Source organism: Muscardinus avellanarius (assembly GCF_963383645.1).
Source record: "Muscardinus avellanarius genome assembly, chromosome: 17".
In the NCBI taxonomy this organism is placed as follows: domain Eukaryota; kingdom Metazoa; phylum Chordata; class Mammalia; order Rodentia; family Gliridae; genus Muscardinus; species Muscardinus avellanarius.
In genome coordinates this window covers 33545039-33833396 of record NC_137803.1, presented here as the reverse complement: position 1 = coordinate 33833396, position 288358 = coordinate 33545039, and the positions used below count along the sequence as shown (strand labels likewise).

Here is a 288358-nt window from a genome sequence, read left to right as displayed (position 1 = left end):
CAATTTTATACACCAACAACCATAATAATCCAGACACAAAACAGAATAGTTGCAGGATACACTCTTCTAACAAAGGGAAAGAGGGGACAGGGGGAGGAAGGAAGCTGACCCTACTCTGTTTTGGAGCTCTCTTTCCAGGGACAAAGCTTTTATTTTCTGTCCTCACTGTCTTAATAGATTTCATCTTCCTTTAGAAGACAAGTCACAGTCTGTCCCTGAAGACAGCCATTATCATTAAAATGCTCCGCTGGGGGCAGAGGGGCAACATTACTCAGTGTAGGACAGGGCATACAAGAAGATGTGTGACACTTTTCCTTCAGGGCCAGCTTCCTGAAGAATGGAGGAGCTAAGACAGGGCTCACATAGGTCATCTCTTTCCTCCTCCTACCTCTAGTTCAGGCTGCAATCTAAACCATTCGTGAAGAAAAGTAGTAGTCAACTCCCTCAATGTACCTTACTAGAATTTCCCAATCATTAAAAGAATGAGGCGTTTTTCTGTAGCAATCGCACTCCTCTCCCAGTTATTGTCTGGGCCTACCTCATCTCTCCTGATCAAGAATTGGTGCCAAGTATTCATATGGGCGGCATCCACTGAATACATCACTCCTGCCCTCCCATGTTGGAGGTGAAAAGGAGCCAGATGAAGTACGCACACAGTGGTCAACTTTCATTGCAGCGCTTTGCATCTGGTTATTCTGAGTAGTAACCTACGTATCATAGTTAAACTGTACACCCGCCACACAACTCCATAGACAGGACAGAAGATAAGATATATATAGTGTTTGGAACTGGAAGGCACTTTGAGAAATCTCTACAACTGAACTCATTTTACACCAATGGATAGTCATATGGATTTACTCCAGAGATTTAAGGCATGGTGTGGTGACTGTGAACAATAATACGTGACTGTGCACTTGAAATTTGCCAAGAGGGTAACTCCTAAGTGTTCTGGCTACCAAAACAAAAACAAACAAGAAAAGAAAGGTAACTACATTAAGAGGAAAATGTTAGTTTGTTGTGTGGTACTAAGGATAGAACCCAGGGACAGTCAATCACTGAAGTACATCCTCAGCTCTTTTTTAATTTTTTATCCTGATATCAGGGTCTCCCTAATTTTCCCAGGCTGATCTGGAACCTGTGATCCTCCTGTCTCAGCCTCCCAAGTACTGGGATTACAGGAATACGCAACCATGCTTGGCTCAGATATCTTAATTAATCTGAGTATGGTGATTATTTTTAACTATATGTATATCAAGTTATCAAGTTACACACTGAAAATCTGTACAGATTTTTGAAGGTGGAAAGCCAGAACCAGAGACAAAATGACACCATTCAAGGTCATTCAGCTCATCAATGATCTGAGAGAGTCAGAGCCTGTCTCCTAATTCAGTGCAATGATCTCTCCATTCCAGTAATGCTGTATCTCAGTAACAGTGACTAAAAAGAGCCAGTTCAAATTGTCACCAGAAAAAAAGCAAGCCAAAGGAGAAGAGAGGGCCCTATAATTAAATCAGGGAGAGAAGTTGTTTTGTTTGTTTGTTTTCTGAGGCTGCCTGGCAGCTATTTGTCTTCTTTGTCCCATCAAATATTCCATATTTCTTTTTTGGTTTTTGGTGAAGGTACTAAAGATTGAGCCCAGGGGTATTCTACCTTTGAGCCACACCTCAAGCTCTGCGTTTGTTTTGTTTTGAAACATAGTCTCAATGAATTGTCCTAAATCTTTCTACATTGCTGAGATTGTCTTGGAATCTGTGATCCTCTTATCTCAGCCTCCCAACTACTGAAATTACAGGTGTGTGACGTTGTCTGGCTCCAAATTCCTTTTGAGACACCACCTTGTCCCTCATCCTCACCCATGTGGCTCAGGTACACTTGACCTCACCAGCTCTGCACATTCTCAGGATTCACAGAAGGCAAAATTCAGTTGTAAATCCTTCAGGGTAAATCAATTTATCACATTTCCTTCCTCCCTATGAGCAGGAAAAAGAGAAGTGCCAAGAAGTTAGCCAAGTTGAAAGGATAAATGGAACTAGCTATTTCAAGAATATACTTTTTGTTGTTGTTGTTTTCTTTGTAGCTATGCCTAAGTATAGTTCTATTCTTACATCCTCTGTCAGACTTAGAAGAAAGAACTCGAAATCTGCTAAGACACAAGACTTCTCACCAGAGAAGCAAGTAGCAGTAAATTGTGTCTGCTACTCTAGGGAAGAATCAAGTAGAACTCTGACTTCCTGCCTCTGAATTGTTCTGATTCAACCAGGAGTTAACCAAAAATGTCTTAAAGAACTCAAGAGAGCATTTTGCTTGCATTACAAACCACTGCAGGTAAGCCTTTAAGCTTGTATGAAACCCTATGTGTGCTAAATACTGATGATTCACGCCGGGCATGGTGGCGCACGCTTGTAATCCATGCGCTTGGGTGGCGGAGACAGGAGGATCGCGCAGGTTCGAAGCCAGCCGCGCTGGCATAAGAGACCCTGTTTCCAAAAATAAAATACGTCTGGGAGTATAGCCCGGAGGTAGAAGGGCTTCCAGGAACCCCAGTACCAAAAAAAAAAAAAAAAAAAAAAAGACTGATGACTCCATTTATTTTTTTAAATTTTTTTATTGGTGCCTTGTATTCATACATCATAATGGGGTAAAAAAAACTTGTGAAGACATACATGCACACATCAACCAGTTAGCTCCTAACCAATCCCCACCCCATTCCCTCCCTATCCCTCTTTCCCATGCTTGGCTTAGTGGTTGACTTCCATATATTACCAGTTATGAATTTATGCAGCTCTGTACCTTATCAAAAGAAAGACCAGGTCTCCTGTATTTTCTTAAAAATTATTCCTACATAATAGCAATTATCACTCCTTTTAATTTTTAGTCATGCAGATCACACTAGATTATCATTTTTAATTTTTCAAAACACAATATGTATGGATTATATAGATATTATACTATACATAGTATAATTCCTATATATATGTACTTATCTCTCTCTCTCTCTCTCTCTATATATATATATACATACATACATACATACATACATACACAATATGTATATATATATATATATATACATACACAATATAGATACATACACAATATGTATGGATTATATAGATATACTATACATAGTATAATTCCTATATATATGTACTTATCTCTCTCTATATATATATAGATAGATAGATATAGATATATATCTATATCTATCTATCTATATATATATAAAACTTGTATATATATATAGATAGATAGATAGATAGATAGATAAAAACTTTTATATATAAATATATAGATATATAGATATAGATAGATAGATAGATAGATAGAGAGCCCTTTTCATACTCAAAAGGTATTTTTAATCCCCATTTTTACAGATGTGGAGAACTAAGCCCCAGGTTCAAAGGGAGTTGCCAGGACTACATAATGAGAGTATGATACACATTTCTGCGACACATGATTAAAACATATTTATTTCATAAGGCACACCAAATTGGGATCCCTTTGTTCAATTTTCTTGGAATGACTCCAAATATGTAATTCTGACTTCCTTAAAACTTTGAAACTTTATCTAATCTCCATAAATAAAGAAATATATAGACCCTAAAGCAGACCACAAAATAAATAATAGACCTTATGAGGATAGGGGCTTGATATGGCAGTGCTTGTGTGAATACAGACAGGTATGTGAGTATACACACAGATATGAAATAACAAGAGGGTAATGTACTATAAAAATGAAAATCAGAAAATCACATTTATTTTTTATGTGGTGTTATTGACTTTATTCTGCGATTAGTTGTTTAGACATTCACTTAGGTCACCTGAAGTTCAAAGTGACTTCTTAGCTATGAGATTCCTACCCAGACTCTTACTCTGCTTTCTCCTAAATGAATGGATGAGGATTTTAGACCACAATGAAAGTCTTGTGTCTATGAATCTCGAGACATTGTTTATATCCTCATGCAGACAGAAGTACCACTAAATCAATCAGATATTATTAATTCTGTTAACCAGATATTTATTCACCTGCCATCTACTTCTCTTTGTTAATACCCTACCTTCACCTAAATTAAGAAAATTTAACTACATCGTTGAAGATTCTGGAGATTTACCTAGAGGTGCAGAAAGAATTCCTTTCTCCTTTATTCTGGAAAAAAGGAAGAAAGGCATTAGACATGAACAGCCACCAAGTCTTAGAGTATGGAATCAGAAATGCTCTCTAAGGGATTGTCATGGTGGGAAGAAGAGATGAGAAATAGAGAAAGGTAAGAAGAAGGCTTGACACCCCATCCCAATTCACCCCTGCTTCAAATAGGGAAATTCCACATCTATTTTCTTTATAAAAAGGCATTTTGCTTCAGATTTAAGTTGTTAAATACTGGTTCAACATATGCACCCGAAAGTTTTGAAAATATGTGAGGGCTACTCAGGCAAAATGACTTGGCCACGTATCACCTCGTCATGGAGAAATTAGGACCCTGCCCAAGTCATCTGTATCCCAGCACGGACTGTCTCCAGGAATCCAGGAATCCTCCTGACTTTCTTCTACCTCTGGTCTCATGTCACCATTACAGCAACCAGGCAAAATGTGCATAATTTAGCTTCATTTTATGAATGTGAAAACTGGAGCTCAGTAATCAGAGAATCTCAGCTAAGGTCAAACTCAGTACATCTCCTGGCCATGCCCTTCTTGTTGTTTGCACCATGTGCATGGAGACCATCATCCTATCTTAGTGCACAAAGGTAGCATAATTTTTTAAAATATGTGAGTCATCCTATCTTACTTTTTAAATGAAATAACCTTCTTTAGATACCTCCTGGTCTCTCATAAAATGTTCTTTGTCCTTTGGTTTCAAACCTGGTTCTTCTTTGTTAAACTGATTGCGTCTGTGGTGCCCTTCCAGGATGACCTCTGCTTGGCACGGAAAGCCAACCAACAGGCCATTTGTCACACCTCATCTCTTCCCTTTTATAAAAGGGACAAAAAAGGCTGTCTTTGAGCCCCCTTTGGAAGTGTTTTCGTGCTAGTCCAAGAATTACTGTTGTGCTTGTTTTCTGGCTGGTGCATTGTGAAGCCATTCATGGGGCCGCATGGACCTTGTCTAGTCACATCCCAGGCCATTCTTGGAACATTTTGGGGAAATGCATCATTGCTCTGCTGGTAGGAGACAAGTCTGTGTCTCTGCCTGAGGCCTGCAGCCAATGCATCTATGCCCTTGATTGCACATGAAAACATCTCCTGCCATCTCTGCCAGGCAGCCCACTACACTCAAAAAGGGAGGGGGAAAAGCAGACTTAAATATTGGTCCAAAAAATACCAAGATTAGGGGAAAAAACAACAAACTCCTAAATGTGCATCTTTCTGGAAAAGAAAGAAAAAATTATGAGCTGAGCATATTAGTCAGCTTATGGTAGAAAATTCAAGCTTTTTACAAACCACCTAAATCATAATGATATAACAGAAGCAGAACCAGGATAGGAAACATGAAACTTACTGTGATTCTGCCACTAATTAGCTGCAAGACTTGGGCTCATTCCTTTCTTTGTCTCATTGTACCACGTATAAAAAGGCTAGTGTTTCAAACATTATGGGACATAAAGTTAAAAGTATTGCTGTTCATGGATATGTTTGGTAAATAGTAAAAAGCAAAGTCATTGCTTTGGAAGCTGCCTTCTGAACCCTGGTATCCACATTTAATATAATGGGATACATTAGTGCCAACAAGGCCAGCTCTCTATCAGCAATACTTAGGAATCCCCTCTAAAATCTTGAGGATTAAATGTCTAAATTATGTTTTCTTTTAATTTTTTTATTTGGCTATAGACTGCCTACGATTGGCTTTTGGGATATCCTGATCTATCCCAGCCCAATGTTTAGTGATTCTCAAAGCAAGGAAAATAAATAATATTTTTTGACATTGCCTAAAATTTTATCTGTAAAGATTAAGTTGTAAATCATAAGGACATTGTTTCCAAGATGCCTCCATTAAAAGGAAATATCCCTAGCTGAGTGTGATGATGCATACCTGTAATCCCAGTAGTTGGGAGGATGAGACAGGAAGATCACAGGTTCTAGGGCAGCCACAGCAAGTAGTAAGACTCTCATACACCTAGTGAGACCTTTTTTAAAATAAAAAATAAAGCCGGGCATGGCGATGCACACTTGTAATCCCAAAACTTGGGAGGCTGAGACAAGATGATCACAGGTTCACAGCCAGCCTCAGCTACTTAGTGAGGCCCTCCCCAACTTAGTGAGACCTTGTTTCAGAATAAACAATAAAAAATGGGGCTGGAGATGTAACTCTGAGGTAGAATGCCCCTGAGTTCAATCCCCAGTACTGCCAAAAACATAAAATACAACAGGGCTGTGGGTATAAACTCAGAGGTAGAATGCTCCTGGGTTCATTGCCTCCTAGTACCAGAAAGAAAAGAAAGAGAGAGAGAAAGAAAGAAAGAAAGAAAGAAAGAAAGAAAGAAAGAAAGAAAGAAAGAAAGAAAGAAAGAGAGAGAGAGAGAGAGAAAGAAAGAAAGAAAGAAAGAAAGAAAGAAAGAAAGAAAGAGAGAGAGAACCCCTAGTAAGGCCAATATCTTAATTTGCCACAGTTTATTTGTTGATGATTATAAACTATACTAACTTATTAAAAACATACGAAACAACAGCCAGGCATGGTGGCGCATGCTTGTAATCCCTGCACTTGGGAGGCTGAGACAGGAGGATCACACAGGTTTGAAGCCAGCCTCAGCTACTTAGTGAGGCTCTCGGCAACTTAGTGAGACCCTGTTTCCAAATAAAATATAAAATGGGTCTGGGAGTATAGCCCGGAGGTAGAAAGCCTCTGGGTTCCACCCCCATTACCACCACCAAAAAAAAAAAAAAAACTAAACAGTGGAACACAAGAAATTTTTGTATATATTGAAGATAATTCTTTCTAGAACAATCTCTTTATTTTTTAAAATAAAAATTCAGCCCCAGACAGTTAATAAGTAGAGTAACCATTAAGTTTGTATCCAAAACAGAATACTTTTGAGGATGAGAGGGAGATTACTGACAGTGACATTAGACATAAAGCAGCACTTGCCAAGGCATATAGCAATATATGTTCTTTTCTAGTTGAAAGTGACTTGTATACATTACAAAAAAATTTGATATCGAAAAGTGAGGGAGGGTAAAGAAATATCAAAAAATGAGATTAGAACTCCAACCAACCTCCAGACTTTATCAGCCAAAGATACAAGCCTATATAATTCAAATTCACTTCACTTTCAGTCCATGGTCATCGTAATTTCACCAAAACAACCTAAAAGGCTCTTCTTGATATTGATGATGTTGTGTCAATAAAGTCAACATAAGTTGAAAATACATTTGATACACCTAACCTACTGAGCATCAAGGGCTTAAGCTTGCCTACCTTAAATGCGCTCAATACATTTTAATATCGTACAGTTGGACAAAGTAACTGGACAAGAAGTCTGCTTTATAATAAAGTGCCAAATATCCCAAGTAATTTGTGCAAAACCAGAATCTAATAAATACTGTAGAGAATATCAGTTTGCCCTCATGATCAAGTGACTGACTGGGAGCTTTGGCACAGTTCTGCTGCCTATTGTCATGAACCATCATAAATCAGGATCATCTGTATATTTTTCCCCTGTGCTTCTTTCCAGTCTCAATACACTAGCTGGCCAATCTTGGACTCCATCATATTTGTAGCAGTTTATTACTTCAGAGACTGTTGCTGGGGATTGAACTAGTATCCTGCTAAGTTGTCAAGCAACTGACTACGTTGCTGAGGCTGGCTTCAATCTGTGATCTTCCTTTCTAAACCTCCCAGATACTAGGATAACAGGCATGAACCACCATGCCCAGCTTGCACTAATATTTTAAGGATCCTTTCCTTTAGGGCAAAGACAGTTGTTGTATAAAATGAAAAGAAGCTCATGTAAATATCAGGGCCTACACAAGGACATGTAGAACTCCCAAACTGAACGGGAATGTCCTTGGGTTTATCTCATGCCCATGATGGTCCTGTAGAGAGCTGTAGAGAAACTCTGTTTTCTCTCTCTGGGTCCCATCAGTAGTCCCATAGCTAAACATAGATTGCTGCTACTCTGTCAGTACTCACTGGGTAGTGGGAAAAAAGTCATTCCTCAATATTAGATATTTTTATATTGGTTGTCTGAGAAAAGTTATTTTGTTCTGGCTTTATTTCTGAGAGATGGTTCCTAGGTTGGTAATGAGCCTTTCCTTATATCCCTATTCTCAGTCAGCCATATTAACAGGTACCAACACCAGGCTTGGGATTTAAAAAAAATAAATAACCTGGTTCCAGTCCCCTTTCATGCTTGAAAGGAAATTTGTAAATTGTCAACTTAATTTTTCCTCTGGACTCACACCTATTTGCTATAATAAGATTTTCCCCCCTGGGTTTCACTCATCTGCCGCATGTGGCAGAAAAAGGGGATTAAGATTGTATTTGTTGTCTTTTTTTTTTTTCTTTTTTTGGAGCAGGTTTTCTTTCAGCAAATCTGCTATCAATTCTGTCTGCCAAAATAGCATTTTAATGTGTTACCTGCCGGTCAAGCATGTTCTGTTAGGTTCACTTTGTCTCTGCTGTGTTTTCTGATGCCGCTTACCATTAATTTTTCTCCCATTTTACCACATTTCTTTTAAACACAAATGTGTATTATGTTAGTTTGATCGTGCCTCTAGTTCTGCAAAACATTAGCTTAAGAGAAAAAAGACGAGGCTGTGGGGAGGGTAGCAAACAGGGCTTTCTCTTATTGGAAAGACTATTTAATGAGTTTTATTCTGTAGTTGGGGAGATGCTCTTAACCTCCTTGGCCCTGTAAGATGTGATTTCTTGACACGGAGCGGATTGCAAATGCATTTTTATCAGAGCTGCGTTAGGTGGACACCACGGGGATTTCTCTAGTATTTAACAAAGCCATCTATTTGCAACACAAAGTAATGCTTTGTTTACCCTTTCTCTTTGTCCTGAGCATGGTATTATTCCGGAGGCATTGCTTCCCCCTTGCAAACTGTCAGTGGCCAAGGGTACTTTTCAGCGTGTTTAGGATCATAATTGGCAAAAATGTCTGTTTTGTCATGGAGAAGAGGTAAAGGTCAGACCTGACCCGATGGGGGCCATTCTCCAGTTTGCATAACACAGACACCAAAGTGCTTTGCCTGTTCTCCAAAGTTCACAAGTCCTTCTCCTTATTCTAGGGACACAGCCTTTCATTCCTGCCAGATAATTAGCAGCAGTGGCAGCCTTGTGGACTTGTCATTGGACACTCAATGGTGCTCCTTCCCTCAGAGCTCATTTCCTTGGAAGGTGAGAGACATTATCGTAAAGAGGGATATTGTAAATTCTGTTCCTTCTGCTACACTATGGCTCTGAGCTGAAAAATTTGTGTTTTCTGCCAGGGAGAAGAATAACATTTATTTAATGGATGCTGAGCAAAAGGTATTCGCATTTCATGCTTCAGGGCTTAATCGAATCCTAGATCAGGAGGGAACTTTTCTGCTCTCCAAATTGTACAGCTGGGTAAGTGCTTAGTGTGAACAACCATTCTGTCCCCATCCAGGCATGGTCTGAGGTCAGCATCTCAAGGTTGCCCCCACCTCCCCTAAGTTCCTGAATTCATTCATGAATCATGCTATATCCCCCTCTCCTGTTAGTTTCCCCTGCAAACTTGAAACTACTGGTACTTCTTACAGTTGGCTCTGCTCCACTGAATACCAGTTCTGCTTCACCAACATCCCAGTCACTTCTAAAAAAAATAAAAATTCTTGACAGTGTTAGAACTGTAATGCAAAAGTGTTTCCTCCCAGCAGTGAGGATGGTAGAAAGCCAGAAAAATGGAGGAAGTCTGGGACAGCAGAATGAGTATAACATTCAAACAAGAAGGACTGATCCAAGTTCCACTGATCTTTGCACCCAAATTAAGTAGGAAATTATAAATTTCTCATTCACTAGCATTACATTTACTAATCCAGAGAAGGAAGGAAGGAAGGAAGGAAGGAAGGAAGGAAGGAAGGAAGGAAGGAAGGAAGGAAGGAAGGAAGGAAGGAGAAGGGAGGGAGGGAGGAGCAGAAGGAGGGAGGGAGAAAGGAAGGAAGGAAAGTCTGTCTTGCTACTCTGGTGTGAGAATCAAATGTAGTCACATGTCAAATGTGTGGTCCATGGAGGAAAAAAGTTGGATCATGTCTCCTTTCTCTGGGGAGAGAATCCAGTTAGTTCTAGCACTACTTGCTCAGTAACTTCTGCCAAGTCATTCAAATTTTCTGTGAGTTCATCTGCAAAATAAGAAAAAGAAAAACCTCTATCCTGCCTTCCCTGCAGGATTATTATAAGGATTAAATGAGATGTTCATTAAAACAGGAATTTTGCAATGCAAAAAAAGTAAAAGCATTGCCAAGAAATAGTATTATTATTATGTAGATGCTTACTCTCATTAACTTTAAATTCTGGAAATTGTTCCTTTTAAAATATTATCCACGTTAACTAGGTCTATCTAAAAATACAATGGTAACTTTTAATCACAAATCTACACCATTACAACACTCTGGTGGTAGAAAAATTGACAGAAACAATCTTATATCTTGAAATAGGTTTGCTCTCAGCTGTGACCAAAAAAAAAAAAAAAAGAAAGAAAGAAATCCTGGTGGCTTAAAATATACATAAAATGGGTAAGTACTTGGAAACTTTATTGTAACATCATTATGCTTAAGCCTTGCATGAAAACCTATAAACTGCATAGCAGATTCCCACTAAATGTCAGGAATGCCCACCCCAAATTTTCTGAGTTGAGATTTCAAGGTTACATGGTGTGCTGATCAGCCTTGGCCTTCCTTCTCACCCTCCAGTGCTGGCCTCTAGACCCACTTCACCACCTTCCCCTTCCATGCACTCTGCTCCACCCCAGTTCCCAGGGCCATCTGAATCTGAGAACAGTAAGATATAACAAGGCACTTCCAGTTGCATCATCGACTTTAACTTCTACTTTGCCTCAGACATAAGTTCTCTGGCCCTCTGTTAAGGTTCTACTTCTTCCTTGATACTTACTAAGTAGAGTCCAACTTGTTCTTGGTTCTTGAGCCCTTTCTTACTAATACACAGGGAGTGTTTATTCTCTTTAGGGGCTTTGGGAAGTTTTCATTCTCTCTAGTGCTAGAACTAACTGGATTCCCAGTTAGTTAATACTGGTAGCAATATTCCCCACCTACTTCAATTCTGTCAGAATTTAAGACTCTGGTGGTTGCCAACAATAAAAGCCAAACCAACCTACCTTATGAAAGAGAATTTGTAAAGACGAACAAGAAGAAGACAGAACCTAAGGGTGAGATTTCATGCGGCTCCTCTCAGTGTCTCTGCTCCATTGCTCTGTCTCTTTGCAGGTGACTTTGTTGCCTCCTCAGCCCATGAAACTACTGACACCTCTAAATAGTGCCCTTCTGGGATTCAGCCTCCTGGATACCTCCCTGGTGTCTTGTCACAAATTCATGGGGAATGAATTAAGACTTTTGTTCAGCACTGATTGAGTAGATATGGGGCTTATCAATCAAGAACTAAGAAATGGTGGGACACTGTGATCTGGATACCCAAAAGTGTTTGTTGCACACAGTAGCATGGACTCAAGCATTGACTTAATTCTTTTGGAGCTCTCTACCACTGAGCCCGCCACAGTCTGCAAGACATCATCAGACAGCCTGCTAGACATCATGAACCCTTCCTGTGGCTTTGCAAGTCATCAGTGACGATTGTTCATGGTGTTGGCCGCATGCTTCTCCCGGGTTTCTGTTCTATATTTAGAACAAAGCTGCCACTTCTGCTGTGCTTCTCTATCCTCCTCTGAGGAGGCATTGCTGTACTTTTACTAGTACCATGAAAGGCACAGACAGGTAGGAATATAGGAATCTCTTCTCAAACTATAATCTTGCCATAATCAGAATAAAAAATAGCAAGGCTAGTCATGATGCCGGAGTTTAAAGTTAAGAGTTTTCTTTGCCATCAGATGATCTGAATTATCACTCTTAGTCAATCTCATTATTGAGTCAACTGGGGTTGTTTTTCAGAGCAATTTCTCACAAAGAGGAGACTGTACCCAAACAATAGCATTCTTCAATTTGTTGCAATAGTCTGCCAGACAATCGAGTAGTTTGAATCTGATTATGTTTCTAGTTTAAGCTCAATGAAAAGTTCTCTCACTGACAGTTTCCAAGGTGAGGGAAAATAGTAGTGGGCTCATGGAGCCAGGACGGGGAAAGACAGAGAAGATGAAATTGGAGAGTAGCAGTAAAACACTGAAAAATGTTTGTATTGATGACGGCCTCACCCTGTGCCCCTTCTCCCTGAGTCCCTTGGAAGAACTGACGTCTTCCTGGCCTTTACAAAATTAAATTGACATTTATGGGCTTAGGTTCAACAGAAACTGAAGCGAGGGATGGGGGATGCTGTAGGCAAAGCCTAAGCCTGATTCCTTGGATGCGGGAAAGCAGGTCCATAATTCTGCTGTGAGTGATGGGTCAATATCCAATAACTCCAAATCAAAAGCTGAAGTCTTCTTGAGTCAGCAGAGCTGAAACCTCCTTCAGGGGATAAGAACACAGAGCCGGCCCTTCTGACAGAGCTGGAGTTGCCAGTAGCCTTTAATCTAATGAAACCACAGGCAAAGCACACTTGGCATATAACTTTTCCTACATTAATTAGCACCCTTCAGTTTAAAGGGGGAAATAATAATACTCTTGGGAGAGCAGCTAGAGTTCAAGCTTCACTCATTTAGATTCAGCACACAAAGACTCTAGAGAGGGGAGCGATGAGGAGGAGGATGGAGTGTGGGCATGGGGAGGGAGAAGAGATTATTTTCAGGTCAACTGAACAGTGTCTCTCAGAAGCAGGCCATTGTTTGAATTGTGATTCGTGATATTGATTACAGATCATCCTTAGTACTTCTCTACCTTTTTGGGTCAGGCACCTCCTGTCCTACTGGAAATGGGAGACGGTGTGTCCTGCAGCTGTGCTGTGTTCTTTTCTAAAATGCAATGAGCCTGTGGGGAAGACAAAGTCAACACAGCTCTAAAATGTATTTTAGTAAGCAATTGTCTAGTTAAGAAAATTTAGTTAAATGTTTATATTCCCACCAAGAAGAAATCAGAAGCAAATCTGTGAGTGAAAGAAAAAAAAAATTTAACCATGTACCATTTGTGTGGATGCCGAGTTAAAAACATATAAAGAGATTATTTCTTTTAACCTAAACTGGGAATACATGCTTCAGACTCACAATCATGATTCCCTCCGGTGAGGAGGACAACGAACTAGAACAAAAACTGGTGGCTAAAGGCCAGTGTAAGCTTTTCCTTACTATTTTAATTTTTCTTCTTGAAAAGAAGAATTAAAATTCATACATCACTTGTATCATTATGTACAGAAAAGAAGGTATAAATTGATGCAGGCTTCTCTTTTTATCGTGGCTTAATTTCCAAAATTGAGACGGGGAGTGGGCATTAAGTGCTTATTGCTTCTGCTCCCTGTTGCATCTGATGATGACATTTCAGAAACTGTTTTTGATAAAAACGCTGATTACAAATCTGAGATAAGATCTAAACGCATTGTGTTTAGATGTGGGGACAGGTTTTAGTCTGGCTTTTCTGACATAGCCAAAAAAGCAGCTAGAATTGGGCTTTATTTAGGAAACAATTACTTCTTTCAGCCTGTCTTCAGCCAAGAAGTACATTAACCCAAATTCAGCCACAGGATGCAGCGTCCTTTTATTTTTATGTTTTTCATTTACCTTTATTGAGACGTTCCACACTTTAAGATAATGATTTCAAAATATGTTTGTATAATGTAAAAATTCAAAAGTGAACCTAACATTTAGAATTGTATTTCACTTTCCATCTTCAAAATACTTTTACATCCATTCTTTTTGTTGTTGTTGTTGGTGCATTGTACTTGTACATTTTAATGGGGCACAAGATAGTAGAGACATACATGCACATACATCCATTCTTTTATTTAATTATCATCATACACTTCAGAAGGTGTATGATGGATTGACACTAAGATTGACACTATATTACCTATTTTTCAAATGAGAAAAAGAGCCTAAAAAGATTAAGTAACTTTTTATAAATCACAGCAATAGTAGTAAGCACTATAATCATAGTCCAAGTCTTCTAATTCTAAGCTGTCCATTCATTCATCTACTCATTCATTTTATGAATATTTATTAAATTTAACCATATTCGGTGCTTCTATTAATTTTCTTCTCATACTTTTAATTATGTAATTATTAAGTTCTTATTATAATTCTATTATTTATTATTGTTTTATTTTATATACCTTGTCCTCATGCCACCTGCCCAACTGATTATAAAGATTTGGGGTAATTCTGTAGCTACAAGACATAAAAAAGATATAAACTTTTCCCACATTCCACAGGGCTTAACACACTTTTGGGTATATGTAGAAAAACAGTATTTCTTGCTTACCCAATTTACTGATCATTATTCTGTAGTTATGAAAGCCTACATGTAAAAGATTAACCCACAGAGCTCCAATAGGACAAGGAGATAACATCACACATCATACATGTCTCATTTGCCCAGAGATGCACAGTAGATGGTAGAACCAAAAATGAAAGCAGAAAGTTCAGAGAATATTCTCAGTGCCTATGTTATACTAAGAACGCTTCTAAGCATCTCACTTTTATTCAAATATAGAACTTGTTACATAACATAAAAACATAATCAGACAAGGCCTTTAGGTTAGAAAAAAGTTAAATATATAATTTCTATCATTGTTTTATTGAGGTCCTTTTACATATAAAATACATTGGATGATATTATGAATAAACAAAGCACATGAATATCTTCCTTCTCATCATAAATTGCACCTTACAGTTTAAATTCTATCTCATTTCAAACCTTATAATGCAGCATGCCAGCTATATGCTTGAGTTCTGCACAGACATTCCAGTTTCCCAGTTGTGTGACCTCAGGCAATTTGCTTAATCTTACCAAGCCTCAATTTCCTCATTTGTACAATAATCATAATAGGGTTCCTGGGAAGATTAAAGGAGATAATTTATGTAAGGCACTTGACAGTGTCTGGCACAGGATCAGTCCTCAATAAATGTTAGCTATTTCTATTATCATCTTCATAACTACCCTGCGAGGTAGATAAGACACATGTTATTTATACCTTAAAGAGAAAACCAGGTCTGAGAGAAATCATGTTAGTTGCAAAGAGTGGCAGAGGTAGAAAGCCATCAACTCCAGGCATTCTCATTTGCCCTCTTCCAGCTGCATTTCACACTGTCCTTCTAGCAGTGTTGCTGAGGAAAAACGCATAGCTGTAGAAAAAAAGTACAAAGATGGAAGAAGATTGAAGGAAGAGTGACTGTCCTCTCTGGCTGAGCTCTGCTTGACTTTAATTAGCATCTGATCCTCTACTCACCAACAAGTGAAGACATATTTGGTCTTATGAAGATTTTTCAAATTAGACTGGTTTCTTTAATCTAGGCCACATCTCTGTCTCTTAATTTCATACAAAGACTTATTGGCTTTTTGACACCATCCTGTGACTGGATTGAACTAAATAGTGTAAACATATTCAAGGAATAAACATTACTCATGGATGTACTTAGAAGAATTGTGAAGACAGAAAAATGTATTACCACTTCCATGACATCCCCTAGGCCTTGCTAAAAAACTTCATCGAGCATCAGAATCGCAAATTGGTGGACCCATCTCACAGATTGGGGCTCAGTACGTCTAAAGCATATTTCCACAATTTTCAAATCCCCAGGTGCCTCTGCACGTCTAGAAACCACTTCTACTCTTTGAATACTGCCATACTGCTGTAGACTAGTCTCTCTCAAAATATAATCCCCAGACCACAGGCTCTCAATCATTCCTGGTAATTAACAAATTCTGGCTTCCTGTGTTCCACTGCAGTCTTGCTGGATATGGTTCTTTCTGAAGGGGGCCTAGGAATCTTCACTGTCATGAGTATCCTAAGTGAATGTTAAGTCCCCAAGTTTTGAGAACCATTCATTTAAATTCATGACCTACATCTTATTGTTGAACCTTAGGATTTAATAGAGTGCTTGGCCTATCATAAGCTACTCAAATATTTTTTAATAAATCCCTCCTTTTTCCTTTTCCTACATTAAAAACTGCTTTCCCCCTACTTGGCTATTCCTTAAAGATTTGCAATTCCCTCTCCCAAGAGCAGCTTGGGAACCTATTCAATCAACACATATAGTACACTTTAAAATAGCTTGCTAATTATTACTTTGATTATTTCCTCACACTATTGTTAAGTTGGGTCCTGCACTCATGTGACTTTGTGTCACATGACCTCTGCAGGGCAAGGGAGGGGCTGAACCCCCCGCGAGAATTGGACATTCCCGCGAGTAAACCCCCATCTCGCGAGATGCATGCCTTTAAAAGGAGAGCCCGCGTCCTCTAGCTTCGGACAGGCGCGCGGGCCCCACGGTGCCTCGCCCTGATCCCCGGGAGAGCCGTGCCATTAAAACTTTACATGCCACGTGTACCGGACCTCTCTCGTGTTTTTCACACCCCGTCGTACGCACATTATTTTTATTTTACTCGCATTTAATTTTTTATTTTACTTATCATTTGGTGCCGAACCGGGAGAACTCTTGGGTCCCTCCCCATTTTTTTTCCTTTTTTTTTTTCTGTTTTCTCTTTTTATTTTTACTCTCTTTTTGAGCCCCGGACTCTCCAACCCGCCAGCAGCTCGACTGCGAGGTCCCACAGCAGCGCTCTGCTTGCAGGCGTTGCTCCCACCACTGCCGCCGCTGCTGCCCCGTGCCTGCCCGGACCGTAAGCCATCTTTTCAGCCCCGCGCTCTCCGGGAGAGCCGGCGGCCTTCTTCCAGCCCCGAGCTCTGCTGAGAGCTCACGGCCATTTTTTCGGCCCCGCGCTCTGCTGAGAGCTCAAGGCCGTCTTTCCGGCCCCGCGCTCTCCGGGAGAGCCGGCGGCCTTCTTCCCGCCCCGGGCTCTGCTGAGAGCTCGCGGCCATCTTTCCAGCCACGAGCTCTGCTGAGAGCTCACGGCCATCTTTTCGGCCCCAAGCTCTGCTGAGAGCCGGTGGCCATCTTTCCAGCCCCGAGCTCTGCTGAGAGCCCGCAGCCATCTTTTCAGCCCCGTGCTCTGCTGAGAGCCGGTGGCCATCTTTTCCCGCCCATGTGCTCTCTTCCGGAGCGCCGGCGGCCATCTTCCGCGGCCACCACCGCCGGGGCGTGCAGGCTCCACCGGCCGCCAGGCTGCTAGTTCCACCCGCCCGGAGCCAGGCTCCTTGGGTGATGCTGGCACCTGTTCTACTTGCTGACCTCCTGCACGGGCCAGGACCTCTGCCTGCCGCTTGGACCTCCTAAAACCGCCGTTCCCGCCTGCCCACGCCGCCCGCCGCTGGAATGGGAACACGCCGCCCGCGGACTGCGCCACACTGCGCGCCTATGTCTTCTCCACGCCTGGCGTTTCTTAGACCCGCCTGCCGAGGCCGCCTGCCTCCTCCATCTAGGCGGCCGCCACTCTGCTAAACAGCCCCCAGCCCGCCAAGTCCAGCCCGCGCTCCAGCTGGTTCCTCCACTCGGACTCGCGCCCTGGCGCCCTTCACCCTGTGCCTGCCCACCCCTGCTGCCTGGGCCTGGCCATTCCGGTAAGCAGCCACATGGAATTACTGGGGGGGGGCGGTTGCCAGCTTTGGCCCGCCATCTTGCACACGTGGAATCACTGGGGGGCCGCCATCTTGGCCCCACCATCTTTAACCCCTCCCCCCTCATGGCCTCACTGGAGGCCTCGCCATCCTTAACCCCTCCCACCTCATGGCCTCACTGGAGGCCTCGCCATCCTTAACCCCTCCCACCTCATGGCCTCACTGGAGGCCTCGCCATCTTTAACCCCTCCCACCTCATGGCCTCACTGGAGGCCTCGCCATCCTTAACCCCTCCCACCTCATGGCCTCACTGGAGGCCTCGCCATCCTTAACCCCTCCCACCTCATGGCCTCACTGGAGGCCTCGCCATCCTTAACCCCTCCCACCTCATGGCCTCACTGGAGGCCTCGCCATCCTTAACCCCTCCCACCTCATGGCCTCACTGGAGGCCTCGCCATCTTTAACCCCTCCCACCTCATGGCCTCACTGGAGGCCTCACAATCTTTAATCCCTCCCACTTTCCACTCCTAACCAATCCTAGGAGTCGGCGGCCATCTTTCCGGCCCGAGCCAGGCAGCTTGGCACTTGCTCTGCCTGCCAACTGCCTGCGCGGGCCAGGACCTCTGCCTGCCGCTTGGACCTCCTAAAGCACCGTTCCAGCTTGGTTCTCCGGTCACCGCCGGGACCTCTGGCCGGTTTGCCCCACCCGCCCCGAGCCAGGCTCACTGGCGGTGCTCCTCGGGGCCCAGCCTCAACGTCTGGCGTGTGCCTGGAAGCCATTTTGTCTCCACGCCGCGGGCCCGGCAAGCCATGCCGCCTGCGCACCCCCACTTATCCCACCTGCGCCAGCCGCCAGTGCCGTCCACACCAGCCACCGGCATCCACGCGCCCCAGCTCCACCACGCTCCCAGCAGCTTCTCAGTGCTTCTGTCGCAGCCAGCGCTGGCTGGCAACACTTCACTCCGGTAAACTGCCTCCTTCCCTTGGTTAGCGGGTTCCGGACTTGGGTCTTCCGGTCCACTGGGACCCAAAAATCCAAGCGCTTGGTGACCCATTGTCCCCCGGTCCACTGGGACCACCCTGTGGATGACCAGGTCATCCTCCGGTTTTGAGAAGGAATGAAGACGTTCTTCCCTATCTCTTAACCTCTGTTTCCGAACGATTGAGCAGGGAATTTGGGGACGCCCATTTCCTGTTCTTCGTTTCCGCCCGTGAACCAATTATGGGAAGTCGAACCTTTATACTAGCAGATGCCCTGAGAGCCTGTCTGCCTTGATACAAGTTGGGAAATGGGTTGCAGTGGCCCAGGAACAGTTAGGAACTTTTCTAAGTGGTCTGGTATCCCTCCAAATGCTCTCCCCCATCAGCTTCCATTTATTTTCCTGCCAGCTGCCATTTTGTGATGGCGCATAGTCACTGCCTGGTGATGTCACAGTCACCATCTTGGCCTGCGCCAGACTGCAATTTTGCTGGGCGGCCCGCGTGGGCGCGCCCTAGGTGCTGTGGGAAACGCCGGGGCTGGGGTGACACCCTCTGCCCGTGGGGAGTCTGCGTTGCCATTCTTGCCGGACACCAGCCCCGGGACGCGCTCTTTGTGAGTATAGGTCCATCACAGCTGACAGAACCTTAACATAGCATCTAAGTTTTAATTCCAGAGAGAAACAGGCGGAAATGGAGCATACACTCCGACTTTGCCAAAAAGCAGATCCCTGGTAGCTGCCCTTTGGCTGGCGGTGGCGGCTCAGCCCCCTGGAGCGCCACCTAGGTGTGGAGGACTGCAATGACGACTACCTCCAGGAGCCTGCCTGAAGTGGGGCGAAGCCACACCTACCAATCAGACTGCTCGGCGTGTGGCCAGGAGGGCCACTGGAACAGTGCCCTTGGAAAAGGGTGAGCCCCAGGTGCCTCAACACAGGGGGAGCACCTTTCCAGACCAGGCCCCGCCGCTGGCCCTACTCAGCCTGGCTGAAGACTGATGGCTCCTGGATCCCTCAACCTCCATCCTCTTTGCCAGCTCAGGGTAGCTCTCCAGGTACTGAGTAAGCCAGTCTCCTTTTTGGTCGCCTGCTCAATCTCATGATTTGTTTTTTTCTTTAATAGCCCTTGCCTGTTCAAGCCTCCTCAAGCGCACAGCACTAAGCTGTCCAGGGTAACCTCCAATTCGCACTGCAGCTATGCACCCACCTGCACCCCCTTCTGGGGGACTGAACTCCCGACTCCTCCCGGCCTGGGGCCCCTGACGACGCCCCTTGACAGCAGGAAGAAGCTAGAGGGTCCAATCGTCATCCATTATCCCTACCATCAAAAGGCCGGAATGTTAAGTTGGGTCCTGCACTCATGTGACTTTGTGTCACATGACCTCTGCAGGGCAAGGGAGGGGCTGAACCCCCCGCGAGAATTGGACATTCCCGCGAGTAAACCCCCATCTCGCGAGATGCATGCCTTTAAAAGGAGAGCCCGCGTCCTCTAGCTTCGGACAGGCGCGCGGGCCCCACGGTGCCTCGCCCTGATCCCCGGGAGAGCCGTGCCATTAAAACTTTACATGCCACGTGTACCGGACCTCTCTCGTGTTTTTCACACCCCGTCGTACGCACATTATTTTTATTTTACTCGCATTTAATTTTTTATTTTACTTATCAACTATGAATAAACTTTTTATAAACTTCATCTAAATAATGAGGTTAGCTAGGTGTGGTGGTGCTTGCTTGTAATCCCAGCATTCGGAAGGCTGAGACCAGAGGATTGGTTAGCAGACACCTTCAGCTACTTAGTGAAATATTCCACAACTTAGTGAGACCCTGTTTCCAAATAAAAAATAAAAAATAGGGCAGGGGGTGTAGCTCTGAGGCCAAATGCCTCTGGGTTCCATCCTCAGACCCAGAAAAAAAAAATAACAATAATGGGGTTAAAATCTCCCTGGGAAGAATGATCAGGCCCCTTCCTTCTCCCATCCACAGAACCCCAATTCCAATCAGTGGATTCTCATTTCTCCCCAAAATGAAATACTTGATTTCTTTAATATTTATTTCAGTAGATTAGAAACATTGTTTTCATTTATTCAATAGTTTAATTCAGCACCTAGTAGGTTCATGGCAAGACACAAGGTCCTTAATATATAGAAATAATTAATGAATGAGTGGGTGAACACTTAGCTAATATTAATCCTCTTTCATTTTCCCATTGTCTACTTTCATAGAACACACACACACACACACACTTCTAGGGGACTGAAAATAATCCCTGGTAGCTAAAAAGGAGCAGAGCTCTGATAACAAAATGATTTCACAGGAAAGACCAAGCAGTTTATCTCAATGAGTTATCTATGCAATTCTCAGACTCACCTCACCCCAGAGAAGGAAGAAAGACACTCTTTTAGACCCTTCAATCTAATAACAGACACTTTCATATTCCTTGTATTTTCATCCAATGTTTTATCATATCACACTACATTGTTTTTTTCACTGTGTGGTAGAAAAATATTATAATCCGTTTTATAGAAGTCTCATTCAGAATCAAGTAGCTGTAGGGAAAGTTGATTGACAACATGACCTAGACATTTACAGATGTTGATCTATCTGGAAGAAAGAAAAAAGGCAATTTAAAGAGACGTTATTAGGTTTGAGACCTAGGTAGTTCATCCTTAGTTTTATTATCAGTAGCTTGAAGAGTACCCAAATATATGCTACCGAAGATTGAACTCAGAGGCATTCTGCCTCTGAGCTACATTCTAGTCCTGTTTCATTTTTTATGTGGATTCAGGGTTTTGTTACATTGATGAGAGCCTTGCTAAATTGCTGAGACTGGGACTGAACCTGCAATTTTCCTGTCTCAGCCTCCCATGTACCGTGATTATAGTTGTATGCCACCACAACCAGGCTAAAATATTTTCATAATTATATTAAGGAAAGAAATAGGAGTTGGAATTTTTAATCCATAAAATTATTCCCCAAGAGTTAAAGTCAAAAAAGCTAAACAGTGATTAATAATTGCCTTTAAATAAATACAAGGATATTGCTGAAAAAAATAAATTCAACCTCCCTTATGATGACTCTGACATTCTAGGAGATGAGATTTACGAAAAGCCATGAGCTTCTCTTACTATTTCATATGTTACACTGATTAGCAAAAATTTTAATGCAAATGACTCAGAAATTTGAGTCATTTAATAGCTGATTTAATAGCTGAGAAAACTGGAGCAAAAGAGTGGTCCAGGACAGGACCAGACTGCTGTGTCCCTAGACTTGCAGTCTTGTCTTTTCCTAACCCTTCAAAAGGCCTCTCAGAAGAGACCCAACCCAGGTGTCAGCCAACTTAAGGAAAAAACAGTCTATGGACATAACAAATTAGATTGTACATAAAAGTTCCAGTTCCCATGATAAACATGGTCACAAGGAATCTGTCCTTCTAGACACCTCTTATTTTTTTATAAAGACTATGACATGTTTTTATTTTGGCAGATACTTGCAGAGAAAAATTTATGAGAACTAAAGAAGCAAGCACTCAAATGTTTTGAAACCTCCTCAAGATTTATCATAGTATCTAAAATTCTGACCATTGGAAAATTGTTTTCAAACCACAAAAAATTAAATTTTAAAGTCTTCAGAAAACTTCAATACAATGCTGCTACTTTTAGGAAGGTTAACATGAATGACACAGCAATCATTAATACCTTAGCATAAGCTAGGCATGGTGGCCCATGCCTCTAATCCCAGTATTCAGGAGGTTGAGACAGAGGGATTTCAGGTTTGAGGTCAGTTTCAGCAATTTAGAAATATTTTGTCTCAAAATAAAAAGGGATGGGATATGGTTTAAAGGTATAATGCCCCTGGGTCCAATGCCCAGTTAAGAAAAATAGTGCAGCAAGACCATATAAGGATAAATGGGACACAGAGTCCATTGATAAAAGAGTAGGGTCCAAAGTCATGTGTGCTTCCCTAGGAGGGAAAACATAAAGGCGGCATAAGGATACAGTCCCAATAGTCAGGTTACAACTTGAGCAGAGTAAGTAGCTGAATTAATGTAGATAGAAAAAAAAAATAAGTTACCTACTTTATAATTTGATTGGTTTTGGATAGTCTTCAAGGAAACCACAGGCTAACAAAGCTTAAGGGCCCATTCATCAATTATTTATTATACCTACTCTGTTGTACACTCTGTAAGAGATTTAAAAGGGAATGTAAGGTGTGTGTTTCTTTAAGAGATGCAAATTAGTAAAGATATAAGGTCACCAGACACCTAACGGCAGAAGAAATACAATGGTTATGCTTTAGAAGTATGACCAACAAATGTTGACTGGACCCTAATATGACCATGGCTTTGTGTTAGGTATGTAGAAAGTCTAAAAGAGAACATGGCTTAGGTACACAAATGGCCCTAATACAATGGAATCTAAGATCCAGGATGGAGGTACTGCATAAGTTTTTCTAGGCCTTCAGTTTATGCTTTTGGGAGATAGGGGAGAGTGGGTTGTTACTACTACTGCCCAATGTGTGAATTTCACATTAAATCTGGATCTGAATTTGAGGGAAACGTAGACCTCAATTGCATCATCCTTAAAGAAAAGGGGAATACTTAAACATCGTGTTCTCTTAAATATCTGTATATTCTCTTTCTGTTCCCACAAAGACTAGCTAAATTAAGGGAACAATAACACCAAGCCTACACCAGAATGTCCAAATATGTATTATTTTGTAGGACACTAGCTTCCTCTCATTCATACTAGGAACTAAATCACATTAGTATTCTATAGAAAGCTACCTCCTTGCATGTACTCTCCTTGGAATGTGGGCCATACAAGCAAAATAAGCAAGCTGATGCTAATGATGTCACTGTTTCTGCAGCCTAACATGAAACCCCTCTCTGAGTGGGGACAGGTTCAGAGCTGAGGGTAGCTGGAGAAGAGATGTGTCTATTGTACAGCAGGTCACCACTGGACAAAATGGCATTAGGGAGAGAAGACACTGCTTGTAGAAGAACCTTGAGATTCAGTGGTGCTGTCTGTTCAGCCTGTCTCTACTGCAATATTCTAGAAGCAGTCACTGATACCTTGTAAGCTTTGCCCAATAAGTCAATTGTCTTGTACACTGCCCCTTGGCACTTTCTTTTTCCTTTCAGTAACATACCCTACTGCACTGGCACAACTGGGCTATGGTGGTGATGTTAATAGTTAAAAATCAGGGATGGCATTTAATAGAATGTCAGAGAAGCAGATATAAAGTGTAGTCTGTAGGATTCTGAGAAATTCCATTAGTGGTAGTAAAAAGAAAGAGTGAGAGCTCAAAAAGTGTGCACAAGGTATGCCCAATGGCCTAATGGCCTTGGAAATTTTATCTTTTACATACTTCTCAGACATCAAAAATTATGAAAAAATCTTGAAAGGCCCTTAAAGCTTTGGCCTATTTCTCTAAAGTAGTAGTGAATTAGATCCAAATTCAAGGCCCTGTTTCATCATTTGGCATGTGAGTGGCTAACAAATCCTGTAACCACACTTAGTTTCTTTCTGCATCTATTAAGTGGCCAAATTTTTACTACTAACATATTGTGGTTATGAGAGCCAAACGAGATAATGTTAAAAAAAAATCTTACACAGAGCTACACAAATATTAGTTATCATCATTATTATGGAAATATTTCCATCATGAGTGGTGGAAGCCATGCAACACCATTGCAAGACATAAAATTAAGTGGGTGTTTCTTCCCTGAAAAAAATTTTTTTTGCAGTATTAAGGTTAGAACTCTGGGGCATTCTACCTCCAAGTCCAGCCTATTTTATTTTTTATTTTGAAACAGTTTTCACTAAGTTGCTAAGGCTGACCAAAAACTTGCAATCCTCCTGTCTCAGTCTCCCAAATGCTGGGATTACAAGCATGCACCGCCATGTTTGGCCTGAAAATATTTTGTAGGCTGGAAAAGTATACCTAAAATTGGAAATCAAAAGTTAATACATATGTGAGATACACCTGGATCTGGCATAAACATCTCTATGAAAGTAGAGAAGTACTACTATTAAAGTAGTGGAGAAGTTAGTACTTGGGGTCACCCCAGACTTTTTTTTAAAAAAGAAAATTCAACAGTGTTTAGATGGACAGGATACTGTAAATGCTTTCAGAGAAAATAATCAAGAAATAGTTTTCTATACATCTGATTGGTTAGAGCTCCCACATATGTTATAATACTAATAGGATTAAAAGACTTTTAATGGAAACAATGCATCTTCTAACTACAGTACAAAACTTTACAGTGCAGTATATTTTTCTTTGAACATGCTTTTAGGACCTTATACGTGCTTTCAAAAAGTTTAAGGTTAGTCAATGAACACTGGGTGAGTAAAAAGTAGTCAATGAACACTCTAAATAAGTAAAAAGTAATTTAGTAATAACTGATGTAATTTCAAAGCTATTATAAGGATATTCCAAAAGGTTGGGTCAAAAAATATATATTCATAATTTTTTGTTTGTTTGGTACTGGAGATTGAACTCAGGAGCATTCTGCCTCTGAAATTCATCACCAGCACCACCACCCCATCTTTTTGAAACATGATCTTACTAAGTTACTGTGCTCTGGCCTTGAACCTGTGATCCTCCTGTCTCAGCCTCCTAAGTACTTGGGAGCACAGGTATGTACCACCATGCCAGGCACAATATATTCAGTTTTGATGGGAATTCCTCTTGTTACTTTAATTAGCCTCACTCCCAACTCTCCCTAATGAGGACAATTATCTCCAGGCTCCCCATACATCTTTGAAACTGATGTGTGGACAGGGTCACAGTCAAAGCTGTGCACAGTTTCACAGCGTCCAACTCTCAGAAAATCTCCACACTTAGCTTAATGTTCCTCTTAATAATTTTATCTTTGAACTTGTGTTTTCTAAGTTAGTCCCATGAGATAATGAATCATATGTGTGTGACCAGAGAAGACAAACAGAAGAAAAGAAAAGGCTTAATGGCTTTATACTTTAGTACCACTCAACACTACAATTTGACCTAAGTGAACCAATGGCTGTATGTAGAAGAGCAGTTAGGATACAGGGACAACCTGGCTGACCTTGCAGGCATAATTTCCTCATCTCCCAGTGGACTTTGCTCCATCTATTCCATTGGAGCTAAGATAATTTGCCAGCTATGACTCAGGCTGCATCTTCCTTAGACCACAAGGCAATGCTATGATTTAGAACCATTGTAATGTAGTGCCATATATTAGCTTTGTATAAGTCATTTGAGTTGTACAAAGGGCGTTAATTTTCTGTGTGTGTGTCTAAATGAAGAAATAACCCTTATCAAAATCAATCCTGCTTTATTTTCAAAAGTAATTCTAGGAAATAAAAGGAAAATAAATATTAGGCAAATATCATCAGAAGTTCAATAAAAATAAGAGTTCAATTGTATTTTCAAAATGTTAAATTGACTTCTATTTGTGACTGGTCGTTAGCTAATTTCTTTCATGGGACTATATTTGGATTTATCTTTCATTTTCAGTACTTTCAGCACATTCTGGTTTGCTTTATATGGGAACAGGGACACATGTACACATACACACACCTAGTCAACAAATACATTTGTTAAATTCATACATTTGATAAAAAATTGACATTCTGTTTAGAATAAAAGTAGACAATAAATGAAAGCTTTAGGGGAAAGGTTTTTGCATCACAAAGGAGCTAATGCATCAAGTTATAGTTTGTTAATGGCATTCAATTAACACGTAACTGTTGTTAGTTGATTAAAAATTAACTGTGAATAACCATTTAACATTTAGCACTTACAAATGTTCCTTGATTTATTAAAATTGTAGGAGCAAAGGAGTCTGGGGAGAAGCTAGAAATATTTGGTTAGATTTTTAATGGAAATTTTAGACACATCATGAAATATTTCTGCCTAGCAAACATACATTTGTAAATCAACCTTCATGTTTTAACCACTGGTGAAGAATTTTGCAGACCTCCTGTTTTAAAGGCACTTGAGAAATAAATATCTGCCAGGGAGATAAATCCCATCAGTTTTTTTGCTTTCCCTATACAGATGGTGGACCATACTGTGAAATTTGCTGTTCTTCGATTGCTCCATTCTGCACACGCCCCAAGGAATCTCAGAACTGTAGAAAACTAGAGATGTACTAGACTAAATAGGTCATCTATTCCAATAGAAATTTTCACCAGATTTATACAAGACTCACTTGAATTTACAATTCAACTCACTGTCAAGGGGGTTCAAATGCTGAAGAGAAAATTGGCTTTTTTTCGTGCAGCCATCTTAGAGTCATATATTATGTTGTACTATTAATCATGATCTTCTCTCATGAAGAAAATACACTGTCAAAATGTGCAAACAGAATAGCTTTTCCAACATAGGGATCAGACTTGTCACGATCCATTTCCAAGCTCTTAGCAGCATCCCTACTCCCAACCCCCAAACAAATGGCTGTATTTGTAAAACAGCCGACTGAAGTCTAAAAACTAATCTGTGACCTGGAAAAATGTAGAAGCAAGTGAGCTTTGTAAAAGTAACATTCAACAATGTGGTGTCCTTAAAACTGTACTCGAACCAAGCAAAATAACATCTCCAGATATATTACATGATTACTCCAAGATCACTTGGATAGTGTTTTGAGTATTTACAAGCAATAGAGAGACAAGGAATTAAAGGTTGCAATCTTGGGTAGAGGGAAAACCATTAAATACATGAGGATTTGTAGAATTAAGTGTTATAGATGTCTTTGTTGTCATTCACCTTCCTTCACTCCTCTCTTCTTATGGAGGATATTCTCTTTCTGGTTCAGATGGCACTGACCCCACCTTTACCTGTACTTCATGGCCACAGCAATTGGTAGAGAAATGATCAAAAAACTAGATTTGACAAATTAGGGTCCTCCTCAGGACTTTTAGGCTACAGGTTTCAGAGATGACCCCTGCTACCATCAGGAAATGTTAAGCTGGAAGAATGAAAGCCTGAAGCAGCCAGTTATTTGCCCAACACATGGAGAGAGTCTGGTATAGAAAAGAAGCAGAGTGAGAAAAATAGAGAAACTGCAAATTCCCTGACAGTATCATTAAACCACTGTGTTAGTCAGCTTTGTGTCACTATGACAAAATACTTGGAAATATCAACTTAGAGAAAAAAAAAGATTTATTTTGGCCTACATTTCAGAAGTTTCCATCCCTAGTCAGCAGGCTCCATTGTTTTCAGTCCAAGGGGAAGCAGAACATCATGGCAGAAGGGTGTGGATGAAGAAAGCTGTTCAGCTCATGGCAGCTGGGAAACAGAAAGAGAAAGGAGCCTAGGATAACCTATAGTCCCCAAGGGCAAGCCCTTGAGGACTCACTTCCTCCAATTGGGTTATACCTCCAGAACTTTCTACCACCTTCCTGTAGTCCATTCGGCTATGAATCCCTCAAGATTAATCTATTCATGAGGTCAAGATCTTCATGATCCAATCACTTCCCCACATCTCCACCATCTTGAGATTTTGTTGAATTATGGACCCAATTCTTTAACACATGAGCCTTTGTGGGGATGTTCCACATCCAATTCTTAACAACTACTAAATTCAGCTTCTGAAGTCACATCCATATTTTTAATGTATTTGTTCTGTGACCTCCCTCAGAAACTTATTTTTTCTTTAAGATACTCTCAGCTGTGTTTCTAATACCTATAGTGTAAAAAGACCTAATACATAGAGAGGTACCTTACCAAGATAATGAGTTAGATGCATTCATAACAGAAATTAAACACAAGATTATTCAAAGAAGGTGAAATTTGTGCTATAATTTTTAGAGATGAGGAGATAGAAAAAAAAAAACGAGAAAAGACATTTCTGGTAAAATGGCATATAAAAAGGCTGAAAAGTACTAGTCAATTTCAAGGGTCAAAGAAAATCAATTTGAGGTAAAACAAAAGCTATATATAGAATAAGAAGATGGGATTAAGGAATAAAAATAAATATTATTAATAAAATAGAATGTAATTGATAATGTAAAAAAAGAAGCAATGCTTTTAATAGGCTTCAAAAAGAATAAAGTGCTGAACACACGTCATTTTCATCATCATTGAACACCATTACAAATCATCTTCACTCCTTAAAATTTCCCTGCAGATTCTCTTATCCCCTGGAGATGATCCAGGACACAAGTACAGAGAGAAAAGCCTCTTGGCACCAGCATTACATATGCACTCTGACTCAGCTGCAGACTTGAGCACCCAGGGCATCTACCAAACATTTTTCATGATGACATAACCCTGTTAGAAAGACCAATAGAATCGACTCTATGTATAGATTGTAATTTTTCTCTTTTCCTCATCTCTTATCTCTGGAAAATAATTCAATTAGTTACTCCTTTTACTTCTCCCTTACACCATGAAGTGTTTTTTTTTTTCTTTTGGTCTTTCTTCTTATATTCCATACCTTGATTTTTTTTGGTCTTGACTTAGTGTGCTATTGCAATGCATAATACATAAAAGGGAAACTTAAAATGCTTTTTTTCAGCTGTATCTGGAAAGATTTTTGTTCTTATATAAAGGACAGAAAACATATGTCAAATGTCAAGGAAATTATCTGCATAAATAAATGAAAAACAGATTTGTATGTGAACATGAATATATATATATATATATATATATATATATATATAGCTGTAGATAAAGGCAAAGAGAAGAAAGAAAATGTCTGTAATCTGAGATCACCAAGGTCGTTTAGACTCTTTTTCTGATTTCTTTTCTCAATGACTTCTGATCAAACTGTATTCCTCTTACCTCCATGAGAACTGCTATGCCATGAGTAGGGTCATATACCTGCAATTCCAGTACTTGGGAGTTTGAGACAAAAGAATTGGAGGTTCTAGGCCAGCTTCAGAAATTTAGTGAAGCCCTTAGAAACTTAATAAGACCCTGTTTCAAAGTAAGGTAAAATTGGACTAGATGTGTAGCTCAGAAGTAGAATGTTTCTGGGTTCAATACCCAATAACACACACACACACACACACACACACACACACACACACACACACTACTGAATAACTTATAACTTGTGGGTTTCATTAGAATTAGATTCCTCTTGGACAATTGGAGAATATAATTCAAAATAATTCAGAAATTAGAATCATTTGAACCACCTTTGAATCCTGGCTGGGAAAGAGCAAAGGTTTGACTATGTCTTGACTAAAATAAAGAAACTAACACCACTTTCAACAAGTATAATTTTCATCTATTCATTTAGAGTTCATTCTGTGCAGAGATATCTCATAGCCAGAGAGAAATGACACTACAATCTTACATTAGGGGAAGGAATCAGGATGGGGAATGGAAGTCGGTTTCACATGTCTAAATAATTTCATGAACTTATTAGGTTAGGTAATCAACATTGATCAAGACCCTACTATGCTTGGCATCAACTCATCAGCCACAGGGGCACATATGTTTATGTGCCTGAGTTCTAGGCCATGAGCTTGCTGAAATAAGGACTGTGGCTTTTCATCTTTTTGTAACAGAATCAAAACCAATGGCAAGTGTGTGGCAGATACTCAGCGTTTATCCAACAGATTAATGTTTGGATGACTAATAATGCATGCAAATCAAAGAATAAGTATTCCATCAATGTTGTTGTGTTTATTATTATAACAGATAAACTTGCAAAGACTGAGAAAAAGGAAACAAGAATGGGATAAAGAAACAATGGCATTACAGGAGCAACACCTGTCCATGAGCTTGTTCCCCTGTGGAATGCTCTCACAACCCTTTACAACTGACTCACTTCCACTTATTCAACAAGGCTTGGCTGTGATGCCGGGAATGGCCAGTCTGCATCCCATGTTCTTCCTGTTTTATGATACCGGGTTCCATACCCACCACCCCACATTCAGTGTTCAGGTTCTCTGGAAACCACCAGAGTTAACCTCATGAAGACTGGAGTCCATTAAGTTTCCCATTTAGATTTTCTGCTGACCCTACTTATTTATTTAGCCAATATTTATTGAGCACCTACTATGTGCCATCTTGTTGGGTATAGGCAGCATCACATCTCAAAACAAACCCAGACAGTAGGCTTTTTTTTAAAGTGTTTTATAAAGTAACCCAATCTTCACATTAAGGTATATTTTTGAAGTCACTCCATCACAGCCCGAGCACATAATTGTGAGGCTTTATAAGGAAACTGATGAAATCTTGTCAATTTTTCGCAGTCGTATTCAACAAACTTAAACATTTCTGAGAGTTAAAATAAGATGAGGCTTGAAAAATCTGCAAGATCGAGTCTTAGACATTACTTCACACTCTTTACCAGGAAGGATGAAATGGTAAGTACAGAAATCCAAAAACAATGGGTTGGATGCTGACTGTGAGGTTAGGAGGCTTGGCTCTCACATAAAGGAGAGATGGAAGGTGGATTCTCGAGTACAGAACAGCTATTTTGAGGGGTTTTGCTTAAGACACCAGACCTTAAGAGAAAATCTCACGTGGCACAAGCTGTTCGCCACGCTGCCCCGGAGCACCTGCTAGCACCCACGTGAGATGGCACTCAATTGGCGATGGCTCCAGCGGCACTAATACAGCCAGCGTGCTGGGCAATGGACTGGCTGGAGAAGTCCGGGCAGCTGTAGCTGCACTGGCCCGAGTGTCCAGGACCGGTAGTGGGTGGGGCCGGAGGTGGTGCCAGTTCACGCCCCAAGCACTACAGCTACGCCCCCTGTCGCCAGAGCTTCAAACACTTCCTGGGCCTGCTGACTCACAGGTACCTGCACCTGGTGCGGTGGACCCTGGGCTGTGGCTTCTGTGGCCAGAGATTTCCAGGCGCCTAAGACCTGTCCCTGCACCACCTTAGCCATAGGCAGAAGAGGGGCTTCCGCTGCCTAGTGCGCTGGGAACGCTTCTGGGAGGCAGCCCTGTTGATGCCTTCACAGAGCAGCGGCCCTAGGGTGTGGACTGTGTGGCAGAGACTTCCTACGCTCCTGGTACCTGCTGCAGCACCGCAGGATACACACCAGCAAGCAGGCCTTCAAGTGTGGCCTGTGTGCCAAGCACTTCGCACAGTCATCCAGCCTGGCAGAGCACTAGCAGCTGCATGCCGAGGCCGGGCCCCAGCGCTGTGGGTGCTGTGGCAAGACCTTCTGCTACGGCTCCAACCTCCTGCGGCAAGGGCTTCCTCTACCTGAGTTCTGTGCTAGGCCACCAGCCCCCGCAGGAGCCGAAGCGACCTGGAGCTGCACCTCCTGCCTGCCTTAAGGCCTTCAAGGATCCAGGCTACTTCCGCAAGCACCTGGTGGCCTACCAACGTGACAGGCCTTTCCGCTGCTCCTCCCATTGGGGGGGTGGGGGAGGCGGGTTCGTCAACACCTAAGGCCTGAAGAAACACCCTCTGGTGCATAAGGCCGCGGGTATGGGGACTGCTGGAACAGGAACAGGCGCCTTGGCAGGAAAGGATGCCTGACTGAAAGGTTTTTATTGGCCACTTCAATTGCATGGTCCCCGCTGGACTCCCCCCCCTTCCGGGGCTATTCATCAGACTGTCCAACCCCTCAGCCTTCACCCCCACCCCCAACCCCGACTTGCCTGGTCCTTCAGAACTTCAGATGGTCTAGCCTCCTCCACGACCCCTGCCTTACTAATTCAAGACGGAATCAGTCCCATCCTAGACCTCTGACCTGCCCCTCACCCCATCCACACTGAACTGGATCCTCTGTCTAACCCACTTTGTACCCCCCTAGCAGCCACCCCCAGAAATACTCTGTCCACAGCAAGCTCTCCGGTGGAGATGAATCTGAACCTTCCCCTGCTTTGTAATCTGGCTGGACAGTGGAATATAAACAGAATTGGAAGGGTAAGAGGGGTCTGCATGCTCTTGGATTATGGGGTGGGGGCAGGGTGACAGGCATGGCTCTTGTACAGAGCAAAGAACAAGAAATCTTACCAAAAGAAAAACAAAAAGATACCAGAGGTTTGAACATATTATAATGCGAAGAAAAATGCCATAGTATAAAGAAAAAGACAATAGAGAGGGAGAATTTAAAAATGAGAAGAAGCAGAAAATGGGAATGTTTTAAGGGATAGATGGATTAGAGAGGCTCTGAAGGATTCACCTGTTTCTTAGGAAAGGGAAGTATCTGGGTGGAGACATGAACTGTTCAGAAAGTAAAAGTGAGGGTCACCTGCTGCGGCAGAAGTCAATTGGGGCTGGGGTCTTTATAACCATGCTAAAGTGATCCTCATAAGATACCAGAATTTTGTGAAGGCTAGAGGTAGGCCTTACCATTTCATATGTAAGAACCAAGGAGTTCTGCTAGCTAGAGAGAAAGGTGAAGTCATGCTAGATTGCATCCTAGAAAAATGGAGAAAATTACAAGTGACATTGGAAAAGACAGAAAAAGGGTCAGAGATCATAGAGCCAATTTAAAATTTTAGTTGGTTAAAAGAAACAAAATTCCTAAGTGTGATCTTGGACTTATAAGACTGGCAGAACAATAAATATTATTTTATGTTTTAAGGCTGGAAGACCAAGGTCAAATATGTTTTGTCTCATGAAATCTTATGTGGACAAGGATTCTAAGGATCCTTGTAAAATGAATGGAAGAAAGTATCAAAGTTAGTAAATAATATCTACACTGAGGTAAAAAAAAAGAAGAAGCATAAGACAAGTTTTTGAAACTGATTGCCTAGGCAATACATGAGCATTAAAGTCATCTAGGATTTTAGAGCGAAGATCATTAAAGTGAGGCAGAAACCAAAGTTCTAAATAAGAAAGCATTAAAGGTAGCCACCAATTGCATAGATCTGAAAGAGGAAGGATTTTTCCATGATAGTGGAAAAGTAATGATCTGGAAGCAGCAATGAAGAATTAACAAAGTACTGACAAAAAAAAATCAGAAGATGAGCATCTCTGCTAGAGTAAGGGAGACAATGGCTTTAGCAGACAGCACTGCTTCCATTAAAGACTATATTTAATCTCTAAAGAAAAGGTGTCCTAATTTAACCATGCAGTTGTTCTCTATAATATGGCCTCTTTGGGGTTGGCATGAAGAAAACCTTATTTCGTTTTAGGCATAAATCACTTAGGTATAATCAGAGCAATGACTTGGATCATGCATAGGTAAGTAGATAAAAAATAATCTGAAACACCACTCTGAAATGGCACTCTCTGATTCTAACTCCATTAAAGGTCACTTTCTTTAGCCAGACTGCCAGTCTGTTTTCCATTTTTCCCACCACCCTGATAACTAATTTTTTTGGTCCCAGTTGGCTATGCTGTTCACTGCCAACACTTCTTCCCACCTCCTCATGCTCATTTCCTATGTTCAGCCTCACCTCCCGTAGGCTACCCTCCTTGCTTCTTTCTAGATATTAAAATCTTTCATTTCCTTCCAGCCCAGTCTACTCTCCACTCACTTTATGAAATCTTCTTCAAATGCCAGGAAATTATGACTGTTCTCCCTCTGTCACATTTGCACCTTTTGTGTACTTTTGTTTTGATGGATATTTTTTAGATCACCCAGTTAGATCCTTGTATTCAAGACCAATCCATAGCTCTTATTTTTTTTTACCCTCATTCACAGTACCCAGAATACACACACACACACACACACACACACACACACACACACACACACTTAGTAAAACAACTGATAGTTGAAAGTGTGAATGAATTTTAAAAAACTCATGCATTATTGTGTGTGTGTGTGTGTGTGTGTGTGTGTGTGTGTGTGTGTGTGTGTTACCTGGGGGCTGTACCCAAGGGAGTTCTATCTGAGCTACATTTTCAGCCCTATGTTATTTTTTATTTTGAAATAGGGTTCTACTAAGTTACTGAGGGCCTCTCTAGATTACTGAAGATTTCCTCAAGACTGATCCTCTTGTCTCAGCCTCCCAAGTACTGGTGTTACAGGCATGCACCACCACACCTAGCTTTATTTTCTTGAAGGGATGCAGAGGAAGATCCTGAACAGTAGAATCTGAGACCTTGACAAGGACTGCAGCATAATTCCCATGGGTGGGGGCCACAGAAATCCACTCCTTATTCCAGACACCTGAAGAGAGGTTGGCAATGGGAAAATGGGAGCTAAAGTCACCTGAGGGACAAGGGTGGGGGAAGGCACACCCTCTCCCCCAAGGCTTCAAGGATATCTCCCTTGTCACTTCCCAGACAGCATTCAGCACTCTGGCATGCGCCCATTATCCCATCTCTCTCTCAGATGGTGGGCAGTGGAATCGATTTTCCCAAGGCTTTAAAAAGCTCCCAAATGTTGTGCTGCCATTCATTCAACAACAGGGGGAGAAATAAGGGAGGATAAAAAAAAGCCTGATGTTGGCTTCTTATTTTGCTTATGTTGTTAAAAGCTGCTCTGATGCTGTGGATCTGGAATGGGTCCCCTCTTTCTTTGAAAGCATGCTGTGTGATAGACTGTCATTTGTCCCCTGCCTCCAGAAGAGCCAGCTGGCAGCTAAGTGCTAAAGCCAGTGACTTGCATGTGTTTTTCTGACATTTAACAAATGGGAACAGCTTGCAAATCTGCATTAACTCACTCTGTCTCACAAATAATCAGGGCCTACGCAGTGTAGACGCTGGGAACATTAGCTCCGACACAAAAGAGTGAGAGGCTGGGATGAGGGGTGAGGACAGAAAACAAGTCAGCAAATAACGGATGTTTTAACGAAGGAATGAATGTAACATTCTGGTTCGGAGGGAAGAGTTTTGAAGTCATTTTTGTTTTTCAACAAGCCATCGCTAATGGTGCTAAATCTGTCTGTCAAGGCCCAGCTCTGCAGCTTGAAGTCCTCTTGCCAGCACCTCACAAATGCTGATCCTCACAAATATTGCTTCCATACTGTAAGCTCTGTTTCAAATTCCTTAAGCTTCAAAGCCAAGGATCTCTCATAAGGGCTGTGCCTGACCACAGGTGGACATTTGTAAAGCCCACCACACAATTACAAAGTTTTCCCCATGCTGATATTGAATGTGTCTGCTGCGTGACTTCCTCACATAAACACGCCCCATAAATTGGAGTACAGGTCCAGCTTGTGTTAGTATTGTGGACACAGGATAAGTGCAAGAATCTGCTTCATTCCGAGTTTTTTGGCATTTGACAATAAGCACTATTAAACCCTAAATTCTTTATTCATTCAGATGAAATCTATGTGCATGAGGTTCCAACTCCTAGCCTAAAAGAAAATAAGACCTTTGACATGAATAAACAGAGTCCAAATTCTGTATTTTCTCTGCTTTTATTGTAGCTCCAAGTCTTGTGTTTTGATGGCATTCCTCTTGAATAATACTCATTAATGTAAAGGTTCAGAATTAGAATGTCCCCCTATTTCTCACAGGAACAAGGTAGTAATGTTGGAAGCAGGGCTTGGTTGCTAAGGAGGGGCCCCTGGGGGTGTGGCCTTGGAGATTATATATGGTTCTCTCCTCCCCTTTTTCTCTCTGCTTCCAATCTCCATGATGTGAGGGCAAAGCTTTGCTCATTTTTTCTCCGCCCTCCCTCCCCAACTTTCCATACCGTGCCTTGAGCTTCAAAAATGTATTAAGGCCTGAAAAAAACTGAAACACTGAGATCTCCAAGAAAACTGTGAGCAAATAAATATTCTTTCTTCTAAATTATGTGGTCAGTCTTTTGGATTATAACAGTAAGAATGTTGACCAAAACACTCAACTTGATTCTTTCATATTCATCTTTACTAACGCTACCATAGGTGGACCAAGCCACCATCATTTTACATTTTCCACAGCAACAGCTTCTGAACTCATCTCCTCCAGCTCCAAATTTGCTTTTGTTCAATCCAAAAGCCAGAGTGGTTTCTTCAAAATACAATCTGGTCACATGAATCTACAGCTTAAAACTTAACAGTTCTCAAAATGTACACTAAGATCTCAATTCAAAGTCACAAGTACACTGGGTTATTTTTTTATTTTCAAGGAAAACTATGCCAATCCACATTCATCAGACACTACAGTTTAAACTTTAGATTTCTATATATATTGCTCAATGGTATCATGTCTTTGTAAAGCTGGGTTTCTAGTAATTGCTGTGATAAGAAAGTCAATACTACATGATAATCATTGTGGAACAAGAAATAAGGATGGAGGTATCCAGTCTGATTCCAAGGATTGAAAAATTGTGTAGTACCCAAAAGACAAATATGTACAATTAATAAGTTATTGTATATATAGCAAAATGTGTTTTTATTAATGGATTTTTTTTAATTTTTAAATAGCCAGGCATAGTGGTGAATTCTTATAATCCTAGTATTTGGTAGGCTGAGATGGGAAAATAACAAGTTCAAGGACACCCTTAACTACTTAGACCCTTTTTTAAAATGGAAACAGTAGCCGGGCGTGGTGGCGCACGCTTGTAATCCCTGCGCTTGGGAGGCGGAGACAGGAGGATCGCGCAGGTTCGAAGCCAGCCGCGCGCGCTGGCTTAGGAGACCCTGTTTCCAAAATGAAAATGTAAAAATAGGTCTGGGAGTGTAGCCCGGAGGTAGAAGGGCTTCCAGGAACCCCAGTACCACCAAAAAAAAAAAAAAAAATGGAAACAGTACAACACACACACACACAACAAAAAACCCTAAACTATTAGCTCATTAGTATGTATTAAGCTATGTGGATTTAACTAGTTAGTTGCAATTGTAGTTTACAGGTATATCCTTTGGCTGAACAATGCTCTGAATCAAGAAAGTTTAAGAATTTTTGCCTTGGATAGTAACTGTATTGTCAGGATAATGTCTAAGCATCTTGTTCTTGATTCACAAGCTCTACATGTAGTGCTTATTGTCAAATGCCAAAAAACTGAACGAAGCAGATTCTTGCACTTATCCTGCATCCACAATACTAACACAAGCTGGACCTGTAATCCAATTTATGGGGCGTGTTTACATGATGACCTTCTCCTACATCATCTTATTCTCCCCTTGATGCAGTTCCCAGCATGTTAGGGCCTTTTATTTTATTCCACCAAACGTAGTTCATAGATTTCTTATCCAAAGACTTTATGAAGTCTTTTCCTTGTCATCAAGAAGTTTTTCTCTCTCTTCTATTTATTTCCCTTCCTGTACCCATAAACACACACTTCCATAGTTATTACCATCTTAGCCCTAAAATATTAATGGGTGATTGTGCCTGAAACCTAACTTTATCATCTAAAGTAGATTAGCTAGCTGTATGTCTATTGTTTGCATGCATGAGTTCCTGAGTTAAATTCTCAGCACCAAAGTAATATCAATAAAAATAAAAAATAATAAAAATGAAAAAATAATACCAATCACAACAATAATAATAAAATTAAAATAAAATAGGCTATTTATATGTTCTTGTTTCATACTATATTTTTTTCTTAAACACAAATTAGTGTAAGAGGTAATATAGTAAAATGTTTAATAGCACCAATCCTGAAACCTGACAAGTTCAAAAATACCAATTCTGCTCCTGGCCAACTTGCTTAACCACTCTGCACCCCTTTCACCAAACAAGATGACTGACAGGGCCTACTTCCTAGGTAGATAAATATAAAATACTTAGAACAATACATATGATGAATGCTTTTTCTTACAACCTATTCTGGTGAGCTCTATGAAAACAGACACCACGCCTCTTTTACTCACCACTGTAACTTCATCATTGCACAGTATCTGGCACACAAGACATGGGGTGAATATTTATGAGTATACAAAAGAACATGATCTTAGCTGTTGTTCTTGACTCTCTAGCTCCCTTGGGCTGTCAGTATCTAATCATAATAAACCTGATGTGTGACAAAGGATCTGGTTGATTGGAAGAAATAGCATCTAATTTATTATTCTGGATTATTCTGTTCAGTGGGCCATTTCTCAAGTAGGTGAAATGACTCAGGATTAACTACTAAGCTTCATTTTTAATCATTGTCTATTATATCCTTTTATATTTAATATTTATAAAATTGATTAGAAGATAAGCAAACACTATACTTCAAGACAGGACACTGAAGTTGTAGTTCCCATCCTATGGGTCTCCCTGTCAAAGCACCGCAACTAATGTTATAATATCTGGTCTCTTCTCTGGAACATTGAACCACATCTTTTTCTTTTCTTTTTTTTTTTTTTTGTGGTACTGGGATTCCTGGAAACCCTTCTACCTCTGGGCTATACTTCCAGACTTACTTTTTATATTTTTATTTGGAAACAGGGTCTCTTAAGCCAGCAAGGCTGGCTTCGAACCAGCGCGATCCTCTTATCTCCGCCTCCCAAGCGCGGGGATTACAAGCGTGTGCCACCATGCCTGGTTCTTGAACCACATCTTATTGGTGGCAGGGAAGAGGGGTTATCTCTAGACCACAGAACTGAAAGAAACCCTGATGAATATCTTCAATTTCTGGAGAGAATATAAACAGAGTATACTAAAAGATCTGAAAAATCAACCACCTTGTGGGAAGTCCAATTTAAAACAGTAAGTATAAAGTTAAATAAGAAAAGTTTTTTTTAAAAATAAAAATATTAATGACATATTACTAATACAAATAAATATTAAAAACACTAATGGTAAGACGGGCGTGGTAGCGCACGCTTGTAATCCCAGCATTCAGGAGGCTGAGACCAGAGGATCGCGGTTCGCGGACAGCCTCAGCTACCTAGTGAGGCCCTCTGCAACTAAGTGAGACCCGGTTTCAAAATAAAGAATAAAAAATAGGGCAGGGGGTGTAGCTCGGAGGTCAAATGCCCCTGGGTTCCATCCCCAGACCCGCAAAAAAAATAATAAAAACACTAATGGTCACTCAACAAGAGTGAACCGGTATAAAATGAACTACCATGTTGGCAGTGAGGAAAGAGCTTTATAATGACCATGAAGATAATACATGATTTCTTAGGACGAGGGGAGAAGATAGAGGGTGGAGAACTGGAGGGCTGTCACTGGGAAGCTGGAGGTAAGGACTAGTATTAATGTCTGCTCATGGTCTTTATTCTTTTGTTTCTCTACCCTAATGGACCAAAGGGAAGAAGGAGGGCAAAATCATAGAGCATCATTGAAAGAATAAAGATTGACTTAAGGATTTAATCCTTAACCTTTTCAACAGAGCTGAGACTTTTTTTTTATTTTAGTCCCTCCTTAACATCTTCAGCAATGTTTCTCAACTACTTCTTATAGCTAAGTGATCAACTGAGAAGATCAACATGAGCAAATGTTGTGAGCAAATGCCTCCAGAAACTACCTTCAAGCACTACCCAAAATGGGAGAGACTGAGTTTTGAAAATACCGCTCTGAAGCCCTCCCTCAAAGAACTTCCCCTTAAAAGATCTAAATATCAACATTGCCAGACATATGTGTAATCCACGCAAAATTATTTACATAGCATGCTAGCCATGGAGGTCTCTATATCAGGTACATAGATGGACATAGAGCAAAATGAAGTCCTTATTCTAGGTAAGGATGAGCAAGTACTCAGATGAATATGATATGTAAGATAAAGCGGTGAAACTCATCATCCCCAAAGTCTCTTTCCCCATGCTAGCTCTCTAAGTTTCATGCTGTCTCTTTCTGTTCCAACATCGATAGATATTAGAATGGAGGAGAAAAACTACCCAAAAGCATGTCAAAAACTAAAGATGGGAGGCAGGACACAGACTGTTGTTAAGGTTCAGGGTCCTGTTTTTGAAGAAGTAGCAATATGTAATGTAAGTATCACACTGTAGTTTTCCCTAGGTGACACTTCCTGAATGAAGGCAACTGCCTCTGGCCTGGGTTCTTGCTCGTACCCTTCCATAAAGCCTCACAATAACGTCCAGTTGCTTGACTGGAGTCCTAAATATCTCTTCCCCTTTCAATCTGGCCCTTTCTTTCAGAACTGGCTCTTATGTCTATTATCCCTTGTCTCAATCAGGGCAGTTTTCTCTGAACTACAACTCTGAGCCAGAACATTGCAATCTGCCACTACTGAGAAGCCCTTGCTTTCTATCACAGCTCCCATCCTGAATGCTACTACATGTGAGTCACTAGAAAATTGTGATATTCATGCAAACACAATTGAATATTCACAGTGGGAGAGACAAGACAATAAACAACTACATAAAGAAATGACATCATTTTCCAGATGGTATTAAATGATCTCATTGTTGTACTGACAATCAGCTTGAGTGAACTTGAGTTAACTCTGCCTATTGTATTTTGTATTTTCCACCCATGTTTCTCCATGGAGAGATAATGGCCACTGTAGATATCACAGTCAGCTTCCCCCATGTCTACTGGATCAGTCTCTCTCATCTATTTCCAGTAGAAGCTCCCAGGATCACACAAATTTGAACTCATAAACACGCCTGTGATGGTTAATTTCATGTGTCAACTTGGCTAGACTACGTTGTACCAAGTTATTTGGTCAAACATAATTTTGGTTGTTTCTCTGAGGGTGTTTTTGGATACAGTTTATATTTAAATTTGTAGACTTTGAGTAAACCAAATTGCTCTCCATAATGTGAGTGGGCCTCATCCAAACAGTTAAAGGCCATAAACACATAAACCAGCCTCCTACAGCCACTGTCCCAGGGAAGAGAATTCTCCAACAGACTGTCTTCAGACTCCATCTGCAATATCAGTTCTTTCTAGATCAAAAGCATCCAGCCTTTGTACTCCAACTGGAACACTGGCACTCCTAGGTTTTCTTGCCCTGCAACTTTGAGATGTGCTAGCCTCCAAAATTGTGATAACTATTTTTATGTTAAGTCAATCTCACTCCTTTCCTTTTCTCTCTCTCTCTTTCTCTCTCTGTCTGTCTCTCTCCCTTTCTCCCCTTCTCCCTCTCTTACTTTTATTGTCTTCCATATGTATGTGATATATACTCAATGATTATTATATATAAGGTTTCAACTAAATATTTACATATAAATCCCTTTACATACAAAAAGCAAGAGCAAGCAAGAGAGAGAGAAAGACATTCTATGGGTTTTGGTTTTCTTGACAATCCTATTTCTACTTCTTATAATCATTTGAAAATTAAAATTAACTTCTTCCTCCAAACAAGAAAGAGAGACAAAAACAAAACCTAGGATATCCCCAACTGAGACCAAAGGCAAATGGCATGTAGCACTCCAATAAGTGCTCACTGTTTGATTGACTGACTAACCAGAGAAAGCAGCAATGATACTAATTGCTGGACTTAGGAATATAAATGCAAACAAAGACAAAAGATCAAGACATTTCACAAAGCACTTGAAACAAGAACTATTGACTAAAGATCCAACTGGGGAAATGGATCGTATGTGCTATGTAATTATAAAGAACAGAAATGGAAGTGGGAGAAGGCAAGAAGATGCTTGTTTTATTATCAAAATCAATGTGCCAAAAGTGGCAGAAGCAGAAAGAGACTTGGATCCTTACTACTTGGATCAGTAGTGTCAAGCATAAAATGAAGACAATAATAGCACCTACTTCACAAGGTTGTCATAAGGATTAAATGGAAGAATGGAAGAAAAGCGTTTAGACGGCGTCTGACCGTACATTCTAAGTGCTCAGTGCAGTCAACTGCTCTCATTATTATTATTCTGCCCTATATCTTGAAATTTAAAGCCAGATAGGTGCAAAATGTAAGGAAATGGAACAAGGGGAAAATATTTTTTTAAAAAAAGTGAATAAAATACAGATGGTTTCTGACATAGAACTGCTTGCATTTTTTTTAACTTTGCGATATTGCAAAAGCAATATGCATTCAAATTTTGAGTTTTGATATTTTCCCTGGATAGCAATATGCTGTACAATACTCTTGCAATACCGGGCAGTGGCAGCCAGCCACAGCTCACAGTCGGCAGTGCAATCACGAGAGTAAACAACTGACACTCTCCAGCGTACTGTGTTACTAAGCGCTGTAGGTTAGGTTAGTTAATGTATTTTCAGCTTGTGATATTTTCCACTTAATAAGTTTATCAAGATGTAACCTCATTGTAAGTTGAGAAGCACCTGTATTATCCTGAGACATATTAATTAACATCTTTTAAGCCCCATGAAGAGTGCAAAGAAAGGTACATAGGATCAGATCGCTCCTTCAAATCTGACTTTCTGTGGCTCTATAAAGAGATGAACAAATGCAATTTCATATAGAAACGCTTACATGTCATAACAGTGTTTTAAGAACTGCATTATTGGAGTTCAGGGAAGAAAAATAACTGGGCAGAGAGAAATCATGAAAACAAGTGGAAAGGTGTTGTTTAGGGGGGGACAGAGATCACGTGTGTTTGTGGAAGTGACTGATGGAAGAAGACTTTGTAAAAAGCTGTGGAACTGTCATTAGCTGAAGGTTATCAAGGTTAATTAAGCAGGGGCAGGATCAATTGTGGTATTAGGCAAAAAGTAAAAATCCACATGGAAAAGGTTAAATGCCTTTCCCAAGGACATACAATTGAAAAGGGATTTGACTCCTATGGCTATTTTCAAAGCACTAACTTCCAGTACCCTCCACTCAACTGAAAAAAATTAGATTTGGGCCAATATCATAAAAAAATATTTTTAAAAATTTTTAAGAGAAAGATATTTATTGGTTCATTGTAGTCATACATCTTCTTTAATTTTATTTTTTAACTTTATGTTGCTGGATTATAGTCATACATCTTAATGGAGTACAAGATGGTGGAGGCATACATGCATACTTCATCCAATTAGCCCTTACCCAGCTCCCACCCCACGCCCTCCTCTCCCTCCTTGTCATGTTTGGCTTAGTGATTGAATATAATATGTTTGTTAATTTACATCTTGAACATACATCTTAATGTAGTACAATTAGATTCCCTAGAACTAAATAGAACATCTAACTGACGCTAAGCAAATACTTTCAAATGTAACAGTCAAAGGACAATGAAATGGCCAGATGAAGGTCAAGCTTGTTATAAGGTAGAGGGTTAGTATAGTCAATGAAATTCAACCACGATACACTGAAATATCTGCTGTCTGTATCCAAAATTATGCTGTTGTAAAAATTCTTCAAAAACAAACCTTTGATCCTCTAGAAGTATCTTTGTCTCAGCAACCTAGAAAATTCCCATTGACAACTAAAAACATAAATACCTAGGTGGGGTCCTGTGTCCTACTTTCCAACTTCTAGTACAACCCAAACAATCATACCATATCTTTCCTAGTAATTTATAGGCAAATTTAATTCTCCATTTGAAAAAATGCTTTATAGGAAATTTCACCAACCTTCATTTCTATGCTTACCCTGAACTTACATTCGCAAAGATGTCTGTAGCTGACTCTTGAGCCTGGCTTCTGAGTTTTGTGTGCACTGGGCTGATTTGTGAAGAGTCAAGACTTACACATTACAGCCCTGAAGATCATGCCCTTCAAAGCTTAATTGATCATTCCTTGCCTTTCAAAGACCTGTCCAGTGTAGCAGTTTCATCCAGTCAACAGTAAATTTTTATGAGACCAGATATATATGTATGTATGTATATATATATGTATATATATATATATATATATATATATATATAATATGTATATATACATATATATTCATTATATGATTTCTTTCTGTTTTCTAAACATCCACTCTCGATGCTAGCAGGATCATGTGTTCCCTCTATAATTATTTTTCTAGGCTTCTTTCACTTTTAATCAATTATCTTCCCGGGAAAATGAGCTTTTGAGTTTGGGTTTTTGCTTCCCAGTGTATGTGAAGTATGTTATCACTGTTTTCCAGAATATTCACATCTTTTTCAGCTAACATATTTACTGAGCCCCTACTCTGTGCCAGTTACTGTGTTGAATGCCAGTAAGATTGCCAACATCCCATGAAAACAAATAATATTAACTCCAGAAAATACTGAATTGGGAATTTTACAAGCCTCCATTGAAGGGGCAGTCTGCTGTGTTCATCCGGAAAGGTGAAGTTCAAAATTTGGATCCGCCTTTAAAATCTGTCTACAATTTTATTTTTCAAGCAAAATATTAAGGATCGAGACTAAATGAGTAAAATTTCTCTTAGCTCTAAAATTATAAATTCATAAATCTATCCAATATTATTTGAAAATATTCATGTTCCATCAAAATTTTTAAAAATCTTACTTGTCACTTATCTCACCTCATATTCAATAAATCCTCTACTGATCTTAATCTATCTTTCTAATAAATACTCCTACAATTTACCTCTTATATGTATTTTAAGTTCTAGGACAATCTGACCCCTAACTATGTTCTAAAGTCACCCCACAGTCTTCCATCCAAATTCTTATGCTCTCACTGTTCCTTTGGTAAGAGATGCTTTTCCCTACACCACTTTTCACCAAGGATTGATTTTAACATTGATTTCCCCAGCGTGTGTGTGTGTGTGTGTGTGTGTGTGTGTGTGTGTGTGTGTGGTATACAGGGGATTAAACTCATTTCCAAGCTCCACTCTCAGACTATTTATTTATTATTTATTTATTTATTTATCTGTTTATGTTTTTAAACAGCATCTCACTACGTTTCTGAGGATCTTGCTACATTTTTGAGGCTGGCCTCAGACCTGAAGTCCTTTTGCTTCAGTCTCTAAAGTACTGGCTTTAGAGGTGGATGCCACCATGCCCAGATTCCCTAGCACTTTTTACCTCCCTAATGAAACTCACCTTGTCATATGTTCAAATGCCACGTTTGATACTGTCTACTGCCATGTGTACATAAATGATGAATCAATGTAACCCACTCTACCCCCAAATTTTGTGCTCTTCTACAGTTAAGTGTCTTTATTGGTGAATGATAGCCTAAGGTCCATGATATGCTGGTAAATGTTTAACAACTGGTTCTCAACAGAAAGATTAATTAGCCAGGTGTGGTGGTGCATGGCTGTAATACCAGAAAGTCAGGAGGCCAATGCAGGAGAATCAAATATTCAAGGAGAACTTCAGCAATTTAATGAAACCTTATCTCAAAATAAAAAGGGCTGAGTATTGTAATGGGTGTATAGCACCCCTTAGCTCAATTTTTACTATTGTAATAATAATAATAATAATAATAATAATAATAATAATGAAATGTTAATGTGAAGTTGAAAGTAAAATAATAGGATTACTGAAACTTCATTTGTTGGTCAATGGGGTAAGAGATAGTTTGTTCAACTAGATAATAGTTTTTGAATACTAGAATATTCCCTCAAATTTTGTTGTATTTACAATGTAATGGCACCATACACAATACAGTTTCAGGTTTAATATATATTATTACCATCTTCCCTATTATTGTTGGAGTCTAGACAACTAACCAAACAATTTCTCAAGTTTTGCTTTTATAGTGCTTGCTGATTTCCATGGTGTAAGCATACCCACCATAGCTAATTGCCATCATGAAGTCACTGCACATGGTGCCCATCCTGCTGGTCCCTGTTTAGGCAACATCTAATCTAAGAAGTATCTTTTGATCCTTGCTTTCCATTTCAACTTTCCAAGCCACCTCTCCCATGTTCCCAGATCACAGAACTTATAGCATGTCCCCCACAGTGGGTTTAAATTAGTTCAGCCACTATGGAGATCAGTGTAGAGATTCCTTAGAAAACTGGGAATGGATCCACCATATGATCCAGCTATACCACTCCTGGGTATCTTCCCAAAAGGGTTAAAATCAGAGAACTACGGTAACATATGCATACTCATGTTCGTAGCAACACAATTCATAATAGCCAAATATGGAATCAACCTAGGTCTCCATCAACAGATGAATGGATTGCAAAATTATTGGAAATACATACAATGGAATTCTACTCAGCTATAAAGAAGAACAAAGTCATGTCATTCACAAGAAGATGAAAAAACCTGGAGAACATTATGTTAAGTGAGATCAGCCAAGAACAGAAAGAGAAGGAACATATGTTTTCTCTAATATTAATTCCCAACTAGAGAGTATTAGTGATACCAGGGTCACTCCAGATAATGGAGGAGAAACCTTAGCAAGGCTAGAAAAGAGGGGTAGGGAAAGAAGAAGCTGAGGTTGATTAATAGAGGAGTTACATTCGAATATGTGTATAAGTGTGAATGTAGCATGGTTAACCTGGACACTCATTGTTGCAATGGGGAGGAGGAGGGAACCCTGGGCAGGCAGAGGGCACCAAGTACTGTGTGAATGTATGCCATTGTCAATATGATCCACATTATGATGTGAAATTATAGTGTAGCAATAAAGAAATAAATTTCAAATCTCTAAATAAGTCACTTAGCTTTATAAAGGCTTGATTTCTGCCACCTCTCCAAAGAGAAGTTAAACATTAAAAAGAAAAACAAAACTTTGGACTTCAAGAAGGAGAAGCATATTGTGATGGTATAATACCTTTGCTTCAGCTCTTGGCTTCTTTCTACTGATGACTGAAAGAAAGGTACTTACTCCCTGCTCTGGGTTACAGAAAGTCACTGGACTTTTGGGCAATGGATTGAACAGCAGGGTGCTATATCCATCTTGAATTTTGAAGTGGAATTTACCCCATCTTCAAAATATTTGTTCTATATACCATACTTCTTTAAATCAACTGAATTACAAGGAATAATTACCAAAAAAATGGAATAGTGATAGCCCCCATCTTAAGGTAGCTTAGAGTGGGGCTGTTCCCTTTTAACAATCTGTGCAACTTCTCCATTTATATTCATAAGGTAGCCCTCTGCTTCTTGAGAGATGGTTCCTAAGTAATACTATGCATGAGTTTTCTCTGGGCACTACCTTGAGCCTTCACTTACTCTCAACATCATTGCTAATGTTCTCTGTCACAATCTTCACCAGTTTACAGGAAAACGTATGAATTATAATATAGTAATATTATACTATGACTAATACAAATAACTTCCCACTTTATAAATTTTACTCACAGCAATTTATCCTCATAAACATTGTTCCAAATACTCTTCCAAGAATAGTTTATAGGTAGTACAAATTAGCTATGCATGCTTGTGGGGTGAATAAAGTAACACTATAACAACACAGTTATATACCATCATATGATCCAAGTCTGCCTTTCCTAGAAAACAGAGTATATTAATACCAAGTTTCCCAAACCTCATAAACCTGAGGAAAATGCAATAATATGTATTTATGAACTCTCTTAGCAAGAATATTATAAAACCCCACCAACCTTATATCCATTCCCTCTCTAATCCTTTCTTGCTCACTGATTATATCATAGGTCCTACTCATAGCTAGTAAATTATGGCTGCAGAACCAAGATTTTTGGAGAGAAAGAAATATACACAAGCACCAGGTGGTGCAGTGTTAAAAACCAGCCTTGGGAACCAATTGAATTGTGGTTTTGGCCCCAAATCATTATACACATCATTTCCCCTCAGGTTAATCTCCACCTCCTCAGTTTGGAAATAGTCATCTTTACACATTGCTTGCTTGGGAATCCCAGTCCTAGTGATGGGCTGTGAGTCCTCCATTTCTGGAGGATTCTGTTGTTCTTCATAGAGAAATCGTCCTGATCTTTCTAGGCAATGAAAAAAGTCCATTCCTTCGGAATTGCCCCTAGATTTGTAGCCCTACTGTTGCTGAACGCAATGGCTTATACGTGTAAAGGAGAAAAGTTGTTGTTGGGTCATCACTGACCTGTATCTCTCAAGATCCAATAGATTTTTGCTTTCAGTGCTGCTCATACAGCACTCAACTACCAGAGATAAGTTAACTCTTATTTCCTAACTTCTTATTTCCATGCTATACAAATGTGACCTTCCAGTGTCTTAGAACTTATTCACCCCTTTCTGGATTTTCTGGAGGTAACAAGAAGAAAAGCATTTTTTTAGACAGAAAATAAAATAACAAAAAAGAAAACATCTTTCCCTGTGTACATCTACTTTCATATTTTTTATGTTGTTCCAGAAGATCCAAAAAAGATACCTAAGATTTTTCAAGAAGAGGAGAATTCCTCTATCTCAAATTCTAAAGATTCACATGAAGTGTTAAGATTGGCAGGACAGGGCTGAAATCAGTTGTGTTCTTAGATTGTATCTTGTATGAATTGTACTTATTATATTTTACCATATAGTTTTATATATAAACCACTATATTTCATAACCCACACAGGATGACATCATTTCTCTCTAGTTTTCAGACATGGAAGCAGAATAAGAAAAGTTAAGTGAGATTTTCAGACTTATCTGGACAAATGGTAGAGCCAAATTCAGCAGGCCTTTTCATTCTTAAACCAATATTTTCATTTCACTACAAATCTCTTAAAAAGTTTACAATAGTGGAGAAAAGAAGTTCTGACATTGTAGAATATCTGAGCTGGGAAAGAGACTGGTAAAACATTTTAAAAAAGAGGCAAATTTAAAATGAATAAACTTGATATTTAGGCAATGTAGCACAGATGTCATACAGATAAATCCTGCAATGAAGATCCTAGTTTTTTAACTTACTCTATTTGTGCCTTCAGCCTAAATAAATAAATATAAATAACAACTTTACAAAAAGTCTCAATGTGATTATCCAAAAAACAAAAGCTATCATAATATCACCCCTCTGAGTGTTTTTATAAGGATACAGAGAAATAATGTATGTAAAACACACAGTATAATAAAGCATAATACATACTAAAATCTCACAAATTAGAATATCAGCTAGAAATTTTAAAATATCTTGAAAGTACTTGATATTAATTTACTTACAGAAGATTTGAAGTTGTCCTTGTAATCAGGGTATTTAGGAGATATTCCAAACTCCATGGCTTTGCAAATGGCCAGAAGCTCCCTTTTATGACTTACTGGAATAAATTCTAGTTAAATATAACGTACGTGTGTGTGTGTGTGTGTGTGTGTGTGTGTGTGTGTGTGTGTGGTACTGGGGGTGGAACCCAGAGACTTTCTACCTCCGGCCTATACTCCCAGACCTATTTTATACTTTATTTGGAAACAGGGTCTCACTAAGTTGCTGAGAGCCTCACTAAGTAGCTGAGGCTGACTTCTAACCTATGCGATCCTCCTGTCTCCGCCTCCCAAGCGCGGGGATTACAAACATGCGCCACCACACCCGGAATCAGTATGTTGTTTAATACACCCATAAGACTATTAACTTCTGGAAGGTAAGGACCCTATCTTCTTTAGATTCTCTACATCCTTCCCAAATTCCAATACACTTCTCTGCACTCAATAAAATAATTTTAATCCCTTATTAATTGATGGGAAAACCACAAGGTATTTGGAGAGATTTACAAATAGCAATCGATTCTGGAAAACAGCAATTAAACTACATCAAGCAAATTCAACAATGGGAAGAAATCAATAAAATCAGCACCGAGGAAATAAGGAAACTGAGGAAACAATGCCTGGCATAGAAAATGCCCACAGAATAATTCATTCTATAATTTTACATTAAGCATTAAGTTTATATTGAGCATTGATTTGATTTCTCTACTCCTGAAAGGGAGAGATTTTTACACATGATAACGCTAAAATTCAGAAAGATAAAAGGGCTGACTTAGAGGCACACAGAAATTAAGTTAATATAAAAAGAAAATGCCACAATCTTGAATTTAAAAGAAGACAAACAGTGTCTCGGGAAATGATCCTATTTCAATTTTCTGTGTTTAAAACCAGTTAATTGACAATGATTTTATGATACCCTTCTCTCTCAAGAATATAATACTTTTGCACAGTCAGTTTTGTTTTCAAATGGAGCTATAGTTCTTAATATATAATATTTGAATATTTTTATTTTTATTTATTTTTATTTTTATTTTTATTTTTTTGCGGGTCTAGGGAAGGAGCCCAGGGGCATTCGACCTCCGAGCTACACCTCCTGCCCTATTTTTTATTCTTTATTTTAAAACTGGGTCTCACTGAGTTGCAGAGGGCCTCACTAAGTAGCTGAGGCTGTCCACGAACCGCGATTCTCCAGGTCTCAGCCTCCGGAATGCTAGGATTACAAGCATGCGCCACTACGCCCGGCTCAATATTTGAGTATTTGATGGCTTTCCGACATAAGTCCTGAAAACTTGAGTCAATAGCCTGAAATGTGTGTGTGTGTGTGTGTGTGTGTGTGTGTGTGTGTGTGTGTGTGTGTGAGTGTGTTCTCATCAGTCCAGCCCACTCTGGGGGAAATTCAGTCATGTGATAAAGCAATCCTGTGAAGAAGAGTAGAAGTTCCCCAGCATATTAACCTATGCAGTGTGGGTTTCTGGCTCCTCTGGGAGCCTCCTTTCTCCTCCGACTTCACAAATCCCTCCATTTCCAGGAATGTACCTCTAGGTATGCACCATTCAGCATCCCACAGTATCTCACCCAACAGTCCATGTTGATCTTACCTGTCTGCCCAATTGTCCTGAAAGTCCCTTAAAATCAAGTTCAATTACTTTTCCTTACACAAGAGCAGGTGCTTGACAAATATTTACTGATGAATGTATTTGGGCTGGGGAATTGTAATGTAATTTAATAACTGTTTGAGAATAAATATGAAAAAATCCATAGAAATACAGAGAAAGAAAAATTATTTCTGACTGGAGCAGTCAGACTAGACATTACAACTTAACATTTGAAGTGGGCCATGATGGATGAGTGGATAGGCACAGAATTAGGATAATTATAGTTAGGTAAACATGGGGACTGGGTGGAAGTTGTCCAGCAATTTTTTTTTGTTACAGTGAAATCCCTTCATAATTGAAAGTTATTTCAAATTTTTCAATAGCATAATATGCCTATGTGCATTATTATAGAAATGATGAAATAACACGTATGCCATGTCATCTGGTGGTACATTCTGAATCTTTCCAGACCCGATTTGGTTTAGTACCATGAATGTGGCTCTATTTTCCAGATTAATGTTGATGGGAATCATTCAGGTTTTGGAAATATCTGGGACTTCTAAGATTACTATTGTAATTCCAGAAATTATTCAACTAGATAACATCATTTTCATAGGCCTGTTCATGATATATTGGGCCATGAGGACAGAAGCCTGTTTCCCCCAGATGAAATTGTCTGCTATTTTCTAATTTAACCACACTCCCCTATTCATATCTCAGTGAGGCTCCTTCATTTCCCTCACCAACCTCTCTGAAGATAAAACATAGCCAGCTTCTTTTGAGGAAGAAAATGGATAGAGGAGCCAGTTGTCAAGTACAATATGTGAGAATCCTCACTGGGCTCATTATCACAGATTTTGGCTATATTTGACTCCTTCCTATGGCCTATGAAAGATCAATCAATGTATGCTGGGTGCCCCAGTTGCAAAGCAGCCATTCTATACTTGGATATTTTTAATCAGTATAAGTTCAAGGCCCAGACACTACTCTATTTTAATATACATAGATTAGCACTGGCTCTGTCAGAATCTAGAAAAAAAGCTAAACTCTCCAAATATTGGAAAACAGATATTGCCTGTTTACTAAATGTGCTAAATTCCCTGAGCTCCTTTAGAAATTGTCTCCTTTTTTCACTAATTATATCTCTAGTGCCAGGGGAGCATAATAGGGGCTCAGAAAAGATGCACTGTGTGAATCAGTAAAGACATACCGAATAAGAAAATATATAAATGAATGATTCCAAGTGCTTTTGTCCTATGATATGGATGCCCTTATATATCTGTCCCTCTTAAGATAGGGTATCCAAAATAGAACATAAAGCTCCAGATGCTGTCCAGCAAGCAACAGTAACCAGATTGATCACTGTTCTCTTCCTGGGTGCTAAACACCAAGGATGCAACCCAAGACTGACTTCTCTTTCTAAACAACCCTGTTGCTATGAATTCACATCAAGTTTAAAGTCAGCTAAGACCCCCCTGAGATTTTTTCATAGATCAACTGTTAAGCTACATCTCCCCCAATTAAGTTTTCGGACTGAAGTGCAAGACCTCACATTATTCCCTGTAAGTTTTGTCTTATTGGATTTAGGCCATCACTTCAGCATCTAAAGACCTCTTTGAGCCTTCATTCTGACCCCTGACATATTAGATATTCAGTTTAGCCTTGTGCCACTTACAAATTTGATCAGCATTCCCCCACTGTCCTCATATAGGTCTTCAATAAGTAGCTGGACAAAGTCCTGCATAGAGCCCTGAGACTTGCTTTAAGAGACTTTCCTCCAGATTAATGGTCATTTATCTTGCTGTTGCATTATTGCCTTAGGCCACATGGGAAGACACAAGAAAGAGAAATAATATATCATCAGAACTCAGACAGACCTATTTTGTAACCCCAGCTTATCATTTACTAATTGTGTTCATTCTAGCAAGAAATGTGTGTTGACCCAGACTGTGGAATAGTGAGGCTATTCCAACATATGCAAATAGCAAAAGTAGTGACATAGAGTTTGGAAACTAAGGCACACCCAGGAGAGGACACAGGGAAAAACAATTTAAACTATAAATGCATTTGTTTTTATGTTTGTATAGAGATTGCTTAACCCCTTCTTTATCTACTAGTTAAGGCTCATTAATTCAATAAAATAGCCCCTCTAAATAACATAAAATAATTTATCTCATAACAAGTGCTTACATGCAATTTAGTATATTAAGAAAACACCAAGAATCTTGGATCTTCACAAACTTTCTATATGACATTGTTTAGGTAATTTAATTAGACTCATGGGGCTCCTTTTCTACAAAAAAAAAATTGAGTTGGACTAAGGTTCCTTCCATTTCTACTGTGGTAGTGGGAGGGGTGGGGGCAAAGGGAATAATATACAGAATCTAAAAGCAATAAGTTACTTTCAAGTTCATGCTGATGCCTATTTTTTCTTCTTTTAATCTCATTGCCGTTAGGTTTAAACTCCAAGAAATCTTTTTTTCATTTTACTTTTGGTCGTTGTTTGGAGGAAACATAAAAGAAGAATGTTGGCAGACCCAGGACCCCACCAGTCATCACAGTATTTAAGAAAAATGCCCAGAGGCTGGTGGAAAAAAAAACATTCACTATGAATTTCGTTATAAAAATGTGGTAAATTTCTGCAAATATTATTTGATTCTGTCCAAAATAATACCTCTTACAGGGAAAGCTAATACTTGTGCTTCAGGTCATAGAATGATAATGAGTCAAGATGATCAAAATTAGAATTATGGTTTTATTTTCTTGTAAAGATATTGACTGTTATCTCTTTTAGAATCAGAAGACAAGCAACACTTCAGATGAAATTCATAGTAGCATTGCATATGCCATATTAAGAGTTAGAGTGGTTGAGAAATATTACTAATCAATACCATATGATTGGCAATGACAAAAAAACACTCTAAGTTGAGAAGAAAATGCTTTTGGTTCAATTAACTGGGAGTGTCACAGGTGGAACTATTTTATTATCTCTTCCTATGTTCAACTCATGTCTCTGCTTTTCTCTACATGTTGGTCTTTTTCTCTACAAATTTACAGTCTTTTCCGATGAGACAAGGAGAGGAAGGAGCAAGGCTACCCAAAGTTCCAGGTTCCCATCACTCCAGCAATACTACTCCAAAGAACAGACGACATGTGTACATGTCTTAGATCCCAGGGAAGAATTCCAGTTGGTTTTGGACCATACACTAGGTATATACCAGATGCTATGGTTGATAAAGCCTGAAAAATAATGCTTAACTCACAAAAAGAAGATTGAGATACTATTATTGACAGACCCAAAAGATCTATCCACATGGGGGAGAATAAGGTCATTTCCTCAGAGGAAGGGACATATTCATAGTGAAAGAAAGAAGAAAAATGGCTGGGAAGAAAAGGAGAAAGAGGCCAGTACAGGAAGCCACTGACCCTGTTGGGACCATTTCTAATAGATGATCAAAATTCACTTAATTCTACTTATGAATCTCTGGTCATATCTTTTTCACTTACAATAGCACCCAGGATAGTCCATTGCTATGTTTAAAATGGTTGTGCACCCTAAAATTATATTTTGAGAACTAATCTCCATTGTGAAGCTATTCAGAAGTAGAGCCTTTTGGATATGGTTGGTTGGGTTATGAAGGCTAAGTTTTTATAAATGAGATTAGTGCCCTTGCAAAAAATGTTGAGGAGCCATCTCTTGCTCCTTCTCCCCTATAAAGACACAGGTGGAAGAAGCTGATCATGAATCCAGAGATACAGTGTCACAGACACAAAATCTGCCAGCACTTTGATCTTATACTTCCCACCTAACAAAGAGGTGAAAATTAAATTTCTGTTCTTCATAAACTACCTAATCTATGATATTCAGATAGTGTCTGAATGAAGCAAGATAAAAAAAATTGACCTGAGATATGTGGATACTGCTAAAATAAATATTTAGGAATCTAGAAGCAGTTTTAGAATTAGGTAATAGCTAGAAAAGTTTTGAGGTAGACACTAGAAAAAGATTGTATTTATGTGAAAGGACTTCTAAGAACAATTCTGGGCTCAGGCAGGAAAGAGGAGAGCTATATAAAGACTCAGTCTTCCTAGGGAGTAAGTAAGTAAATAATACTGAACAGAAAATGTAGAAATATTAATGGGAAAGGCTATTTTGATGCTATTGAACAATAGAAGAAAGGATGCCCTTATTACAAAAACTAATAAATAATCTGAATTGTGTTTTTCTTCTGCAATTTTGTAGAAGGTGGAACTTTCAAGCAATGAAATTGAGCATATAGCTGAAGAAATATCTTAGCAAAGAGTTGAAGGAGTGCCCTGGTTCCTTTCGACTATTTATAGTAAAGCAGAAAAGAGAAAAATGAGTTAAACATGGGGTTGTTCATCTGAAAGGAGACAGAACTTGAAGATTTGGAAAATTTTATGTCTATATTGAAAAAAATAAGAAGGCCTGTTCCGGAGAGAAAGTGAAGAGTGTTGTAAGGAGAAAAATATGCCATTCTGTCTACTTTATTTGCTCCTCTGTAAGTAAATGAGGATATCTGTCCCACCCTTGTCCAGGGGTAGAAGAACACCTCTGATTTGCATGTGCACCGATGAAGAGCAATTTGCCTCAGAAGGAAATATAAATTGAGTCTAGGTGATATTTTATGTCATTTGTATTTGTACTTTAGACTCTTGAGTTGATTCCATAATGAGTTAAGATTTGGGACTATTAGAATGGAGCAAATGTATTTTGCATGCAACAAAGACATTAATTTGGGGGTGTCACAGATGAGATGCTAAAATTAAATGTTTATTTTCCCTGAGATTCGTATGTTGAAACTTAATTCCCAAAATGAGGGCAAAGAGAGGTGGGCATTTGAGAGATGATAAGGTTATGAAGGCTGAGACCTCATGAGTGAGATCAGCATCCTCATAGCAGAGCCTCCAGATTGGGCTTTTGCCTTTTCCATCATGGAAACACAATGAGAGGAGGCCATAGATGAACCAGGTGGTAGGCTTTCACCAGATACCTAATCTGTCAGTGCCTTACTCTTGAACTTTCTAGCCTCTAAAACTGTATAAGAAAAAAAAATATTTTTTTAATCCATGACTCAACCTATTGTGTTCTACTGTAGCAATTCAAACAAATGAAGATATCTAAATCTTTAGACTTTCTTCTAGAAATTATTAAGCCTGTATGTTCCGGACAATTTTGCTAAGGAGGGAGACTGACAGAAGCCTTGGCAAATGAGGCTTTGGAGTCAATTCATTGTGACTGATGAGCTTGCAGTCAGTAGGGCTCTGTTTTACTCTGATCTTGCCAGCTCTGGCCTTAGGAGCCTGAGGCTTCTCTTCATAAACTTCCATGAACGCTACTTCTTTCTTTTGTGGTATTTAGGAATCTTCCATAGTCTCTCATTTCTGCTGAAGTTCAACCCCTTTGTAGTCTCTACCTGTAAATTATCCTCCGCTTCCCATGACTATATTCTTGATTTTCCACCTTCTTATGTATGGTCCTTTTCAAATTCCAAAGTCCAACTCCAGTGCTTTACCAATAACTCAGCTCGTATCTATTTCTTCTATTAATTGAGGATGTTGAACCAACCATGGTGGTGCATGCCTGTAATCTCTGTACTTGGGATGCTGAAATAGGAGGATAGCAGGTTTGAGGACACTCTCAGAAAGTAGGGAGACTCTCATCAACTTAGTGAGAACCTGATGAGAAATAAAATCGAACTGGGGGTGTAGCCCAAAGGTGAAATGCCTCTGGGTTCAATCCCCAGTACCACAAAAAAGAAAAAACACGAATTGAGCATATTTAGTTCTGTTAAAACTAGGAAGCTAACGAGGCATATTCAAGGCCAGCCAAGGCCACATATTGAAACTTTGCCTCAAAATAAAGACTAAAAAAAAATGGGGATATAGTTCAGTGGTAGACGACCCCTGGGTTCAATTTCCAGTATGCCAAAGAGGTGGGAGGGGGTGAAATGGGAAATTATCTAGGCTCCTGTTCATGCAATAATTTATGTGTTCAGGGCTAGTTTTTAACAGAACACAAAAGTAGATAGCCTAAATTGTAGCTTCACAAATGAGAAGGAGTTATCTTTGGCACTGCTTGCTAAAGCTTGCATTCCTATCATTAGAATGTGATTTTTTTTTTTTCTTTCAACTCGTGCTTTGTCTCTTGTTAAGATGACATTCTTCCGTTGAAGTTAGTTCATCCATCCTCTTCCCAAGGTAGAATTTTATAATCTTATTTGGAAAAGAGTAGTTGATATCCAAGTAAACAAGGAGAGGACCAAAAGCTGCCATCCTGGAGGCCAAAGGCCCAGGACCAGAGACATCAAAGAGGACTGCTGATTCTGGCCCTGCACTTCCCCAGCACATATGTTTCTGATTCTGATTTCCTCTACACTTAAGGCCAAATCTGCTATTTTCTTTTTGCCCTTTCTGGATTTTCTGACCCTACCCTAATCTTTGAGACACATGTCCCTTTCATATCAGATCTAGTGATGCTTCACAACATGGGCTTATAGCAGCTTAGGCAAAACAGGAGAAAGCAGAGGCTACAGAAAGGCCAGATTAAAGGAGCCCCAAGAGAGATCAGCATCCGCTCAGTGGTGACAAGCTAATGGGGTTGGCAAAGCCGCGACTGGCAGATTGCCAGCATCTTGCCTCTCAGAACAGGAGTAGTGGTTTCCTGGGTTGTTCTAAATATTGATAATAGCTTCAGGGCCAAGAAATAAGGGGCATAGTTTAGGCAACATGTCAATAACTCCAGACCCCTCTTGGAATGTTTTCAATTATTGGGCATTTCATTTTCGTTGTTTAATTGCCTATTTTGTTGTTGTTTTTGTTGTTGTTGTTGTTGTTGTTGTTGTTGTTATTGTTGTCCTATTTTGAGGACGAGTCCCGAACTAGTCAGAATGCTACAACTGTGAATAACGTTCAGAGTCGCTATCACCGTTTGCATCGTCTGAAAACGTCCAGATGAGTAGGAGGCAGCAATGAACAACCAGGCAGCCAACTCTCATGAAGATGAATCAAACAATGGTGATCTGATAAAAAGACTTGTGAGATCCATTTTTTTCCATCCAAAGGGGTAAGAGATTTTATATCACCCGAAATCGTCAGTGTGATAAAGTAACCAATTGGAAGACACGCTCTTCACGCTTCACCCAAATGCCCTAACTGGGTAAATAGAGAACCATGGCTGAGACCAGCAGCCATAAATTTAAAGTTAGTATTTCAGGTCTATATCTAAAGAATGACAGAACATCATCTCTCCTGATTCATCCAGCAAGAATGCATCATCCTTTTTCCCACGGATCTAATCAGGAACACTTCTGCCATGTTCATTTTTCTTTATAAGTGAAAAGGCACAGAAGAGATGTAAGCTTTTTCTCCTCCACCCTCTTTGACTCGGGGTGGGAGAGGAAGTGGGCTGCATAAGAGCAAAAACCTCAAATTCCAGTCTCACCACGGGCACTCTTTTCTTCACAGTAAGGATTCCAAATGCTGTACACGAGTGCCATCTAGTGGACACATAAATTATCATGGCCCTTTAAGAAGAGAAGGCTTAAAACTCTTTTATGAATAGCCAAACATGTTTTTATCTTTTCTCTTTAAACAAGGTGATTTTCTATTTTTGTAGTTGCATTCCTTTTTAGAGGAAATTATTTTTTCCATTTCTTTTTGGTCAGAATAGAAGTATCTTCGCTTATTTCTGTTAAAGTATGCTTTGGACCATAAAATGTAGGCTGTGGTTTATTCATAAAGAAACACAGTGAGAATGTGTCCTTTGTTGCCAGTCACTACTCTGTGCAATAAAATTGAGTTGGTTCTGTTTCCTCTGTGCTGTACTTTAACAAGCACTCCAGGGTTCGGTGGTGGCTGGGATGAAAGGGAAACATAACAACTGAGGTGAGCACTTTCAGGGGTTCCCTGGTGCAGCTAAGATGGCGGCAGAGCCCCTCATTCCAAAATCAAAGTCTCTTCCATCTGACCCAAACCCTGTTCTAGCCTGTTTCTTTCTCTGAACTCAGCCATAAAGTTGTATATCCACATTAGCCTTTCCACTGACTCCTAATTAAGTATTCATTTTAATCTCTCTTTTTCTCATTATTATGTTATCTTTCCAATCTGATATTCTTCCTTTCCCCTTCCTGCTTCTTCAACACTACTCTTACTTCAAATTATGTGTTACTATAACGACATGTCAGAATAAAGCTACTTTAGTTCTGGTTTTCATTGAAACCGGTGTTGGCAAGTGATTACTGCATAATAAATAGAACCCCCAACTTAGTGGCTTCAAACTATAAAATTCCGTTATAATTCCCAGGTCTGTGGGAGTGGTTGGGTGCTTATGGTTTCAGCTGGGCTTACTCACGCCTCTGGCCATCTATGGATGAGGTTGCAAGCTCTGCTTTTCTGGGCCCTGCTCTCTCATGGATATTGGAGAGCTGGCTGTAAACTGGTCCAAGACAGCAACAGCTGGGACTCCTGGCTCTTCTTTCGTTCTCTCGCCCTTCAACAGACTAGTCTGGGTTCATTCACATGGTTATATGTGGTACCCAGAGGGAGCAGAACCAAGCAAGATTACTTGAGGCCAAGACTTGGAACAAGCACCTTGTCACGTCCATCTGAGGCATATGGCCAAAGAACATCATAGGACCAGTTTAAATTGTGAATAAATGGACTCTACCTTCTGGTAGGATGAAATATAAAGTCACATTCCCCAGGGTTTGGATAAGTAAATGACTGTAGCCATTTCTGCAATCTATTTGCCTCAAGGACTCAATAGGTGCTTCATTTCACAGGGAAGTAAAAGCCTTTCCACAGAATTTTAGGAGCCATCTTCCAATGGATTGGCCGTCATTAGGTAATTGAGAGTTAGAGATTAGGCGAGGTGCATATTTTGAAAATAACTAACACTCTCCCCAAAAAATACACTAAGATGAAAGGTTAAAAAGTGCCCACATTTAATCTGAAGTCCTGAAAGAGATAATTTAGTGATATCTCTTAAAGAGCCTGAGATATGTCTCTCAGAACCTGGAGGATGGTATAAACAACTGTCTGAGTGACCCTGATAAAGGTAAAGGAAGATTGTCAGGTAAAGCATGCAGTCTGCGAAGTTACTGCGTTCCCACCAACCATGGGCCACAAACGCAAGGCTTCCTGTGCAATAGTTGCAAACCAAAACTTGTAGAGAGATGTATGAATTTGTCTTGGATCCTCATCAAAATGGGCAATGAAAATCTAAGCACCGAGAAGAACTCAAGCAAAAGGAAGCAAAATGTGTGCCATGGGATGCCTAAAAGTCAAGTGACCAGTTGGAAAAGGAAAACAATTACCTATTTTGAAGAATCTAATGTTCAGAGGTGCTTAGTTTGGCAGAGGGAAGAAGAGGTGGAGTTCTAAAGAACCGCAGAAGCACGCCCGGGAGAGAAAGAATCAGCCTGTGGTACAGAAAACTCAGATCACAGTGATACCATCAGTCAAGTTAAAACTTCCCTGCTGCCCCTGACTCTCCTTCACACCTTCGCCAACTCCCAGCCCCACCATCACAGAAGGAGAGCACAGAGCAAGGCACGAGGTAGGGGAAGATCCACAGCTGTCTCATCCTGTGCAAGACCTAATTATCCTTGGGGTAAGGTAGTGGGGATTCTTTCATTTCAGATTTTCACTCTCTTGTTATTCCACTAGACACATTAATGACCAAACTGGAGCTATTTTTGTAACTGCAGATTTACCAAGAGTCATAGACCACATTTTAGTTTTCACTCAAAGTAAAGGCAGCGGTGAGCCCTGACGCACATACCTGATAGGCAGTGGGAAAGTAAATCGAGTTTTTTCCTAATTACAATTTGTGAATGTTGCAAGCTCAGTATGGTTTCCTTTAGTGTCCTCCCTAGTGCAGCTGTCCTAAGTGCCTCGTTAGCCACTGTCCTCTCCTCCTTCTCTGGGTTGACCTGGCTTTTGCTTCTCAGAAGCCATAAAGTCTATCTGGATACTATATTGGAGTCATAATTTTACAATTCACCTCTTGCCTTCAAGCATGTCCCATAACCTAAGTCTCTACATTTTTATAAAAGATGATAATAATAAATAACTCTTGGTTATTGAAAGTATTGAATGAGGTAGTTCAAATCAAAGGGATTTTAAAAATGCTTACTGTATTAGAAATTAAAATGATAGGGGGAAGAGAATGGGGTAGGAATTGGGGATGGTCTAAATGAGTGATGTATACATGTATGCCTCTACCATCGTGTACCCCATTAAGATATATGACTACAATGTATCAATAAAAAATAAATTAAAAAATTAAGAGTTTAAAATTCTTATCAGTTTATTTATGATAACAAATCCATTACATATTTTATACATAATACATTTGTATAAAAAGCACTATATCTTCTAAAATAAAATAATTTCAGGAGATAAGTACTATTTTGTTTTTACTTTTCAGTGTCTTTTTTTTTTGTCTTTTTAGTGTCTGCCTTAATAGAAGATAGCTAGATTCTTATATTCTTATATTCTTATATCTTATATAATCTTCTTAGATTCTTATATTCTTCTTATATATTATATTCTTATATATTCTTCGGCAGCCAATATATTGCACTTTGTGATTTTGATTACCGTATATAAAAATTTTGCTCTCAAACATATGAAATTGAAAGTGAAAGAAGTATTTTGTATTTATTTATATAATTGTGGATATCTTGATGTTGTATCAGAGGTGACACCTATTACACCTGTAATTCCTATGCTTGGGAGGCTCAGACAGAAGGACTGCAAGCCTGAGACCAGGGCACAGTAACTTAGAAGGATGCTGTTTAAAATAAATATAATAGGCCTCAGGGGTTACAGCTCAGAGGCAGATTGCCCCCAAATTTAAAAACTTAGTAGATGTTTAATTTCTTTAAAGTTAGTTACAGTGTGAAATCTGAGACCATATCAACATTTTTTTACTCTGATACATAAAAAAAACCCATTAGTTTATTTCATAGTTTCAGTGGATCTTTTATCTATACATGACTTTGTAACATCATATATTGGTCATTAGGAAAATATTGACTCATTAAGTTGTACAAGTCATCCAAATATTGACATGTTTAGTTGTACAGTATCAAAAAATTACATTTGTTAATATTATCACTGACCTCATCAAAAAAATTTTAGTTATTGGTAAGCTGTCATTGTCGTGTGGCAATATAAATAGTCTATACAGCTAACTTTAGTTTAAAATCTCTAACTTTTTACCAATAACAAATAGGTTCATTTTTCAAGATAACAGATTCTTATTGTATATCAAATTTTCAAGTCTGAATGATGAGAATTTCCTGTCACTGACTTCAAACAAAATGGTGTCTTGTAAGAAAAAACTAATAGTTAAATGATTATAAAATGAATCCTAGCAAGCCAGCACATGCTTGTAATCCCAAGGTTTAGAAGACTGAGTCAGGAGGATCACACAGGTTCGAAGCCAGCCTCAGCTACTTAGTGAGGCTCTCAGCTACTTAGTGAGACCCTGTTTCCAAATAAAGTATAAAATAAATCTGCGTGTATAGCCCAGAGGTAGAAAAGCCCCTGGGTTTCACCTCCAGTACCACAATATACATACATACATATATATATATATATACCTCGCCCTTGATTCCTGGCACAAAGATCTTACAATACTTACTTGTAATTTCCTAAATGATAGGAGTCATACAAACACCTTCTGTTTTAATATTTGGTCTTAGTTCTTTTTAAAAAATTTTTTATTGCCAGGCGTGGTGGCACACGCTTGTAATCCCTACACTTGGGAGGCAGAGACAGGAGGGTCATGCAGGTTCGAAGCCAGCCACACTGGCTTAAGAGACCCTGTTTCCAAATAAAAAAGTATAAAAATAGGTCTGGGAGTGTAGCCCAGAGGTAGAAGGGTTTCCAGGAACCCCAGTACCACCAAAAAAAAAAATTATTAGTGCATTGTATTCATATATCTTAATGGAGTACAAGATGGTGGAGACATACATGCACACATCACCCAATTAGCCCTTACCCAATTCCCACCCCATTCCCTCCCCTTCCCGCCTTCTCATGCTTGGCTTAGTGATTGACATTGATATGTTTGTTAAAGTACATCGTGTGCATTAGAGAATTTCCCTCTTCCTCCCTTCCATCTCCATAGCTTCCACATATTAGGAAGAGCATCCGATTTCTTTTTTTTTGACACTGACTTAGTTCTTGATTCCTGATACAAGAGTTTCTAAGACTTGGAATCTCTAGAGTGATGGGCAATTTCTTTATGCTAAGGAGAAAACTGGTCACTGGGTATCTCTAGAGAGCTTTAAGAAACTAAGGCTGGTTGCCAGAATGATAAAGTTCTAAGGAAAGGTTTGGAACTTTCTGTCTTCATTCCACAATATGCATGAAGTCTATCAAGAATAGTCAATGATTTAAAAAATTATGCCTATGTAATACAACCTTTGCTAAAACTCTTAAACTCCTGGACTCTAATAATTTCCAAGTTGATGAACACACTGGGATAGGCAGGTGTCATGTCTGAGGTGGGATGGAACTCCCTGACCCTTTCTATTTACTTTGCTTTTTGTATCACTTTTATGTGGCCCCTCCTGAGTTGTATCCTTTATAATGAACAAGGAATAGTAAGTAACCTTTAACCCTGAGCCACTCTAGCGAATCATCTAACACAAGAAGGGGGTCACTTAAACCCCAGATATGAAGCTGGTTGGTCAGAAGTACAGGAAGTCTGATATTACAATTGACTTCTGAAGTAGTGGGACACAGTTCTTAGCCTACAGGGTAAGATGCTAACTGTCTATATCCATAATTTAATAATTACTATTGTTTAATTACAATAATTGCTGGACACCTATTTAGTTGTTCAAGGAGTAAAACTGGTTTTTGCCACAGAAAAATCTCATATTTTGTCATCAGGAGTGGGAGTAGAAACAGTTCACCAGACTAAGAAAATATTTTAGGCATCATCTAGTCCACTCTTAAAAGAAATTCTCTCTACAGCAGGCTTGGTGTGAGGTCATTCAGCTTCTGATCAAGCACTTTCAGTGATGTGAATCTCAATAATTCTCTAAGCAGCCCATTCTACCATTCTTGGATAGCTTCGATTATTATGCAGATCTTCATATTAAGCCAAAATGTTCCTTGGTTCCATGATGCAGAAGAGAATGAATCTACCCTTTCTTCCATATCGCTAAACTTCAAGCACTTAAATTTTAAATTTCTGTGAATTTTAAAGACCACTTTAATGCATATCCTCCCCTACTTCTCTTCCATGTGCACACACACACCCTTCCACTGTCCTTATAATTCTTTTCTAAGAAAAAAACAAACTTCTTCACTAGTCTTCCTCATGTAACATGGTTTTTAGGTCCATGCCACCCTATCATCTGCACCTTTTCTACTCACTCATGTACCTCTTACCAGTAGTACCGAATGCTATTTAAAATGTTGAATCAAATATTTCTAGAGGAGAATTCACTTCCTCCCTGTATACTTGTACTATGCAGCCTATAACTGTGCTCACTTTTATGCTTGTTTCTGTGTTTGTTTTTCAGGAACCATGTTAAATACTGAACATATGTTGAATTAGCTTCCAAATAAAATCTCCAGGTCTTTTCCCCCACAAACATAAACTTGACTTTACTACTCAGTATTTGCGCAATTGATATCTTAACCCACGTGAAAAAATTTATGTATGACACTGATAAATTTTATAACCTTAGATCCATTTAGAATTATCTAGAATACTTACTGCATTCCTATCCAATATTTATTGCATTCCTATCCATTTTAATGCTTCTCTACAGCAGAGAATGTTTTCTGGAAAACAAAATTTATTTTCTCCTTCTGGCCACATGACCAGATTACCTTTCTCAGCCTCCCTGATATTTAAATACAACTGCAAAAATTATTTCTAGTCGCCGGGCATGGTGGTGCAGGCTTGTAATCCCCACGCTTGGGAGGTGGAGACAGGAGGATCGCGCAGGTTCAAAGCCAGCCGTGCTGGCTCAAGAGACCCTGTTTCCCCAAAATAAAATAGGTCTGGGAGTGTAGACCAGAGGTAGAAGGGCTTCCAGGAACCCCAGTACCACCCAAAAAAAAATTATTTCTAGTCAACTGAATGTGAACAAAAGAAATGTATACTACTTTAAAAAATTCTTGGGTCATTTATCTCACTGAAACAAAATATGAAGGTCTAAGTAATTTATAAACAAAAGAAAATTATTTTCTACATTCTAGAGGCTAAGTCCAAGTTCAAGGTACTGGGAAGGTTAGCACTGAGAGATGCTCTGGGCTTCAAAGACAGCACGCTACAGCATCCTCCAGAGGGGGTAAAAGCTGTGTCTTCAACATGGCAGAAAGTAGAGGGCAAAAAAGGAGACACTCAGTGTCCTCACATAGCAAGAAGGATGGAAGGGGGGAAAACCCCACCCTTCCAAGCCTTTTATGAGCACCCATAAGAGCTTCACCCTCACTACTTAATCACCTGCCTCAATATTGACAATTACAACTCAACATATTAATTCTAAAAGCTACATTCAGACCAGAGAAGATAGCCTTAAGGCATCAGCTAACTTAGTCCCTTCTTTCCCCCTATAGTGTTGAACCTGTACTTGATGGTAGCCTTAACTACATTGATGAAAAGGTATTATTGAATATGACAGCCATAGGTGGAAGGATCCTGCTTCCTTGAATCTCTGCTATAAGAAAGAAGGGCTGCCTTCTTTTCTGTGGTAACTTCCCTACAATTACATGAGCAAGAAAGAAACTATTATTTATTTATTTTGCATACTGGGCATTCTACCTCCAAACTACACTCCCAGCCCTATTTTTTATTCTTTATTTTGAAACAGAGTCTCGCTAAATTGCAAAGGACCACACTAAGTAGTAGCTGAGGCTGTTGGTGAACCTTGATCCTCCTGTTTCAGCCTCCCAGATGCTGGGATTACAAGCGTAAGCCACCATGCCCGACTGAAAGAAATTGTTCTTTAAGCCAATGAATTCAAGCATATTTATTACAACAGCTCAGCTTACATGAACTCATGTAATATCAAACATATTTATAGAGAGTGTGAATTAATATATGTCTTCAACCATATGTGGATGTGTCTTTATCATCACTGGTTATTCCCTTTTATTCTTTGAGTGATGGTTATAAATATAATATCCACTAATAAAATTAGCCCTTCCATATGTCTAGGCTTCATTTCAGTTTTAAAAATCTAATTTTTTTTTTCCTAGAAGGGACCTTCATTCCCTGATTCTGTCAATATTGTGCTTTTATCCCAAATAACCACCTCTTCAAAGTCCTCTCTATCTTACCTAGACAGAGTTGTCATCCTTCACCATCATCCTCACACCAAAATCTTGCCCAGACTTTATTACATGTAATTCCATTAAGAACATTTCTCAGTTATCTTTTTGCTTCACTATGTGCTCCCGAGGATAGGGATCATGTCTTATCTATGAATTCTTAGTGCTGTGTCACTGTGCCTGATACATAGTGAATATCCAGTAAATGCTTGAGAATGAAGGAATGAATAAACCCATAGACACTTTCAATTCAGACCTGCAAGAAACAGAAATCATTAAGAAGTGATTCTATCATTATGTTTCCATTAGTGCCAAATAAAACCTGTGTCTCTAATCACAATTCATAAGAACAGAGTCATTGGTTATCTGGAGGCTCTCTCTAGCATTCTGAAACCTGTGAATTCTTTTATATGCCTATTTTTGCTTTGATTCTCTAGAACTAGTCATGGTGTCATGATTATCTGTGATGAGTCTATGCTTCACACTGCTAGGAACAAGCCTCTGAAAACCAGAAGATTTTTTTTAAACTTTGCACATTCTCTTAAGCTCAAATAAGATGGAAACTACCGTTCCTTATATTTCTTACTTTGTGTTCGATTTAAGACTATTCATGACAACCAGATGGTCCACACTAGTTTCAGGCAATTTATCACAGTGTTCAGCTGTTGCATTAAATTTATTCCTTAAAGAAGAAAAATATTTATAACCGAAAGAGTGTAGAAGATCTAGAACTGTGTCATCCAGATGTCAGTTCAGGGATCCCCTGGACCTTTAGAATCCTTAGGACCTTAAGAACCCATAACTTACCTAAATGGCCCAAGTTCTATTTAAAAAATTTCAATGCCCTTAAAAAATTTTCTCTACATTCATGGGAAGATGTGGGTGGTGATAAGGAAATGTTCTCATGATGACCTCTTGCTTGGAGATTTTACTTCTCAAGACAGCAAGTTCATATTCTGCTCCCTGTATTACATCAACCCAAGTTGATATTAAGCCCTCCTCTCAGTTCTCCATAAAAGGCTCATCAGTTATTATTGATGATTGGGAAAAAGAGGAAGGGACGCTTATACTGCAGAACTGCAAACAACTTCAAAGTGAACATAAGCCTTTCAGGTCATCTTGTACTTGATTGTCTTTATGTGTGTGTGTGTGTGTGTGTGTGTGTGTGTGTGTGTACTGCTGGGGATTGAACTTAGAGACATTCCACTTCTGAGATATACCCCCAGACTTTTATTTATTTATTTATTTATTTATTTATTTATTTATTTATTTATTTATTTTTGGTGGTACTTTTACCTCCAGGCTACACTCCCAGACTTATTTTATATTATTTTATTTGGAAACAAGGCCTCTTAAGTCAGCGCGGCTGGCTTCAAACCTGCATGATCCTCCTGTCTCCACCTCCCTAGCGTGGGGATTACAAGCGTGCGCCACCATGCCGGCTTATTTACTCATTTATTCACTCATTTGTTTGCTTATTTTTATTTATTTTTGAAATAAGGTCTCACTAAGTTGCTACGGGCCTCCCTGAATTACTGAGGCTGGCTTTGAAGCTGCAATCCTCCTGTCTCGGATTCATAAGTACTGGGAATCACAGCACAGGCACATGACACCACTCCTGGCTCTTAAATTTAAATTTCCGCTCTACTCCACAGAAATTGTTTTCCACAGGGCATTTTACCTGTGATGGCTCAGCCCTGTATCTTATCACTGACTTCTCTCTCATATCTCTTCTCTTTCCTGGTTCCTTACATTTCTGTCTCTTTCTAACTCAGAACAATGTAGCTATCTTATTTGTAGCTTGAGTTTCTGTGGGTGCAGTAAGAATCTCACCTTTCTATTACTGACATACATTTCTAAATAATGACTTTTTTTTTTTTTTGGTGGTACTGGGGGTGGAACCCAGAGGCTTTCTACCTCCGGGCTATACTCCCAGACCCATTTTATATTTTATTTGGAAACAGGATCTCACTAAGTAGCTGAGAGCCTCACTAAGTAGCTGAGGCTGGCTTCAAACCTGCGTGATCCTCCTGTCTCAGCCTCCCAAGCGCAGGGATTACAAGCGTACGCCACCACGCCCAGCCTAATAATGACATTTTTAAAGTGGAATTCTGGCACCAGTTGTAAGACAATACAATTTTGTGAAAAGAAGTAGGAAGAGGAAGAAGGAAGAAAAGAACACTGATGTCTACACGTTCATCATTTTGTACAGCTAAGTGTCCAAGGGTCCAGAGTACATCAGCTTCAGAATATAGTCCTACATCTAAGCTCCTTGACTGTAATCAAGAGCTGTCTTCACCACACACCAGATCACCAGCTTCTACCATTATACAGTGTCACCGTTTCAATCTTTTTTTTTTTTTTTTTTTTTTTGGTACTAGGGATTGAGCCCAGCGGCATTCTATCTCCAAGCTATACCCCCAGCCCTATTTTTTATTCTTTATGAACCCGGTCTTAATGAGTTGCAGAGGGCCTCACTAAGTACCTGAGGCTGTCCGCGAACCATGATCCCCCTGTCTCACCCTCCCAAATGCTGGAATTACAAGTGTGCACCACCACACCCGGCTTATAGTTTCAATCTTGATTGTTCCTCAAACCCAAATGTCCCTAACAGCTTGGCTGCCAGCCTGTGGCACTATGGGAAATTGGTGGAACCTGTAGGGCGTGGGGCTTCATGGAAGGAAGTTAGGTCATTTGGGTGTGCTCTTGAAGGGGATATCAGGACCTCAGCCCCTTCCTCTCTCCGTTTTCTTACTGGCTGCCATGAGGTGAACCGCCCTCCTCTGCCACTCACTCCTTTCATGGAATACTGATCACAGGCCCATAGCAACAAGACCAAACAAGCACAGACTGAAACCTTGGAAACTGTTAGCCTTTCCTCTTTTGAATATGTTTATCTCAGGTATTTGTCACCGCAACACAAATCTGACTAACGCATAGAGTGAGAATACTTTTGCCTATTCTTTACACCAGATCAAAGAACTCTCCTCCGCCCTCCTCCTTTAAGACCAAGTTTGGACATAGCTTTTCTTTTTTGTTCCCTGATTCCACTTTTTTTTTTTTTTTTTTGAGGGTCTGGGGATGGAACCCAGAGGCATGTTACCTCCAAGCTACAACCTGTGCCCAGTTTTTTATTCTTTATTTTGAAACAGGGTCACATTGAGTTGCAGAGGACCTCACTAAGTAGCTGAGGCTGTCTGCAAACCGTGATCCTCCAGTCTCAGCCTCCCAAATGCTGGGATTACAAGCGTGAGCCACCATGCCTGGCTCCCTGATTCCACTTTTTACTTAGATTCATAATCTCTCCACTATCTCTGTCCACCTTAGGATGGAAATCTGATACCCTGAGACATCTAAGATTAGAACTGCAACATTGCCCTGTAGTATTTCACTAAACCAGGTATTGTGGTGTTCTTATATACCAAATTACCATATTTTTATACATTTTTTAAAATCTCATCTAATTTACATCTTAAGCTAAACTTTTAAAAAGCATTTTGATTATATCTTACCTTTATTTAAAATCCCTACAATGTGTATTAGAATATTTTTCTGGGTCCTGGGGATTGAACCAAGAGGCATTCTACTGCTGAACTACAACCCTAGCTATTTTTTTAAATTTTGAATCAGTTTGTTCCTAAATTGCTGAGGACTTGAGCTAAGTTTCTGAGGCTAGCCTTGAACCTGCAATCCCCCTGTGTCAGCCATGCAAATGCTAGGATTATAGGTGTGTGTCACCATGCCCAGTAGCATGTTATCATTTAAATTCACATTTTCTGAATTACTAAATGAGAAACAGGTATTTTCTTATCTTTACTGGTTATTTGAATTCACTGAGAATTAGAAAACCTTGGTAAAGTTTTAAAAATCGAGATAGATGGGACAAATCAAGATAAAAAACAGATGTAGATATATTGTTTTAAAAAGCCATTCAGGAGATGGGTGTGGTGGTGTATGTTGTAATCCCAGCACTTGGGAGTCTGAGACAGGAGGATTGCGTAGGTCTGAAGCTAGCCTCAGCTACTAAGTGAAGCTCTCAGCAACTTAGTGAGACCCTGTTACCAAATAAAATATAAAATAGTGTATCCCTAATGTAGAAAACCCTGGGTTTCATCCCAGTAACACACCTACACATGCACATATGCACACACACACACACACACACACACATTCGAGAGGCTGAGGCCAGAGGATCACTGTTCAAGGACAGCCTCAGCTTCTTAGTGATGCCCTCTGCCTTAGTGAGACCCTGTTTCAAAATAAAGAATAAAAAATAGGGCAGAGGGTATAGCTCGAAGGTCAAATGCCCCTGGGTTCCATCCCCAGACCCACAAAAAAATAAAATAAAAAGCATAGTAAGGATGAAGTATTCAATATTTAATATCCAAGTATGATTATCATTTGATAATCAGCATTTATGGGTATCCAAAGATAGAATTATCAACATTTTATCATAAAAATAACATAATATGGACCATGTAGCATGTAACATATACATATATATGTAGCATGTAACATAAACATATAGCATATAAAATGGAACCATTCTTTTAAACTATATCATAAAAACTTTCGTTTCAATGTTGAATACTTTAAGAGCAATTAATTGCTTCAACATGACATTAATAGGTCTCCTAAAGAAGTTCATGTACATTCCAGATGTGTAGTCTTCATGTTCCAGGAACCTGGTTGCTTCAAAAAGCTGGATGTATGGCATCCTGCAGGAGGAACATCTGGGTGATTGACTGCATTCTTCCCTACTCATCCAAAAGTTTTGGCTTCTAACTGCAGACAGATTGAAAATCTTCTCTTGAAACAAACAAGAGAAGCCTTTCTCAGCTGAATATTGACAGGATCTTTGGTGCCCCCTCCCAAGTTCCAGCTACTAACAAAATGTTATTTTCCAGCCACTAAGCATGGACCATTTACATACTAACTAATAATAACCAATTATTTCCAGATTCAAACATCAAAAATATTTAGTAAAATTTCAGTCCTAGCAGAGGTATTTAGATTACAGATGAAATTAAAGAATGGTATATAGGGCAATATATTTATGAATACTGGATAATATGACATCAGAAATTATCCATCAGGACTTATTTGCACTTTAGGTACATAGAAAGAATTAGACCTGGTCATCTTTTGACAATTACATTGCCATAGTCCAGATCTAGGTGTACTCATTTATTCTGATTAATAATGAAATAGTCAATTAAGAAATTTTCTGAGTTCTAAAGAATAAACGTGTGAGCCTGGCATGGGGGTGCATTTTGTAATCCCAGTACTTGGAAGGCTGAGACCAGAGGATTACCAGTTTGACGCCAGCCTCAGCAACTTAGAGATTCCCTCTGCAACTAAGTAAGATCCTGCTTCAAAATAAATGAATAAAATAGAATAAAATTCAGAGGTAGAATGCTCCTAGGTTCTATCCCCAGTAACACACACACACACACACACACACACACACACACACACACACACACACAGTAAATACAGAATAAATGTGTGGATTTGATTGTTTAAAGACTCTGAAGCTGAGTGTGGTGGTACACTCCTGTGACGCCAATACTTGAGAGCATAGATAGAAGATTGCATGTTCCAGGCAGACCTCAGCAACTTAGCAAGACCTTGGTACAAAATAAAACATAGAAAGGGATGGGGCTCTGTTACAAACTAAAAAAAAAAAAAAAAAAAAAAAAAAAAAAAACTGAGATGAATCTAGGAAGTAAAAATCCTCTAGGTTAAATTCCCAGTGCCATAAAAATAAAATAAAACAATCTGGCATTAGCATCACAAGTAAATTATGTGAAATACACCCATGCCGGAATGGGAGTTTTTGACACACTCTTCTCTAGCCACCAAAGACAAGTGGTCTATGATACAGTGAAGAAGATAAAATTTGAGGTAAGAAAAATTAGATGTGAACAAGATGAGGGCAGAGAAAGTACATAGCAAACATAGTGATGCAAGTCTGCTTTTCCAACCTTGCTATAGATTTGGGAGGCTTTATCTGAATTCTCTCTCACTTATTATGCAGCTTCCAAGTTCAGCAGTGCCATTCCTCCATCCACCAGCTTCAACTCCTAAATATTTTCTTGCTACTTTTTCACATCTTAGGCCCTTGAATTTCCTTTTATCTCCTCATCTCTTCCTGATTTCTGTCTGCTAAAAAGTTTTGTCAAAACTTACCATGCACTTTATATTATAGTACTTAATGATATTCTCTAGTGATACTCATGTGTGCTTTAATATCATCCTGGGTTTCTGATCCAAATCTTCCTCCACATATCAGTACTGAAGCTTCTCTGGCTCTATCCTGGAGTCAAGGCTGTCTACTTGTCAGATTCTTCCCAGGTTCTAGCATCCAGTTAAAGTACTTGGAAGGCTAAGACAGGAGGATCAGAAGTTTGAGACCAGCCTGGACAAACTTAGCAAGACTGTTTCAGAAGAAAAAAGGGCTGGGGATATAGCTCAGTGGCAGAGAACTTCTGGATATAATCCTCAGTACCTCAAAAACAAATATCCAGCTTATTTTGAGAGAGATACAAAAGAGAATGTTTAGTGGAAAAGGAAAAGGAATAAAACCACCATCAATATGCATTAAAAATATACTCACCAACAAAGTATACACCTTATAAAAGCACATATAAATAAAACGGTATATGCTAAACAGAACAGAGTGGCTACAGAATAAGGACCTAGTTACAGGAGTCGGGTATGTGTTCTTCTGTGGGTGAGTGATGTTGGCTGCCGATGGCATGCTGCAAAATGAGAACAGTAGAAGTCAACCCTCTGCACCTGAATTCCTAAACAAATTTATAAACACATACCCATATACTAGGTCACGGTGTCAGCAAAATCCCTCAACGGCTTTGAGAATTGAAATCAGAGCCTTCCTCTAGGACATATTTGATGACATATTGTCGTGCGCAGTGACGACTCTTACACGATCTTCCTCAAGCAGTTTTATTACCCCAGGTTCTTGTACAGTTACCATTCCTCTTTAATGCTCTCTCAACGCCCTCTCAGGTAAAAACAACATCAGTCTTCTATCCTCTCCCTCATCACTCCACCAACCCTCCTTCTGGCACTCTATGTCTCTGCTGCAGCACACACCGGTCACAATGGTGGCTTTGTGAACATGTCCGTCCCAGCTCGGAGCCCGGAGCAGTCCGCCAAGAAACCGCTCTTCCTGTCCACCAACCCTCTTAGCTCCTTCTCCTTTTTTCCTTCCTCCCCGCTAGGGCATGCGCGCTTTTTAACCTTCTCCTGGGCGGGCAGGTGGTAGCACGAGGCGTTGCGTCGCTAATTATCCGTAAGGCGCCTGATAGGGCTCACTGCGCAGGCTCAGGGCACCGCCAGCCTCGTGAGCCTCGTGACTTGGCTGCAAGCCCAGGCGCCATCTTGAGTCCGCGCTGGCAACAAGCCTGGGTGCCACCTCGGTCCTGCCGAGTGGGCCCCAACATATCTCCCTTTTTGTTTTATTAAAATAAGGCTCGGGATCGTGTCTGTCTTAGGTTGCCGACCCTCAAGGACCATTCTTACCCGTCATTGGGAGAACAATAGCATGATTGTTTCCCTGTCTTAGGTTGAAAGGTCCCGGGGACGATCTTACCCGTCACTGACTACCGATCCAGCATACTGAGCCGTACATGGGGAGATAAGCCAGCTTCAAGGGCTGCCAGAGCTTGCGCCAATATGCGCTGTTGTTGCAGTGTGCGTTGTTGAGTTCGCCTGATATATCCAACCATGAAACATCATGCTACCACCAGCAAGAATGCCCAGAACGCCATGCCACCCCAGTCTTTTAAAAAACCCAATGTTCCGTGTATTAAGTCCATTCATTGTTGTACTGCAGCGACTTCCACGCGGGTAGAATTATTTGCAGCGATGGATGCTCATAGCTCAATCATGGTGTGTTCAAATTCACGGCTCCAAGTTCCTAGAAGCGTCTTGCTTAATTGACGAAACAAATTGCCTGCATGGGAGAAATTCTGATACTGCACATACGTTATACATATAGTCCAGATAATTGAGCTTGCTGAGCCATGCCAGCAGCCACATGTGAGGATAGAGCATTTATAGTGGTTGCAATAACTGCCACGGCCACAGAGGCCACAATTACAGCAATAAGAGCAGAAATTCCAAAGTCTCCAAGGATGCATAGAAGCATAGCAGAAAGTCAGAAAACAGGTATCAATAAAACAACCTAAACTATCATTAACCAAGGTAAAGGAAGAGGGAAAGTAGAAATAATTCCCCAAAGATCTTAAAGAAAACAACTCATCTCTACAGTACCAAGCAGCAGTTTACAACTCTTACGTTAGGAACTAATCTTCTGACCTATCCTTTACACATTAGGCGCCTTTTCCAACTAACCTCAGGTGTCTTCCATCTATGGTGGCGGATTAGGAGAGGGAGTCGAATCAGGACCAGCCCGATTCTCTAACTTGCTTACACTAAAAAATATCCTCCTTAATGGAGCCCCCTTTGATCGGGGAAAATATCCTCCTTAATGGAGCCCCCTTTGATCGGGGAAATAACTTGCTTACACTAAAAAATATCCTCCTTAATGGAGCCCCCTTTGATCGGGGAAAATACAGCGCTGTCCCTCGCTTTTCCGCGAGCCTCGCTTATCCGCGAGCCTTATTTACTAAATATCCTCCTTAATGGAGCCCCCTTTGATCGGGGAAAATACAGCGCTGTCCCTCGCTTTTCCGCGAGCCTCGCTTATCCGCGAGCCTTATTTACTCCTATCTTGTCGAATCAGGACCAGCCCGATTCTCTAACCTACCTACACTAAAAAATATCCTCCTTAATGGAGCCCCCTTTGATCGGGGAAAATACAGCGCTGTCCCTCGCTTTTCCGCGAGCCTCGCTTATCCGCGAGCCTTATTTACCTCCTTAATGGAGCCCCCTTTGATCGGGGAAAATACAGCGCTGTCCCTCGCTTTTCCGCGAGCCTCGCTTATCCGCGAGCCTTATTTACTAAATATCCTCCTTAATGGAGCCCCCTTTGATCGGGGAAAATACAGCGCTGTCCCTCGCTTTTCCGCGAGCCTCGCTTATCCGCGAGCCTTATTTACCTCCTTAATGGAGCCCCCTTTGATCGGGGAAAATAACCCTCCGTAAACGGAGCCTCCTCCTCCCTTTCCGGAGTCAAGGAGTACTTACCAGCCGGCTGCCCTGGACTGCCGAGGTTCTGATCAAAGCGAAGGTTCCCCGTACGGGCCACCACTTGTCGCGCGCAGTGACGACTCTTACACGATCTTCCTCAAGCAGTTTTATTACCCCAGGTTCTTGTACAGTTACCATTCCTCTTTAATGCTCTCTCAACGCCCTCTCAGGTAAAAACAACATCAGTCTTCTATCCTCTCCCTCATCACTCCACCAACCCTCCTTCTGGCACTCTATGTCTCTGCTGCAGCACACACCGGTCACAATGGTGGCTTTGTGAACATGTCCGTCCCAGCTCGGAGCCCGGAGCAGTCCGCCAAGAAACCGCTCTTCCTGTCCACCAACCCTCTTAGCTCCTTCTCCTTTTTTCCTTCCTCCCCGCTAGGGCATGCGCGCTTTTTAACCTTCTCCTGGGCGGGCAGGTGGTAGCACGAGGCGTTGCGTCGCTAATTATCCGTAAGGCGCCTGATAGGGCTCACTGCGCAGGCTCAGGGCACCGCCAGCCTCGTGAGCCTCGTGACTTGGCTGCAAGCCCAGGCGCCATCTTGAGTCCACACTGGCAACAAGCCTGGGTGCCACCTCGGTCCTGCCGAGTGGGCCCCAACAACATATTCCCTGTCAAAGCAATGAGGCAAAAGGATTGCACATAGAATGGTGTAAAACTTACACACACACACACACACACACACACACACACACTCCTAAAACAAATGTTAAAAAGATTGAGATGGAATTATTTCCACTGACCCCAAAATGTAATATACTTAGTGGATAAATCACTGCAAGGTAAATTCAAAATTGTGTGAAAACATGCTTCAATCAAAATGTTCTGTATTGTCAACAATTTAACTCATACCAATATTGCCTAAAAAGAAGCAGCTCCATTGTGTGTGCGTGTCACTGAATCCCTACTTTTTACCAACCCTAATTTACACGTCACATACCTTAATGAATAGCATATGCAGTGTATAATACATATTAGAGAAGTGAGACAGCAGTTATTTAAGTAAGTTAACTAATTTAAAAATACATTTCTAAAAAATAAAAATACACTTCTACATGTTTGTTGAGGAATGTCTTTTTTTTAAATTTTGCTTTCAATGCTAAAAGCAACGGCATAAGACTATCAAGAGTGAAGCTATGTGGTGTTCTTTTTCTGTAATCCCCAGATTTCAGGGTCTCATGATGACAATGATTAAGGTAAATATTTTAAAAACAGTAACAATGTAGAAGGTAGATATGTTCAAGACTGGTAAAATCAAAAATTACAGTTTTGAAATGGGCCTTTTTTTCTTTTTTGGTGGTACTGGGGATGGAACCCAGTGGTTTTCTACCTCTGAGCTATACTCCCATACCTATTTTATTTTATATATTTTATTTGGAAACAGGGTCTCACTAAGTTGCTGAGAGCCTCACGAAGTAGCTAAACTGGCTTTGAACCTGTGCAATCCTCCTGCCTCAGCCTCCCAAGTGCCAGGGGGGATACAAGCGTGCACCACCACGCCCAGCTGGGCCTTTCAACATTGTCACCCACCCCCCTTCTTTCCCCATTGGCAACAACAGGCAGAGAAGCAAATAATTCCAAACTACATTTTTTTTTAACACAGAAAATCATGTTTTAAATCTCACCAGTTTTCAAGCAAGGTGTCATGATGTATTATTCATTTTTTCTTAACAGCTGTGGAGTATCTTAAAAATAGTCTGTATGTGATGTAATTACATATTAAGAGGAAGAATACTTTTTAAAATACAATTTTTAATAAAGTAGTATATTTGAAGCTTTACTATAAAATATTATCACTATTCACTTTCAAATTATGTTTTATTGGGAAGGGAAAAGTAAAGATATAACTGGTAGGTTAAAATGTATACACAACACCCTTCTATTTTGTCCATGCTACACCCCTTGGTGACAAACATTCATATATCTTCATTCCAAATGTCTTTCCATCTCATAAACAAGCAAAGATCCCAGCATTCAAGTCTATCAATATCTGAATCTAACAACGTGCTTCCCAGTGGCAGAATTGGCACAAAAACATTTTGTCAAATCTTCTATTCTGAATTTTTGTTTGAAAAATATTATCACCATAGAAATCTGCTAAAAACATATTTAAGTCATATAAAAGAGAAACAGAACAAGAGAACCATCACATAGACATTTAATCTGATCTAAATTAAAAATATACAAACCCAGATAATTAAAATTCTCCTTCATTATAGCAGTATATTTAAGTGATAATTTCAATATTTTCCTCTCCAAACTCTTTTACTATTTCTGTTAACCAGAGAAAAAAGGAAAGAAGGGAAGAATAAAGGAAGGAAGGGAGAAAGAGAAAGAGACCGGGAGCACTAGCTGCAAAAGGACCTCCAAGCTTCTAAGGTTTTCTAAAACCAAAAGGGAAGGCATTTGGTTATATCTCTACCCACAATAGATTGCCAGCCATTTGTAGTGCGCTGAATAAAGAATGGCCATTTTCAATTTACAAGAGGGAGAGAGAATGGGAAAATTCTACAGGTGAAAAGAAAAATGTCACATTCACACAAAACACGAAAAATACAAAGTTAAGTACGGAAAAAAGTGATAGAGAAGAAAAGGGGTAAAGAAACCTTTAGGTTTCAGGGCAAGACTGAAAGCACAGAGAGACTGAATTGAGTTTTTAATTTTAAGAGGAGTAGGAATTAAATTTTCTGTCAGAAAAAAATAAATCAAGGGAACTTTTATAGGATGAGTAATACATTAATAACCTACAGAAAGAGCTGAGCTCTCAGGTGAAGTCAGTTCAAGGACAAAGGGCAAGCTCCCACTCTCCACACACTGTCAAGGGAACTCTAATGAATTCACACAGCAGAATCAGAGAATCTGAAATTCTTAGGGATGCTCGTCTGCGTCCAGAAAGTCTCTTACACCCGTCTCAGAAAGGCCTTATTATTGACTAATGAGCTTGTCTGAATCACCTATTTGCTTTATTATTTGCAAGCAAACATACAATTATGCCTGAGCTAATTTGAGATTCCAACTTTTCATCTTTAATGCTGCTTAGTTAACGCAGAAAACCTTTCAGTGTTCATGACAAAAGGTTACTCTTTATTCTTTTGTGCCCATGATTTTTTTTTTCCAAGCGAGCTTCACCGGATGTCATTTTCTCTAGAAACTTCTTTCCCTCCTTCTATTAGTGGAACAGTCTAATTACTGCATAATCAAAAAGAGAAGCACACAGGGCTGCCCAGCTTCACCACATCCACACAATGGTGCCGAATGTGTCTTAACAGTCCAGTGAACTGTCAGAGACAAAAGTAATTGGAAATCGGGGGCTATTTCTTCATGTACTGATGGTGGGAGTTGTTCTTTGCTTTGTTAATAGGCAAATCACTCTCGGGAGGTTGGGAGTCTAGAGTTGGTTTGTAAAGACTTTATAATGCATTTTTATTTTTTTTAAAACAAAAAAAGGTAAGATGCTGCCTAACTCCCTCCTAAAAATTTTTTTTCAATTACACATTAAATGACTTGGCATTTGAGGTAATGTTATCTAGTGTTAATTCACCTGTTAGGAAATTGCCTCTCTCTAGAACCTGGGGTTAATAGAGTGCAAAAGACCATTCTTATCAAGGGGTGGGAGAAAGGCGATTAATTTAGACTATAAATTAAAACATAGAAAATGGAAAGAAAACAGACTCTGAGTTCTGGCCTTGGTCCTAAAAAGCTATTATGTTTTGTTGTTTTTTTCTGTTTTTAATTTGTTATTTTTATCCACGTTAGCAGGCCTCTAATCATTCCAGGCAGAACACACAGCATGGATGAAACCATACATGAAAGAATATGCTTCAGGAAGCAAAATTAATTGACATTGCGGGGAGTATACTCACAGAGTCCATGAAGTTACAGCTGTGTGGCTTCCATTCACATCACAGTGGAATCATTTGTCTGGTTAATATTTGCAAAAGCACATTTGAAAAGAAAAACTATGCAGTGCTAAGTGTCCTTGTTGACAAGCAGTAATCTTCTTTGTCATATTTCACCTTTAATAAAAATGGTGATGCTATTAATGATAAAAAGTCCATTTGTGCCACATTCAGAATTCACCGCAAAGCAGTGTAGGTCAAAGGACGGCTTCTAATACGTGAGCCTGGAAATAATTGCATATAGACCACTATGCAGCTCTTTGTGAGGATCGGTTAGATTAACTAAAGTCTTTGGTGGATTAATAGTAAAAACCAAATGAATAACTGAAAATAGATACATAAGCCATTTATTTTCATTTTCAGAGTCAAGCCTTTGTTCTTGACTCTACCCTCCTTCAACAACAGAGATCTGTTGGATGCAAAATTTTAAATAAGCTCACTCTTTGTTTCCCCAACTTCCAAGTCCTGGCATCCACAACGCTGGGTTAGGTAACTTTCCCGGTGCTTACACTCAGTTGCTTCGAGTTAGAAGTGTTTTCTTTTTCCTTTACTGGTGGGACTTACTTTTTCTTCTTTCTTTCCTTCAAGACCCTGACGTAGGCCATGCAATGCAATTACTTAGACTGACTAGGAACCACTTAGTGTAGAAACCAACTAAGTTAATATGTGTAACTGACGAAGTGTTCACTACTTATGAGTTTTGTACCCTTGAATATATTGCCTAATTTCTTGATTCCTACTTTCCTTATTTGTAAAACTGGATCAATAATTCCCTGAGGGACTGAAAAAGATTCATATAGAGCACCTATTCCATTACATAGCACAGTATAGATACTCAGTGAGTATTAGATATTGGATCATTATCCCCAAAGCCACACACAGTACTTGTCAAATAATTGAGTCTGAATATATGTTTGTTGAATAGAAGTAATGAAGTTAGAACAGATGGCCATCATTACCTGAAATAACAGAATAAGTTATCAGTCAGTTAGCAATTACTTTATGTATAAAATATCATTTAAGTACCAACATGGTCTCCTATGATTAAGCCTAAGAGAAACGTTACATGATTTCAGTTAGATGTTAGAAGAGGTCACAAATATTAACACTCAAGGAAATATGGAATTGTTTTCATCGCTGCTACCTGGGACTGTATGAATTGGAATTAGTTAACAATGGTTCCGTTGTCACCTGATAATTTCAAATTGTGGACCACATGACTCATCTTTGATATCTTTTACCAAACAATGGCCCTTTTGTGTGTGTGTGTGTGGTACTGAGGTTCTACCTCGGGACTACACTCCCAGCCCTATTTTATATATTTTATTTACAAATAGGGTCTCTTAAGCCAGCGAGGCTAGCTTTGAACCAGTGCTATCCTCCTGTCTCTGTCTCCCAAGCGTGGGGATTACAAGCGCAAGCGTGTGTGCCACCACGCCCAGCAACAATGGGCCATTTTTTAAAAAGACTATACTCAAGACTGTGATTAGGAAATTTCAAGCCAGATGTGGTGGCACACACTTGTAATCCCAGCATTTGGGAGGCTGAAACCGGAGGCTCATGGTTCGCGGACAGCCTCAGCTACTTAGTGAGGCCTTTTGCAACTCGGTGAGACTCAGTTTCAAAATAAAGAATAAAAAATAGGGCTGGGGGTGTAGCTCAGAGGTAGAATGATCCTGGGTTCTATCCCTAGTCCTGCAAAAATAAATAAATAAATAAATAAATAAATAAATAAATAAATAAATAAATAAATTTCAATGAGTCCCAACATATTGGAAGTCAGAAGGAAACCTTAAAATGTCCTTGACAAAACTGAAAAGTTATTTTAAAATAGTACACAATAAAAAATATAAATGGAACAACACAATTGATTTAGAGAAAATAAGAAAGAACTGAATAAAAGAATAATCTTCTAAGAAGAAAAAAGCTTACCATTTGAATTTGAAGTAACTTTACCAACTTTCTAGCAGGATAATTTGTGTGTGTGTGTGTGTGTGTGTGTGTGTGTGTGTGTGTGTGTGGTACTGGGGATGGAACCCAGGGGCTTTCTACCTCCGGGCTACACTCCCAGACCTATTTTATATTTTATTTGGAAACAGGGTCTCACTAAGTTCTATCAGGATAATTTTATATATGTCAATTAAATTCTCTCAGTCTTGGTTTTCATATTTTTTAAAACAGGGTTTCACTAAGTTGTAGATGGCCTTCCTTGATGAATTGCTGAGGACGGCTGTGAACCTTTGATCCTCCTGTCTCAGCCTAGTCCTGGCTTTATGGGTGTGCACCACTATGCCCAGCTTTAATGTGTGTTTTTTAAATATGCAATGGAAGGAGAAAAAGATAAATGGCCAATAAGTGAAAATTCAATTTTATTAGTGATTGGAGAAATGCAAACTAACTAATGAGATACCATTATACACTCATGAGAAGGGCAAAAATAAAAAGTGTGACAATAATCAATAGTGTTAGTGAGGATATGAAAAGTAGGAGCTGTGATAAAATAAAAACTTTTGAGAGCAATTTGCTTTATCTAGTAAAAGAACAGTAGCTCCTCAGCTGATGTCCAGTGGCATTTCTCCACTAGAGAGATTATGAAACCTGAATATGAGATACATACACATCATTGCTTATAATAGAAAAAAAAGAAAAATAGGAAATGTCTCTTAACGTAATGTATATATTAAATGTTGTAATCATTAAATGTAATAAAATAGCATATTTATTTATTTAATTTTTCTTTTTTTTCTTTCTTCAGATCTGGGGATGGAACCCAGGGGCATTTGACCCCCGAGCTACACCCCCTGCCCTATTTTTTATTCTTTATTTTGAAACTGGGTCTCACTGAGTTGCAGCGGGCCTCACTAAGTAGCTGAGGTTGTCTGCGAACTGTGATCCTCCAGTCTCAGCCTCCCAAATGCTGGGATTACAAGCGTGCACCACCACGCCCGGCTAAGGTAGCATATTTAAATGAACAAATCAAAACTACATGGAACAACATGAATAAATCTTACAATTAACAATGTTGACATGAGAAAACATCTTGCTGAAGAATAAAAAATATTATACTACTTTGTAATGGTTCTGTAAAAGTACAAAAACCTTAAATAATACACACTGTTGTTGGCATGGTAGTTTTTCTGGAATTGGATTAAGAATAGGATCAGACAGGAACATCATAGTCACAGAGATATTTTATCTCTTTCCAAAAAAGTTAAAGCAAATATGACAAATGGGTAAAATGTCTTTCACTTGGTAGGCTGTACACAGGAAGGCCCTTATAATCGCATCACGTAGAGAAGTCTCTGGGGCTTAGAGTCACCATCTGTAAAATGAAGTGACTGGACCAGCTAATCACCAAGTTCCTTTCCAGCTGAGAGAATCCATAACTCTGTGATAAGATGAATTTATAATGATGGGGTGAGGCAGCCAAGTTGTTCTCTCTGTTATAGAAAGAGGAAATCAATTTAAGTTTAAGGAAGAATACTAGAAAGTCTACAGTATCAAGACAGTGTGGTACTGGCACAGGAGTAGACATGTAGATCAGTGAAATAGAATTGAGAGTCCAGAAATAAACCCTTGCACTTATGGCCAGTTGATTTTCAGCAAGGGTGCTAACACTATTCAGTCAGGAAAGAATATAGTCTTTTCATCAAATGGTACTAGGATAACTGAATATTCACACACAAAAGAAGGAAGGTGGACTGATACATCATTTATACATAAAAATTAAAATAGATCACAGACTAAATTTCAAAGACAAAACTGTAAAACTTATAGAAAAATAGAAGTAAATTTTATGACCTTTGATTAGGTAATTTTTAGATATACCAAAAACAAGACACATAAAAATAAATAAATAAATAAATAAATAAATAAATAAATGGATTACATCAAAACTTAAAACTTTGGGGTTCTAAAACATACCATCAATAAATTGAAAAGACTACCCTTGAAATAGGATAAAATATTTGTAAGTCATATGTTTCATATTAAGAATAGTTTTCTTTTTTTTATTGATGTATTGTAGTCATACATCTTAATGAGTACATGATGATAAAGGCATACATGCACACATCACTTATTTAGCCCTTCCCCATTTCCCACCCCATTTCCTTCCCTGTCCCTCCTTTACATGTTTGGCTTACTGATTGACTTTGATATGTTTATGAATGTACGTCATGTACATTAGGGAATTTCTCTCTTCCCCTCTCCCATCATATGCAGTTAGGTCGAATTATTTACTCATCTATGGATTCTCATTCCTCATCTAGAGTTCCTCCTGTGACCCATTTCCTCCCTAGCTTCCTCATCTTAGGAAAAGCATTTGATTTTTTACTTTTTGTGACTGAATAAATAAGAATAAAAAAATTATTGTAGGTCAGTAATATAAAGACAAATAACCCCAAATTTAAAATAAGTGAAAATTTTAATAAACACTTCTCCACATACAAATATTGTACAATGGACATACAAATCAGCAATAAATACACGAAAAGATGCTCAATATCATTATTAGGCAAATGCAAATTAAAAGCAAATGAAGTATTAGTAGAATTTCTATTACCAAAAGTTAAACAATAGCAAATGTTGTCAACAATAGAAGCTGAAAATCTCATATATTGGTAGGATAACTGCAAATTGATGCCATTACTTTAGTAAAAAGATTGGTGACTTTTCATAAAGGTAAACGTAGTGTTACCGTGTGACCTAGCAATTTATTTCTGGCTGCATACCTAAAAAAAAAATTGAAAAATGTCCACACAGAAACTTGAATACAAATGTTCATTGCAACACTGTTCACTGTAGCCAGAGAGTTAGAACAACCCAAATGTCTACCAATAGTTGAAGGGATAGACATACATGCTATATCCATATAGTTGAGTTTTAAAGTGCCAATGCATACTACAGCGGGAATAATCTTTGACAGTATCCTGTTGATTGAATGAAGCATACTTAAAAGATTACCGCTGCGATCTGAGTGTTTATACCCCTCTCTTCCAAATTCATATCTTGAAATCTAACCTCCCTGTGACTAAATTAGGAGGTAAAGGCCTATGAGGTAATTAGGTCATGCTCTCATTAATAGCAATAGTGCCCTTATAAAAGAGGCTTCACAGACCACTGGGCCTTTCTGCAATATGAGAACACAGATAAAAACTGTCATTTATGAACCAGAAGGCAAATCCTCAGCAGACACCAATCTGCCAATGCATTGATCTTAGACTCCCCGGTGCCCAGAGCTATGGGAAATAAATTTCTGCTATTTACTAGCTATACAGTTTATTTTCTCTTATACCAACCCAAACAAGGTAAGATAATCACATACTTTATGGTGCAATTCATAGGAAAAGTCCAGAATAGGTAAATTTATATAGCAAAAGAAAGTAGATTAGTGATTTTCTAGGAGTAAAAGAAAAGAGAATGGGGAATAACTAAGGGGTACAGGTTTCCTCCTGACATAATTCAAATGTATTAAAATTAGTGACGATGAATGTACAATTCAATATACTAAAAATAACTGAATTATGCACATTGAAAGGGTATGTGTGCTGTGCATGGTGGTGAACAATTGTCATCCCAGTACTTGGGAGGCTGAGGCAGGAAGATCACTGTTTCCAGGCCAGCCTCAGCAACATAGAGAGACCTTCAGCAACTTAGCAGGACTCTTTTGCAAATATAAAAACTAAAAAAGACTGGAGGTTAGTTCAAGTAGAGTGCTCCAGGTTTTGATTACACAAGTACCAAAAAAAAGGGTATATATTTTAGGGTAGATATGTCATTTATATCTCTAAATAATATTTAAAATTTTAAAGAGAAAAATGTATTAGGTTTTACAAATAATAACTTGATTATCATAATTACTAAAATTGTTAGAATTTCCTTGTTAAGCTCTAAAAAATATTTGGGGTCATTATTATAGCAGAGATCCAGAAAAAAAATATGTTACAACCTGTCTTGATGTTTTTAGACCTTTTTTTTATCTGAAGGCATAAGATTGGTTCATATAATTTTATGAGATTTCTTCCAGTTTTATTCAATAACAAATCTAAGACTTCTGTTATCCAATATTGATTTTTATTCCATTTTCCTCTTGGGCTTTATTTCTAAATACAAAATGTATTTTCTTCCTCATCAGATTTGAGGAAACCCCTTTGTGGAAATCAAAATGCATGGATGCCGTACTCACCCATCATTATTAAGAAAAGAAATGTCCCATACAGGTAGATATTACAAAATAACTGAAATTTAACTGCAGCCAAAACACATTTTGTTTTCCTTAGTCATACCAGATAGCAATACTTATAAAATGCTTAACTTTGCTGACATTTGAAGCAGAGAACAGTAGACATACCACCTTTTCTTTATGCAATAGGGACAGCCTTGTGAAAGCTGGTCTCCTGAGATTCACTGCCGTGCACGATCTGACTCTGCCCTGCGTTGAGCATCATCGTCCACTAGACTATCAACAGTCACTGCCGTTGCCATTGAACAAGGAGCTCTATGAGCGCTTTTCATAGATTTAGGATCAGTTTGCTTCTCCCTAGCCTTCAACAAAGGTTTTAGTTTAACAAATTCTTTATCTCAGTCCAATTTAAAAAAGAAAGAGGAGGAGGAGGAGAAGCCTTAGGCGGTGGCACACACCACCTTGACTTATTTATTACTATGATGTCAGTAACAGTCTAGGGAATTGTATTGCTAGCTTCTTAATCATTCCTAGAGATGCAACTTAAATTAACATATCCTCGACTGCATTGTTGATGGAACAGGATTATTTTTATCCATGTACAATTTTTCATCTTTTTTACAGAATTTTTATACAATATAATTATACATCATAGTGAAGTTCAAAGTGATATACTCATATACACACACAGCATTTCTTGATGCAGTTCCCTCCTAACTCTATCCCATTATCTCCTCCACCCTCCCTGTGCATGCTAGTAAGGTTGTTAACGATGCCTTCATAAATCAACATAGTATTATTATTTTATCTTTTTCCTTCTTCAAGTCTCCTATTTTTCCCTTCCCTTCTGCCTCCCCAAATCTCCTTCCACTAGTCTAATAATCTCTCATTATCTTGAAGTCCCTTTTTTTTTCCTACTTTATTTCTACCTTCTACATATGAGAGAAAACATAGGTCCTTGGCTTCTATTTTTTTCCTAAAAGAAGGAAAAAAATCCTACAAATAAAAACTATCCCCATTTGTTATTTTCCCAACATTTTTATTGAAGTATGACAAATAAAACTTTAATGGCAATTTATTCCCACAACATAACCTATCTGTCCTAACTGATACAGGTTATGAGTCTAAAGATGGAGCATATCTCTTTGAAAAGGATGTTCAACATGACCTATGTCACTACCAGGCGTGATGGCACATGCCTGTAATCCTAATACAAGGGAGTTTAAGACAGGAGGATCACAGGTTGGGGGCCAGCCTCAGCAGCTTAATGAGACCCAGTTTAAAAAAAAATAGGGCTGGAGTTATAGCTAAAAGGTAGAATGTCTTAGGTTTCAATCCCAATAACACACACACACACACACACACACACACACACACACACACACACAATTATTATTTGGGTCAGGCATGGAATGCCTGTCTATTGTACTCAGAAAGATGAGGCAGGATCACAAGTTTGAGGCCAGCCTGAGAAACTTAGCAAGATCCTGTCTCAAAATTAAAAAAAAAAAAGTCTTGAGTTCTTTGTATATTCTCGATATTAGCCCTCTATCAGAGTGATAGCTGGTAAAGATCTCCCATTCTGTGGGCTTTCTCTTTAGATTCTTGATGGTTTTCTTTGATGAGCAGAAACTTTTTAGTTTAATGCAATCTCACTTGTTAAGTCTTGTTTTAATTTCCTGCACTTTGGAGGTCTTGTTGAGGAAGTTACTACCAGTACCTACATGTTGGAATGTTGAATCTATGCCCTCCTCTAATAGCTTCACAGTCTCTGGTTTGATTTACAGATCATTGATCCATCTCGAATATGGAAATAACCTAGTTCTTCATCAACAGATGAATAGATTGCAAAATTATGGGAAATACACACAATAGAATTCTACTCAGCAATAAAGAAGAACAAAATCATGTCATTCAAAAAAGATGGAAAGATCTGGAGAACATTATGTTAAGTGAGATTAGTCAAGCACAGAAAGAGAAGGGACATAGGTTTTCTCCAATATGCTCAAGATAGGGAGTATTAGGGCTACCAGAGGGACTCCAGATAATGGAGGAGAAACCTCAAAAAAGCCAGAAAGTAAGGGTAGGGGAGGAAGAAGGCTGAGGTTAATTAATGGAAAGGCTACAATCAAATACGTGTATACATGTGAATATAACATTGTTAACCTGATCACTCAATATTGGGAGGGAAGGAAAAGGGGAAACGGGGGAGGGGGACACTAAGTACTGTGTGAGTATATGCCACTGTCAACATGATCCACATTTATGTGAGACTGTAGTGCACCAATAAAAATAAAAAAGGGGAAAAAAAGAAAAAGAAACTAAGAAAATAAAATTAATTACCACAAGATAAATAAATACATAATATATACATAAATTGGTTACTATTTGGGGGGCATTATAGGTGAGCATATGCAATCTGAGTTAAAAGAGAAATAAGACCATTCTCATAAGTAAAAGAGTAGAATGAATCTGGGTGTTGTGGTACACACTTGTAATCCCAGTATTAGGGAGGTTGAAACAGGATCCCATGTTTAAGGACAGCCAGACCTTCAGCTGCTTAGTTAGACCCTGTTTCAAAATAAAAATAAAAAGGGCTGGGGTGTAGCTTGGAGGCAAAATGCCCCTGGGTTTAATATAGAATAAGAAAGGGGGGAGGCGGAGAGGAGGAGGAGGAGGAGGAAGAAAGTATGTGAAGAATTTCTTAAAATACTGGAGTAATGTGCAGGGCGTGGTGGCACATGCTTGTAATCTCAGCACTTGGGAGACTGAGACAGGAGGATGGCACAGATTTGAAGCCAGCCTCAGCTACTTAGTGAGGCTCTCAGCAGTTTAGTGAGACCCTGTTTCCAAATAAAGTATAAAATAGGTCTGGGAATGTAGCCCAGAGGTAGAAAAGCCCCTGGTACCACATAAATAAATATATATATAATTACTGGGGTATATGGTTAGCCTTGTAGTATCAGTCCAGATCTTATAAAGCTTTGAAATTCAAAACATTACCTAAGACCCATTAACTTCAAGTAATAAAAAACAATTGAGCTAGCTTAAGATGAAGCAAGAAATTATTTAACTGACATGGAAATGTTTAAAGGAATAATAATGGAGGAACATTTCCAAATCTCAGAAAAGGTTGAGAATCTAACCCAGGAATGATAACAGAAGTCCTATATTATTTCTACTTCTTATAACATACATTTATCATTCTTTCCTTTCTTCACTCTGAACACTGGCTTTCTTCTGTTTAAGTTTTTCAATAAATTGGTAAATCGTAAAGTCCAATGTCAAATCCCCAAGAAAGTGGCCGCTGATGGAGGATCCTCAGAAGAATGGGAACGAACTTAGCATTTGATCCAGCAATACCACTTCTGGGTATCTATCCAAAATAAAGGAAACCAAAGTACCAAACTAATGCATATGTATCTATGTTCATAGCAGCATAGTTCAACATTGCCAAACTATGCAACCAGCCAAGATGTCCATCAGATGAATGGATTACAAAACTGTCGGATATATACACACTGGAATTCTAATCAGACATAAAGAAGAACACAGTAACATCATTTACAGGGAAATGGAGGGAACTAGAGAACTTTATGCTAAGTGAGATTAGTCAGTCACAAATATGTGAAAGCTAGGGAGAAATGGGTAACAGGAGGAACTCTAGATGAAGGAGATTCTATAGAGGAGCAAATAAGGTGACCTGACTGAGAGGATGGGAGGGGGGAAGAGGGAAACTCTAAAGCACATGATGTACTTAAACATATCAAAGTCAATCACTAAGCCAAGCATGGGAAGGAGGGATGCAGAGGGAATGGGGTGGGGATTGTGTAAGGAATAATTGGGTGATGTGTGAATGTATGTCTCTACCATTTTTTATCCCATTAAGATGCATGACTACCATGCACCAATAAAAAAAAATTATAAAAAAAGAAGTCCCCTACCAACCCTATCCCAGGAAGCTGGATAACATGGTGCACACACACTGCCCAAAACTCATTCTGACTCAGGAGTCTCCCAGAAGTGAGATGGGCTGGCCTGACCCTCAGCAAATGCCCAATACAGACTGTAGATGAGTTAGCAAGTAATACTTCATGCAAACAGGAAAAGGTAAATAGTGTGATATAAGCTGTCTTAGGAAATTTGTCCTAATAACATGGAGCAGAATAGGCATTTTACCTCCAAGCTACACCTCTAGCCTGATTTTATTTCTTACTCGGAAACAAAGTCTCACTAAATTGCTGAGGCTGGCTTTGAATCTGCAATCCTCTTGTTTCAGCCTCCCAAGTACTGGTACTATAAGCATGTGCCAACACACACACACACACACACACACACACACACACACACACACACACTTTTTCTTTTTTTTTTTTTTTGCAGTACTGGGATGGAATCCAAGGGCATTGTACCTCTGAGCTACACCCCGGCCCTAATTTTTAGTCCTTTTTTATGTTTGAAACGGGTTCTCACTGAATTGCAAAGGGCCTCACTAAGTACCTGAGGCTGTCCTAAAACTGCAATCCTCTGGTCTCCACATGCGGAATGCTGGGATTATAAGCGTGCACCACCATGCCTGGTCTGAAAGAGAATATTTTTAATGAAGCCAATGAACACAGTTTCTCAAATTTTAAAAATAAATACACACAGACCTCATAACATTGGTAAATAAAACATTGATGCCTTCTATCTGGTTACTAATGGAAATTCCATCTTTAAACATTTAAGTTAGAAGAGTTTGCTGTTTAACTTTTCAAACTATGAATAATATATTTTTCTCGTGTTTTTTTATTCTGAATTTATATCCTCTTTGGATTCAATCCTGCGAGGAATGGCATTTTAATGAAGTGAAGGGGGCCCTAGCCCAATAAGTGAAAAGATTGCTCTGAAATAGTAATTCTACCTCTCTTCAATTTAAGTCCCAGAGCAAAGGACCTAGCCAGTCTGAGTCTTTGTTTCCTTATATTGACATTGATTTATAAGAATATTTAACAAAATAGTATGTAAAAATTTTACTGGTACATTATAATTATGCATAATAGTAGGATTCATTGTTACGTATTCACACATGCACATAACATGATTTGGTAAATTTAATTTCTTATAGAGACCTTTTCCTTTCCCTCCTCCCTCTCCTTCATTCCCTTCCTCTACTCTTCCCGTCGCCATTCTAATAGAGTTTTGAACATCACCAGAAAACATCACTTGGTCCAGACTGGAGCCCCAAAGCATAAACATTGGTAGTAGTCTGACTCCCAGTTCTCATGCCACCCTATGGAACAGTGTACTTAGCTGAGCATCATGGGTCCCATCACAAAGCTGGGGCCACAAAGAAATATCCTACTCTCTGAAGTGGTGTTCTCTCTTTAGAGAGTGCCAGGTAATCTAAGTGTAGGATTAAAAGAACCTGAACTTGGGTGCAATTGTCCTGGGTTTGCCAAATGCCAGAAACCCTGCACAAAGCCACCTTAAAGGAAGATGATCTGTTTATGAAGTCCACCACAGTTTACTACCAATCTGACATGTTTTTATATTGTACGGTAATGCTCGTCCCTAATTGTCAATAATTCAAAAGGTTTCCATATATGATCGACATGGTCTTTGCTGCTGATGTATCTTAATAATAGGTTTAACACCCACATTTTCAAATACATGTTTTTCCATAATAACCAAATCTCCATTCATGCACAGCATGTCACATGGAACAACTTCCACTGAAATCTCTTACCACAAGGTCATAGTAATGTTGGGATCCCCTGCTAAACTCTGGAATCCTAAAGTGAAGGTAATTTACCTTTTCCCATTTTTTTACTTCATTTATTTATTTTTTAAATTTTTTATTGGTGCAATGCAGTCATACACCTTAATGGAGTACAAGACGGTAGAGGCATACATGCACACATCACTCAGCCCTTCCCCAATTCTTACGCCTCTCCTTCCTCCCTGCCTCCTTCTCATGTTTGGCTTAGTGACTGACTCTGATGTTTGTGAATGTACATCATGTACATTAGGGAATTTCCCTCTTTCCCCTTCCCATCACCCTCAGTTAGGTCACCTTGTTTGCTCATCTATAGTTTCTCCTTTGTCTAGAGTTCCTCCTATGACCCATTTTCTCCCTAGCTTCCACATATTATGGAGGGCATCCAATTTTTTATTTTTTGTGACTAACTAATCTCACTTAGCATGATGTTCTTAGCCATAAAGAACAAAATTATGTCATTTACAGGGAAATGGATGAACTGGAGAACCTTTTCCCTTTTTGTGTCACTTTGTGGTCACTATTTTATGGTGACTAGTACAGAATATAGTAGATGTTTGGTAAGTATTTATTGAATAAATTAAGCACAAACTGTTTCCTTATACAACAAATACCCACAAGAAAGAAATAAAGAAAGGGAAGTAAAGGGCTGGAAAGTAAGCCTGAAAACGAGGAGCTTGGAACTTAAGTGACAATGATTTTTTAATAAAAAGAGCATTAAGGATCATTGGACACTTAAATCATAGTTGTTCTCTCTCTCTCTCTCTCTCTCTCTCTCTCTCTCTCTCTCTCTCTCTCTCTCTTCTCATCTCTATCTCTCTCTTCCAAATTGCTTCACTCTTTTTAGCTAGAGCCTATAATAACAGGGGGTGTACTACTTTGTAGTCATCTTATTTGGTATTCACTTACCTCTTTAATGTGTAGGTTTATGTCTTTCAGAAAATTTGGTGAAAACCATTATTTCTTTGAATAATTTTTTCAGTATCTCCTCCTTTTAGAGACACTAAGGATGCAAAGGTTTGCTCAATACTTAAGACCCTGTTTTTTTTTTGGCCTATTTTACTTACTGTTTAATGCTTTGTATTCATACATTTCAGTTCCCAAATAAATGCCAATTCTATATCTTCAAATGTTTAATACAAGGTAAAAAAAATCCAGAAAAGTAATTCACTTTAATTATGGTGGAGGCTACGAGAAGTAGGAACAAACTAAAAGCCTGATGGAGCAGGGTAAGCTCTATTTATTGGTCTGTCCTCAAGTTGACTAATTCTCTTCTCTATCATCACTTCTCTACTACTAAATCTAGTGAGTTTTCATTTTATTGTATTTTTCAACTCCACGAATCTCTATTGAGTTCTCTTTTCTTTATATGCTGAGATTTTCTATATTTTATTTGTTTTAAGAGAATTTGAAACATTGTGCTAAAATATTTAATGATGGCTGCTTTAAAGTCTGTGAGACAATTCCAGCATATCATTCACTGTTTTTCCATCGGTTGTTTTTCTTTTTCCATTTGGGCTATAGTTTTCCTGGTCTTTGTATGACATGTGACTTTTTAAATTTATCCCAGCTGGGTATGGTGGCACACACTTGTAATCCCAGCATTCAGGACACTGAGACTGGAGGATTACTGTTCACAAACAGCCTCAGCTACTTAGTGAGGCCCTTTGCAACTCAGTGAGACCCTGTTTTAAGATAAAGAATAAAAAAACCGGGCGTGGTGGCACACGCTTGTAATCCCCGCGCTTGGGAGGCGGAGACACTAGGATCGCACAGGTTCGAAGCCAGCCATGCTGGCTTAAGAGACCATGTTTCCAAATAAAAAAGTATAAAAAATAGGTCTGGGAGTATATCCCGGAGGTAGAAGGGTTTCCAGGAACCCCAGTACCATCAAAAATAAAAAAATAAAGAATAAAAATAGGGCTGGGGGTGTAGCTCAGAGGTAGAAATCCCCTGGGTTTCATCCCCAGTACCACAATAAATAAATAAATAAATAAATAAATAAATAAATAAATAAATAAATTTATCTCAGATTCCTTGGATATGATATCGTGAGACTCTTGATCCTACAGTATCTGTTTTAGCAGGCAGACCAACCACTGAAGTATAATGAAAGGGCCAGATGGGTGCATATGTTCCATTTTGCTGGAACTTCCCATCTCCCCATACCCCACATCACATCCCCTGCAAAAGAAGAGTGATCACTCTTACTGCCTTTTTGCAAGCAAGTGGAGTGAAGCTCATCTCTCCCCTTGGCCAGGCTGCATAGACGTGAGAGAATGGAACACCACAGCAATACTTCCAGCAGGGCATAAACTCAGCTCCAAGCTGGGTATCCTCTAAAACCTTGACAATATGTGAGAAAGCATGAAATGCCAATTACTCTTGCCTACTACTAACTCATTTTGTCTTGTTTGACGCCAGGTTTAGGGAGGGGGTACCAGGAGGGGAACTAGGGTGTGGACTGCCTTGCTTTTATTGCCTCCCTCAATCTCATTGCCAGCTCCTCTCTTGGCTTCATTGCTAACAGTTGGACTGTGGAGAAATGAAGCTTCTTGGTACTGACTGAGACCTCTCCTCTCATCTCTCTTGGTCTTGTTGCTGCCTGTGGTGGTAAAGGCCCAGCCTGCTATTAGACCCTGCCCAGGAGCACTTTTGGTTCCACTGAGCAGAGGATGGCAGATCAGCCCCTCATGTAGTCCTGTAAGAGAATTGGAGAACTACTTCTCATTTCCATGAAGTGAAAGTTGGAACTGGGACAAAAGATCAACTCCTTGCTCAACTACACTGAACCTGCAGTGAGAGAGAGAGAGGGAGGGAGGGAGGGAGGGAGAGGGAGAGGGAGAGGGAGAGGGAGAGGGAGAGGGAGAGGGAGAGGGAGCGGGAGGGAGGGAGGGAGGGAGGGAGAGGGAGAGGGAGAGGGAGAGGGAGAGGGAGGGAGAGGGAGAGGGAGAGGGAGAGGGAGAGGGAGGGAGGGAGGGAGGGAGAGGGAGAGGGAGAGGGAGGGAGGGAGGGAGGGAGAGGGAGAGGGAGAGGGAGGGAGGGAGAGGGAGAGGGAGAGGGAGAGGGAGAGGGAGGGAGGGAGGGAGGGAGGGAGGGAGAGAGAGGGAGAGAGAGAGGGAGTTTTCTGTTCTGTTATGCTATCCTTAATCCAGTTGTTTGGCTTTTCTTGGAATATTTTTGTCTGTGCCTGACAGTAATTCCAGGTTGGATTTTTCTGCAGGGCCCAGGATATGTGAAGAGCGATAAAGAAATCCAGAGAACTCATCGAGTCTCAAGTTTCAAGGTCCCAAGCAGTGCACCTCCTTTTCACCATTCTAGTCTTCTTTTCCTTTTTTGTTCAGTTACATAGTTTTTTATTCATTTGTTTGTTTTTAGTTGATCTCTGTTTTGGCCAGAATCAGAAGTTCAGGGTATAATTCTTTAACTTAGAAAGTTGAGAAGTTCCCCAGGTTCACAGGAAGGAGCCAGCCCAATCACACATCTTTCCAGACAAACATAGTTTGAAGTAATGAATGAACCAATGAGTTATAAAATTTCATAGCCGGACTTGGTGGCACATGCCTGTAATCTCAGTACTCAGAAGGCTAAAACAGAAGAATTGATATTCCAGGCCAGGGCAGCAGGACTTAGACCCTATCTCAAAATAAAAAAATAAAATAAAGTTTAAAGGTATAGCTCAGAGGCAGAACCCCCTCAGATTGAATCCCCAGAACCAGAAAAAATAAAAAATAAAAATAAAAATAATTTAGTCCTTACCACTTGGTTAAAGAGAAGTCCCATCTCACTGTCATCTGTATTTATGTGATTTAATATTAAACACTATTTTAACACACAAAATAAATTCTACTAAAACAAGTAGACAATTCAGAATTAAAACATTCTATATTTTAATTATATGTACTTCAAAAGTTTTAAAAAACAAGTATTTCTCAAATCTGACTTTAAAATCTTTTTTCTTTAACTTTTATAGAACTACTTTTATTAGAAAAGCAATATATGCTTATTAAGGAAAAATTAAAATATAAGAGTTTAAATAAAAACCAAAACAATCGTTAACCTTACCACGGTTGAATATTTTATTTCCTGGTATATTTTGTTTGGTCTACATAGATATAATAATTAGATGAAGAGATAGTATGTATGACTTTAAATTTTGCCTTTATTTATCTATCACTATAGTCTAATCATTTTATTATAAGACTAAGAATAGTGATAACATCTTTTATATTGGCAGCAGAGTTTGTTATCTTAGAGAAGAATTTTATTTTATTTGTATAATCCCTTCTAATTGAACACTTAGATTGCATTGTTATTTTTATTTTTTGCTATTATGAACAGTGCTGTAAAGTTTAATTTTAATTTTTGAGCAAATGTTTACCTTCATATAATTGCCAATATTTTCTTAGGATAGACCTTATGCTTTTAATCTTTATTTGGAAGAGTAATCCTCATTGATATTGCTAATACAGGTATTTTGGTTGGTTTAGTAAAAGTGGAGAAATAATCAACTCTCTGGTTTGGGAATTTGCATACATTATAAAAACATACAAATGTATATCAGCGGTTATATTAAAAGTGAGAACTTCATGTTTGTAATACATATTTATATCTTTATTTTTATCTAGTTGTGCTGAAACTTGTGATTTTTTAATAGTCTCATCATTACTCTGAATTATGTATGAATAAGTAGTTTCTATCTGAAATATCTGATTTTTCCAATGAAACGTTTAAGATTTCATTTTACTCTGAAATAGTGAATAGCATCTTTAAAACATACTTAAACTTGGATTTTTATTTGATTTTGAGGCTTTTGTTGTTACTTAAAACTTTCAATCTTTATGGTATCATTAGAAAATATCATATGGTATGCTATATAAATTCATTTTTGCCATATAGAAAAAACAATGTTGAAAACATAATTGTTTTTGGAAAATCCATAGGTAGCATACAAATCAGTGAAACTTCAAAATATGTTGGTTTATAAGAATCAATATTTGGGGGGGGGGCTGGTGGCTGGGAGTGCTGACACATGCCTATAATCCCAGTATTTCAGGGAGCTGAGGCAGGAGGATTACAGGTCCAAAGAAAGGATGTGGGAATTTATCTGGACCTTATTTCAAAAATTTTTTAAATAGAATAAAATAGGGCTAGAGGTATGGCTTAGAAGTAGGACATCCCTGGGTTCACACCCTAGTATCCCCACCCATAAAAAGGATAATATTTTTAAGGTGAAATTGTTTGTTATAAGGCATAATAGTTAGGAGTCTATAGAAATAGGTATAAGAAATATCCCCCAAAATGAAGCAAATTATTTGCATTTGGATCATTTGAAGATGGAAGGAGAGTTGAAGGTAAAGTTCTTTATTTTTAAAAATGTTCCATGGTAGAGGAGAGAAAATGTTTGATTAAAAAGTTAAATTGTCCTGAATTGCCTTTTCTTCCTTTAGAAAATAGACACACTGTGGCACTTTGTAGCAACAGATTTCTTCTGTAATTGAAATGATAAATAAATGGAGCAGGGCAGAACCCGAGGTGGTTTGGAGTTTGAGCTGAGAGTATTGCATTTACACTTTCCAAGTTTCCTTTCTTAACTTGTGACTCTGGGGCTGAAATAATGATCTCTTTTTTTCCCTTTAAAATAAATCTTTCCCTGCTTCTAACTACCAGGGGAATATTATGAAAACATTCAGAACTAACATTACAGAACTAACATAGCTAAAAACCGTGCATCAGCATTGTGAAAAGGCCTATAATCCCAGGGAGAGAAAAACTCCAAACAGTGTCAGCAGCGGAGGGCTCTTTACTGTTGATTCTGAGAAACAGTAAGTTTGGGGTTCTTGCTGCTCATTTAGCAAAAATAAACTTTCTAAAAAAAATAGAAAAAAAAGGAGTAACTGTATAGAGCACACTCTCTTGTTTCCTTGTGTTACTCTTTACCTTGGTATCTCAGAACCAAATAACCTGTCCACTCTCACAGGATTGCTGCTGATGTGAGGAGCAGGTGGTCAGAGGAGGGGCATAGAGCACACAGAGGGAAGCTTCTGGGGTATTGCTTCTGCTTCCACACTGCTTAGCTTAGTTTATCCAGAGAAGATCGTGGATGTCAGACATCAATTTTATTCCATTAGCTTTCCTGATCAATGTGGGACTGGACAGGAAATCAGGGAATACTTTTTTTTTTTTTTTTTTTAAGTACTGATGATGGAACCCAGGGGCGTTCTACATCCAAGCCCTATTTTTTATTCTTTATTTTGAAACATGGTCTCGCTAAGTTGCAGAGGCCCTCACTAAGTAGATGAGGCTGTCCATGACCCTGTGATCCTTCTGTCTCAGCCTCCCAAGTACTGGGATTACAAGAGACAGGGAATCTTAAACAGCTCAGGTTAAAAAGGCAAATGTCCTCAGAACAGTTGTGACTGCCCCTACACACACAGAATGCAACATAGGGCTGCCATCTTACCAGGAGTGCTCGGGCTCTTTTTGGTCTTTAGTTACATTCACTGTAATTTGAGAATGTTTTGGCATGTCTATCAGAGCATGTGCAGCTTTTTTCTTGGGGTGGGGAGAATGGTAATTCTTTGTTTCATTGTCTCTTCACTGAATTATAAACTCCACGAGAGTATCTTTGAATTCTTAGAATCTTACAGGGTATCTGTACTGCAGTAAGCATCCAAAAGTAATTATAATTGCTAATTTTTATTAATCATTTACTGGCTCTCAGGAATTATGTTAAGTCATTTCACATGGATAATATACACAAAGGTTTACAAGAATAAGTGATCTGTCCGGGATCACAAACTACTTGAGGAAAGTCTAGGCCCAAGATACAGGCTTTCTGCCAGGTAATAATTTATCACACATCTGTTCAATGAATTTAGGAAGCTCCCTTAATTCCTCTTCATTGTGATAACCAGCCACTAGAAATAACCAATATCCAGGTATAGTGTCCCACACCTTTAACCCTAGTAATAATTGCCTATTTTTTATTTTTTTCTGTAAAATAGAATGTTGTGTGAATTAAATAAGATAAAGCTTTGAGTATAATTCATATTCTATCAGTCACTACACAGCAAGAGGGGACAGTTCTTCTGAGGCTCACTTTAGCATTACAGGGAACTGAATTTTCAGATCAAAGCCCTCAAAGACTGTTCACGCCCTTCTAAACAAATGCTTATGACCAATCAAAGCGTACTTAGCATGCCTCAAAACAAGGCAGTGTGGTATTTGAGAAAATAATAGAAGCAGGAAGATCACACTCACATCTCCTACTCCTACTAAAACATGTCATAGAAATTTAAGAAAGGTTTTCTGATCTCTTATGGCAGTTCATAAGATCTTCATTAGAACATGAGAAGTGTTCTTATGTTTAGAGGAAAGGCACAGATTCACCACTGAAAATGTAGGATCACAGAGAAGAATCTGAATAAATAGGCCTTCCTAAGTGTACTAGTAGATCTTAACCATCATGGTCAGAATAATAGAAACAAACAAGTTGGAGGAGGAATAGTTCATTTTGGCTTGTGGTTTCAGGCCATGCTTTGCCAGCACCATTGCTTTGGACCTTAGGTGACACAGAAGATGGATGTGGAAGTGTATAGTAAAGAGAAGCTTCTCAGCTCATGGTTGCTGGAAATCAGAGAGACAGAGGAAAGGCCAGGGATAAGGTATGGTCCCAAAGGCATACCAACTCCAGTGACCTGCTTCCTCTGACCACTATCCACCTGCCTAGTTTCCACCTCCTCGCAGTTTTTTATTCAAATTATTAATCCAAAAAATGGATTAGTTCACTGATGAGGTTAGAGCACTTATGATATAATCACTTCCCAAAAATCCCAGCTGGGATACTGCTGTATTGGGGGCCCAGTCTTCAACACATGAGCTCATAGGAGCCATTCCAGATTAAAACCATGACCTTATGTTTACCCCAGTGTATTAGCATGAGATCATTTCCTTTGACAATTATATTTCTCTCTGTCTATTGCCCGTCAAACCTAGCATAAAAATATACATATCTAACCATTTCTTCAGGTATTCATTTCCTTATGAAGGTTCCAGTATCGTATAAAATTTGCACTTACTAAGCTTTTATGTTTTAATATTTAATATGCTTTTTCTTATTCATAAGCATGTTTTTATGGAGTTCTCAGTAATGAGCCCAAAATGGGTAGATAAAAGGTTATTTTTCTTCCCATACACCTCTTACCTCTAGAGTTTCAGGTCATCCATCTTTACCTGAGTTTTCATTTCCATTTGGCCACACCTGCCCTACTATGACTCAGTTTTCTCCCTTGGGTCATCTCAATCTTTTCACTGGGCCTTCTGGGACTGTATTCTGAGATCAGAAAGGAAATCTCAACCTCATTTTTAAGAGTTCTTCATCTCTATGCCATATGGGTAACATACTTAAGTCCTGAGCATAGCCTCTCTCTCTCAAGTGGAGGCTGTTGTGTCTTTTTTCCTCTTATGCAACCCACACAGAGATGAAAAGGAGGAAGAGGTAAATTCTCTAATGCACATAATGTATTTCACAAACATATCAAAGCCAAGCAGAACATGAGGAAGATGGAGGGGTTGGGAGGAAATGGGGCATGAAATGGGGAAGGGCTAAATGAGTGATGTGTGCATTATGCCTCCACCATCTTGTACCCCATTAAGATGTATGACTACAACACACCAATAAAAAAGACCATGAGTAGATTAGATGCATGTTTTTTTCTCTTATATTTCCAACTACTTCCCTTTCATCAAATTAAAGTCAGCCTTCTACATTAAAGTAGGCTTAAGGCCTAAGGTACATGAAATTTTTAGGGAAGCAGGAAAATATTTCAATTTCTTTTAAAGCATTAGTATAGGATGAGCATGAGTTATGCGCATCCTTTACTAATGTCATTGTAACATACAGACTTTTAGGATTTTTTTTTTATGAAAGAAGTAACTACTATACTTAGCACTCAGGATTCATGTGGCTGTCTTCATACCCCTGGCTCTTTCCATGATCCTACCATCAGAGTCAACACCTCTGTCCTTGAATTCATCAGGGATCTGCCCTTATAATGACCTCCAAGCCTTTCTTTTCCTCACCATCCAGATTACAATAGCTGTAGTTGGTCCAATCATGTGTAGAAAACTAATTTGAGAGGTATCGTTTTAGATCAGTCTCTTCACTGGATTGGAGAAGGTGTGTGTGTGTGTGTGTGTGTGTGTGTGTGTGTGTGTGTGTAGAAATGAAAGGTAAAGAGAGGGCGAGGTGTAAGAATGAGAGACAGCATTTCTTGTTCGTTCGGCATAATTTCAGACTATGGTGGGCAGAGGAGATTAAATCCACAAGGAGAAGGCCTTGGAAGGCCTAACAAGAGCTGGAGAATTCAGAGACAGGTGTAGCAATTTAGACCAAGGACAACACAACCATTTATTCTTTCCCCCTGTATAGTCTTGATCACTCTCCTTTGCCTAGCAGGACTGGATAAAGGAGGGGAGAATCAGATTCCTATACTCATGGCCCAAGAGAGGGCTAGATGTGAAGCTCAGTGGTAGAGCGCTTGCCTACCATGCTGGAGGCCCTGGATCAAATCCTTTAGCACTGCAAAGGGGGGGGGTTATATTTATTTTATGTATTTTATTATATATAAATTTCATATGTGTATACATGAAACAAATGCATGTTTAATATATATATATATACATATATACATATATATGAAATCAATATCATATATATATACATATATATATATATATATATATATATATATATATTAAATCAATTTCCTTGCATTCCACCCCTGGCTCAGCAGACCCCAGCCAGTGCCTCTAAAAGCAGCATGTGAGTTTTCAAGTTGTCTCAACACATCCTATAGGGAAAGCAAACGCTCATCAAAATGGAGGTAGAAAAAAATTCTGAATCCTTATTTCCCCTGAAGCTTCCTAAATACTTGAAGTGCAACACAGAGAGAAAAGAGCTCATAGTGTGTTCAGGGGGCTCTTGACATGCAAAAGCCAGCCCTAGAGTGGCTGGCAGCACTCATTAGGCAGAGCAGGAGAAAGCCTCTCCTTCCAAAGGCAGGAAGCAAGTCAGCATCCGGTGGGGCAGACGTGTTTGTTTTAGCTTGAGCTGGGTTCCCAGGACTGCTCTGTGAGGAAGAAGGATTGCCTGGGGTCAGAGAATTACCCTGCCCGAGGCATCTTTCTCCTGGTCTGTCTTTGTCTCTCTCCTTGTTAAAATACAGATTTACATTAGGAAACAGCCCAGTTTCATAAGATTGGAGACTGACTCTGTGTAGATGTAATCTCTGATTGATGGAGTGTGGGAGAAGAAGGAAAAAGACAAAAAGAGTTTATAAATTCGCTCTGAGATTCAAATCACACCATGGCCCTGCCAGCTTCCTTTAGGAAAAAAAAATCAGGCATCTGAAAAATCAGTACTATTATGTGTTGGTGGTTCTTTTCTCCCGACTTTCTTCTAATCTGTGTTCATTCTCTTAACCTGCTGAACCTTCAAAATCAAGCCTTATCACCACCACCTAAACCTTCTTGAATATGGTAAAAAAAAAAAAATTTTTTTTTTTGCCTTTTTAAAAAATTTACTACTCTTCCCTTTGCCTCCAGTAACATTAAACTTACTCAGTTTTTTTTTTTTTTTTTTTTTGGGGGGGGGAGTTGGTGAGTGTGTGAGAGTGTGTGTGTGTGTGTGTGTGTGTGTGTGTGTGTGTGTGTTACTAGGTATTGAACAGAGGAGCATTCTAACTCAGAGCTATAGCCCCAGTCTTACAGCCTTGCTTTATTTTTTATTTTGAAACATTGTCTCACTAAGTTGCAGAGGGCCTCACTAAGTTGCTGAGGCTGCCCACCAACCATCCATCCTTCTGTCACAGCCTCCCAAGTACTGGGATTCCAGGCTTGAGCCACGGTGCCCAGCACTGTCTCACTTTTGAAATATCTTTACATTTTTCTCCAATGGGATGCCCCACAGTTATTTAGTTTACTATAGGTCTGACTGTTTAAGAGTAATGATTAATAAGTACAAGGATTTGCAAATGTTCAATCATCCACCTGGAAGCAATTACCCAAATGGCCATTTAGTATCAGTACTTTTTGTTTTGAGTATCAATATCTGACATTCTTTTGATACACTTAGTGATATTAGAAAACAAAGGTCATATTTTTCATGTTGACCAATGTGGAGTGAAAAAGCAAATACACCTGTAGTAATGGCAAAAACAACTACAGAAAGGCAGCATTTTAAATAAAAATGTAGTAACAGGCATAGCAATCTACTTTTTGCATTCTACATTCCACATATTTGTTGAATAAATAAAATATATAATTTATGTGCAGTGATACTCACCCCAAATACATTTTTCCACTTTAAGTTCTAGTCATCTCAACTGAAAGAACAAAGTTTGACTACACCAGAGACCACCTTGTAGCCAAGAGATTTACTGGAGGGGCCAGTATGAAAGGAAGAGAGGGGGGGAGAGAAAGAAGAATCCGGGAAGAGAGGGAGCACGTGCTGGGATCAGAGTTATATAGGAGCTTGGGGCTACAGATTGCGGGCTAATAGGCGAGGAGAAATGCCCTTTGAACTAATTGGCTAGAGTCGCATGGGAGGGGATCGTGCAGCCAGGTAAATGGCTTGGGGTCAGTGGGGAATAGATCTTTCACGGATTGGCCAAGGGCACCAGGAGGGGGCAGGTCTCCCAGGTAAGCGACCAGGTGTGGTCAGAGGGAGATGGTCAGACCAGGGCCTTTCAGGAAACTTAGCTTATGGGTGAGGAGGTTCTGAAGTAAGAACCTAATTCATCTAACATCAACCATTTAACATGCATGTCTCTGGTTTAGATGAGATTAAAAAAAAAAAAAAAAGGGTGAAGCCAGGAATGGTGGTGCATACTTGTAATCCCAGCATTCAAGAGGCTGATACAGGAGCATCACGTTTTGTGGACAGCCTCAACTACTTAGTGAGGCCCTTTGCAAGTCAGTGAGACCCTGCTTCAAAATAAAAAATACAAAATAGGGTTGAGGGTATAGCTCGGAGGTAGAATGCCCCTGGGTTCCATCCTCAGGACTGAAAAAAAAAAAAAAAAAAAAAGGTAAGTTTCTTTTCCTCTATTGTTAGATCATTTTGAGACTGAAACAAATACACAAGGAAAATCAACAAAGCACAGAAAGATTCTAAGTCATAACTTTGAGAAAAATTAACCACTTAACAGAATTTTTCTATAGATAAGGGGAATCCAAAGCCTTTGCATGTCTCACTGAAAAATATTTTCAGTGCTAGTAAAGTGAACTGGAATAGCAAATTTTAAAAATTATTCAAACTGCATTCATGTCATTCTAAATAACTGTGTATCACATACCAAAATAAAAATAATAAAGTGTTGTATAATTTTACCTTCAAAATTTTCATTTTTATTTTCTCCTCATGTAGCTCTAGATTGTTTTAGTTTAAATGATAAGTAGTCAAGCCTATTAAGATTTTAAAAATTTTTATCACAGAGTTGTTAAGCAAGGAGAAGTCAGCTACCTTGCAGAGGGTTCTGGCAGCAATAGGTTTAATCAATAGATATAAAAAATGCAGAATGATACTCTAGCTATCAAGAAGAAAAAGAGAAGGCAAAGAGTTCGTATCAGAGCTAAGGTTGAAGAGAAAAGAATAATCTTGACAAACTCATAAATTGTCTATTAGGTCCTAGAAATCATTCTAAAGCTATTTGGAACTCTTGGAATCTGAGATCCAAACAATCAAGGAAATTGATTTTATTTAAGTTATTACAACAGGAAGAACATCTCAGACTAGAGTTTCTCAGCAGAATGGCTTCACCTTACACCTTTATATGGAGTAGACAAGTTACTGTTAGGACAATTTTTACTACTGCAATTACTTTTGTAATCAGGAGAAATCTTAAACAGCTGAACAGGAAATATTTCTTTTTGTGTCTAGTTAATTTTGAGAAGACAAACAGTTCAGGAGATAATTTATGGGAATTTGGAGGGTTTGTGTCTGGTCTTACAGGTAAAAATGTTATGGTTTGAGAATATGTTATGGTTTGGGGGAAACTGTCCCCAGGGATCCCTGTTAGGGTCCCGGACACAATTTCCCTCAAAACACACAAAAAACCCCACAAAACCAGAGAAACAGAAAAAACACGAGTTCTTGTCCTGAGCTAAGGATAAATACACATTAGCCCAGACTCTTGCTGAAGAGTTAAAGAAGTTTATTAAAAAGATAGAAATACAGAAGACAGTTAAAACCCCATGCCATTCAGAAGTGGCCGGGGGGGGGGGGTAGTTCAAATGAATTCACCAAAGATACAACACATGGACCAGACTTTTATACACATGTCCTCCATCTTGTTCACATAATTCTGACGTAGTAAACGTCCCTGTAAGGCTCCTCCCCCAAGGTATCTCCTTTCACAAAGGTCCAAGGTTGACTCCCTCCTCCTGTCCTAGCTAGATTATCCAATTATTATGTAAACCTGTCTTTAGAATGAGGATGAGGAAGTCCTAGTTCCCCTCTCCTATAGACTTGCTAATTACCTTTAGCTAGGCTAATTTACATTGGAATAGTTGCCTGCTTTTTTTGTGTGTGTGGCAGAAACCAAGTCCTTTCACCAATTTTTGAAATATATTAATCAGAGCTTTCTCAAATCTTCCTAGGCCATTCCCAATACTGGTACAGAAAAGAGCTTCAGTAGCAAGTTTTATCTAAGTCACAAGGGAAAGAATGGTTCTTGGTGGGAAACCATTTTCCCAGATCACAGGAATGAGAGTGTCCTTAACCATCCTTTCTTCCCCAAAAAGGGGGCTCAGTTAAAGGTCAGTTTGCCATTCAGTCTAGTTGTCATCTAGAACTACACTGTATCTTCATTTTAGGAGTTCACCCAGTATCCAACCTGACTTATTTATGCAGGTGTTCATTTGTTGATATATCACCCTTTGGAAATGTCACAACACTGTGAAAGATGATTTTCAGGAAAAGATAAAATGATGACTCTTATTCAGATATAAACTGAACATATGTTAATAATTTTGTTCTACCTGCTAATTAATCAAAGAACGAGAATCAGGTAGTTGCCAAAAGCAGTTCAAAAAAGAATTCAAAGAACTTGCCTGAAAAGTTTATTAATGTATTATTATTATTATTATTATTATTATTATTATTATTATTGTGTGTGTGTGTGTGTGTGTGTGTGTGTGTGTGTGTGTGTGTGGTACTGGGGCTGACCCTAGGTGTGTTACATCTCTGAGCTATACACCTAGCTTCAAGTTTCAAAGGGCATAAGTTGCAGAGGCTGGCCATGAAACTCTGATCCTCCTGTCTCAGCCTCCTCAGTACTGGGATTACAGGTGTGTACCACCAAGCCCAAATCCTGATAAGTTTAAATAAAAAATACCAAAATGTGTATGCAAATTATGGCAATACTTATTTTTCCAAAAGTATTTGAGGGGAGTTGGTTGGATTTGGTTATAGAAATTATTTTGCATTGTCAGTTATAGTTGTTTACTATTTGCTGTGCATTAAAATAGCACAAGAACAATAAAAGACTATAATCATATAGCCTGAAAGAGTCCCTAGTGAACAGGTAGTTCACTAAATCACTTTTTTTTTTCTACATTGCCTTTAGAGTAATGCCCAAACTTTTCACAATTTTTTCCCCAGGCACTGGCTCCTTCCTCTCAACCCTTTTCCATTGTCTTCCTTCCCTACTATGTATTGAACTGTGTCTCCTCCCCAAATTTTTCATGTAGTACTAACTCTCAAACACTTCACAATAAGAACTTATTTTGATATAGGATAATTGCAATTGTAATTACTCAAGATAAGATCATACTGAGGTAGAGTGGGCCTCTAATCCAATTTGACTGATGTCTTTATTAAAAGGGTGAATTTGTGCTGTGTGTGTGTGTGTGTGTGTGTGTGTGTGTGTGTGTGTTTTACTCGGGATTAAACCCAGGGATATTCTAATTCTGAGCTAGATCCCTACCCTTTTTTAATGTTTTTTTTTTAAACAGGTCTTACAAAGTTGCTGAGGCTGGCCTTAAATATGCAATCTTCCTGTCTCAGCCTCCCAAATACTGGGATTATAGGCATGTGCCACCATGCCTGGCTTAAAAGAGAAAATTTGGACCCAGGTCAATACTAGAAGAATGCCATGTGAAGGTAAAAGCAGAGCTCGGGGTAGGCCAAGAAACACAGAAGAATTGCAAGTTCAAAGCCAGCCTGGGCAATTTAGCAAGGTAAGATCCCTTCTCAAAATAAGGAGACTTCTGGGAAGATGGCAACTGAGAAAAACAGCATTTACGAGTCCTGCTAACAATCCATCTCTATTGCCACAAAACTAGTGCTTTTCATAGCCAGAAAACACCATCAGCAGAGAAATAAAAACTGTAAATACAAGGGACAGAGAAAAAGAAGGCTAGAAGAACAACCAGAGACCAGTAAAGAAACCAGCCCACATTGCTGCGGCAGAGCCATGCCGGCGCCATCTTGCCTCATAGCACCAGGCTCCAGAGAAGAAAGGGACTCAGAACGGACTCAAAACCAGAAAAGAAATACGCCAGCCTCACGGACAAGGGTGCAGCAGCAGTGCCATATTGCCAGCAACAGTGGTGAGCTCACCGTGCTCGCAACAGCTCCAGATCAGCACACTCAATAACCCAAAAAGCTCTAGAGAAGAAAGGTAAACAAGGAGCTGAAGTGAACAGCTGTGAATCATTTGGGTGTAATTCAGCAGTTTTTTCAGCACAAAGAACGTCTAAAACTCCCAGAAGCCAAGCTCATCATGCCTTCCAGGGACTCAGAACGGAGCTCAAAACCAGATAAAGAAATATGCCAGCCTTGGCGGCTAGTTCACTGCGGCTGTGACAGCTCCAGATCAGCACATTCAATAACCATGAGTGAAATTGCGGCCCCTAGAGGAGAAAGCCCAGAACTGCACCCCTAGTGACTTGCACAGCTTTGATAATCTCCCTGGGTCAGAGATTTTGCAGTCCAACCCAGTGAAGGAGTAGCGGTGGAAGAGATACCACACCTTAGTTGCAGCTCCCCGTGGGAAAACACCCAGCTCTGGTTTCTACCTTATTTTTTGAAAACTGGCCTCACTATGTTGCTCAAGCTTGCCTAAAACTGTGATCCTCTGGTCTCAGTTTACCAAGTTCTGGGATTACAGACCTGTACCTATTGCTGATTCCAAAATGATCACATCAGGCCTGTCCTCAGGGCCTCCCCTCAACCCAGCCACATCCTCTGAGCCTCCAACACAGATTCTGGCCCAAGATGGGTTTAAGGTCCCAGATCACAACTTGGCAGGAGACTAAACAGTGTGATGTCCAGTCTCATCTCTGTTTGAAGCCTTCATCCCTCCCAGCTCTCCCTCCTCCCTGCCTTCCTGAGGTTGTGCTCTCCACACCACCAGCCTTCTCCTAGTAGTCATCCTCCTCAACTTCCTGGCTCCTGACATTCAGCACCCCTTCAAGGACGTACCTCATCCTTATCACCCAAAGCAGAAGCCCTCAGCCAAGTGGTCACCAATCACAAAGGTATTGGGGAGGACCCAGTGTCCCCAGCCTGCACTCCTGTGGGATGGCTGCTGGCACCACCTCTTAGAGGTTGAAAGTAACACTGGGTGGATCTGGATTGTGCATTGAAGGGATGGTATGATGACTCTGACTACAGAGCTTACCAGGGGAGCACTAGGGCTCAGTGGACAACCTGCTGGACCCTGTGGACTACTTTGCAAAACGCTGTTGTAGAGGAACGCAAGGATGGCAGGTGGGGCTGTGCCAGGGCCTCTGTAACCTGGCAAGGTGTGGTGAGGCTCCTTAGGAACCAGGAAAATGCTCTTTAATGTGTACCTCTGGCCATACCTTCACAGAGTGACATGGAAAACCTGGACCTGGGAACTAGAACTTGCCTTGGGACTGTGCCCCTTCCTTCCAACTCCAGCCTGGCAGGCTGCTTCCTCTTGTCATAATCTTTCACTCTGACTGCAGAGACATCAGGGCAGCCAAGTGTCCCCACAGCTGCTTTGGGGACTGTGCCAGGCCATATCCCAGACATTGACTCAGTCTGCACCCCAGGATGTCCCTGTGCTATTGAGGACATCTCAGCTGAATGAACATGAATGACTACCCAGTAACATTCCCTTTGGTCCATCTGGAAATGGAAACCAGGTAGTATCGGTGTCCCTTTCTGTACACACAGGGTCTCTTTCCTGACCCTCACCTGTTTCTTTAGCAATACTGAATCATTGTTGCTATAGAGGACATCTTCAGGTCTCTGAAGTTCCTTCTCTTTTAAGGTTTATCGATGATGTCAAGTGTGCCTAGCCTAAAGTCTGTGCAGGAGAACACAAAACAGAGAGACAGACTGGGCATGGTGGCGCACACTTGTAATCCCCATGCTTGGGAGGCAGAGACAGAACGATCGTGCAGGTTTAAAGCCAGCCTCGCTGGCTTAACAGAACCTGTTTCCAAATAAAAATATAAAAATGGGTCTGGGAGTGTAGCCCGGAGGTAGAAGGGTTTGCAGGAACCCCAGTACCACCAAAAAAAAAAAAAAAAAAAAAAAAAAAAAAAAAAAAAAAAAAAAAAAAAACAGAGAGACATCTATAACCATCAATCAGAAAACCATCTCTGAGTTTTCTCCCAGGTGAGACATAGGGGTCCTTTCATGCCCAGGCTACTCCAGGAGCCTTGTGACAGAAGCCCGCAAGAGACGCTGGAGGCAGCTAGAGCTCCCTTGTCCACATGCAGCAAGCTGGTCCATTGGCAGCTGTTTCATGTGAGGTCAGGCCGATGTCCTATCTGAGGGCAGAATCACCTAGCTGAGAGAGATGTAAATTAGCAAGAGCCTAACAACATATGGTATCTAGACTGATCTAATCACACAGCACCCATAAATGCAAAGTTGACTTCTCAGTTGGAGATGACATAACAAAGCCCTATGGAAAAGAACCTGCCAGCCTGCCCACCTACTCGGCATGGATGGCTCAGGGGTCTGGTGTCTTTATAGGCACGACTCTCCTGAAGAATCTCCTGTGCTTCTGGCCAATGTTCCCTGGCGACACTTTGTTATGAAAGGCTGGAGGCAGGGGGCGGCCAGACAACAGCACTTCAGCAGCCAGTCCTCAGTGGCCCTGGTGGCCTTCCTCCAGCCCTGCTGGTTGTCAGGGGCAGCTGCTAGGGTGTCGCCATGGGACTTGCTGCTCTCTGGCTTGTCCACAGGGCCACTCTTGCAGGGGCTGGGTGTGGGGGCTCAGGGTCATGCTGGAGGGCATCACAGGGAGCCGTGGGGGTGTCCTCTTCAGGCTTTTCAGGGTGATGTTGGGAAGGCTGGCCCCTTGCCCCGTTTTCCGCCCTGATGCCTGCTTGTCTTCAGCCAGCTGAGGATGAGAGGGCCAAAAGGGGATGGAGCCCAGGGCAGGATAGCTGGCTCTTCTCTTAGGAGGGGGAGGAGCGGGGAACCACAGGTAAGACCTGAGCTTTGGGTGAGTGATTTGGACATTGGCCTTGAAGCCTCAGCCCTGTGTCAGCTGACGTTGCAGCAGGAGGTAGGTTGCCATGCCATGATCAAATGTCTTCTGACTGAGAGATACGCAGACTTCTTTGATATTGAAGCCCAACTCAAATATTATCCCCAATACAGTGGGGTTGGGAAAGTTGGGTAGTGCGTGCCTGGAATGTCTGGGAGAATGCTCTTGCTCCTGACCCAGCCATGGGTGCTCCAGGATTTGTGGCAGCATGGCCCTCTCAGTGGGGTCCACGGTTAAGAGCTGTCTGTTGAGGCTTTGGGTTTCGGCTGACACATGGGCCGGCATTTCATAGCTTGTGTCCAGGATCTTCTCTGCCAGCTCTGGCAGACCTTGTAAAAGACCTTCAATGCCACCAGGATGCCCGTGAGGCGATGGATGGCCAGAATCACCTGGGCAAAACTGTCCCGGCCAATAACCCCCAGGACCACATATTGGTCCCTGAGTGTCTCCTCCGAGCACATGGTGGTGATGAAGCCTTGCTGCCCTCGCCTCATCTGTCTACTCTCTCTATACTACTCACCGCAACAACACTAAATACTATGCTAACTAAAAATAACTACGCTAGCTAAAAAATAAACAAACTAAAACAACAAATAAACTAAATAAAAACAGCTACCAAAAGTTAAAGAAACAACCAATAAACAACTAAGAAAACCAAAAAACACCAAAAACAAAGAACCAAATCAAAATCCTGCAACTGCCAAACTATCAAATGCACTCACTAATTAACTCTCTCACTCGTCACCCTCAAAGCTTCCAGTGGCGACCAAGGCCTTATATAGCCAGCCTTGGGGCTTCCTCACAATGGCTCCTGTAAGGTCACAGCAAGAAGTAGCCAGGTCACTGCTGGGTGTTGCCATGGTGAGCAGATCACCTCAGTCCTCCAGGACCTTTTCACTTTAATAATCAGAATAAGAAAGGACTCCAGGAGCTTTTACTTCACTGGGTTTGGGAGGCTGATATTGCCTTGTCTAGAAATTAAAACACATGGGGTGTTTCCCTGCCTTTTTCCTTTTAAACCTAAAAAAAATTGCAGTAAATATTAGTCTTCAACACCTCAACATGATAACATTGAGGTATCCAAGCCCTTTTACATCTATAAGAATGGTTGGTGTCAAAAGCCCAGAATAGCCAAAGTAGTTCTCAGCAACAAAAATCATGCAGGAGGAATCATAATATCTGACTTTAAAGTATACTACAAAGCCATTGTAATAAAAACAGCATGGTACTGGCACAAAAACTGATACATAGACCAATGGAGCAGAACAGAAGACCCAGAAACAAGTCCACACATTTTTCAGCCAATTGATTTTTTACAAAGGGGCCAAAAAACATACACTGGAAAAACGATAGCCTATTCAACAAATGGTGTTGGCAAAATTGGTTAACCATATACCAAAAATTGGAAATTAAGCCCACTTTCTCACCCTGCACAAGAGTCAATTCAAGATGGATCAAAGACTTGGAAATCAAACCAGAGACCTTGAAGCTCCTTGAAGAGGGCATAGGTCCAACACTGCAACACACAGGCACAGATAAACACTTTCTCAACAAGACCCCAAAGGCACAACAAATTAGAAGGCGAATCAAAGACAGGCGTGGTGGTGCACGCTTGTAATCCCCACGCTTGGGAGGCTGAGACAGGAGGATCACACAGGTTCGAAGCCAGCCTCAGCTACTTAGTGAGGCTCTCAGCAACTTAGTGAGACCCTGTTTCCAAATAAAACATAAAATAGGTCTGGGAGTATAGCCTGGAGGTAGAAAGCCTCTGGGTACCACCCCCAGTACCACCAAAAAAAAGGGCGAATTAATATGTGGGATTGCATGAAATTGAAGAGCTTCTGTTCAGCAAAGGAAATGATCAAGAACCTCAATCGAGAGCCAGCAGAATGGGAGAAGATTTGCCACCTACGCCTCCGAAAGAGGAAGAACATCTAGACTATACAGAGAACTCAAGAAACTCAACACTAAAGAACAAATCATCCAATAACAAAATGGGCAAGTGAACTAAATAGACACTTCACAAAAGAAGAAAGTCAAATGGACAATAATTGCATGAAGAAATGCTCAACATCTTTGGCAATCAGAGAGATGCAAATCAAAACTACCCTGAGATTTCACCTAACTCCAACTAGAATGGCAATCATTCAAAACACAAATAACAACAGATGCTGGCGAGGATGTGGAGAAGTGGGAACTCTAAGACATTGTTGGTGGGATTGCAAATTAGTGCAACCACTTTGGAAAACAGTATGGAGAATTCTCAGAAGAATGGGAACAAATCTACCATTTGATCCAGCATTTCCTCTTCTGGGTATCTACCCAAAAGAAAGGAAACCAAACTACCAAACTAATGCATGTGTATCTATGTTCATAGCTGCACAATTCACCATAGCCAAACTATGGAACCAGCCAAGATGTCCATCGACAGATGAATGGATTACAAAACTGTGGGATATGTACACAATGGAATTTTACTCAGCCATTAAAAAAAAAAAAACTCAATTACATCATTTTCAGGGAAATGGGTGGAACTGGAGGATATTATGCTAAGTGAGATTATAGTCAGTCACAAAAAATAAGAAATCAGATGCTTTCCCTCAGGATTTCCTGCTTAGGTAGAAAGGGGACATAGGAGGAACTCTAGATGAAAAAGGAAATCCTGTAGAGGAGCAAACAAGGCATCCTAAAGGAGGAGAAAGGAGGGGGGAAGAAGGAAAATCTCTAAAACACACAATGTACTTAAACATATCGAAGTCAACCTCTAAGCCAAGCAAGGGAAGGAGGGACGGGGAGGGAATGGGGTGGGAATTTGGTAGGGGTTAAATCAGTGATGTGTAGATGTATGTACACACAAGTTTTTTACCCCAATAGGATATATGAATATAATGCACCAATAAAAAAAATCGGTCTGTGAGCGGAGCCCAGAGGTAGAAGGGTTCCATCCCAAGTACCACCAAAAATAAATAAATAAATAAACAAACAAACAAAATAACAAAAATAAGTAAATAAATAAATAAATAAAAAGGGCTGGAGAGGTAGCTGAGTGGTAAGTACCCATGGGTTCAATCCTCAGTAAAGTAAGTATGATATAAATCAGTCAATTTATTTGTATTACCCACATTAAAAGAAGTAAAATCATTACCCTAAAGATTGGTAGAAATATTTTGTTTACTTTTTGAATTCTTTATGTTAATCTTCATATTATAATACTCAATTAAATTTTAATGAGAAAGGAAAAATATATTAACTATTATTTTAAAAAGCTGATTATAGCTAGGTATGGTGGCACATACTTGTAATCCCAGCATTCAGGAGGCTGAGACAGGAGGATCACAGTTCACGGACAGCCTCAGCTACTTATTGAGGCCCTCTGCAACTCAGTGAGACCCTGTTTCAAAATAAAGAATAAAAAATAGGGCAGGGGTTTAGCTTGGAGTTGGAATGCTCCTGGGTTCCATCCCCAGACCCGCAAAAAAAAAAAAAAAAAAAAAAAAAAAATATATATATATATATATATATATATATATATATATATATATATATGAAAATGTTATGATGAGAAGTTCATAGTGTGCCAGTATTGGGAATGGCCTAGGAAGATTTGGGAAAGAAGCTCTGATTAATAATAAATATATTTCAAAAATAGGGTCACAGAAGATGAAGCTCAGCATAGTCAGGACTTGGTTACTTCTAGGAGTCAGATAGCCGTTGTAATGTAAATTAACCTAGGTAAGAGTAATTAGCAAGTGGAAAGAGAAGGGGAGCTAGGACTTCCTCATTCTGAAGACAGGTTTACATAATAATTGATAATCTAGTTAGGATGGGAGAAGGGGATCGACCTTCATGAAAGGAGAAACCTGGGCGTAGACCAAAGTGAGGTGGAAAAAATTAAGGGGCTGGACTTTACCTATGTCAGAGTTATGTAGGACAAGGTGGAGGATGTCGTGTCTATAAAATGGCTGTTCCATGTTTTGTATTTTGGTGAATTCATTCGAATCATCCCCTCATACTATCCCTGGATAGTATGGGCTGTAACTGTATTCTTTATTTCTACCTTTGTAATAATCTACCTTTTTAATAAACTCCCTTAAAATCGTCATCAAGAATCGGGGCTATTACATATTTATCCTTAGTTCAGGACAAGAACTTGCAGTTTGAGGGGAATTGTTTCTGGGGGTCTAACGAAGTTTCCCGGGACCAGTTCCCCCAAACGGTAACCCTAACCCCAAACTGTAACATCTCGAACTGTAACACATAGGACTATAATCCTTTACTTTCCTTAGAGCAATGGTTGAATATTTGATAATTCAGTGTTCACTATGGTGTTATAGTCTACCACTGTTATAATGAATGAATCAGTTATATCACTAGTGGGTAAAGATAAGGGCCTGAACTGGCCGAGCATGGTGGTGAATGCTTACAATCCCAGTACTTGGGATGCTGAGACAGGGGGATTGCAGGTTCACAGCCAGCCTTAGCTACTTAGTAAGGCCCTTTGCAACTTAGTGAGACCCTTTTTCAAAATAAAGAATAAAAAATATTGCTGGGAATATATCTCAGAGGTAGAGTGCCCCTGGGTTTAATCCCCAGTACTACAAAAAAAAAAAAAAAAAAACCTGGACTTAATATAGGATAAAAGAAAATCTACTACAGGCAGGCCTGGTGCTCACTCCTGTAATCCCAGTAGTAAAGAGGTGGAGACAGGAGTATTAAAGGTTTGAGGCCAGCCTCAGCTCATTTACAAGAGATAGTTTCAAAATAAAAAAAATTAAAAAGGGCTGTGGATGCAACTTGCAGGTGTACTATCCCTGGGTTTAATCCCCAGTCACACACACACACACACACACACACACACACACACACACACACACAGTAATCCCCAGTAAAACAATCCCAGTAAAACACACACACACACACACACACCACAATAATCCCCAGTAAGACAATAATCCCCAGTAAGACAATCCCAGTAAAACACACACACACACACACACACACACACACACACACACATACCACAATAATCCCCAGTAAGACAATCCCAGTAAAACACACACACACACACACACACACCACAATAATCCCCAGTAAGACAATAATCCCCAGTAAGACAATCCTAGTAAAACACACACACACACATACACATACCACAGTAATCCCCAGTAAGACAATCCCAGTAAAACACACACACACACACACACACACACACACACACATACCACAATAATCCCCAGTAAGACACTTAGCATGCACTTAGAATTGGTATCTTCAAATATTAAGGAGAGAAAAGCAGTAATAATTTCAAAACAACTAAAACTTTGCTCAGTTTTTTTTATAATTGCTTGAGGATTCTGAAAGCCTCTGTTTTCTCTCATTCACTTGGAGAATCCAAGTATAGAATAACAGGGTTTTTTTGTCTTGAAAAAAGAGACAAAGCTTTCACTCCTGCCCCTTGGTTTCTCTGAGAAGATGGAAGCCCCAGTGTTTTATTCCTCATTTCAATCTTTCTTTGTTCCCTTATCCAAATCTCCCCTCCAGCACAACAAGCATTCCTTTCTTCACAGAGGGCGTATTAACTTTCAGAATTCTTAAACTAATACACAACTGAAATTTAAACAGACTCTCAAGTGAAAAAGCCTCCCCCTGTCCCCTTCTTCTCTTTCATTCCAGGGTTTATTCTTTTAGTATTTAAGGAAATAGTTTGTTCTGTTTCTCAGTAAAAGATTAATTCCTGCAACACAGTGTCTTCCCTTTTTTCTTTTTCTTTTTAAAGCCTCTGTCACTATTTCCCTGTACATTTACAGAATCTAGTTAGGTGGTAGGTAGTGATGTACTTAGAATAATGCCAGGATCACAAGGAATTACTTGTGCCACTAATTTGTGGCTCATGGACTCCCAGGCTCTGATTTGGCTTCTCTTCCTTTTGTCTCAGAGATGCAAATCTGAGTGGTGGGTCAGAAACCTTTCCATGATTAAATATTCATGCAGAAGCACAAATGCACACAGGGCAAGGCAATAAGGAGTGCCGAAAAATAATAACAGCCTCTCTGTCCTGTGGAGCATGTAGACGCACGAATAAAAAATGAACACAGAAGAATTGCAGATCAAACATAATGTGGACTGAGCAGACACTCTTGACAAAGGCTTCCTGACAAGGATTAGTCCTCAGAAATGTCTAAAGTCATGATCACCCCACTGTGTTTATAAAAAATAATAATAAATAAATAATTTTCTGGCCTATAATTTTATGGAATAGGTTGTAGGATGACATAGAAAATACACACAAAGAAATATCAGGAGTGATGTTGCACACGAATAGGGTAGATATTTTCTTCCTGGTGAAACTAAAGGGGTCTATGCTTAGTATAGTTCTTTCTACAGTTGGTGAGTACATTTCAAGTTCTTAGTAAATATTTGTTAAATAAATAGATGGCCTACAAGATTCTGAATGGACCCATATATCCTTCCTCAATGGAGACAAACTGTAATGAGTGAAGGTGCTTGCCTGGAAGTATCATCTGTAGAGAGGTGGAGAGACTGGTGGCAGCAGTAAGTTATCACTGAAAACGCTAAAAGTGCTGGCATTAATGATTTATTTTCTGTTACAAAAAGTAAGTTCAGAAATTAGTCTCCTTTATATTCCTTTATAATTTGATAAAAAAAAGTATGCCTCTGAAAGTCAGACACATTTGGATCTGCCATATATTAGCTATTAATATCATATACAAATGACTTAAACTATCTCACAAGTACTTTTCTATAAAATAAGACTATAACGCATATTTTACTAATTTGTTGAAATAATTAAATAAAAAATACATAAAATTACCTAACAGATGGGTTTTTAAGTACTATTTATTTCCTACTTTTTCTGTTTTTTTTCTTTCTTTCCTTTCTTCCTTTTTTCTTTCTTTCTTTCTTTTTTCTTTTCTTTTTTTGTGTGATACTGGGGATGGGACCCAGGAGCTTTCTACCTCTGGGCTACACTTCCAGACCTATTTTGTATTTTATTTGGAAACAGGGTCTTACTAATCTGCCGAGAACCCAAGTAGCTGAGGCTGGCTTTGAACTTGCATGACCCTCCTGTCTCGGCCTCCCACCTACTGAGAGTACAGGCCTACAAGCATGGGCCACCACGCCCAGCTCTCTTGTTTTCAACATGTACTCTAGGTTAGTTACTAAAATCAACAGTCAGGTACAGTAGTATCTTGGTCAGTTTGGGCTACTATCAACAAACTACTATAAACTGAGCGGCTCAAACAACAAAGATTTGTTTCTTTTAGCTGTAGAGACTGGAATTCTGGGATCAAGATGCGAGCAGATTTGAGATCTGGGGAGAGTTCTCTTCCAGGTGGCAAACTCCAACTTCTCTTTGTAGCTTCACATAGCAAGAGTATCAAGAATATAGGAGAGTTCTTTGTCCTCCTCTTGTAAGGGCATGGATTTCACTTATGAGGGCTTCATTTTTAGTACTTAACTACCCTTCTCAAAAGCTCTGCCTTCACTCCTTTGTAAGTTAAATATATTTGTGTTTCCTAAGTATCTTCTAAAATACAAAGCTTTACGAATCTGATGTCTTCTAATTACAAATTGTTAATAGTAATATTTTTAAGGTTAAAAAAAGGCCTGCCTTCAAATACTATCACATTGGGATTTAGATTCAAAATATGAATTTTGGAGGACACAACATTTAGCTCAAAATAATTGGTAAATAAAATTGACACAAACTCTTTCCTCACAGAGGGGAAGAAATATGTAAATTTTAGAGGGAGAGAGAGCTGTAAACAAAATTGTTATAATAGAAATTCTTGAAAGTGTTATGAAAGAAGAACAGAAAGAAGTATAAATTTTTTTTTTCGGTACTGGGGATGAACCCAGGGGCATTCTATCTTCAAGCTACACCCCCAGCCCTATTTTTTTATTCTTTATTTGTTTTTAAACAGGGTCTCACTGAGTTGCAAAGAACCTCACTAACTAGCTGAGGTTATCTTCGAACCGCCATCCTCCTTTCTCAGCTTCCCAAATGCTGGGATTACAAGCATGCGCCACCAAGCCTGGCTGGAGGTATACATTTTTGAGTGAGATGCTTTAGCTAGTGTTAGGAGAGGCAGGTAACGTCAAAGGAAGCTTTTCTGAAAGAGTGATTTCAGGAGGGAAGGAAGCTAGAAACTCTTCCAAGCTGGGTGTGGTGGCACATGCTAGTCATCCCAGTACTTGGGAGGCTGAGACAAGAGGATTGCAGGTTCAAGGCCAGTCTCAGCTACTTAGTGAGGCCTTTCACAACTTAGTGAGGCCCTGTTTTAAAATAAAGAATAAAAAGTAGGGCTGGAGGTGGAGCTTGGAGGTAGAATGCCCCTGGGTTTAATCCCCAGTACTAAAAACAACACCAACAAACAAAAACAAAAACAAAAACAAAAACACAGCACAGTTTTGTAAGGGCAGAAGACTTGATGGGGATTGGAGTTTTCATTAAATTTAAATAAATACAGAATGCCTGAAAAAGGCTAGGTGAGGCTGAACATTAAGTGCTCTTCAATGCTTTGTTAGAATTAACATGCTTTCATCTGTGTCTAACAGAAAAAAATAAAACAAGGGCAGCCTACATATAGTTATTACTTATTTAGTAAGATTTCCATAGGTAGATGACACCGGAGATATTCTGACTCCAAGATGTTATCAAAGGTACAGGGAGTTTTCGTACTTTCATTCTGACAATATCAGTATTTTGGCTTTTATTATCATGCACACATCTCAGAGTCTTCAGATGGTTATAGAAATTCTAGATTTTATGTTATTGACACAGCCTTCAGTGCAAGAAAGAGGGTTATAATGTGATTTCCAAACAAAATCAGTTCTTGGTTGCCAAAGAAAAAGATAAGAAAAATTATTTGGAAGGAAGAGCAGTCAGTGACAATAGTTGTTCATACAATATTGAGGACTTTGGTCTTTATTTTTGAGAAATAAAATATAGAAATAGAAATATAGAAATAGAATAGAAATATAGAAATAAAACTCTGCCCCACATTCTGCATCAAGCAGTCCCGGAAGCCAAACAACATCCCCCACAGCAATTGGCCCCTAATGATCAGGACTTAATACCTGCCAGTTTCCCTAAGTTTTTTTGTTCCTACCACCAATTTTAAACTAACCAGAAAGAGGTAAAAATGCCTTTCTTCTGGTTAGTTGGCCTAAGGTTTTTTCTTGCCAACAACCTCCATTCAGGGAATACTGGAAAACTGTTCTTTTCTCACTATTAAGTATTTACCCCACTCTGCTTGCATTTGAGTCTCTACTAAATGCAAAGGACGATAGCTAACACCATCATTGAAGCAAACTCTGAATAACTTACCTTTGTTCTTAAGATGTGTCTGGCTTTGTTTATTGCCACATCCTAATAAATTAAAAATATTTTATAAGACTAAGCAAAGGAGTGACATATGAGATTGCAGAAAGGAGTTGATGTGAGCAACTGGTTAGGAGATGCATACGCCAGGGTAGCTAAAGACTTCAATCTGGCTCTAAATCTCACCGGTTTAACAATATAAAGAAATGTATTTTTTGTTCATATCACAACTCAACAGGTGTTTGTAGATGGTTTTTCAAGTAACGATTTAAAGATCAAGGAGTCTTTCTATATTTTGTTTTGTCAATTTTAGGGCCTCAGAGATCCCACTCAAATGTCTACATCCAGCTAATATAGAATGTGATAAACTGTAGTGAGGCTTTATGGTCAGGCTAGGAATAGTTACTTCTGTTTTGCTTAAATTCCATTGCCTTGAATCAGTTCCATGGCTACAGTCTAACAATGAGGTTGAGAAATGCACTCTTCTCGTGAGCCTGAAGGAAAATGAAGCAAGTACAGCATTCACATGATATGGAATCTTCACAGAGAGCCATCAGCATAGCCCAGGAAACAAATGATAACCCCTGGGTTAAGGAGATTTTATCAGAAATGGAAAATAGTTGATAGTGGACAGATTCAAGAACTATTTAGGGGTTAACTTTATAGCGTAAGTAAAAAGGGACCTCATATAGTTCATGTTGGGGTCCTAGATCTCTAATTTGTAGTAGTGTATAAATGATAGTGAGGATGAGAAGACTTTTGTTTGCTTAAATGGAAAAGCCTTGGGCAAGATTAGATGAGAAGAATCTATGAAGAAGAAAAAGACCAAAGATATGACAAAGTTCTTAGTTTCCTAAGAAGATGATAAGTTATAAAGTAACTCCAGCTCTTTTTATTTTTTTTCTTTATTTTAAAACAGGGTCTCATTAAGTTTAGGAGGCTGCCCTTGAATCTGTGACTCTCCTATATCAGCCTCCCAAGTACAGGGATTATAGACATGAGCCACTGCACCCATTTTAAATTATCATTCTGAATGAAACCCTTTAGGCCTTAGGAGTTCCTGCACTAGGATAAATCATTGTTCCTCAAGCCCATCTTCTTCCACATGGTTACCTGATAAAGACAAGAAACTTGGATTATGAGGTGGAACTTTCCAAGTGTTTTTTGTTTGTTTGTTTTTAGTGCCATTGTCTGTTCTGCCCTGTGACTGAGTTTTAGAATACTTGGATCATCAGAAAATTATAAAGCAATTTTTAAGTGAAGAAAAGTAACTTATAGTGTTTATCTCAATGGAAATTCAATAATTGATCGTCACTTTAAAAAAATATTATTGGTGCATTTTAGTCATACATGTTAATGTGTTAAAAAATGGTGGAGACATACATGCACACATCACCCAATTAGTCCTTACCCAATTCCTGCCCCCATTCCCTCCCCATCCCTCCTTCCCATGCTTGGATTAGTGATTCACTTTGATATGTTTAAGTACATCATGTGCTTTAGAGAATTTCTCTCTTCCCCTCTGCTATCTCCTCAGTTGGGTCGCCTTATTTGCTCTTCTATAGAATAATCTTCTTCGTTTAGAGTTCCTCCTGTTACCCATTTCTCCCTAGATTTGCATATTAGGGAAAGCATCTGATTTCTTATTTTTTGTGACTGACTAATCTCACTTAGCATAATGTCTTCCAGTTCCCACCATTTTCCTGTAAATTATGTAATTGTGTTTTTAATTATGGCTGAGTAAAATCCCATTGTGTACATATCCCAGTTTCGCAATCCATTCGACATCTTGGCTGGTTCCATAGTTTGGCTATGGTGAATTGTGCAGCTATGAACATAGATACACATGCATTAGTTTGGTAGTTTAGCTTCTTTGCTTTTGGGTAGATACCCAGAAGTGGTATTGCTGGATCAAATAGTAAGTTTGTTCCTATTCTTCTGAGGATCCTCCATACTGTTTTCCAAAGTGGTTACACTAATTTGCAATCCCACAAACAATGTTTTAGAGTTCCCACTTCTCCACATCCTCGTCACCATTTGTTGTTGTGTTTTGAATGATTGTGATGGTCACTTTTTAAACTAAGTACATTTTTTCAAATTACAAAGTAAAGATCACAAATTGGGTCATGGGAACTGGTAAATAACAAACTTGATTATTTGAGTCCTGAACAATTGGAGGAATGGACTACAACCAACAAATTCTTAAACAAGCTTAAAATTTACTATTAGAATAATTAAATATGAAATTAAAACAAGATGGCAAGAGAAGCACAATTTTTATATACTTTTACTGGCGCATTATAGTCTCATATTATAATGTAAATTATGTTGACAGTGACATACATGCACACAGCACTTGGTGCCGCCCCCCACCCCAGCTCACTCTCCATCTCATCTTTCTCATACAGAATGCTGAAATTGATATTGGTATTTTTACATTTGTACACAAAGCCTATGGTAATAATTTCTTCATTGATCCTTACTTTTCCCCTCCCATTTCATTAGACCACCTCCCTGGCTCCAGTGAAGTTTCTCCTCAGTTATCTGGAGTCCCCCTGCATATGAAAGAAAACATATAATCCTTCACTTTCTGTGACTGGTGTATCTCACTTAATATAATATTTTCCAGATCCTTCCATACATACATAAGCATAGTTATGTTTTTCTTTACTGTTGAGTAGAATTCCATTGTGTGGATATCCCATAATTTTGTAACCCAGTCATCTATTGGTAGACATGTACACTGTTTTCATAATTTGGCTATTGTGAATTGTGCTGCTATGAACATGGGTATGCATGTATTGCTGTAGTTCTCCAATTTCAGTCCCTTTGGAAAGACATCCAGGAGTGATATAGTTGGATCATATGGTTGATTAATTCCCAGTTTTCTGAGAAATCTTCATACTGATCTCCATAGCAGCTGAACTAACTTGCAACCCCACCAACAGTTTAGAAGAGTTTCAATATTCCACATCTTCAGCAACATTTATTGTATTTTGACTTCTTACTGATATCTATTCTAATTTGGCTTAGATGGCATCTCACTGTAGCTTTTATTTCTATCTCCCTGATTTGTTAATGATGTTGAACAATTTTTCATATATTGGCAATTTGTATTTCTCCTTTTGTAAATTGACTATTTAGTTTGATTGCCCATTTCTTGATTGGTATATTTGCTTTTTTAGTGTAAAGTCTTTTATTTATTTTTATTTTTATTTTTTTGCGGGTTTGGGGATGGAACCCAGAGGCATTTGACCTTCGAGCTATACACTCCCTGTCCTATTTTTTATTCTTTATTTTGAAACAGGGTCTCACTGAGTTGCAGAGGGCCTCACTAAGTAGCTGAGGCTGTCTGCGAACCGCATTCTTCTGGTCTCAGCCTCTCAAATGCTGGGATTACAAGAGTGCATTTGCCACGCCCAGCTCAGGTCTTTTAAATTATTTGCATTTTGTAGATATTAGTCCTCTACCAGAGGAATAACTGCAAAGATATTTTCCCACTGTAGGCTTTTTCTTTACACTCTTGCTCATTCCTTTTGTTGAACAGAAACTTTTTAGTTTAATGCCATCCCATTTACTAATCCTTGTTTTAATTTCCTGAGCTATGGAAGTCTTATTGAAGAAATTTCTACCTGTGCCTATATGTTGGAGTGTTGGACTTATGCCCTCCTCTAGTAGCTTCAAAGTCTCTGGTCTTATTATCAGGTATTTGATCTATATAAAGTTGACTCCTGGAGAAGCACAAATTCAAAAACATGAATTAGGCTGTTACTCAAAGAAAACCATGCTAATAACTTATTTTTCTACAGCTATGCAATTGTAGTTTCTTACAGTTCAAATTGTGTTCTATAATTATAATTGTATATTTAGATGATGAGTAGAAAGAAAAAATAATTTATTTTCTTCTGGAATAAAATGCCTATGGATTCCATTTTTTCTATAAATGTGGCCTTGCCAACTGGACTCTGGTATTAAAATGTACCAACCGAGCCGGGCATGGTGGTGCACGCTTGTAATCTCAGCATTTGGAAGGCTGAGTCAGAAGGATTGCAGTTTGCAGACAGCCTTAGCTACTACTTAGTGAGGCCCCTTGCAACTCAGTGAGACCCCTGTTTCAAAATAAAGAATAAAAATAGTTCAGAAGTAGAAAGCCCCTGGGTTCCACCCCTAGTACTGCAAACAACAACAACAACAATAACTACCAACTAAACTAATATGTTCCTGACTTATGGTTGGTCTAGGAAAGTCACTGTCATTTGGGTTTTTCTGATAAAAATTGCTAATTTGAAGTTTTTATATTCATTTGTAAATTTATTTGGTTACATATGTACATATTTTGTTTGAGATTATACATTAAATAATGTCATAATGATATTAAGTAAATACTGGAATCAGACAATATAGTTCTTTTTACATTGTCAAGATTTTACTGGAGTTTGAAAAAAACTGTTTTACACCAAACCTCATAATCATTGCTGAAATTATGCCATATCAATCAGATCACGTGTGACAATATGTTTTACTGTTTCTATGATTAGAAATTTCAATTTTTATTGTTTGTTTAAATTACATTTTGATTAAGTTTCAACCATTTGGTGTTAGTTATACTTAGGAGCAAATCAAATCTTTTCTCTTTAAGCATTAAGTTATAGGGTAACAATTATATTTTTCTTTAGCCTGTATGCAATATTTTTGTGCTTCAACAAATATTTTTGAGAACTTATTTTGATCAAAGTATTGTGCATTAGCCATTTTTATTCCTTTCAGGTTAAAGAGATACATACTATTAAGCCTTTCTTTTGAAGGTTTTTTCTCTGGTCCCTCAACATTCTAATTAATTTGCACATACTCAGGCGATGTCTTTTTAAAAAAATAATGCAATTAGAAATAAACATATGAAAATAAAGACTTCTATTGAATATCATCAGTAACAATATAAAGAATGGGAATGGTGGTGCAAACTTGTAGTCCCAGTACTTGGGAAGCTGAGACAGGAGGATTTCAAGTTCAAGGCCAGCCTCAGAAATTTAGTGAGTCCCTCTGCAACTTAGTGAGACCATGTTTCAAAAATAAATAAATAAATAAATAAATAAATAAATAAATAAATAAGATACACTGGGATGTAGTCAGAATTAGAATGCTACTCAATTCTCAGTACTACAAAATAATAATAAAAATAAATCTTAACAGAAAAAAGAACAAATTTAAAAGAACAAAAGAGGGTTAGGGGTAGATTTCAGAGGTAGAATGCTACTGGGTTAAATTCCCAGTACAGAAGAAGGAAGAGGAGGAGGTGAAGAAAAAGGAGCAGGGGAGAAAGGGGAGGAGGAAGAGGATAATTTTTTTTTTTTTTTTTTTGCGGGTCTGGGGATGGAAGCCAGGGGCATTTGACCTCTGAGCTACACCCCCTACCCTATTTTTTATTCTTTATTTTGAAACCGGGTCTCACTGAGTTGCAGAGGACCTAAGTAGCTGAGGCTGTCCACCAACCATGATCCTCCAGGTCTAAGCCCCCCAAATGCTGGGATTACAAGTGTGTGCCACCAAGCTTGGCTGAGAAAAAAATTAAGAAGCTCAGAAATGTTTATTGCTCCAAAGAAAGGGGACATACACAAGTATATGGCACACAATTCCTGTTTTTATAGAGTGTTAAATATAACTGGAAGCTGGGCATGGTGGCTCAAGCTTGTAATCCCCGCACTTGGGAGGCGGAGACAGGAGGATCAGGTTCGAAGCCAGCCTCTTCGGCTTAAGAGACACTGTTTCCAAATTAAAAAAAAAAAAAAAAATATATATATATATATATATATATATATATATATATATATAATTGTCTGGGAGTGTAACCCAGAGGTAGAAGGGCTTCCAGGAACCCCAGTACCCCCCCTCTCTCTATCTATCTCTCTCTATATATATTTGGAAGAGATTATTAGAATTTTAGATGATACTAAAAATATAAGTATTGCAGGCACTCGCAGGCACTCAGAGGGCTCAGAGATATGCATTCTGGAGTTTATTACTTCATGTTTTTAGTTCTAACTAGTGTTGTGTCTTGAAAGCTATCTTGGTTCTGAATATATCCAGTATACAAAAGTACTTAAGTATTTTGTTAAAAGAAACATAAGTATTAGTAGTGTCAAAAAGGAAACCCAGATGTCTTTGTTCTTTGTCTAGTATTTTTCCCCTACTCCTTAGAACAGAAACAAGTCTTTCCTTGTGATAGCAAATCAATGGACAAACCAACCGTTTTTTGAAGTGCTACTGAAATTTAAACTTTGCAAAATTCTAATTTTTTTTTTTTTTTGCTTTTTTCCTGGTCTATAACCAATGAAAGCAATTACTATTTTTAATGGGATTTCCCTTTGGAGTGCTTCTAGGTGCAGCTCAAGTGCTTTGTTTCTTCTTCTTCTTTATCATCATCATCATCATCATCATCATCATCATCATCATCATCAGTTGAACACAGGGACATTCTACCTTTGAGCTACAGCCCCCAGACCTTTTTTTTTTTTTTTTTTTGGTATTGTGGGGTTGAACCCAGGGGCATTCTATCTCTGAGCTACATCCCCAATCCTATGTTTATTTTTAATTTATTTTTAATTTTAAATTTTGCGGGTCTGGGGATGGAACCCAGAGGCATTTGACCTTCGAGCTATATCCCTTGCCCCTTTTATTATTATTATTATTATTATTATTATTATTATTATTATTATTATTATTATTTTGAAACAGGGTCTCAGTAAGTTTCAGAGGGCCTCACTAAATAGCTGAGGCTGTCCGGAACCGCGATCCTCCAGTTTTAGCCTCCCAAATGCTGGGATTACAAACTTGTACCACCACGCCCTGCTCTTTTTTTTTTTTTTTTTTTTTTTTTGGCGGATCTGGGGGTGGAACCCAGGGACATTCTACCTCCGAGCTACACCCCCTGCCCTATTTTTTATTCTTTCTTTATTTTTTTGCGAGTCTGGGATGGAACCCAGAATTGACCTCCGAGCTACAACCCCTGCCCAATTTTTTATTCTTTATTTTGAAACAGGATCTCACTGAGTTGCGAAGGGCCTCACTAAGTAGCTGAGGCTGTCCGCAAACCGCGATCCTCTGGTCTCAGCCTCCCAAGTGCTAAACAAGGTCTCACTCCGCTGCAGACGGCCTGAGGCTGGTCACAAACCTGCATCCCACCTGTCTCAACCTGCAAAGTACTAGGATTACAGGGCTGTTCGTTCCTCTGTGCCAGGTTTGGTTTCTGTTTCGAAAAAAAAAAAAAAAAAAAAGTCTTTTCAAAACAGGAAGACTGGAATGTAACCAGATCGCTTGTGTTTCCGGCATTCCGCTTACCCTTAAGCAAGATGGTGGGCAACGTCCGCACATGCGCACCAGCCATGGTAGGGGCGGGGAGTTCCGGCGAGTCTGAGTGCGCTCCGGGCTGTGATTGGCCGCCTGCGAGGGGCGGGGCGGAACCGGAAGCATTTGTGTAGTGAAACTCAACTCGCGTTTAATTTCTGGCGTTTTTCCTAGCTTCACGCTTTTGGTTCAGCTTTTGTGGAGGTCGCAATGGGCGAAGCGGAGAAGTTTCACTACATCTATAGTTGTGATCTGGACATCAACGTTCAGCTTAAGATGTAAGAAAAATCTGGGCACAAGTCGTGAGATTACAGGGGTTTATACACTCGGGAGGCAGGGGCGTACCCAAGTCGGAGGATGAGAGATGGTGACTTTTCTGAAGGCCGAATTGAAGGCCGGCAGGAGTGCTGTGGGCAGGGATGGAGAAGGGTGTGGATCGTGAAAGGGGCGGCTTTGTGGAAGGTTCAGGACTCGGCCTCTTTGAGGAGAGCGATTTGAATAAACTCTTAAATTCCACTTTGACAGTTTTCAGACCATTTTGCTTTTTAGCCTTTTGAGGGTTATTACTATCTCATTTTACACAAGAAGAAACCAAGACTCAGTAAAGTCATCCTCCGCTGTAAGCCAGAGGCAGTTCTTTACTTTGGAACAGGGTTGGAGGGTAGAATTAGAGACCTTAGAAATTAAGAAAAGGTAGACAGAGGCATGATAATTGACAGGTAAGCACATGGGCTCATGTTAACAGCGCGGGAGGTGATAGACGCATAGATGAATCTTTGGGCAGTTTGATATTGTTAAAAAAAGAGAAGTTGGGCGGGGGTCAAAGTTGAGGCTACCAGTTCCAAAGGAACTTTGAAGAAACGAGAAAAATATCTTGCAAGAAAACCTTGGAACACCACTTTTAAAATAAGCGTCCAAGCCGGGCGTGATGGCGCATGCTTGTGATCCCCGCGATTGGGAGATTGAGACAGGAGGATCGCACAGGTTCGAAGCCAGCCTCAGCTACTATGTGAGACTCTCAGCAACTTAGTGAGACCCCTGATTCCAAACAAAATATAAAATAAATCTGGGAGTATAGCCCGGAGGTAGAATGCCACCCCCAGTACCACACACACACTAAATAAATAAATAAATAAATAAAATAAGTTTCCAGAGGATGGTGGTCTTGAAATGAATATAATGGATATAAAATAGGGAATAGAGCTGGAAATTATATTCTTAAATGGTGTTTGTAGAGGGCTATTGTCAACGCTATCGTAAATTCTTAGCCATGACATAATAATAAACATTTACGTGCACTTTTAGTATGTATTAAAAATGTGTGTTAGTCAAAGAGCTCCCTGTGCAGTATGTTAAAATACATTTTTTCAGTGTTCACAGGGCATGGTGACTTGATGTTCAAAACACTATAAAGAAAACTTGTCCAAAGTTTATTGTCATACCACTTTAATTTTAATTTTTCTGTTTTCCCTTGCCCTGTTTTGGTGATTATTAGCATCATCTATAGAATTTGTTGAGATATAAAACTGTGAGTTATAATGACACTCCTCTTTTGCCTTCTCTCTTCAGTCATTCACAAAGATATAGTGAATCTATCTGCTAAATCTGTTTCATTCTCCTTTTTGTGCTCCACTGCTCCAGTCATACTGTTTTCTTTCTATTTTGACCACAAGTCTTCTAACTGGTCCTCCTTGCTTTCAGTCCAACCTTTCTGTTATGTTTTATATTTTTGCCGAAAGTCACCTAAACTTTTTTGGGGGAAGGTACTGAGGATTGAACCCAGGAACATTCTGCCTCCGAGTCAAATACCCCAAGCTCCATATTTTGATTTAATTTTGAAATAGGGTCCCACTAAGCTGCTAGGGTCTCCCTGAATCACTGTGACTGGTGTCCGACCTGCCTATGTTCCTGTCTCAGCCTCCCAAGTACTGGGATGTGTTCCACCATGTCCGCCCAGTCAGCATATTTTTAAATACTCACTCATTTTGTTATCAGGCACTGTGCTGAATTTGGTGGCTATTTATTATAATTGTCTAGCTTCTATTCTCTTCTTCCCCATATCTTTATGCTTTGCCAAACAACTTGCATTTCTCCAGACATGCCACATATGCCCCCTTACCTTTGTGTGTATGTCTATGTATATATGTATATAGATAGATAGATAGATTGTTTTTATAGCAGTAAACAGGTCATTTTTGTTCAGTGTGACGTGTACTCTTTGATTGGAATATTCAAAGGGGAAAATACCCATAATAAATGGAGATTATGTAATACCAAAATGTTTAGGATTGTTTACATATGCTAAAACAATATTTTATTTGTTATGTTATAAAGAATGGCTCCCATAATGATGATGATAATGGTAGTGGTGATACAAGGGTACCCAAAGCTGACAACTTCAAAATGGATCCCAGAAACTGTTGAATGGGTGGGCATTACACTTTGAGGCAGAAGACTTTTGGTGTGAAATTTTTATAGTGTCAAACTCTTAACTAGGGCTCTTCCAGGGGCATGCTACCTCGGAGCTACACCCCCAGCCCTAAGTTTTAGTCTTTTAATTTTTGAAACAGAGTCTCACTGAGTCGCAAAGTGCCTCGCTAAGTAGCTGAGGCTGTCCATGAACTGCTATCCTCAGGTCTCAGCCTCCTGAATGCTGGGATTACAAGTGTGGGCCACCATGCCCGGCTAGGCATATGTCTTGTGAGAGCCTTCTTGCTGGTGGGGACTCTGAGTTCCAAGATGGTGTGGGATATCACATGAGAGACTGTATGTGCTGTTTTTTGCCTTTGAAGTGACTTCCCACCTTTTTTGCTCCCATAGCATTTGTATTGTTCAGGCTTATTTCAGGCATCTACCTGGGATAGTAGTCCCCTGCCCCAAAGCCAGGGTAGGTGCTCCTGAGACTTTATTCATCTTCCTATACTGGGAACAACATTGGCTTTGCCTTCCTTTGCTCTGGCTTTTGGTTTCAGCTCTGTTACTTACTTTGTGAACTTAGATAATGAGTTTGATTTCTCAGTCTCTGTTTCCTTATTTGTAAAAGGATGATGTGGTAAAAATTAAGATAAACTATATAAAATGTGTGGTACAATATCTGATGCAATCGTGTGTGTGTGTGTGTGTGTGTGTGTGTGTGTGTGTGTGTGTGTTTTGCTGGGGATTGAACCAAAAAGTGTCTACTACTGAGCTTCACCCGCAGCCCTTTTTTATTTGGAAATGGAGTCTCTCTTCTATCAAAGCTATTATATGCTGGCCTCAAACTTGCAATCCTCCTATCTCAACCATTTAAGAACTGGGATTATAGGATTACAGGATTACAGGGGTGTGCCACTTCACTGTGCCTGGCTCTAATGTAGTGTGTGTGTGTGTGTGTGTGTGTGTGTGTGTGTGTGTGTGTGTGTGTGTGGTGTGGTACTCAGCATTGAACCTAGGGACATTCTACCTCTAAGCTATACCTCTAGCCCTATTGTATTTTTTATTTTGAAACAATTTCACTAAGTTGATGAGGATGGCCTTGAACCTAGATTTTTCCTGTCAGCCTCACAAGTACTGAGGTTACAGGTCTGTGACACCATGCCCAGCTGGGTTCTTTAAGTGCTTGGATTATGAGTGTGTACCACCGAGCCTGGCTTTTTCTGAGTTAATCTTGATGTCCAAAAAGTGCTTCTCTACCTCTTTCCAGTGTCCTGTGCATATCTTATAACTTTTATGACTATATTAAAAACTATATTTTTAATTTAAAAAATGGTCAGGTAATACATGCACATAATAAAAAAAAATAAAAAGAATCAGTTTAAAGTAAGTTGTTTTTTCCCCAGAAGCAATAACTTAATTTTTTTTTATATAATACTACAGTCTGGGTCCCTATACCTACTGCATTAAATGTTTTCTGGAAGAAGTGATGAATAAGTGGTCAACCTGAAATGAGTAAAATGAAACTAAGACTTGAAAAGCTGATGCTTTCTAGAACGTACCTCACGAGTTGGAGGCCGTGTTTAAAATTAGAAACCTAAATGGGAGGTGGTGACACAGGCTTATAGTCTCAGTACTTGAGAGGCTGAGACAGGAGGATCACAGATTTGAGGCTAGCTTCAGCTACTTAGTGTTGTTGTCTTCAACTTAGTGAGACCCCATTTCAAAATAAAGAATAAAAAATAGGGTTGGGGGTGGAGCTTGGAGGTAGACTGCCCTGGCTCAATCTCCTGTACCTGAAATAAAATAAAAAAATAAAATTAAGAAACCTAAATAAACATGTTGATGAATATAAAATCGTTTTAGCCATGTTAGGATTTTTATAGACCTTTATCATATGTAACAGTGGCATTAATTTTTATATCCAGTAAAGAAATTCTTTAGGTACTAAAAGGTTATTTTGATGGAAAACCTTTTTGTATTTGTTGTGTAAATATATACTTAAAGAAATAGATGTTTAAAACATTGTTTTTGTGTTTTCAGAGGAAGCTTGGAAGGAAAGAGAGAACAAAAGAGTTATAAAGCCGTCTTAGAAGACCCAATGTTAAAGTTTTCAGGGCTGTACCAGGAGACATGCTCTGATCTTTATGTTACCTGTCAAGTGTTTGCAGAAGGGAAGCCTCTGGCCTTGCCGGTGAGAACATCCTACAAGGCATTTAGCACAAGATGGAAGTAAGTTGTTTTTTTCTTTTCTTAAAACGGCAGATTACAGACTGACAGTTTAGTAGGGATTACAGAGGAATTCTTTTATATCTGTGCACATTGATTAGTTCAAAACACTAACATATTCAAAGTATTTTGCAGGTAAGTATTATAATTGCAGCTGAAGTGGAAGTGAATTTATTTGTATTCAGTACATTGACATTTTAGGAAGATTTCGTCGATGTTTAACATGAACCAAACCCAAATCAGGTCTGTATCATCTTTAAATTCTCTACCATTTCTGTTGCCTCGAACATAAAACATTTCTAGATGGTCTGAACTCTCCAACCTGATGTCTGAAGCGCAGATCTTTAGAAGATCTATTATCGTCTGAGACAAGTTTTTTTTTTTTCATTTTTATTCATGGTTTGATCAGCATGGTTCATTAACAAATCATTGTCGGGATGCCGGGTAAATACAGCATTATAAACACGAAGTTCAGCTGAGTGTGGTGGTACACGTTTGTAATCTCGGTACTTGGGAGGCTGAGACAGGAGGATCACAGATTTACATCCAGCCTCTGCTACTTAGGCCCTCTACAACTTAGTGAGACCCTGTTTTAAAACAAAGAATAAAAAATAGCGTTTGGAGTGTCGGTTGGAGGTAGAATGCCGCTGAGTTCCATCACCAACACTGCAAAAATAAAGAAATAAGTAAACATAAGCAGACAAACATGAAGTTTCTGTTTTTCCAGTAAGTATTGTAGAGCTTTCGCCTCTTGGTACTTCTTATTTGAGAAACTCTATGTGGTACTTCTAATGTTCATCCCATATTATTCAGCACTTTGGTCGTCTCAGTTCCAGATACATGGGTTGTAAACCCTCCAGGAAGGCACCTATGCTCATGGTGATCATGGGAAACAAGATATGGCCAACTGACAGCCACAGTATGACATCGAGGCTACAACCCTGTTTGTTTCAGGTGTTGCCCAGTGCTCCTGGGACCAGTTTTTCAGAAAGAGCCAGAAGCCTGAGCTTTGGTAACCTGGCTACATTAAAACCAATTTATCTTTTTTAGTGTTTTGATGGTGTTGTAGACTGAACCCAGGGCCTCTTTAAAATTAGGCAAGCACTTTACCGCTGAGCTACATTCCCAGCTCCAAACCAACTACTTTAATAGTGCAGTTTCTTTTCTTTTCTTTTTTTCCTTCAGGGGAGGAGATTGAACCCAGGGATTCTATCTCCAAGCTACACCACTATTTTCGTTTTTATTTGGAAATGAGGTCTCGCTAAGTTACTGAGGGGCCTTGATAAGCCTCACTGAGGCTGGCCTCAAACCTATGACCCTCCTGCCTCATCCTCCCAAGTACTGAGATTATAGGCATGCATCACCATGCCCGGCTAATATCAAGTGCAATTTCTGTAACAGTCTTTTTTATATCAAATGTTTATATGTATATTTGTATAGATGTATAGATAGGCAGGTGGTACTTTTTACTCCTTAAAATTTTAACACTATAAAAGTAGAGAGAATAATATAATGAACTCATAAACCCCTATCACCTAATTACTAATTCTTAGCAAATCTTGTATTCCCATCATTATTTTGATAGAAAATTTAAGCATTATATAAACTTAACTATATCTCTGTATCTCTTTGTGTGGGTTTGTGACTGAGGGGGTACTAGAGATGAAATCCAGGGCTATTGTACCTCTGACAACACTCCCAGTTCGATTTTTACTTTTTGTTTCGAAGCAAGGTTTTGCTGAGTTGCAGAGGGCATTGCTAAGTTGCTGAAGCTGTCCTCAAACCTGTGGTCCTCCTGTCTCAGCTTCCCAAATACTAGGATTACAGATATGTACCACCCTGCCTGGCTTGTGGTCTTTTTTTGTGTGTGTGTGCTACTGAGAATTGAACCCAGATGTATTCTACCTCTGAGCTACATCCCCAGGCCAATTTTATTTCTTATTTGGAAACAGGGTCTCACTAGGTTGCTGAGAGCCTCACTAAATTGCTGAGACTGTCCTTAAACCTGCAATCCTCCTGCTTTAGCCTCTCAAGTACTAGGATTCCAAGCATGTACCACCACACCTGGCACCTGGCTTGTGTGTCTTTTTTTTTTTTTTAAACATTGCTCTAGTCCCACCATTACTCTTAAAACAGTGGACCAGAATTCCTTAATTTAGTATATATTTAGGTCTAGAGGGCTAGCAACTGTGGAGAATTTTACTATTTATTTATTTATTTATTTATTTATTTATTTATTTATTTATTTATTTATTTTTGGTGGTGCTGGGGTTCCTGGAAGCCCTTCTACCTCCGGGCTACACTCCCAGACCTATTTTTACATTTTTATTTGGAAACAGGGTCTCCTAAGCCAGCGCGCGCGGCTGACTTCGAACCTGCGCGATGCTCCTGTCTCTGCCTCCCAAGCCGGGGATTACAAGCGTGCGCCACCACGCCCGGCGAGAATTTTACTTTTATTGGTGAGGAAGAACTATACTTTCTTTTCTCTGTCTTAGCCAAAGAGGAAATGAAAACAAAAGCAAATCTGCAGTTTGAGGAGGATTAATCTCTTTCCTTTGATTTGCCACCCTTTCTTTTCATTTGGTGTTACAGATTGTCATGTATATAAAACTTCCCAGTTTTTTCTCTAAGATTTTTGAGGTTTTAAATTTATATTGTAACTGTGAAACTACTTAATAAAATAATTGCTCTAGAATGAATCTCACATGTTTTTTTTTTAACAAGGTATAAAATAGCTGTATACAAAACTGATTGAGAAAATACCTTATTGGATAAATAACATGATAGAATAATAATAATAATAATATTATTATTATTATTATTAACAAGAACAACAGTTCTTATTATTGTCCTGTGACACTGGAGATTGAACTCAGGATATTCCTTTTAAATTTTGAAACAGGGTTTTGCTCAGGCTGGCCTTTCAACTTTCAAATGTTTCTGCCTCTGCCTTCTGCATCACTGGAATACATGTGAATGCCGCCACCATGCTCCTCAGGATTTATTTATTTTTTTATTATGCTCTGAAATTAAGTTGTGTTTATTTCCAATTTATGTAAATAAAAATTGCTCTCTTAAAATTAATGAGGATGAAAACATTACACAGCTTCTATTCTAAGTACTTGTTTAAAAGCAATATTTTATGAAGTTATACCATAAAAAAGATCTCTTTTTTTTTGTGTGTGGGTCTGGGATGAAACCCAGGGGCATTTTACCTCTGAGCTACACCCCCTGCCCTATTTTTTATTCCTTATTTTTAAACCAGGTCTCACAGAGTTGCAGAGGGCCTCACTGAGTAGCTGAGGCTGTCCGCCAACCGCGATCCTCTGGTTTCAGCCTTCCGAATGCTGGGATTACAAGTGTGCGCCACCATGCCCGGCAAAAAAGATCTCTTAATGTCTGAATTTTTGCGTTTCTTTAGTTTTAATAATAATTTGGGGGTAGTATGAGATTTCAGATTATATAAATCTGTTTGATTTCTATGTTTCTGATAATGATTTATTTGTGTTCTAATGATGAAGAATTTATCCAAAGTTTATCCAAGTCTATCTCATCATTTTCTACTAGATCATGTTCTCCAATAAGGGATCCCATGGAGAAGGGAACCTGTACTTTAATTACAAGTAAATTCTCATTTTTAGTTATATATTACAAGTTAACGTTTTTATATGAGTATTATTTCATAGGCCCAGATATTTTCCAAACATTTATATCTTTTCTTGTCCCATAAATGATTTGAAATGGCTTTAGACAGATTCATATAATAACAACCTAATATAATTTAAAAATTATAAAATTAGGATTTAGAAGTATATTAATTAGACTAAAAGGCGAGTACAGTGTTGTGTGTGAGAGAGTGGTTGGGATTACAATATCAGATTTAGGTTTATTATCTTGAGAAGGATTAGGAATTAGGGACGGGATGGTACACAGGAAGGAAGAGAACAAAACAAAGTGTGAAGTAGAAAGCTTTTTTGTGTCTGACTAGATCATTTCATAAGTACTAGAATATTTGGAGCTGTTTTCAAACTTTTTATCTGCAGGACCATTTTCTTACAAAGAAATATTATGAAGAAACCTAATATGTAAAATAGTTACTTTAATTTATTTATTATTTATTTTGGTGGTACTGGGGTTCCTGGGAGCCCTTCTACCTCCGGGCTACACTCCCAGACCTATTTTATACTGTTTTATTTTTGAAACAGGGTCTCTTAAGCCAGCACGGCTGGCTTCGAACCTGCGCCATCCTCCTGTCTCCGCCTCCCAAGTGAGGGGATTACAAGCGTGCGCCACCACGCCCTGCAATAGTTACTTTGATTTAAAGAAGTCTTGGGTGCTCGGAGTTATGTAGCCAAAGTTTGAGGTGAATGATCAGTTGGTCACAGGTATAGTCTCCTATAAATTAAAGAGCAGAAAGAGAGGTGACAATTTCATAGTTCAGTTCAGATATTATCATTGATTTTTATGCTTGGTTTTAGCCAGTGTTAGCCTCTATGGTTTGTTCATTGGCAAAAGATGGCACTGCTTAGCATTTTCTCTCCCAGCCTGCTCTGCCATGTGGATCTAATTAAATTCAGTTGCTAAAGTTTATCTGTCGAGATAATGGCATTCTTAGGCATGCAATTCATTTTTAAGAACTTTATAGAAGACTATTATTTAATGATTGTTTTGCTTCTCCTTAAAATTAATGGCCATTTCTAATTTTCCTGAAAGTTCTTAAATTTATATGATGAATATAAATGATATGTTGCTTATGTCTGAAAATTTGGCTCAGTTTCTTACTAATGCAAATATATTTAACCTAGATTGCGCTAAGCTTTGAGAATAATTTTGAGTAACCAGAGAATAGAATTCATTGTGTCTATTGGGTATTCGTTTGTGCATTATTTGTATAGTACTCTTTGGAGATTTTCAAATCCATCTGTTGCTTAAGGGAGTAGAAATTATGAAACGAATATTTTAAATGCAGAATAAAACTTACAGAGATGAATACAGAGTAAGAAAAAGAGATGTTTTCTTATTACTGTATTATTAGGAACAAGTGTTCCTTAGATTTTATATACAGACGTGATTTGAAAGCATAAAGCTAGTTATTAGTATTAAAGAATACTGGAAACCTCATATAAGACATTATATGTCTGTCTAGAGTAAGCTGGTAGCTTCTTTACGTTATAAAAGTAGTAGATTCTGTACTGGAACCTCATGAGATTTGCTTATTTTTAGATGCTTTATTCTCAGGAATGCTTTGAAAGTAATATGATTACTTCTTCTTCATAATATAGAATTGTGTTCTTATGAATGGTTATAGAATGGTTATAGAAAATGACACTTTGATTCAAAAAACTCTAACGTTTAAATGTTTTCCCAGATTTTTTAAGCCATTACATTTCTTTGTATTTTAGTAGTGTTATCTGAGTGTCTTTTCCCTTTTATTTTTGGCAGTGCTCAGGATCGAACCCAAGGCCTAACACATACTAGGGCAGTGCTCGGTCACTGAGCTCTACGTCCAGTCCTTGAGTTCCTTGATTAAAACTGTTGTCTTTCGTGAACTTTATGAAACAATAACAAAAGTCTTTGTACTTATATTTGAAATAGGACAATTAAATTGACTACCACATTATATTTTAGAGAATTAATTTAATCATTTTGGAACCTTTTCCTTCGGCCACACCTTCTCGTATAGTTTGTAAATTTAAAAGATATGTAAATTTATATATGTGTGTGTACATTTGTATGTGCATGTGTGTATGTTGCGTGTTCATGATGTCGTTATTTCCATAGCTGGAATGAATGGCTAAAACTGCCTGTGAAATACCCTGACCTGCCCAGAAATGCCCAAGTTGCCTTGACCATCTGGGATGTGTACGGACCAGGAAAAGCAGTGCCAGTGGGTGGAACAACAGTTTCACTCTTTGGAAAGTATGGGTAAGCATTCTATTCCGCTAATCTATAGGAACATTGAAGTTAGCTCATTTCCTTTGTGGAAGGCTTTAATTGTTTATGCCATCTGGTTCTCCATGTGAAAACCAGTTAAGTACATAGGATTTGGCCATTCCTGAGACTGATTTGGACATGTTTCCTATATAATATGCAGTTGGATTAATTAAGAAACAATTTATATTACTCTACTGTTAGTAATTAGTAATGGGATTTCTAATAATAAATTGAAGTGATTGGGAACTAAAACCCTGCTTTTGGGGTAGAAATAAAAAGACTATTTGGTTTAACAGCTTTTTTTTTTTTTATAAATTTTCTTGCTTTGTATCAGTGATGAATGACTTGTTAAGGATGACATAGAAGCTTATTAAGCATGAGTTTGCTAATGATGGTAATGATTGCCTTAGAAGACTTAATTCAACTTTTAAAGAAGTTACACATAATAGTTTATTGCCAAAAATAAATTCTCATAGTTGTGAAGGGCACTTTCATTCCATTGCTTGCCTTTTTTTTTCCTTTAGAGAACTAGTGACTTCTAGCTTGGAAAGTAGCTCAGTGGTTAAAGTGCTTGCCCTAGTTATATACAAAGTCTTGGATTAAATCAGTATGGCCAGAAAAGAAAAACACATTCTTCAATTGTGTTGCCCCAAATCTGAATTTTTGAGAGTCCAGGAGTCTACATGTAGAGTATTGGTGACATTCTGTTGTAGATTTTACCTTTTATAGAATTTTGTGTGTGTGTATGTGTGGTACTGGGGATGAACTCAGGGGCATTCTATCTCTGAGCTACACCACCAGCCCTATTTTTTATTTTTTATTTTGAAACAAGGTCTCACTGAGTTGCAAAGGGCCTCACTAAGTAGTAGCTGAGGCTGGCTGCGAACCGTGATCCTCCTGTCTCAGCCTCCCAAATGCTGGGATTACAAGCGTGTGCCACCACTCCAGGCTCCATATAGGAAAGACAGATAAATAGTTAAATGTACACTTTCCAGTTTTAGAATAATGAGTTGGTAGCTTAGTAACCTGTAAGTGTGGTGATTGATGGCTTTATAGTGTTTAACTTTGTCATGAAGTTTTAGACTTGCACATTTTCGATAATGTTTTATTCATTGCTCTTTTATGACATTCAAAAAGTCCTATTTTTGGTCAGTAGGAGCTCCTTTACTGGGGCCCCATGTTCAGTAGTAATCACTGGTAAATTCTTTGCTTTCTGGTTAAAAAAAAAAGCGATTTCAGACTCATTGGGGTAGTAATTTTTTTCTGTTTCTAATCTCGAAACTTTCAGAGTTAGTGATTCTTTTCAGTATGAAATAGTGCAGAATTTACCTGTTTGCATATTTTCAAATGTTTAATTTTTATGTTTGTGGTACTGGAAATTGAATCTAGAGGCATTCATCCCCAGAGCTACACCTCCCAACCCTTATTTAAGTTTCTGTTTTGAAACAGGGTCTCACTAAGTTGCAGAGGGCCTCGCTGTAAGTTCCTGAGGGTGATCTTGAACCTGTAATCCCAAGTACTAAGATTATAGGTGTGCACTACTACATATGACTAGATGTGTTAATTTTTGCCCATTTTAGATTTGAAAAATGTTCTCTGTACTTAATTTGTATATCATTAAATGCAAATATATATTAAATTAATTAAATATTATTAAATATAAATGTAGAGCTGGGCGTGGTGACACACACTTGTAATCCCAGCATTCGGGAGGCTGAGACTGGAGGATCATGGTTTGCGGACAGCCTTAGCTACTTAGTGAGGCCCTCTGCAACTCAGTGAGACCCTCGTGTTTCAAAACAAAGACTAAAATAAAATTGGGGCAGAGGCTGTAGCTTGGAGGTAGAATGCCCCTGGGTTCCATCTCCGGACCTGCAAAAAAAAAAAAATAATAATAATGTGTGTGTGTGTGTGTGTGTGTGTGTGTGTGTGTGTGTGAGGACAATTTTATTTTTATGTGTTCTGGGACTATTTATGCTTCTGCAAATTGTTTTTTCTTTTCACCCGTTGCTCATTTTTTATACAGCTATAATTTACATACTGTAAACATTTTTTAATTGATAATTTCTTATTGACATATAAGGAATCATTGTAGATGCATGAGATTATTCATTTCTATTTTACATTACAAATATTATTTTTGGCTAGGAGATTCTTTTGAAATGTTCTTTATTTGTTTGGTTACTCTTTATGGATCTTAAATTGTTATGTTGAATTTATCAATATTTTTTTTGGCCTATGATTTTCCATGTTATAGAAAATTCTTTTCTACTTAAGATTCTTTTTTCTTTTTTTTTTTTTTTTCTTTTCCTTTTTTGGTGGTGAGGAGTACTGGGAATTGAACCCAGAGGTATTCTACCTCTGAGCTATACTATCAGCCCTTTTTATTTTGTTTTTATTTTTGTGTGGTGCTGGGTATTGTACTCAGGGATGTTTTGACTCTGAGCTATAGCCCAGCTGTATTATTAATTTTTTTTGGAATATGAGATATTGAACCCAGAGGCATTCTATTTTTGACATACACCCCCCCGTCTGTTTTTATTTCTTATTTAAAATTCCACAGGGTCTCACAGGATTGTTGAGAGTCTCACTACTTGTTAAGGCTGTCTTCAAACCACAATATTCCCCTCTCAGCCTCCCAAGGACAGGGATTACTGGTGTGAGCCACTGCCCAGATTTATTTTTTTTTATTTTGAAACAAGGTCTCACTGAATTGTGGAGGGCCTCCTTGTTATTGTTGAGGCGGGCTGTGAACCTGTGATCCTCTTATCTCAGCCTCCCAAGTACTGGGATTATAGTCATGTACCACCATGTTCATCTTATTTTTTATTTTGAAACAGGGTCTCACTAAGTTGCTGAGGCCACAGCCTCTATCCTTTGATCTTCCTGCTTCAGCCTCACAAGTACTGGGATTACAGGTATACACTACTGTGTCCAGCTCCGGCTGAAGATTTTTTCTGGGTTTTCTCCTCTTTGGCTTTTATTTCTTTACATTTAGTTCCATGATTAATCTAAAATTGCTTTTGTGGAAAGAGTGATACATCATGAATCAATTTTAAAAGAAAAAAGAACAGAACAAATGGTTGGTATTTTTGTATACCAGTTTTGGTATATTAACGCTTTTTCTGTCAGAAGCCATCTTTTCCAGCTATTTTAAAATGGCATCCATATATTTTCAATTCATCATGTACTGTGACCTTAAGAGCAGCTTTAGAGCATATAGTGGTTAGGAAAGCACGTTGTAGAAATATATTGTTTGACTCTGATCCTGCCTCCTGTGCCTGATATTTATCTGTTCTTGGGCAAGTCATTTAATGTCTTTGTGCCTGCTTCTTCATCTTTAAAATTAAATAAAAATACTTATTTCCAGTTTATAATGATTATATAATTAAGCATATTTAATGAGCCTAATGAATATCGTATTATATATCTTCTCTAATACAAATATAATTTAATAAGTTATAATGGGCTCAAAACATATTAGCTATTATTATTCTTGGTGTATTTTGTCAGTCTTATATATTTTTTTTTTTTTGAAACAGGGTCTCTTAAGCCAGCGCGGCTGGCTTTGAACCTGCGTGATCCTCCTGTCTCCGCCTCCCAAGCGCGGGGATTACAAGCGTGCGCCACCATGCCCAGCAAGATATATTGCATTTTTTAAATCCAGGAATAAGGTGTATGACAACAGATTCAACTCACGAATAAAATCTAAATGTAATTCCATTTAAAATAGCTTGATTGCCGGGCGTGGTGGCGCACACTTGTAATCCCTGCGCTTGGGAGGCGGACACAGGAGGATCGCGCAGTTTTGAAGCCAGCCATGCTGGCTTAAGAGACCCTGTTTCCAAATAAAAATATAAATTAGTTCTGGGAGTATAGCCTGGAGAAGGGTTTCCAGGAACCCCAGTACCACCAAAAAATAAAAATAAAAAGCTTGACTGCTTATTAATATGTAGGTATTTTAGTTAATGTAGCTATTAAAGAGATAATACTTGTTATTAAAATCCATACAGAAAGAATAATCGAGTTAGGACCAGAAACATTGTAACTTCCAGTTTTTGAACTTTTTGATAAGCCAGCATGTTACAGCAGAAGGGACCTATTTCAAAACAGTATTGTCACTCTTTCCACAGTACTTGCTCTTTTTTATTTTCTCTACTAGGTAGGACTTTTCTTGCCACAGAGAGAACATGTAGCACAACGGTTCATTATTCTCCATGGTTAAATATTTTTTAGAAAGCTGGGCGTGGTGGCGCACGCTTGTAATCCCAGCATTCGGGAGGCTGAGACCAGAGGATCGGGGTTTGCGGACAGCCTCAGCTACTCAGTGAGGCCCTCTGCAACCTAATGAGACTCTGTTTCAAAATAAAGAATAAAATATAGGGCAGGGGGTGTACCTTGGAGGTCAAAAGCCCCTGGGTTCCATCCCCAAACCCGTAAAAAACAAAACAAACAAACAAAATACTTTTTAGAAATATCCAGTTAGACCTCTTGATTTTTCCTTGCAAGTAGTTTCCAAGTAATATAGATGAAATTAGGATCTGATTTCATTTTATTTTATTTTTCGTACAAAGGATTGGGCCCAAGGGCATTCTACCTCTAAACTATACTTTTATTATTTATTTGAAAACAGGGTCATAATAAATTGCTAAGAGCTTCACTAAGTTGCCTAAGCTGGCCATGAACCTGCAATCCTCCTGTCTCAGCCTCCCTAGTAGTGGGATTAAGAGTGTGTACCACCATGCCTGGCAGGGTCTACTTCAAGGAGATTTTCTGACTGGCCTATTCAGTTTTACAAAATAAGTATAGAATACCAGCCAAAATGAAAAGAATTCTTTATGTTGGTTCTATTTGTGCCTAGGCAAGTATAAGAGAATATTTATTTCACTGTCAGTGTAAAGTCAAGATGAGGTTTTATGTCAACATTTTAAAAAATAATTCTTCTAACTTTTATGTGGTTTTATGGCAGCTATCCAAATTATAATATTAGATTTTTTTTTAATTGTGGCACTGGGAATTGAACCCTGACACATTCTACCTCTGAGCTGCACCTTTAGCCTTTTGTTTTTAATTTTGAAACGGGATCTTGCTAAATGACCTCACACTGATCTCTAACCTGTGATCCTCCTGTCTCAGTCTCCTAAGTAGTGGAATTAATTTGCACTGCTGTGCCTCTCTAACATTAGATTTTTATTGAGTATGTTGTACTGCTGGAGATTTAACCTAGGGGTGTTCTGCCTCTGAGCTATACTACCCAGTGCTATTTTATTTTTTTATTTTGAAACAAGGTCTCACTAAGTTGCAGAGGGCCTTGCCGAATTGTTGAGGCTGATTTTGAACGTGTGATCCTCCTGTCTCAGCCTCTCAAGTAGTGAGATTATAGGCATACACCATCATGCCTGACGCTTGACATTAGATTTTAATATGGATCTTTAGATACCTTGAACAGTAGGGAAGTTGTACAAAACAGCTCGATCACCAGCTTCTATTTCTTTTAGGCCAGTACTTATACTGACCTTCTCTTCAGAAGAAGGAATTCTAAGGAAATGCATGTGATTATAACAACTCTTTCTCTGTGTGTCCCGGGGCCATGCCCTGAAGGTGAGCTGGGCTGAAGTAGAGAAAAGCTAGGTATCCCTTGGCAAGCTTCAAAATTTCTGGTACAGCTTTGTGTTTTAGAAGAATATGATCTTCAGGATGTCTCAGATGATAAGCAGCGTACAGTTATCCACTCGTGCTGCCTGGTCAAAGCTGCTGCTTTGCTGACATCCAGGGAGAAAAAACAACATGAGTCTTCTGGGTAGTTTCAGTAGGAAGCCTTTGCAAATAGGCAGTAGGTGCCTGTCATGTGCCAGCACCCTTCTCATGACTTAGGGAAACACTACCTTAGACATATCTTCCTTATGTGTGTCTTATGCACTGAAACAACACCATTTACCCCTCAACTTTTCCCCTAAAGGGTCCTGGTTTACACTTAGTACTTGTAAATTGGCTTTCAAAGCATCTAATACTGTAGTATTATGTATTATTGTAATTTGTTATATTAGGTTAGGATAAGGTTAGAATACTTTTTTGTCCTTGATTTGAACAGCTAGCTTGTGAGATTTCTAAGTAGCTTAAGAATAGATTGATCATTAGCCTGAATTGGCAAAGAACCATAGGCACGCTGCAGATTGTTCCTGCAGATGTTTTTTTCCGTATGTGAATTCTGAATCAAGGCGGTTTCTGCTATAGTGGCTTGGCACTCCAGTCTGGAACAGCAGCAGCAGCTGTTGCTGGGACCTCTCCTGGAGTTGAAGAAAGGCCTGCTGTGCTGTTGCTTCTGTCTTCCCTGTTTGGCTTAATTTCCCAAGTGGACACCATGCTCTGAGCAGATATCTTCTGCCTTGCCACCTGGAGCTATATAACTACAAAGTTCCATTAGTGTCAAAAGAAAATAATATGCTCGCTTGATCATTTGAGTCACTTGGCATCACCCCTAATCACCTCTACCTCCTGTATTCTGTATCTTTAAATCTAATCTCCAGACCTATCCAACGGCACCTCAGTCATTCAGTAAACTGACTTCCGGCCTAATGTGCTTACTTTTGACTCAGTTAAACTCAGTATTCACTGGGAGTGGGGTCGTGGAGAGAAGGAAGGACAGCCCTTGCTACTTGTGAAGGCGCATTTCAGGATATCACTTAGAGTGGTGCTGTTGCCTCACGGGACCCGGTCCCTCGGTACAGCTTTGAGCAAGTCGGCTTGATGTTGAGTCTGTGTCTCAGTTGAAAGGGAAAGACTTTAACTTTATAAAAGGCATGTGTATACATATAAATATTTATCTCTTTTTGAAGTATGATTTTGGTAATGTTAGACATAACTCACTTAATAATTTTGAATTTTACACTATTAGTGCATTTTTTATTGGCCTATAAGATAAATAAAATTGCTAGAACTACCTTTTTTATCACCAACTTTAGAGACCTTTTAACAGATCTAGTCCTTAGTCTTACTGCACTTATAGCAGCTATATTTTATAGTTCCCAATCTAAATGTTTATGTCATCATTATCTTATATAATGTTTAAAGAAAATCTCTTTGATTGCCTCGGAAAAATAGGAAGTTTTCCATTAGAACATGAAAATAATAGTTAAAAATGCATGTAAATCTTTTCCAATTAAGTAGACCATTTTTAAAGACCTAAAAAGAATCAATATATACAAAAACGTATCTTATTTTTAAAAAATTGACTAAATATGAATTTGTACAGAATGCTTTAGACTTCAAATTTCAAACAAATCCATCCCCCAATCCCCATTGCAGTTGACAATTTCTTATTTAGCTTTGGTGAAGATGCTGTTTGAGTGTACTTTATATTGCTTGAAATACATTACTCAAAAACACTTGTGCAAAGAGAATACGCTAACAGAAGACCATCTCTAGCCCTCCGTGAAAATAATCCTATAAAAAACTACGAAACTTTTGGCAGTAGCATAATTAAAATATTTTTGTCTAGAGCTCTTTATAAGTTTATTTAACCTTTGCTATAAATCATTTTGGTGGCTTTTATATAAATCTGCTATTATATTCCCTCTTAGAATATCTCTCTGAGAAGACAAAAAATTATCTTGTACAATAAAAAGGGAAATAGTAGCTAACCTGTACTGAACACTTTTACCTGCCAATCACTATTCTAAGTACTTTTACTTATAATCTATTTAATTTTTTCTAACTTACCCTGTAAGTCACATGTATTCTTTATTAATCCCATATTATACATGAAAAACTGAACTACCAAAAAGTAGCTCAGTTTTTATATAACCATGGATAAGTAAAATTCACTTATCCAAGGTTATATCAGGAATATATATATATATATATATATATATATATATATATATATTATTCCTGGTATTTAAACACAGGCATGTTGAGTTGCTACCTACAGAAAATAGTTATGAAGCTTTACATATTTTGATTTCAGCCACTGTAAATGTGATATTATTTTATTGGGTAGAAATCAGGTATCTTTTTCCTCCATTGAAGTGACAAAGTGTATGTGTGTGTATGCTGTGTTACCCATCCTTTTCTCCTTGCGCTCTACCTGTAGATTTCTCTGCCATACTTCTAATTACTTGGGGGAGGAAAAAAAAAGAGTGCTGCATGGATTTTATTTGGTTAATTTGTTGCTGTCCAACCCACCAGGGGCTTAAAGCTTGGCAATGGAGACATGCATTTCTCTGTGTAGAATTCTCTTTGGTTTTAGGAATAGAAATTTCTTATAATGAACTGCATTAATTTAGTTCTACCCAGACCACTATCTTTTTCCCTAGCATGTTTCGCCAAGGGATGCATGACTTGAAAGTCTGGCCTAATGTGGAAGCAGATGGATCAGAACCTACAAAAACTCCTGGCAGAACAAGCAGTACTGTCTCAGAGGATCAGATGAGCCGCCTTGCCAAGGTACATTGAAGAGACTTTTAAAACAAGCGGAACAATCTGAATGATGACTGTTATAGGATGGTAAAACATTATGAATTCTGTCCGATATTTATATTTCACTTTTTAGTATAAGTTTTATTGGGATATAATTCATATACCACAAAGTTCCGTCCTTTCTTTTGTATGGAGGTTGAACCCTGAGGCATTCTACCTCTGAGCTACACCCCAGCCCTATTTTTTTAAATTTTGAAACAGGGTCTCACTCATTTGCTGAGGTACCTTGCTAAATTGCTGAGGCTGGCCTTGAACCTGTGATCCTTCTGTCTTAGCCTCCAAGTACTGGGATTATAACGTGTGCAGTACCATGTTCAGTTTAAAATTTACTCTTGAAAAGTACATGATTCACAGAGTTGTGGAGTCAGCCTCAGTATATAATTTTAGAACATCTTACCCCTCTAACATTATGTAGCCTTTTGTCTGTAATCTCATGAAATTTGAAAATGTGACATTCCTAGTGATATTTTCAAGACGGCCACCTCCCTTTTCTGGTGACATAACCATAAAGATGAAAAGTGTTACATGTTAGAGTTGCTTTTATTTTTGGAATAAAGACTCATACAGTTAACTCTCTGGGAGGCTTTCTCCTTCTCTGTAAGCGTATTGAGTTATCTTATTCTTTCCATATTGTTTTAGTGACGGATTTTCATTTAGAATACAAAACCTAAGGTTAATTCCTTGCACTTGACCTAATTGCAACAGTGTAATAAGACTTTCTTTTAAATTTTACATTTGCAATCTTACTAGTTTGGATGGTTAACTAATATATAGAGAAAGTTTGATACAAACATGTAATAGCTTATCACCTCTCCCTCCACATAAAAGGAGTCTGAATTATAAAGAGTACTTTCAGCCATTGTGGTGGTACACCTGTAATCCCAGTACTTTGGGGGCTGAGACAAGAGGATCACAGGTTTGAGGCCAATTTAGCGAGGCCCTCTGGAACTTAGTGAGACCCTATCTCAAGATAAAAATTAAATGGGCCTGGGAGTTTAGCCTAGAGGCAGAATACCCTTATGTTCAATAATCAGTACTAAAACCAAAATCCTACAAAATGAAACAAAAACATAGTGCTTGCATTGACTAGGCTTTGTTCTTCATCATAAAATTTTTGTTACGGCGTTCATGCTGTGTATTTCTCTTTTAAGGAAAAATGATGTCATTGCTACCTAGTAAGCATATTGGCTAGTAGACTATTGCCAACCTTCCTTATCTATGTTTAGATGAATAGAATTTAATACCCACGTCAACTGCGTATTCTGAGATCTTGTTTGCATTCTTATGTGGGATATAGGACATTTCACAAGCTTTTCATGTCTACCTTCTTTTCAAGAGTTTATGTTAGTAATGAACGTTGATTCAAGCTAATCTCCCTGTGACTTCTGTAAACCTTAAATAGTTAATAGACATTTTAGTAGTCTGAGTTTGTTTATAGCCTGTCGGTCGAAAAAGGTTAAATCTCAAATACTAGAGGAAGGTAGGTTATATTGAAGAAAAAGAAGGTCTTCAGTTGTCACAGGATCTACCTTAAGGTTTATTTTATGAATGAAATTCTATTTTTGAGGAGGAATGGAGAGCCAAGAAATAAAAATCTGGCTGGAGCTACTTAGTGAGGCCCTTTGCAACTCAGTGAGACCCCATTTCAAAATAAAAAATAGGGCTGAGGGTGTAGCTTGGAGGTAGACTGCCCCTAAGTTTTAACCCCAATACTCCATTAAAGAAAATCTGTTATATGATTTATCCACTTCATTTTCTATTATTATTTTTCATTGTTTGAACTTCTATTCATATAGTCCTAATTTTAATCCTAATTAATTAGATGGATAGTTCAAAATTAATTTTTATTTATTTTACTTTTTTATTGAAAATAAATGGTATACATTTTAACTGTACTTGATTTCCTCTCCCTCCCCACCCCCATTTTTCCTCCCCCCCCTCCCAACAATGAATGTCCAGGGTAACCATGCTATATTAGTACTTTTACACATATTCGGACATCTCATTAATCAAGTTCAGCCTTCTTCCTCTCCTATCCTTCCATTCAAACTTTGCTGAGATTTCCCTTCTATTATCTGGAGTCCCTCTGGTATCCCCAATGCTCCCTAGTTTGGGCATATTAGAGAAAAGATATGTCCCTTCTCTTTCTGTGCTTGGCTGGTCTCACTTAACATAATGCTCTCCAGGACTTTCCATCTTCTTGAGAATGGCATGGTTTTGTTCTTCTTTCTAGCTGAATAGAATTCTATTGTGTGCATTTCCCATAATTTTCAATCCATTCATCTGTTGATGGGGACCTGGGTTGGTTCCATATTTTGACTATTAGGAATTGTGCTGCTATGAACATAGGTATGCATATGTTGCTGTGGTTCTCTGATTTCAACCCCTTTGGAAAGATACCCAGGAGTGGTATAGCTGGATCATAGGTGGATCTATTCCCAGTTTTCTAAGGAATCTCCACACAGATCTCCATAGATCTCCATCATAGATGGATAGTTCAAAAATAATTTTTATAACTGACATTTTTATATTAGTATATGTAATATATAATCATAATTGTTTGACTTGTGTTTCTGTTTTTTCAGTTATAGGACAGCACTATAGCACTACCATTTCTTATTTTTATCTTTTTTTTTTTTTTCTTGGTGGTACTGGGGTTCCTGGAAAGCCTCCTACTTCCGGGCTACACTCCCAGACCTATTTTTTTTTAAATATTTTTATTTGGAAACAGGGTCTCTTAAGCGTGCTGGCTTCAAAACTGCACGATCCTCCTGTCTCCGTCTCCCAAGTGGGATTACAAGCATGTGCCACCACGCCTGGCTATTTTTATCTTTTAAGTTTTATAGTAGAAAATAAATGAGACTCGCTGGGAGTGGTGGTGCACGCTTGTAATCCCCGCACTTGGGAGGCGGAGACAGGAGGATTGCGCAGGTTCGAAGCCAGCCGCGCTGGCTTAAGAGACCTTGTTTCCAAATAAAAATAGGTCTGGGAGTGTAGCCCAGAGAATGGTTCCTTCCCCAGTACCACCAAAAAAAAAAAAAATAGAATAAATAAATGAGACTTGATAATGACTGAGACTCATATTTGATTGAAACCAAACCCCAAGAGATATTGCTTCTAATTATTCCTTTAATATTTGGTGTACATTAGCAACTATAGAAATGATGACTGACCGTAAACAGAACTAAATGAGGTATTCTTAATGTTTTTGTTAGCTATTGACAGTCATCATCAACAGTCTTAAGAATATAGCAAGTTGGGTCCCGCTTTTTCAGGAGATAATTAATATGATTATGCTGCTTATATTGTGCAACATGGCTGTTTTCAGGTCATTCTTTATTAATAGTTTGTAAATCTTTAAAATCAGAGTAAACTTTAATGAGAGTAAGCATTTTACAGTTTTACTAATGGTAATTGGAGCCTAGTTTTTTCTTACATTCCTTTACCCCTAATAGCATTGTGCTTTTAACTTGTGAAGGGAATGGAGACTTCAGAGCTTGCTAAGCTCTGATACTTGTATTAGTGTTAACTTTTGTTCCCCCAATACTAAATAGAAACATCAAAACCAATAATTATGTAAGGGAAAAATGGATCCTGTTTGTATTTTTTTTTTTTTTTTTTTGCTGAACTAATTTCAATGGGATATAGGTCTCCATTGTAAATTTTTTTTCTTTTTTTTTTAATTGGTGCTTTGTAGTCATACATTTTAATGGAGTAAAAGATGGTAGAGGCATACATGCACACATCACCCAATTAGCCCTTAACCAATTTTCACCCCATTCCTTCCCCCTTCCTCCTTCTCATGTTTGCCTTGGTGATTGACTTTATGTTTATTAATATATATCATGAACATTAGAGAATTTCTCCCTCCCATTCCCTCAGTTATGTTGCCTTATTTGCACATCTGTAGAATCTCCTTCTTCATCTAGAGTTTCTCCTATGAACCATTTCCTCTCTAGCTTCTGCATATTAGGGAGAGCATCCGATTTCTTATTTTTTGTGACTGTCTAATCTCATTTATAATAATGTTCTCAGTTTCCATCTATTTCCCTGTAAATAACGTAATTGTGTTTTTCTTTATGGCTGAGTAAAATTTCATTGTGTACATATCCCACAGTTTTGTAATCCATTCATCTCTTGATGGACATCTTGACTGGTTCCATAGTTTGGCAATTGTGAATTGTGTATCTATGAACATAGATACGCATGCATTAGTTTAGTAGCTTGGTTTCCATTCTTTTGGGTAGATACCCAGAAGTGGTATTGCTGGATCATACGGTAAGTTCGTTCCCATTCTTCTGAGGATTCTCCATACTGTTTTCCAAAGTGGTTGCACTAATTTGCAATCCCACCAACAGTCTATTAGAGTTTCCACTTCTCTGCATTCTCGCCAGCATTTGTTGCTGTTTGTGTTTTGAATGATTGCCATTCTAGTTGGAGTTAGGTGAAATCTCAGGGTAATTTTGATTTGCATCTCTCTGATTGCTAATGATGTTGAGCATTTTTTCTTGCATTTATTGGCCATTTGAATTTCTTCTTTCGTGAAGTGTTTATTTAGTTCACTTGCCCATTTTTTGACTGCGTTATTTGTTTTAATAATGCTGAGTTTCTTGAGTTCTCTGTATAGTCTAGATATTAGTTCTCTTTCAGAGGAGTAGGTGGCAAAAATCTCCCTTCTGTTGCCTTTTGGTTAAGGTTCTTGATAGTTTCCTTTGCTGTACAGAAGCTCTTCAGTTTCATGCAGTCCCACGTACTGATCCGCCTTTTAGTTTCTTATGCCTTAAGGGTCTTGTTGAAAAGGTTTTTATCTGTGCCTATGTGTTGCAGTGTTGGACCTATGCCTTCTTTAAGGAGCCTCAAGGTCTCTGGTTTAATTTCCAAGACTTTGATCCATCTTGAATTGACTCTTGTGCAAGGTGAGAAAGTGGGAATTATTTCCACTTTTCTGCATATGGTTAGCCCGTTTTGCCAACACCATTTATTGAACAGGCTATCTTTTTTTCCAGTGTATGTTTTTGGCCCCTTTCTCAAAAATCAATTGGCAGTAAGTTTGTGGATTTGTTTCTGAGTCTTGTATGCTCTCCATTGGTCTATGTATCTGTTTTTGTGCCAGTACCATGCTGCTTTTATTACTTAGGGCTTTGTAGTATAGTTTAAAGTCAGATATTGCGATTCCTCCTGCATGGTTTTTGTTGCTGAGAATTAATTTGGCTATTCTGGGTTTTTTGTTGTTCCAAATGAATTTAAGGACTGATTTTTCTATGTCTGTAAGAAATGACTTTGGTTATTGAATGGGTGTTCTCTTGAATCTGTAGATCACTTTTGGAAGTATATATCATTGTTGAGGAACACTAGAAGAAAACTTTATTTCTTGGCACTTTGGAGTAATATATTTCATTTTTTGTTTTGTTTTAATAACAGCGGCTGGTCATATTTTTGAGACTTTAGAAATTGCTGTATCTGCTGCTACTGAAGAAAAATGTGTTTAAAAAGCAATGTTTTAGGCTTGATGAAATTGGAACCTGGGGACACTCGGCAGCGCTTTACAACATTTTACAGTACTATGAGTCAGTTTTGGCCATTCTGCCAACTCAGGGAAGATTATTTCTGAAATGATAACGTCTGAGTTTCTGTGTAGCTCTTCACTTGCTATAATTCTAAAAGCACTGACAAGCAAATACCTGGGCTATTTGTTTATTTATTTGGATATTATTATATTTACCATAGTAAGAAAGAAAGGTGTGATTATGAGTTTACAATTGTGGATGGGTTTTGTTCATGTCATAACATTTCTTTCTTTTGACCTTTTAAATGAACCTTAGAATAGGCGAGTTTGTCCTCCTTAGCTACATTTAAATCATATCCAAGTCTTTACTTTCATTTTATTTTTTGCTGTGCTAGGAATTGAACTTAAGGCCCCGCACTTGCTAGGCTAGTGCTCTATCATTGAACTTCACCTCCAGCCCTGTCCTCATTTTTTCTACAGTGTGAAAGCCTGACGAGCCATTCAAGACTCTTCTAATATGAAAAATGTGACTGTGTTTTGTGATTTATTTTCTTTTTGTGTGTGCCTACTTCTTTATTTAAGTGTTTCATACAATATTCAAGAGAAACAGCTCTTTCTATAACCAAACCAGGGTCCATTTGCCTTGATACCAAGGAAAATGTGCTTTGGTACTTGTTCTCATTTTTAACTTTCTAATTACCAAAGTATGCTTTGATACTTATGGTCCTAATGAAAAATATACTTTTAATTTTTCTTAAAATTATGTGAAAATAATTTGTACATCTCTGTTCCCTCTGCCTCTCTCATTTTTCTGGTAACACATTAAAAAAACTTTGTTTAAGTTGGTCATGGTAGCATACATCTTTAATCCCAGACCTAGAGAGTCTGAGACAGGAGGATCCCAGGTTTGAGGCCAGCCTCAGCAACTTAGTGAGGACCTCCACAACTTAAAATAAAACAAAGTAAGCTGGGCACGGTGGCACACGCTTGTAATCCCAGCATTCGGGAGGCTGAGACTAGAGGATCTCAGTTCGCAGACAACCTCAGCTACTTAGTGAGGCCGTCTGCAACTCAGTAAGACCCGGTTTCAAAATAAAGAATAAAAAATAGGGCAGGGGATGTAGCTTGGAGGTCGAATGTTCCTGGCTTCCATCCATTCCCAGACCCACACACACACACAATAAATAAATAAAAAATAAAAAATAAAACAAAGTAAAATAAAATAAAATAGAGCAGTAAGGTTGGGAGTATAGCTCCGAGGTGGAATGCCCCTGCGTTCCATCCCCAGGACCACATGGACACAAAAATGTTCAGTTAGAATGTCACTCTCTTCCTAAAAACCTTTTGAAATGGTCTCCAGTGTGATCATTTTTTAAAAACTGGGAAGGAATTTGTATGGTTCACACTTCATTTTCAACAAAAGAAGCCAAGATTATGGCACTACCATTTTAAGAAAAGAAAGGAGCATTTTAATACACGAAGTGTATGTAGTTAGAAATGAATAGTCTGTTTTTTGCTAGACTTTGGTTTTCTAGCCAGTGAATTTACTGTGATTTTACATAATTGTTGAGAAGGCATTTGGTTTAAGAGTAAAAAGGTATACATAAATCTTCATAATAGCAAAATGTGGTTGCTCTGCATTGTACCCAGGAGTCTAAACAAATATCTTGGTGACAATTTTCAAACTGCAATGTATGAAAGTTTATTCAGTTATCGACTGCTTCAGTCTTGGTTGCCTAGGGATAATGGGACAAGAGAACTGTGAAATGAAGATTAACTATTTAAATGGCCTGTGAAGAGATGTTGTTAGATAATTATTAACCGAAGAACCTCAACTCCAAGGTGGACTTAATAACGTTATTCTGATTTATTGCTCAGCTATGAAAGTTGAATTTTATTCTATTATGAGTAACTGAAGTTTAAAACCTGTTTTCCAGTTCGAAATTTCTAAAAGTCACATTCCTTTAGAGTGATTTTAATGGAATTAACCTCTCTAATGATTTTATATCATTTTAAACATGCCTAGTTTTTCTTTGAGTCAAAATGAATATGAGAAAAAGGAGGGAAAAAAACCTGAATAGAGCTCAACCTAGGCCTTATTTTTATAATGTGGATTTCTTAGGTCTTGAAGAGAGAACAGGAAGAACTGAGTGTATTGAAATATACCATTCTCCCCCACCTTCCTCATTCTCTTCTATCATCTCAGAACTGTGTAGTTATATTTTACTAATAAAGTATTTCTCAGTTTGAATTGATTTACGAAAATAATACAAGTCCAGACTTGTGGGGTATTTGTTAAACTTTGACTGTTCCTGACTCCGCCTTTTAATTGATTGTGGGCCTTACCTTTAGCCAGTTTCCATGTTGTTCCCTTCTACTCCATGTTTCAGCTTGTCATATTACGAGAATTTTATGACTAGGCTGCATATCCACCTGGGGTTTTGGATGTGACTACCGAGCTCTAGTGTTTGATTTATATTTGAATCCATGTCTTTAGACATGAAAGGTTAGTACAGAAGCATGCTTCTCCTCTGTCTCCTCTTCATTTTAGCTGCGCTGCTTGATGCCTTTGGAATGTGCTTTGGTTTCTGTCAATTTGATTAAGAGGAGGCAAAGAGAAGTAATGAGCAGGTGAGAAATGCTTGTGGTCTGCGTGGCACAGATAGGCTTGGGGCCGCAGCGGCGCCCGTGTGGGTGAGCGCTGCAGATGTAAAGTTGTGCTTAGTTGTGGTGGGCTTCGCGGCTGACCCTCCGAGCGCCTGCATGGGCTCACTGTGAGGCCAGGCCCTCGCCCTCAGGCGTGCTGAAATAGGAAGTGGATTTTCGAAAGTTCATCCAGGAACAGTTAGTTTCTTGAGAATAGGCTCATACCAACCATTTTAAGGTCTTTTTCTTTTTTTTCACCTAGAGCTTCACTACTTAACAGGGTAGCCACAAGTCACATATGGCCAATTAAGTTTACATTAGTTCAAATTAAATAAAATTAAAAATTCACTTTCCCGATCACTATAGTCACATTTCTAGGACATAACAGCTGCTTGTGGCTAAAAATAATAGCCACAGTGTCAGTTGAGCAGAGCAGATATGAAACATTTCCATTATTGCCAAAAGTTCTGTTAGACAGTATTGACCTAGCGTGCCAATATACTGGTTTATAATGGGCGCATACTTCTTTCTAATAACAATAGTGCTTGTGCTACCCATAACATCATTTTTCAAGATATCTCATAACGTAAATTAGTCCTCATGATATTGTTGGCTTTTTTTGTGTGTGTGTGGTATTGGAAGCCCTTCTACCTCCGGGCTACACTCCCAGACCTATTTTTACATTTTTATTTGGAAACAGGGTCTCTTAAGCCAGCGCGCGGCTGACTTCGAACCTGCGCGATCTTCCTATCTCTGCCTCCCAAGTGCGGGGATTACAAGCGTGCGCCACCACGCCCGGCCTATTGTTGGCTTTTTAGTGAGCCATGAAGGAGCTAAAGGAGCTAAAAAGTTCTGTGAGGTATTTCTTTAAGCTTTAGAAAATCTTTAAAAGACGTTCTTTCTTCATAGTATCTTTAAGTATAGGATCACTTAAATATGCTTGGATACACTGCATCATTGAGTAAATATTGACAAACCATATTTACAAAATGGAAGAGGTTAAGATCCATGGGTTGTGGCCAAAATAATTACATTACTGAGTTTTGGGCTGTGACATAATTATTAGTGCCATTGTAAATAATAATGATAATAATAAATTTTCATAATTATCTTGCATGTATGAAGTGATTTAATATCTACAGAACCCTTTATCCTAGAACTAAAATGGAAGTGAGATTAAGATCCATGGGTTTGGATACCATTTTTCATTAGAATCCCAGTTATTTCTTATTTACATGCGATTTTCGATGGCTACTTAACCTTTACTAAGTCTTGAAGTCTTCATCAGCAAAATAGGAATATAGTTACATCCACTTTATGGGGTTATTGTAAAGACTAAATAAAGTTAGATCAAATAGCTAAAAATTAATATACTCAAGCCGGGCGGGGTGGCGCACGCTTGTAACGCTAGCATTCGGGAGGCTGAGACCGGAGGATCGCGGTTCGCGAACAGCCTCAGCTACTTAGCGAGGCCCTCTGCAACTCAGTGAGACCTGCTTTCAAAATAAGAATAAAAAATTGGGAGGGGGTGTAGCTGGGAGGTTAAATGCCTCTGGGTTCCATCCCCAGACCTGCAAAAGAAAAAAAAAGAAAAAAGAATTAGTCTACTCCCTGGCATTATGAGGAGTTGGCATTAGTTTTTCAGTGTTTTGTAGGATTCAGCAGTGAAGCCACTAGGTCCTGGACTTTGCTTTATTGGGAATTTTTTTTTTGTATTACTGATTGAAATCTCATAATTCATTATTGCTTTGTTCAAGTTTTCTATGTCTTCACAATTCTCTTTTGGTAGGTTATGTGCAGCATCTAGAAATTTATTTCTTCTCGATTTTTCAGTGCGTTGGTATATTATTTGTTCTTTTCCAAAAAGGAAAATTAACCTCACCTATTATTTTATGTGTCACTTATAGCAAGTTGATCATACTTTACCAGGTTCTGAATAAATGTCGGCCTTAAAGAAATTTTGTGAGATAAATGTTGACGAATAAACTGACTTTCTGAAGAGAATTAGTTTATTAGCATAATGATCCTAGTGATTTTTTTCCTCAGATGTAATACAGCATATTCAGAATATAACACTAAATTCCTAAAATTAATTTCAGCTGATGCTGTATGTTAGGGTTTTCCTGGCCCTGTTGCTGTTCTTTGTAAAAATATCTGTACTTTGTAAGATAAATCTATACTTAGGTTTTTTTGGATAGAAATCTCATATAACGAAGGTGTCCTTTTCCCATACTGCAGGTACTTAATGATTTAGGTTAAGATAGCTGAAGTATCTTTATAATCTTTGGCTTTTCACCTTCCCATGAGTTCATTTTTAGACTATATTTATGATATGAACTATATGTGCAGTACTACATTAGACTAAGTCTAGCAATTTACGGATGTCACAGCTATGTAAATATACACATAAGACAAATACAGTAGTTTGTCAATGTCTGTGTATATTAATTTGTGTTCTATCTATAGTCTGAAACAATTGAGACTTGACCATGTATGGTAATGAGTATAGTCCAAATAATTTTATTGCCTCAAAAAATATTGGCGCACACCTATTTTTTTGCCTGCAGTAATTTAGTTTAATCACAAAGAAATAGAACTTATGGGTTTTGAATGTCTTCATTATAGAAGAAGGGAAAAGGTTTGGTGACACACACCTGTAATTCCAGTACTTGGGAGGCTGAGACAGGAGGATCACAGGTTGTTTGAGGCCAGCCTCTGCAACCTAAGGAGACCTTCAACAACTTATTGAGACCCTGTTCCAAAATTTAAAAATAAAGCTGGGGGTCTAGCTCAGAGATAGAATGCCCCTGGGTTCAATCACATAAAAATATAGACTGACAGACAGACAGACAGGCAGACAGCTAGGCAGGCAGACGGTTTACAGAAAACATTGGCTACTTTGCAAATGAAAATAGAATCCTGGCCATAAAGTTTGGGTTGGGAAAAGAGTCTCATGTTGTTTTATTTTCCTCTTCAGTTGTTACATAAATGACATTTCTAAGCAACAGAAATATAATAATTGCTCATATTATTCAGGGCTATCAAACTTGTCCAATGGTGCCACTGACATCACCATACCTCTTAAGTATATATTTTTGTATAAACAATATATTAGTATTTTAAACAGGTGATTTGACACAGTGCAGTGTTGTCATTCCTTTGTGTTATAACAAGAGGGTTTGGCAGTGTCTTGTAAATTTATTGCTCATGCTGCGTGGTAGAATAATTTTTGTTAGTAGCTTGGTTTGCTTACTGTTGTATAAGACTCAAAACTTTGAGGTTTTTCTTGAAACTAGTGGTGTCTTTGTAGACTAAATTAACTTTTGCCTAGTGCAAGTTTGAGCATTAAAACCGTATTGATTTATCTTTCAGAAAATTCTGTCTTTACGGCAATAGCTTCTACCAGCAAAATAGACAATAACACACTTTTATAAAAAACTACATTATTTTGAGATGTTTAACTAGATGAAATTTCCATGAGCAAATGCTATTCTTCCTGAATAATAAAACTTGGAAGTTTTATTCAAGCATATCCAAGTATAAAACTTGAAAGTAAAATTGAAGAATTATGGCCAAGACTCCATTAATTAGGAATATAGAGAAAGCCAGGAGAAATTCTTTGCTTGGTAAGAAATAAATATTTAGGCATGTGTCTACTATAATACATATACTCAGGTTCATACATAAAATTTCTTTTTAAATCTAAATAATTCAATTAAATTCTTAAATACAACTGTATTTTGTCTTAGGCCACAAATGATCACAAGGCTCATATCTGATATACTATAGATAGGATTCATGTTGTTCTATTTTCTTTGTAGAGTTACACTTTTGCGCGTGCGTGTGTGTGTGTGTGTGTGTGTGTGTGTGTGTGTGTGCAGATATCGGGGATTGAACCCAGAGTCATTCTACCTCTAAGCTACACCCACAGCCCCATTTTATGTTTTATTTTGAAGTGGGATCTTGCTAAGTTGCCGAGGGTCTTGCTATGTTGCTGAGGCTGGTCTTTAACCTGCGATCCTCCTTTCTCTGCTTGACAAGTACTGGGATTACAGTACCCCACACCTGGCGGAATTACACTTTTTTTTTCTTTCTTTGCGGTACTGGGGATGCCATCCAGGGGCAGTCTTACCTCCAAGCTACACCCCCCAGCCCTATTTTTCATTCTTTATTTTGAAACAATCTCACTGAGTTACAGAGGGCCTCACTACGTAGCTGAGGCTGGCCATGAACTGCAATCCTCTTGTCTCAGTCTCCCAAATGCTGGGAGTACAAGCATGTGCCACCATGCCCTGTTTGAATTATACTTTTTACTAGTAAAAACCTATGAGAAAGCTATAGTGTATCCTGTGATTATACCAGTAGACCAATAAGGGTACTCCATTTAAGTATTTACTAATTTAGCTTGGAAAAGTTTTAGAATAGAGGGTTTAGTTGTGATCCCCTTAACATGAAGGAGTTTGGGGAAACAAGATATTAGGTAAAAAATGCAAATCGGTATAATCATGTTGAATAATAATTCTGTGTGTGCTAATGCCAAGCATGATTATTGGTAAATATGGCTATTTTCACATAGACCGTTTAAGTTAGAAAGGTTTTTCTGTCTGGTGACAAGCACATTGGTTTTATTTATTTATTTATTTATTTATTTATTTATTTATTTATTTTAGTGGTACTGGGGTTCCTGGAAGCCCTTCTACCTCCGGGCTACACTCCCAGACCTATTTTATATTTTATATTTTTATATTTTATATTTTATATTTTAGACCTATTTTATATTTGATATTTGAAACAGGGTCTCTTACACCAGCGCGGCTGGCTTCAAACCTACGCGATCCTCCTGTCTCCACCTCCCAAGCGCGAGGATTACAAGCGTGTGCCACCATGCCCGGCATAGCACATTGGTTTTATTTATTAAGTGTAAGAAAAAAATGAGAAAAAGTATACAGCATTATAAGTTTTTTTACTCTTAGATTCCCTAGGAAAGGTCCAGAGTAACTTTTTTCTTTTCTTTTGAATGTTATTTTCTTTTGTCTTTTCTTGTATGTACTGAATGTTCTTAGGCGGAATTCTGAAGTTTAAAAGTATTTGTTTCTCATCTGATTTGTCACACTTTTATATAGAACTCCCTTTACTAACTATACATATTTCATAAATAGTGCTAGATTCTAGTGAGTTCATAGCTTTAGTCCTGAAGAGGCTGCCAATCTGGAAGGGCAGATAAAAGTAAGGCACAGCGGACTGCCGGTAGTGGTGGTCTCGGAAGTCCCGTCTGAGTCTAAGGTCACTGTGTCACATTCCTTTTCCCTGCCTGGATACAGTGCAGCGAGTTTGCCTACTTCTAGTTCTGTTCATGGTGCTTTTATTAAGTACCTTCTCATCTGAGATAACTTCCTCAAACACACATTTTTGGCTTTCAATTAAATTTGATAATGCATAATTAGTACTCCAGGAAGTTTCTTGGGCATGTTGTTTTTTGGTTCTTGGGGATTCTTTTATTTAAAGGACTTTTAAAACCACTTGCAGTTTCACGCCGGGCGTGGTGGCGCACGCTTGTAATCCCCACACTTGGGAGGCAGAGACAGGATGATCGCGCAGGTTCGAAACCAGCCGCGCTGGCTTTAGAGACCCCGTTTCCAAATTTAAAAAGTATATAATAGGTCTGGGAGTGTACCCTGAAGGTAGAAGGGTTTCCAGGAACCCCAGTACCACCAAACAAAACAAAACTAAAAAAAACACTTGCAGTTTAATTCTTGGAGAAATTTTGAATGAATAATTATACATTATTTTTGTGATAGTGGGCTTCTTTTTCTAACTCTCTATGACTTTTTATGAATTCTTTTGAAACCTGTGTTTCTTAAAAAGAGTGTGTGACATCTTTACTGATTTTTTTTTTTTTAACTTGTCTCCTTCCTAGAATGGAGTGCTTTGTTAGAGACATATGATTTTTTCCATTGGTCTCATTTACAATCCTTCATGAGACTGTAGTCATTTAGAGACAGGAGCTGAACCATCCAAGATGGCAGCACTTGTAAGTCTAACACCTTGATGGAAGAGACTTGCTTGGCTGGGACACCAGATGATGTCTCACCCTGTGCCTTTCCCTACCCAAGTGGTTTTTCAACATCGTTGCCCAACAGAATAGCTGGACTTTTTACATGTGCAGTGTTCTCAAAAGTGCAAGACAAAAGCCATCAAGGTATCTTATCCAGAATAGACACAGTGCCACTTCTGTATTATGTCAGTGAAAATAAATCTCGGAGATAATATAGCTCAAACATGGAAGAATATAATTATTAAGAGGTATGTTTCATTGACAGCCATCCTTGGACACCAGCTAGCACAACATGTAACATTAAGTGGCTGACTCTGACTGTGAACCTGCAGTTTCCTGTCTCAGCCTCCCAGGTTTAGGATCACAAGCCAGCACCACCGTTTTGGGCTTCAATTCTGACTGTAGAAATAGAAAGCAATACTTTCATTGATGTTTGCTTTGTGAATTCACAAATGAGAGTTTGAAAATGGAGTGTTAGTTTTGATGGCTGTTTCTAGTCTAGCACTCTTTTTCATGAAGTCAAATCTTTTGGTTTTCTAGTGACCATTTCTTGGTCTCTTTGATGGCATGTTTTGTCTACTATTTATCAGAGCCAATGAGATACTGAGTTCCTGCTTTCTTGTAGTAATTATCTTAAGCATTTATTGATATGTTTTTATCCATTTTCATTTAGAGATTACCTTAGATGAAAAGGAATTTATTATTTAACTTATTCTCAATTGATATTATTTTTGTTACAGTAAACTTTTTGTATGGAGTTACTTTTTTTTCCTAAATAGTATTGTCTTGTAGTTTTAGTGAGAGTTGAGGAAGGTAAAAAATATTGGTAATGAAGATTTTTAGTTCCATGAAAAAGTTAATCATTGGTGGCAGTGTTTGATGTCCTTATAGGAATGCTGTCATGACATGGACAGTGAAGGAGACAGTTGACACAGATGCGCTACCAGCTAAGTCTTTGATGTCCAGTTTTGCTCTGTACTATGAATTTGAAAGAACAAGAGGGTTTTGATACAAAAATGTAGATATTAAACTGGTGCTTGAAATTAGGCTTTCTAATATAAAAAAGTAGTTTTAATTTGAGGACCTCTGATCTTACCTTGAACTCTCTGTGGATTTAAGTTAATATAATCTATTAATCTATTATTATATAATTTATGAATCTGAGGTGAGATTGTTATATAAGACTTCAGAGGACTCTATTAATAGTGCCTTTAGAAATTTAAATCTTTTATCGTTTTTAAAAATAAAAGCAAGTGTACATATGTGTTTAAACCATAGAGTATTAATTTATAGGTTCCAGAGAAATGTCTACTTGATTGTAATTTTCATTTTTTGTAATGTTTGTTAGATAAAAATGGGAAGAAAAGAGAAAATGTTTTATTTCCTCACAGAGGAGCTATTCTTATTATAATTCCCTTCCTTTGTAATAGTCAAAATATAAGAGATATACAACAGGAGCTATTTTTAGGAAAGATTTCTTTATGCCTTAACATAATTGTGTCTTTTTAAAAATTTATTTTTTAATCATTTTTCTTCGGGGCGGAAGGGTCTTTTTTCTTGCCAACTTTCTTATCCTTATGGCTGTGTATAGTTTCTGTGGTATATATAAGAATGTTTTATATGTGAAACTGATTCTGCAGGTTGGATATCCCTTTTCTGAAATGCTTGAAACCAGAGTGTTTTGGATTTTGAATTTTTTACATTTTGAAATATTTGCATACATAAGAAGATATCTTGAGAATGGGGCCCAAAATAAACAGGAAATATTTATTTTTTATATTCACCATATATGTATGTATATATACATATGTAGACATATATATATATATGTCTACATATGTATATACATGTAGATGTATAAATATATATACTCATATATGGTGTTGATACCCATCACATGAAGTTAAATGTGGAATTTTTTCCTTGTGTCATCTTTGCATTCAAAAATGTTTTGGATTTTAGAGGGCTCCAGATTTTGAATTTTCAGATCAGGGATGCTTAAATTGTATCATTCTTTACTCTTCCTTCTCTTAAATCTTTGTTAAGATTTTCCTCATTATATTTAATTCTGCAGCTCACCAAAGCTCATCGACAAGGACACATGGTGAAAGTAGATTGGCTGGACAGATTGACATTTAGAGAAATAGAAATGATAAATGAGGTGGGTTGTATCTCATTTTTTAATTTCAAAATATTTTCTATAGATTTCTAAATCAATTTTTTGAGAATTGTTTATTGTCAGATATCTAACAAATGTAGGGTTATTGGAGTTAATCCCTAAACCTATGAATTTTATATGTATAGTAGATTAAAAACTTAGAATATCTGCCCTTATGTTTTATTGTAATGTTGAATTTATGAAGTTGGTAATCTATATCATAAATATATTAAATATTAGATAAGTAAAATATGTGAAGGCTTGATGCCTCCCTTGTATGTTCTGTCAGGGCAGTTCATGTTCAAGATATGAATCTTATATGAGCATTGCAGTATCTCTTCATTTCAGTTATCACATACCATCTTTAGGAACTGCGCACTTCAATTAATGCATTGTTCATCTTACATACTACATATGGGTCTCTTCTCCCTCAATAAAATTACATGATTTAAATAATTTCTTTTATTTTGACTCTATTTATTGGGCCAGTGTGTTATATCTATTTAAAATATGATTTCAGTGAATTTTTCAGAAAAGTTATTTCAAAGGGTTTTATTTTTATATATGTACTCTAAAATACCAGGTGTTCAGCCAGATTCTCTAGACACAGGTGTAGTAAATAAATATTAATCAGGTTAGGAGAGAAGAATAACAGTGTCTAGCTGATAATGACCACCATATTGCACAAGTGACTTAATTTATATTCTCTTAATAGTTTTCAGCAGGTAGAGAGGAAAAATAAGTTTACAATGAACCAGTGTTCCTTTTTAAAATGAATTTAATGCTGATTAATATTATATTTAGCTTCAATATTAGATGTCTTCTATATTTATAATATATTTTCATATACAGACTGTTAAGAAAAACTGTTAGAAAACTTTAGCTTTTCAATTTTTATAACAGACACATTTTAACCAACATTCTTGCTTGATTTTCCTATACTTCAACGTCAGTGCATTTAGGTATAGAAAATGTAGCGTTGAGCTTACTTTGCCCGGCATTTCTTACCCCTTCCCCTCCCCACTCTCTTTTCTTTAAAAAAATAGGCAACATTGCCATTAGCACAATAAAGAATTATATGCTTGATAAGCTGAAGAATTCCAACAACCTCTTTGGACATTTATGATTTAATGCATTAGATTTAAAGCCATTTACAAAGCTATTTTGGACAGGACTAATAATTCTTTTAGACACCACTGTATTTTCATTTCATCATTGCCATAGTGTTTGCTTATGTTTCTTTTTTCAAGAGGACACATTTATGTGATGAATCAACTTTTCCATGTTAAGGAAGAAAGTTGCCATTACACAGTATATTTAAATTGTTAACAAAAAGTCACAAATTACAAGTATCTTGAAACCATTTAAAAATCATGAAAAGCCAGGTGTGGTGGTGCACACTTGTAATCCCCACGCTTGGGAGGCGGAGACAGGAGGATCGTGCAGGTTCGAAGCAAGCTGCGCTGGTTAAGAGACCCTCTTTCTAAATAAAAAAAATATTAAATAGGTCTGGGAGTGTAACCCAGAGGTAGAAGGGTTTCCAGGAACCCCAGTACCACCAAAAGAAAAAATGAAAAAAAAAATCATGAAAAGCTCCTTAAAGTTATACTTGTTACGCTTGAATGACCTTTGTTCATAATTACATAGTTGGACTAATCAGGTCGTTTTCAAAGTGAACTGTACTTTGTTTAAATTTTTTAGAAGTGCAAAATATCATGTTTAATTTTGAAATAAAATAACTCATGAAGAGTTATACAAAAAGATTTTATATCATATGACTCAAACTACTTAAGTGAACCAAAATTTGTATTAAGTCTGAGGAAGGAATTATAAGTGAGTAATAGACACTACTGGGTCAAACAGTAGTGTTACTTAAATGATATACTATGCTATAAATATTGTAACAAAATATTATAAGTAAAATAATACATTATTTTATTAGCATTAGTGATACTTATAATAAAACAGTGGTATTATATAGCATCATATACACATATAATAAAAAATGTTTGTTAAATATCTTAAGTTGTACTTGGTTGATTTATATATTATTGAATTGGGAAAACAATGTGTACTGGTCCTTCAAGAAAATGTTGAAAGTGATAACTGTTCATGAATTTTTTTTCAGAGTGAAAAACGAAGTTCTAATTTTATGTACTTGATGGTTGAGTTTCGCTGCGTCAAGTGTGATGATAAGGACTATGGTATTGTTTATTATGAAAAGGTATTTTCCTTGGAACTGTTTATGGTCTCTAAAGTAGAGGGGAGGGGAAACATTTAAAAAAATTACTGTTGTTCCTGCTGAGATGAATTGCTGTCAGCAGCAGCTGTTTATATATACACAAATCAAATAATATAGTTACAACATGATTACAAAAACCAATTCATGTAATGCAGTTCTGGCTTACAAAATTCAATAAGTGTACAGGTGATTAAAAACTTTTTTATGCAAATTATCAGGTAGAACCTAAAAGCTAGCTTTATGTAAAATTATTATTTATTTAAAAAATAAAAAGAGGAGCTGGGCATGGTCTGCACGTTTGTAATCCCAGCATTTGGGAGGCTGAGACAGGAGGATCATGGTTCCTGGACAGCCTCAGGTACTTAGTGAGGCTCTCTGCAATTCAGTGAGATTCTGGTTCAAAATAAAGAATAAAAAAAATAAGGCTGGGGATGTAGCTCAGAGGTGGAATGTCCCTGGGTTCCATCCCCAGTACCTCAAAAAAAAAAAAAAAAAAAAAGGAAGTCTTAATTTTTAAAATGTAAACTATTAAAAAAATCAGGGTTTTGTTTGTCATTTGAATATATATGAAATTTGTTGGAATTCTACATGTGGACCTAAATAAGTATGCTTATGAAAGAATATATATATGTATGTACAGTTGTTTGATGCTGGAGATATATATATATATATATATATATATTTACCTATATAATACAGGCAAAATTAAGAAAAAATGTTGCCATTAGTCTGATTTAGTAAATACATAATTATGCATTTGCTCTGCTTTACTTATGAAAATAAAAAGTGTTCTACTTGTTATTTGCTACTTGAAAAAATGCCTACCTTGAAGGGGCTTTAAATACTACAGAAATAACTGTATAGTTTGACACCATATAAACTGGGTTTGTTTTATTGTCTTGGAAATACACAAGTGTTGAAGTCACTGGAAATAGAACTGATTTTTTGGATATGGCAAAAGAGATTAATATTTCTTGTAGTATTAACTACATTTGCATAAAGTGCATTTGTTCATTAGAAGCAGCACTTTGAATTACATTTATACTTCAATATTATTTGTTAATGCTGTCTCCAGTAGTTTTTAACATATATATGCTTTAACAGCTATATATTACCCTCTGAATGATTTTTATAAAAAGGATTAGGCTTTATATAGTTAATTTATGGTTAAATCTGTAGTTATTTTTTAAGTTAATATTTATTTTTTTCCTAAGCTTGTATTCCTTTCATTTTGATGAAAGATTAGGAAAAGTTAACTTGTTTGGGCTTTTCTAAATGATACGTCCTAGGGAAAAAAAGAAGATAGGAAGAGAAACTATTATTGTTTTATAATTTATTATAAATACTGTGTCAAAAAAAGGAAAAATAGGTGAATGAAATTTTTGTCACAAATAAATACATTTTGCTAAAATACTTTGCATTTTTATACTTATGTAATTTTATTAAAAGCAATATTTAAACATGATAATGGAGAGGGTACTTTGGAACATTGGAGTTGCAAAGGAGCTTTCAAAAGACAGCTTTGATAATAGATGAAATTATAACAGAATAGAAATTAGAAGAATTTCAAGTACTTTTGAAAAGATTCTTGACCCCTTTCTTCTGCTTCCAGAAAATTGCTCATAAATTAATGCCTGTCTACCCACCCTGTCATTTTTCCACTTAGTGTAAAGATTGCTGGGCCAGTGTATTGAATCTAATGGAAATAGACTTTCTTGTCACCTGTCTTTTGTGACAGATAGCCTTAGTGAAGATTACTTGTCACAGTTTGGCTGATAAATGTGTTTTCTGGTGTTGTGACTGAGAACAAGCCTGTTAAACAACGGCTGTGGGAATTTGTGGTTTTCTGTAGGACTCAATTACTGAGCTGAAGTAAAGCCGTAGTGGTTCCCCTCTTTCAGTCTTTCCTGATTTTGTTGTACATATCTAAAATTGAAAATATGCTAGTACTTTAGAATTGACATTAGAGTTTGATGCTGGCTGTACAGTGTGAGGAAATGAATTTTGACCTTAATTAGTTTAGCCTTTTCCAGTAAATTTGGCAGTGACATTTATTATGCTGAATTACCTTTGTTACCTGAATAGGATAAAAGTAAAAGCCAACATTTCTCAAAAATGATAACACCAACAAAGAAAGACAGTTTTATTTCTTGAGGATTGATTGATTGATTCTTTTTATGTAAATTTACATTGTGTTGTCCTTCTGAGAAGCAATATTAACTGTGTCTCTAGTTGTGCATTAGTTTGAGTAACATTAACCCATACTTAAAATTGTTCATTTCAGTAAATCTCAATTATGATATCTTAAAAAGTTACCAACATTTACATAGTTTTTGCACATGGTTTATTGTATTTGTTGTGCTATAAGTTTTAGAAATAGGAATTTTTCTTTTGATAGACTGTAAGAATTAGTCTTTAAAGAAGAACAAATAAAAACAATCTAATTTCCAGGCCTTTTATCTCTACAAGTGTAATTCAAATTTTTTGTTAGATTTTATTTTTGTCAAAGTATTTTGTCAGTGGCAAAAAAGTGAAAATATATCTTTTCATATATTTTAAAGAAGAATTTTTATAGGAAGGATTGGTTTGTCATTGAATAGAAATAAAGTACATTGTTGTGTATAGTATATACTTTTTTTTAGAATATGGTTTAAGTTTTTTTTAACCTTATTGTACTATAATCCAGGATGGTGATGAGTCATCTCCAATTTTAACAAGCTTTGAATTAGTAAAAGTTCCTGACCCTCAGATGTCTATGGTAAGTTATACTGTAAATTATTTTTCTTATGAAAGTACTTTTCTCCATAATGATTATGACTTAGACCCACAAAATACACTTTTACAAAAAAGTAGTGTATAACCACTTCCATTTTCTAGAAGTGATTTATAAGTCCACTTTAGCCCTCTGGAATCAGGTATCAGATGGAAATTTTACAAGGAACAATGACACCCTAAAAACAAGGTCAGGATAATATAGAATTGGGCATTCTCTTTTAGTTAAATTGATGAAAAGCTAGGCGTGGTGGTTCACACTTGTAATCATAGTACTTGGGAGGCTGAGATACGAGGATCTGGGTTTGCAGCCAGCCTCAGCTACTTAATGAGACCCTGTTTCAAAATGAAGAATAAAAAATCTGGCTGGGGTGTGTACTGTGGAGGTAGAATGCCCTGTGTTTAATCCTCAGTACCACAAACAAACAAACAAACAAACAAACAAAACAAATAGTTAAAAGAGCTAGGAAAGATAAGTAGTTAGAGTCAGGACTTGTCAGAACAGGTATTTGAAAGATTATCATCATATAGAGGACAAATTTATGTAATTAAGAATTGACAACAAGAATCAATGGATGAAAATTTTAGCAAGATTGACTTTCTTGTAAAGTAAGAAAAATTAGTTCAGCTACTAGCACACCTAGACAAAAGGCTAATGTATAAAGATTTCTTAAAAGTTGAAAGACGCTGGGCGTGGTGGCACACGCTTGTAATCCCTGCGCTTGGGAGGCTGAGACAGGAGGATCACGCAGGTTCAAAGCCAGCCTCAGCTACTTAGTGAGGCTCTCGGCAACTTAGTGAGACCCTGTTTCCAAATAAAATATAAAAAAGGTCTGGGAGTATAGCCCAGAGTTAGAAAGCCTCTGGGTTCCACCCCCAGTACCACCAAAAAAAAAAAAAAAAAAAAAATTCAAAATAAATCAGAGTAAGTATACATATACATACATATTGTGTTAAGCAATGATAATATTGTTGAAAGTAATAATATTGGCTATGAGTAAAATAGTCAAAACCAGATTTGTATATTCAAACATCAGGATCACTCTCCTTGTCTTCATTTTAAATAATTAAGTAACTGTGAAAGTGATAGCACAGTGATTTCATGGAGTCTCTAGTAGTCAATGGGAAGAGAGAATGCTGTAGTTTGGGTTATTAGGGAAGATTTCAGAATGACAGTGTTATGTGGTAGAAGGTACGAGCATCTTGAGTATGTAGAAAGTGGGACAGAAATGTGCTGGATCCAGCCAGCAAAAGTACAGGTTCCAAAGAGAGGCATGAGGATTAAAAAATTCAAGCATTGGAGGGCTGCTGGTCACTCCTAGCGCCAAGTTTATTCTCTCATGGCCCTTTTATACAGTTTCTAGCTTTGGGTTGCACAAGAATACAAGAAAGGCAAGTCCAAAGCACATACATCACAGGCAAGTCAAACATTATCCTGGTGCAACACAAACCTAATCTTATCTAGCAGACAGAACAATAGCATCAATTGTTCTGAGAGAGTCTTAATTACTCTGAAACCCCCATGACTCCAAACTTTGTTGACTCTGGGCAAAGGACAGTCAGAAGTACTCTTTTAGTAAAGATAAGGGTAAGACCTTAATGGGTTCTCCACAATGGCCTAGGAAATGGGGAAGTGCATGATGGCTCCCCATAGAGATGTTTTAAGAGGCTGGGATGACATGAGTCATACATAGTTTCCTGTCTTGAAATGGGCATACACTTTGTAAAGATAAACAGAATACTAAAATTGTGCCAAAATAAAATGTCAGGTATTCCATAATGTTTTTAAGGAAGCAGCTGTTTATATTTCTAACTGATTATTAAAGTTTTCTGTTTGTAAAGTTTATATTTTCAGTATTTTAAAATAACTTTTAGGAGAATTTGGTTGAGAGCAAACACCACAAGCTTGCTCGGAGTTTAAGAAGTGGCCCTTCTGACCATGATCTCAAACCGAATGCTGCAACAAGAGATCAGCTAAATGTAAGAGAATTTATAAAATATGAATAGAAATAGAAAAATTAGATGGGTATTTTGGTTGCATATGATGATGCTTAAAAATGATTGAGGTTCATATCTTCAGGTTTCAGCCCTATATATTTTGACAATTTTATATATCTGCTTTTTTTTTTTGGTGTTACTGGGGGTGGAACCCAGGGGCTTTCTACCTCTGGGCTATACTCCCAGACCTATTTTATATTTTATTTGGAAACAGGGTCTCACTAAGTTACTGAGAACCTCACTAAGTAGCTGAGGCTGGCTTTGAACCTGTGTGATCCTCCTGTCTCAGCATCCCAAGCATGGATGTCCGCCACCATGTCTGCATTTTTTAAAATAATCTGGGGGCTTTTAGTAAAGCTACTACCTCTGGAGACAGAGCTATGAATACTTTCTGCTTTCAGGATGTGGTAATCTTATACTGTGACTCCAAAACATTGCCTAACAAAGGAATTGGATATAAATATTCATTGTGTGTATTGAGTTGGCAAGATGAGAGTGTTTTGTTTTGATTTTCCTTCTTTGTGGTGGAAGATGTGGTTTGTTTTGTTTTTAGTTTAATTAAATGAGCTCTGTACTTATACATTTTTATGAACAGTGGCTTTCTTATCTTTCTCCTCTTTATATCCTAATACTATACTTTGTAGATGGATAAGTGCAGCAAATTAGAAGTCTTATGTACTTTCTTGCTTGTGTGGTGATTCAATTATGTAAATATATAGATTCATTAAATTTTTAAAACAAAATGGAAATATATAGGAAGTACATATTTGACAAAATAATTATTTTACTTCTTTTTTGTAGATTATTGTGAGTTATCCACCAACCAAGCAACTTACATACGAAGAACAAGATCTTGTTTGGAAGTTTAGATACTATCTTACCAATCAGGAAAAAGTGAGTTTTTAAAATTTTCACATATCAAATTTATTTGTAAACTTTCTTACTAATGACCAAGCTACAGTAAAATTATAATAGAAATATCGTTTTATTGACTTAAAGCAGTATATCAGATTCTTCAATTTAAAAATGGGAGAGGAATACACACAGACATCTGATTTTGTTCATGTATACAGAATATCTGATTGGGTTATGGAGTCGGAGAGTTGGGTCCAATTTCTGAAAGCTATAATTTATCTGTGTTAGATAGAACCAGGCAAATTGCTTGGTTCCTAATTATTCTAAAGCAGACAATTTTCTTTCACAGGTATGATAATTTTGGGTATCACCTAGCAGGATATCTGGTACATTCTGTATACTTAGTAAATGTTGGTTTTCTTATATCTAATTCTACTTAATTATTTGAACCTGCATGAATAAAAAAAATATTTACATGTAAAAGAACTTCAGATTTCTGGAGACAGTGTGGCTAGAGTGGAGAGTATAAAGAATATGAAAAAAATATGGAATTGAGTTAGAGGTATACAGCATGACATACAGAGTGTAGGTTAGATGAAAACTAGACATTTGCTTGCCTTAGGGAAACCATGAAATAGACAACCTTTCTCTTTTTTTGTGGTACTGGGGATTGAACGTAGGAGTATTCTACCTCAGCTACACTCCCAACCTTTTTTTAATTTTTATTTTTGAAACAGGGTCTTGCTAGGTTGAAGAGTCTACTTGCTAAAGCTGACTTCAAACCTGCTATCCTCCTGTCTCACCCTACAAAGTGCTGGGATTACAGTCCTGCGTCACCATGCCCAGCTAAATAACTTTTCTTGACAGAGATAGAATTATGATGAAGCCATTGGCACTAGTCTTGAATCTGGAGACTTGGTTTTGAGACTTACAGTTACTGCTAAGAAAGTTTTTGAGTGCAGGCAAATTACTTCACTTATCTAAACTTAAATTTTCTCCTATTTAATGTGACAACTAAGTAATAGAGTGAATGCTTTTTTTCTCTTCTAGTTCCTAGTATTGTCTGTGAAGTATTAAGATAAAAAGCCAAGGATTAACTCTTAAACATATTTTTAAAAAATCCCACTATTTAGCAAACAGTTTCTATGTGCAGGAATCTTTCAAATCGCCACAGTAGACATGTGACTGGCACAGTTCTGCAGATTAGGAACTTATGCTTTATATTTAGGAACCTTTGCAGAATCTCAAAGCTTATAGATGCTGCCTCTTGATAGGCTTGCATTTATGAGTTAGAAGAGAGTCAATGACTGCAAGTCAGTGAACACAAGAAAAGAGAACTGTAGGGAAAACATTTGTAGCACCCTGTACATGCCTTAGCAGGAATTCTGAAACGCATTAGGGACAGAGCAGAGAAGCATCAGTTAAATTAATATCTGTCAGGAAGCTGATATATAATTATGCGAGAATGGATTAATATGCTTTAAAAATCTCATGAGATGGTCTTTAATTACTTTGTTTTAAGTTGTTTTTCCGAAACACCTTTCTTTCGCTTTGAAAGTAATGACAAAAATCTAGTTATAGCTCATCTTAACTCCTTAGCTTTTCCTCTTTATCATTTATTGATGTCATGGAAATTCTCTGTAGATGAATCATATTTATTCTCCGTGATATCTATAATAAGAATGAAAGGAATTTTAAATTTACCGTAGCTTTGAATGTTACTTTCTTCTTCACAGAACAGAAGGAAATATTCATCAGCAGAAGCGCAGGCTTTTGATTTTGTGTTCTGTGAAAATTGAGTTTGTATCATGATACTGTGTTAAATGAAGAGTAACCTTGGTCACAGAAACTGCACCGTGAATACAGCATGCTGTTGTCTGAAATACACAGCAAGATAGTGAATTAAACCTGTTAGGATGTATAGGTTTAAGAAGCATAGAATAGATTTACAGAGCAGAACTTCCTTAGATAGAAAGGCTCGCAAGAAAAATTGTTTGTTTAAACAAGTAGTCACTTCTCACTGGAATTCAATTACTTCTAGATATGTGTAAAAGAAATAAAATACTCAAGTGATATAAAGTGTGTGACAAGTTTCATTTAGCTAGTTGATTTCAAGTTTTTGAAAGGTTGGTGATGAAACTTCAATTCTCAGGACATATTATAGGATTCTTATGATCACTAGAGTAGAGTGAAAGATATTTTTTAATGGTTGAGAAGCACTTTTGAGTAAACTAAATGTATATTGGCCTTGAAGTGACCAGAGGAATTATTCACACCGCCACATTTTTATCCCTGTAATAATTTAAAATGGATCTTGTAGAAAACAAATACTGCTTTACACAACTTCGTAATTTATTTACACAAAGAAATTCTCTCAGTGTCAGGTTCTAAGAAATTGTGATTTAAGTTATTTGGCATTTGGGCCCCAAGGCTGAAAAGCTTTTCCAGAGACCAGAGCAGCACTCAGAGAACGAATTGGAAGAAATTGGTTCTTTCAGAGTTTTACTTTTTTTTTATTTTTTTAATTAAATTTGGCCTTTCTACCTCTTATTTTCCTTAAATGACCTGTCTTAAGTATTTTGGATAAAGATCCTCTGGTTTGCACCTGATGTGGCCCCTACAAAGTTCATAGTAATAACTTTGTCTAGTAAAAGTATATAAATTTATGAAATATGTTTAAGTTTATGATCCAGAGCAGAATCTGGATCATAAATGACTTGTCTGGATCAAAGAATGACTTGTCTTTGCAGAATCTAAAATGCGAATATTAAAATTTTTCAAAGTTTTCTTTTAGTATCATTTCTTAAAAATATTAATGAAAAATAACTGTTATATTACCTTTCTGTCTTTTGATTATGCATTGAGAAAAAAGCAGTAGAAAAAGCTGCAGTGAAAATAGTAGCTATGCACTAAATTTTCTTATGAGGCTGCTTCTGAGGCAGCATCAGGACAATACTCTTATTTGTGTCTTCTAACAAAAAGTTGATGGTGAACATTAGCAAAAATGTACTTAGAGCTGGGCGTGGTGGCGTACGCTTGTAATCCCAGCATTTGGGAGTCTGAGATTTCGCAGAGACCATAGGATCACGGTTCGCGGCCAGCCTCAGTTACTTAGTGAGGCCCTCTGCAACTTAGCGAGACCCTGTTTCAAAATAAAGAATAAAAAATAGTGCAGGGGGTGTAGCTCAGAGGTCAAATGCCCCTGGGTTTCATCCCCAAGCCCCAAAACAAACAAAAAATGTACTTAATTCAGTAAGCATTTATTATTTACTCTTGGCCTAGTACTACACAAGGCTCTAGGTATCATGTCCATATACTATTAAATTTAAGTTTTATTTTAGACAGAGCATGTTTACATACAATTACACAATTACAGTTGGGAAGTATGAGATAGTAATTGATTAAGGGTTGCTGTTATATAAAACATGTAGGTAATTACTATAATAAAAATAGTAAGGATGGTAAGAGAGATTTCTCAGAGAAAGGATTGCAGTTAAGTTTGAGCATATTCTGATGATATTATTTATTTGGAAATCATTTGTCATGAGGAAACTAAGCATGAATAAGCCAGAGAGAGAGAGAGAGAGAGAGAGAGAGAGAGAGAGAGAGAGAGAGAGAGAGAGAGAGAGGAAGGACACAGAGACAGAGACAGCGACAGACAGAGAAATAGAAGAATGAATTAGGAGTCTCGTGCTGATTTCTAAAGCAGTGTTGGAGGGCAAAGGAGTGGGAAGAAATGTCCCAGTAAGATGACCTAGAGTTAGACCTGAGTGTCAGAAATAAGGAAAGAGGGTAAGTTGAAGGAACAGGGTAAGAAATATTTTCATTTTTTAGTATTTTTAAATAAAAGTGGTAGAAGAGAAGCAAAGGAGAAATTTTCAATAATTGGATTGAATACAAATCAAAACTAGAAGTAAATATGATAAATATAGAATTTTTAATACCTAAATGATTAATGATTCTGAGAATCGGAAATAACTGGGAGGTGATTTTAAGATCAGAAGAGGAATTAACAAAAGAATTACTTCTCTTAATATAAAACATGCTAATGCTGAAAAATTATCATTTGATGCTAGACTCAACATGAGAAATAGTTATAAAAATAACAATATAATGAGAATTCATCAAGTATTTATTATATGTAAGACTGTTCTGAATGTTCTGAATGTTTTTTACTTTTATTATCTTTTTTTTTTTTTCAATACTGGAGATTGAACCCAGGAGGCATTCTATCTTAGGGCTACACCCCCAGCCTTATTTTTTTATTCTTTATTTTGAAACAGGTGCTCACTAAGTTGCTGAGGACCTCACTGAGTAGCTGAAGGTGGCAGCAAACCTGTTATCCTCCTGTCTCAGGCTCCCAGGTACTGGGATTACAATCGTGAGCCACCATGCCCTCCCAGCTTTCATTTTCTTATTTAATCTTTACCATAACCTAATAAAATACGTCTCTTACAAGTTAAATAATGTGTTCCAAATGACTCAGCTAATATCGATAGAGCCAAGAATTAGAATATGAATCCAGACATCTTGTATCTATCTTTGGAAACTGGACCAATAATACATGTGTAGAAGACATGGGGTTAATTATTGCTGCCTTCAAATTCTTATATATCATCTCTTCCTTGTTTCCCTCTTCATTCAGTTGCCTCTTGGTTTATCATTTGTAACATTTGGTAAGGTAAAATTATGAGGTGTTTTTGTACAATGTCTTAAGTTCCTTGGCAGCAGTATACTCTATAAATCTTACTAATAAATCTATAAATCTGAGAATCTCAAAGTTAGACTGTCTCAGTTATTGAATTAAGTATATTGTCATGCTTCAAGATTTGCTTACAATAAGTACATTCCTGCACATTTCTATTAAGACCGCTGCTATACTGTGAAATGGAAAAGCTTTCACTGTGGTTATGTAAGAAATATTACTTAGTTTCCACATTCAACCTAGAAATCCATGCTAGCATGGAATACATTAGGCAGGTATCCTGTGTTCTATACAGAAAGGAGGCACATCAGTCTGAGTAGTGTATGGGAGGGCTAGAGGAGATGACAGCCAGCCTTGGAGAATGCAGACTGCAGCTGTAAAGATAAAAAAGCCCACTAAAGCATTTAGCATTTAGAAGTACATCATTGAAATGCCAGTGGTAAAACCAAGCCAACTCCTAAAGGAAGCGTTAAGCCAAACTTGCTGAAAACTTCCTGAAAACATTGAGTTTTTGACAAGCAGACCGCCAGGTAGGTAATATCACTGTTCTGCTGAAGAATATAAAAAGTCTTGTAGACCAGTGATGGAGGACATGGACGAAGCCTGAGGAACGGAAGGTTCCTGAAAGAGTTAAAGGAGATTCTGTGAAAGGTGGAATTCTCCAAAACTCTGTGACCATTGTCTTTCCAGAATTTGCCCCCCAGTACCCACCCGCAAGGTCAGGGGGCTGATCTTAGAGACCTGTAATCATGGGACTAATCACAAGACCTGTGATGTCACAGGCCTTCCTTTTGTCTTGTTTATGATTGGTGATTTACTTGTCTTTCACTTAATGCCTCACTATTGTTCTTTGGTGTTTACACTTTACTAGGGAATCACTGAGAAATAGGGAAATTTAAAAAATCGTGTGTCTAAAATAAAGTGGTCAGTGGCACGAGTGAAAATTGTCCGTGCATTCATTTCAGGGTAGTTGCTCATCAGGCAATTACATTTCAGTATGGTCACTCATCAGGTAGCTGTTGCTTTCATTTCAGGACAGCTGGTCATCAGCCAACTGTCCAGTGTTCAGGGCAGCTGCCCATCAGGTAGCTGTTCGATTTCCCCCCTCAGGTCTCTCCCTCCCAAGTCCCGGAGAAAAATCTCTACAGACCAGAGCTAGAGAATCATGCATTAAATAGGTTATCTTTTCTGAAGCCTAGAAGGACAGTGGGAGTTGATGAAATAGAGGTTTGGTGAAATGTATCAGTGTAATATGAGAAAAACATTGAGAAATTTTTGGAATTCATTCATTATACAAGCTGGAGTAACCCTGTTTTCTGAGACCATTATTATAAAGATAAGACAATTATGTTCTTATATTAAAAGGATTGATCATATGGTATGGGTTCAAGTTTATTCTCATTCTTGGGAGTATAAAACTGATCAGTTGGATGAAGTTACATAACGACATTTTTGTCTTTTGGTTTGTTACAGTTTAAAAACTAAACAAAAATGATTTAGCTATCTGTAAATATAATGACTACTTTGTACATTAGTTACCAGGATTAAGTAAGTGTTGAGTTTCATTTTGGCAAGGTTGTTTTCAGGTACAATTTATGTCCATAGTAGATTTGTGCTGAGATCACTTATATCTATAAGCTTCAAGAGTTTATGAGAAATGATGAGAAAATAACAGGGTATTGAGATTCTTTCATGGCTTGTCAAACTTGAGATATATGGTATGATGAGAATCAGACAGAAAATTCAGAAAAGATTGCTAAGAATAATTGACAGGGTTTGGGAATGAATTGGTAAATCAGCGTAGATGAGGTAATGATCCCAGTGGATCTCGGCTTAGCTAACTAGAGAATGGCAGTACCATTATGGTAAGGAGGTACCATCTGGGGAGGAAGCTCACGGCTAATTCTGGATTCCAGTTTAGGCTCACCCATCATTTTAAGGTGATGGGTAAGCCATTTAATTTTGCTGAGGCTATGTACAATTTAAGCAGTGGTCTAGATAATCTCTATAGTGCCTTTTTTTTTCTTAATTGAGTAAAATGAAGAATAAGGGGATGGACATGAAGGTTCACTTCATGTCATATTAGCCAAAAATTGTTTTTGTTTTTCTAGTGGACATTTACTTGAGAACTTGATGAGTCAGATAGGCAAAGCAGGAATTTAATATTTTAAAGTTACCTTTGTTTAAGTGATAATTCACAGGTAAATTCATAGAGGAAGAAAATTTGGGAGGGGGGTTTCTGATATGAAAATGTTGCCAGCCAGGAGACCTGCTAACAGGGTTGCACTGTATGGAAAACAAGTGTGTATTTCTTAAAAGAGCTTTGATTATTTATGCAACCACTAATGATACCTGCAAGGTAATCTATAGTTGACCACTTGTGGAAACCTCAGTACATTGCCTGTCTAAACAAGTTAAGTTTCCAGAAACACTACACACAGTCTGCTGAGTCAGGCTCTTTGTTGCATATTTGCAGTTATCCATTTTGATGCTTACTTTTTGAATTTTTGTTTGTGTGTCTTTTTAAATCGTTACTTCCCAGAGAGATGCAAGTATTCCCATCTCAGTTCTGTGTGTGAATATGTAGGAAAGCCCGTGTCATACCCCGGGTATTGTTCGAAAGTGAGGCTAGTGCCGTCAATCCTACCCTTGCCTTTCTGCAGTATTTTGTGACACTCTCTTAGTATTGTAAAATTAAGATGGTCTACAAAGCATTTTACAGTTCATAAAATTCGCATCACCTGTTTGCCTGGCTTGAGGCCTGCAGTGTTTTTATTTATTTATTTGTTTGTTTGTTTGTTTATTTATATATTATGTTTATTCTCTTTAGTACTGGGGATTGAATGCAGGGACAGTCCACCTTTAAGCTACACTCTAGCCCCCCACCCCCTGTTTTGATATCGGGTCTCTATCAGTTGCTGAGTCTGAGGTCCTCATACATACGATGTTTAGGTCTTAGCTACCCAAGTACTGAGATTATAGGGGAAAGAAACACTGCCTGGGGAGGCCTGCAGTATTTTAAAACGACAAAAGCAAAAGCAAATTTAGAAATTCACTGTGCTGCGCAAGTTGTTTTAGACTAGAAAATGTAACATTATAGTGAACTTTTTTTTTTTAACCTCCCCTACAGTACATCTCAGGATGATGCGTATAACTTCACTTTGCAAAATTATACAGGAATCTGCCACCAACCCTGTGAACCCGCCATCAGGACCAAGTGGATCTCAAAATAGTCACCCTTCACCCTTCTGACTCCATGCAATAGGATGTTGTTTCTAACTTAAAAATTTTAATTTTTTTATTTTAGGCTTTGACAAAATTCCTGAAATGCGTTAATTGGGATCTACCTCAGGAGGCCAAACAGGCCTTGGAACTTCTGGGAAAGTGGAAGCCCATGGACGTAGAGGACTCGTTGGAGCTGCTGTCTTCCCATTACACCAATCCCACAGTGAGGCGCTACGCCGTGGCTCGGTTGCGACAGGCCGATGATGAGGTGCGTTATTATTCATTACTCCTGTCTGACAAGGTACATTTGAAACTAGAGATTAATTATAGACTGTGTGTGAGAGAGAGAGGGGATGAGAGAGAGAGAGAACATGCACACGAGAGAGATTTTCAGAAGGGAAGAGGATAGACTAGGTGTATTTTCAGAAGTCAAATTAAAATATTCCTCCAAGGACTTCTCTGTGAAATGAAAATTTGCTCCCCGATCCGTTACGTGATAGGACAATCTCTCCCAGGATGTTTACCTGGCAGCAGAGCTTGTATTGCTCTGTCTGGAGAAAAGAATTCTAATGAAAAATGGTTTAATGTAGCACCAACCAGGGAGTAATTCAGATCCCCTCTATCAGTCAGTAGACAACGAGCCACATTTAATTGTGGCCCTGAAATCCTCTTGGGCCCTGAAAGCACAGAGATGCAGGGGCATCGTACCCTCCTTCACATTCCTCCATTAAACCTTCGGCTGCTGACAATTATATGTACATGTAGATTTTCCAAAGGTAATTTTTAATCCGCAAAGCAAAGACTACGGCCTGTATGCTGAATATTTATAAACACGAGGCCATTGGGAAGAGATCTGTAGTTGGCACTAAACATTGCCTGATTTTGAATTTTAGCAATTTCTAATTTAAACCAGTCTATCATATTTTCTTAATTTTAATTCTTATTTATTAAAATCAATTCTTAATACTATTCCTATTTTCTTCTTAATTTTGATAGTAAACATTGCTTGATTTTTGAGTTTTAGCAATCTTCTAGTTCAGTAAATTATCAGATTTTCTTCTTAATTTTTAGAGGGTGAATGTGTTTTCAAAATGACCTAATAGTTTATGCTAGTCAGTAAGTAGAATTTATGGGGTATGAAATAAATCTCAAGCCTCTTTCTATAAATATTAGAATTATTTTTTATTCACTCTCATATCTATCTTACAAAATGTGTTATTTTTAGAACAGCCTCTCAAGTACTCTGTTTTTTACCTTGAAACAGGATCTAATTTGCTGAGGTTGGCCTCAAATATGTAATCCTCCTGTCTCAGCCTCCCTAGTACAGGAATTACAGTCCCCCTCTTCAGCTATGTGTTTGTTATAGTATTTGTTTTTTATTGTCACTTTATTGATTCCTCTTATTGGTTCTAATAGATGTTAGGTGAGCTTCTCATATTTTCTAGATATAATGCTATCTGAAAAAACATCTTTTTTAAAAATTTCTATTTTGCTGGGCGTGGTGGTGCACGCTTGTAATCCCCGCGCTTGGGAGGCTGAGACAGAAGGATCACACGGGTTCAAAGCCAGCCTCAGCTACTTAGTGAGGCTTTCAGCAACTTAGTGAGACCCTGTTTCCAAATAAACTATAAAAAAGGTCTGGGAGTATAGCCCAGAAGTAGAAAGCCTCTGGGTTTCACCCCCAGTACCACCAAAAAAAAAAAAAAAAAAAAAAAAAAAATTCTATTTTTTTATTACATTAGCTAAAAGCTGTTAATTTTTTTTTTTTTTTTTTTGCAGGGGGGTACTGGGGATGAAACCCAGGGGCATTGTACTTCTGAGCTACACCCCTAGTCCAATTTTTTTTTTTTTTTTTTGGTCTTTTTATTTTTTTGAAACAGGGTCTCACTGAGTTGCAAAGAGCCTTGCTAAATAGCTGAGGCTGTCAGCCAACCTTGATCCTCTGGTCTCCGCCGTCCCTCCCCAATGCTGAGATTACATGCCTGTGCCACCACACCTGGCTAACAGCTATTAATATTAATGGTGAATAATAGCAGTGATAATGTATATTTTTGCCTTGTGGCTCATTGTTAGGGAAATACTAGTATTTTACATTTTAATGTGTTTCTTACCAGTTCTTGTCAACTTATATTAGTGTTTAGGAAGCTTCTTTTGTGCTGTGTGTGAATGTTTAAATAAAAGATGGCTTCTACGTATTACAAAATACTCTTTTGGCACTTGTTCATATCATATGGTCTCTTTAACTTGTTAAATATTCTAAAGTGTTCTGATATATTTACTAAGGTCTTACCGGCTGTATGCTTGTAAAATAAATCTTTTAATACCTTTGTTAATTCAATTTGCTAATATTACATTTAAATCTTTTTAAAGGTTATTTTTCTTACTTTATGGTTCAGAGAAAGGTAAATTTTACATTATCATCTAATGAGTAAGTAGCATTGGAGAGTTGGCATTGCGGGAAGTGTAGAATTGTCCCGGTTGAACTTTCCATTCCAAGCAGAGGGAGCAATAGGAGCAAGAGTCAGGAGCTTGAAAAGTACAGGAAAGACAGAAATATTTCTATTGATAAGAGTGTGGGATTACGTAGCTGTCAGAAGGCACAGTCAGAACTCATGGCTTTAATTGAAAACGCCAGAATGAAAAGTTACTACCCACAATCCGTAAGAAACGGGAAGTTAGTTAGTAGCTGTGACGTGGAGCTTTGCATTTGGACTCTGAAGTATTATTATTCACTTGTTCTTAAAAAATGGTGATTGCTTACGACCTTAATAAAATATTATGGCTCTGGAGAAATTTTTACTAAATTTTCTAAAATGAAAACTTTTTTCTTTCTTTTGTTTTACTTGAACATTGATAATGCTTCTGACCTTCATGCTTGGAGGAATTTTATATTTTTCAAGATGTGGCTATAAAATGATATAGCAGGCTTTATACTTACTGTTGACATTAAGTCATTTTTTATACAAATAGATCATATGATATTGAATGACTTACAAAGAGGAAAGTTTTTTGAATTTTCTTCTCCGGGCATTTAATAGCATTGTAGCCTTTTTATTTCATGAGGTTTAGTGTTTTCTATAATTGAGAAAACATACAGGTAACAGTTACCAGAGTGGCAATGAAAGCTAGCAGTGAATCTGAGTGACATATACCTCCATAGAAGGACACTTACAGTGAGACATTGATGAGTTTTCTATTATGTAATATACTTTCCTCCTTTCAAAAAAAGAATCTGTAATTATAGCAATTGGATCCTAACGATCTTAAATATAAAAATCAATTTTTATTTTTACAATTACAAAACAATTTTTAGAAACAAAACACTACAAGAATGCTTTGATACAAAGTCACTTGATTTCTCTGGCCACTAACATTGATATACTGGAATTAGTAAGCCAGTTCACCTTTTATTTAATTCATATTTATGCTAACATCAAGTATATTAATCTTATTTCCTTATTGATAAAATTTTTCACTGTGTTCACATAAGATATAAATTATTAAAAAAAGATGTGTATTATGTTTTAAGAAAAAATAGGTTTCTGTCAAGTGGTCTCTGTTTTCATTGAGTTTATAAAATAGTGAAAAATATGAAGAATAAATAAACAAATATTTATTAACTGTTAAAATGTTATAAAACAAACAGGTCATGAAGTATTTAACTTAGTTTGTGGGCTTACAGAGGAGATTAAAATTTAACTGGTCTCAAAATTACCTAATTATGAATTTTGTGTGGATAACTAGGTGAATGGCAATTGGAATTTGAAAGTAACTGAGATATTTTTAAGATTTTTGGGTTTGTGAGTTTCTTCAATTTTTAATAATTTTTAAAAATGAATTTATTAGCATTTCCTTAATACTTGAGAAGAAATATGAATTACATTTATAGAGTAATACAGAAAATATTTCTATCCTGCATATTAAACTTGTAGTCTTTTTACATTAGGAGAAAACTAAGTAAGTTACCTTTTAGTTCTAATAAGAGAAAACTCAAGTAATATCCACTTTTCAGTTCTAATTATTCTTGTTGGTTAGTAGAACTATGGGAAATTTAAATTTAAACATTTTTTCAAGCCCTTTTTGATAATTGGAGGAATTTAAGCATTATCCTTAATCAAGAGTGTTAAAAATGTCTTTTATATGATCTTTCTTTTAAGAAGCAGTTCAGGTTCTTTAGAACCTAACTTTCAAGGGGAAAAAGTAAAGAAGAATTTTGCAAAATCTTAACAAGCAAAGACCATGAAATAAAAAATTTTTTGAGATCTTGAAAATTTTAAATTATTTATCTAGTGTCTTAAAGAATATGTTTATCTGATCTGCTAAAAAAATTATTAATTTCTTAATTTTACACAAACAGTCCATCTCTCCACCTCACACTTATTTTTTTAACTTTTAGATGCCAACTTCAAGCAAATCATTGGCCACTTCTCAGTGCCAGATACTTTTATGTTACTTTCCCTTTAAAGCTTAATGATTTATTGCTCATTACAAATATCGGTATGTTCATTTTATAGATAAGAGTGCTCTAAGGTTAATTAACTTAGCAACGTGTCAGAAGTGACACTGTTGAAAAGTAGTAGATAAAACTAAAATGATAGCTTGACGTTTAGGAATTAAATTATGCCCATAATCATTTTGTATTTCCAATAATAGTTTTTTTTTTGTTTTTTTTTCCAGGATTTATTGATGTACTTGTTACAACTGGTCCAGGCTCTCAAATATGAAAATTTTGATGACATAAAAAATGGATTGGAACCGACCAAGAAGGATATTCAGGGTTCAGTGTCAGAAAGTGTGTCAAGTTCTGGAATAAGTTCTGCAGAAATGGAGAGGTACTGACAGCGAGGAAGGATGCACTTTCAAATTTAATGGTTTCTTTGTTTTCTAAATTTCTTCTCCTTTACTTTTTCCCAGATGTACCTATTTCCAACTCTAATTTTGAGAGTTTACTAGTGAATATGGTAACTACACTCAGCAAAACTTCTACATTAGAAAAGCGTTTTGCAGACTATAAAGTCAGAATACCTGAGTTAAAATCTCAACTCTGCCACCCACTAGCTCGCTATGGAAACTCAAGTTACATATTCCCTAGGGGGCCCTACATTTATTATCTTAAAAATGAGTATAGTGCTACTAGCTAATCTTTAACGACTTATTGAAGATTAAGTGATTTAAGACCCAAATCATTTAGAAGATTTTCTAACACATAGTGCTTGGAAGGGTTAGCTACTAATACTGTTTAAGTTAAAATAAAATGAGCTTATTTGAGCAGGTACATGGGCTCAAATAACTTAATGAGTGTATTTTTTATTAGCTGCTTTCATTTCTTCACTAGTTTCATTAAACAAATAGCATATTATGTGAATTAAAAGTCAGCTACCAGGGCCGGGTGTGGTGGCACACACTTGTAATCTCCATGCTTGGGAGGCAGAGACAGGAGGATCGCGCAGGTTCGAAGCCGGCCTCACTGGCTTAAGAGACCCTGTTTCCAAATATAAAAATATTAAAAAAAATATATGAGATAGAAGGGTTTCCAGGAACCCCAGTACCACCAAAAAAAAAAAAAAAAAAAAAAAAAAGTCAGCTACCACTTATAATAACAATTACAAATACCTACTGTGTATCTGACCCTGTGCCAAGGGGTCCACTCATATTGTTTCATTACAACAATCTCTAAGGTTGGTTTCTATACCCTTAGTTTAGAGATAAATCACATAAGTTAAATTAATCACCTAGTGTTATATCTTATAAATAGTAGTTGACTCCAAAGTCTATGTGTTTTCTACTTTTCCGTCTCCTTTCAATAAAATGCTTAGAAATTTGAAGTAGGAACTTTGGGGTAAAAAACATAAAGTACGATGACATAAAATGGGTTTGTGAAGGTCAAGGCCTTGATAATAATGGAACCAGATCCAAAATTCAGATTTTCTGAAACAGCCCAGGCATTTCACTTTTTCCACTATCCCATGATTAGATTTCTGAATTTTTCTTTATAAGTATGGTAATATGTTTTATCTTCTTTGTTTATGTGGAGATGACTTAGAAAACAGGAAAAAATATTTTTGCTTTCATGGATACATGTTTCTCTATATTTAAGAGAAGTGTATTCCTTCAGTAGTATTTTCCCTACTGAATATTGGAGGCCTTCAATCTCAAAGCATTCTTATTTATTTTCTTACATGTACCACCTAAAATGTTTTATTAGTAAAAGTCTATTTAAGACTAATACAGAATGAATGCTATAACCCAGTATTTTTCAAATTATGGTCTGCTGGGTACTTAATTTGTGTGGTTTAAAAAAGATTTTTAAAATAGAGATGAGGTTGTTTTGTGGCCATATTTGTTTGGGAAATGCAGGCTTAATATTAAATAGGCTTAAAAAAAATGCAAAGCAAACTACCCGAAACTTACTTAAACCTCCAAGGCTGACATGCAGACTTACCCATACACCTTTAAGAGCATATTACCTGTAGTCTTTGACCATGCAGGGTCTTTCCCCAAAACATAATGAGACTCTGGTGTTGAACAGAACACATTTCAGAGGGTAATTCATTAACCAGAAACAATCAACATGTAGCATACTTTAACAAAAAGTACTTTCTGTGTTAGAGAATCTTAGAGTATTTTGCATCTTTCTTATTTACTTTTTCAGCTCCCAAATTATAAGCAGCCCTCTCCCTCCAGTGTCTTCCCCTCCTCCTGCATCTAAAACAAAAGAAGCTTCAGATGGTGAAAATCTAGAGGTCAGTACAAAGCTTTTTTTTTTTTTTACCACATAAAGAGAGAGCCTACCAAATAAACATTTCTGTTGGTCTTTAAAACCTTGATTTTGATTAATAAAGTAAATATTATAACTGTTAAATAACTTATTTTCTGATGGATGTTTATGACTTCCCCTTAGTATAATGTGCTGGATTATTCTCAAGTCTTTTTATTGGTGCTCAGGGCATATTAATGGATTTTATGGAAAGTGAAAATAAACTAGGCTTAAATATTTTATTAGGGAAACTCAGAATACATTGGTAACATATTTATGAACATTTCTTTAATTATTGCCTGTGTTTGTGATTACACTGTAGAAATGTATGACTTCGACACACGATAATAAACTAACCAGGGGTTTTTAATCTACAGACTCGTTTTTGAGGTAAAATAGGCCTTTTAGGCTAGTACTACTCTGAAAAGTACATTTGGAATGCATTGAAAAAGCTGATCTAGTACATAGTATTGAACTTGCCTCTTAGACTTCTAACTTAAGAATCTTCTGCATCTCAGATACTGATAAGCAGATAATATATGCTTTGATATTGGAAAGTTATACACATAAAATAATATGTTTTATATATAATATACACATAACACATAAAACTATATATATAAAGTACACATTGCTTTCATTCAGATTTTAGAAGTTATTGGCTAAATGAATAAATCATGCTTTTATGATACTAGGGATTGAACCCAGGGGCATTCTAACTCTGAGCCACATTGCTAGCACTATTTTTATTTTTTATTTGGAAACAGGTCTAGCTAAGTTTTGAGCCTGGCTTCTAACCAACAGTCCTCCTATCTCAGTCTCTCAAGTACTGGGATTTCAGGTGTGGGTCACCTGTCATCATCTAGCTTCTGAAAGACTACCCACAGTAACTTAGTGACACTCAGCAATCTATTGAGACCCTGTTTCAAAACAAAAACTTAAGAAATGCTGGGAGTATAGCTCAGGGTTAAAATGTCTCTATGCTCAATCTACAGTACCATACACACACACACACACACACACACACACACACACACACACACACACACACACCCACACGCGGGCGCCAATAATAATCACAGAATCTTTCGGTGATACTTTTTTATTTATTAATTTTTGTGGTGGTACTGGGGGTGGAACCCAGAGGCTTTTCTACCTTCGGGCTATACTCCCAGACCTATTTGATACTTTATTTGCAAACAGGGTCTTACTAAGTTGCTGAGAGCCTCACTAAGTAGCTGAGGGTGGCTTCAAACCTGTGCGATCCTCCTGTCTCAGCCTCCCAAGTGCTGGGATTAAAAGTGTGCACCACCATGCCCGGTGATTACTATTTTAAATGATTAGGGAAGCATGATAGTTATTGTTGGGTTAAAATTAGATGTTTGCAGTTCTGGAAAGATTGGTCAGGAAAGCCTTCCCCGAAAACATAACATTTATATAAAGGTGAAGAATATAAAACAACCATAAACTTTAAGGGAAGGGAATTTTAAGAAGAGGGAATAGCAAATGTAGAGGCTTTAAGACTGTTTATGTGATTGAGAAAGACGAGTGGACAGCTTGCCATTGAGGAATGACCATAGGGGAACATGGCAAAAGACTGGGGCTGAGCGAGAACTAGACGTTCAGTTGTGTAGTACTAACTGTCCATTGTACCAAATGAATTTCACTTGGAAGCCATTGAAATAATCCAAATGAGACAGGATAGTGGTATGAATCAGGGTGGTCCATGTGAAAGGATTTTTTTTTTTTTTTTGGTGGTACTGGGGTTCCTGGAAGCCCTTCTACCTCCGGGCTACACTCCCAGACCTATTTTTTACATTTTCATTTTGGAAACGGTCTCCTAAACCAGCGCGCGCGGCTGGCTTCAAACCTGCGCGATCCTCCTGTCTCTGCCTCCCAAGCGCGGGGATTACAAGCATGCGCCACCATGCCCGGCTGGATTGGTTTTTTTTAAGTTACGTTCAAAATATCATTTTACATATTACTTAGCATTCAGAAATTTTAGGCTAAAAATTTAAAATGTTTTTATACTTCCAATATTATTCTTGTGATTAATGATTGTCATGTTAACCTTGTATTGGCTAATATTTACTTTCATAATTCATATAATCCAAGCTAGCCCAGAAAGGATTGGGAATCATTTTTAGTGATATTTTCTACCTCTTCCCCACACTTGGTAAAGTAATAACATTGTACAAGCACTCATCACTTTGACATTGTTATTTATTCAAGCTGAATTCCCTCTCTTAAAATTTGAGATACCAAATTCATTTCTCCTCCCTGACATCTTAGCAATATTTTAAATCTTTCTTTCTTGAAAGTTTAGGAAACTATTTTTTATATCTGGCCATATGTTTAAAAAAAGAAAGATAAAAACTGATTTGGTATTGCTCAAATTTGTTAATATTTCATAGTATCTATTTCGTAATACAAAGAAATCTTTGAAAAGGATTGTTTCTCAACTGTATAACATTGTATATATGTCATAAAGCAAGCTAAGCTAGTTAATTGTGTTATTGAAATCTTTTGTACCCTTTCTTGAAGTTTCCTTCTGCTTTTCCTATAAAAGAACTGGTCTAAAATTTCCCTGAATTATCAGCTTTTATGGCATACACCTATGGGTGATTGCCTGAATATTTTGAAGTTCTTTTATTAAATGCATTCGAGTAATTTGAATCTTTTATCACTGTTTTGTAATCCTTTTTCTACTTAATACTTTTCCCCTAAAGTCAGTTTTAACTGGTATTGCTAGTATTATTTTGATTAGTATCCATTAGTCAATTCTTGCTGTCCTTTCACTTACCTAGCTTTATATTTTAGATTTATCTCTTAAAAAATCATATAGCTAACTCTGCTTTTTAGATCTGGTTTAACATATTGTCATTTAACTGGGACTTTTACCCCATTTATTTTTTACTGTTATTGTTGTATCTGGACGTATTTCACCACCCTATGTTGTATTTTCTATTTTTTATATATTTTTTCTCATCTTTATTTGGTTAAATCCCTCTTTCCACCTTTCATTCCTCCTATAGTTTTAAAATTATGTTGTCTCTATCGATTATTTTACTGCTTATTCTAGATGTTTTAATTTGCATGCTTTAGTTTTCTATACGTATTACCTCCAAAATAGTATACACCCCTTCTTTATTAGTACTTTATTTTATGCACTTATTATTATTTATTTCTGTTTTTCCTTCAACTTAGATAATATTGCTTATTGTTATTATTAGTATCTTACACACTCAATAAATATTTGGAGATACCGTGACCTTTAATATGAAATTTTTTTCTAAAGCACTTTTAAAAAAATTTATTTAAATATGTATATATCACTATAAACATGTAATATACTATCCGGGCGTGGTGGCACATGCTTGTAATCCCTGCACTTGGGAGGTGGAGACAGGAGGATCGCGCAGGTTTGAAGCCAGCCGTGCTGGCTTAAGAGACCCTGTTTCCAAAAATAAAAAAAGTATAAAATAGGTATGGGAGTGTAGTCCGGAGGTAGAAGGGCTTCCAGGAACCCCACTATCACCAAAAAAAAAAAAAAAAAAAAAAAGTAATATACTTGTTACACGGGCAAAAGTTAAACTTTAGGTCTAGATTCTGTCTGTTTAACTCATGTATTTGGCTTCACATTATAACATTCTGGTTTAGGAATCTGATTGTTGGATTTTTTTTTTGCACATTTAAAATATAGACCTAAAGTGTAAGCTCTAAAACTGGAGATACAATCTTTACCATTCACCACTGAAAGAACTGACATAGTTACCTTGTAATAGCAGCCTCTAACTACTCGAGCTTATGTTTTTAAGGATCTGTTCTGTACTGAAACTTCTAGCCCATTGATTTCTCCACTTTTCTTTGTTCATCAGTCCCTTAAGTATTTCCTTTCTTCTGAATATACCTTTTAGTTCATCATTTCACTTATTTTTTTTATTAGTGCCTTCATTTCCTTTTGTAAAATATCAACTTTTTTTTTTTTTTGCACTATTGGGGATGGAACCCTGGGGCTTTCTAACTTTGAGCTACACCCCCAGCTCTACTTTTTTTTTTTTATTCTTTATTTTGAAACAGGTTCCAGTGAGTTGTAAAGGCTCTCATTAAGTGATAGCTGTGGCTGTCCTTAAACTTCTCTGCCTCTCAAATGCTGGGATTACAAGTGTGCACCACCACACCTGGCTAAACTCTTGATAAGCCTATTAAATTTTCTTATTTCCCTATGCCCGAATATTGCTGATGAAAAACTTCTTGTAGCCTAGCATATTATTGCCACTATCAATTCATGCTTACAAAGCTCAGATGAGAATAAGTGCAGTGTGCCTTCTTAAATTCCTCTAGGTGGGTAGATCTTCCTGCTCTGTAGTGAGTGACTCATACATTCTTCTTTTCGTTCTTCATGCCCTGCTGCCCTACTTCCCAATCCCAAGGAAACAATTCTGCTTCATAATTAAAGGAGCCATAGAAGCCACTAGGCAAGAATGACTGCAGCATCCTACCACCAGATTTATAGAAATTAATTCCTCCCCATTCTTTAGTTCTTCTCTTCTCCTACACTGAAGAAATATATCTCCTATTAAAGATATGCTCTTTTCTTTTACTGATAGAAATACTCAAATATGCCTTAGTATCCCCATCTTAAAAATTCAGAAAAACACAACTCCTTTTGCATCATATTTCTTAAGTACAGAACCTATTCACTTCATGATCAAGCTTCTCAGTTATTTATGTAAGTATATGACTCTTCTAGTCGTTAAGCCACATCATTTTGCTTAAAACTTATTTTACTAAGTTATTAAATGACTTCATATGGCTGCACATGCTTTTTAGTTCCTTTGATATTCAGCACATTACCTTGAAAAACCCATTTCTCCTGGTTTAGGTGATAACACGCGTCTCTTGTTTTCATCGTTCTCTCATCTTCTCAGCTTCTTTGATCAGCACTTTCTCCTCTGCTTGACATCTTCAGGTTCCTTAGGAACTTCTGCATATACTCTTGCTTTAGACTGTACCAATAAACTCAGACTTATATTTCTAGCTCAACTCTTTCAACTGAGTTTCAAATTATGTGTCCAAATCCCTAACTGATCTCCATGGTTATGTCGGACAGGCCTTTCAAACTTTTTTTTTTTTAACATACAGCTCTGTCTTCTGAAATCTTAACTCCTCCTCTTTTGAATTTTCATTGATGAGATAACAAATCATCTTTTTTGCTAAATCCAAAAGTTTGAGAACTATTGTCATTCCTTCCTTCCTTCCTTCCTTCCTTCCTTCCTTCCTTCCTTCCTTCCTTCTCCCTCCCTCCCTCCCTTCCTTTCTTTTTTTCTTCTGTTTCATTACCAAGTTCTATTATCTTCCCCTCTCTCCACACACACACACACACACACACCACCACCACCACCACCATCACCACCAGGGAATAAACCTTAAACCCAGGGGCCTTCTACCTCTGAGCTACACCTTCAGTACCTTTTATTTTTTATGTCGAAACAAGGTCTTGCTAATTTTCTGAAGCCATCCTTGAACCTTCAGTCATCTTTCTTAGCATCCCAAGCATTGAGATTACAGGTGTGCATTACCACATTTGGATAATTTCAGAACATTTCTTAATTTTGTCTTCTTGCCATTGCCACTCTCACTTTTCATTTTTCTAGATATAATAGCACCATGACTGATCTCAGTCTGTACTTCTCAGAGCAATCAAAATCATTTTCATAAAATTATAAATCAGCCAGGTGTGGTGGCACATGCTTGTAATCTCTGCACTTGGGAGGCTGAGACAGGAGGATCGCACAGTTTCAAAGCCAGCCTCAGCTACTTAGTAAAATATAAAATAGGTCTGGGAGTATAGCCCGGAGGTAGAAAGCCCCTAGGTTCCACCCCCAGTACCACCAAAAAAAAAAAAAAAAAGAAAAATCAGATCATTTCATTCTCTTTTTAAGGTCTTCCATTAGTATTCATTGTGTTTCAGATAAAATCCATACTTAGTAGTGTGTCCTTAAAGGTCTGGCATAATTTTTACTTTTGTCTATCTTTTTAAAGCCTTTTGAAATTTAGTTTTTACCATATTTTACCTACATGACACTATTTAAAATTACTTGAAGAAGCCATACTCATGGCCTTTGTACATAGTTTCATCTTGGTCTTGCCTAGATTGTGATATCCTCATTGATACCTTTTCTGATCTCCTAATCTAAATTATTTCCATGATCTTTTTTTAATGTTTTTCTCTTTTTCTTTTTCTTTTCTCTTAATACCAATTGTGTGTGTGCGTGTGTGTGTGTCGGGGGGGAGTCCTGGGTTTGGAAACCCAGGGGCATTCTACCTCTGAGCTATACCTCTAGCTCTTTTTTTTTTTTTTTAATTTGAAACAGGGCTTCACTAAGTTGCAGAGGACCTGCTGAGGCTGGGTTCAAACCTGCAAACCTCCTGTCTCAGCTTCCCACGTACTGGGATTACAAGGGTATGCTATCATGTAGTAACACCTAGTGGTCTCAATAACAAATATTAAGCTCCAGAAGAACAACAAACTCTGTGAACTGTTGTTTCCTTACTTCTTATTTACGGTCTGGTTTACTTTAGATAACATATGGCTGGCTGGCTGGATAGATGAATGGATGGAAATTTTAACTGTGATGTAAAAATATACAGAAGAAAACTGATAGGTCAATGCAGGCTTTCTTATTTCTCTCTTTTTAACAACAGGTAGTAATATATATTTACATTTTTTTAATCCTTTCAGCAAGATCTATGTACCTTCTTGATATCAAGAGCCTGCAAAAACTCTACGTTGGCTAATTATTTATACTGGTATGTGAAAATTTTTTTATGTTTATTTTCTTATTATACTTAAGGAATTTTTTGCATTCTGTAAACATGAAGGCAATTTAAAATAAGACGTGGACAATTATCAAAACCCTAGATATTGCATTTATATTTACCTGCATTCCTTTACAGCTGTGTTCATGGAGAGGTTTGCTAGTATCACTCCTCTTATTAACTTTGCAAGAGCTAAGTGATAGCTGGGTAAGGTAGTGGTTTTATTTCAGTTTTAGCTGCTTGTCTTTTCCAACTATTTAAGTATTGTATGATAATTCATAATTTTTCAAGAGTGTATATTTTCACATTATTTATCAAAACATTGGAATTATACCAAAATAGAAAATTAGAATTCAAAGATACCTTACCTCATTTTAAAGATGAAGGAATTGAGGCAGAGACATGCCACAACTTGGTAAATCCTGATCTAGGATTATATCATTTATCTACCACTTTGCCATTTGCAGATTATTTCTAGTGACCTCTTTTTTCCCTGTGCAGTTAAGTGGGAGGAGTATAGCTATCTTTGTTTTACATGAGAACTGTATCCTGAGTGAGTTAAGGAAAGAGAAACTGAGGCAAAGAAAGGTTAACTGGCTTCCTGAGATGAAGACAGTATGCAGCATTGCAGTGCTATAAAACTGTAAAGGGTAGAAGATAAATACCTGAAGCCACAAAGAGAAGCATATGGGTTCATTAAGAGAAAGGTCTGAGATTAAACACTAAATAACCATTTCAAGCTTTAGAAAAAGCAAAGGGCAGAGCCAGCTGGGTAAGCCTACCTGAAACCTTTATACTTGAGAGAATAACTTGCAATTAAATATCACTTTTTGAACTTTCTGACATACTAGGTTTTCTAGCTGTGAAAAGATCTTTGATCTAATCATACTACTTAGTTTTACAGCTTTAACTTCAATAGAATAGATTAATAGTCTCCAATTTCAAAGCTCAGTATTCTTTAGTAATAATGAGGAATTTTACTTTTCATGAAGAAAGTAAGAAAAATACTGTCTTTTTTATACCCACTCTTGAGAACCAATCCTCTGGGTCAGATCAAACCCTGACTTCCTTTTCACACTCTCCAAAGATTATTCTGGATCCTGTCCTGTAGCCAAGAAAAAGGTAACTAAATCAGAACACTCTTAGCAAGCATAGGTATCTTTCATATAAAATTGGTTCTCTTTATCACCCACCCACACAAAAATCACTGTCAATAATTTTGCGTCAGTCAGTCATCCCCCACTTCCCAGGAGAAACTGCTTGTGGATGGTTTAGAGTCTGTGATCTCTTTTTCTCCTTTTTGGCTTTAATAGTGGGAAGAAAAATAGTTTCCTGCTTCTGCTTTAACAGTTTAATATAATATTCATAAAATACATTTTCCTCACATTAAATTTTAGTATGCCCTTGAAAATATGTCTACAGACTATTTGGGCTAGTGGTAATCACCATTTTTCTTTTGAAAAGTTTACATAGAAATTCTCATATTACTAAGTTTTTATTTTCTTTTAATGTAACTTCTTACTTGCTAATGTTTTCTTAGTTCAGCTCTGAATTCATAAGTTTATGTCTTTTCACTGGCATTACAGAAAAATATTTCTTCATGAAAATCTAAGTAAATATTTAAAAGAAAGTATAGAAAAAAAGGTGTAGGGCATATTGCTGAGTCTTTGAGTAAGTACTTTGGAGCTTACTAGATATTTTAACATTAAGGATTTATTTTTATATTTTTAGTCATTATCAAGAATTCCTTTTTAGGTAGTTTGTTTCCATATAATATTCATGGAAAGTATTTCTGGTTCAAAATACAGAGTTTTAAAGTAGTCACTATTATAAAAATTTTATGTATATATACTCATTATGAGATGTTTTGTAATCACATATATTCTTTGGATTTGTCAATGGACTAGATATGATTGTAGAATTTGAAATTAGTTTTGATAGCATCTTGGATCCTTATGTCAAGTAAGAATTTTTAAGTCATTCTCAAAGCAGCTGAACAGGAAAAAAAAAAGCCTATTAGATGAACAATTTTCAACAAGGCAACTGTTTCCGTTCAAAGAAGCACTTTGTTTTTTCTATAGATAATAAGTAAGGAGCAGGACCATTCCCAGAATTATGAGCATTCCGTCATACATAGATTCGATTTGTGTTTTCCCATTCTATCTCTGACTCATTGAAGCAGTGTTGTATGCGCTCTGTCTGTTCATTCTCTAAGGAGTAATTGTTTTTCTTTTTCTCATACTTACAGTCTACACATTACATATTCAGAAATACTCACGGGAGAAAAGCTATTGATGTGGACTCTTTGGTAGACAGTGCCTTTGTGATCATGGGATAATAATATGAAACATCATTTCAAAGAGCTACTTTAAAAAGATCATTCTCTTCCTTTGAATATGGACAGAGTGATATAAAATATTAATCAAATGTAATATTAATCACCTACCTTACTTCTATTGTAACAGCTGTATTAGAATATAAACTTAGTTGATTGTGCTATTTTCTGTTGAACATTTTCAATTTCCTTTTTTCATTTGTTCCCTTTTCAGTGATTTAAACAGGAATTTTCCTGTAGCTAAATCCTTAGGGACCTATAGTTGTGCAGACAATCCTTTTAAAATGAATAGTGTCAACCTTATAAGCCACAAAGAGGAGTTATATTCTCCAATCTGTAAAATGTTGGGCATCATAATCTATAAATTGTACCAGTTTTTTACTTTTATAGTCATCCCAGTGTTGAAATTGAAAGTAAACTTTGGATGCTTTGACATGTTTTTTATAACTTTTAAGACCTTTCAAGGTAATAAAGGTTATTTACTTCACAAAATGAAATTGTCAGGAAACAAGTAGCCCACTGATGTCATCCAACCATGAGGACCCGGACAATTCTGTCTGCATTTCTACTTTAGGATGACAGCCTTCAAGGGGATACTTAGTGCTTTGTAGAATCTAGTTTATTGGTGTCAACAGAGAACTCAGAAAAGATCCAAACTGGGTCTTCAGTCTTGACTTAACCTCATCCTTTATATTTCGAGATGGCATAGTCCTTTTTTATTTTAGATAGACTAGATCTTTGCAGGAAAACTTGAGAGATGTTTGATATTTGAACATTATGATGTAGATCAACATATATCTCAATCACATGAAATGGCTCACAGTGATACTGTTTACCTCATGGTCAGAAAGACCTGAGTATAAGCTGTTGTTGATGTACCCCTGTAATATCAGTAATTGGGAGGGTTGCAGGTTTGAGGCCAGCTTTGGCAACTTAGCAAGACTCTGTTTTAAAATAAAAAATAAAATAGGGCTAGAAATGTAGCTCAAAGGTAGAACACCCCTGGGTTCAGTCTGCCGTAATGCACCTGTAAGTGCAGGTACACATGCACTCACACCAGAACAGTCATATATAGTAGTTAGGCCTGTATATTGTGGTCATTCGTATGTTCATTTGTAAATGAGTTTGCTGTATAAATACACAGGAAAAGAAACAATATACAAAGGTGAAGGAAACAGTCAAGGGCTTCAACCATTCAGGATTGGATTTGAATAAGATCATATTAACAGTTGTATAGTTTAGAACCATTGTCTTTTGGACATTCTTACGTGTTGTCCTGAAATGACTGAACATTCTAGAATACCATGAATAGGTTTGTCTTTTTAGCTGTGTATACTAGAGCATAGTTGTCCATTACATAGCTTTCTGTAATGATTTAAATGATGTCCAGTTCATCAGTTCATATGTGTATGTGTATGTATGTATATATACATACACATCTACTGAACATGTAAAATGTGAATAATATGGCTTGAGAAATTGTGTTTTTAATTTTGTTTTTCCTTTATTTTATTTAAATAACATATATCTCTGAAGTTCTGAGAATTCAAGAAAACATCTTGGATTCAGGATTTAAAACTGCCTGCTTGAGCATTTGGTTTAGAACTCTCCCTGGGAAAAGCATACGGTGCTTGTGTCATCGTGGTTTAACTCCTCATGCCACTTTTCTGTCTGGTGCAGTTCAGTGTATTGTTAGAACATGTTACTGTCATACACCATTGTCTAAGAAAGCACAGGAGGAGAGGCTCTTTTATCAACATTTAAAACCTTTTTCTTTTGTCATTTGTAAGAAAGTGGATGGATTTGGAGGACATTACATTAAGGGAGATTAGGCAGTCACAGGAAGTAAAGGTTCATATGTTTCCTCTCGTATGTGGAAGCTCGGGAGGAATCAGGATACCAGAGGAACTTCAGATAATGGAGGAGAAACTCGAGTGGAGCAAGGGAGGTGGTCTAGAGGAAGGGATGAGGAAAGGGAGGAAGCGCTTCCATTGACATTATGTGCACATGTGAGAATACCAGTGTCGGTCTCAATGTCTTGTATGGGGAAGGGTGAGGTAGTGGGGAGGTATCCAGGGAAAAACTCACTAAGGGCTGTCTGCTTGTGTGTCAGTACCACTGTGAAGTATATTGTGATGTGTACTATAATGCACCGATCAAAATATAAAAAAATGTTTTCCTTTGTGTAAGACTGCATAAGACTGTATTGGATGTGTCAGGGGATACCAAAAATTCCTAAGATATGGAACCTGGCCTCAGTTTCCTCCTAAGCTATGAAGGATGCTAAGAGTTCATGTGAAACTTGCAAACAAGGAAATATTACTAGCACAAGTTCCTTTCTTCTAGGAAGTCAGAAAAGGAAGAATTGTTAGTGTCTACAAAGACTTTTGGGAGAAACAAAATGTCAATTATGCTTAAAAAATGGATAGAATATGGAAAGATGGAGAGACAGGGGAAGTACTTCTGAGCAGTACTGCAACATGAGCAAGGACACAAAGTAGGTGCTCGATGAGGTGTAGTCAAAAACTGACTTATGCCGACTAGAGTTTGAGTACATACATTGTGATACATGCATGCATACATACATACATACATACATGCATACACGCATACATTGGTGGTAACAAACGTTTGAAAAAGAAGCTTGGGGTTATAGAACCTATTTTAAAATAGTACAAAAGAGGAAAATACCGATGTTTTATGAATATGGGTAGAACATATTGGAGAAGTACACAAAGGATTTTAAAGAAAAATTGGGCATTATTTGAATGAGCAAAAGTATTTTTTTTAGAGTTGGCGAGGACAGCTGATGTTTTATTTCACATACAGCTACACAAAACAGAACCATTGTAAGGAACAATTTAATAGGAAAAATCAGAAGGATCTGACTATTGGTGTTTAAGACAGATGACTGAGCTAAGTTTTACTCTAGATGCATGGACCACAAATTGAACACAATGTGTCAACACAGTTTTAGGCAGGGTTTGTTTGTCTGGTTTAGCTGCAGCCTCAGTTCTCCTTTCCTTATATTCAGGTGATTTAAACATCCATTTCCTCCCTGGCTTCAAGAAAATTTGGGTTTGTGAGTTCTGCTGATACATGAAAATTTCCACCCCAAGTACCTAGGATATTGATAGCATTTTTAATAGAGGTAGTACCAGTTTTTATTTAGTTTGATAAACTCAGTTTTGTATATGTTGTTAAAAATGGCTGGCAATATTTTGAAATAGGAGTCTAGTGCTTGAAGTTTATGGTGGATAAATGTGAAAGCAAACTACATAAGGAGATGCAAAATTGGACTTTAGGTATAAAACAAGGGATTATATAATCATATTAGAAAGTTTTCAATTTTGAGATAATGGTTAAATCTATTCATTCATTCATTCAGCAATAAAAGGAGCATCTCTTATAAACCAGACATGGACGTGCTGAGGGTAGAGTAGAATAAGATAGGTAAGCCCTCTACTTTTACAAAATCTTCCTTCTCAATGGTTGAATATACCTATTCTGCAAAATAGTGTAATGGGTAATGATAAGCATTGGATACTTGAGATTTAGAAAATATTATTTAAGGAGGTTGAAAAGTTTCATGTGTTATTTTAAATATAAAATAGTATGAGAGCAGGGCATGGTGGTGCACACCTATAATCCCAGTACTTGGGAGGCTGAGATAAAACGATTGTAGGTTGGAGGCTAGCCTTCACAATTAAGTGACACCATCAGCAATTCAGCCGGACTGTTTCAAAATTAAAAATTAGAAGACGGATGAGAGTGTATGTAGCTTTAGAGAAAGAATTCCCCCGAGTTCAGTCCCAGGTATCAAACAAAACAAATCCCAACAAAATACCAGTTTGAGAGTCAAGTTAGCAGCATAGAAAGAATTGAATTTTGGACTGAGATCCCAGAGTCCTGCATTCTGATCTCAGTTCTGCAGTCACCTAATTGTGCAGATACAACCTCTCTCAGTTGTATTATTGATAAAGCAGTTAATCTATACTTGTTTTTTCAAACTATACATCATGAGCCTTTGAGAGCAACTTTAAAGCTTCACAATGTAGCGGTTGTTAAAGAAAATTTAAATAGAACAGTGTAACTACTAAATATTATCAAATATTAGCACATATTTCATAGGCTGTTGCTTTTAGCTTTATGCATCTGTGTGGTGCGTGGCAGTGTGCATCAATTCCTGATACGTTATTTGTTATTATGCTTTGTTCCCATTTGGAAATACTAGATTAAATGACCTCTTACTTAGATCTTTGCTGGTATGATTTTTGTAATTGTGTAAGGGGTTTAGGATTTACAACTTGATTAATGCTCTAAAACAGAGGTTGAAGATTATATATGGGCTTTTGAGAAGTGGGGAAATTGGGTGGAAAAGGAAAAACTCAGTTGAATTATTAAAGTATATTTTTTGATGCTTTTTTGGGGGCATACTGAAGCTTGAACCCAGTGGCATTCTACCGCCAAGCTACATCCCCAGCCCTATTTTATTTTTTATTTGAAACAGGGTCTCACTAAGTTATTGACACGAGCCTCAAATCTGTTCTCCTGTTTCAGCCTCCCAAGTACTGGGATTTCAAATGTGTGCCACCATGCCCAGCTTAATTTTGTCTTTTCTATTTATATTGTTGAATTGTAGCTATACATCTTAGTGAGGGTCAATTTAAAATTTTATTCACTTTTCAAAAACATTTTAATGACTGCCGGGTGTGGTGGCGCATGCTTGTAATCCCAGCACTTGGGAGGCTGAGACAGGAGGATAGCACAGGTTCGAAGCCAGCCTCAGCTACTTAGTGGGGCTCTCGACAACTTGGTGAGACACTGTTTCCAAGTAAAATAGAAAATGGGCCTGGGAGTATAGCCCAGAGATGGAAAACCACTGGGTTTCACCCCTAGTGCCACCAAAAATAATAATAATAATAATAATAATAATAATAATAATAATAATGAGAGAGATAGCTTTAGAGTAAATTTAAAACAAAAAAGCCTATGTAGCACCCAAAGTATTATACAGATATGAAAATAATTGTTTTTGTTCTTAAATTACATGGTAACTCTGATTTCAGATTATATTAGTACCCTAAGTGCTCCATAATGTAATAGAAGGAAATGCTTACTTTGACAAAAATAAGAAGCTTTAGAAAATTTAGGATATTTCCCAAGTTAAGGTATTGTTACTGCTAGCATGCCTTCTATATATGGCTACATATGTTATTTGTAAATTTTCCCCTTTTAAAGCATAATGATAATATGCATATCATATTCCCATTTAATTATTTTTGCCAATATCAACTAATCAGCTGAATGCATGTCTCTTGATGGCTTAATCCTATTTTGAAGGTATGTGATAGTAGAATGTGAAGATCAAGATACTCAGCAGCGAGACCCGAAGACCCATGAAATGTACTTAAACGTGATGAGAAGATTCAGCCAAGCATTGTTGAAGGTAACCATCCAATGGACTCAATCTGGCCTGTTGCCTGTTTGGTAACATCCCATAAGATAAAATTGGTTTTTACGCTTCTAAATGGTTGAAAACAAATGAAGACATTAACATTTTGTGCTATGTAAAAATTACTTTAAATTAAAAACTCCATGTATATCAATTATTGGTACATAGTAATCCTCATTCACTTACATATTACCTGTGCCTGCTTTTGCACTGTAATAATCGTTGAATAATTGGAATGGAAACTTAACTTTATGTCCAAAACAAAGCCTAAGATATTTAGTCAGCCCTTTATAGTATTTTGTTGATCCGTAATTTAATGGAATAATCCTCTGTACAGGACAAATAAAGTTTTCTTTTTTATTTCCTTATTTTGTAATTTTATTTAGACTAAGGATATTCTCCTAAATCTAGCAGTAGTCATATTGTAAATGCTGTCCATATAACTTTTATGTTTGCATCTTAACAGTTAAAAATTCCTTTTTTGCTGTTTGCTTTGGATTCGTAAAATTATGTTACAGTTCATCCAGCAGAGGGCGCAAGGGCAGTGGAAAGAAAACTCAGACATTGATTTGGAACTGCTGCAGAAAATTTTACTTCACATCTTTTATCTGTTGTTTCATGTCTTGAGTTCTTAAAAATTTAAGCTACTTCTTATTAAACTCTTTGAGACTGAGCAATTAAATAGTTCTCAGTGTTTTTCAGCCCCAAACTGGTTGACAAAGAAGCCCTGATTCTCCTTTCTAGTCTTAACTTGTCACTTAAAATTTTTGTCACCCTATGAAGGCATTTCGATTTCTCTGAGTTTAAATTTTCTCACTTTTGTTATTTGGATGATACTTTCCCAGCTGCCTTTGCCAGGGTAATTAGGAAGGTTAAATAAGAATATGTATTTTTATAATCTTTCATGAATTGGGAATTAATGTATAACACTATAGTTTTTAGTTTTTATAACTTAACAAGCATGTATCATGATGCTATTCAGGTACTTTTCTCTTTTAAATAGATTGTTTTAGTGTTTTTGAAGTCAGTAGCTTTGTTTTTACCATATATATGTCTGTTTTTAAAGGTATCATTAGTTTTCAGATATTTATGTATCAGTAAGTGAAAACATTTTGGGGTAAACAAATTATATCTTGCCTCGTGATTATTTTTGAGGAAAGAAGTATTGCTTTGGATATTCACTGCAGGCTAAGATAATTTTCAACTGTGAACAGGTTGGTGGTGCTTACCTAAGGTTGCAGGTTTCTCATTATCTCTAAATCAAGCTAATCCATCTTTTTCACTTTCTCTTTGTGTTGAAGCTTAGAGCTATTAAAAGACTAAAGCAAAAGATCACCCATGCAATTAAAGAAAGCATGATTATTATGCTACATAGAACTAATTTTCCTTTCCTTTGATTCCCTTCAGGGTGATAAGTCTGTCAGAGTTATGCGTTCTTTGCTGGCTGCACAGCAGACATTTGTAGATCGTTTGGTGCATTTAATGAAAGCAGTCCAGCGTGAAAGTGGAAATCGCAAGAAAAAGGTAAACTTACAGGGTTTGCTTTCTCTATTTGACAAAAAGTGGCTTCGCATCATAAAATATGGAATTTTGACCATAATCTTGTTGAGTTGATATATATTTATGGACTTCTTATCATGTAATTATAGAAATGCTTATAAATGCTGATTATGTATTGGGTTCTATTTTATAAGTTTATAATATGTTGATATATTTAATTTCTATAATAGAGAGGTAATTTTTTATCCAATATCACACAGCTACCTGAGTGTTGGAGGTGTTATTTGTACCCATGTATGAGAATCCATATATATATATATATTTTTTTTTTTTTTTTTTTTGTATCAGGGATGGAACCCAGGCATTGTATCTCCAAGCTACCCCCAGCCACCTTCTACTTCCGGGCTACACTCCCAGACCTATTTTATATTTTTTTTTTATTTGGAAACATGGTCACTTAGGCCAGAGAGGCTGGCTTCGAACCAGCACGATCCTCCTGTCTCTGCCTCCCAAGCCTGGGGATTATAAGCGTGCGCCACCATGCCCGGCTAGTCTTTTTATTTTAGAGACAGGGTCTTGCTGAGTTGTGAAGGGCCTTGCTAAATAGCTGAGGCTGTTTTGGGAACCGCTCTCCTCCGGTCTCCACCTCCTGAATGCTGGGATTACAAGTATGCACCACCACGCCCGGTTGAGAATCCATATTTTTTGTCTGTAACACTTTACTGGCTATCATTTTAGAATTTTAGCATTTTGGAATATATTCTACGTGGAAAGAACTTTAGAGATCTTTAGACTGGAATTCTGAGAAGATGGAGATCTAGTTCTGCCCAGATTTGCAGGACTGGTTTGTAGTAACAGAACCAGTTTTGTGTCTGTTCTCCTGGCTGGTGCATTGATCCTTCTCTCAGCCTTGAAGCCTCCACTTGATTTGCAGAATAGATGAGTATTCTTCATAAGTCATTTTTTCTAACTTAAATGATATGAAGGTTTCTTTTGACATATTCTCTTTTCCTAATCCCATTATGATGATATTTATTGAAATTTGTAAATTTGTAAAACAAATTTTAATTTTTTTAAATTGTAAATTTGTAAAACAACACAATGAATCATACTGTTATTCTCTAGACTTATGGGGAAAAAGTTGATACAGGAAAAAATGAAGAATTGAGTCAAAAGTTCAGGGGCAAGGGATCATCAGGTCTAAAGAAATACTAGAAAGTTATACATAATTGCTATTCACCTGGCTAGATAGAAAAATAGGCCGATGGAAAGTATATTTATACTGAATTAACATATACTTTAATATTTAGAATAATCACAAACTGTCAAAGAAATCAATCCCCATCCCTCTGGCCTCCTGGAGAACCCCTCCTTAGAAGTACCTGCATGAAAAGCGATGCAGTCTCCAGTGCCCACCAGCAAAGGAGTGGACACGCCTCCAATGTCTAGTTTCAGGGTTTTCATTTTATCAGCAGTACTCTGGTTGCTTTGGTTGAGACTATAGGAAGCAAAAAGTTGAAGAGAAAGAAAATTAAGGATGTTATTGCAGTAACCAAGATGCGAAATGAAGATAAATAGTTACCTAGGATGAAGAAGGTAGTAAAAAGTGATTTTATTTTACATCCTTACTATTTAGTTTCTGGTTATTTTGTTTATTAGACCATTGACTAGAAATTGGTTAAGATAGGATAACTTAAAGCTCAAATAACTTAACATTTCTTCACATTAGTATATTTCACCATTTGGTTAAGGAGTAGATTTTATTTGTTTAAGTCATGTGTCAGAATTTGTACCAGTTTTCAGTTTCTTTTAATTTGAATTTGTCATCATTCAGAATAATACTCAGAATGTTACTAAAGGGAAGTAATTTTATGTCTTGGTGATTCTTAAATCATGGTTTTCTTTTTTTTTTTGAACGTCTGTTCTCCTATTCTCTTCTGATGCCAGAACTTTTCATCTGATGCAGAATTCATCCAGCATTTCAGTTAAAGTATTTTATGCCACTTAGATTTCAAAGCCAGCTGCCCCCCCCCCATAAAGCACAAGCTCCCTTTTTTAAAGAATGCAAAACTCAATCAGCTTTTAAAGGACAGATTGGTCTTTTGAAGTTGAGTAAAAGGACTTCTATAGATGTGAAAGCTGTTTCACCATGACCTGGATTATCTCAGTTCTGAGATGCTGGCTCAGTAGAATATTTTTATGAGCTGAAGAAAATAAATGATGATGATTTTGTAGAGAAAGTTTCTTCAGACTTACTGAAAGGTAAAAAGTAGTGAGGGATCAATTTCTTCCAATTCAATTAGATTTTCTTAAACCCAAAAAATATACTGGGGCAACATAATGAAATTTCCAGTTATGTAAAATTAACTTTCAAGTGAAATTACAGGTTTTTTCTCTGTTGTTTCATAAATCTTTTTTAAAAAGATATTTAATCTTTTAAAGAACAGTTGGAATATATAATTGATTTTTTGAGATTCAGCAAATGAAATGTATTCTTTATCCTTCTTGTGAAACTTCAACTTTTTAGACTACTCTTTTTTTTTTTGTGGTACTGAGGATGGAACCCAGGGGCATTCTACCTTTGAGCTACACCCCCAGCCCTATTTTTAATTCTTTATTTTTGAAACAGGGTCTCACTATGCTGCAGAAGGCCTCACTACGTAGCCGAGGCTGTCTGCGAACCCAGATCCTCCTGTCTTAGTCTCCTGAATGCTGGGATTAACAATGTGTGCCACGATGCCCGGCTTGAGACTCTTTTTAAAGCATACTGCTGGAGCTGGGGTTACAGCTCAGCAGTAGAGCATTTGCCTAGCATGTATAAGGTGATGGTATCAGTCCCCCAGCACAGCTAAAAAGCCAGATCAGAACAAAAACTGAAAAAGAGTCAAGCTACTTCTATTGTTAGGTAGTTTATTTGTAGATATTTATTTCTCTCAAACACTATCTGCTTTATGTTAGTTTTCATATACATTGGTGCTTTGCAGCTATTTTAAGATTAATAGCAGTTTTTAAATCCTCGTTATGTGTTTTATAAAGTACTTTTTCATTCAAGCCTAATTAATCCTTTCTACCTTGTTCTCCTAGAATGAGAGGCTACAAGCATTACTTGGAGATAATGAAAAGATGAATTTGTCAGATGTGGAACTGATCCCATTGCCTTTAGAACCCCAGGTGAAAATTAGAGGAATAATTCCAGAAACAGCTACACTTTTTAAGGTAATTGTGATGGATCTTTAACATATATGATAGGAACCTAGTTATTTAAAACTAGAGCAGAGCTACTACCTTAGAATACCAATACATCACTTCTATGAATATCTCTAATTCTATTTGATTTAGTAAATGCCAGGAAAAAAAAGTTCCTTTATTTTATCATTGTGATTTGATATAAGATCCCCTGTATCAAGAATACATAGACACTTTCTAAAATGTATAAAATATTTTTCTATCTCTCGGTATTTGCTCTTTTTAGAAACTGTAAAGCTATTTGAACTAATTGTTAACTAAAGTCACACTACTTTTCTTCCTACAGTTAATTTTTTTAAAAAAGATAAATTGCAAAACTTATATATTCAGTTTATACGTTCAAAATGTTATACATAAGACCCAGTTACCCCCTTTTAGCAGTTTCTCAATGTAATACCTATTTCTGTGAATGTTAAGTGTTTTTTGTCTGTTTTGATTTTTTTTCTTTTTCTTTTTTCTTTTTTCTTTTCTTTTTTTTTTTTTTTTTGCTGTACTGGAGATGGAACACAGGGGCATTCTGCTTCTGAACTACACCCATAATCCTACTTTTTAGTCTTTTTATTTCTTGAAACAGGGTCTCACTGAGTTGCAAAGTGCCTCGCTAAGTAGCTGAGGCTGTCTAAGAACCACGATCCTCCAGTCTCTGCCTCCCAAATGCTAGGATTACAAGTGTGTGCTACCACGCCTGGCTGTTTTGAATTTTTCGAACAGCAGTTCTCTGTAGTGCTTTCTAGTGTACTCATCTTTCTTTTTTGCCAGCCACCAGGTGCACAATTAGAAATAGCAATGCAACTGCCTTTTGAAAGCAGATGAAAAGGTCAAAGAACTGAGCATCTTATCTGCCAGACATCTCTATCAATCGTCTGAGCATCATACACAAAGATCTCTGTGAGACAAGGGAGACAGGTGTTTTAGGTTTTGTAATTCTCATGGTAGAGTGCCTTAGTTACACTGAACATTATTCTGCATCACATAAAGGACTCCGCACAATAACTAATGTAAATGAAAAGCTGTAGTTATAGTAGGTAATAGTTCAGATTTTTTTAAGAGGTGTGTATTTCTTGATGTAAACATAATATTTTATTTATTTATTTATTTTTGGTACCGGGGTTTCTGGAAACCCTTCTACCTCTGGACTACACTCCCAGACCTATTTTATATTTTTTATTTAGAAACAGGGTCTCTTAAGCTAGCAAGGCTGGCTTTGAACCAGCGCGATCCTCCTGTCTCCGTCTCCCATGCGCGGGGATTACAAGCGTGCGCCACCACGCTTGGCTAAACATAACATTTAATTTAGAGGTTTCATGTAATTAATGGAAGAATTCTGGTAGGGATTTATATTTATTTTACTATAAAATATGCAGATATTTGAAATCTTTCCTCACTACACAAAAATTTCAAGTCTCAGCAGCACATGTAATGGTAATTGCCATTAAAAACAGGGTTCTTGACTTTTCATCTTGTACATTTTTTTGCTGTACTGTTGCACATTGCTTACTCCAGCATCTCTGTGATAATAAAAATAATGACGGTAGACATATACAGCGTCTGCTTTGTATCAAGATGCTAGACACTTGAAATCCACAATTCCTTTTTGTCTTAGCAGAGAAAGTGTTAACTTTATTTTACAGGAGAGAAAACAGATAAAAAATTTGCAGAGGATCATTCAGCTAGTACCTGGCAGAGCTTGGATTCATAGCCATAATTGTTTGATTCCAAACCTTGCAGTCCTTCCAGTATGTAATCGGACTATTGACTGGTTCATTGTTTTCTACATGATACCTTAATGTATCTTACTGACAACCCATCCTATTTCCTTAGGTCCTGTGTACCTGTGTGTTTGACTTATATGCCAGAACTTCCCTCTAGGTACAGTAAAATTGTATGCGTTAATCTAAGTTGAAATTTAAAAAGAATATTTTTCTTTTTTAGAGTGCTCTTATGCCTGCACAGTTGTTCTTTAAGACAGAAGATGGTGGCAAATATCCTGTTATATTTAAGCATGGTGATGATTTACGCCAAGATCAACTTATTCTTCAGATCATTTCACTTATGGACAAGGTAAACATGGCAGTGGAGATGGGTATTCATTTTGGAAAACTATGATTTAGTACATAGGTTCTGAAACTTATTGGCTTTCCAACCCCTTTTCAGGAAAAAAAAAAATTATTCAGTTTCCCCAAGTGCTTCCACTGCCTCTTATTTTTACTCAACTCCCTCCTATTACACCTGAGGCTACTACCTCTCCCATCGCTCCAGCATGCCTTCCTCCCCCAAGTCGCACCCCTGAATTGGGGAATCTAGGTTAGTGTACTGTTTACAGAGAAGTATTTGTAGAATTCAGTTACAGTTCTAGAAAGTGTTCAGTAAACTCCACTTAACCTTGAACATAAAATTTTTTCTACACTTCAGAATGCTTTTTGTGATGAATGTGAAAGACCATTTGTTTCATAAAAAGTTTTTTTCTAAATTTAATTTCTCTCAATGCAAGGTTTAATCACTTCTAATAAATATATTAGGTTCTTTTTAAGGAAAAAAAAAATCCCATCCATGTCTTTGGCTTTTAAAGGAACGTGAAACTCTTACTGCTTATTAGAAACTTAGGACAGATTGAGTGGATAAAAATTTGACATCAGAGATTAGTCAATTTATTTTGATGATATAAGTTAATTACTTTAGTTAACCTTAGATTAGTGTTTCTTCACTATTTGCCTAATGTATTTTATCTTCTGTTCAAAAGCTATTAAGGAAAGAAAATTTAGATCTGAAATTGACACCTTATAAGGTACTGGCCACTAGTACAAAACATGGTAAGTTTATTTTACATCACAGTTGTTTATTTTGATGTCTAATGAATATGCTTTTACTCTTCTAATTGAAAATGTTTAAGCCTGTTAGAGTTGAACTTATTTGTAGCCCCGAAGACCAATTAAGCTAACCTTACTTCCTTCTCTCCTTTCTCTTTTTCATTTTTATTTCTTCCCTTCTATCCTTCCTTTCTTCTTTTTCTTTTATCTTTTCCTTCTTTTTTCTTCATTGTCTCCTTTTTTATATCTTTACCCATCTTTCTCACTTTTTTCTCTCCTTCCCTTACTCCATCTCTCTCTCTCTCTCTCTCTCCCTCTCTCTCTCTCTCTCTCTCTCTCTCTCTCTCTCTCTCTCTTTCTTTCTCCTCCCTCCCCCTTCTTCTCACTCTTTCTTTCTCTCTTCAAATTATAACACAGTACTGGTAGGAGAAAAATTTAATACTTTTAAGATGCAATTATTTTGCATTCAAATTGTTTGTAATTCATAATTTCTTTTAGTATGTGTCCAGAACCACAAAGCTTTGTATTGTGCTCTGCTTACAAAAGCTACTCAGCAAATGATGTTATCAACCGATGGCGTGTATGCATGTGTATATACCTATCGATGCATATACATATATTTAGCCTGTAAGTCTTTCTGAGATAATCTCTGTAAGTTTAGTTGAAGTTTTCCTAAGAATGCTAGCCTAATGCTTATTAATTAAGAATTCCATATTCTTATGATATGATAGTCATTTCTTACTGTAACGGAGTATAATTAGCATGCAGGTTGTTATATCTTAAGATTCAGGAATCAGATATGATTGCTTACAATCTTGAAATACTACTTCTCATTCAACTTGGATTTTTTTCCATGTATTTTTTTGTTTTATGTTCTCGTCTCCAGACTTATCACACATTTTCTCATTCTCTTGCACACTGTTCTCCAATTCATTCTGGTTGTTTGAGGGATTTATACCTCCCGCTTATGTCATTTCTATGAAATGCTAACTATTAGACAAATGGAACCAGTTCAAACTGTGTTGGGGATAATATTGCAGGTGTGTGTGTGTGTGTGTGTGTGTGTGTGTGTGTGTGTGTGTGTGACCGAGGATTGAACAGTTACAATTGACCAGGGCTCAATTGTAACTCTGAGCTAAATACCCCATTCCGATTTTTTTTTTTATTATTTGGAAACAGAGTCTCACTTATTTGTGACGGCCTCGTTAAGTTGTCGAGGCTGGCTTCAAACCTGCTCAAACCTTCCTCAACCATCTCCTGCCTCATCCACTCAAGTACTGGGATTTCAAGCATGGACCACCACGCCCGGATGATATTGCAGATATCAAAATTGTTATTTTTGTACAATTACTATCTAATATAAAACTGCAGAGAGAAGAAAAAAATTTTTTCTTGCAATACTAGAAATTGAACCTCAGGGGCATTCTACCCCTGAGCCACACCCCCAGCCCTATTTTATATTTATTTGCAAACAGCATTTTGCTAACTTGCTGAGGCTGGCCTTGAACCTGTTATCCTCCTGTCTCAGCCTCCCAAGTACTGGCATACACCACCATGCTGAAAGAAGAAAATCTCGATGATAGATGTAAAAAGTTTTGTCTATTACTTTGTTTCCTCATGCTCAGTAATAAAGAGTTGCCTTGAGAAACATACATCTTAATCAACTTTAAAAGCAAAAAGCTTCCTGGTAGTGTTATGACATCAGTGCAGGTATAAAATTAATAGTGATCAGAAACCTTTTTAAATTATTCAGATATTATACATTACAGACTGATTTTTTTTTTTTTTTTTTTTTTTTTTTTGTGGTGGTGGTACTGGGATTCATGGAAACCCTTCTACCTCTGGGCCACACTCCCAGACCTATTTTTATATTTTTATTTGGATACAGGGTTTCTTAAGCCAGCAAGGCTGGCTTCAAACCTGTGCAGTCTTTTTGTCTCCGCCTCCCAAGCATGGGGATTTACAAGTGTGCACCACCATGCCTGGCGTTGATGTTATATTTAATAGAAACTTTACTTCTGTCGCTTGCCCACTAGGTATGATTAATGCAGTGTGTTCATTTCTATGTAGGTTTTATGCAGTTCATCCAGTCGGTTCCCGTTGCTGAAGTTCTTGATACAGAGGGAAGCATTCAGGTGGAGTATTAACTTTCAGTATTTGCACAACTCCTGTATATATTCTTGGTATTGAAACACTAAGCCTTTATGAAGAATATATGGAGTTGAAATGATAGTCTCCCTTTTCCACCCTTTCTTCTACAAGTTTTTTTTTCTCCTTGAGATGTAAGCAGTTTTCATAGTTGGAAGCTCTTCTGTTAGTATATTTAGATGGTCAATTCTTTGAATTGAATAGAAGATAAAGAGTTAATTGGTGAACAAATTTTAAAAATTGATTAAGTTTATGGCTGTATTATATTCCAAAGTAAAAAAATATTGTAATTCATTTAACCATTAGTTGGCGACCATTTTGATTATATCCAATTTTTGGTGTTATTCAGAACAGTGCAACAGTGACATGCTTGTATAACTATATACATTCTGCAATTTTAAGATTCTTAAAAATTATTATTTTATTTTGAAATAATGTGCTCAATGTATCTTCTCACAGTAAAGGTACCTAGGAGGTCTGTGCATGAATTTCTGCTGACTTTTCCTGTGTCTTCTTTTTGTGTCAATTCTTTGTATATTCTTTCATTGAAACATAGTTTAGTCATGTTACAGCTGAATGTTGATTCATTATCAATTGTCTTGAAGTCATTGTTTCATAAATTTATCAATTCTGTAATTATGATCTTATAAAATGAAGACAGTGATAATTTCCATACTGATTCTTGGTTCTATGTCCAGTATAGAGTCTCTAAGATAGATACAGATCCTTTCTCAGACATACGTGGTCTTCAAAAAGCTGAAAACAGAGCCAGGCAGGTTGGCACATTCCTGTATTCTCAGAGCTTGGGAGGCTGAGACAGGAGGATTACAGGTTCAATACCAGCTCTGGTACTAAATTTAGCAAAGACCTTGTTTCAAAATAAAAATTAAAGTAGTTCTGGGGTGTAGTTCAGAGGTAGAATACCCCTTGATTCAACTCAGTCCCTAGTACTATAAAAAAAAGCTTAAAACAGAATAAACCCATTTTTTAAAAATATGATAGTTAGCCGGGGAGGATGGCGCACACTTGTAATCCCCGCGCTTGGGAGGCGGAGACAGGAGGATTGTGCAAGTTCGAAGCCAGATTCGCTGTTTTAAGAGACCCTGTTTCCAAATAAAATAGAAAATAGGTCTGGGAGTGTAGTCTGGAGGTAGAAGGGTTTCATCCCGCCACCAAAAAGAAAAAAAATGTTAATTAGCCGAGTGTGGTGGTGCACGCTTGTAATCCCAGCATTTGGGATTACAGAGGATCGCGGTTCATGGACAGCCTCAGCTACTTAGTGGGGCCCTCTGCAACTCAGTGAGACCCTGTTTCAAAATAAAAAATAAAAAATTGGGCAGGGGATATAGCTCAGAGGTCAAATGCCTCTGGGTTCCATCCCCAGACCCGCAAAAAGAAAAAAAAAATATGTTAGTTATACTTTCAAGTCATATGCTCTGTGTTTTTCTTTAACATCTGGATGTGAAAAAAGAGATCAGATGACTAACTATATGTTACATGTAATATGATTGATATATTAGTATAAATTAAACACTGTTCTGATTTTTTTCCAGACTCTTTGGATACTCTGTTTACTCTGTTGAACCAGTACCAGTCTTTTGCTCATTAAGCATCGGACTGTTTTTTGACTAAGTTTTAGACAGGCACTTACTGACCATCATTTATAGTTTCAAAATGTCTCATTTGTTCAACTGTATTGAATTCTTAAACAGATAAATAATGTCTTTTCAGAACTTTTTTAGAAAGCATGCACCAAGTGAGAATGGGCCAAACGGGATCAGTGCTGAGGTCATGGACACTTACGTTAAAAGCTGCGGTAAGTTGCTTAAGTCACTTTCTGTATCTATGTTTGAATAAAGAAAAGTTAGTATCTGGTATAGTCACACATTATCTCGTCTTTGAGGCTGTTAATTTTCTTGTCCATTTCCCTGTTTTGTTTTTTATTTATTTTTATTTTTATTTTTTTGCCATACTGGGATGGAAACCAGGACCTCCAAACTACATCCCCAGCCCTATTTTTTATTCTTTATTTTGAAACAGGGTGTCACTGAGTTGCAGAGGGCCTCCCTAAGTAGCCGAGGCTGGCTGCAAACCTTCAATCCTCCTGTCTCAGCCTCCCAAATGCTGGGATTACAAGTGTGCACCACCACTCCCAGCTTCATATCCCTGTTTTTGAGTAACAGACTAAGAAGAAGAAAGTCTCAGAAGTAATTGTGCTTTAGCTAAAACATAAGGTGAGCTGAGAGTACTGTTTTAAGAGAGTACCTCTTGTATTATTTTGGAGTCAGTACTCATGGATCATTCCTAAAAATAACTAAGTATTGGCATGCAGTAGGGGTTGATTTATATTCTTTCATCATTATGCCAGTCTTTATGAAGTTTATATTCCCAAGGATTACTTTTTTTAAATTAATTATTATTATTATTATTATTATTATTTTTTTTTTTTTGCGGTACTGGGGATAGAACCCAGGGGCATTCTACCTCTGAGCTACACCCCCAGCCTTACTTTTTTATTCTTTATTTTGAAACAAGGTGTCACTGAGTTACAGAGGCCTCCCTAAGTAGCTGAGGCTGTCCATGGACCTGCATTCTGTTTCAGCCTCCCAAATACTGGGATTACAAGCATACACCTCCATGCAAGGCAAAGATGACTTGTTATTTTCTTGAAGTATTCCTTTTGATAACTAGATTATGTAAGGGAGGATTACTGTAGGAGTTGATGTTAAAATTGAGCCCTGAATGGTATATGGCATATAATAGTAAATATCCTATTTAGGTTAAATCCATATTTATGCCTATATTTAAATAAAGAATGCTGGAGGGAATAAGGAGTCTTGTTTGACATTTAATAATTATATTTAACCTTGCGTATTATTGTTATTATTATAAGAAGTTACTTTCTTATACAGTTTTTAAAAATTTCCACATCTACTCTGAAGTAAAACTTCATACTTTTTTGGACCTCATCGAACCTGAGTCAAATACATGTTAGTATTTATTGAATTTGAATAGGTTGATTTTGATCCTTAACAGATGGTCTAATGTTTCTGCATATGAGCTCAAACATGTTTTTGTAAATACTATTATAATACTGTAGTTTTATACAAGCTGTTACAGTTTTACATGTTTGCAAGTCATACTGTTTCGGTATACAAATGTGAACTTAATAAGTGCCTTTACTACTCAAGTGAGTACATTTAATTTTCTGTCTTCTGGCACATCAGGACTCTTTCTTTATCAACCTTTTTTTAAAACCCTTTATTTATTTCCATTATCTTCTAGGTAACACAGCTATGAAATTATGACATGATTGACAGTTTATTATGTGTAGTTTTGTAGATAATTCTTTTTCAATGGCATATTTAACATGTGTTCAACTTGAAGTGAGAAATGCTAGACACATGTTATAATTAAGGTTCTTGAAACTAATTTAATTTTTTCATACAAATAACTTATAATTTGACAAAATTCTGTTTTTTTTTCCATTGCAAATGGAAAATTCTTTTGAAATTCAAATCATAGACTACTTAGACCCAAAGGAGATTACAAATTCAAGAATTTAGGTGAAAAATCAGAGACAGGAAAAAGCAAATTGAAATTGAAGTGGCATTAATTGATTTTAAAATCAGTGGAATATATAACCTGCTTCTTATTTTCTTTTTCTTTTGTTCATTGCAGCTGGATATTGTGTGATCACATACATACTTGGAGTTGGAGACAGGCACCTGGATAATCTTCTACTAACAAAAACAGGTAACAAAAATGGCATCTAGTAGACATATATTTTATATGCCAGTGATTTTTACTCCAGAATCTATGTATTAGCAAAATAAGTTGCATAAGTAAAGACAAAGCATAGAGGCTTAAACAAGTTGGTACCTTGGAAGAACATTTAGGGGACTCCCATCCCTTGTAAGAACTGCTCTGGCAGTAATTCTGCAGATGATTATCTGGATGCTTCTTCTGTACTTGAAATATCTTTTTTTGTGCAAAGTCCATAATGTATGCAAACAGTTTGGTTTCTTCCTGTGCAGTGCTAGTTAAAATGTTCTTTCTCTTAAAAATATGCTTTAACTTCTATCTCTAATTATTTGCTTTTCCCCTTAGTTCTGTGGAATAATTATTTTTATCCCCTTCCTAATAAATACTTTAGCCCAATATCTTTAAACATAACAACTTCTAACCTTAAAAGCCCTCTATGGCAAACCATTTCATTAACTTCAAATTAAATATCCACTGCTTACTTGAAATTCTAATTATATGTGGCCCTAAAACCTGTTCTTCATCCTGTTTTCCCATCACAGTAAATCGCAATACCGTTTACCCCATTGTCCAAATCATAGAAATAGAAGGTAATCTTTATCTCTAGGCCTTTTTTCACACATCAAACCTAGTAGCAAATCTTATTTACTTCTCTTCCAGAATAGATCATCAAGTTGCCCGCTGTTTGTATTTGCACTGCCTGCATTTTCATTCTTCTACCTTATCTTAAACCACCAGCATATTTGTTCAATTTCAATAAAATATGAACTGTACTGTAGTCACTGGTCCTCTAACTAAACGTCAGACCATTCCTGCCCTTTAGGAAGTGCCCTTGTTTTCTCTTTCTGGGAAAGTTCTTTTCTCAGGTCTTTACAAGCCTGTCTTTGACTGTTGTCTTAGTTCTAGTAGCATTTCCCTAGTAAACCCCATCACTCTCCTGTCTGCAGTAACATACATATGTTGTCCTCTCTTGTTCTCTACTTATTACTCTTTTTTGCTTCCTTTATAGTGCGTATCTCTAGCTGAAGGTATCTTTCTGGTTTAACTTAACATATATTTATTGTGTACCTACTTGATGCTGAGCATACCAACATGAACAGTACAGAAATTCTTGCCCTTATAGTTTGTTGATTGATGATCATCATCTCCCATTCAGAGATCTTGTCCATTCATGTTTCCACCATGTTTCAAGAGCCCTGAACAACAATGGCAAGTGTTCAGCAAGTGTTGAATTAAAAATGAATGGATAGCCGGGCGTGGTGGCACACACTTGTAATCCCAGGGCTTGGGAGGCTGAGACAGGAGGGTTGCACATGTTCGAAGCCAGCCTTAGCTACTTACTTAGTGAGGCTCTCAGCAGCTTAGTGAGACCCTGTTTCCAAATAAAATATAAAATAGGTCTGGGAGCAGAGCCCGCAGGTAAAAAGCCTCTGGATTCCACCCCCAGTAGCACCAAAAAAAAAAAAAAAAGAATGAATATCTCTGCTCTTCTATACAGCTGGGGTTTTCTGGTGGGGGGGTCAAATAATATGTTTCAACTTTTGCAGAAAATCAGAAAATAGGTTTGAAAATCTTTACTTAATTTTATTTCTCACATAAGGATATTTTCTGCTTTTACAGTATTTCTTAATATTATGATAGCCAGAATTAATTTAGTATACTGAATATGTCCTAATTATTAATATTATAACCACACTAACTCACATAATCTAGAATTTCATTTACTCGTTTCAAATTACTATGTGTTTAAGATCATTTGTGGTGGAATTTGTATTTTTGATGCCATGGCTGTGTCCAGACAAGTCAATCTCTTTAATAACCAGGACCAAAGGAACATAACCAGGTTGTTTTGGAGGTTATTAGCTAAAAGCAAATTATATTTATTTATTTATTTATTTATTTATTTATTTTTGGTGGTACTGGGGATGGAACCCAGGCGCCCTCTACTTTCAGGCTATACTCACAGACCTAATTTGTATTTTATTTGGAAACAGGGTCTCGCTAAGTTGCTGAGAGCCTCACTAAGTAGCTGAGGCTGGCTTTGAACCTGTGCAATCCTCCTGTCTCAGCCTCCCAAACGTGGGGATTACAAGTATGTGCCACCATGCCTGGCTAAAGCAAATGATATTTATAAAATGTCATTTATTTATCATTAATTTATTAAATATCATTTTAAATGATATTTATAAAATTATATTTTATAAAATGTCACAGTATATTTGGAGGGAATTGTTCTTTGGGAAAAGATTTTCATTATCTCTCTTTTGGTTGACTAAATATAAGTGTCAAATTACCAGAGTGATTCCATTTATTTCTAGATTATCATTATTTTATAACCACAAGAGAATTCTCTAATTTAAAGAGTAGTATTGTCTTTATTATATTCATGGAGCAAGCATGTCTCTTCCTTTGAAAATTGCTAAGCAGTTTTTGGAGTGATATAACAGAGCTTTTTCTGCTGGTTTTGAGGAGTACTCTCTTCTGTATGTGTTGAAGTATTCTAAGAGCAATATTTGGGAAAAGGGGTCTTTCTCGTGTACTTTTTTGACCCAGGTCTCAGTTAACTTGGTTTATCTGGTAATGTAATTTAAAAATTTCAGAATTAGAAGCTTTAATCTTATCAGTTTTCCACTAGAGGGTGCTCTAAACTTGCCTTTAAGAAACAAAAAGTTAAATGTGATAGATAAGAGAAAAACATTCTTTTTCTTTTCAACTACTGTATGTATGTATGTATGTATGTATGTATGTATGTATGTATGTATGCTTCTAATGCTCTGAACTTTAATATGATGTGAGAACACCATGTCCCAATAATAAAATTATATTAAAACTTAAACATCCCATTATTATTATCTTTTTTGTGTGGTATTGGAGATGGAACCCAGGGACATTGTACCTCTGAGCTACACCCTCCAGCCCTATTTTTTAAAAATCTTTTTATTTTTTGAAGGGCTTGCTAAGTAGCTGAGGCAGTCTCTGTCTCCCGAATGCTGGGATTACAAGTGTGCGCCACCACGCCAAGCCTCCCGTTATTTTTTTACTTAAGTGCTCTATAATTATTTCATCCAGTTACATCATATAGTTAATCTTTTTTTTTTTTTTTTTTTTTTTTTTTTTTTTTTTTTTTGGTGGTACTGGGGTTCCTGGAAGCCCTTCTACCTCCGGGCTACATTCCCAGACCTTATTTTTACATTTTTATTTGGAAACAGGGCCTCCTAAGCCAGCGCGCATGGCTGGCTTCGAACCTGCGCAATCCTCCAGTCTCTGCCTCCCAAGCGCGGGGATTACAAGCGTGCGCCACCATGCCCAGCTAATATGTATTTTTAAAATTTGGAAACAGGATCTCATGTCAGGGAGGCTGGCTTCGAACCTGTGCGATCCTCCTGTCTCCGCCTCCCAAGCACAGGGATTACAAGTGTGCGCCACCACGCCCAGCTATGGTTAACATTTTCAGTCTGATTTACTAGGAAAAATGCTTTCAAATCCTGATTTAGTTTGAACAAAATTAGATGACAAAAGGAAAGACTGATTATGTCAAGACATAGACATGCAATCCATCCCTAAACTTGTAAAAATTTATGATTAATTTTTGTCATTAAGTAAAAAGCAGTTTCAAGCTATATTAATTATATATATGTCCTATAAGTAGACATATGTTTTAAATATATAGCTTATACAAAGTAAATGTTGAATGTAGCTTATGGAAGGAAATATATTTCAGTGCCTTTATTTACAAATGCCTCAAATATGAAGCATGGGCTCATTCTGCCTTTAATCTAAATTTTATGCCATATTAAAATTGCAAACTTTGGATTCTTTTACACAACTGTCCAGTTTTTTGACAAACTGATTAAGCATTTTTAAAAGTATCCGATAACATTATTTCCATTCTTCTAAATAAAACACATTAGTCTTGAGTTTGTCCTTGTCATTTGCCAGTCTGGGAAGCTAGAGTGTGATTCTGCTTTGTATGAAAGTAGTTGTGAATAGTAATCAGAGTTCCACCGTATCAGCCGGCTCCTTAGTGTGAAAGAGCAGAGAAAGGAGACACCCAGATTTCATTTCTCACATGTCTTTTGAGAACTTGCCCTTGTCAAACTGTCTATCCTGTGAATATAGATGAGACAGAAAAGGAGCTGACTAAGAATTCTAGGCATCTACGATTCACTGCCTATAGAGACGTCAAGTCTGTACCACGGCAATATGCTAAAACTCAAACTATGAGTCTCAATTATAGATTTCCCCTGCTCTGTTTGGTTTGGGATATTTTTATTTTGGTAGAAACTTCCTCAGTTTATACAGCAGAGGGTGCTGTGAGTCTACCATAAAAGTAAAAGCATAGACATTCCTTTGTCAGTGCATTGCCATGTGCTCAATTATAGCATTGTTCTTGAAACAAATTTGGTGTGGATGATGTTTTACTTTTTAATGCATGTTGATAGCATTCTTTGGGCAAGTAGTGACAAATGTAAACTGGCTAGGGATGGAAAATTGATTTTGTTTTTTGTTTTTATCTTTTTGTGCTTTTTTTGTTTTTCAGCTTTCCTTAGCGAAGACTTTAAAGTTTATCCAGGGTAATCAGTTGTAGTAGGACTAAACTGAAATGTGGCTTGAATTTATCCCAACTTGTTAAAGAAAGTTTATTTTTGTTTTTAATTTTAATTTAATTTTATTTTTACGGTACTGGGGATGGAACCCAGGGGCGTTCTACCTCTGAGCTATACCCCCAGCACTATTTTTTATTCTTTATTTTGAAACAGGGTCTCCCTGAGTTGCAGGAGACCTCACTAAGTATCTGAGGCTGGTTGCGAACTGGGATCCTCCTGTCTCAGCCTCCCAAATGCTGGGATTATGAGCTTGTGCCACCATGCCCGGCTTATTTTTGTTTTTATTTTTGAGACTTTAAGGCCAGGATAACTGAAAATCTTGTTCATTGCTCGTGTGTGTGTGTGTGTGTGTGTGTGTGTGTGTGTGTGTGTATAATGTACAAATAACTGAAAAACATTCACAGTTGAAATCAGGAAGCTGGGTGTCTTTAGTAATGGAAAATGAGTTAGAGGTCGCAAACATAACCCTTCTCTTGCGTGGTTTGTTAGGGAGAGAAGTAGTGTGCTTTTGTCTATTGTGGCACTTCAGATATGCTTTGAGCCTCTTGTCAGAAAGCTGAATGTTAAGAAAATAGTCATAGCTATAGCAATAGGATATTTATAAAGTGCATCTCCTATCTTGATCTTTATCATTCTTTAGTTTTATGTGAAGTTCATTAACAATGTTTTTTTTAATTCTGAGGAAATTTAATTAAAAGTCAAATTTTGCCTGATTTTGAATGAGTTACTTTGTATATGTATTTTTTCTGGCTATATATATAAAACTGAAACCTTTCTCCGGATGGTTTTGTGAGGATATAATGAGATAATATGGTAGAGTTTTGCTTGGTACTAAGCACATAGTGCATGCCTTAGGGCCAGCTGTTAGGTTTTATTTGTGTCTTTACTTTTACAACTGGAGACAAAAATGCCCTCTTTTTTTTGCCTTATGTAGTTATTGGATTCATAAATTTAGAGATAAGAAAATAGAGCCATGCTTGGTAGTGCATGCCTATAATCCCAGTTTGTGGGAAGCTGAGACAGAAGGATCATCTCAGCAAGTCGTGAGACTCTCATCAACCTAAGGAGATCCTGTTGCAAATTAAAAATAAAAAATAGGGCTGGGGTTGTAGCTCAGAGATAGAATGTTCCTGGGTTCATTTTCCAGTACTGTAGAAAGAAAGAGAGAAAGAGAAAGAAGGAGGAGGGGGGAGGATGAAGAAGGGGAGGGAGGAGGAAGGGACGAAGGATATTTCAAAAGTTTCTTTTTTTTACCCTTTTTATAAATACAGAATCCTTTAAAGCACTGTCTTTTCTGATCTCTTTTGAATGATGCTTTAACATTTTAAGAGGGTTTATAAGAGAAAAAGTTAATTTTATTATTGATTTAGTGTTATCCTTTCCTATATCTTAAAGTATACCTTGATATTTAAAAACTGAAATATACAATGTTTATTTGTCTTATTATTTTCTCAGAGTATAGTATAGTTTATAATATTCAGAATTTTCTTACTTAGAAAGAGCTTGGGCCAGTGTGGTGGCACACACTTGTAATCCCAGCATTCGGGAGGCTGAGACTGGAGGATCAGGGTTCGTGGACAGCCTCAGCTACTTAATGAGGCTCTCCACAACTTAGTGAGACCCTGTTTCAAAGTAAAGAATAAAAATAGGGCAAGGGTGTAGCAGACGCCCCCCACACACACACACAAAAGAGCTTGATTACTATCCTAATTGTGATGCCTTCTTAGCTGTTTGTGTTTCCGTTATTCTATTTGGTACTTTAAATATACTTTAAATTTAAAACCACAGTCTAGTTGGGCGTGGTGGCGCACGCTTGTAATCCTCATGCTTGGGAGGCGGAGAAAGGAGGATCGCATAGGTTCAGAGCCAGCCGCGCTGGCCTAAGAGACCCTGTTTCCAAATAAAAACATAAAAGTAGGTCTGGGAGTGTAGCCCGGAGGGAGAAGGGTTCCATCCCCAGTACCACCAAAACAAACAAACAAAAAAACCTACACTCTTGAAATGCTTTCTTTCTTAGATGTAAAAAAGGGGGGGGGGATTCAATAAGCCTAAAGTATTTAGTAGGCATATGTTATTAAAATGCACAAATGAAGTAGGTTTTTCATGTTACTTTTATCCACCCTTTAGGTTTCTAAGAACATACTTCCTTCCTGAATTTATCCATTTATCCATTTAATAGGCTGTCCATAGTTGATGTAATTCTCAAGAGTACCAGCCATACATTCCCTTTTTGTACATAAATACCTTAAGTTTTTATTGCTCATTCCATTACATGTTTAACAATTGGCAGGATTTTTCTTCACATGAACTTTTTTAGACATTTAAAATCTCTGCACCTATGAAGGTACTTGAATGTTCAGAACCAAGAATTCAGTCTTGTATTTACTGAACCTTATCACGACAAAGATGTTAATGTTGCTCTAAGAGTGCCTTCTTATGATCTTTTCCTTCCTCATATGAGAAGTAATAAGAAATGATAAGTTGCTATACTTCATATGCCTAAAGAGGTAGAAATTACCTCATGGAGAAAGTAGCCTGTCCTGTCATGAAAAAAATGTTGGACTTGTATGTGATATAAAGGGAGAAGAGAAAACACATTCCAGTAAAAGCTGAGTAAGTGTTGTCTTTGCATATAATATATAGGCTGGTTAAAGTAATTTGAGGTTAGATTATGGACGGAAGACAATCTGCTTTTGTCAGGTCATCTTTAATATAGCAAAGCTTAATCCAGTCATTGGGTTAAAGATCATATCACATTTAAAAAAAAAAAATATATATATATATTCATATCAGGTGATACATGTTTTATTACTAGGTAAATACTGTTATTTGTTTTGCTTTTCAATAAATAACTTTTTTCTGAGACTAAATTTTGATCTCTTTTAAAGCATAAGAGTTCTACCACAGAATAGCAATTGTCAGCTAGATTATTATAAACTTAATATATTTCATAATGACCTCTTGAAGAAAACTATGTCAAGTGTAAGGTAATTAATTGGGTTCTACAACACAGAGAATTCATAACTATTAGTCATCAATATGAATTTTAATTATTTCTAAGTTATTAATCTTATCACAACCCCTTCACAGTAACCTAATTGAAAATATGAGTTGTGAAAGTCAATATAAAATAAAACAGAAGTCCTCACACTTCAGCCTTTATTAGAACCTCCTGGGGAGCCTAATAAAATTGTTGGGCTATGGCCTCAGAGTTTCTAAAACCACTTTAATGTATGATAGAGCTTGAAAATAGGCTTTTTGTAGCAAATAAAACTATCCATAGTTTCTTTGAAAAACCTTACCTGCTTCAGACTGGATTTACTTATTGATGCAGTTAAAACAACTTCATAGTAAACTGAAGAAAAAGAAAATGTTAAAACCCAATTCATGGTGTTTCCTAGGGAGCTAGCCCGTAAAGAGATTTGCAGGATATAAGATAATGCCACGCTTTTCATTTTTGTTTTAGAAAAGCTGTTCTTCATAAAATGCAAGTTATACTAGGTGTAATTAATTTATTGATTATTGTATAATAAATTAATATGCTAAAGTCTCAATTTAATATAAAATGCAGCAAATATTGATAAATATAACCCATACAAACAAAAGCTTTATAAGTACATAAAAGGGTCCCGATACCAAAGTGTTTCAGCGTTGCTCATTGAACATCTTCAGAGAGTGACTGATCTTTTTCAGGCATTAAAATGGTGCTATAGAAAAAAGGAATATTACAAAGAATAAATATTCATTGGCTTAATGACTGTAGGAAAAATGAAAATGGATAACATTTAAGAGTTTTTCTTGAATGAAACTAGGATTTTTTTTTCTGAAAAATAAATATATAAATATATGATAGTTTCACCTAAATAATAGAAAAAAATAGATTCTCTGGTAAGAAAGAAAGCAAAAAGAAATATTGAAATGTTATCTTTAAGTCATCAAAAGCTTGGTATCAGACAAATGAAACTGTTATGAGAGATTATCATTTTTAATTTTGGATAAATTGCTATAATACTAGATGTCAACTACTAAGCCAAGCATAGGAGGGGGGGATAGGGAGAGAACGGGATGGGGATTGGGTGGGGGCTGTCTGGGCGATGTGTGCATGTATGTCTACAAAAGTATGTATCCCACTATGATGTATGAATACAGTGCACCAATTAAAAATAAATATGAAAAAAAAAACTAGGCACTGTAGTCAGCTGTATTTATCTAAGTAAATGTGGTTTCCCCTTTTGCATTAATTAGCCTAATTTTGTTTCTATTCATAAAAGATTCATTTTAACAGTTGAGTGTTAGATAATGATATAAAATAATTAGCAGATAGTTGGCATATCTATACTAAAATTAATTTGTGCCTTATTCTTTGTTATTCAAAAATTTTAAAATATTATATCACTACTGTGTCTTTATATATAGAAATACATGTAAACAGCAGTATGGGTTTAAATAGTTAAATATTGAAAGCAGTTGAAGTGTAAATATGGGAAGTTTTTATGATTCCAAAAATATAGGTTTCATTATAACATAATTGTTTGCCACCATATTTATACCTAGATTGGTGGTAAAGGAACAGAAAAGATACATTCACATTTTTAAAGATGCATTTTGTAGAGCTGGGTGTGGTGGCACACGCTTGTAATCCCAGTGCTTGGGAGGCTGAGACAGGAGGATCACACAGGTTCAATGCCAGCATCAGCTACTGAGCAAGGCTCTCAGCAACTTAGTGAGACCCTTTTTCCAAATAAAGTATAAAATAGGTCTGGGAGTATAGCCCAGAGGGAGAAAAGCCCCTGGGTTCCACCCCCAGTACCACAATAAATAAATAAATAAATAAATAAATAAATAAATAAATAAGCTTTTTTAGACAAATAATAAAATGTATAATTTATGTGCAAAATAAGTGAAGAAAACAAAATCCTTAGGGAATAGAGTGTCAGGGAAAAGCTTTTGGATTTGAGAATTTTATGGATTCTTAAAAACAAAAAAATAGATTGTAAGGAACCTCAGAAAAGTATCAAATGGGGGGCAGTAGCTGGGGGTACAAGATGACAATGTTTTGAAATTGGGTATGTTTTCTGTATGCCAAACATAAATCCACTGAAAAAGAAATCTAGAAAAGACTTTCACTCTGAAGAACTTAGAATATGGAAAGATTGTCCATGTTCATAGAGAGCAGAAAAATGATCATCTAAATGGTCGTTCTTCCAAAAGTGGCCTACAGATTTAACATAATACCTACCAAATTACCAAGGTCATTCCTCATAGACATAGAAAAAAATCAGTCTTTAAATTCACTAGGAACAACAACAAAAAAAATCAGAATAGCCAAAGTAGTTCTTGAAGTAGTTCTCAGTAACAAGAACATGCAGGAAGCATCACAATACCTGACTTCAAACTATACTACAAAACCCTTGTAATAAAAACAACATGATATTTACACAAAAACAGAACAATGGAGCAGAATATAAGACTCAGACACAAATCCGCACACTTACAGCCAATGAATTTTTGATACAGGGCCAAAAACATACACTGGAAAAAAAGATAGCTTCTTCAACAAATGGTTATGGTAAAAAAAGGTTAACCATATGCAGAAAATGGAAATCCCACTTTCTCACCCTACACAAAAGTCAATTCAAGATGGATCAGACTTGTATATTAGACCAGAGAGCTTGAGGATCCTTGAAGAGGGAATAGGTCTAATACTTCAACACATAGGTACAGGTAAAAATTTTTTCATCAAGACCCCAATGGCATAAGAAATTAAAAAGAGGTTTAATACATGGAATTGCATTAAACTGAAGAGCTTCTGAAAAGCAAAGGAAACTATCAAGAATCTCAACAGAAAGCTGACAGTATAGGAAAAATTTTTGCCAGCTCTTCCTCCAGTAGAGGAATAATATTTATAATATACAGAGAACTAAAGAAACTCATTGCAAAGAAAACAAATAACCTAGTCAAAAAATGAGCAAGTCAACTAAATGGACACTTCACAAAAGAAGAAATTAAAATGGCCGATAAATGTATGAAAAATGTATAACATCATTAGCAACCAGAGAAATGCAAATCAAAACTACCCTTAGATTTCACCTAGCTCCAAATAGAATATAAGTCATTAAAAACACAAACAGCAGCAATTGCTGTCGAGGATGTAAAGAAGTGGGAACTCAAATACATTATTGGTGGGATTGCAAATTAGTACAACCACTTTGGAAAACAGTATGGAAGATCCGCAGAAGAATGGAAGTAAACTAACTCACCATAGGACTCCTCAATACCACTTCTGGGTATCTACCCAAAAGAATCAAAACCAAAGTACCAACTAATGTGTGTGTATCTGTGTTCATAGCCTCACCATTGCCAAACTATGGAACCAGCCAAAATGTCCATCAACAGATGAATAGATTATAAACCTATGGGATATGTACACAATAGAATTTTACTCAGCCATAAAGAAGAACAAAATCATGTTATTTGTAGGGAAATGGATGGAACTGGAGAACAGTATGTTAAATGAGATTAATCAGTCACATAAAGTAAAAAATCAGATGTGGAAGCTAGGGAGAAAAAGGGTCATAGAAGGAACTCTAGACAAAGAAGGAGAAACCATAGAGGAGCAAATATGGTGATCTAACTGAGGGGGATGGGAAGGGAGAAGAGGGAAATTTCCTAATGTACTTGATGTACAATCACAAACACATCAAAGTCAATAACCAAGCCAAACATGGAAAGGAGGGAGGTGGGAAGGAATTGGGTAGAAATTGGGGAAGGGCTAAATGAGTGGTGTGTGCATGTATGCCTCTACCATCTTGTACCCCATTAAGATGTATGATTCTACTGCTCCAATAAAAATAATAATTTAAAAAAAAACAAAAAATCGAAATTTAAAACAAAGGTCTACCATTAAATATTTTTAGTTTCAATAGTATCTGTCCTCTTTAATCCGAGAGGCATAGTGTCTTGAGTCATAACTTTGAAGATAAATTCATGTCAGTAATGTAAATAACAGGGAAATTTAATTAGCACCTCATTTCCTATGTAAAGCTAGAGATACAAAAGGAAGTAATTATAGTCAACGATCACTTTGTTTTGTGTATATTTGTTTTGTATATGCTTCTTGACTGTTTAAGGTAATAGATTTGAATAAGATCACACTTCTTGAATTTCTTAATTAAACTATATAGTACACTTTAAAAATATTTACAACTTTGTCGTTTACAAGAAATTAACTTTTTAGAAACCATTCTCCTTGGTATGTATGAAGGTAAGTTTTCTTAAAACATTAATAGCTTTTTCAAAATACTTGGCTCTTTGAACTTACAAAGCATAATAATGGCTTCATTGTTGAATACTGAATCTTTTATGCCTTGTAATTGAGCCATAATACTGTTCTTTGAGAGCTTTCTTACAAGAAAGATAGAAATATACCCTTCATTTATAAGCTGTGGTGCATAGCCAACATTGGAATTCTAGAATGATAGAAAAATTGGACTAGGTTTCTTATTAAAAGCATGACACCCATTAAATAAACCATGTGTGATAGAAATATTATGACAAAGAGTGATCAGATTGGTCATCTGCTCACATACTGAATATCATAAGGAATTGTACTGGTACTTAAACATTGTTTAAATAAATAAAATGAAGCCATGTTCATCTTCATCTGTAATACTATGAACATCTCATCTTTTTACCTTTTGGGGAGTAGAGTGATGCGAGTTCAAAAGGTAGAAAATAATTGGAAATTAGAATGAGAATAAAGCACTAAGAGAAGTGGATACCTTATTTAGACAGAGAATACACATTTAGCTAAAGGCCCAAATTTTTCACAGAAGCTGACCAAATACTTTTTACCAACTCAGAAAATTTAAATAGTGGCCTAAGCCTTTGGAATTTAAGAGATTAGGGGCTGCTGCTTTTCCAGTGATTTATCAAATTCCTATTCTCAAACTGGTTCCTCATATTTTGAAAATAATGGAAACTGATAAAATGCATGGTTCTACCAAAAAAACCTGTTTCATTGCACCTAGAGACTACCAAAATCTCCTTGATGATTTTTAAAGGGAATTTTTCCTTTTCTCTGTGATGGTGGTGTTGGGGATTGAACCCAGTACTGTGCACATGCTAAGCATGCACTCTACTATTGAGATAAACTCCGAGCTGCTAAAAAGTCATTTTTTAGTTGTGAGCAATAAATAGGTCTGTTAAATAAAAATTAAATTCCTAGTGATAACATGTTTAATAATCTTACGTGTACAAAGTAAAACCGGATACTGACTTCTTGTGCTCCTACTTTTATATAACTATAAAATACATTATAAATTAAATCAGTATTATAAATTATAAATAATTTAATTCTGTAACAGTAATGTTGATAGGTGATATGCTGTTGGATCTAAATTGCCACTCACAGTGTTTATATGGTAGAATGGTATAAAGTGAGTTTGAGTTGGAATACTTTTACTATAACATCCCAGGTGAAGATTCTTCAACTTCTTCTCCATTTCAAACCTCTTGATCAGGATGCTATCATCTAATTTCTAGGTGCCATTTTCCCTACTGGTTTTTACTGGTTTGACTTCACGATGACTCAAAGAGTCATACACAGTCATTATAAAATATAGTTTGAGTTTTTAATTTTAATCTTTTCCTGAGCTAGCAATGTATAGTGCTATTTTTTCTAATTGTGCTGGGAAATGGCAGGGAGCCTCAGCTCCCAATCAGCCATGCAATCACAAGTATAAACAACCAATACTCTACAGTTGCTAAGCTATAATGTTCTGTAGGTTAAGTTCAGTCCATGCATTTTTATGATATTTTCAAATTCCTGTGGGCTTGTGGGGATGTAACCCTAATCTTAAGTCTAGAAGTATATACATAATCAATTCTGTAGCCGGCATCAGTTAACATAGTAGTACTAGCTGAGCTTGGTGGCACATGCTTGTAATCCCAGCATTCGGGGAGGGTGAAACCAGAGGATCGGGATTCGTGGACACTTTCAGCTACTTAGTGAGGCCCTCCACAACCTAGTGAGACCCTGTTTCAAAATAAAGAATAAAATAGAGGGCTGGGGGTGTAGCTCGGAGGTCAAATGCCCCTGGGTTCCATCCCAAGACCCACCCACCCACCCACAAAAAAAGTAGTGCTTTTTTGTGTGTGGTACTGGGGTTGGAATCCAGGGATATTCTACCTCCTAGCTATACCCTCAGCCTTATTTTTTATTCTTTATTTTTGTCTCTTTGTGTGTGTGTGTGTGGTTCTAGGGATGGGACCCAGGGGCCTCTGCCTCCAGGTTATACCCCCAACCAATTTTATATTTTATTTGGAAACAGGGTCTCACTCTTAAGTTGCTGAGAGCCTCACTAAGTAGCTGAGGCTAGCTTTGAAACTGTGTGATCCTCCTGTCTCAGCCTCCCAAGTGCTGGGATTATAAGCGTGTGCAACCATGCTTGGCTATTCTTTATTTTTAAAACAGGGTCTCACCGAGTAGCAAAAGGGCCTCACTAAGTAGCTGAGGTTGTCCACTAAACATGATCCTTCTGTCTCCGCTAGTAGTGCTATTTATTTATTCATTTATTTTTCACAGTACTGAGAATGGAACCCAGGGACATTCTAACTCCAAGCTATATCCCCAGCCCCATTTTTTAAAATTCTTTATTTTGAAACAGAGTCTCACTAAGTTGCAAAGGGCCTCACTAAATAGACTGCCCTCAAACCGTGATCCTCCTGTCTCAGCCTCCCAAATGCTGGGCTTATAAGCATGTGCCTCCCACCCAGCTTAGTATTACTATTTTATATCAGCCCCCATACACTGAAATGATTAGGCAATATAAAACACTGCCTAATGATAACATTCATCAATATTCAGCCTCTTAGATCATTGTGGAAATAAAAATTCAAAAACAGAGCAATTTCTCATTAGAACTGTCAAGCTTCTAGAAGAAAATTTCTGGCATCAACAGTGAAAAGTTGTGTCATCTGTACCTGTGGGATTAAGATGTCATTGGTTAAATAAATTCAAAAGAGACACATTGAATGTGTGTACCTGCTAGGGATTGTCCCAGATTTGAAGACTATAATAAGAAAAACGATTTTTTTTTTTATTGTAAGACTTTTACTGGTTCATTAAGAGGTTAGTGGGGGAGGGATATGTGAGCAAGTCCTTTTAATATACACCTAACTAAGAGGCTTTGATAAACAGGTGAATTCGGAGCCTTATTACTAACTGCTTCCCGAATGTCTTGCTGTGTAAGCATCCCTTATAATTTCTCTCATCTCACATCCCTTATGTGCCATTTACTATACTACCAATATCCATTAAAACAATTAATACTCATAAGATTTTGATCAGTTTTCAAATATGACCAGGACATTTAAACCCGATACAGATTAAAAAAGTCAATACATTTTTAAAAAGTCAAGAAGATTCAAATGGAAAACTATTTTTTAGTTACCTAATAGAAGATTTCATTTTTTATTATTTATTTATTTATTTATTTTTATTTTATTTATTTATTTTTTTTTTTTTTGGTGGTACTGGAGGTGTAATCCAGAGGCTTTCTACCTCCAGGCTATACTCCCAGACCCATTTTATATTTTATTTGGAAACAGGGTCTTACTAAGTTGCTGAGAGCCTCACTAAGTAGCTGAGGCTGGCTTCGAACCTGCGCGATCCTCCTGTCTCAGCCTCCCAAGCACGGGGATTACAAGTGTGCATGACCACGCCCGGCTTGATTTCATTTTTTAAATTAGTATTACTGTGGAATGGTTTTAAGTTTAGCTTTATCTGAATGGAGTTGAAATGAACGTAAATATGCTTTGAAAGACACTATCCAAACCTGCAGGTAGAAAGTAAAACAGTTCAATAGGCTTCTGCATGAGCCAATGTTTTTTGGAAACAGAGAATGCTTATACCAGCTCTGCGACATATCTCCCAAGTTTTTAAAGATAATTCTAGAAACAAATGAATTTCTTGTCCACATCCAGGTAAACTGTTCCACATAGACTTTGGATATATTTTGGGTCGAGATCCGAAGCCTCTTCCTCCTCCGATGAAGCTGAATAAAGAAATGGTGGAGGGAATGGGGGGCACGCAGAGTGAGCAGTACCAAGAGTTTCGTAAGCAGTGTTACACGGCTTTTCTCCACCTTCGAAGGTAAGTTGACTTGCTCGACAGAAGATTTTGGTAAATTTATTTTAAAGAGCATGCAAATGTGTTGTTCAAATGTATACATTATCTTTACTTTCTTTTTCAGATGTTACATATTAATAATCTTCCTTAATATACGTTTGATAATCCGTTCTGATAAAGTCTAGGCAAAAGGAAGTTTCTTGCTATCCCATTAATTATCACATTCTTAAGTTCTTCCAGCTAGGAAGCTGCAAAAGTAGACAAACAGGGAGGCTTAAAAGTAAAGGCTTGACATCATTGTAATAAAGTATGTTTTGCCCGCTTTGACAGTACTAGGATAGCGCGAAGGTGAAGACAGTGGATACCTTCTCCCTGAAGGCAGTTCTGTAGGATTACAGTCCCATGTTGGGTTCTAAGGAATGAAGCATTTGACTTATTTAGTGATATTAGTTTAATCATTTCCATTCAGAAGTTTATTCAATGATTGAAGAGTACTTATTGCATCATATTTGTCTCTTAATACCTCGTCACTCATTCTGCTATAAAGGTATGTTGATTTTTTCCCTCCTTTTTCTTCAGTGCTCCTCCCTCCCCCTCTCATTCTCACTCCCTCCTTCCTTTCCTTCTCTTCCCCTCCTCTCCCCTCCCCTTCATTTGATTTGCTTAAAACCAAATATCATGTATCATCAGGAAAAAATAAAAATAGTCTCGTTAAGTGTGGGACATGGCTGTGAGGATTAGTCAAAAACCACAGGATCATTTGATTCTAATGCATTTTCAACCTAACTGTCCAAAATTAATTTTCATAGCCCAGCAGAAAATCCCAGTGCAGGAGACATGCCTGCATGTTCTTCCAAGAGAACATGTAACCAATAGGGAGTGAGTTGCCTGTGCCTGTGGACTCTGTTACTGTTTTTGTTTTCTTTATAACCTCAGTAGCTCATGTAATACTTGGAAAATAGACATTTAATGGGTGTCTACTGAACAAGAACTCTCAGGACTTGAAGGAGAACCCCCCAGAGTTTCTGCTTCAAGGCCATTTTCCTTTGTAATGTTGATGCTATTTGTCCTAGGAAAATGGCTGTAATGTATCAATCAAGTTTTATTTTTGCAAGGACTAAATAGCCTTCCATTATAAACTCAGAATCTTTCATGTGTCACAAATCTATGCCATGCATTTTACATATGGCTGCATTATTATTTATGTGTTAGGTGGTAAAATGGCTCAGTTTTAATGCTCTAGAAATGCTAAAAGAATAATGAGGTCAGTGTTCTTGTAATTTGCTTGGTGATGCAAAAGCTCTTTCAGAAAGATAGGAGTTTCACTTTAATATCTGAGATTTTTAGTTTAAAATAGTCCAAACATGTAGGAAACTAGATGGAACCAGAGTGATCTCAGTGAAGAGGCAGGCAGATGTTATGGAATAATAGCTAGAGAAATGTCAGAGGTGTTTCATCTTATTGAAAGCAGAAAGAAAACAATGTACTTCATAAACTGTCATTGATAATGGATTAGTCATCATTCAGTAGGAATAGAAATAGAAGCAAGTTATTAATATAGAGTTAACTTTCTTCACTACAAAGAAAAATCACAAAGAGATGAAATAATCTTAGGCTGGCTGGGCGTGGTGGCGCACACTTGTAATCCCCACGCTTGGGAGACGGAGACATGAGGATCACGCAGGTTCGAAGCCAGCCTCATTGGCTTAAAAGATTCTTTTTCCAAATAAAAAAATATAGTATAAAATAGGTCTGGGAGTGTAGCCCGGAGGTAGAAGGATTTCCGGGAACCCCAGTACCACCAAAAACATAAATAAATACAAATAAATAATAAAATTAAGCTAAATTTTCATGAAAATGAGTTTTTGTTTTTAAAATATTCACTTGGATGTGGTGTGCATATATGAATATATCACTTTGAATTTTACTACAATGTATAATTACATTGTACCAATAAAATTATAGAAAAATATTTCATTGTGTTTCAGTTGAGGTCAAGGAGAGTAATATTTTGATAAACACTCCCCCCCTTTTAGTATCTGAGATTAAACCCAGAGCCTCTCACATGATAGGCAGGTATTCTATAACTGAGCTACCTTCCCAGCCCTTTTAAATTTTTTAAACAAAATCTTGCTAAGTTGCCTAGGTTGGCTTTGAACTTGTATTCTTCATTCTTCCTGTCTCAGCCTCCTGAGTAGCTAGGATTACAGGTGTCTACTACCATGCCTAGCTAAAACTTTTTAGAGTATGGTTCAGTTAGTTAAAAACGTTCTGTTTGACTAATAAAACTCCATAGTTAGGCTGAAAATATCTTTATAGCAAATGATCTTGTCATGTTTGACTGATCATCAGAGTCATGTCCTGAATTTAACAAACATGACTTATATTTTCCCTGACTGTTTTTTTTTTGTCAGTACTGAGAATCCAACTCAGAGGCACTCTGCAAATAAGTTATATCCTCAGCCCTTTTTATTTTTTATTTTGTTAGCCTTGAACTTGGGATCCTCCTGACTCAGCCTCCCAAGTTGCTGTGATTACAGGTGTGTGCCATCACACTATGACTGATTGAAGTTTATATTAAATTTAAATATTTTTTTCTCAGCAACTAAAGAAGCTTTGGATATAAAGATTAACTTAATAGTGTAAAGTTTGTTTGGATTCCCATTTGAACTAAGTCTGTGAATGATTATATTTGTGTATATGAGAATGTAATGGTGTGGTGACTTTCACATAACAAAAATATATTACCATTAATTAAATCAGTACATATCACATCAATAATTAATTGTTAATACCCATACGTGGATCCCAGTTCTTGGGCTGAAACAGGAGCATTTCAGGTTCAATGCCACTATGGAGTAATTTAGCAAGACTTTGTTTCAAAATAAAATAGGCCTGGGAATGTAGCTTAGAGGAAGAATGCCCCCACCCCTGGGTTTAAGCCCCAGTACCACAGCAACAACAACAAATGTAATTAATTGGTGAATTTAATATTTGGGCTTTCATGTCAACAGTAGTAATACTGAAACATTAAAACCTCATGTGTTTAAAGAAATTAAGTTTTTCTCTCCGTGCATATTTATACAAATACCATACTAGACATAGATGATGTTAAGATGGCAAGTAGTTTTTAGTAAAAAAAATTCCATTACTGAAATTAAGAAGTCATTTACTAAAGAAAAGTTCTTTATTATCTCAGAGTATGTTTCATTTGTTACCAGGCATCAGTGAATTCGTTGGTCTCATTGCCTTTCACCATTTACTTCATTGTTCCTCCTCCTGGAAGTAGTGTATTTATTGCATAATTTTTTTTTGCACAATTCAACTAATATTTGGTGAATGCAGTGGATAAAATATATGGGAATTAGACCTCTGACATACTTACTCTAAGAACATTACCTTCAGATAGCTAGGACCATAGATGTGAGCCACTGTGTCTGGCTTCCCAGCTCGTTCTTGGATGAGCCCTCGATTCCCATAAATGTTTTACTTTATTGATCCTCCCATCTTGTCAACCTGCCATCATATATAATTTACCTCATATTCTCACTTTTTTTTCATTTATCCACTAAATTTTATGGCCCAATAATATAATCATTCTTATTGTCCTTTCCTCTTAAACTCTCACAAGCAAGTTTATCTCCACCCGCTGAGACCCCAAACCTGGTCAGAACTATATACCTTGCTCTTCGTGTGTCCAGAGGAATAGTTGTATGCCATTCTCACCACAGTTTAAAGCACTGGTTCTCAACTTGGAGCAGTTTTGAATGGCTTCTGCACCTGAGCGCACCTTTGGAAATAATCTGGAGACAGTTTACCTTGTCTCAGCTGGCTCAGCCGGCCTAATTCGGAGAGGCCAGGGATATTGCTAAGCATGGCGTTGTTGCTCCCTCACAGCAAATCTGCACTCTCACTGTCTTCACAGACCCTGTATCTTCTCAGTTTTTTTCACAAGCCTTCCATTCCTATTGCGCTAGCGAAACTAATTTTATCAAGATGAATAATTACTTACACTAAAACCAATAGTCACTTTTGCTTTCTTGGAAGCTTTTGAAATAATTGACCACCCCTTGGTCCTCAAAACCCTTTCTCATATTTTTGGTGTAAGCCCCTTCCCTGTTTCTTTTTGCCTTACCAGCTGCTCTTGCTTCACGGATTTCTTCCCTCTTTTGCCCTAAATTCTATGTATTGAACTGTTCAGGGGGAGAAGAAATGACACAAGGCTGTAGGGCTACATTTTTGGACTATAGTAGATGATACTTACTGTTAGTTTCAGTGTAAGTGGGTTGAGAGGACATAAGAACTGAATTGTCTGAAGGATCTAGCCTAAGGAACTGACACCAGGACTACTCATCAAAACAAGAAAGGATGAATGGAAGGACAGGATTTTAGGCAAAAATATAAGAATTTTATTTTAGACTTATTGAGTTTGAAATGATCACTATATTCTTAGGTCATTAACTGTATCTCAGAGGGGATATCAGGGCTGGCTGTATTAGTTTGAAACCATTAGCATTTGCATCATACTTAAATTTACCAGATTATGTAAAAATGGGTAAGCCACAAGATGGTAAGTGTGAGATTTTAAAATATACTACAATATGTCACTCTACTCTTCAAACCCAGTTGCTTCCCTACATTTGGAATATAACCATACTTCCTTAAGATTATCCTTTCTCTAGCCCATCAATCTCTGGACCCTATTTATTCAGTTCACTTACTATATCTCTATGCCAGAACAGTTTATTTGATTAGTGCAGTGTTCGATAAATATTTGTTGGTTGAATAAATAAAAGTTATATGTGAGAAATGAAACATCTGTGATATGCAAGGAAATCAGTAACTTAAATTTAGGTTAAAGCTACTTTAACTTTTATTATAACTATTTTTAAGAGCATACATAGATTAGGGTCAATTTGATTATAAGACATCAAGGTAGAATATTTTATTTTAGTCCCTCTTGATTTTTATTGGCAATAAGAAATTCAGAAATATGATAAAATAGGTAATTTGAAACTCATATATAGTTATTTTTGTATTTAAGTTCCATTATGATTATAGCTCAAGTATTAAACAGCTTTTAAGTAACAGCCTGTGTATGTTTTGTTACAGATGGGTGGGTAAATGACTGGAATAAAGATTCTGCATCACCTAAACTCTGACCCCTGTCTTCTGAGAGGACAAAGCAAGACACATGTGTTGACATTTTCTGAGAATAACTAAAACACTTTCACTGGCTAAGATCAAAGATTCCTCTACTCTTATTTATCCCCAAGTCAAACTTGAATTTCTTTTTGTCACAACATTGCTAATCTGAAAGCGGCCACATAGAGTATAAATGCCCAAAAAGAGAATGTCTGGAGGAGTAGGATGTGGCCAGTGCAGACTTATACCTCTCCCACTAGACTCAAGCTTTGAAAGTGTACATTTGGAATAGTAATATTCTTTCTCCTTGTTTGAGGGAAATAGAAGAATTTGAGCATTGCATAGTTATAGTATTAAATATTTAGGTAACTTGGCCAATTTTAATGTAACAGAGTACCAGATGTTTTTCCTTCATTTAGGATTACTTATATCTGGGTTAGTCACTACACTTCCTGAAATCATGATTTATATTCTATGAGGATACTCATGAGTAATTAATGAAATATTATTTTCCTTTCATTCATTTCACCCCAGCTTACTGAGATAGTCTTAAGAAAGGAGGTACTTATCATTTTATAAAAACAGGTCTTCGATATTACAAAATGCTAACTGAACTAGGCACAGTGGACCACATCTGTAACCCATGGTACTGAGACAGGAGAATTGAAGGTTTGAGGCTAGACTCAGAAATTTAGTCAAGACCCTAAGCAACTTAGCAAGACCTTGTTTAAAAATAAAAAGGGCTAGAGATATATGTCACAGGTAGAATGTCCCTTAGTTCAGTTCCTAGTACAGAAAAAAGAATGTTAAATAGAAACCGGATTCCTCTCAGATCCTTTCTAAAAAGATATACTTCCTGAAGAGTGAAAATAATGGCATTATTAGATGATGACTCCAAACGTTTGTTGCATTGTATGGGACCTAGGAATGGCATATGAATACTTCAGACTAGGATGATTTTTCAGGGTTTGCTTTTCATCGAGATAGTTGATGAATAGTCTCACATTGTATTTTTCTTTGGAGTAATAGTATCATTTATAAAGATCTAAATACGATGACTTCTAGAAGTGTTTGTAATATGAAAAATGTGTAAGGTTCTAATATATTACTATTTTTTCTTCTTGTTCTTTAGGTATTCAAATCTGATTTTAAACTTGTTTTCCTTGATGGTTGATGCAAACATTCCAGATATTGCTCTTGAACCAGATAAAACCGTGAAAAAGGTAATTTTTTATATTCTCAGGTATCATTATAATCTACCCCTCATATATGAAAAATATTAAGGTCTTAAAAAACCATTTCTCCTTATTATACCCCATAGCATTAGCATAAACATAAACATAAAATTTTGTGTAAATTTTTTCACACAGAATGCAGCAACCTGTCAAGTTCCCTGTAACCATTTCTGTTATGTTCTCTCTGCTATCCTTACCTGTAGTAACGTGAAGAGGTCCCCACATCTGGAGAGAGAGCTATTACGACCCTTGCTCTTTCTCCTTAAAAATTTAACTCTTCTTTAATACTCAAAACATGCTAAGTATGTAATATCATTATAAGAGCAAATTTGTTGTGGGGTTATGGGGGCTTTTAGTGTGTTAGAAGAGATCTATTTTTAACTCTCTGGCATAGACAATAACAAAGGGAAGCCATCACATGGATAAATAGTCATTCACAGCTCTCTTACCTTGGATTCCAGCAAGAGCCTGAGGGAAGGCAGTGAATGTGAAGGTTCTTGTCTGAATTAGTTTTCTTAATTTTTACTGGTTCGTTGTAATTATACAGAACAGTGAGAGTTGTAGTGATACTTCCACATATGTGCATCCTGTTCTTTGGTCTTAATCTGAATTAGTTTCTGATTTTCTAAACAGGGAGGGGACATGTAAAACTATTTATTTACCCAAAGGTAACATAAGATGATGTGAAGTATCAATATTAAACTTAAGAGATAGTGTAGCTTTATAACTTGTAGAACTATAAAGTCACTGAAGGCCAGTGGCATTCTTAGAGGTGGAGTTACTCTGGTGTTTGAAAATAAAAAGTGGGGCCGAAAGTCCTAATTTCTGAGATACTGCAAAAGTTTGTTTCATAATGTGGGATCTAGAAATGGTATTATATGAATACTACAAAAATAGAGATGCATGCCTATAATTCTAGTACTTGTGGGGCTGAGACAAGGATAGCAGGTTTGAGGATAGTCTCAGCAACATAGTGAGACTTTTAGCAACCGAGCAATACGCTGTTTTAAAATAAGAGTTAAAATAGGGCTGGGGGTGTAGCTTGGAGGTACAATGTCCCTGGGTTTAGTCTCCAGTACCACAAATACACACACACACACACACACACACACACACACACACACGTCCCAATTCACTTTGAACATTATTAGATACTGCTGTGATTCACCATGTTTGAGACTAATCTTTTTCCTAATTTTATATATCTTTAACAATCAATGAGAAAAATTTTAATGCAAATATTTTATTATTTACCAGCTTAAAAAAAAATATGTTCTTATTCATAGGATTCCTTTTCTTTTTTTTTTCTTCATTTTTTCCCAAATAACATGTTTTTCCAAATAGCATGTTAGCACATTGTTTTTTCCCCATTTATTCGTGTGTGTGTGTGTGTGTGTGTGTGTGTGTGTGTGTGTGTGTTACTGGAGAATGAACCTCAGGGCATTCTACCTCTAATATTCACTCAGCCCTTTTAATTTTTATTTTTTGAAATGGTCTTGTTGAGAGTATGTCTGAGGTGTTGAGGCTGGTGGCAAACCTGCAATCTTCCTGTATCAGCCTCCCACATACAGAGATTACAGACATCTGCTCGGCTTTTCCATTTATTGTTTTATCCAGCCAACACAATTTAATAAAATTTTCTTTATCATTTAGTGGGAAGTAGACTGCTATTTTATTTTTGGTATGCCCTATTTTTAATCATTTTATTTACTTTTTACTGATTAAAGCTCATCCATCAAGAATATAGTTTGTGGAAAAAAATTTCCCTAGCTATAATCAGTGACTGCTTCATTTCAAATGTTGTTGCTTGTTTTGTTTGAATCTGCTGTGTTTAACGTCTGTTTTGCTGTTTATTTTAAGCTCATTTATCTTTGTCATATGTTCACTCTTCCCTGACTGTAGAATATTCAGAACTCATTTATGAAAGTTCTAACAATATTTGTCAAATTGATTCAGATCATTTTTTTGGCCAATTACTCTATTTTGTTCTTTTTAGATCTTTTGTTCCATACATATATTTTGTTGTTTTTGTTTTGTTTTGTTTTGTTGTTTTTTTGTTTTGGTGGTACTGGGGTTCCTAGAAACCCTTCTACCTCGGGGCTACGCTCCCAGACCTATTTTTTTATATTTTTATTTGGAAACAGACCTGCGTGATCCTCCTGTCTCCACCTCCTAAGTGCAGGGATTACCAGGGTGCGCCACCACACCCAGCTCATTTCTTTTTATTTTAAGAAGTCAGGATAGTTTCCTTTTATAGCTATCTTTATTACACTATCCTTTTAAATTTTTTTATTGATGCATTGTAGTCGTACATCATAATGGGGTACAATATGGTAGAGGCATACATGCACACATTGCCCAACTAGCCCTTAACCAATTCCCACCCCATTCCCTCCCCCTTCCTCCTCCTCATGTTTGCCTTTCTGATTGACTTTGATATGTTTGTAATATACATTAGGGGATTTCTTTTGAATATGGAGCATTATTTTTACTTTTTAAAATAAATTTTTATTGGTATATTGTAGTCATGCATCTTAATGGGATTAAATAAAGACTTGTGGAGATATACATGCATACATCACCCAATCAGCCCCTACCCAATCCCTAACCCTACCCTCCCACTCCCTCCTTCCCATGCTTGGTTTTCTGATTAACTTTGATATGTTTGTTTTATTTTTCTTCCATATATGGTCAAGTTATTTTTGACAAGGTTCCCAAGAACATTTGGTGAAGGAAATAATAATCTTTTTACTAAATATTGTTGAAAAATAATAACTACATGAAAAAAATAAAATTGGGCCCTTACCTAAAACCATATACAAATATTAACTCAAAATAGATAAAAGATCTAAATGTAAATCTTAAGACTATAAACTTTTAGAAGAAAACCAGGTTCATACAACTTCACAACATTAAAATTGGCAGTGATTTCTTGGATATGACTCCAAAGGCACAGGCAACAAAAGAATAAACAAACTTCATAAAAAATAGAAAAATATTGTATATCCAAAGACAATGTAAACAATTAAAAGTTATTGATAGAATGGGATAAAATATTTCCAAATGCTATATCTGAAGATAATTAATATTCCAAATATAAATCCTAAAATTTAGCAACAGTAATAGCAAACAATACAATTTAGAAATAGGTAAAAGATTAAAATAGATAATGAATCTCCAAAGATTTTTATATGATCAATAAACACATGAGTATCAATCATCATTATCATAATATAACTAATCATTGAGGAAATACAAATAAAAACTATAGTGAAATACTACTTCACATTTGTTAGGATGGCTACTTAATATGAATTACCTTGTTCCAGCCATTTACCTTGAGTTTGTTACTATCTTTACTTGTAAAGTGTGTTTGTTGTAAGCAGCAGATGGATGGATTCTGGTTTTTAATTCATTTTGCCACTTTGTCTTTTTATTGGGGAATTGAGGCAATTTACATTCATTGTGATTTTTGAGAGATAACTTTTAATTCCTAACATGTTAGGATTTTATTTCTGTTTGAAATATTGTTTATTCTTCTTTGCTTAGTTGTCTGCTGGATGGAAAATCTTGTTCCTCTGGTTCTAGTGCGTATTACCTATTTCTTCTTTGTAGTTAATCTCTTTGAGTATTTTCTCTAGTGCTGGTTTTGAAGACACAAATTCTTCAGCTTCTCTTTTTCATGGAAACTTCTTATTTCTCCATCTAATTTGAAAGGTAGTTTTGCTGCGTAGGAAATTTTTGGCTGGAAGTTGTTTTCTTTCAGAGTTTGGAATATGTTACTCCAGGCCCTTTTGGCTTTCATGACTTGGTTTGGGAAGTCTGGAGTGATTCTAATTGGTTTGCCTCTGAATGTCACTTGGCCTTTTGTTTTTGTTGCCTTTAAGATACTCTGCTTGGCTTCTACATTGGTCATTTTGACAATTATGTGGCATGGGGAACCTTTTCTCTGATCCTGTCTAAAGTGAGTTCTATAAGTTTCCTGGACCTGTGCATTAGCCTCTTGCTATATGTTTGGAAAATGTTCTGCTATTATTTTTTTAAGAGATTATCGATCCCTTTGGTTTCACCTTCTTTTCCCTCCGCTATTCCGATTATTCTTGGGTTATCTCTCTTAAAATGGGCCCATATTTCTTCAATGTCAGATTCCTGCTGTCTGATTTTTTTTCTAAGTTATGAAGTATGCATTTGTTTTTGGAGTGATCATCTTCTAGGAGCGAGATTCTATGCTGGCAATATGGAGCCATTGTCACGACCTCAGCCATGAGGCTGGCATATTTCTTTTCTGGTGTTGAGCTCCTTTCTGAGTCCCCGGAAGGTGTGATGAGCTTGGCCATTGGGAGTTTTAGACATACTTTGTGCTGAAAGAACTGCTGAATTACACCTGAATGATACACAGCTACTCACTTCAGCTCCTTGTTTGCCTTTCCTCTCTGGAGCCTGTGCTGTGAGGCATGATGGCGCGGGTGCGGCTCCGCAATGCGGGCTGTTTTCTTTTCTGGTCTCTGGTTGTTCTTCTAGTTTTTTTCTCTGTCCCTTGTGTTTACATTTTTTATTTCTCTGCTGATAGTGTTTTGTGGCTATGAAAAGCGCTGATTTTGTGGCGTTAGAAATCAAGTGTTAGCAGGACTCATAAACACTGCTTTTCTTGGTTGCCATCTTCTCAGAAGTCTCTGAAGCATTTCATTTTATGAAGAAAAGAATGCTCATTAGTCATTTTTCTTTTACTTAGTAGTTTGCAGGTATTTCAGTTTCAATGAAGTAAATGTTTTACAGAAAGGCATTTTGCCATATTATTCCTCCAAAGAATAGTTCACAAAAGATTTCTTTCTGATGTTTTATAAAGAATCTGAAGTAACCAACTGCAGCATATACTAGGCATTGAAGTCATAAGAGTATCTGAAAGTTAAAAAGGGGTTTGGCAAGCTGGGCGTGGTGGTGCACTCTTGTAATTCCCGCGCTTGGGAGGCAGAGACAGGAGGATCGCGCAGGTTCGAAGCCAGCCTCAGCTACTTAGTGAGGCTCTCAGCAACTTAGTGAGACCCCGTTTCCAAATAAAATATAAAATGGGTCTTGGAGTATAGCCTAGAGGTAGAAAACCTCTGGGTTCTACCCCCAGTACCACCAAAAAAAAAAAAAAAAGGTTTTGGCTAAAATTTATATTTTCTATTGGATGAGTTTTTTTTAAGAAGTAGATTTTTATACTTCGATACAGTAATGATTATGAACATTACTTCAGAATGTTACTAACTGAAAACTTTTTACACTGGCTTCATAAATTAAAGACAGCTAGAGGAATAAAATAGTATGGTCTTTAAAAAGTATAGATTATTCAAGATATTTTGAGTGATCATAACTGTACAATGATATTTTCTTGATAATTTACTATCACTTGCCTTTTAGAAATAGGTTACTTATACATTAAATTTCTGCTGATCAGATCTGTTTATTTTTAGGGAACATGATTGTCCAAAAATATGAAATGGAGTTGATAGGTACAAATTCAAATTATTCAAATTATGTTACTGGACATTTAAGAAAGAAGAAAAAATTGTTTCATTTCATTTTGACTTGTTTAGTGAATCTCAATGCACATCTAAGAATACAAGTATATGAATAATGTATATGGAAATGATATTAAAAAATAAAATGTGAAAATTGTAGTGTTAAAGGGTTAGAGGTATGGATGCCTTGGTGGTAGAGGACTTGCCTGGCATGCATAAGACCATGAGTTCATTCCCTCTTCCCTCCCAAAATGTAGATAACCATAATGTTAGGGAAGTGTGTGTGTGTGTGTGTGTGTGTGTGTGTGTGTGTGTGTGTGTGCGCGCGTGTTCAGAGCTTACATTGTATAATTCCACTGTAGAACAGAAGCTGTAGGTTAATCTGTGAGGTTTACTTTATTAAGATTCACATATCATGAATTGTTCCTTTGGAATAAAAGATTGCTTCATTTTCATTTGCTGCATAGCAACCCACAAAGCAAATGAGAGCAGAGGAAGGTCCCTGTTTCGCTGTGATCTCCCCTAACCTCTCCCAGAGTGTGGTCTGATCATGCAGTAGAGTAACAGAAACATGCAGGTCAGAAACAGAATGAGGTGTCTTGTTTTCTACACAGTTAGATAATTCCTAATTATGGCTCCCAAAAGAACCACCACGGGAGTCAAATTGTCTCTACTGCAGAAGTGTGAAATCTGAAAACAATAGAATCAGGCACCAAGATTTGTTAGAAAAGGAGATTTAGTAGTCAGGGCTTTTGTTTCTTAAGGGTAGTTGTCTTTTAGAATGCTATGATAAATTTTCAGGAACAAATTAGAGAAATAGTTTTGATAGCTTAATAATAGTTTTAGTATTCTTCAAATATCAGAAAATATATTATCGCTTATTTTTATTTGCTAATCATTAAATCTTTACACATTTAAAAAAAATAAAAGTACTGAATATCCAGTTTAAAATCCATCCAAATTGAAGTTCATGAAGTTAATTGTAAGAAAAATCAATATGGCAGATCTCCACATTGAAAGTAGAGGAGTCATATAACTTGATTCTGAGCTTGGTAGCAAATATGACCTTTTAAGTAGACTTGGGCAACTGATAGTTCACTGATCTATGAAAAACTGGTAAACTTTATTGATATTTTACTATAATTGCTTAAGGTTGGCATTACAGCTTAGCTACAGTAGATAGCTCTTATGTGAAATTCCCATGATTTTCTTTCAAATTTATGCTGCCAGAACATGTTTTTAGTAAAACTTTTTTTTATAACTGAAGTGTCAGGTTTTACTGAAAAAGTGTTCAGTGTAATTAAAAGATATTGATTGTACAAATGATACCTGAAAATGGGAATCCAATACTCAAGAGACTTGTTCTTATTTGCTAAAACAGTCTGAGTAGTAAGCGTGTTTATCATTATTTACAGCTGCTCTAGAATCATCTAACTTGAATGATAAAGTATATTTAGTGTATGTAGGTTTTGCCAGTTATATCTTCTTGTGAGAAATGTACCCACTTTTTTTTTCTGTGAAGTTACTATATTTCTTTAATCATTATATTGTCTTTTGATTATGGCCGGAAAACCAAAACAAGAGTAAGTAGGTAATTCAGTGGGTAATATGCCTAATAATTAAACAGAATAAATAATTACCCCATCATAATCTCAGAGGTTATACTGCTTTTTAATTTTGAACTAGGGAAATTGGACTGCCTGTTGTTAAGTAAATAAAAAAATACAATAGGCTATATATAATATAATTTCCCCCAATTTAACCTCTCTTTGTCAAGTACAAAGTAATTTAAACATTTAAAATATAAATCCTGGCTATTGAGTCCTGGTTATTTGTCCTGTTTATTAAATTGTTTCCCTTGATATTTTGATATTATTCGGATATATTGCCAATATACTAAGCAATGAGAATACTAATCAAGACTGTCTTTAGAAGATTATAATTTTTTAAATGAAAATGATATTATTCTTCCTGTAATTATTAGTCATAAACTACTTTTTATTACTAGTATTTTATTCTCCCTGATTACAAAATCACTCTTAAAACTTCAGAAGCCTCTCTGTTTGCCAACTGTAAATCTGAAAAAGAAATCCAGAAAACATTTCTTCTCACAGTATTTCCACAAACAGTTAAATACTTAGGAATAAACCTAACTAAGTAGGTAAAAGACTTGTACAAGAAAAATTATAAAGCTTTGAAAAAAGAAATTGAAGAAGATCTTAGAAGATGGAAGGACTTCCCATGTTCTTGGATAGATAGAATAAATATCATCAAAATGGCCATTCTTCCAAAAGTGATCTACAGATTCAGTGTAATACCCATTAAGTTACCAAGGTCATTCTTCACAGAAATAGAAAAATCAGTCCTTAAATCCATATGCAGAAAAATGAAATTAAACCCCACTTTTTCCATCTGCACAAAATTTAATTCAGGATGGATCAAAGACCTGGAAATTAGACCAGAAACCTTACAGATACTTGAAGAGGGCATAGGACCAATACTGTAACTCTAGGCATGGGTTAAAAACTTCCTAAACTAGATCCCAAAGGCACAAGAAGTTAAAATGAGGATTAATACATGGGATTGCATTAAACTGAAGAGCTGTGCAGCAAAACGAACTATCAAGAATCTTGACAGAAAACCAACAGAATAGGAGACAGTTTTTGCCAGGTACTGCTCTGATAGAGTGCTAATATCTAGAATGTACAGAGAACTCAAGAATCTCACGACCAAAAGAACCCAAATAATGCAGTCAAAAATTGGGCAAGTGGCCGGGCATGGTGGCACACACTTAAAATCCCCGCACTTGGGAGGCAGATACAGGAGGATTGCGCAGGTTTGAAGCCAGCTGTACTGGCTTAAGAGACCCTGTTTCCAAATAAAAATATTTAAAAAATAGGTCTGGGAGTGTAGCAGCCCGGAGGTTTCCAGGAACCCCAGTACCACCAAAAATAAATAAATAAATAAATAAATAAATAAATAAATAAATAAAAATAAATTGGGCAAGTGAGCTAAATAGATACTTCACAAAAGAAGATATTAAAATGGCCAATAAATATATGAAAAATGTTCAACACCATTAGCAATCAGAGAGATGCAAATCAAAACAGATTTCATCTAACTCCAATTAGAATGACAATCATTTAAAACACAAAAACAAATACTGGCAAGGATGTAGAGAAGTGAGAACTCTAATAAATTGTTGGTGGGATCGCAAATTAGTGCAACCACTTTGGAAAAAAATTCAGAGGATCCTCAGAAGAATGGGAATGACCCTACCATATGACCCCTCAGTAACACTTCTGGAGATATATATATATATATATTTCCAAAGAATCAAAACCAAACTACCAGAGTAATGCATGTATATCTATATTTATAGCTGCACAATTCACAATTGCCAAACTATGTAACCAGCCAAGATGTCCATCTACAGATGAATGGATTTCAAACCCATGGGATATATACACAATGGAATTTTACTCAGCTGTAAAAGAGAACAGGATTATTCATTTGTAGGGAAGTAGATGGAACTGGAGAACATTATACTAAGTATAATTAGTCACAAAAAGTGAAAAGTTAGGTATTCTCCCTAATATGTGGAAGCTAGGGAGAAAATGAGACACGAGCGACTCCAGAAAAAAGAAGAGAAACCTTAAGTAGTCTTAACAGCAGTTTTGATATGACATTAGGAGTCATTGAAGTTACGGATAAGTCAAGAGAAAGTGCCATCTGAAGAGCAGAGAATGTAGTCTGAAAATATGATTAGAACCTTACAAACCTAAAGGACAGTAATATGTTCTAACATAAGCCAGTAGATAGGATACCAACTAACTGTTTATAGGAGGTTAGATTTCTTTAAAGAGAACAAAATCTATTTGTTAACAAATCCTATTTGTTAAAGGACACTTTTTTATATGCCATATAAATACTTTCTATAATTCAGATAGTTATGTAAGGATATAAGCTTTGATAAATTGGGCTAAGGTTTTATTTTGATTCCCATTCTTTGTAATTTTTTTTGTGTCCTTAAAAAAGAGTTCTTAAATTGTCATATGCATTCTCTAAATAAAAATCAAGAAAAACAGAGGATTAAACTCAAAGAGCATGGTTGTCTTTATCTGGGATCCTAAAATAATGGAAATAAGTCATTGAAGATAAATCCTTAGATATACCTTCACCAAATTGCCCTTTATTATTTACGCCTACGTCTTTTACAAACTCTTTTTCTGAGGCTGCAAAACCTTGGATGACATGGTGAGCCCCAGGCCACTGCACCGACCTGGGGCTGTAGGTTATTGGACTGTCTGTGCTTTCTTCTTTCTAGCTTTTTAGTAGTTACATCTTATACTTAAAGTGCCAAGTGTCAACTACTTTTTTTTTTCCCCCAGTACTGGGGACTGAACCCAAGGCCTTATACATTCTAGACAGGCACCTTACCATTTAACCCCTTTTTTATTTTATTTTGAGATGTGCTTCACTAAGCTTCTTAGGTTGACCTCAAACTTGGAAACTTCCTGCGTCGGCTTCCCAAGTAGCTGGGATTACAAGTGTGTTGTGTATGTTGGTCATTTATAATAGAGGAAAATATAATGGCTATGTGTAGTAATGGGAGATTTTCTGGAAGCCTGCACTCCTTATTATCAAAGGTCCCTGAGTCAGCTTCATAATTTATCTGCCCCAGTTCTGTGTCTTATAGATGGAGTTATGTTCTTCATGCAAATGAAATGTTGCATTATCGTCTTTTGCACAGTGATTAGCACAGGTAGACTTTCAGTAACATTGGCTTTTATTTTTTATGACATGATTAAGATACATACACATAAATACTTATACACAAACACAATGATTTTTCTAGTACTTAATCCTGTTGATTAATCAACTGTAATTTTAAGTATGAACTAAAAGAAGAACTCTCCTATCTTTGGAAAGTATAGATCCATTGAAATAGTCATTTGCAAGGCTCAGGGACCTGCCATAGGAAAGAGGGAATTTTAGAAGTTCTAATTTAGTTTTTATTTTGCCATTGATTGACATTGTTCCTATGACCCATGGTAGTGAGAGTAGGGGAGAATCTTAACATAAACTCACATTGCTACGTTTATTTTATGGTGGATAACAAGGATAAAGTGAAGGAATAATAAATAAGTATATCTCAATTTAAATCACATAGTAGTTCTACATCTAATGTACACATTTGAGTTAAAAGACAACTGAGGGAGAAGGGAGAGGGGAGGAAGGACACACCTCGATGGATATGCTATACATAAGAAGACTTAGCAAAGTCAGTCACTGTGCTGAGTAGGAGAAGGGGGAGATGGAGAGGGGAAAGGAATAGGGCAAAACCCGGGGGAGGGCTCAGTGAGTGCTATATGCATGTATGCCTGTCACCCTGCACTGCACCAAGATGGATGATTACATCGTACCAATAAAATAAAGATAAGAAATCAAGTGATAATATTAAGTTTGAAATTTGTGGTTTAGATTTTCTCTTTAAGTAGGGCTGGCAGTAAAGAAAAGTTTCAAAAAATGAACGCAAGCTAAGAAGTTTCTGGGAGCTTTAAAAAGATAGATCTTTACACATTAGGCATCATTTCAGACAATTTTTCCTGTTTTTGAATGCAGTAAATTTCCACATGTAAACCAACAGCATTCATAACTCTTTTCATTTTATGTTATAAATCATTTGGCATAGAAATAACTTGTGGTATATTTTAATCATACTTATATCAGTTTGATAATGTCTCTTAAAAATATGTTCCTGTTCTTTTTCATTAGAAAGACTAATAGCTGGGAGCAATGGCACATACCTGTCGTCCCAGTACTTGGGGAGCAGGTAGGAGGATTGCAGGTTGGAAGACAGCCTCAATCATTTAGCGAGATCCTGTTTCAAAATAAAAAATAAAAGTGGTGTGTGTTTGTAACTTGAAGATAGAATGCCCCTGGGTTTGATCCCCAGTGCCTCCCTCCCTCAACCTCCACAAGAAAAAGACTAACAGACTGGTATCTTGTAGGTTCAGGACAAATTCCGTCTAGACCTGTCAGATGAGGAGGCGGTGCATTACATGCAGAGTCTGATTGACGAAAGTGTCCATGCACTGTTTGCTGCAGTGGTGGAACAGATTCACAAGTTTGCCCAGGTAAGTTCTCTGAGGGCAGGGTATTTATCTCATCTCTCTATCCACTCTGGGGTCCTCAGAGAGCCGTACATTTCACCTCCCAGCTGACATCTTTTCTGTTTTATTTATTTATTTTCATCAATCCTTAATAACATCTTTCCCATAGGCTGGAGTGAACGTGTTCCATGTGTTATCAATGCTGAAACATCCACTTTTCTTAATTAATACTGAATTGTGGAGCATCCACGTAGATATTTTGTCCATTGTTCAGAGGTAACTATAAATCCTTCTTAGGAATGGTTTGGGGCTTAGCAGAGGTGTTGGCAAGTGAGACTTCAGTACTTAGTGGGGTTTGGTAAAGTCTGAAGCACTAGGAAAGGATTTTAGAACTAATGAAAGCAATCCACACCACACACTGAAAAGGTCTGTCTGTGCTTACTGCCAGCCTGGGATGATGATTCTCAGATTTAAAATCTGTTTTATTTATAAATTTTATAATAAAGGTGATAAAAATAGTTAATTTTTTAATTTTAATTTTGTCTGCTTTCCTTCTGAACTCCATACTGACTTCTTACATTCACTAAATAAGTTTCCTAATCACCCAAGCTCAGAGCCTACCTACTATAACATCTCCATCAGTCAGCATCCAGTTTGTCATCAAGCCTTATTGGCTTCTTTAATCATTTTCAAATTATCCTTTCTGTCATTTTGTGACTGCCAACATTTAAATCTAGTTTTTTTTTACTTGATGATATCATACATAATTAATGTTTTTGTAATTCTTCTCTGTTTAAGTCTGTTTTTGAGCATTCTTATCTTAATTCTAAAAATACTCATTAGATATATTTTGACAGAATAATATATTTTATCTTTTTTGTATGTGTGGTCTTGGGAATTGAACCTAGAGGCATTCTACCTCTGAGCCACACCCCTCAGCCCTATTTTATTCTCTTATTTTGAAACAGGGTTTCACTAAGTTGCAGAGGACCTAAGTTCCTGAGGCTAGCTATAAAATTGCAATCCTGTCTTAGCCTCCCAAGTACTGGAATTACAAGCATGTGCTACCATGCTTATAACTACAACAACAACAAAAATTGCTGGGTGTAGTGGCACATACTTGCATTCCCAGTACTTGGGCACTAGGGAGGCTGAGACAGGAGGATTGCTGGTTGATGGCCAACCTCAGCTACTTAGTAAGGCCCTCTGCAACTTAGTGACATCCTGTCTCAAAATAAGAAATAAAAAATAAGACTGGGAGCATAGCTCTGAGGTAGAATGCCCCTGGTTCCAATCCCTAGTAACACAAAAATAAATAAGTAAGTATAAATATATACAGTGTTTCTCCATTGCCTAATAGTGAAGTCCAGTTTAGGCAACTCATGAGCTTCCAGAGTGCTGCTGTGCCCGAAATTACATCCCACGCTCTTCCCAATACTCTTTTTCTCTGAATAATTTTACTCACTTTCATCTCAATCACCACTCTTGCCACTGCCATTTCTTTAGCTGAAAGTGACAATCATCTTAATAATATTCTTTTATAAACTTTTGCATGCCAAAATCCAACACACCCTTCAAGAGCCATTCTTAATGTTATTCTGATTCAGTTTTCCCTGAACTTTCTACTTTATACCTTAAGAGTCACACTTATATTTTGCTATTTATTATAGATATTTCTACTGACTTATAATTCCTATAGTTCAAACTTGTTGAAGGCCCATCTTTGTGAGTAACACAGTAGTACAATGCTTTGTGCACTTAAAAAATACCTAATGAACATAAAGGAAATCCTTCCTGTAAATGTTAGATACTATTCTTTCAAAGCTGAAAAAACAAAATCTATATTTTCCCTGAACACCAGTCCGGACTATATTTTTTATTATAAGTGTTGTTCCATTGTTTTGTGGACCATCAGTTCAAACCAACCACTTGTCAAATATAAACCTGAACTCAGTAAGTCAGTTCTGGATCTCATATGACAGAGGGTTTTGGGTGGTGGAAGCCCGAGTACTATAAAGTACTTGCCCACTACTATATGACTAACAGGAGTAAATATAAAATGTGAGCCCAGATATTATGACTCACACCCAGGATTTTTTAAGCCAGTTCTCAGTATCTTGCTCCCCACATTATATTATGTTATGCATCAAAGAAACTTTCACTAGCTGTAGCCCTTATAATCCTGACAATTTCTCTATTTTTGTATATACTCTTCATTTTTTTTTTACAGCTTAGAAGCTGAGGTCAGTAAGTTTTAACCTTTGTGCCTTTGCATTTCCTTAGCATGAGGTTTTCTCTTCACAGTTGTTTGTTCCTATTTTATCTTGCTTCATCTTGCCACAGTGGTACACATTTTCCTTCTTTGTGTATTTTTATATCCCATACTTGTGTATTCTAGTTTTTCCCCTTTATTATTCTGGTCAATTACAATATATATAAGCCAAGCGTGGTGGTGCACTCTTGTAATCCCAGCATTCAGGAGGCTGAGACAGGAGGATAGTGGTTTGAGGACAGCCTCGGCTACTTAGTGAGGCCCTTTGCAACTCAGTGAGACCCTGTTTCAAAATAAAGAAAAAATAGGGCTAGGGGGTCTTAGAGGGAAATTGCCCCTGAGTTCCATCCCCAGTACTGCAAAAAAAAAAATTGCAATATATAATAGAACTAAAACTTTATATTTGAAATTATTGATGCTGCCTAACATTTCATTTCAGATATTTATAGCTACATGGTGAGCTTTAAATTTATTACTTTTTAAAAAAATAATGATTTATTTAATTTATTTATTTACTTTTGTACTGGGAATTGAACCCAGGGGCATTCTACCTTCAAGCTACACCCCCAGCCTATTTTTTATTCTTTATTTTGAAACAGCTTCACTAAGTTGCAGAAAGCCTCACTAAGATCTCAGGTTACTGAGGTGGGCCAGGAACCTGAGATCTGCCTGTCTTAGCCTCCCAATAACTAGGATTACAAGCATGCACCACCATGCTTGGCATGAATTATTATTTCTTAATTCAACCAGACTCCAGCTACTCAGTTCCTTGGTGTCCTGTGATGGGAGCTGGAATTAGTCATCCAGCTATTTTCATCTGATGATTGAGTTTGTCTGCAAGGTCCAACCAAACTTCAGTCACATCTCTGGCAACCTGGTGCTCCTTCATGTTGCCAGTGTCTCCACTTCTCTCACCTTTTAGTGGTCTAGCCTGAGCTCCTGCTTTACAGCATGGTGACTGGCATCCCCAGGAACATATGAATACAGAAGTGGCAGTCATCTTTTAAAAAAGTCTCAAAAATACTCCAGATTTACAGGGAGAAGAAATAGATTCTTTCTCTCCATGGAGGCAAGGGTCCTGGAAAGGAATTAAGTGGAACATCCTTGAAAATCTAATTGTTAAACACTTAATATGATCTGGCCTAAAGTTTATTTTTTAATTTCTATTGTTAATGTATATAAGATGTTTATCACTGGATCTAAAAATAAAAAAAAATATTTTTAATTCTCTGTACTAATGATAGAGGAAAGGAATAACCTAGGTTTTTTTTTAAAAAAAAAAAAAAAAAGGAACCAGGTTATTATTTGGAAGAAGTAGTAATAAATGGGCCCTGGTTTGCTCTGAGTCTCAGTTTCCAAAATTATGAAATGGTTGATATCAAGGTAAAAACTACCGTCTGTTTTTTACTTAAATGTCAGAGATGCACAAATGTTAATTTCTGTATGTAAAGCTAATATTGACTACCACAAGGGTTGGTGAATGAAATTTGCATGCTCTGTCCCAGTTGTGGCTGGGAAAGTTCTCAAGAACTCTTTTAAGTTGTTAACATGTAACTTTTTTGTTGGGGATGGAACCTTTCTACCTCAGGGCTACACTTGCAGACCTACTTTATATTTTCTTTTTGGAAACAAGGTCTCTTAAGCCAGAGAGGCTGGCTTCCAACCTGCACAATCCTCCTGTCTTTGCCTCCCAAGCACGGGGATTACAAGCATGTGCCACCATATCCTGTATTTATTCCTTATTTTGAAACAGGATCTCACTAAGTTGCAGAGGGCCTCACTAAGAAGCTGAGGTTGGCTGCAAACCTTCAATTCTCCTGTCTCAGCCTCCCAAGTACTGGGCTTATAAGCATGAGCCACCATATCCAGCTGGACTAGTATAGATTTTTTTATAAGAAGATAACGTAGAAAATCAAAGTTATGGAAACCTGAAAGTAAGGTTTAGGAGCAAGTATCTGAAAAATTCCAGCAATTAAAGGATGAATATTATCATCTTAGACTTGTAAAGTGGAACTTTAGCGCAGCATGAATATATAGGTGAACTTTTTAAGATCATATCTCAGCTTTCTCTTTATAATGAAGGACACAGTACAAAAGACAGCAAGAATTTCACTATTTACTTGAACTTTTCACTTCATTTAATCTTCATTATAACTATATAATTGTGTTTTAGTCATATCCCTATTTTATAAATGAGAAAATTATACTATGTACAAAGTAGTTTCTTATTATATTCAGGTCTTCTTTACTAGAATCACATATTCATTATTTTAAGAGACAAACTCTAAAATTCTCATCCTATTTTTTTTTTGTTTTGGTTTTCTTTACATATGTAATCTATGCAAATAAAAGAGTACTAAGGTAAGAGTAACCTAAGACTGGGCATGAAGACATACAATCGTAATCCTAGTACTTGGGAGACTGAGACAGGAGGATTGCAGGTTCACAGCCAGCTTCAGCAATTTAGCAAGGGCCTCTATAACTTAGTGGGAACCTGTTTCAAAAAATAAAAATAGTGCTGGGGGTGCAGCTGGGAGGTAGAATGCCTCTGGGTTCAATCCCCAGAAACAAAAATAAAGAAATAAATAATAAGAACAGTAACCTAAGTTTAATGTCATTGGAACTTACATAGCCATAAGAGTGGCTATGGAATTCTAAATTGAGTTTTTATCTTCATGTAAATTATTTTAAATTGCAAAATAATAGCAACATGACTCTTATCTAATCTCCAGAGAAATTCTTTTTCTCTTTGAAACTCACATTTTGACATATATAATACATATTAATACTAATAAATGACATAAATCAATGCACACTCAAATTCTGATGGGCAACATCTGATTTTTGTCACTCAGAGTGCTTATCATGATATAAGATTGCGAATTGACTTCTGATAATTTCATTACATTCCAATTAATTATTATAGATTGGAAATTCAAGTTTTAAAGAAGATGGGTAGAGCGATAAATGTTAGCAAAAGTTTTAGTAATAATAGCATATAAGGAAGTATATTTTAAAAAAAGAATAAAAATTGCCAGATGGTACTATTATATGAAATGCTCAAAAGGCTTATTTTCTTTCATCATGCAATTCCTTAGAAAGGGTAGAGATTAAATACCATAATATTTGTTGCTTAGCAACGCCCATCTATTAGTAGTATAAATTTTACACTGGAAACACTTATATTTGGGTCATTGTCTTTGAAATCCCATCATCAGAACTCTTTTCTCTGCAGAATTCATCTGTAAAGGGCTTTGTAGTCTTATCTGCACAGGAAAGGTAGATAGTTTTTGTCACAGCTGTAAAACTAGACCTTTCAGTGATAGTATCTCGCACTGTAGCATTTCCTCTGTTTCTACTTTTCCCTGTCTCTCTGCACTGCTTCATAATAAGTCTGCAGAATGGGGTGTGGTTTCATTCATATTAATACATATTAAGTCTAATTGAATTTATATATATTAGAGCAAGAGATACATGTGTTTGCAAACTGTCTAAAACAGAACATCAAATTCAGAAAGTTTACCTAGTCTTGATCATATTTTGGGGGTAATTGTTACAGTTTTTCCCTGTTTGATATGATATTGGCTGTGCACTTATTGCAGATTGCCTTTATGATGTCGAGGTGTGTTCCTTTTAGTCTAGTTCTCTGCAGTGCTTTTTGCATAAATGGGTGTTGGATTTTGTCAAATGCTTTTTTGGCATTTATTGAAATTTATCAAATGATTCTTTGGTTCTGTTTATGTGATGAATTACATGGATTGTTTTTCTTATATTTGAACCAGCCCTGCATCCCTTGGATGAACCATACTTGGTCATGGTGTATGATTTTCTTGATGTGGTTTTTGAATGTGTGTTTGTAATATTTTGTTTAGCAGTTTTGTGTGTAAGTACATCAGTGATGTAGGCCTATAGTTTTCCTGAGATTCCTTTATTTGGTTTTGGTATTAATGTGATATTGGCTCCGTAGAACATATTTAGGAGAGTCCTGCTTTTTTGTATTTCATAGACTAGATTGTGGAGTATTGAGATTAGCTCTTCTATAAAGGTTTTACAAAATTCACTTGGGAAACCATCTGGTCCTGGGCTTTTCTTTGACAGTAGGCTTTTTATTGCTGCCTCAATCTCTTTAATTGCTATTGGTCAGTTTAATTTTATCTTTTTGACTCAGTTTAGGAAGGTTGTATTTATTTAGAAATTTGTCAACTTCTTCTAGATTTTCCATTGTGTTGGAGTATAATTTTTCAAAGTAGTTTCTGATAATCCTTTGGATTTCCATGCTGTCAGTAGTAATATCTCTTTTTTTCATCCCTTATTCTTTTAAATTGGAATGATTCTTTAGGTTGGTTAGTGGTTCATCTTGTTTAATTTTTTCAAGAAACCAGCTTTTGGTTTGGTTGACTTTCTACAATTTTTTATTCTCTACTTTATTGATTTTTGCTCTGATTTTAATAATTTCCTGTCTTCTTTTGTCTTTGGGGTTAGACTGTTTCTGTTTTTCAAGGGCTTTGAGATGTGTCATTAGGTTATTTATTTGGTGATTTTTTTTTTTTTTTGTCTTCTCATGTGGGCACTCAGTGCTATGAATTTTTCTCTTAATACTGTCTTCAAGGTGTTTGATATGTTGTGTCTCTATTTTCATTTGTTTTTAGGAATGTTTTAACTTTACCCCTTACTTCTTCTCTGACCTATTCCTCATTCACCAGTGTGGTGTATGCCTCTACAGTCTTGTACCATTAAGATATATGACTACAATACATAAATAAATAGCATCACCAGTATATCATACGAATCTATTTTGATTCATCTTGTGTACCACATCTGTTCCTAATTTATTTGGATTACCTTGGGAGTAATAATAAAAAGAGCCTGAGGAGGCAAGATGGCGGCGGCTGCGGTCACAAAGGCGGTCGTAGCTGCCGATTAGAACATGCATTCCTCGGAGAAGCCCTGGACAACACAGTTTGGACTAAAATCTGATTGGGACAACTTAAGGAGACATTTTCAGCCATGACTTCAGATCGAGAATCCAGGAGAGAGAGTAGATAGTGGCATAATTAGAAGCAAGACGACAAGGAGGCACCTGCCACGCAAGAAAAGTGATTTTGGGGAAGAACATCTCAGAAGAGATTAAAGAAAAGACTGCTTCAGCCATGCATCCAGGGAACTCTTAAGGTCATATCTTGTAAGAAAAGCAACCTAGGCATGGTGGAGGGAGCTGAGCAATACTGGGTGGGAAGCCAAGCCTGCGAACCCAGAGGCCTGGCGCCAGACGGGAGGCTGAACCTGCATCCTGGGAAGCCTGGCGCCCGGCAGGAGGCTGAGCTGCACGTCCTAAGGAACTCAGTGCCACTGTGCCGGGGCCCGTGGTGTGCTCGGAACACCAGATCTGCTCTGCACAGTGAGGCTGTGGGCCTCTGCTCCTGGAAGGGAGATAAAATTCATTGCTGCTGAGTGCTAGATCCCACAACCTCTTCAAACCACACATACTATCTTCGTTAAAAAAAAAAAAGAAGAAGAAGGAAAAATTATTGGAGAGGGGTCAAGATGGCCGCGGGAACTTGGGACAACATGCTGTGTGAAGAGGGTGCTCTAAAGAGAACCAAGATGGCTGTGGCAGTGGAAGTGGTGGTCAGCATTTGGTAGAGGCAGAGATTCAATCCATTCCACCTCATAATTTTAAAGAAATGTCCTCAAAGGTATACCGCTACTGCTGCACATGCTCGGGAATTCTGAAAAACAATCCGTGTGGGAAAGGTGTTCGGGAGAGAACTGAGATGGCAGTGGGAGCAGCGCGGTGGTGGTGACCAGAATTTGGAGGGGCAGACAGATCCAGTCCACCGTGAAATTTTGAGGAAATCTCCCCAAAAGTAGACTGCTCCTCCCAAACATGATCGGGAATTCTGAACAACATGCTGAGTGTTTAAAGGGTTTGGGGGGGTTTCAGAGGGAGCCCCTCATGGCCAGGATGGGCCGCCACACTACGGGTTCTGGGAGTCATCAAGCCCTCATGGCCACCGCACTCCTCTGTGCAGAGTGGGAGGCCAGGGTACATGTGGAGCAGCAGAACCTGCTCTCTGGATTGAAGCTGTGGACCTCAGCCTTTGGAGGGAGGACAAAATTCATTGCCACTGGGTATTTGGGCGTCCCAGCTTTTGCAAAAGACATGTACTGCTCTCTCATATTAAAACAAAATTAAACACTGGGCATGGTGGCACAGGCTTGTAATCCCCGCACTTGGGAGGTGGAGACAAGAGGATCGCGCAGGTTCAAGCCTTGCTGGCTTGAGAGACCCTGTTTCCAAACAAAAAAAGTGGGTCTCCAGGAGTAGAGCCCAGAGGTGTAAGGGTTTCCAGGAACCCCAGTACCCCTCCCCCCCAAAAAAAAGGAAGAAAAATGAGAACATCTGTAGATGACCTGCTCTTAGTGGCAGAGAACAGAGCCTGATGCACAGCAAGACAGCAAGGCCAGTGCCTACACCTCTGAAGCCAGGATAGAAGCCTGCCGGATGGCGAGGCCAGTGCCGGGACCAGTGAAGTCGGGATCGGAGCCTGCCATGAGGCAAGGCAGGTGCTGGGGCCTCCGATGCTGGGATCAGAGCCTGCCAAGGGGTTAGGCCAGTGTCGGGAACAGTGAGACTGGGATCAGAGCCTGCCACAGGGTAAGGCTGGTGTCGGGACCAGCGAGGCCAAGATCAGAGCCTGTCATGAGGCAAGACCAGTGCTTGGGCCTCCGAGGCCAGGATTGGAGCCTGCCAAGGGGTAAGACTGGTGTCGGGGCCAGCGAGGCTGGGATCAGGGCCTGCTGTGAGGCAAGGCTGGTGCCAGGGCCAAGGAGGCCAGGATTGGAGCCTGCCATGTGGTGAGGCCGGTGCTGGAGTCAGCAAGGCTGGGATTGGTGCGTGCCATTTGGTGAGGCTGTAGCTGGAACCAGCAAGGCCGAGATAAGAGCTAGACTAAAGGCAAAGCCGGTGCTTGGGCCTATGAGGCTGGGATCGGAGCCTGCCATGAAGCAAGGCTGGTACTGGAGCCAGTGAGGCCAGGATCAGAGTCTACCGGGTGGCCAGGCCGGTGGCTAGGCCGGTGCCGGGACCTTCGAGAGTGGGATCGGAACTTGCAAAGCAGCATACACAGAGAAGTATCACAGAAAATTAAAAAATCAGATGCTTTTTCTAATATGCAATACTAGGAAAAAAATGGGCAATAGGAAGGAATCTAGTGGAAGAAGGGGCCCAATGGAGGAGCAATTAAGGTGACCAATCAGAGGGGATGGGATGGGGGAAGATAGAATCTCTTTAAAGCACATGATGTACATAAATGAATATATCAATGTTAAACGCTAAATCAAGCATGGGATTGGGGGAGGGGGAGGGAATAGGATGGGATGGGGATTGGATAAAGGTTGATTGGATGATGTGTACTTGGATATCCTAACAAATCTTGTAATCCATTGTGATGTTTGACTACAATGTACCAATAAAAATATATTTTAAAAAATAATAATAAAAAGAGCCACAGTAGTAATAGCTAAGAAACAATAGCAAGAATAACTTAAACAGTTTATTGAATATTTATTCCAGAAAGTATATAAACTGCCTTCTCTGCATCAGCGTATTGAATTCTCACACCTGTAAAGTAGGTTTATCAGTAGGTAGGTTTATTTTACAGATGAGAACATTGAGACTAAAAAGGTGGCAAAGCCCAGATTCAAACACAAACCTGGAGTTGTAGAATTAGGTACTAATCACTAAATAATATTTTATTGATTATATTTCTAAACTTTATCAACATAAATAGATTTTGCTGTGAGTAGTGAATTTTCAAAATTTATTTATTAAATATTAAAATTACCGTTTGGTCTTTCATTGAACCATAAAAAGAAAAGGAATCATCTGTTCAAAAAGCCAAGAATATTATATAGAAATGAGTCAATGGGAACAATTAATCTGAGATGAATAGGATAACAATAATAAACGTTTTTTCCACATTGGCCAAAATCACTCTGAAATTTTATTGAGACACATGTGCCATCCAATTGCACTGTAGTCAACACGGCTGCACAGTAACTGTTCAAACACAAATAATGCCAGCACTCAGCACATGACGGATGCTTTGAAGTCTAATATTGGAAAGCAGCAGTCCCTGGAATGCTCAATGATTTTCATCTAAAATGCCCTGAAGTTCATATTTTATTCATACAAATTGAGTTGCTTTATCTTCTCTAAGGAAGGGTTTCAAACACTTGAATGTAATACTTGGTAAGGTTTGTAACTGTTTGCTTCATTAACTTTTTAGTAAGGTCAGTTTTATGCTAATTGTTATTTTCTTAGCCTTCTGTGTTATGTTAAACCCTTTTTTGTTGTTGTTGTTCTTTTTTTTTTTTGCGGGTCTGGCGATGGAACCCAGGGGCATCCTACCTCCAAGCTACACCTCCTGCCCTATTTTTTATTCTTTATTTGGAAACCGGGTCTCACTAAGTAGCTGAGGCTGTCCGCAAACCACGATCCTCCCGTCTCAGCCTCCCTAACACTGGAATTACAAGCGTGCGCCACCACGCCCGGCTAAACCCTTTTTTCAAAAGTTTCAAAATGTATAAGGAGTTGAATATTTGGGGACTGGCTCTGCTACATAATGTTACAATTTTTTTTCTTAGACACTTTGAAGTGTTTAAGAAATATGTAAGAGACCATTTGTTCAGTATCTGTTCAGTAGTAGCATTTTCCTGGAGTACAAGCATGCGTATAGACATGTACAGATTTTACTTGCTTCCAGAGCACTTCTAGGTCATTTACGTCTAGGTTGTCAGTATGGATCTTTTAGTCTGACTTTTACCTGATTTTTTAAATTATTATTCTTTATTTTGAAATAAGGTCTCACTGAGTTGCAAGGGACTTCACTAAGTAGATGAGGCTGTCCTCAAACCGTGATCCTCTTGTCTTAGCCTCCCAGATGCTGAAATTACAATTGTGTGTCACCATGTCCAGCGTTACCTGAATATTTTACCTTTATCATCATCATCTTCTTTTGTTCTTTTGGTACTGGGTTTGAACTCAGGGGCATTTTACCTCTGAGCTACACTCTTGGCCCTTTTATTTTTTGTTTTTGAAATGGTCTGGCTAGGTATAGTCTCAGTTGTTGCTGAGGCTGTCCTCAAACCTGCAATCCTTCTGTCTTAGCCTCCCATGTCCCACAGCTGACCTTTATCATCTTCTCACCATCTTCAAAAAGAACCTTCCTTGTAGTTCTGATGATCCACGATCTGATGACAGTTCTGTATACCTGGAAAGCTCCACAGCCTCCTCATGTTCACTATACCTTTGTTCTTTGCTTAGTATGAGTTTTCCACCCATTCATCCACAAAGTGAGTATGTGTGTATATTATATGTATTATGCTTCTTTCTCTGTACACTGGTTTGATCCTCAGTGTTTTGTCTGGTACATATAGATACCAAATAACTTTTGTGGTTTTATGAGTGCCAAGGGCCATTGCTTTAAGAGGTTTATTTTCTCCGATACTGCTTTTAATGAAAATACTTAAATTGCTTTTGAAATTGTAAATTACATTTATGTTATTACCAATAAAAATTAAAATTACCATATTCTTTCTAGGTCATAGGAGGAACTCTAGACAAAGGGAAAACCATAGATGAGCAAATTAGGTGGTCTAAGTAAGAGTGATGGGAGAGAGGAAGAGGGAAATTTCCTAATGTACAGGATGTACATTCATAAATATATCAAACTTAATCACTAAGCCAGAGAAGGAGGGAACGGGGTAAGAATTGGGGAAGGGCTAAATGAATGATATGTGCATGTATGCCTCTGCCATCCTGTACTACATTAAGATATTTGATTACAATGTACGGGGGGGGGGGGGGTTGCTACTTTAAATTGTATCAGAATTGCCATCCTTGGTGCCACAGACCTGTAATCCCAGTACTTGGGAGGCTGACATAGAAGGATCATAGGTTCAAGGCCAGCCTCAACAATTTAGTGAGACCTTGTTTCAAAATAAAAAATAAAATAGGGCTGGGCGTGTAGCTCAGAGGTACAATGCTCTTGAGTTTAATCTCCAGTATCACTTAAAAAAAAAAAAAGTAGCTGTGCCAGATTGAAACCAGTCAACATCTTGGCAGTTTCATATTTTCACATGTACTCAGGTATGTGCACATAGATAGCAAGGTTTTTTTTCCTTCACTTTTTTTGAGAGGAATAATGAGGTAAAGTTCATAGAAACAACTAAAGGGAAAACAGGGTGTGGATGACTCACTGTTTATGTACCCACACCAAGAAATCTGGCTTTCTTTTATTTCTGCTTGATATTTAATATTGAGTATCATTACTGTCTTAGCCCCAGAATGGCTATTCTGGGCTTTTATTTTTCTACTTCTTCTTTTAGGACTGCTCCTTTGATTTGAGTTCCAAACCATTTGTACAATGAAGTCGCTATATTCTGGAATAAGCTACAGGTTTCCAGAGCCTCTCCAAAAATGTGACAGCAAGAATTAAGCACTCTGCTCATACTGTTAATTAATCATCCCACATGGATTCATTAGAATACTTTTCTTCCAGGTGGGCACCGTGGTGCTCACCTGTAATCCCATTTCTTGAGAGGCTAAGACAGAAGGATCACAAGTTCGAGGCCAGGCTCAGAACTTAGTGTTACCCTGTTTCAAAATAAAAAATAAATAAAAGGGATGTGGTTGTAGCTGAGAGAACACCGCTGGGTTTACTCCCCAGTACCACAAAGGAAAAGGTCATAAACACAGGGAAAAAAGGAATATTTCTAGTGCTAGATGAGGTTTTATATATTTTTTCCTATGTAGTGACTGGGTTATTTTGAGCATACACTCATCAAACACCTCTATTTTCTCACATAAACTGACTTTTAAGCCCAGTGTCAGAAATCCTATATAGGTGTCCATCACAATCCTCTTTGGTGGCATTTGGCAAAGTGATCCATTCACTTTTTTACTTAATAGGAGCCTTTTTGAAATGATACACTATTTTTTATCCTTCTTTACGAATAACAAAGTAAATTATTTTCTGTTTTTGTAGTACTGGAGAAAATGAGACTGGAATTGGCCCATCAAGATGTTTGGCTCAGTAAGAAAGCCACATCCGAAGCAACCGGTGTAGAATGAAGACTTCAAAACAACAGACGAGGAAGAGAAAACTTCTTGAGTGTTACATGACTCCTGGATTCCATTTCCTTGGATGCCATTGCTTAAATATGACCTGAGAGGAATTGTTCAAATATTGTACATACCTGTTTTCTAATGTATACTTTGTTAATAACAAGTGGGAAGGTTGTTTCAGGATCATGTACATATGAAACTTATGGAGGATCTTTATACTGAAGTAGTAAAATATTTTTGTCTTTTGAGTTTAAAATGTCACTTTTTTCCCCCATGTTTTGACAGCAGGACAGAAGTTATATGAATTTGGATTAATTTCTCAGTCTAAAAGTTGTGTTTTCCTCTTCTTTCCTCTTTCTCTTCCTTCCTCCCATTTTTGTTCACTTAGTTTCCCAATGCATATATAAAGTTACTGAAAATTTTACTTATTTTACATATTATAGTTCATTCTTTTAAGGTGAACATTTGTTTTTAGAAAGCCTTTTTCCATGGGGGGAGGGCATCAGCCCCCAGTGGTGCTGACAGTGTGTGAGTCCTGCCAGTGCCCAGCCCTGCAGGCCCCTGCTGTAGCAGCGCTGGGCAGCTTCCAGGGGGCTGCTGAGGTGCAAGGAGACCCAGGAGGGAGCAGCTGCATTCCATTCACAGCCAGAGAAGAGAGAGTGCCCAGTTAGAGGTGTGGGGGGAAATATTTACAGTTCAAAATGATGGTCATTTACTCTTCTAAATATTACGTGTGTACAATTTTTTTACATTGCAATTTACAATTTTCCTAAATTGTAAGTATGTAAAGTACAATATGAAGTAATAGATATCTGGATATCTGGCCAAAAAATAATATGACTCCAGATTTTAGATTAAGCATAAGGTATTTTTGTATACTTACATGACAATGTGAATTATCCCTATGCAATAAATTCTTTATTGACGTAAACTGAGTTTTCAGAGCTTTTTGAAATAGCTCACCTAGACCTGTTATGCTACGTGTGTGTGTGTGTGTGTGTGTGTGTGTGTGTGTGTGTGTGTGTGTGTACTTTCTGATTTAAGTAAAGTACTTACTGATATTTTTGCATGTGTGATAATATGGATTGAACCCAGGGGCATTCTGCCCTTAAGATACACAGCCAGCCCTTTTTTTGTTTTGGAACAAGGTCTCACTAGGTTACTGAGAGTCTTACTACAGTGTTGTGTCTGGTCTGTAACTTGCCGTCTTCTTCTCTCAGCCTAAGTACAGGGATTTGACTTTTGAGACTAAGTCTCATTAATCTATCTGGCATTTTTGCCTCATGGAATTTTGGAGAAAAGGAACATTATATGAATTAAATGAGCAACACAGTAATGTTTGCAAATTATAGAACTTTGTCTTGGAAGAAAAAGAATAGTTCATTTTTTGGTGCTAAAATATTAAATATTGTGTGGCAGGAGAGATGAAGATTAAGTTTTGTCATAGTTTTTGAGATGTAATTATTTGTCACAAACTTCTTTGAGCTTGCTTTTACAGAGTGGGGTTACCATCTGGAAAGCAGGCATATAATTAAGAGCATCCTAGAGGCATAGAGAATATGATTTGTATAAAACATACATGCAAATTAGAAAAATGATAAAGATGAAAAACTTTTAAATCATCTGAAAAGAATTTTTACTTAAACTAGTTGACAGATTCCATCCTCTAATTTGCTTTTTATTTTCTTTTTGTATTTGTTGTGTGTGTGTGTGTGTGTGTGTGTGTGTGTGTGAGAGAGAGAGAGAGAGAGAGAGAGAGAGAGAGAGAGAGAGAGAGAGAGAGAGAGGGAAAGTAAACCCCTACATACTTATTTTTCTGGTTTTATTTCTATTGATATCTTCAAAAGTATTCTCTCAATGGTTCTATTGAAAATTACTTCTGTGCCTTCAGAACTTCTGGACTTATGTAGTAAAATTGAGTGTTAATATACTTTAATGTCCTGTTTCAGGTGATGGCTAACTTTCTTAAAGGGCCAACATAGTAAATATCCAGCTTTGGAAAGCATATGGTCTCAGTAGGAGCAACTCAGCTCTGCTGTTATGATGGAAACACAACCATAGACAATATGTAAACAAGTGGGCAGGCCAGAAAGACTCTGGTTGTAAGTTGCTGGCACTGTTTTAATTCACTTTTAGGCAAAATTATATCGTTTTACTAAAACTCTACAACAGTTTACATAGAGAGTAGTAGCATGTTTCTGGTAGGCCTCAATAAATTGTTACATTACTCTGAAATTCCATAATAGCAAACGCTGGCAATAAGAAAGTCAAGCTGATATGAGTAACTATGCAGTTCTAATAAGAAAATGAGCAATTTGAATACCATATCTCCAGTACGTAATGGTGAACCAAGGAAAGGATGATTGCAGTATACCCTTTTACTCTAAAAGAGAAGAATAGGAATCACAGAAATAACTGATCCCCCAAATTTGAATTCTTACCTAGCAAATGTTGCCAGCCAGCACCCCTCCCCCACTCTGGAACTAGGGAATGTTATTTGCTTAGATCTGATTCTGGTTCTGCTTTCTAGGATGATTCCTTGTCCATATTGTTGTAAGCATAAAAACAGATTGATGAGTCTCTTATAAGAACTCACCAACCACAGCCACCATGGATTCATCTCAGAGATGCTTCTTCCTTATTCAACACCTGTCATCCTAGAAAGTGCCATCCTCCTATAATTCTTGATCAAAATTATCCTTTTTTTTGGGGGGGGGTACCGAGGATGGAACCCAGGGGCCTTCTACCTCGGGGTTACACTCCCAGACCTATTTTAAATTTTATTTGGAAACAGGGTCTCTTAAACCAGCTGAGGCTAGCTTCGGACCTGTGCGATCCTCCTGTCACAGCCTTCCAAGTGCGGGGATTACAAGCATGCGCCACCACACCTGGCCAAAATTATCCTTTTAAGTCTAACTAAAATATCTGGGTTTGGTACTTTGTAAAAAGCTTAATATAAACTTAGCATACACTATTGTAATTCTACTTTACCCACAAGAATTGAAAGCATGCCCACATAAAAACTTGGAGATACATTCTCTTATCATGATCATTAATACTCCTAAAAAGTGGTACAACTCAAAACCTAATGGTGAGTGATTAAAGCTTAATACAGCCCGGCGTGGTGGTGCACATTTGTAATCCCAGCATTCGGGAGGCAGAGACTGAAGGATCGGGGTTCTCAGGCAGCCTCAGCTACTTAGGGATGCCCTTTGCAACTCAGTGAGACCCTTTTTCAAACAACAAAAAGACTGGAAAAAAAAAAATAGGACTGAAGGTGTAGCTTGAAGGTACTGGGCTCTATCCCCAGTACTGCAAAAAAAAAAAAAAATTAATACAACTCATTCATAACATTTATACAACAGGAACAACCCACCGATCTTACCTGGACACACTTCAAAAATACTGTTAATAATTTAGACCCCAACCCAAAAGGCTACATAATTGTAAGTCTCTTTTCAAGATTGCCATTCTGGGTATAAAAGAGATTACAGGTTGCATGAGGCTTAGGGTAGGAATGAGACTGAAAGGGGTGTTAAGAGAACTTTAGGTGGTAATGGAAATGCTCCAGAAATGGCCTTGAGTGGCAGTTGCACAAATCAAAGTTAATTAAAAGTCATGGAATTGTGTTCTTACAATAGGTGTGTGTGAGCACTTAGGTTATACTTAAATAATACCTGTTTAAATAAAGGAAATAAATTTTAATCCAGCAAAAGACAGGCAGATGTGTCAGGAGAATGTGCAGGCCCCACCTCCATCCCAGGCAGGTCCTGAAAGGTCCTGAAAGGAATCCACAAAACAACCAGGACCCAGCTATGGACTTTAGTAGACACCAAGTTCAAGAATAGTTGACTGATGTCAGAGCCCAATATCAAGTTCAGTTGCTAAGAGGACCCAGAGTCTGGAAAGAAAGTAGTGCCCTATTCACAAAGGCCAAGATATGGAACCAGCCTCGGTGTACATCAACATATGGATGGATAAAAACATGTGGTACATATACACAATGGAGTTTTACTCAGCCATAAAGAAAAACAAAAATATGTATGAGAGAGACCAGTAGAGAAGTTGAAGGAGATGGGGGAAGGTGGAGGGAAGGTTTGGGCTTCAAAGGAAACAAACCAAATAATGTTATATGCATATGTTTAAATTGTCACTGAGAATCTATCATGTACAGGTGCAACGCAACAAAATTATTATTATTTTTTTGCATGTGTGATACTGGGGATTGAGCCCAGGAGTGCTCTACCACAAAAGCTACCCCCAACTTTATTTATTTATTTATTTATCTATTTATTTATTTATTTATTTTAGAACCGGTCTCACAAAGTTGCTAAAGCTGGCTTCAAACTTGAGATCCTCCTGGCTCAGCCTCCAAAATACTGGGATTACAGGTGTTCACCAAAGCCAGCTATAAAACACATCATTTTAAAACTCTGTCTTCGCCGGGCGTGGTGGCGCACGCTTGTAATCCCCGCGCTTGGGAGGCAGAGACAGGAGGACCGCGCGGGTTCGAAGCCAGCCGCGCGCGCTGGCTTAGGAGACCCTGTTTCCAAATAAAAATGTAAAAATAGGTCTGGGAGTGTAGCCTGGAGGTAGAAGGGCTTCCAGGAACCCCAGCACCACAAAAAAAAAAAAAAAAAAAAAAAAAACAAACAAACAAAAAAAAAACTCTGTCTTCCTGAGTTCCCATTTAATAGGAACAGATACAACAGATATAATGAAATGAGTATACTATAGGAATTTAATGACTAAGCAGTTAATCAATTGGAGAAGAACATGGAAAGTACTGCAGTTAAAAGCAATGACTCTGGGATCAGAATGTAGGGCATATTCTAGTAATACAATTAAGCTGTGCAATCCCTTCTATACACTGAGATACAAATAAAACATTTTTGCTTGATTGTTGTTTTCTTTTTGCTTGTTTGTTTTGTTTTTAATTATGAGAAAAAAAAGTATGGTGCCTTACTTAAACCTTAATAAAATGTGAAATGTAAAGTTACCAATTCAGAAAACTTTTGTGATTGGAAAATAGAGCATGAGGCAGAAAAACAATGAGCAAGGCTTAAAAGAAAAAGAAGATTCCAAAGAGATAGCTGAGGCAAAGTTTAAAGAAATGGAAAAGTTAGGAAATTTTGTTGAGGAAGCTAAAGAAAATGCCGGTCGGTAAAAAAATTACAGAATTTGACTTTCTTATAGAATGTTCCTTTGGTCCTGTGACTAAGAAGCATGATGAACTTGTACTAACATACTTGGAAGATGTTGAGCTGAAGTTCTCAGCTCCTGTGTTACATGTTTGAGTTTCAAGTCAGACCCAATGAATATTTTAACATAAGTGCTAACAAAGACATAAAATCTTGACCAGAATTTAAATCACATCCTTACCTTACTCAAGTCTTTGTTATGTAGAATGCTAAGTAAATGGAAACAAAGGAAAGAGTATCATGGTGAAAACCATTTTGAAGAAATGTGGTGGAAATAAAAAACCTAAAGTAACTGAAGTAGTGGCCATGACTTGTTCACTAATTTTCTCAGTCTCAATTTTTGAACAAGGACACCTGAGTTCAAAGGGAAGGCTGTCCTTGCCTCATGAGGACTTTAATTCCTATTATGTGTGAGAGTGTAATCACCAAATCAGTATTTTACCTTTGACAAGAGAAGTTTCTCACATTTCTCAAGAATGTGATCAAATGAGAAAACACTTGTTGAAAATAGATGAGAAAATTACAAAATTTCTTTAAAAATGTGAAGAGCATTTGGCCTAAAGTCCTAAACTAAAAGCTATAATGTATAACCTTACAGTTTAAAGCTGACAGCTAGAGTCTAGAGTCCTGTGCGTACGTTTGTTTGTTTGTGAAGATAGTTTTAAATATGCCAAAAAGTTCAAATTTATTTATTCATCTCCTAATCTTCGTGTGTGTGTGTGTGTGTGTGTGTGTGTGTGTGTGTGTGTGTTATCAGGGATTGAACGTAAGAGTGTTCTACCTCTGAGCTACACTTCCAGCCCTATTTTATTGTTTATCCTGAAAGAGGATCTTGCTAAGTTTTTGAGGATCTCACTAACTTGCTGTCTGGCCTCAAACCTGCAACCCTTCCATTTCAGCCTTCCAAGTATGGGGATTACAGGCATGTGCCACTATGCCCAGCCATCTCCTATGTTTTAATAATTTTATTTTCTGCAAAGTATGGACAATGCAGTAAATTATGTAAAGCAGACTAGTTTGTTCCTACATGTTAGTTTGCATGCAGTACTTTATTTTTTTTAGAAAGGACTCACTATAATTATCCAGCCATGCTAACTGTACAAATTAATAGATCTCACAGTGACATTTCCACACATGATTGTATCCACCCTCCCTACTACACTTTTTCCTGTTCTCTTTCCCACCTTTTTCATTCTCTAGTAGTCCACTGATGCACTTTTTCTTCTATTTTGGCAGTCCTGGAAAACAAACCCAAGTCTTCATCATGCTAGTCAAACATTCTAGTTTTGAGCTACAATACCAATCCTTTTATAAATTTTATTTTGAGAGTGTCCCTAAGTTGTTCAATAAGACTTGAACTTGGGATAATCCTGCTTCAGCCTCTTGAGTCAAATGGATTGCAGGCATATGCCATCATATCTGACTCAGTTGAAGTATCTTTGACAAGTACCTCCAACTACAGCTGCTAAGAGTATTTGAATTATTATTTATACACATATTTATATATGTTTATGTTTGCATAAATAGTTTGTTTGGGGTCCATTGAAGATCTTTTTGCTGGAGCTAAAATTATCTTTATTTTGCTAAAGGAATATAGTGACATTAAACTATAAGGTAGTTTGCTTTTTTAATTTGCCAAATCAATTACTTGCTCGCATTAAAGTAACAGTTCATGTTAACTTTGTTTTTTAGTCTTTTAATGTGACAGTAATCTAAAATTAAACTGTCATTGTGAGGTATTTACTATGATAGTATTAATGTAATATTCTAAAATATTTGTATAATATACAATGTAAGGTGCATAAACACATTTTCTTTAGGATGTAGCCCATCTTATATTTCATTGAAATGTTCATTTTGTATTTTTAAATACCATTCAGTTAACTTTGTTTATATTCTTTTATTGCTCTGAAATGTCAAAGTAAAATGAAGAGGAAGAAGTATCCTTCCTGTGAGAGATGTGTTATAGCAGTTGAATTAAATAGACAACTTTTAACTTGTCACTGTAGGAATAAGAATAGCATGTATAATTAACATATGAAAAATTGTCTACATTACTATTGTTCCACAAATAATTTGCATGAGTAGAAGTAACATTTGACATACTTTTGTTGTCTCTTCCCCAGTAGAAGCGCAAATAATAGTAAAATTATCAAAAGAAAGTGATAAGAACATTTAAACTGGTCTACACAAAATCTGTAACCAAATGTTTATAGTAGCACTACTTCTAATAACCAAAGAGTGGAAATAACCCAAATGTCCACCAATTATACATAATACAATGGAAATTATTTAATAAAAAGTACCAAGTTTTGTCCTTTAGAGTGAATGAAATCTGAAAACACGGTAAGTGAAAGAAGCTACAAAAGACCATGTTTTTCAAGATACTATTGATATCAAATGTCCAGAGTAGAAAATTGATAGAGAGCATACCTATAATCCCAGTGCTTGAAATGCTGAGACAGGAGGATAGCCGGTTTGAGGTCAGCCTCAGCAACTTAGTGAGACCTTCAGCAACTTAGCAAGCCTTGTTTCAAAATAAGAAATAAAAAGGGTTGGGTGTGTAATGCAGAGGTAGGATGTTCCTGAGTTCAATCCCCAGTACCACAAACAAACAAACCAAAGTAATAATTCTCAAAGGTTGGGGATGAGAAAGGAAAGGGAATGAATGCTAGTGTATATGGAATTTCCTTTTGTGGTGATGAAAATATGTCAAAGTACAGTTGTGATTATGGTTGCACAACTCTGTTATGTGATTTATATTTTAGTAAAGCCATTACTTAAAAAATTGATAAGATAACCTAGGGAGAAAGGGTTTCAAAAAATAAAAGGAGGTACATAAGTCTAATATGTGAGAAACTGGACTTCCGGGAAGATGGCGACCGAGAAAAGCGGGGCTTAAGAGCCCCGCTAACAACCAATCTCCATTACCACAAAATCAGCGCCTTTCATAGCCAGAAAACACCATCACCAGAAAAAAAAAAAAAATCACCAGGCTCCAGAGAGAAAGCGGACTGAGAATAGAGCTAAGAGCCACAGAGGAGATAACCAGCCTTACGCCCGAGGATGCGGCAGCAGCGCCATACTGCCGGCGGCAGCGGCAAGTTCACTGGACGGCTACAGCAAGCTGAGCTGAGCCGCTGCAGAACAGCCAGGCGGGATTTTTCAGCGCAGGGAGCATCTAAAGCTCCCAGTGGCTGAGCTCAGCACATGCTGCAGGGACTCAGAGTGGAACTCAAAACCAGAGAAGAAAAAATACGGCAGCCTCACGGCCGAGGGCATAGCAGCGGCGCCATATTGCCACCGGCAGCAGCAGTGAATTCACCGAGTCCAGTACAGCTACATCTGTGAACTCAAGAACAGTGAGTCAAATTGCGGGCCACAGAGGAGAAATCCCAGTACTGTACTCCATGGGACTTGACCCAGTGGGGGAGGGGCGGTGGCAGAGATATCACACCATAGGAGAACGTGCAACCTGGCACCCCCCATAGTTTAAAGCAGCCTATATCGACTCCCTGGGTCGGAGACTCTGTGATACAACCCAGTAAAGGAGTAGTGGGGTCTGAAATACTACAGACTCGAGATCCAGAGCACCTTAAGTGAAGTCATAGTGACCCAAAGGAAGAACCCAGAGAAAGCACAAACTTCCGAAATCCTGGGAAAGAGGAAAAACACTGGAGCAATGAATGCCCACAACCCCACAACATCAGAACCCGATAAAACAGAAAATCAGAGATTTCTAGAAGATCAAATCAGGAAAATAACTGTAGAAATAATAGAGGTGCTTCGAAAAGAATTCAGAGAGAGCCAAAAAGAGATAAAGGATGCAATTAATGAAATAAAGCCCTCAATTCAAAGCACAAACAACCGATTAGACCACATGGAGAACAGAATCTCGCTCTTAGAAGATGATCATTCCAAAAATGAACTCATAGTTTCTAATCTAGAAAAAAATATCCAACAGCAGGAATCTGACAATGAAGAAATATGGGCCCATTTTAAGAGAGCTAACCTAAGAATAATTGGAATACAGGAGGGAAAAGAAAGTGAAACCAAAGGGATCAACAATCTCTTCAAGGAAGTAATAGCAGAAAAATTTCCAAACATAGAGCAAGAGGTTGATACACAGATCCAGGAAACTTATAGAACTCCCTTTAGACAGGATTGGAGAAGAGGATCCCCACGCCACATAATTGTCAAAATGACCAATGTGGAAGCTAAGCAGAGAATCTTAAAGGCAACAAAAGCAAAGGGCCAAGTGACATTCAGAGGCAAACCAATCAGAATCACTCCAGACTTCCCAAACCAAGTCATGAGAGCCAGAAGGGCTTGGAGTAACATATTCCAAACTCTGAAAGAAAACAACTTCCAGCCAAAAATTTTCTACCCAGCAAAACTTTCTATCAAATTAGATGGAGAAATAAGAAGCTTCCATGACAAACAGAAACTGAAGGAATTTGTCTTCAAAACCAGCGCTAGAGAAACTACTCAAAGAGATTAACTACAAAGAAGAAAAAGGTAACACACACCTGAGGTACTGAAGATAGCAATTAGAAAACTTATCTGGCTACTACAGGAACAGATAACTTAGGGGACAGTGAGTAAAGGATATTATTAGGTAAAAGGAATATTTATTTTTAGTACTGATGATTGAACTCAAAGATGCTCTACCTCTGAGCTGTACCCCAACCCTTTTTTTTGTATTTAATTTTGAAACTGGGTTTTTCTAAACTGATGAGACTGGCCTCCAACCAGTGATTCTTCTAAGTCTTCCAAGTACTAGGATTGTAGGCATGTACCACCCAGTTAAAGGGAGTATTTATTTTAAATGTAGAAGATACTAGAGACATAGATGGTGATGCTTAACCAAACAACTCAAGAAGGGCTGTAAATAAAGGAGGGAAATCTCCATGAAAGTAAAAATGTGTGGCATGCCAAAGGAAGGGATAAGTGACTTTAGATTAAAAAAACCTGAATTTTTCTTTGTAATAAGGCCATTGAGCAAGGGTCCCTTTTCCTGTGGCGTACAAGTTGTTTAGGGGAAGGAGACACAGGTTCTTTCAGATTGACACGTGGGAAACTCCAAAAGCTTCCTTGACTAAATATTCCTTATTTTGCAGACTTTTTAAGTATTCCTCCAATCCTCCCATAGTCTGAATGTTTACCTGAAGTGGTTGGTACTCTTCAGTATTTCAGCCAGTAGATAACAGCCTCCCTCAAGGACCCAGCCAAACCAGCTTCTTGGCACACACACATAATTGAACTTAGCAATAACACGACATTCTTCAGGTCACTTTTCTCATGGCCTTATTTTGCAATCCACTCCCTCCCACTCAGGTGAGAAAAAAAAGAGTTGGGAATGTATTCACACACACATTACTCTTGTTTCTATATTCTAAATATCCATTGAACTTCAAAAATATATTCATATTATGCATTGTGAGAGGAGGGTTATGATGGAAAGGACAAACCCTATGACCTCCACCCTGCTCACTATTTTCTTATAGTTCACAGACTTCCCACTTTTGTATATTCTGCTTAGTGGAGAATATTTACAATTAAAAATGAATGTTGCCTTTTAAATATAACAAGTTCTAAAGGAATGTCTAGAGATGGTATAGAACTTATCTCTACCATATTAGTGGGATTTTAAATATTTAAAAATAAGCTACTGGGAGAAAAAAAAAAAGACAGCCATTTGAATCACTGATTTCTACATGCCTGAAGCATGTTCCTGGTCTTCTGAGTTACATCAAGCAATAACTTGCTCCTTTTTGGCTGGAGCTAACTTGAATTGGTTTTGTACTGTTAATTACCTCCAGCAAATTGGGAAACTGGAACCAGACCAGGTAAAAGCCTCAAGATAAAACTCAAACACTGGACAATAATCTCCCAATTATTAGATGTGACCTTAGTTATTTCCTGAGCACTTCTTACCATGAAGCATGCCAACTTAGGGTAGTTAATAAAAAATGGAGCCGGGCATAGTGGTGCACACTTGTAATCCCAGAATTTGGGAGGCGGAGACAGGAGGATGCTGGTTTGTGGCCAGCCTCAGCTACTTAATAAGGCTTTTGACAACTCAGTGAGACCCTGTTTCAAAATAAATAAAAAATAGAGCTGGGGTTGTAGCTCAGAGGAAGAATGCCCCTGGGTTCCATCCCGAAGAATGAAAAATGAAGTAACAGCAAATTAGAATCTATGTTTAAGACTAACATCAAGTTGCATTGTACATGGACAAAAATCAGTATCAACTGGAAGTCTGGGGAGGCCCCCTTAGAGAAGGTGGGAGCCCGATGGGACATTGAGGTTCTATGTACTTGGAACTAAAAGCAATTTGTTTGAAGTGAAGATTTGGTGAAAAATCTCTTCAGCCAAGAATTTCTCCTGTTGGTGTTATGTCCAGTTCGAGGAGTCCCCAAAGACCACCAGGAGACTGACACCTTATGCAAAAGCAAAGAGCCTTTATTCAGGCTTAAGTTCAGACTCTCAGACTTTACCGATACAGCAGATTCATACTGAGAGTCTTCAGCAGTAGAGACGAAGCTTTTAGGGTTGTTAGCGTAGGAGTGGGGGGACTAGATACATCTGAAAAAAGTTGGTCTGGCGCAAGGAGTTTGGTCCATACTGATCACATCAGCTTGAACTTTTCAATCTCAGGTTTTTGGGTCTTGTCAGTATTCAGCTGGGCTAACAGTCAATTCTTAGCTGACCAAGGTCACCTGGCTGCAGCTCTTTTGCTGACAGCTTTAGAGACAGAAGGATTTTGTTCTGCCTAAGTCTTATTAACAATTCAGGGTTCTTCATTCCCCCTTCTCTTGTACAAGGCCCAATCATGGCTCTTGGATATCAAACATCTCTAGGGGTTTGTATTGTGACCTCAGAACCAATACTGCAGTGAGTGTGGTCAGGATCACAATGCAGGGTCCTTTCCAACGCAGCTCAAGGGTTTCTCGGTGATGTCTGCATATGAAGACCCAGTCTCCTGGCCAATATTAGTAGCTAAGAAACTATTAATAATTGACAAATTAGAAGAACATTAAAATGAGTTCTCCTTAATTGTTTTGCTGAACAAAACGACTTCCCCATCCTCAGAGTAAAAAGAGTGGGATTATTGCCTATTTTAATACCTAGCTCAAATGAAAACCATACTACACACATAATGCTGACAATCCAATCAGTTTTATATATAGGGTACCCCTGGCTGGTAGCTAGAGCTAGCTCACACAGCAAGTTTGAATATTCCAACTTCAAACGCAGGGAGTAATCAGTGGGGACAATGACAGGCAGCAGATAAGCCACTCTTCACCTAGACCATCAGCTGCCAATAAAGAGTTTACTACAACTTTCAGAGGAGTTGCTTAGCTTTACGTGGCCACAAATTCTGGCAAGAGCTATCATTTTGAGAGAAATAGTTGTTACTTATCAAATTCAGCAACTAATTTGACCCTTAGGTTAGGCAAAACAGGGAGTGGTCTCCTGAACACAATCTCATGAGGAGTTAACCCTAGTATATAAGGGGCACCACAAACCCCATATATAGGGGAGAAGAGTCACCCAGTCACCATGGCTAATAAGGGTCTCTTTTAGAGTTCTGTTTATATGTTCTACCTGTCATGAACTCTGGGGCCTGTCCAATTTGCCCCCAAAATTCGTACTAATTCTTGAGTCACCTGGGAGGTAAATACTGGGTCATTATCTTTGTTCAAGAGTGTACCATGTACCATACCTTGGGAAGGTACACTCAGTCCATTTAATCAGCACACTCTCCCCCTGGTCCAAAATCCCATGAAACTTGTCAAGAATCATCTGTGATAATTTCCTCGGCCTTGGAGAGTTTGATGAGACTAGGTATGTGCTCAATGACTCGGATCAGATTCTATAACTTGGCCAAGTGCTTGTCAGGGCCTTTTTCTTGCTAGCCTGAGCCATGCATTTTAATGCTCTGTCTCTCTCCCTGCATACCAGACTACAAGCTTCCTGCTCAAAGCCTGAACATCTTATGGCCTTGTGGCTGTTGAGTCATACCCCTCAAATTCCCCATATGTGGTTTTCCAGTCCTCCTCTGCTGCATGGATAATACCTGACTGCATGTCCAAGGTGGATGGTATTTGCTATGGTTTGAACCGAGGTTAAGGCAGCTCATGCTTTTCTAAAACTTGTACTTCAACCAAAAGGGCTTTGTCATCCATCTTTTTCAACTCCCACAGCAACTGAACCAAAATTCAGTGCTGACAAAGAAGCCAGTATTGCCTCCAAAGTTTGGCATAAGAAAGTCCTTTTCTCTGATTTGGAAACACAGCTCCACCCCGTCTGATGAAACTGCTGCCATCTGCGAACCATGTAGCCACTGCATCAGGCAAGTGTTGATTGCTCAAGTCTGAGTCTATGGACTTGGCTCAGACTCTCTGCACAGTAGGGGGCATCCAAGTCTTAGTGTTCTTATTGTGTTAAGTCTTAAAATTTAGACTTACAGTGAAGACAAACAAGGTGGGCAGAAATGTGTCATTTACCCTGACCTTCCTGTTTTCCAGGCTCTCTGTTATACACTTTTTCAGCCACAGCAAGCAATTCTTATAGGGTTTTATTGGCCAATCTGTCTATTTTCTATAATTTTCTCCTAATACCTGGAGCAGTCTGGTTTACAAAGGCTGCCGAGTTATGTTCTGGTGTGCCAAGACTTTGCTGCCCACTCCATCTCGGCATCTACATGTGTGAGAATCCATGTAGTCATCGGCGATTAGCCCCAAGAGAGGGCATTGTCTCTGGCCAAAAAACTCCTCCACTCTTAACTACTATCCTTTTGGTAATGATTCTTTTAAATCTCCAAACGAATTGCTCCGGTGGAAAAAAGATCAGGACTGTGAGAGAAACTGAATCCATGTAAAATAATCCTTCCAGTAAACTTTCAGCCTTGTTCAAATGGTAATTAGAAGCAGTGGCAGCATTCCAGTCCACCTTTATCTTTGATCTTCAATAAATCTTGGCTTTTGCACCTAGTACAGCGACATCACTTGGTTAAAAATAGCTATGTCAAAACAAAGGACAGATAAAATAGATGTGTAAAGGTGAAAGAAAGAGAATATGGTGAGAATGAGAAAGTATTTTTGCATGAAGAAGAGCTTATCCTAAGATTGGCCCGAATGGGAAAGAGAGAATTAGGGTAATCAGAAAAGAAAAGAAAGTTGCAGAGGGTTAGTGATAGGAATATGGATTATTAAAAGAGGGAAAATGCTCAGCTGCTAGAGAAATATATCTGACAACTAAATCTAAAGACTTTGTGCTATTTCTTGGTGTTTACCTGCTAAACTGTGTCATGAGTTTGTTTAAGTTTTCAGACAGCGGATAGTATTGCAGACAAAATCCAGCAGACATTCATCGAAATTCCTTAAATCATCATAAAGGAACACGGATTTTCCTTACGGTAACTATATGAAAGCTGGAATCTCGGACTTCGTCCCCCATTATATATAAAGGAAGACATTGGACTATGCCCTAGGAATGAGAGCTCCGAAAGGGTTAAAGAAAACCCTTAAAAAACAAACTGGACTCTTCAAGTGATTTTGGGTGTGACTTTTAGCCAAATAGAAGCCTCTGCACCTGCAAGGCCAAAGGGGGCTGGGCTCCGGAGCACAAGGCCCACCTGAGATAATGGGACTGATCTCAATCACAAAGACCTGGGATATCCCAGGCCTTACTTTTGTCTTGTTCAGGGTTGGTAATCTGCATGTGTATCTCTCTTTTGTACCTTGGGTGTTTTGCACTTTTTTTTTTTACTAGAAATTCACTGGGAGAGGGGAATATATAAAAAATCTTGTGTCCAAAATAAAGTGTTCAATTGCACAAGAAGCATTGATCCATGTCAGGTTCTTTTTCAAAAGCGCCGATCATAGGATTATTTTCCTAGGAAAGAACCGCTACAGATAAGAATCTGTAGTACGTCACCTTATCCTTCCCCATCTTTACTGAGACTCTCGACTGCGAGCAAACTCGCGCCCCGAGTGGACTAGCTGGCTTTCAACACTGGTGCTACCAGATTCATAGTAGTGTAGGCTCAGAAAGCCTCTGTAATTTTCTCTAAAAATGCTGCAGGAGACTTTTTTCCTGTTGTATATTATTTACCTTAACCAAATTAGTGGGTTGCTCAGCTGCCACTCTGAAACCTCCCATCAGAGTCTGGCAGTAGACCTGGAGCTTCTCCTTACCTTCTACCGTCCCAGTTTGGTCTGATCAAGGGAAAGCCTTCATCTCAGGATTCTCTCTCAACTTAGAACCTTCCAAACCAACAACCAACCTGGGGCTTCCACGGGCCATACAGATGGTCACATCTCTAAATGCAACTTAGATAAAGCACATTAAATATTCAGCTATTATTTACAATTTCTCCCACAATTACATGTTAAAATGTACTTTTTTCAGGTTGCTGTTTAAATCTAGGCAAAAAGTGCTTAAAAAATATTTCACTATTTACAGTTAAAACTAGACCACATAAATGCTCAAAATATCTTACAGCAACTCTCTGCCAAAAGGGTTACAGTTCTCTCCCAGCGGGTGGGTTCTCAGTTCTTACACAAGGCACCTGGAAGCACAGGAGCTTGCCTTAGGATGCTATCTGATTGTTAAACTCGATTTCTGAAGACCCACAACTGAATCAAACCGTTACAAATGCCTATTTTATGTTTTATAATTTGCAAGGCTCACTTTTGCAACTTTAAGGATAATTTCCAGCTAAAGCAAAATTAAAAAGAGATTAAAACAAAGTACATTAAGTGCCCCCCCATCCCAGTAAGGTCAACCGACAATGTTCAGAAAATGAAACAATAGAGACCTAACAATGGAGACCAAAAGACAGGTGTGCACGCATGTGCTCACGCGCGTGTGCGCGCGTGCACACACACACACACACACACACACACACACACACACACAAACCAACCAGTCCTCCTGGTGCTCGGAGGAAACAACCAAAATGAGACGTCGTCCTTTCGCCTCACCATGGGAGCAACCCGTTTTGTCTCCTACCAAACCAAAAGGGGCCTGCTTCCTACCAAATGGGTTGAGACATCTCCCATATCCCCTAGCCTGGAGTCCTCCAGCACATTTGCCTAGACCACCTACAGGCAACTTCCAAGAGAGCCTGACAAGAAAAGACAAGACAATTTACAGACACCACACCACTAAGACAGACAACAAAACAAGTATACCAATCAGCAATAGGCTCCAGGGGCCGGGGGTCCTGTGGGGTCTTGGGGATCCTGGACGAGTCCCCAAAGACCACCAGGAGATCAACACCATATGCAAATACAAAGAACCTATATTTGGGCTTAAGCTCGAACTCTCAGACTTTACCCATGCAGCGGATCTATACTGAGAGTCTTCAGCAGTAGAGACAAGCTTTTATGGTGGTTAGGGTAAGGGTGGGGGAACTAGCTACATCTGAGAAAGGTTGGTCTGGCACAAGGGGATTGATCCATACTGACCACATCAGCTTACATTTTTCAAGCTCAGGTTTTTGGGTTTTATCAGTCAGTATTCAGCTGGGCTAACAGCCAGTTCTTAGCTGACCAAGGTCACCTGGCTGCAGCTCTTTGGTTGATAGCTTTATAGACAGAGAAGGATTTTGTTCTGCCTAAGTCTTATTAATAATTCAGGGTTCTTCATTGGTAACTGTGGTGCCTCACACAGTAGTTTTGTCACTCTTTAATAGGCTTTAAATATTTTCTTTATGCTTAGAGCTTGTGTGGTTTTATCCATTTTTACTTTTTAATTAAGTTGCTGAACTTGGTGTTATTTGTAGTGGAGAAAGTTGTAATTGTCCAATGACTGATAAATTTACTACATGAATTAGTTTACAAAACAAAATGGATAGCATTGTCTCATTTTATCTAAAATGATCCATGGTCATAGAAAAACATTCAAAAACAGATACACCTCACAGCGTTATCTGAGTAGGTGGGCATCATGATTAGTCTTCCTATTATTTGCCTGTTTTCTGGCATTTTAGTAATGAGTGTGTGTAACTTTTGTAATAAGAAACTAACAACAAAAAGAAGCTTAAGCATGAAAGCGATACAACAGTGTAAGAAAACTGAACACAGTTGATACAGCAGGCAGGAAGGGCTGGGTTAGTATAAGGACCAGGGATGTCTTGCCAGGAAGGAGCAAGGGCACAAATAAAACCTTGGGACTTGGGAGAGTGGATCAGGTGCTGGATTGGGGGAAGGAGAAACAGCGAGCAGGACTTTTTTTGCAGTAGCTACTCTGAGACATCAGTATTTTATTTATTTTATTTTATTTTATTTTTTGGCAGTACTGGGGATGGAACCCATGGACATTTTACCTTCGAGCTACAACCCCCAGCCCCATTTTTTATTCTTTATTTTGAAACAGAGTCTCACTGAGTTGCAAAGGGCCTAAGTTGTTGAGGCTTTCCTCAAACCGTGATCCTTCTGTCTCAGCCTCCCAAATGCTGGGATTACAAGTGTGTGCCACCACATCTGGCTGAAAAGCCAGATTTAAAAAGACATGTATGAAGCCAGGCATGAGACAGGAGGATCATGCAGGTTTGAAGCCAGCCTCAGCTACTTAGTGAGGCTCTCAGCAACTTAGTGAGGCCCTTTTTCCAAATAAAATATAAAATAGGTCTGAGAGTATAGCCTGGAGGTAGAAAGTCCCCTGGGTTCCATCCCCAGTACCACAAAATTAATAAATAAAATAAAAAGACATGCATGCATGCGCCATTACAATTTTTTTTAATAAAATAAAAAGACATATATGGCTGATTTTCAAATTCTGTTTTTGTACCTGTGGTGAACTTTGAGTATGTCAGTGTTATGGTTTGGATCTTGAATGTACCCCACCAAAAGCTCATGTTTGTTGTTTTCAAAGCAGAAACGGGGCATGGCTAGAGGAAGCTAATAATGAGGGGGTGGCATTAAGGAATATGTCTGTCCCTGGCTCCTTCTTGTCTCACTTGATCTGTTTCCCAGCTGTCCTGAATAGATTCTTCCACCATGCCTGGTTGCCTGGAGTTCCTGTCTTGGAGCCAGCTAACCATGAACTGAACCTCTAAAATGTGAGCCAAATAAACCTTTTCTAAATTGCTCTTGCCAGGTATTTATTTCACAGTGATTAAAAAGCTGGTTAACACAGTCAGCGAGGGGGCTATAGAAGGGAGAGGCAGGAGACTTTATCAAGCATAGAGGAAAAGGTCATAAACTGAAAAGAGTATCACATTTAGATATAGACCTCTGCCTTTGTCACTTTGTTCTTGACTTTGAAAAAAATGCAAAATGCAAAGACAATTTTCAACAAGTCATCTGAAATGAGAGTATGAAAAACAGAAGCAAAAATGAAAGAGGAGGAGGAGCGGTCTGGGATTCATCAGAAATACACATGTCAACTGCACGTCTCCAGGAACTTGAAAAATTAGTTGCACTGCTGGAGAGGAAGCATTTCTCTTTGAATATGACTGATGGAAGAGATAAAAGAGCAAGAGTTAGCAGAAGTTTTTGAATCTAAATAAGCTGCTTAATGTTGCCGAGTAGAAAAAAAATCTAGATAGATATTATGAGCTTGCTTCTTAGATGGTTAAAATAGAAGAAAAAGACATATTAGTGGTGACAACATTTTGTGAACTGGATCTGAACAAGGTAACAGTGACAGAAGAATCAAATTCTTAACAAAGTTTCCTGTGAATTATTTAAAAAAAAAACATTGGATCTTATTTAAATTAATATCTTTTGTAATTGGTGATTATATAAACCTTGCTCTAAAATTCTATGAATTATCAATCAATGGCAAAGTCTAATAAAGGATTTACTTCAAGCTTAATTCTCCAACCATGAGTTGGGAAGAGCAGAGGATTGCTTATTTTCAGGGAAAATAGGATTTTATATATTTTTTTAAAGGTTGATGTTTTTTGGTCTTATGTTTTTATTTTTTATTTCTGTTTTTGTTTTCTGATACTGAAAATTGAACCCAGGGACATTCTCCCTACAAGCTACACTCCTGGCCCTTCTTATTTTGAAACCAGATCTTGCTAAATTGCTCTGAATTGCTGAGGGTCTCACTAAATTGCTGAGGCTGGCCTTGAACCTGGGATCCTCTTGTATCAGCCTCACAAGTACTTGAATTAGAGGCATGCACCATTGGCCCTTGCAACCCACTATCAAGTTGGATCAAGACACACTAACAAACCATTTATCCATTGTCTACTTCATTTCAAAAGAAATTTCAAGGAATTTCAAACATATACACAAAACATGAAAAAACATTAGAAGAAGAAGAAGAAGAAGAAGAAGAAGAAGAAGAAGAAGAAGAAGAAGAAGAAGAAGAAGAGAAGAAGAAGAAGAAGAAGGAGGAGGAGGAGGAGGAGGAGGAGGAGGAGGAGGAGGAGGAGGAGGAGGAGGAGGAAGTGTAATGTGCTAGGCTTAGAAGTAAAAGATGGCCTTAGAAAGCTGAAAAATTCTGAAAGGTGATTCTCTTATAAAGATCTTGAAATTCATCAAGTTCTAGAGGACTGGGTATTGGTTTAGGAAGAACCCAACTGGAACAGAAATAAAAATTTCTTAGTACTTGCAACTTGGATCTCAGGAGCTAGATGTGATATTTTGAAAGGTGAAATGCTCAGAGATATGAGATTACCTAAAAAAGTGATAGGCATTTATATGACATACAGTGAGAGTGTTCTGAGCATTTTGTGCTTGGTTTGTGTTTCCAGTCTCTCAGATACTATCTTGATGGAGCCAGTATAAGGAGAGTGTCTCAGTGCCAGCCAACAGGACCATGAATGGCCTCTGGAGAAGCTCTACCTCCTGTTGTACTTCTCTTTAAGGCTCCAGTTTGTTCTTTGAAATGTGGGAGTAAGTGAATGGCCTAAAGTTTTTTGTCTTGATCTAAAAGTCATTGAATCAACAAGAAAATATTCCCTTAACTTTTCATTTTCTTAAATGAATAAAGGCTCAGCATTTGTATTAATACCAGAAAAAATGAGAAAAAAGATATTTTATACCAGTGAGGGTTCAACCAGAGTAACAAAACTAGTAGGAAATCTATGTGAGTTATTGCACAGTATTGGCTTATACTGTTTTGGGGGCTGGAAACAAGTCCACACCCTATAGAGCAAATGGGCACACTGAAAATCTTGGGGACAAGTTGATGCCAAAGTTCACAGGTGGGATCTCTTCTTCTTGGAACCTCAGCTCTGCTCCTTAAGATGTGATCAAATCAGGCCCATCTGAAAGGATAAACCCCCTTACCTAAAGTCAACTGATTGTGAACATTAATCACACCAACAAAACACCTTCACAGAAACACTTAGAGAGTGTCTCACAGAATAACTGGGGACTTCTGTCTAGACAAACTCACATAAAGCTGGCCATCACAGGTAAGAGGTCCTGCTTGGTAATTATTCCAAGTGTACGTGTGTGTGTGTGTGTGTGTGTGTGTGTGTGTGTGTGTGTGTGTGTGTGTTTGTGATGGGGAATGAATCCAGAGGTGTTCTAACACTGAGCTCCACCCCTAGTTCTTTTTTTTTATTAATATTATAAAAAAAATTCTCACTAAGTTACCATGCCATCCTCCTATCTCAGTCTCTCCCAAGCAAGAGTTATTTCTGAAGGCAGAATTTCTCTGGTCTGCAAAGAAACTTGTTTCTGTCCACATCTAAATTAGCTTCTCAGAGGCATTTGAGAGTGTTGGTCAACTGTTTTATCCTGCTCATTCTGTCTTGTTCTCCTTGACATGGAATGCTCTTGATTTTCCTCCTACCTCTCCAAGAGCTTACAAGTTTCCTTCTCCAGTTGACCTTTCCTTCTCTGCACTCTGTCTTGACATAATTTCATTTCCTGTTCTACTGTTGAAAAATATCTATACAATTGTAACTTCTCCAACTATATCTCTATTTCAAAGCTCTGCTTTGAACTCCAGACCCATAACCAACTGCTCATGTTCCTCATCACAAGCCCTGTGAACCTCACAGTTAACACTGCACTAAGTAAAACTTTATCTCCCACTTTCCACCCTGCTTTTCCCTGTCTTTCCCTTCATGGTAGATGGCACTGAGCCACCAGTTCTTCCACCAGAAATCATTTGATGCTTTTCTCTACTCCTCTCATGAAGCTACACCAAAATCAAAAAGTCCCATTTATTTTTTTCTAGCACCAAAATACATCTCACAGGCCGGGCGTGGTGGCGCACGCTTGTAATCCCTGCACTTGGGAGGCAGAGACAGGAGGATCACGCAGGTTCAAAGGCAGCTGCGCGCACTGGTTTAGGAGACCCTGTTTCCAAATAAAAATGTAAAAATAGGTCTGGGAGTATAGCCCAGAGGTAAAAGGGCTTTCAGGAACCCCAGTACCACCAAAAAAAAAAAAAAAAAAAACAACAACAAACAAACAAAAAACAAAATACATCTCACATATCTCTACACTGTAATTTTGCTGCTCCAAAGAATGTCATCTTTGTCAGAAGAATTTTGACTGTCTTCTAACAAGTCTGCCAACCTGTTTTCTTTCTTCCTCTAGGCCATTATCCAGATGCCACTTCTAGTGGCTTTACAAAGACACAAACCAGTTCACATCATGGTGTTTAAAATCGTCTCCTCTTTCTCCAGACCTTTGCACAAAAATTCTGCAAGCTCATTAACTCCCTCACTTTTTTCCTCAGACTCATAGAATTATTTCCCTGTAAATGCTAAATTCTTTCCACCTCAATGTCATCACTGTATGCCATTTCCTCTGCTGATCGCCCTTCCCTGGCACTTTGCCTAGTTGTACTCTCATCCTTCAAGTCTCAGACTCAGTGCTACCCTCTCAGACAACTTTTCTCTTACCAAACCTATAATAATAGGTCTCTTATTATTATTGTTTCCAGAACTCTGTCCCCTTTTTTAATCCCATAGTGAGGAGATAGAAAGGAAATAGGCAGATAGGGAAAAGGCCTTGGTAGAAAAAAGTTAATTTCCTGAGTTTCCTGAGGGGGCGACAAATGCCTGAAACTCCAAAGGATCAGAGATAAGAAGGCCAGAGCTTCACAAAGCCATCTGTTTACTAATCAACAAACCCAGGAGCCAGCACTGAGCAAGTTGGACACTCCTACTGAATGAAAGGAGACCCTTCAAAGGACTTGCAAATGCCCTATGCAAATTCTCCTTGGAAGTCACCCTAACCAAAACGGACTTGCAAGCGGTAAGGCTTTGGCCAGGGGACTTTTGGCAAAGGGGGACTTTTCCGCTCGGGACCCCCTCCCCTTTTGGGGAGCTATTCTCTCTCTCTCGCAGGTCGTGTTGGCCCTGAGAGAAGGCAGAGTGTATCTGAGGGCATTTGGCTCAGGCGACTCTCGAGTAGTGACCTGAAGGCCTCTGCTGGACATCATGGCTGGCCAGGCCCCTAGGGGTGACCTGTACCTCTTTTCTGGCAGATCACGTGGACTCTGGGAGAAAGTAGTTTGCAACTGATGGGCACTTGGCTCGCTGGACCCCGGAATTCCGACCGCCCCTATGGGGTGTTCGGCCACTTTTCTCTATTCCCTTCTGGCAGATCGCGTGGACTCCGGAAGTACAAGAACTCGCCAAGTTTTCTCTCAAGAAACCCCCGTTTCAATAGCACCTGTCATATTAGTACTTATTGTTTATTTTCTGTCTTGTGCCCTCAATTGCATTCAGTAATTATGCAGTGCTACTGTCAGGAATTAGAAATTTAGATCTAAAAAGTAAGGATGAGCACAAATTGCTAATTAAGAAATATATATGGATAGTATTAGCATGAATGCTAGGATAGTATTAGCATGAATGCTAGGAATTGCAGCTTTGAATCAATGCTGACTTGATTTAATTCCTTCAGTAAGCAATGATTTCACTCTGTAAACTGCTCTTTATCTAGTGTTTTTGCAGAAAAGTGGAATCCATTTTTCATGCTTACCTTGGTTCTAGAAATTAAGTTTATCTGATTATTTCATAGGTGGTCCAGGGTGGCTAAAAATTCCTCTGCTTTGCTTTCTCTGTAGATCACAGGATAAGAACATGGAACTAGGGGGTCAGTTTTATTCTCTGTGCAGCTTCTTTACTGTGAAGGCAGGAAACCTATTGTGCCTTGCTTTAAGTGTTTTGTTTTAAGTTAGGTATTAAGGCTTAGTTTAAGTTTTGCTAATACAAAATTTGTTATAATCATTAGTAAGATAAAAAATTTAGTGTGTTTTTAGAAATTATATTGAAATAGAGTTTGATTCTATAAGTTTTATTTTAGTCTTAAATTTAAGTTTTTAGCTTAACTTCCTCTTGAGATTTAAACCCAGGCACAGGGTGGGAAATAGCTTACAGGAAAATTCCCAAGGCAGTTAAAGAACAATTGCCTGTGTCGGATAAGGGATCCTCTGCCCAGGCCCCTGTTATCTTAAAATTATCTATATAAGTTGCTCTAAAGTGAAGAAATGTTACAATATGCCTTTAATCAAATGCTTAGGTTCTAGTCTGAAATAATAGTATAGATGTGTTAAGATGGGACCAATGAACTAGCCTACCTTTAGAGATTGTACTTCAATAGAGTTTTAGCCCAGTCCTAAATAATGCTGACTCTATCTTAAAGCCTGTCTTCCTCTTAACAGTTTTAAGAGAAGAATTTTGGCACCGGGTGGGAGTAAGGAAGCGCCAGCCCGGAGCCAGATCCACTGCCCTTGTGTCTGAACAAACATTCCATAGGTAAGAGACCCTCTTCCCACGTCAGTTGTGTGCTTTATGGTTGCTTTTAAGTATGCAAGTTGTAAATGTCAAGAATGTCCCGGCTGATACAATGGAAATGACTAATGACCTTTGTAACATGATGCTATATAAGGAAGTTGTCAATTGGAGACTGGACCCTTGCCACTGATGTGGAGACACATGCGCTTGGGTCCAGGTTTGAACCTGTAATAAAGTGTGGCTTGACGGACTAACAATTGGCTATGGACAGTTTTTCTCACTGGCTAGGTTACAAGACTATGAGCATTTAAGAGGATGGCAGGAGGGATTGTTATCCAACTGCTCTCTCTACATTTTCTGATCCATCTTTCTAAGGTAGCTTTTCCATCCCTCAAAGGTAGAGAAGTGGGGAAAAAAGATAAGTAAGAGGTCGGAAAAGTGGTTATTTGAGCGGTACTGTTCTGAGAGAGCTTTGTGATGTTTGTGTCCAGCATGTGTATGGGGTTCATTTTTTCCTGTGAGTGTTTGTTGGGCTCATGAGAGGCCTCCATTAGGAAACCAGGTGATGAGTCAGCTCATTCTCTAAGTAGCAGTACTGAGCAGCAGAGCCCCCTGGGTGAAATCATGGTAGCTGCTTCATTTGTGGTGTTTAATGCCTTTTCACTTAAAGTGGCTTCTGAATAGGACTGACTCTAGTCATTTCAGAGTTTATTCACTATATAGCATAGCTGTTTGGCACATTGTTTCTTAACATTCCTATAGATGATTTTGTAGTGAAAATTTTTATTTTTAATGCCTGTTGTGAACTTACCTTTATCAGAGAGATGTCTTTCTCCATCCAGCTCTGATTTCCTGTCTAATGTCCCTCTCGGTCCCTTTGTACTTGCTCTGTGGTAAATCCCTCTGGTGCTTTTGGCTGAAAATGTGAGATAGCTCCTAGGTTTTCATGTCTAAGTAATAAAGTTTCCTACAATCCCTGTAAGCCCAGAACACAGTTACTCACAGATAACAGACAAGAGTCAGACGTCATTGACTTACAAATGCTTTCCTGCCCCCAGGTGGGCCCTGTGCAGGCAGAAAACCCATGATCAGTGAAGAGGATAGCAGGAGGGATTGATCCAACTTCTCTATCTTTTTTGATCCATCTTTCTAAGGTAGCTTTTACATCCCTCAAAGGTAGAAAAGTGGGGAAAGAAGATAAGTAAGAGGCCGGGAAAATCGTTATTGAGTGGTACTATTCTGAGAGAGCTTTGTGATGTTTGTGTCCAACATGTGTATGAGGCTCATTTTCTCTTCTGGCTGCTTATTGGGCTCATGAGAGGCCTCCATCAGGAAACCTGTGACATTCCCCAGTGTGCTGCCTTGCCCTTGGGTCCTTCTTCTTGAAAGTTTACTTTACAGACACACTGTGCTTGGCAGCCTTCAGGGCAGCTCTCTTCATGAAGTCTAACATGGTTCCAGGCCAGCTTTCTCCCATGATATCTGTTCCATAGGATATTCATATGTCTTTACTGCCCCCAGATCTCATTGACATTCCCTCCAACAACACACACTGGTCTCTCTTTCTCTGTTTCCCAGGATGGAGTCAGGCAGTCTATTGAGCACGCTCCTTACTAGAGGGAACACAGAGTTTTTACTTGTAACTTCTTCTCTTTAACACTTAATTATAGGGTGGAATCAGAAGAGAAGCTGGATCATAGGAATACAATGAGAAATACAATGAGAAATACAAGGTGGGCCCAGAGTCCCATCTCCCTTCCAATCCAGCATAAAGAGTCTTGAATGAAGTATTTCTTATCTTTCCTTTGCCTTAGAACAGTGTCCTAAGCTGACTGCTCCAGAGACTGCCTAGACAGGTAAAATGGGAGAAAATAATCTATATCATAGAGTTCTGTGAAGGTTGAATGACTTGATGTGTAAAATTTCTTACAACAGAATTTGGCACACAATAATGGTCACTGAAGTGTCAGCTGTTACTGTAATTGCAGTGCCATGCAAAGGAACACCCTAGTTTATCCTTCTAGTCCCACAGACTCAAGGCAGAGAGGTGCTGGTGGAGGAGAAGCAACATTCCTGAATTGTGCACATCTGGTCAACTCTTGAATTGCCAGCCTTGGAAAAAGCTAGCCAGGGACATTGTTTTTACTGTGGTGTTTAATGCCTTTTTCACTTAAAGTGACTCCTGAAGAAGACCGGTTTTAGTCATTTCAGAGTTTATTAATTATATATCATAACTTCTTGGCACCTTGTTTCCTAACTTTTCTAAAGATGATTTTTGTAGTGGAGCTTTTTATAATTCCTACTGTGAATTTGCCTTTACCAGAGATATGTCACATCTAGTTATGACCAACATCCTGGGCTTTTCCTTTTCTGGCGCTGTAGCCTGAATAATGTGTGTGCGCCCCACCAAAATTCCTATTAAATAGACCAACAAAGACTGGTTGTGTAGTGATCACAAGGCCCCTTTGATCCCAAACCTGAATACAGACACAGAAAAAGTATAATTATGAATCCAAGGTAGTATATGTCTGTACCTTTTTATGTGAGAGGTAGTGGCAGATTGGGCAACATAGTGGTTCCCTGTGTCACAGTAAAATAAAAAGGGCTGAGGATATAGCTCAGTAGAAGCATGTTACCTAGAATGGGATAGGAGGCCTTGTGCTCAGTCCCTAGTAGTACACACACATGCACGCACACACACACACACACACACACACACACACACATAAAAGTAAGTCAGGAATGGTGGTGCACACCTCTAATCCTGGTACTTGGAAGACAGAAGGATTGCAAATTTGAGGCCAGCTTCAGCAACTTAGAGAGATCCTGTTTTAAAAAATTTTTAAATGGGGCTGGGGATACTGCTCAGAGGTAAAATGGTCCTGGGTTTAATCTGCAGTACCAAAATAAATACATAAAATAAAATAAAATAAAAATAAAGCAAAAAGACGTGCAAAGTGAGTTCAACCACTCGGCACCTTCTATCAAGTGGGGGTGCAGCACAAAGATCCATGTTATAAAGAGAAAGCAGCTCCCTCACACATCATCTCCTGATACCTCAACCTGGATATTCAGATTCCAAAACTGTGAAACATCAATTTCTGTGGATAAAAATTCCCCAGCCTAAGGCTGGTGGTCACATCAGCATAAAGGAACCAAGGCATCTGGTAAAACCTCTACACTCTAATTTTATGAAGAGAACACTTTTCTTGGTCATGGATTCCTCGCTGACCAACTGGCTAAGTCCTTATCATTTGAACATCTCTGTCTACTGTCTCCTGGGTTCCAGGATGCTGAAGAGCAATCTGCAGAGGTTCTTATGGGGCAAAGCTCTCTTCCTCTTCCTCTCAATGCCATAGGTGTAAATCACATGGAGTAGTGTCTGAGGGAACAGAGCCTATGGTTATAGGATCTCAATATGAGTGATGTGCTGCCACCCTTTTGACATCAACCATTTTGAGTAAATGGAAAGAGTTGGATAAAAGGAGCTGATAGAAAAGTAGTTGAGTGTCATCATGTTGAGGTGTTCAAAACTAAAATTTACAGCAAAGTTTTAGGTTCATAATAAGAAGGCCACGGAAATATTTTCATTTCTACACAAAGAATTATCAGTTTCTGAAACCCACAGGAAAAAGAAAAAAAGTTTCTGGAGTCCTTTTTTATTCTGATTATTAAAGTGATAAAGCTCCTGAGGGCCCCCGAGACGAGCTACACATGGTGGGGTGACACCCAGCAGTGACTGGGCCTTTCCTGCTGTGACCTCACAGGAGCCACTGTGAGGGAATCTCCTACTCTGGCTATATAAGGCCCTGGCTGCCACTGCTTTCTTGTCCATAAGCACAGGGAGCTGTTAGTGGAGCTAGTTTTGTGGATTTTGGTGGCATGGTAGTGTTGAGATTTCACATGTCATTCTTTGGCTTGGGTGTTTTCCTGATTTCTTTGTTCTTTATTTTGTCTTATCTTTGATTTTGCTTTTTTTTTCTTTATTGTTTTAGTTTTTCTTTTTGTCTTTTTCTTTTTTTAGCTAGCATTGTTAGTTTTCTTGTGATGTACTAGAGTACAGATAGAGGGTGTAGTGAAATCAGGCCAGGGAAGCAGGCCTCATATCGCGTCCCTAGGGCTCTGACCAGCAGAGCCTAGGGAAGAAACACACGAACGCCGACTCTGTTGATGAAGCTCCTTCCTCTTTAATGCTCTCTCAACGCCCTCTCAGGTAAAAACAACATCAGTCTTCTATCCCCTCCCTCATCACTCCACCAAGCCTCCTCGCTTCCCCGCTAGGGCATGCACATTTTCAACCCTCTCCTGGGCGGGCAGGTGGTAGCACGAGGCGCTGCGTCACTAATCATCCGTAAGGCGCCTGATAGGGCTCACTGCGCAGGCTCAGGGCACCGCCAGCCTCGTGAGCCTCGTGACTTGGCTGCAAGCCCAGGCGCCATCTTGAGTCCACACTGGCAACAAGCCTGGGTGCCACCTCGGTCCAACCGAGTGGGCTCCAACAGCCTCACAGCCAGCTCTTGCATTCAGATGACATTCATGGACCAGTATGAGGTCTTGATACTGGACCTACATATGTCAGGGCAACTTTGCCCAGGAGAAACTGGACTTCCACTACCTCATGGGCACAGTGGTTCCAGGGACCTTGCATTCGATTGAGTCTGAAGTGCATCTCATGAGGTCCATGCAGTTCTCCAACGTGGTACAGCTGTTTCAGGTGGATGAGACCAGGGAGCACGTGTACCTGGTCATAGGGCGGCCAGTAGAGGAGGGATCCTGTGACATCCCGGGGGTTGATGACTGCATGCAGGAGGAGGAGGAGGCCCACAGTGTTCAGGCAGGTGGTTTGT

At 37.7% G+C, this 288358-nt stretch overlaps 1 protein-coding gene across 1 annotated transcript; it reads left to right on the top strand.

The window, feature by feature from the left end:
• Positions 1–126643: 126643 nt before the first annotated feature.
• PIK3C3 (phosphatidylinositol 3-kinase catalytic subunit type 3) lies at positions 126644–271373 on the top strand (the record flags this gene model as incomplete). The annotated part of the gene is made up of 26 exons (XM_080714697.1): positions 126644–126721; positions 130899–131087; positions 136866–137009; positions 145334–145463; positions 161778–161864; positions 163990–164085; positions 166790–166861; positions 168751–168855; positions 169675–169767; positions 177741–177926; positions 182336–182490; positions 184311–184401; positions 191161–191228; positions 198916–199021; positions 200435–200551; positions 203612–203743; positions 205706–205834; positions 206514–206583; positions 208651–208715; positions 210460–210544; positions 212410–212484; positions 228087–228255; positions 234509–234599; positions 246130–246275; positions 248462–248474; positions 271242–271373. Exons 1-26 carry the CDS (start codon positions 126654–126656, stop codon positions 271371–271373), a joined length of 2814 nt encoding a protein of 937 aa, XP_080570823.1. The 5' UTR covers positions 126644–126653.
• Positions 271374–288358: the final 16985 nt, after the last annotated feature.